Source organism: Nyctereutes procyonoides, unplaced genomic scaffold (assembly GCF_905146905.1).
Source record: "Nyctereutes procyonoides isolate TBG_1078 unplaced genomic scaffold, NYPRO_anot_genome, whole genome shotgun sequence".
Taxonomy (NCBI): domain Eukaryota; kingdom Metazoa; phylum Chordata; class Mammalia; order Carnivora; family Canidae; genus Nyctereutes; species Nyctereutes procyonoides.
In genome coordinates this window covers 40,546,842-40,820,825 of record NW_026575131.1, presented here as the reverse complement: position 1 = coordinate 40,820,825, position 273,984 = coordinate 40,546,842, and the positions used below count along the sequence as shown (strand labels likewise).

Sequence of the window (273,984 nt, the reverse complement as noted above, 5' to 3'; positions counted from 1 at the left end):
GTCGGCCTCATAGGAGAAGGGTGTGGGGTTCAGCATTGCGAAGTCAAAGACCAGATTGTCAAGGATAAATTCCACCTGGACCCAGGGGTCCTCAGGCAGGCCTGGGAGGGCAGGCGTGTGGCACGTGATGAGCTGAGAGGAATTCACGTGGCACGGCTCCTCAAACTGGGGCAGAGGGAGGAAAAATGGGGGAGGATCAGTTGAGAGCCATGCAGGAAGGAGGTCACGCAAAGACTGAAGGATAGCCTCTTTAGTACCCGCCAACCATGGTTGTGCACAGGGTGGCATGTGGGGTGATGTGGGAGATGGCCAGCCCAGTGCACATGGGGGATGCCCACGGATATCCTACGTGATGACCGCCACAGGAACCACTGGGGGAGCATGCTGTTTCCGGAATCACACGGCGCCTCCGCCCAAGCCCCTGGTAAGGCTGCAGGGTTCTTGGGGCCACAGTCACTCGGATTCTTGGTGTCTGGACCACATCCAAATTCTGGCCATGGACCCATACCTTACGTCCTCCACTGCAACACAGACCATGACCCATGGGTGGCTAGGAGAACCAGGCTAGCCCAGCCCCAAGCCACATGCCCCCCACTCCCAGTACCATAGGAGTCAAGCCTCCATAGAAAGCTCCGCAACCTCCCCACATCCTAGAGCTGCAGCCCCAGTACATGCCATGCAGCCATGCCCTTGGCCCAGTACCTGAGGAAGCTCTTGGCAGGGCCAGCAGAGGTGACATTGGGGTTTGACGTGTACTCGAATTGGCTATACAGAAGCCTCCGCTCAGTGGCCCCAAACCACACGGCCACAGGGAGTGTGGCAGGTACAGGGTATGGGCTGGTCTCACACCGCAGCTGCTCAGCCTGCTGCTCCAGGAGCCTAGGGCAGAGAGGGACGAATGAAAGGCAGGGCCAGGAAGGAGACACAGAAGATTCTGGGCCACAGGACTCATTCAGACCTCAGCTTACTTCCCTCAGCTGATTGAAAGCTCCACAGGTGAGCTTGGAGGCCACATTCCCATGACAGCCCCAGCTTAGAAAGGGTCTGGCCTCTTTCTGACAGAGTAGACCTGGCCCTCTCCCCTCTCTGTTCTCCCCAGCATCCCACCCCTCTGTCTTCTTCCTAGAGCACATGGATTTTGGCAGAATGAGGAAGCAGCCCTCACAGGTGACAAGGCTGATCTCCAACGACTACTCTGATGTCCTCTAGCTGCCCAGTCAGGAGCTTGGAGCCGTGCAGGGTAAGGTGGGTGCCCCCGGCTCTGGGGCCCCGGGTCGGGAAGATGGAATGCACCTTCGGGTCCTGTGGGAAGTGGAACAGGGAGAGACAGCCAAACATGAAGCCACCAACAGAGAGGCAGGAGTAGCCTGGGGCAGACAAGAAGGCCTTAGAGTAGGAAAGCCCAGGAAGGCAAAACTAGATGCACTGAGGAAAGCCACTTCACCTGGTAGGCAAAATCGTGCTCTGAGACACCGCGTCCTCTTCCTGGCACCTCCACCGTCACTGCCCCAGCCACCTCCCCATCACTGGCCTCAGTGATACACACGAAGCTGTGGACACAGGGCAGGCTGGGGTGCCAGGCTACACCAAGGGCCCCTCAAACTGACCGGCTGCTCCCTCCCTGCCCCACTAAATCACGTGTTCTTCTCACTCCCAAGGTTGACAGAGACCTTCTTGCGCTGGAGGGAATTCTTTATGGCACACCAGAGGGCTTTGGCATCTGAGAATTTACATTCATAGTTTCTACCATCCAAGTCCAACCCTAAAGTCCTCTAACAAAGAGGACTTTACCTCTCCGCGTGGCACAAATTTACAAGGAGCCCTGCAAGGCAGGCTGTGGGGATGAGGTGCTCAGCTAATGAATGGCCTAACTGGCTGCCATCGCCACATGCACCACACCATTTGCAAAGGGGTGGAAACTTGATTTCCTCAGGGAAAAAAAAAATCCCTGGAAGCCTCTAGTCAGGTCTGGGGGTAGATGGAAAGGGAAAGTGAGCAATCTAAGAAAATGCTGGTTCTCAGCCAGAAAACAAAAGCTTGGGGCAAATTAATTTCCCCAATGTGAACCTGGCAGTGGCTCGATTCTGTGACATTGTCACACTCACTGCCAACACTTCAGAAAACAGAACAAGTGATATGTAAAGTACCTATGAGAGACTTTAGCAAGAGAATATTTTAATCTCTTTATAAATCACTTTTCAAGTTACTTTAGTCTCATGGTTCTACAATCATTAACAATCTAGACAATCACCTAAAGGTCTTGGCCATGACTCAGTGAGGGGGAAACCACATGCTCTAACAAAATCTGGTTTAAAATACAGATTATGAGGGGGTGCCTGGGTGGCTCAGTCATATTACAGTGTCCAACTCTTGATCTCAGCTCAGGTCATGATTATGAGATCAAGCTCTGTGTCACTGAGCATGGAGCCTGCTTAAGATTCTCTCTCCCTCTCCCTCCCCCCGCCCCTCCTCATCACCACCCTCACCACAGCCACTCTCGCACATGTGTATGCTTGCTCACACTCTCTCTCTCAAGATAAATAAATTAAATCTTTAAAAAAAATGTAATACAAATTACCAAAATAAATAAATTAATTAAATAAGACATAGATTATGGGGCCCCAGCACAGGCCTGCTGAGAATCCAGATCTCTGAGGTGGGTTCCAAGGACCCATTCCTTTGGTGGCTTTGGAAAGGCTCTCCAGGTAACTCTGATATTCAGTCAGGTTTGGGATTTGCTGATTGTGGATATTTCCTTGGGAATATCCTGTGTGGGCACCTCTGGGACCCTGTAGCTGCCAGCCAGGCTACCATGACCAGAACCTCTATCAGCTATAGGCCCTGGGAAGGCAGCCAGGATCCCAGGGACTAGACAGAGGAGTCACACTCAGCACGCGGGCCACAAATCCCTCCTCCTAAAGAGCCCTCCTGAGGCAATGTTTGGAGAAGAAAGGGCAGCAGGTGGAAGGTCAGCCTCTGAGCACAGCTATCTGGGGTCTGAGAACCTTGCTACCACAATTACATCCACAGTCACTCAGAGAGCCAGGTGAGAACACCTGGACAGGGCCACCTGTTGGCTCTAGGCAGTGACTGGGCCTGGGTCCAGCAATGTTCCCCAGCAGTCCACACTAGGAACACGCATATCTGTGCACAAAGCAGAGGTGAGTGCTCTGGGGCTTCAAATGGCAACCCTAGCTCTGAGGCATTGTGACCAGAAAAAAGGAAAGGGGGAGAAGGAAGGACAGATGAGTAGGGAGTGGGTGGACAGGTGTGAGTGGGAAAGCCAATCGGGGAGCCTACAAGGTGTGCTGAATTCCTACTGGTTCAGCCAACTCACCTACTAGAGATCTCGTATTCCTGAGCATCCACAGCACATGGCACTCCGGCCACCCTGACCGTGTCCTGTACATCCTGCACATGCTGGCCCAGGTTGGAGCCCCTGATGGTGACACGAGTGCCTCCGTCCACAGGCCCAGTCAGCGGCTCTACCTGTTCCAAGAGGTGGACTGCTCACCTCCACCCACCAGTCAACCTTTGGCAGCCTGAAAAGGCAGTTCCAGTCTCCCCCCTTGGGGCCCCTGGACTCACAGTACCCCCGCCCTCCTTCTAAAGGCAGCGGTGAGGAAGGGACACACCAGTGTTTCAACACACCGAGTGGATGAGGGGTGCAGGGCACTGAGTGGCCACAGCTTCAGTCTCGCCACAAGCCTCCTGGGCCATGCAACGTGGATGCTCTCCCTTGCACCACACACAGCCATATTGGGGCATGGCAGTTTGGCAGCGGCTGCAGTCCCCATGTCCCACAGAGCAGTCATACAGTACCACTGGGGGTAGCAGAGACAAAAGTGAGAGGCAGGCGTGGAGGAGCCCCAGGGCCCCAGAGGCCCCAACTAGCTCACCATGCAGCCCATCAGCACTGTCCACACGCAGACGGCCAGCCCGACGCAGAAACAGCCCCACACGGAGCTCTGGCTGCAGAGCCTCATAGCTGAGCTGGAGAAATGGGAGTGAGGTCAGAGCCTGGGGCTGGGGGAGGCATCAGGCCTGGGGAGGGGGTGGTCAGAAAAAGGGACCAAAATGACTAGTTGCGGGAACACAAGGTCAAAGTTGAGGTGCAGGGACCTCAGGCACATAGGGTCAAAGGTCAGAGCTGGTTACCCAGACTCCCTCAAGGTCACAGGGTTACAGCTGGGCTAGGATGAGTGTGGTGAGCCAGCTGAGGTTGGGAGCCAGCCTGTGGCCAGCACACTGTTGCCCACCCAGGTATTTGTGATCCATACCTGGTGCTGCTGGCATGTAACATGGCACTGGGTATCAGGAGGTGGCTCACACTCCACCCGGGCCTCAACTACCACTTCGCGGCCCTCCAGCTCCATCACACACTCATTGTCTCCTGGGCTGTCCTGGGGGCAGAGAACACAGCTGGTAGGGCAGGCAGCAGTAGGAGCTGGGCCCAGTGAGCCCCGTAGGGCCCCTAATAGAGCCCCTGGGTTGGGATTGAGACTCGGGGCCAAGCCCTCTTCCTGCTCTCCAGGGATTGTGTGGAGCTGGTCAACAGCCAAGGAGGCTGCAAGTACACTAGCAACCCAATGCACCCACCTGGAAGAGGTGCAGGTTTCTGCCCAGCAGCCGGACTTCTCGTTCCACATGGACAGGTATCAACGTGGAGCCCTGAACACTATCTACACAAGGGCAGGAGCTGGCCCCCTGGTTCACCTCCTCCTGCAGACACCAAGAGCAAGGCAGTCTATGGAGCCCACCCTGTCAACTCACCCATTCCCCATGCAGAACCTGGGGCCCAGGCCAGCATGGAGCTGTGGAACCCACCCTGCCCCTTGAACCCTCCAGATGCAGAATTGCAGGTAAAGGGCCGAGTCTGCCCTGCGTCCCCTCCCCTGAGGCCTCCTTCCTGGGCTGGGCCTCACCAGCTCCCAGAGCCCGGGGGTGTCGTATTGGTAGTCGAGGCTGGACAGGAGGATGAGGGGGGCAGGAGGGCCCTCGTGCTCAGCCGAGTCTCCATCACCTGAGAGGAGGGTGGAAGTGGAGAAGGCGGGTGTGTCACCCCCTGTCCACTCGTCCGCCTCAGGCAGCTCGCCGCCTTCTCTCATGAGCCAGTCCAGAGCGGGCTTCACGGAGCCAGCGGCCCCTGGGAAAGTAGTGGCGGGAGCAGTGCCGGGGGGCTGGTCCAGGAGTGCCGCAGAGGGGTCGGCCTCGGGGCCGGGGTCTGCAGGGGCAGGGGGCAGTGCTGCTGCATCTGAGGGCGATGGGTGGGAGGCTGAGAGGTCTTCGGGTGTGGCCATGGGTCCGGAGTCAGTGGGGGCAGGGACAGCGGTTCCAGGTCTGTTGGGGGGGCCGGGAGGGGGAGGTTCCTCATGGAGAGGTGACTCTGTGGAGGCTGAGGCAGGTACGGGACCAGGACCTGTCCCTGGCCCCCAGGGGCTGAGCAGGGAAGGCCCGTCCCCAGGTGGGACATCCAAGGCTGTGGCTGTGGAGGGGGCCCCAGGTTCCATGGGAAGGGTGTCAGGAGCAGGGGTGACCGGGGCCTGGGGGTTTTGGGATGGGAAGGGGGTGGGTACATCTCTTGCCGGAGGGGCTGGGGAGAGAAGCAGGCTCTGAAGGGGGAGGCAGAGAAAGACAGGAGGGGCCACTCAGCAGGCAGGCGCGGGAGCAGGTGGCAGGCAGGCAAAGGGTGTGTTAAGAGGAAAGGAGACCAAGGGAAAGAGAAACAAAAACAGCCCGTTAATTCTCCAAAGGAGAGAGGGGAGGGCAGGCTCCAGGGGCATCTGTGCTGAGGTGGGGCATGAGGCCCAGACCTCCCCTGCCGCTCAGCCACAAACGTCTCTCCTCAAATTCCAGTGAGTCCGCCACACAGAGCAGCCCGCGGGTGGGTAGGTGCACAGACCCTGGGCCATCAGAGAAACCCACACAACCCTGTGGGGCCCAGCTAGAGGTCCTGCTCACCTGCTGGCTAACAATCATGGGTCCGGCGTCACATGAGGCCTTGTGCGTGCACAGCTGCTGCCAGACACACCAGTTACACCCCCAGAGGCTGCTCACACAGGCCTGGCACCTGCACAGAGCACAGCCATGGGGCAGGGGTCACCACAGGGGAGTCCAGGTGCTGGGGGTTGGGGAGGAACTCACTGTGCAGACGGGTGGAGCTCAGTGACTGCTCCACAGTCGTAGAGAGAGAGCGAAGCTTTGGCAATCACCACAGCACCGAACTTAAGCTCCACGCTCACGGACACGTGGTCTGCAAAGCGGGAGAGAGGGCCCCGGAGTGGGGTTAGCACCATCAGCAGGGAGGAGAGCCCAGGGTCTGGGGAAGTCCACAGGGCACAAAATGGATACTTTAGGGACTTGGGGACTAGCCAGGAGACTCAGAGAAAGGTGCTACTTTAGGGCTCCCGGCCCAGATTCACACCTCACTCCAAATGTACTCCTTGGGGCAAGATGCGAGGGTGGGGCTCCCAGGCCCCAGGAGCTGGCCCCTTCTCTCACCCACCGGCTCCTCTTGGCAGTGCTGGGGCCTCACTGGGGTCTGGGGAAGGACACATCACACCAGAACTGGTCAGCAGGGCAGAACTCTGGTGATCCCCAAATTGGCAGGAATAGGACTCCCCTGGCCACAGGGGTGGCAGGTCAGGCACCGACAGGAAAACCTGCCAAGAAAGGCCACAACAGGCTGTTGGAGCGGACCAGGGCTTGTTTCTGGGGTGTCCAATGTAAGCAGGCTCAAGGGCAGGCAGCCCCCAAGGGCTGGGGGTCCTGAGCCTTCACAATTGCCTTTTAGCCTGGGTTAGAAACAGAAAGCAAGGTCCAAACGGGAAGTGACTCATATAAGGCCATGTGGTATCTAGAGCCACTGACACTAAAATTCAAAGTCTTGACCCATCACCAGAGCCCTCCCTGTGAGGAATGCGCCTGCTCTGTTCATTCACCTCCTTCCGCTCCTCTCGGCTGATGTTGGCAGGACTTATAACTGCCACTCGCAGACAACGCAGCTCAGGCTGGAAACTCCACAGCCACCGCTCTGGGCCCTGTCCTCGTGAGCACTCGGAACGGCGACTACACCTGCATGAGAATGATGGGGATCCACCTTCATGGGGGAGGGCACCTCCAATACTGGGGACCTCAGCAGGATCCTCAGACAGGCCGTGACACTAGGCTACATCTGCCCTGGCAGGCCTCTGATGTCCAGGATGCAGGAAGGAGAGTAGGGCATCCAAGGCTCAGGGGTTGTAAGTCAAGGGTCAAGGACCAGGAATACTGGACAGGGCAGTTATGCAGGTGCAGTGCTAGGGCAGGAGGCTGGGGTTGGGGGATAGATCGGGGTCAGGAATCAGTAGAGCACTGACCTGCCGAGAAGCACACACCACCCACAGTATGGGTCCTTGTGAGCAAGACAAGATGCACAGTCCAGGAGCTGAGCACAGGAGGCCACAGGAACCTTGAGAAGCTATGACAGCAATCCAAACACCAGTGACTCATGGGTCCCTGGCCCAGCCCACGGCCCTTCCCAGCAGCCAGGTCCCAGCTCTCGCCTGGTACTCACTGTGCTCTGAGTCATGACATACAGGTGCTCAAAGGACCCATCAAAGGTAAGGTCTCTGCTCACAGCAGACCCCTGCTGGATGTTCTGTGTGGAGTATGGGTGGCCATCACTTCCCGGGCCCAAGTAGACCTGAGATCAGAGACCACAAGTTCTGGTACCCAAGTCCATGGCCATAGACCCAAGACCCTCTCCTCTCCCCACGACTGAAGCAATTTACAAGCAGAACTTTCTCCTAGGCAGTACAGGTCACGCCACCCAACCCATGGGGAGGGGATGGGGAAGTCATAGATAAAAACCACCCAGCCCTGGAAAGAGAAGCATAAGTCTCTCCTAGTCTTGGGGCCAGGGGTGTGTCACAGATCCTTCATCCCAGCCTTAGGGGTCAGAGGCAAGTTCAGCCCAGGCTGGTCACCAGCAATTTATCGTGGGACAGAGCCCAGTACTTCCTGTGGACTCACCCTGTGCAGTTGCCCTTGACTGTCACCCAGGAAAGCAATGGTGTGTCCATCCTCCACAGTGACTGCCACAGCTGTTAGCTGGACCCTTGGCCACTCCAGAATGGGTGTGGCTTCTAGAGGGAAACGGCTGGCCATGGGGCTGGGCGTGTGATCTGAGCCACAGGGATAAGCATCCAGGGTATCCTACAGGCAACAAGACTAATAAGGCCCTCCCTGGATATCACAATCCCCTGGCCCAGCCAGCTTTCCCTAAATGATTCTATTTCCTCTGCTGGGCCTCCAGGACAGCCTTATTCCCTTACCCTTCTCTTCGGGAGACCATAGACTGCCCCATCCCCACCCAGTCTCTTTGCCAGCCCTCCCTGACATCGCCCACAGCTGCATCCTTAGCGTGGCCTCAGCTGCCTTGGACAGGCTCCAGCAGCTCCTTACCCTGTTCCTGATCCCCACCCATCTGGAGTTCCACCTTCTCCCAACCCCAGCTTATGCACTCAGTCTTCCCCTTGTCCACCAGCTTGCGTCTTCATGTCCAGGTCTGCTCCCCTAGGCCCCTATTACCTTTCCCTCACTCAGTCCCCCTGGGTGGGGCTTCTTCCCTGTGTTATCCATCTAGAAGCTAGAGCCAAACAAGTCTCAACCTCACCAGGCTCTTGCTCAAAAACCTGAAAGAGGGCCTAACTCCCTACATTCTAGGTCCCTGCCCTATACCCTAGGACCCCAAACACCCTCAGTCTACCCACACAAACACCACCTCTACAGAGCCCAGTCCAAGCCCAGCTATGAATGGCTCTCCAAACCCTGAGCGCCACAATTTCAGAAAGGTATCTCTCCATCACCCAGGCATAATGGAAGTACATTCCCTCCGTTGACCTGATCAGCCCCCACACCACCACTAGTTTCCCTTCAGAGTCCTCGGGCAGCTGCTTGGCTGTGAATGCCAGACAGGAATCAGCTGGGACTCACCACTGGCAGCTGTGCACAGTCAGAGTTGACATCATATTCAATGTAGGCCACCTCGATGCCATCCTCAGCACGGCCCTCCCTAGTGTAGCAGGCATCTCGCGTGCGGTTAGCAAGGCGATCCACCTCGTCCAGAGGGAAGGCACAGAGGGCAGAGGCTCCAGATGCTCCGGCAGCTGCCAACGGAGGCCGGCCCACAGTGGGGGGAGCGGCTGAGGAGAAGGCTGCAAAGAGCACCTCGCCCTGGGCCACCTCCTGGGATGTGGCCACAGCCGCAGCCTGAAGCAGCCCATAGCGGCCACCCTGGCAGGCCAGAGGCAACTCCACATAGGAGTAGTAGTGCTGGTCCTGGAGGCACACTCGGGACACGTAGGCACGAAATGCTCTAGACTGAGCCTGCAGGTCTCGCCTCAGGAACAGGAAGTAGGCACTGGCCCCACGTGCAAAGGCGCTCACGAAGTGGTGGCTATACTCAGAGAGGCGGCCCACAGCCAACTTGGCCGTCTCCTCATAGGAGAAGGCAATTTGGGGGTCCAGCGGCCACAAGGTCCGGGTTGTGATGGGAGGGATGCCACCCCCCACACCCCTGCTGGTATAGCCTCGCCCCACGAAGAGGAGGGGCTCCCCAGCCAAGCCCTGGGCCACCAGTCCCACTGTGCTGACCGCAGGATCATTGGCAGCCACATATTGGGTGTCCCCAGGGCGCTCGGGCCGCAGCAATAGCTGTTCAAGCTGCCCTAGGCGCCGCAGCTCGCAGACCCCCTGGTGCACACTCCCGCACACCACCAGGGCCCCTGGGCTCACCAGGAGCAGCTGGTTTAGGTTGTTGGTAGCCTGGGCCTGGGGGCACTCATCTGGCATCACAGGTGGCAGGCAGTCCCTGCTATCTAGCACAGGGCCCGTGGACACGGTAGCCTCCAGCTGCAGCCCAGGGCTCAGCTGGAACAGGAAGTTGGTGGCTCCTAGGTAGAGAGTGCCTGAGGTGGGATCCCGTGTCAAATGCTGCAGATGCGTGCCATTGGGAGTAAAAACAGCCAGTGGAGGGGGCTGGAGGGTGAGAACCCACCCAGCCCAGAACACCTGGAGAAGAGCTGGGCCGAGGGCAGGCATGGTCACCTGGCAAGGAGAGAGATGGAGTGCTGAAGGGCCACTGTTGGGATCACATCACCAAGATGATTCTCCTAACCCCAGGGAGTGAGCAGAGGAGGCCCAGGCTTAGATGGCACTGTGGTCCAGGATGACCCCAGGACCACATACTAGCAAGGGGTCAGATCTTTTCCTGGTAACTTCAACACTGTTCGTTTTCTGCAAGCACTATGGTCTCAGGAGACCTCCATCCCATCCCACCACCCCTTTGCCCTGCACTGGCCTGTGTCACCACAGGGTCCGAGGGTAAGGGGCCAGGGGGGCAGAGATGTGGGAAACAACCCAACCCCAGGGGACTGGGGCCTGGAATAGGCAAGAGAGCAAGTGAGGGGAAGGAGAGGCCCAGAGCCCTGAGAGGCTCAGAGCCCTGAGAGGACCCCTCTGAAAAGGCCAGTAATCCAGAAGGAAACCACAGAACCAATGACAAGATGAGGGAGGTTGAGGCTGCCAGGGCTGGGGCCTGAGAAACTGGACCCCACCTTGGAGAGCCCTAAGAAGAAGGAGTCACACTTCTCCCAAGTGCCTAGGTGTGAGGTCAGGCTCACCTGGCAGGGCCGACTGGATCAGGAGATAACAGCATGACCTGTGTGGGAGTCACCTAGCCAGGGAAATAGCAGAACATGAAGCTGGGGGCTGGGCTGCAGGGATGTGGGAGCCCAGGCTCCCCTTCCCGCTGCCCAGCCTGCCAGTGGAACTGGGCCCAGCCTGGCCCTCAGCCACCAAACACATTCCACAGGGGACGCCTCCTCAGAGCCCACACAGGGAGGAGGAGGGCAGCGGAACCAGGCACCCTCAGGGCCTGGGAAAGGGCAGCTAGGAAGGAGCCCCACAGCTGGCAGAGCCCAGCCCCACCCCACCCCAGTATGGCCCTGTCCCTCTGCAGCCCCTTCTCCCTTCCTGGAACTCTTTCTCACCCTCTGCCCAAACTCCATCAGGGCACCCAGGTACACACCCACCACACAGGCCAGGGACCGTCCTAGCCCAAACTGACACTGGCACATAGGGAAACACAAGCTTGCATACACAAAGAAACATACATGCCACTGGCCCTGCATGCACACGCCCACACACAAGCACACAGGCACTTGCACACATGCAGATACATGCAGATGCAACACGTCCACATAGCACAGACACACAGAGAAACACAGGCCATATACCACACACACTTAGACACCTGCACAAAGACACAACCTCCTTACACAAACACACACATTGCACAAACAGGCATTCCACACAAGCAGATGTCACACCCACCCACATTCAGACACCCACACACACAGATTCATGCGCACTTCCCTGGTTCGAGCCCTAAGGCCTACAGGGCCTTGGAAGCCAGCACATCTCTTGCTATTTCTTCTCCTGCAGGTCAGAGCAGAGCCAGGGCCCAGGGTTGGAGGGACGCTTGTCCCAGAAGTCACCATGTCCAGCTGTGCTGCCCACCCCCGGGGTCTCCTCAGACCCTGGGTCCCTGCTCTCCTCACAGATCCCTCCTTGTAATCCTTGTAAGCCCCTGCTAAGGCCTGCTGGGAGCTGAAAACCATCGCAACACTATCTTCCCCAGCCCCGGGTGGTCCCCAGTCAGGAACACTAGGTTGATGAAATGCTGCTCCCAGGCCGGGAAATAACTTCTACTCGGCCTCTGCCCAGCCCACGTTGCCCAGCCCCTCCCGCCCCCAGCTGCCAGTCTGCAAGAGGGAGAGCTTCCCTCAGCCCAGGGTCGGCTCCTCCCAGCCAAGACTCCGCCAAGGTACTGCTGAGACTGTCCCGCAATGAGAAGGCTGGGCGTAAGTCTCAGAGAAGGGTCCAGCAGCCTGGTGGGAACAGGGGAGCAGTGGCCACAGCCCAGCTGGGCACTGCTCCCAAAATAGCTTGGGGGTTTCCATTTTTAGTGTGTGGAGAACAGGGCAGCTCTATGGGAGCAGGAACAAGGCCGCCTCTGTTTGCTACCCGAGGGGGTGGGGGAAAGGGGATAGTAGGGAGAGTCGTGAACCCAGGACTATGGCAAGGCCAGGGTTCCAGAAGCCCCCCACCTTGTTTCCAAGGGATGGGGGGAAAGTTTCTTACTCTGGGAATACAGAGTCTGCCTGAGAATGGGAGAGGCTTTCTCCTGCACTCAGCTACTGCTCACTCCCTCTGGCCACCTCCTGCTCAGGGATGTGCTAGGGGCAGAGTGTCCATGGTTAGACCAAGAGTCACTCCTTTATTCACTTAAAAACATTTGCTCAGAGCCTACTGCGTGCCAAGGTTTTCCAGCCCTCAAGGGGCAGCAACCAAGACACTCCCCAAATGTAAAATCACAACTGGGTCAAGTGGCCCACAGGAGGATGGAAAGGATCAGAAGAGCTCCTGGCCAGCCACAAAAGAAGCTGGAGGCTGAGCCACTCTGGGAAAAGTGACAGGCTTCTTCAGTCACCGAGGCAGGACTCTTCCCCATTAACCGCAGGTGGAGAAAGAAGAAAGGCCCAGCAGTGACGTCTCCTCCCTACTGGGCATTCGAATTAACAGGCCAGAGCAGCCCCCAGTCCCTCCAGGCTGCCCCTCCTACCTCACAGGATCTTCAAGCAGAATCAGAGTATATCTCTCCCCAGTCTTTGGGGTGGCCCCAGGCCTGAAGAATAAAGGTCAAACCCCTCTAGTCCACGCCCTCTTCCATCCAATCCATGCCAGGGCTCCCCCACACATGCTGTTAGCTCCTGCTGGTCTGAACTGTGAGCTGTTTCACACTCCTCCCTGCTTGGAATGCCCACTCCCTCTCTAGCTGGTTAACTCTGACTCTGAACCATCATATCCCAGGAGAGCCTTCCCTGTCCCTCCCAGGATCCCTATGGTGAATGGAATGGACATGCCCAGCTACCACCCTGGTGTGGACAGAAGCTCTGCCTCAGGCTGAGCCTTACAGATCCAGTTTGTAGAATGGGAGGCAGGAGGGCTCCAACCATTAAATATGAAACAGTGTGTGCCACCAACCAAGGTCACTTTTCTCTCTGTCCCACCTTCCCCATTCTACACTTGAAAGCTCCTTGCCGGCAAGAAAAGTGGCTTTCGATTCAGAGGCCCCAGCAACTAAGACAGGTATTAGCACAAAGCAGGTGCTCCTTACTTGTGGAGAGATCCCCCATTTCACAGCCAAAGAAATTTGGCCAGGAGGGGAGATACAGGGCTCACGTCCCTCTCTGGGACACTTGGCCTCTCAAAGGGACAAGGTGTGAGGCCCACTTTTATTAATAACCAGGCCAGAGCAGACTGAAAAGGCTGGTTGGAGCCAAGCCTCGTGTCCTCAACTTGCAGGATCACAGGATCTCAGGCCTCATCCAAACTCACAGGCGAAGCCTAACTCTGCATGTACTCGGGCCGTAGGCCTGCCTTGAGGTCTCTTCTGGGCCCATCTTTCTCTGAACCTCTCAGCAAATGCCACAGCTGCCCAACGTCTATCTGCAAAGAGAAGGCACCTCCAGGGTCTTCCTGGGGCTGTCCTCACCAACCAAAGAGGCTAACAAGCTCTGCCCTTCCACATCTGGAGGAGGGATACCCAGCCTTCATCTACCAAGTCACAGGGATCAGTAGGAAACTGGCCTTTCCTTCCCCTTCTCCTGCGTGGCTCCCAGGGTCCACTCAGGAGACGAGATTCATGGACAGTGCTGTAGTGCATTGTGTGCCCAGGCGGGGTGGAGGGGTCCACCATTTCTGCAATACCCTGGAGGGCTCAGGAGCGCTCATCAATCACCCAACGACTGGGTCGTGCAGGGAGGTGGGGGGGTCCCCCTCTGCAGATGCCCAACAACAAGGTTCACAGTCCGCCTTTGTCGGTGGCACCGAACGCAGCCTGGAAAGGGAAGCCTCGACCTCCCCCATCGGCTCTTCGCTCTTCGTCCCTCCTCCCTGGGCCGCAGGGCAAGGACCCCACCAGTGGTCCTGGAGGGCGGGGACGGGGCCGGCCGGTCCCGGCTGAGGCGGCGGCGAGGAGGGGGCGCGGAGGAGCAGCTCCACCTCCTCTGTCTCCCAATCGCATTACAGGCGGAGCCGCCAGAGTTTCCCTCAGTGTGGAGAAGCGTGGTCCCAACTCTCCGGACCGAGGCTGCCCCCCTCGCACGCGGGCCGCCCCTGCCCGACGGCTCCAGGACCCACGCTGCGCACCTCCCGCGCCCCGGGGCGGCCCGCCCCCGCCCCCGCCCCGGCCCCGGCCCCCGCCCCGGCCCCGGCCCCGCACTCACCACCCGGCCGGGCCCCGCGGGAGGAGCGCGCCGAGGCGGGCGCCGGCCGCTGCGGGCTCGGGATCTGCGCGCGGCGGTCTCGCTGCCCCCCGCCCCCCCGAGGTGGCTCCGGCGGCGCTGCAGCTGTTACCCGGAGACCGAGGGGCGGAAAAGCGCGCCCGCTGCCCGCCCCTCCCGCCGCGGCGCTGCCACCACCGGGAACAAAGGAGACAAAGCCGCGTCGGCCGGGCCGGGCTTCGCTCCTTCCCCCCGCGCCCGCCGGGCCGCCCTCCCCCCGCCCGCCGCCGAGGCCAGGCCGGAAGCAGCCGCGAGAGCCGGGCGCGCGGCCTCGAGCCGCCCGGGACCCCGCATTCCAGCCCTGCGGGCTCCGCACTCGCCGAGGGCGGGGGACTCGACCCTTCCCTGTGGGGGCGCAGGCGGCACGGCGGCGGTAGCCACGGCAACGCGGGTCGCGGCCAGGGGAGCCGGGGGCGAGAGGCGCGGCCCGGAGCGCGGGCGGCCCCGCCCCCCCCCGCCGGGCCTCACCTGCGCGCCGCGCAGGAACCGGAATCGGGAGCCCTCCGGGGCGGGGCGGGGCGGGGCGGGGGGCGCGCTCCGCACCCACAGGTGTGCTGGTGCCGCGCCTGGCCTCTCCTGGCCTCTCCCTGCGCCCCTTGGCACCCCCGCTCCGCAGCGCCCCGAGCTCCCTCCTTCCCTTCTTGGGGTCGTCCTTCTCCAACTTTCTTTACCTGAACTTCCGGGCGCCTGGTTTCTTCCCACTGCCCCGGCCCCCGGACTCCCTGACAGCCACCCCCTCCTTCCGCCCCAATCTCTAGCAGTGCGAGAGGAGCACAGGCTCTGGGGTTGGGGCTGGGTTTGTGCCACCACTAAGCCAAGTAACCTGACCCCCACCCCCACCCCCACCCCCACACACACGCCTGTTTGCTCACTGGCAAGTGGAGGTGATACCACACCTAGCCGGCTGTTAAAGGAGGGCTCACGGGCTGGGAAGTGCACAAGCAAGGGCACATTTCCTTCTTTTCCTCCCAGGCCTGTACCTGGACCCACCCTAAGCCGGGAAGCCTTGGGCAAGTCTGGACTCCCTCACTGGCAAATACCTGGGCTTTCCTAGGGAGGAACTGCTGAGCAGAGGCCCAGTTGTGCCCTCTGCCGGGCCCTTTGCACACACCCTGGCCTGCTCACTGCAAACTCAGGAGCCAGCACCTGGCCCATCCATTACGACTATTGCAGGATTTGGCTCAAGACCATTGGGATAGCCTCCTGGGAAGCAAAATTTGCCCCACACAAATCACCCTGGAAGCCCCCAGAGGCTCCACAGGCTAGGGAGAGCCTCAACCAGAAGGTTCAGGTCACCAACACTGGCTACTGTCCAAAGAGCCAACACCACAGGCACTCTTTTGCCACCTGTCATCCTCCCTCCCCATCAAGCATCTGCCTTGGCTCTCATTTACCCAACTCTGCCTTCCAATTTCTCTCTCACCAGCTTCTCAGATCACTCCCTTTCCTTCAACCCCCTTTCTATTACCTGGGTTGGCATGGCCCTGCCTCCCCAGTTCCCCTATTCCAGGTTTCCGGCATTAGAGAAACCAGGCCCTCCACCTCATTTTCTAACCTATGCTCCACCACTCCCCCACACCCACCACCCACCTCAGCCCAGTTGGCTCTCTTGCTTTCACAGCCTGTGGGGGGCCTCTCCCACATGTCTGGAATCCTCCCCTCCTCAAACTCATTCACTCAAGTGCACACTCTTTAGGACCTACCTCATCCCAGAGGGACACAGGACTTCCAAACCCCACAGTACCCCTCATCTGTACACAGATGTGGCACCTCATACCCCATCAGGAGGGTGAACATCCCACACCATCCTGAGGAACCATTACACAAAGAAACAAGGTCAAAAATAGTGACCAATGACCAAAGGACCAAGCACTCAGATCACAGAACCCATGGGACCACTTGGACTGTGAACACAGCCCAAGCCTGATAACAGGCTCCAAGGAGAGAGGCATCTCATGGGAAACCCTACTGGCTCCACAGGCCCCTGCTGAGAGTGGGTTCTACACAGGCCCAGGCAAACAAATCCCAGCCCACAGAAGCCCCTCCCCACAGATCCTACATACCTCCACATGCTCTCAAAGGAGTGGCTTTTCCAGACCCGCAGAGAGTAGAGTGCTCCTGGCTGTTCCTGTTTACTCAAGGACATACCAGGCCACTCATGGCCATTTACTCAGGAGGTCAAAGGTTGCTGTTCTCTGAAAAGGGAAATCCCTTTCCAGGCAGTCCACCCCAGGATGATCCCCCACTGCACCTCTCACCTCTGGGAGGCCCCTCCCCATCACTGCCATTTACTTTACACTGTTGATGGGATGAGCTTTGCCCCTGCCTGTACAGACTGTCCTTAGTCTATGTATGGAAGGACACCTAACTCTAGGGGCATACTAAGGCTGCCCAAAGCTCTCTGCACAGGGACCCAGACTAGCTACCAACTCTGTAATTACATCACCAGCAAGATTTATCAACCATTCCCCTAATCCTTCTTCCCTGCTCTCTTCTGATCATCCCTCCAGTGTTAGAACCAGAAGGTTCTCCCCACCCTGGCAGAGAAAGTAATCCAGAAACAAGGCAGTCACTATGGTCAGTAGTGTGCAGGCTAGGTTCCACTCACTGGAACTCCCTGGCTATCTGACACAAGACGGAGAGTCAGGCAAGCAAAGGCCAGGCCAGGCAATCCAAACAAAAACCCAGGCCTCAAGGGGAAGTACATCCAACATGGTCCTGAACTGAGGACAAGACCAAGAGGAGTGAGAAACTAAAGGGGGTGATAATAACCATAATTCTAGGTCCAACCCACAAGTTCCAAATCTCAGTCTTCAACAAGAAAAACTGATGTAAATTACTTTAAATAACACAAAACCAAAGATATTTTAATTGGACATCAGCACAAAGTTTTGATAATTAATGTAAATGAGTATTTTCTAAAAAGCAAAGTATGCCTACCAGTGAGCCACACAGACGGTGCTCAGCCTCAGGTTGGGTGCACCCCAAAGGCTCACTTCATTGTTGAGATCCTCTAACTAAATCCATATCCACACCTATACCCTCAGACCCTTTGGAGGAGGGTCAGGGGCTAATTTGCCCTGAACAGCATGTAGAGTATAGGTAGTGCAGCCACAAATGTCATAGAGGTGACCAGCGTGCTGTAGATGGTGTTCCTGTTGACCTGGGCTTCTAGCCTCTGCTCCATGTCCGACAGTGCCAGGATCATGCTCCCCTGCTCCAGCAAGGAGTCAGGCAGAGCCCCATTTGCTTGCTCCACCAGGCCTGGATGTGCTGCAGCCTTTGCAAGCTGAACCACCTCGGCCGTTTGGCTGAAAGTCTTTTCCAAGCCATCAAGCCGCTCTCGTAAACCCTCTAGACAGGAATGGACCTGCCTGGAATGGCTGAGCTGCTCCTTCAAAGCAGCTGAAAGGACATCAGTGTCTCTGTTTCGGGTGGGAGAAGTACCTGCCTGGGCTCCAGAGCTCTGCCTGGGCCCAGCTTGTACCAGGCCCCTTAGGTCCCCCATGAGGTCGTGGAGGTCCCTCTGCTGGAGGGAGTAGGAGGATGCCTGTTCTCGGATGGCCTCCTGGAGGCTCGCAGGACCCTTCTGTGCCTCTAAAAGCAATGCCTTCAGCTCCTGCAGCCGGACACGGTTCACGTAGGTGGAGCCAGCCACACCAATCAGGGCCCCCAGGACTGACCCAATGAGGGACCAGTTCTTGGTCCTCTCAGCTCGAGTGCGCTCCTTCTCATGACTTTCTCGCACAGCTGCAGAGAAGAGGGAGAACTTCTCTCGCTCAGAGTCTTCAGCACGCTGATAGGTTGCCCGAAGCCTCTTCTCCTCCTGCAAAGGCAAAGCTGCATTACACAGCAGCATTACACAGATGTCCCTGGGGCTCAGGCTCCTCACACCTGGCAAAGCCTACGTGCTCCATTAACCCGCTGAATGAATGAAGGCAGAGTATGCCCAGTCAGGACAGGGAGCAAAGGAATTGGGGTGGTCAAGATTAGCTGTACTACCTTCTACGCAAGCATTTCTGGGTCTGCTCAGACATGCACTAATGACTACAGAATGAAGGGAAGTATCTGGCCCTCTCTGGGCCAGTACCCTCTCCATGGTGCTCCTTCCTCAGCAATCTGGGACTCAGATCATACTGCCCTGGACTGCTGACCTCCATACAACAGGAGGAAGTGGGTGGATAGGCTCTGGAAGCCTGGGGCCCAGTGTACCTTCTGGTTTACCTCCTCACCAGATCTCTGACCACCGGTCAGTGATGGTTCCCAACTTGCCTCTCCCTGACCAGGTGGGCTAAGGTCCCTGTCCAGTGAGAAAGGGCTGTCTCATGAGGTGCCTACCTGCAGCATTCGGTGCTCCAGCGTAGCCAGTTCTAGGTATTGGTTATCCTCTCTGGAGATGCGGTCCAAGCGGTCCCTCACCTCCTTCAGCTTGGCCTGGTGAACTTCCAAGTCCTCTCGAGCCTCTCGGACAAGCCCTCGAGCCACCATAAACACTTTCTCTGCCTACAGAGAGAACAATGGAGGCAGTCTGCCTTTCCCTTCAAAGCCCACACAGGTTCAGCTCCATTCCCAATGAGGCTGTGGCTAAGGTGAGTGCAGTGTCAGTGCAAAGAGTGGAAAAAGATTCCCTCAGACACAAAATCCTGGCTCACCCAGCAATCCTCAAAGTGCAGCCCCAGGCCACACCCATCAGAACCATCAGATTTATCCATTCAGGTAGAAATAATTTGCCCCTGAGAAACTGGGAAATACCTAATGCTATATACAAAACCCAGCCAATTCTAGTCTGATACAAACGACAAAGAGGACAAAGGTTCCTAAGCTGTTTCACATTACCTTAGCTACATCTCAAAACAACGCCTCCAGAGGCATTGCTATGGCCTCCATTTTACAGACCCAGAAAGGGCAGCTCAGCCAAGATCACCACCTCCAAGGGGAGAGATGGCACTGTGTCTCAAAATCCCCCTCTGAACCCCAGGTTCTTGCCACCTCACCAGCCTGGTCTGCGCTAGGCAGGAGTAGGAAAAGAGATGACAGACTGCATTGCCATTGCCACCAAAGGCTTCACAGCCACGGGCAGCTCTTTCTACCGCACCTATGATGCTGTCCTAGCCCTGTGCCTCTACCTTCACAGGGGCTATTTTAATTATACTCGGGGCTTTGAGGACACTCTAAGACTCTCACCAACCCCAAAGGATCAATGTAGGAAGTGTTCACTGGCCTAACACAATGGACTGCTCAGTACACAGAAACCTGTTCTCAGGTAGGTGGGCACAGTTACACAGAGATCTTCACCCCAGTACTACCAAATCCAGACTATCATGTGAGAAATGAGTCAGATCCCTCTGCTAATAGTATTTGTTCAAGAAAAGGCAAATCTGGGCATGGCTTCCCAGCATCATGTGGCTACTGAATATTTGGCAGGAGCATCCAGGCCACATTTTCCAACTCAGAAGGCAGGGCCAACCACCCCGACTTCCCTCCTCACCTCAGTCACGTTTCCCTGGGCCTCTCGAACCTCCTTGAGTCCAACAAACTCTTCATATCTGTCCCACCAAGTTGTGGCTGTGGAGGATGCTCGCTGCCGAATGTTGTGCCCCAGGGCTCTTCCCAGAGCTGTGAGGCGATGATACAGCCCCAGGGCCACCTCCTGAGGTCTTTTCTCTCTGGGCTGGCTAGGGCCTGGGCTGCAGAGAGTCCTGGTCATAAAGAGGTCCCTTCCAAGGAGGCCCCTCCGCACCAACACGTGGGGCACACCCATGATGTGCTGCATGGTAAACGCGGTGCTGTGCCCTGTCATCAGGAGACCTGTTGGGGTGGGGGTGGGGGGAATGCCAGACAAATCAGCGCAGAGCTGAGAAAAGCTGGGCATAAGTCAGGTTTTAAGGTCTAGGGACAGTTCTGAACTAATTCCCATGAAGAAGTCCAGACTGAGCGCTACTCTGCTATGCCTGGAGACTGTAGCCGCTGTAGTCAGACTTCCCCTGGATGCCCCCAGACAGCTCAGGGAAGAACATATTTAGGGGACCATGCCTTGGGTGCCTGGGTGGCTCAGTGGTTGAGCATCTGCCTTTGGCTCAGGGCGTGATCCTGGGGTCCTGGGACTGACTCCACATCAGGATCCAAGCAGGGAGTCTACTTCTCCCTCTGCCTATGTCTCTGTCTCTCTGTGTCTCTCATGAATAAATAAAATCTTTTAAAAAAAAAAAGAAAGAAAGAAAAACCATGCCTTCCACCTCCCTCCACAATGCCACCAGACCCTCCCATTCCACCCACCCTTCCCATGTCCCCCAGGTCTCTTGGGACTTGGATGAGAATCCTGGTACCAGGTTTTCTAATAACATCAAAGAAAATTCTCAAACTTGAGTTGTGCCCATGCTGACAAAGCCCCACAAAGATTCATAAAAACTCCTGGGGAAATCAGGAGTGGAACCGAGGCAATCTTGGGGAAAGATTTCTGTGAGAGCCTATCAGAACCAACTGCCTGGACTCTGAGGGCTGCTGCAGCACTGAGGAAGCAGTTATACGTATATTTAAGGCCAAAGGTCGTTTATGTCCCAAGGCAGAAAATTCCCTCCTCAGCTGTCCTCTGAGAAGACAATCCCAGGAGAAAAAGGAAACAAAAAGTCCGGATCTCTTTACAGAGGACGGCTTTTCTTAGATTCACACGAGTACCTCTCCTCTGCGCTGAGCCTAGACTGTCCAGGCTCCTAGTCCCATCTCGAGATCTTCTGACCTTCCATAAGCTTCCAACCACCGCCCCCGTCGGCAACCCCCAGCCTCTCCACCCTTAGTCATGCTCTACAGGCTAGGTTTCTTTAATCTTTCCCTTTTCATCCTTGTTTTGATGCTTGGGCCACAACACCACCCACTTCTTGTTACCTAAACAGCACAAGGAGACTCCTATTACCCAGTCAGACCTTGCCTGAGCCCAAGATCAGCAGGGACTCTGAGGACCCCAAGATAGGGCCAGTGACCCATGCTCCCAGCAAACCTGGGCCAGCACTCCCTCCTCTGGCCAACCCCCTATACTCCCCCACATACACACAAGCCCTCAAGTACTGACTCTGGCTGTCAGAGTGACACCTGGTGGCCAAATAACCAGGCCAGAGAGAAAAGCAGAGGGAGCTGGGGACAGAAAGCCTGACTGGAGGAGTTCTGGTGATGAAGAAAGGGGCTTCTGGATGTAATAGAGCCAATCTCAGAGCATCCCCACCTCCTCCCCCTTGTGCTGTGCTTGGAGAAGCTCAGACCCTCTAGGAAACAAAGTTGGTTGGGCAGGGACCTGCCTCCTGCCCAAAATGGGTCCGAGCTGAGAGCCACAGAGGGGAACATTTCTATAGCACTGGTTCCAAGCTGGTGCCACACCTGAACTCCAGGGCCCCATTCATAAGCCCAAGAAGGCATACAATATCTGTAACCCAGGGATCAAGCTAGCCTCCCAGGTCTCAATGTCAGCACCCATCGCACTGAACTGTGACCTCACAACAATCCTACAGGTGTACACTGCATCAAAGCAAAGCACACAGATTTGCAGCCCAGCCAACCACAGCCCTCTCCTTTTCAGAAACACTCACCAGAAAAGTGTCTGCCTTGGCTGTCATTACTTTCTCAGCCCTCATTCTATCTTGATCCCACTCCACCACAAGGTTGCTCTCCTGGAGGCCCCGCAAAACTTCCACCTTGCTAGATCCAGCAGATGCTTCTCAGATTTCTTCTCCAAATCTCTGCAGCTTTCACCACCCTTTTCTTTGAAGTCACTTTCCCATCTTGGCTTCCTCCCACCTTCTCAGCCTCCTTCTCCAGCTCCTCCTCTATTAGCCAACCACTCTTGGAAGCCAGGAAGGTCACCCATCCCTGGCAGCGACAACAACATCCTACCCAGTCCTTGCTTCCTCCCTGCCATTCGGAGCCATTCTTCACAACCCGAGGCTCTATCAACTCATCATTTTGAATTCCTTGGTTCAGAACCCTCGACAGCTCCCATCTCGCTGCCACAAACACCAGCCCTGCCAGTGGCCAACAAGGCCGGGTCCCCTGGACCGTCATCCCTTTCCTCTTCTCTGCTCCTATCCTCCACTATAGGCACCCAAACATGTGAAGCCAACCCTGCTACTTCCTCCACCTGGACCGCTCTTCCTCTGCAGCTCCAGTCAGCTCATCCTGACAGAATTCTACGTCTTAGCTCGGTCTTGGCTCATGGCAAGGCCTTTCTTGACCATCCCTTCCTGGGCCATCTGCTTTATTTTTCTCCATCAGGCATATATTTGCCTTCTTTACATTGCCGGACCCTTCACCAGAACACAAGCTTAGTGACAACAGAGACTTTGCTGTGTGAAGAAATGACTCAGGTTGTTTCTCTATTCCAGTTCCTCCTCTCAACCACCCAGCTCCCACTCAGCCTGACTCTCAGCCCCTCATCACTCAAACATCTCACAAGCCGTTGGTCAGCACAGGGCAAGTGTTCCTGGCAGAGGGGGCAAAGTAGAGATGCACTTGGGGTCATCCAAAACCTGAAAGGCAGCGAGTGCAGCTATAAAACAGCAGAAGGAAGGAGAGAGGACAGAAGAGAGGTGGAAGAGGTAAACAGAGACCATATTAAGAGGGTCTTGAGGGCCACATTCAGAACCCTGCCTCTCCAGGTCCATTCTCTCATTCTATCCTGATGATCATCGCCTATCAACTTCCCATCCATGAACCTCCATCACTTGTACCTCTTCCTCACTCATAGCTTGCTTCATTTTTCCCTAAGAAAACATTTAAAAATTGGAAGACAACTTCTATAAACTCCTATCATACCTTCTTACCTGCCAGTATCTGTCCAATTTCCACATTCTCTCTTGTTCTTCAGAATGAAGAATTCATGCTCTAGGAAGCCCAAGCTGTGCCCCGGGTCCCTTTGCTCTCCCCACCTGACACTGCTCACTAATTGATCAAACATCCCTCCAGCAACATCCCCACTTCTCTGCCCCTCTGTACAGCCAAACTCTTTGACAGATTGTCTGCACTCGCGGTCTCCAGTTCCTCTTCTCTCATTCTCTCTTGAACCCTCTCTGATCTGGCCCTCACAACCACAATGCCATCGGAAATGCTCTTGTCCAGGTCACTTCCACATTGCTAAATCCAGTTCTCAGTCCTCCCCTTACTTGCCCTATCAGTAGCCTATGCCTTGTGCTACCTCCTTCAAACGCCTTCTACACTTGGCTTCCAGTCCCCATTCATCTCCTGAACCTCTCTCCACATAGAGGGCTGCAGGGCAAGGTCCTTAGACTTCTTTCTTATTCAGCTCCATGGCTTTAAAAGATATCTACAGAAATGTTATAAAATTAATCATACTGATAGTTGAACAACACTGGAAATATACTAAAAACACTGAGTTGTACACATTACATAAGTGAATTGTATGGTATGTAAATTGTTATCTCAATAAAACTATTACTTTTTTTAAAGATTTTATTTATTTATTCATGACACACACACACACACACACACACACACACACACAGAAGCAGAGACACAGGCAGAGGGAAAAGCAGGCTCCATGCAGGGAGCCCGATGTGGGACTCGATCCTGGGACTCCAGGATCACGCTCTGGGCCGTAGGCAAACGCTCAACCGCTGAGTCACCCAGGTGTCCCAGAACCATTACTTTAAAAAACAATCAACTACACTCTGATTTTTCTAGCCCAGCCCTCTCCCATAGATTCCAGATTCATTTACCCAACTGCTCAATCCACATATCTGGTTAGAAGACTAATGGGGATCTTAACCTCACTCCCCCACTTGCCTTTTCCATCTTGGTTGATGGAAACTTCAAGTCCAAATCAGACCAAAACCCTCAAATTATCCCTGACTCCTCGATTTCTCTTCCATCTCATATCCAATTCATCACCAAATGCTACTTCCTTTCTAAAACTAAAATCCCTCCTTCTCTTACCCCTGCCACTGCTACCACCTGGTCCCAATGACTAATATCTATTACCGTAAGAGCCTTCTGACCAGGTCTCCATGCTTTTACTCTAACCATTACAGCTATGGTCAACAAAGCAGCCAGTGGTCCTTTCAAAACACAGGCCTGGGATCCCTGGGTGGCTCAGCGGTTTAGCGCTTGCCTTCCGTGCTCAGGGCGTGGTCCTGGAGTCCCGGGATCGAGTCCTGCCTCGGACTTCCTGCGTGGAGCCTGCTTCTCTCTCTCTGTGTCTCTCTTGAATAAATAAATAAAATCTTAAAAAACAAAAAACAAGCCAAACCATGTCTCTCTCTGCTCAAACTTGCAATGATTCCTCATTTCTCACAATGTAAAAAGCCAAATTTTTTTCCATGGTCTACAGGGCATCCTTGTCCTGGCTCTCATTCTTTTCTCACCTCATCTTCCACTAGCATACCCTTCTCACTCTGCTCCAATCATATGGACCTTCCTCCCAACCCAGTTTTGTTGACATGCAAATGATTCATATCACTGTGTAAGTATAAGATACACAACATGATGATTTGATACACTTGATATATATATACATGTATATGTTGCTAAACATTTACCACAATAAAGCTAGCTAACTCATCGTTCAGGTAATTACCATGCATGGACTTTCTTGATGTTGGAACACACTAGGCTATCCCCACAGCCGGACCTTCGCACCAGCTACTGGCTATTTGCATTGCTTCTTTCCTTATCTTTTCCAGGTCCTGCTCAAGTGTCATTGTCATGCATTCCCATCCCAGTCACTTTGCTTTCTTTTTCTCCATGCACGTATCCCATGACCTGCGATGTGTATTTCACTTATGTACTTTGCTTATGGGGTATCTCACCCACTAGAATGTCAGCTCTGCCTGCGCAGGCATTGTTTTGTTCACGGCCGCCTCAGTGCCTGTAATACTCTGTATATAGTATATACTCAACAAGAATGGATTAAATGAATAAACAGAATTTTGCAAAAAGTCACAGCCCGGCTTTATAAAATCCAAATTCCTTCCAGTGGCCTCCGCAACTTTAGGACCAGGTGATCTAGCCCTGGTCCATATTTCTGTCACCTCCTTCACATCTTCCCTTGACCCATGCGCGCTTTCCTGGGTTCCAGGAACGCGTAGAACTTCAAGGCCTCTGCACAAGCGCCCTTCTCTCTACCTTCAGTGCTTTCCCCATGCACGGTCCCAGGCATAGCGCCTTCCGGTTAAGCACCGCTCCTGGCTTCCGGACGCTCCCCAGGCAAGCCGACCCTCCCCTCGTACCTGGCGCCCCAGCGCAGAAGCCGCAACCCAAACCGAGCGCCCGCCACTCAGTAGATCTCTGACCCCTTAACGCCCGCCCCCAGAGCTGCTTCCGGCAGCGCGAGCGCAACTTCCTGACTAGCAGCCAATCAGAGGCCCCGCGTGGAGGTATAGGCGCAGGGGGTGGGAAGGAGAGCTCCGCTTCCGGTGGCAGGGTCTGGGGAAGGGGCCGCAGGCGCCATGTCCGGCCGCGAAGGTGAGTGTTTGTGGTTGATGGGGCTGAGGGACAGGACCCCGCGGGGACTGAACTGAGCATGCTTGTGTCGTCCACAGGTGGCAAGAAGAAGCCCCTGAAGCAGCCCAAGAAACAGGCCAAGGAGATGGACGAGGTGAGGGCGAGCGCGGAGGCGTGGGCGGGTGCGGAGGGACTGGGAAATCTGCCTGGAGTGAACCCCGTCTGCCTCTCCCTAGGAAGATAAGGCATTCAAGCAGAAACAGAAGGAGGAGCAGAAGAAACTCGAGGAGCTAAAAGCGAAGGCCGCGGGGAAGGGACCTCTGGGTAAGTGAGGGCCAAGTAGAGCGCTCAAGCCGGGCAAGCGTTCTGAGCATCAATCTGGTCCTGGGTGAGGTCCGGGTCCTCGCGTCCGCTACGGCTGACTGCCCCCCCTCGCCAGGCTTGGATTCGCCCCAGCGGGAAGGGGCGGCAGCCAAAGCAACTCGGAAATGAAGTCTCTTTCGTCCCGGGCACCCTTCTTTAGGGAAGCGGCAGAAATGGGAAACACCGAAATTCCTATATTTTATGCACAAATTCGTAGAGTTGAGTTTTCCAAATATAGTCCACTATTTCTTGCTCCAAGTTCGTATTTCAAAGCTGCTTTTTTGCTCATAACATTTCTTTACTTAACCACTCGTATTGCTAACTCCAGTAAACTAGTTTGCATCTGTCTTCACTTCTGGGTGCGCCTAGACTAAAAGATAAAGTCCAGTCTTCTTAATGTGCTATTGCGATATATACTGTTTTTATCTAATCCACCATTCTGCCTCTTTTCTTTATGTAGGTAGAGTTGGTTGCATACCAAAAGATTTCTCAAGCCCAACAGCCCGAATACTTTTCTGTGCTTCTTAAATGCTATTTACATTTATCAAACTAATGAACAATTTCTTCTAGTTATTTGTGCCCACCCTGTGGGATCACTGTGAGCCACACTGGGGCTGGTAGAGGCTGGGATGGTGGGAGGGTCATCCAGGGCTTCCCAAGACTTTATCTCACTGGATTTGATTTGATTCACAGTCCTGAGAGTCTAGTTATTCAGATTCCCTTTTGGATCGTAAGGTATTTTGTACCTTCCTTTAACCTGTGATTGTGTATAGGGACAAGGTCAATCTTTAGGGAAATCCTGTATTACTTGTTTTTCATTGAAGGTTTCATTAAAATTTTTTTTCATTTATATTCAATTAATTTACATATATTAGTTTCAGAAGTAGAGATCAGTGATTCATCAGTCTTAATATAACACCTAGTGCTCGTTATATCAAGTGCCCTCCTTAATGTCCATCACCCAGTTACGCCATCTCCTCACACTCCTCCCCTCCAGCAACCCTGTTTGTTTCCTATGATTAAGAGTCTCTTATGGTTTGTCCCCCTCTCTGATTTCATCTTGTTTTGTTTTTACCTCTCTTCCCTTCTGATCCTGTTTTATTAAATCCCACATATGAATAAAATCATATGGTAATTGTCTTTCTCTGATGGACTTATTTCACTTAGCATAATATTCTCTAGTTCCATCCATGTTATTGCAAATGGCAAGATTTCATTTTTGATGGCGGAGTAGTACTCCATTGTATATATACTACAGGTCTCATTTTTTAAAGGTTTATTTTGTTAAGACATATAAGATCTTTATTACTGTGTTAGACATATTTAATTTTGTAACTATTTCTTAAGTTATCTACTATGTGCCACATATATGGTTAAATGTAAATTGAATAAAATAAAGATAATGAGTCCTTCACACCCCGGGATCATAATATTGTATGATGGTATGATGTGGCAGTTGAGAATGTGGTCTTGGATGTCAGACTACCCATGGTGGAATCTTGGCTTTGTCACAGACCAGTTTATAACTTTAAACAACACCTACCGCTAAGACTTCATTATCTGTAAAATGGGTTGATGAGAGGATGAGGATTAAATGAGCCTGTATATAAAATACTTAGCTGTAGATTTAGGCCAGTGCACAGCCAGTATTCATGCTCATGCCTCATCTTCATCCAAATACTACCCAGAATGGACTGTTGGTAAAGCTCTGTGCATGTTTGTATAAAAAGAAATGTCAAGCACAAGAACTGACTATATGCGTATCAGGCCCCTGGCACTCCTACCATAAGGAGTATATTTTTCCTTAGCTGAGACGCTTTTTTCCTTTTGCAGCCACAGGTGGAATTAAGAAATCTGGCAAAAAGTAAGCTGTTCCTTGTGCCTGAGGCAGTGATGATCCTTAATTCCATTCCTGTTTAAACATCTGGATTCCCTATCATAGCATCTGTTGCCACCTATAGCTGGGATGAAGTGTTGTCTTAGATCCTGTTGTACATTAAGAATAAGCTTTTGTAAAAAAATAAAATAAAAGAATCAATCATACAGTGGCTCATATTCTCTTTATTTCTTGTCTTTCAGTCATTTCTACCTTAGTTACGAGGTCAGAGTAAACCTAGCCCAGAATCTTGCCAACATGTGCTCTTCAGTCTTTGTTCTGTACTGAACTGTCACCTGGAATTAAACAAATTCATTGTATACCTGATGGAATATATTACATGAGGTTAATGAAAGAGTCTGTACATTGGGGGTTAAAAGGTCTCTATTAAGATCTCCACATTGCCATTTGTTGGAAATGGAATTGTTCATTTTTCATTCCAGAAATCCATTAAGTGCATGCTGCATGTGTACCAAAAAGCAATTCCTATTAAGGAATTTGTTACGGGAGAGGAGCAACATTAATACATCCTATATGCATTATAAAGGGAATTAAAAAACTGAGGAAAGGAGAGGGATTCCTGAAAGTTTCTAAGAACCAAGCTTACTCTGAACCCCCCCCCCCCCCCAGGTCTGCATTTACTCTAGGGCTTCAAAAAGGCCCTTGCTAGGTTCCCATGTCTTCTATCACATTCAACCCATCAGCAAAATTCAGTCTGGCATCTGGATACTTCCTCCAATATCATTCCCATCCCCCATCCTGACCTAAAATCCCTCACCTGGATTATTGCATCACATCCACATTTATCTTCCTGCCCCCTACCCTTGCTCTGTAAGGTATAACCTTCACTCAGGATGTGGTGTTCTTGCTAAACCATGAAGTTATACTTTGTCTCTATTTAGCTCAGAATTCTTCAGTGGCTTCCTAGGGCAAAAACTAGAGTCCCCACAATGACCAGTCAGGCCCTAAGGAATTTGGATGCCACTCCCTGCTGATAGTCCGGATTCATCCCCTGATCATCTTGAGCCATAATGGTCTACATTCCAAGCAAGCTGTTTTTACCATCTCTTCCATCTGCCTGTCATTCTTCTGTGTACTGGAGATTACCTCCTTTCCCTTAGAGAATTCAAACATTACAGTAGTGAGCTCTTCCCTTACCACTGTATATAAAGTTGTAGCCCCAGTTGTCTGTTACCCTTTTTTATTTCTCTCTCTCTCTCTCTCTCTATATATATATATATATATATATGATATTATTTATTCATGAGAGGCAGAGGGAGAAGCAGGCTCCATGCAGGGAGCCCGACGTGGGAGTTGATTCCGGGTCTCCAGGATCAGGCCCTGGGCTGAAGGCGGCGCTAAACCACTGAGCCACCCGGGCTGTCCATACAATCCTATTTCTTTACAAGGCCAGAGACCTGCAGCAATTAAGACTTAAGCACCCAACATTTGGACAGCTGAGGAGACCTATTAGTGTCTCAAAAACTAAACTCAGGTATTCAAGGCCTTCTGGACCCTGACAACCATCTCCCTTTCATTTACTGTTTCCACAGACATTCATAGGACACTTACATGCTAAGTGTGGCACTGAGTGTGCAAGGATAGAGTCTTACCTCTGTGACTCTCTAACACCCAGTTCTGCTCATTTGCCCCACACACCACTGCTGCCCAATAAAATCCTGTCAGGTGCCCAAGTCCTGCTCCTCTTTGAAGCCTTACCTCCTCTCTGCCACAGGTTAACTCCTCCATGTCCGTGTTGTGTTCTTATCTGACTAGTCTTGTATGCCAGTCTCCGTGCTAGCTCGATTAACTCCCACTCAACCTGGAGGACAGGCCAAGCGGCACTTTCAAGGAGCCTTTCTTGACTTCCTGAGCTTCGTTCATTCATGACCCGCGCTTGGGACGAGACCACTCAGGCGCTCTCAGGGAAATGAATGAATGTCAACAGCATGAGCAGTGAGTTCCCACCCTCTCCAACACAGGCGCGCCCTTCTCAGGATCACCCCTTCTCCTGAGACCTTTCCTCTCCAGACCGATCTCAAATGCACACATTCGAAACGTCTACTGTTCTCAAAGATCCCTCCTCACAAAAGCTGTTTTCATACTCTTGGCCCAACCCCACTCTCTCAGACTCCTCCTCAAGAGAACCTCTGGACATGTGAGAGGGGAGTCCGGCGGGAGGAAATCTTCCAAGTCGCAGAGACCAAACCCCTGAATGCAGCCTGTGTCGATTCACGGGTGTACATGTGAATGAATGTCAGGGCCGACTCCCGCGCGTCTGCGGCGAGCGTCGCAGAGCCACCCGCGCTGTAAGGCCGGTAAGCCTCGGCGCCCCCTCACCCTGGTAACGCAGATCGCGTAGCAGCCATCCCGCGGGAGACCCACGCAAACGCAGCCGCGGGTACCTGAGCGCCCGGCAAAGCTGGACGAGGGGGCGGGGCGGGGCGGAGCAGGGCGACGCGTTCGGAGTAGGTCATTCTCCCGCGCCCGCCGGCTGGCAGCCGATTGGCCCGTGGGCTCGGAGGCGTGGCCCTAGCGGCTGAGGGGAGCGGCGGCGCGCGGGCGGTTGGTCTCGCGATCCGGCCTCGCGGCGACCAGGCCTTGCTTGGTGCCTTCGGAGACTGACCGGCGGAGGCATGGCCGGAACCCCCGCGGCGGGCAGCAGGAGGCGGAGCGGGCTCCCGGCGCCCACCTCTGGCCCTCCCCCCAGCACCGGGCACCCTCCGAGCAAGCGAGCCCGGGCCTTCCCCGCGGCCGCCGTCCCAGACCCCGAAGACCCGTTCGGCGCGCACGGGGATTTCACCGCCGACGACCTGGAGGAACTCGACACCCTCGCGTCGCAGGCCCTGAGCCAGTGCCAGGCCGGGGCTCGGGACACGTCCAGTGAGTGCGCCTCGGGGCCTTTCCCCGGAGGGTGGTGCAGACCTCGCCAGACCTCCCTGAAGGCTGGGACTTCGGAACCCCACAGAGACCGCTACCCCGGTGTCTTGCACCCACCCTTCCGTGCTTAAAATATATAAGAACGGCTTCGTTTAAGCAGCAGTTGTGCCCAAAAAGGTCTTTTGAGTTGGGGGAGAAATGTATCAAGAATGTCAAACAGCCAATTTGAAATACGGAAAACTAGGTTAAGTTTACTGTAGTTTATGAAGTTTGGGCCACAAAGTTCTTGGTTCTAAGCAGAGATCCTTGGAACACGACCACCACCCACCTGCACATGGGGTCCCACCCATTCTTGTGACAGATTTGGGAGGCTTTGCCCCCCCTCCCCCGCCCCCTTGGGCCGCAAGAACGGAAGAGGGGCTTGGCTAAGGCAAGAGATGAGAGATTTATTCCTTTATACAACCAGTAAGTTGAACTAAGTGCCCAAAACTTTAGGAACTGCAGCATACTTAGCAATTAACCAAAAACAAAAAACCTCCTTCCTTCAGGATCTTAGATTCTAGCTGGAGAATGTGTGAAGTATTGTGGGGCTCACAGGAGAAACATTTTGAGGGCGCCCCGCATTTCTACTTGGATATTTCACAGGCATATTAAATCCTAAACATTTATCTCCTGGAAGCCCAGTCATTCTCCAGCATTGTGTGTGGTGCCTGGCAAAGCAGATATTCCAAAAATGTTCATCAATGACTGACTATTGTGTACAGCAGTGACTAGTGCCCCTGTCTATCAGGTGGCACAAGGCAACAGTTCCCTTTCCTCGACCATACATCTGATTCCTTTTCAGATCCTGTAACTTTACCTTCTTAGTCCATCTTTGGAATCCATCCTCTTTGATTCCTCTCTATCTTCCTGATCTATGTTACAATCATTCCTTCCTTCTGTACAATGATCTGCTAAATGGTCTTCCCGTTTCCAGTCTCAATTCCCTACAGGTCAGACTTTATACCACAGCCAGAGTGATCTGTTCAGAACTCCAATCTGGCTGTGTCTCACACAGATACAAGTGAACATCCCTACTGAAAGCGCTGTAATGATTTCCCACTGCCTTTAGTATAAAGATCAAAGTCCTGTGGGTGGCTCATCAGGCTCTAAATCTTGATTTCTGCTCGGGTCATAACCTCAGGGTTGGGAGATTGAGCCCCATGTTGGGCTCCGTACTCAGTATGGAGTCTGCTTGTCTCTCTCCCTCTGCTCTTCTCCCTACTTGTGCTCTCTCTCTCTAAATGAATAAATAAATAAAATCTTTTTTTGAAAAAGATTGATCCCATGACCGTGAGATCATGAACTGAGCTGAAACCAAGAGTCAGATGCTCAACCAACTGTGCCACACAGACACCCTTAAATTTACTACTTTTAAAATCTGTTGTACCTGTAGTTATTTCCTCCTTTTATTTATTTATTTGTTTATTTATTTATTTTTAAGATTTTATTTATTCATGAGAGACACAGAGAGAGAGGCAGAGACATAGGCAGAGGGAGGAGCAGGCTCCTCATAGGGAGCCTGATACTAGATTCGATCCCAGGATCCTGGGGTCACGACCTGAGCCAAAGGCAAACACTCAACCACTGAGCCATCCAGGCGCCCCTAAATAAATAAAATCTTAAAAAAAAAAAAAAAAAGTCCTTAAAATGGCCTGCAAAGCTGGTATGACCTGGTCCTTTCCCACTCTCTGGTTTTGAGCCACAGTGACCTTCATTTCTTGAATTCTCCCTGCTTTCTTACAATACATAAATTGTACATTGCTGTTTCTTGAATACTGAGTTATTCTTCCCATCCATTCCCCCATCCCCACTCATTTGCTTAATTCCTGCTTATTCTTCAGCTCAGTCATCACTTCTTTGGGAAGCCTTCCAATCATTCCAGTTGGATCAAATCCCCCTATGATAGGTTCTTCGGTATTTGTTGTCTTGTCCAGGTTTTATCACAGTTGTAATTTTACATTTGTGTGAATTTTTTTTTTAATGTCCTGTAAGCTCTATGAGTATGAGGACTAGATCCATTATGCTCCCCACTGTAGCTTTAGAGACTAGATTATGGCAGGTGCTCAGTAGGTGTAGGTGTTGGTTTAGATCTAGGTGCTCAGTAAATATTGTTGAATAATACATCTCCAACTTCTGACCAGTGAAGTCCCCAAAACACCTTTTTAGCCTATAGGTGAGACTCTTAAAATTGGGAGATGAGGAGTGGGGGGGTGGCAGAGTCTGTTATTTCTTAAAGATCATTTATGAATTTGAATCATGGTCTTATGTTGGAAAATACCTATATTGCTTACTAGATCTTTTTCTAATTTGCTTTCAAGAGTGATTCTTTTCAGCACTGACTGACTAAAGTGGAAAAATGTTGGATCCTGAAAAGTATATGCAAACTGTTTTTTACAGATGTTCATAAGGTCCCCAGATTAGATGGGATGTCAAAAACTCCTGCTGGGAAAAACAGAGAACTTGTTCCAGTTAAAGATAATTTTGAATTAGAGGTACTTCAGACACAATACAAAGAACTTAAAGAAAAGGTAAGTGACTTGTGGTTCTTAGAGCTAACTTCTTCACTTATGCATGTGTTATAAAGCATTGTACAGGGGGCACCTGGGTGGCTTTGTCAGTTGAGCACCTGCCTTCTGCTTGGGTCATGATCCCTGGGATTGAGCCTTATATCGGGCTCTTTGCTCACCGGGGGGTCTGCTTCTCCCTCTCCCTCTGTGCTTGTCCTCTTGCTCGCTCACTCTCAAATAAATAAACATTTTTTAAAAATAAACATTTTTTAGAAAGCATTATACAATAAGATATATGAAAGTTTTAAGGGGCAGCCCCGGTGGCTCAGCGGTTTAGTGGTGCCTTTGGCCTGGCGTGTGATCCTGGAGACTCGGGATCGAGTCCCACATCGGGTTCCCTGCATGGAGCCTGCTTCTCCCTCTGCCTGTGTCTCTGCCTCTCTCTCTCTCTCTCTCTCTTTCTCTCTCTCTCTGTCATGAATAAATAAATAAAATCTTTAAAAAAAAAAGTTTTAAAACAAGAGTAGAGTTCAGATTCATCCCACAAAATGGAGGAAGGCTGAGGAAAGCAAGCCAGAAAATTTAGACTGAAATCAAATCCTGAGATTCCTAACAACTAGTCAAGAAAGGAAACACTGTATACCAGGTCCAAAAAGAGATACGGGGGGAATCCATGGGTGGCTCAGCAGTTTGGCTCCTGCCTTCAGCCCAGGGCGTGATCCTGGAGTCCGGGATTGAGTCCCGCGTCAGGCTCCCTGCATGGAGCCTGCTTCTCCCTCTCCCTCTGCCTCTCTCTCTCTCTCTCTCTCTGTCTGTCTCTCATGAATAAATAAATAAAATCTTTAAAAAAAGAGCGAGAGAGAGAGAGAGAGAGATAAACTCTCTGTCATAGCACCGAGACAAATTTATAGCATATATCTCATATAGGGAACACAACATCATAATGCTTGCTGTTTTCCTTAGCAGTTTTACCAAAAGGCAGACATCCTTTATTTTATTTTTTTAAGATTTTATTTATTTATTCATGAGAGACACACAGAGAGAGAGAGGCAGAGACACGGGCAGAGGGAGACGCAGGCTCCATGCAGGGAGCCCGATATGAGACTCGATCCCGGGTCTCCAGGATCACGCCATGGGCCGAAGGCGGTGCTAAACCATTGAGCCACCGGGCTGCCCAGCAGACATCCTTTAAATGACTTTCTGTAGATCCTTAGGAAAACCAGGAATATAGTGTGAAATTCTGGATCTGTGAAGTGTGTGATTCAGATTGTTTAATACCTATTAGAACCTACAAAATGTGTATATGTGGATGACAGTGTGTCCTTAAGCTATCTTGCTGAATGTCCATTGTTCCATGAATGGGCCTAGTAGACCATGGTGACATCTAGTAGGTATGGATATATTTGAGGACTCATTGGTCTGTAGAACATGGTTTACATGTGCTCTCTCCATTTCCCCCGCTATATGTTGAAACAAGCACATATATAACTTTCCCTTGCAAGCTTTTCACAAGACTGATTTGGGATTTACAGATGAAGGCAATGGAAGAAGAAGTCCTCATTAAAAATGGAGAAATAAAAATATTGCGTGACTCACTGCATCAGACAGAATCCATCTTAGAGGAACAGAGAAGATCACATTTCCTTCTCGAACAAGAGAAAACTCAAGCACTTGGTGACAAGGAAAAAGAATTTTCCAAAAAGGTGACCCAGAGCTTTTTTTTTTTTTTTTTTTTCTTGTTCTGGACACAAGCTTTACCTGCTTACTGAGTTCTTTTAGAGGCGTTGACCAAAGTGTCTATAAATCTTCCAGGAAGATTTCAACAGTTATTTGTCTTAAATATTTTCTGCTATCAGTTAATTGCATATACTTTTCTTCTAGGCTCTACATGTGGATTGGAAAAGGAATTAGATGAAACTGCTTTGCTGTGGCAGAAATGATAGTTGGTCTTGGCAGAAATAAATCAATAGCTTAGACTTTCCAGAAATAGGATTAAGTAAGATCTTTCTGGCAGATTAGAAACTCAATTGACATAGCTAAGGCCAAAAGGAAATGTATTGACTTCCATAACTAAGTCTGGGTTAAAAAACAGGTGTGCTGAGGCTTTGAATAACTCAAGCCTTGCCAGAACTCATCTTTACTGTCTCTTATACTCTAGGCAGGCTCTATCCTTATGGTAAAAGATATGTTCTCTAGCAGCTCTTGGATTCATAAATCATAGCTCTAGAGCGGACTGAATATTTGGCTTCCGTCATCTCAAATCTCTAATTGGTCTGACCTGAGTCAGGTGCCTGTCCCTGACCCAGTCACTGCCACCACAAAGATGATAGCTCCCATTTAAATCCCACAGAGGTATGGAAATGATTATTTCTCAGGGGTTTGGGGGTGGGGGGGAGGTCCATACATACCACCACTTTCCTTCAGGACTTTCCAAGGCTTTAATTTCAAGGATATGGGTCTTATTCTGCATTCATTCAGCAAATTAGCAAACTTTAAAGCAGCACTAACCTAATGCCCAGCTCTAACAGTAGTAGTTGTCTCTCCACATACATGATGGAAGACCAAGGGAGTTGTAATCAGACAAACCAGAGTTTGAATCCAGGCTTTATCACATATGAGTAGAGATCTCAGGGGAATGACTTAAGCTCTATGACTCATTTTCATGATCTGTTCCAGGAAATAACCAGAAGGGTCGCAATAAGGCTTAAAAGCCCTGCACTTGCTGTGACTGGTGCTGTGACTGGTACCGTGCTTGGCACGGAGTATACCCAGAGAGTAACATTACTTACTCTTGGTAGTAGGCCAGAGCAGGTCTCCGCATGCTGTGTGGGCTTATGGTAAAATTCCCAAATACTCTGCCCATACCTGGAATTGTGTACCATTACATTCATCAAAAGGTTGACATGTCACTGTGAGATAAGGCATCTTGCCAAGCTCCAGGCTAGGCAGTTCACATTCATCCTTCCTCTTTAACCCCCTCAACCATGAAGACACGTATTTGTGTTACAGATAAGCTAAAGTTTAGAGAGGCTAAGTAGATGGTATTTGAATCCTCACAAACTACCTCACAATAGTTCGGGTCAAAATATCTTTTTATTTTTTTTTTTAAGATTTTATTTATTTATTCATGAGAGAGAGAGAGAGGCAGAGACACAGGAAGAGGGAGAAGCAGGCTCCATGCAGGGAGCCCGACGTGGGACTCGATCCTCGGTCTCCAGGTCACACCCTGGGCCAAAGGCGGTGCCAAACCACTGAGCCACCGGGGCTGCCCTCAACATATTTTTTTAGAATACCATGCTGACTTTCAGGAAGAAAGCTAAAACTTGGTAGAAAGGACATTTGTGTCACAGCAGACTTTCATACTTATTTCTCATTATTTTTTTTTCCTTAATGAGCTTGAAATTTTGAAGCCCAGAGATATTTTCACATGTTTGATGGGGCTGCCACAAGTATGTTACTTTTGCCTTCCAGCTCCAATCATTGCAGTCTGAACTTCAATTTAAAGATGCAGAGATGAATGAATTAAGGACAAAGCTTCAGACCAGCGAACGAGCAAATAAACTGGCTGCTCCCTCCATTCCCCATGCCAGGTAATGATGGTGCTAGAGGGAGAGTTGTTTTGCATGGTTTAGTAGAAAATATGAATAACAAGGTCAGGCTAGTCTTGAATGAAGGCCATTTAAACTTTGTCATTTGGACATAGACCCTCTTTCCTGAAGGCCTCGAAGGTGGTTTAGATGAGGCATGAATGGTCTAGTGCATTACAGCATAAAGACCTCACACTCTAGAATGGCTTCCTCTCTGTAGGACTTTTTACTCAGGACTAAAAAAGGCTGGAAAGATGCTCTCTGAACTTTTGGGGTGGCCCAGTCTTCATTTTTATGTTATTTGTTTCAGATAACTGATTTTACCCCACGTGTAAGCATATTTCAGTGCCAGCTACCTGGCACATTTTTTTCTCATTTGCTGCCCTGGGGGACCTTAGTCCAACAGCCCCCGCCTTTGCTGCAGATGTGATCAGCTTCTTAATGGTCTTGTCCTGCCCACTGCCTGCCAGAGAAGTCTGGCATGCTGTTGATCCCAGCCTTGAAATTTGAACAATATGAATCGGTATCTTTTTCTGGTATTGAACATTCTGCTTCCTTTGCTCATAATGGGAAGGTATAAAATTGAACTCTTCTTGCCTTGCCTAGTTCAGGTAAGACAGGAGAGTGGAGGAGATCCATCCTCACCTCCTCACACATCTCGGACAGAAGGGTCTTGGCATTGTCTGATGCGCTCAGAGTGTTAAAGCTGCTTCTCTAACACAAAGACACTGGCACTGAGTACCTGGCTCAATTTTCAAGTTGTAGGACCCAACATGCCTTTTCACAGACCCTCTTTCTACTGAAAATCTTTTAATTCAGCCGCTGGGGACTATTAAATAGAGGTTGTTGTACATTAAAAACATATTTTGGTGGAATTGGAAATAGTAATGGAATTATGGCCAATGTTGTTGGGTGATTAGAAGAATAAAGGCATCAAAGAGTTTTTCAACAATTTGGATCAAAATGCCTTGAATTTTGCACTGCTATCCTGACAAAGAATGACAAATATATAATAGATAAAACCTTTGGTCAAAGCATCTAGACATGAAAAGTTTAACACTTAAACAAATTAGAAGTTTTATAACCAGGTATTTTAAGTGCTTTTTAGCAGAATCATTACTTTGGTTTCATAGTTAACTTTTTCCAGTCCTAGGAAAAGCCCTTCTGTGGCTATAAAGCCAGAAGCTTCTTCTCCACAATTTGGAAAACCATCTTTCCCTACAAAGGAATCTTTTAGTGCTAACATGTCCCTTCCCCACCCCTTCCAGACAGAGCCAGGATACAAGCCCCTCGTGGGCAGAGAGGGTAAGTCAGTCTGTCTCTTGTCTATTGCCGTGTAACCAATTATTCAAACCTGTGGCTTAAAACAATAATGAGTATTTCTCCTGGTTCTGTGGGACAACAATTCTGAGAGAGCACAGTGGGGATGGTTTGTCTCTATGGGGACTGGAATCACTGAAGGGTTGTCTGGGGCTGGAGAATCTGTTTCACAGTAGCTTACTCACATGACTGGCAATGCAGTTCTTCTCCACATGTGGGCCTCTCCACAGAGCTACGTGGGTGACCTCATAGCTGGTGGACGACTTCCTCTAGCGGTAACAAACCAGAGAGAGCTGGTGGAAGCTAGCCCTTTTATGGCCTAGCCTTAGAAATCTTGTATCATCACTTCTGCCACAGTCTGTTCCTTAGAAGCCATGTTTAAGGGGAAGGCAACTAGGCTGCACCTTCTGAAGAGAAGTGTGTCTAGAATTTCCAGGTATAATTTAAAACCTCCCCAGTCGACAACCATTGACATACAAGGAACACAGCTAGTATACAGGAACTTGTGTTCCTTTCAGCCGTGAGTTTGTGCCACTGAGTCCAGACTGAGGGTGTGCTACTGCTTTATAGAGAGGGACACAATCTAGATTGGTAGATTTTCACTGTGAGAATGTGCTGTGTCAGTTTATCTTACAATTCAGATATATTGCCTCTCTCCTACCACCATCAACTCTTTCAAGTATTGGCCATCACGCCACCTCTGAGAACCTCAACCATTCACATTTTTGGCATCTGGCAAATACGGGAACAGTATAGGATAATTGTTAGGACCAGGCAATGCTGAAATCCCAATCACACTACTTACTGGCTTGTGTGATGTGGGTAAGCAAGTCCTTTAACCCCTGTGCCTCTGTTTTCCTAGATATAAAATAGTGCTAATGATAACACTTGCTCTTAGGGTTGCTTTGAGGAACAAATAAGCTAACATGGGTAAAGCTCTTAGAACAGAGTCTATCTGGCACAGAATAAGCACCATAAGTATTAGTGATTAGTGCTTTTATGTTATATTGCCTCATTTTTTTTTAAGATTTTATTTATTCATGAGAGACAGAGAGAGTTAGAGAGAGAGGCAGAGATACAGTCAGAGGGAGAAGCAGGCTGCATGCAGGAAGCCCGATGTGGGACTTGATCCGGGACTCCAGGATCAAGCCCTGAGCTGAAGGCAGATGCTTTACCGCTGAGCCACCCAGGCATCCCATATTGCTTCATTTTAAAGTGGGGCAAACAACTTCTCTTTCCTTCCCCTTCCCCTTCTCTTCCCCCTTCCCCTTCCCTTCCTTTGTATGAGTTCCTGTTTTGCATGAGGAAGGCAAAAATATGAGGATTCTTGAGTTGCTCTGGTTTGTTTGTTTTTTTAAAGATTTTATTTATTTATTCATGAGGGGCAGAGAGAGAGAGAGGCAAGGACATAGGCAGAGGGATAACCAGGCTCCAGGCAGAGAGCCCGATGTGAGACTCAATCCCAGGTCTTCAGGACCACACCCTGGGCTGAAGGTGGTGCTAAACCACTGAGCCATCTGGGCTGCCCATGGCTCTTGTTTGAAACTCAGTATGGGGTGCCTGGCTGGCCTAGTCCATAGAGCCTGCGACTCTTGATCTCAGCGTCGTGAGTTCGAGTCCCATGTTGATGGTAGAGTTTATTTAAAAAAGTAAATTAAAAACTTGTTACATTCAAGAGTTTCTGATGTGCCTGTGCTTTTGTGCTCAAGTTTTGATTCATGTTTTATCTAGTTGTAGAGAATAAGAGCCACAGTACGGGAGGTGACCCCATAAAGCAAGAAGAATCCCAGAAAAGTTTAATTGACAGCTGGATGCAGAGATCAAACACTCAAGGTACCAGAACCCCTGCTCCTTGTGCAGGAGGCTGGCACAGCTCCGGTAGTCCTCTGCAGAGCTACAATAGAAATGCCTCTGAAAACCAGCACCCCAGGCAGTCCTTCAGAGGGTCCAGGGGAATAGTGGTCTGTGACTTAAGCAGAAGACTGTAAAATAGAAGGGGCCAAAGCAGGTATGTCCCAGAGCCCTCAGCACCCACAGGGAGCTTAAGGGTAGCTTAGATGACAGTTAGCATCCAAGAAACCCTCACTTTTCCCTCAAGCCTTAGAAAAGGCCTCCCTTGTTAGAACCTTCTAGAATCACCTTGTCTTCTACAGGTTCCATTCTCATAAACCTTCTCCTGAAGCAGCCTTTGATCCCAGGGTCATCTTTAGGTCTATGCCACCTCCTGAGCAGTTGTTCTGAGGCTCCTACTGGCACCCTGCTACAGCCACTGGGGTTTGGCAGGTAAGCCTCAGACTCCTAAAAAGCTCACTTAGGAAGAAGTTCCCAGGAAGCAAGTCCCTTTCTGGTCTGGGCCAGCCTGGGAGGTCTGTGTGCTTGGGGGGAAACTAGAGAATTTGGCAGGCAGGTTGTTTGGGGCCCTTGACCTTGTCTCCATCTCATACTTATGTGTTTTCTTTTGTATTTGCTGCTAGTACCTTGACTGGGATTTCAAGCCTGAGAACCACAGGTTCTCGCGATGGGTCATTTCCCCTCTTGGCCCTGAAAGAAGCACAGAACCTGGCACTCACTGGATTGAATCTGATTGCCAGGGATGAAAGCTCGTGTGATGGACACCCAGCAGAGGGAGGCAGAAGGGCCTTCCCACTCTGCCAGCTTCCTGGAGCTGTGCATCTCCTCCCCCTGGTACAGTTCTTTATCGGCTTACACTGCCAGGCTCTGCAAGATTTGGCAGCAGCCAAGAGAAATGGAGCACCTGGGGACTCACCGACACATTCCTCCTGCGTGAGCTCTGGGGGAGAGGCCAGCCTCGAGGACTCACCTTGCAACATGGAAGGCTTCTCTGTGGCTTCACTCAGTGTTCTTCAGCACCTGGTGTGCCACAGCGGAGCAGTTGTCCACCTATTACTGTCAGATGCAGGGGTGGATTCTGCTGCTAGGGAAGGAAACCAGAGCCAGGTTCACAGACAAGATCATGAGGATGTGTCCTCAGCCTCAAGGGGGTTTGCCAGTGACCAAGGCCAGCATCCACTACTGAAGATGCTTCTTCACCTGTTGACTTTCTCTTCTTCAGCAACAGGTCACCTTCAAGCCAGTGTCCTGAGCCAATGTCTTAAGATTTTGGTGAAATTAGCTGAAAACGCTTCCTTTGATTTCCTGCCCAGGTATAACACAGCTTGGGAGTCATGATTCTTCGTGTGTCTTACCTGACCTCTTGAGGTCTGTCCTGTGGCCATTATACTTTGCCCACATCTTGACTTATCTATACTGCTCAGTGCTAAACCTTGGTTTTACACTCTAAGACTTCGTTCAGGGAGTTCTGGAGTGATGGAGTGGGGACAGGTGTTAGGAGAACCAAGGAAGTGATTTATTTGGCTTAATTCTGCCTCTGTACAGCAAGTAGGCAAAAGACATGTGATGAAAGAAGGGTTTTAGCCACTATGGAAACATGTCCTGTCTGCAGGACAAAGGCTGAACCAAGAGTCCTGAACCTGAGCCATGAAGACTGTGTATCACACCACATTTAAGTTTGGTGAAGTTCCCCAAGGAAGCAGAGGGTGTGGGGTAGGTCTGCAGCCCATAAGCTGACTTTGTTGGGAATCTGCCCATCATCATTGTGCCCTACTCTGACATGAGCCATAGGTTACCTGCTCCTCTTCAGGTTTGTTAGAAGTGGTTGTATAGTGAACCTCGCTTGTGAACACTATTGTCATAAATTCCTAACTTGGGATTCCAGAGCCTTAAGACTGGGAGGAACTGTAAACACCATCTAGCCCATCCCCTCATTCAGTAATCCTGTCTCCCTGTCAGCATGCCACCAAGAGGCCAGTTCCTATTTGGAATCTCTACTGGCTGCACTTAAGGTTTTAGTCTCTGAGCTTAGCACACTTGTTGCCTAAAAACACTTCTGGATCCTGGTTTCCATTTGAGGATATTCTAGTTGGTCCAGTCCATCCTAAAGGTAGTCCTCAGAGCTGAACACAGTACCTTAGTGTAGTGTAGGCAGCTCCATAGGTTCAGAACCATCACCTATGTTTCTGGCACAGACCTAGCTCATAGTGGCTGGTTGCTTGTTTCATTGGTGTTGAATGAATCCCAAGAACCACTTTTTACCACTCCTCTTAGTAGATATACCGTCATTCCATTCCTGTTGAGCTTGTTCATGAGGACATGGAAAAACAGCTATTTAGTGGATGCTTACTAGGCCAGACAGAGACTTTCTGTTCACTAGCTCATGTGACAGCCTCCAAGCCCTGCATCCTCACACCTAGCATGGAGCCTGGCTCACTATAAGCACTCAGTATTTGTTATATGAATATGAATAGAGAGCATGCTGGGTGAGTTTCAAGCCAGGCTCCTTGACTTGCCCCTATCATTGTCTGACACCACCTCCCACTTGGTGCTTCTCTTCAGAATCCCTACATCCTTGCAGGCTGAACCCCACTACCACACAGCTTCCTGTTCACCTTGGAATGAAAGCTAAGGACATGTGCCACCAAGGCTCCAAAGCAATGTGCAGTGAGACACAAGTAGCCAGGCAGACTGTAGTCTCATAAAGGGCACCTCTGCCCACCCAGGCTTGAGGACAAATTATCCCCTTAGACCCATGTTTTCATACCACATCTGGTGTAGACATAGGTCCAGGGTCATCCCTAGGTACTAGGATGGCAGTGGCTTTTGAGCAGAGAGGTCTTATCCCCAGCTTCAGACAGAACAGTAGGACTACATTGTGTGTTTGGGGGTTCTGGAAAAAAAATTTTAAAGAAGGTTCTGATGCTATCAAAAAATAATTTGGAAACCACTCTGTCATACATAAAGATGGATTTTTCTTGCAGATAGTTTCAGGGACTTTACACGTGGACTAGAGACCACTTCTAACTTCATGGTGAAATTGAGTAACCACCAGGTTAAACCCCAGTGTCCCACAAAGTTCACACTTCCTGCAACTGAAATCATGCAGCTTATCCACTGTATGGGATTTGCTCTACAATGATTTCACTCCAAATAGTAAGAAGTTGTTTCATAATGGCATACTGAGGAATATTCTCAACCCTCGATGGTGTGTACTGAGGTACTGCAGATGCTTGCAGGGAGACATGTAGAATTGCCCCTCTCCCCACCCATGGGGTTGTGTAGGTTAAGCAAATAGCAGTAGTTGTCTTGGGACTTAGTTCCTTTGTTTTCTGTGCCTGTGAAACCTGGGGGAGACTGTGCCCAGAACTCCTCACCCATGCACTCTCCAAGTAGGTACCTGCTCATACTTGGTGACAGAGGAACTGATGTTTTCGAAAATGCTCTGCTCAGCAAGTGGTCTCATAAGATCCCACCCTAGCCAAGTCTGCATTTGTCACTTCTGGAGCCTGACCAGTCCTCAGATAGTGGGATCATAACATTCTCTCACACCCAAGTTAAGATCTGCCTCCCTAGGGATCCCTGGGTGGCGCAGCGGTTTGGCGCCTGCCTTTGGCCCAGGGCGCGATCCTGGAGACCCGGGATCGAATCCCATGTCGGGCTCCCGGTGCATGGAGCCTGCTTCTCCCTCTGCCTGTGTCTCTGTCTCTGTCTCTCTCTCTCTCTCTGTGACTATCATAGATAAATAAATAAAAAATTAAAAAAAAAGATTTAAAAAAAAAAAAAAAAAAAGATCTGCCTCCCTGTTTGGGAGCAGAGGTGGAAAGCACCCACAAGCAATATGGAAGCAAGGCACCCCAGGTCCAGGGAGGCATCCCCTGTTTACAGGTGGCACTGTGCCTGGTAAGGGCCTGTCCTAAACCACAGCAATACTGCAGTGGAGGCCAGTACCCACTCATTCACAGGAAGCAGATGTACTAGCAAGTAGGTGGTAGTGGTCGGCCAGCATTTGAACCCAGGTCTGAACCACAGCTCCTTGTACTACCTGCTCAAAACTTCCTGTTGCCTCCAGTGAAAAGTGGGTGAGTTGTGGGATTGGATTATCAGTGTCCTGTCCCTATGGGCCCCTGTGCTATAGGTTCCAGTGTGTGTTCCGGGTGCTGCCACAGTGCCTCAGCCCCAAGAGCCCCCTGCCCAGTGTGCTGCTGACTGTTGAGCTCCTCTCCCTCCTGGTGGACCATGAGAAGCTGGCCCCTCAACTCTGCTCCCACTCAGGTAAAGCAGGGCAGGGGTGGGCGGCTGGGCTGCTCCTGCAGGTTGGAAGCAAGGGTGGTGGCAGGGGCAGGTCAGAGGCCTCTTCAGGGCTTCTGTAGTTTGTGCCCTGGGCTCCGGGTAAGAAGGGAGACCCTGAGTGAGAGGTGGGGCATCCTTTTCAGAAGGCTGTCTCCTCCTGCTGCTGTACATGTACATCACATCAAGGCCTGACAAAGTGGCCTCCGAGACACAGTGGCTTCAACTAGAACAAGAGGTAAATTCCTGAGCCCCCTCTGCGAACTGCTTACCATCCCACTCCACCTAAGGGCCACTGTTCCTACTCCTGGGGAGATCGGGGCTTAATTCATTTTGGTAACAAAGCAAACTCAGTTTGAGGGCTCCACAGAAGGGCACAGAAGCCATAAAGGTGGACCCAAGAATGTCCTGAAATTTGGCAGATTTGACTGATAATGGGTCCTACCCTGGCTTTGGGGCCCAGAGGCAGGTGGGTCACTGGCGAGACACATGTATTAGCCTATAGTCTAGCCTGGGAAGGCCCCACAACACCATTTCTTGGATCCTGCTGTACAGACAGGCAGTTGCTAAGGCAACTGGAGCACTTGTAGGAGAAGCCTTAGAAAGCCCTCACTGTGATCAGGGTCTCATTCTGCCACAGATGGAACAGTCTGTTCTTGTTCTAGGCCGTGTGGCTCCTGGCTAAGCTTGGCGTGCAGAGCCCCTCCTCCCCAGTCACTGGCTCTAACTGCCAGTGCAACGTGGAGGTGAGTGCCCCAGAGGCCAACAGCGTGGCAGCTCTGTTGGGGGGTGAGATGACCCTATGCAAGGACCCTCTGCTCCTTCTAACCCTCTGCCATCATTCAGTCAGAACCCTCCTCACCTGGAGTGGCCAGGAAGGGTGCTGTCCAGCTGAGCAGGTTGTGAAGGTGCAGGAGCCCTGAGACGCGGCCTCGGCCTTCACTCTTCCATAGGTGGTCAGAGCACTCACGGTGATGCTGCACAGACAGTGGCTGACAGTGCGGAGGGCAGGGGGGTCCCCAAGGACAGACTGCCAGAGGCGGACAGTGCGGTGTCTGCGGGACACAGTGTTGCTGCTGCACGGCCTGTCCCAGAAGGACAAGCTCTTCACTGTGCACTGCGTGGAGGTCCTGCATCAGTATGACCAGGTGATGCCAGGGGTCAGCATGCTGATTCGAGGGCTCCCTGATGTGGCCGACTGTGAAGGTGAGCCGGCAGGAGGAACTCCCACCCCCTGCCCAACCCACATGCGAGGTTTCTCTGAAGTTCATGGACAGGTCAGACTTCTTGGCCGTAAGTCAGCAGTCTTCCCTCCAAGCAGCCTTTGCTGGCACGGGGGTCATATTGGCCTTACTGCCCAGACTCCTCTCTGAGCATATCAGGCTGCCTTTTGCTTGTATCTGTTGAGTTGGCCTGGCAGAGCCACGGTTTTTCCAGAAACATCCCTGTCTGAATTGCCTTTTTATCACTCTGCTTGCAGTAGCTGAGGGATCAAGGCCTGGGCATGGAAGGGACTGGTTAGTTCCCTTGGGTGTGGGGGAGGAGTGGTCGGTGGGTCTTCCCCCCCACCTGTGCCCAAACCTCCAGGCCTTCACCATAAACCCCTCTTCTCTTTGCTCAGAGGCAGCCCTGGATGACCTCTGTGCTGCTGAAACCGATACCGATGACCCCGAGATGGACTGTAGCTGAGGCCAGTGAGCATTGAGCCACATGGTGGCACCAGAACCACTACTTCCCTCACCACATCAACTGATTAAAAACAGTGAAGGGCTGTTTGAGAACACACTAGCCTTGTGATGTTTCCTGAGTCTGATCTGTGGCGGCTGAGTGGGAGGGATGGAGCAGGAGCCAGACCCAGGGAAGGCTGGGATCCTTCTTCCTGTCCCTGGCTGGAATTGAGACCCTGTCCCCATGGTAATGAATCTGCCCAGAGTTAGGAACCCTGCCCTGCCTGTGGAATTATCATGAGTCATAGCTTTGGGGCTGAGGCCATGGGAAGAAACCATTGTGTGACGAGGGAGGAGGGAGGAGGCAGCCATCAGCCCGGGCCTACACCAGGGAGACCTGAGCAAGTGGGGCCAAGGGGTGGGTGCAAGGTGCCCACAGCAGGGGTGCCTGGCAGGCTAGGGTCCTGGTGCTAGCCTTCCCCAAGGGCTGGGCACCATTGCCCTTATCCTGCCAGCTGCCTCCCATGGTATGAGGGCTCTGATGCATTGTGCTAGCCAGCGGGGCCCACAGCCCCACAGTGGTAGGTCTGAGGCCTTTGCAGAGTCACGAGGAGGTAATGCTGGGGAGGGACAGACCTGGCCTGCTGACAGCAGGGCGGGCCTCACTAAGGACAGCCTATAGGCGGCTCACACTCTGTTTCACTTCCCGCCACTGCTGCCAGCAAGAACCAGCCAGACTGCACCCTGAATCACTGCTGCCTGACTACTACTTGGTAAGTGAGGACCCCCCATGGGGATGGGGCAGGGTGGGAAGGCCCCACCCCCCACCCAGGCCCAGACTAGGTGGGTGCTAGGCTAGGAGCCAAGCCTCCCCCAGATAGCTGAGTATGCTCCCCCCTAAGGAAGCCACTCCACCCTCTCTGGCTTCCTGCCTTGTAACTGGGTCCTGGAGCTCACCCACAGTGCCTGCATTTGCAGAGAAAGCCAGAGATGTGCTCCTTCTGGCCCTGCCCCACCCCCCACCCGCTTTAGCTCTTTCCACTGGAGCACTCATACATCCACTTCCCACCCCATGCTCCTCCCTAGGCTCAGCGGCAGGCACCGACCATGGGCTCGCAGGCACCAGCCCAGGGTCCCGTGCAGACCCTCATCTTCTTGGACCTGGAGGCCACTGGCCTGCCTTCCTCTCAGCCCAAGGTCACGGAGCTGTGCTTGCTGGCTGTACACAGATGTGCCCTGGAGAGCTCCCCCACCCCTCAGGGGCAACGTCCCACAGTGCCCCCACCACCCCGGGTGGTAGACAAGCTCTCTCTGTGCGTGGCTCCAGGGAAGGCCTGCAGCCCAGAAGCCAGTAAGATCACAGGCCTGAGCACAGCTGTACTGGCAGCACATGGGCGTCAACGCTTCGATGTCGACCTGGCCAACCTGCTCCAAGCCTTCCTACGGCGCCAGCCACAGCCCTGGTGCCTTGTGGCACACAACGGTGACCGATATGACTTCCCCTTGCTCCAGGCAGAGCTGGCTGTCCTAGGCCTTGCCAGCATTCTGGATGGTGCCTTCTGTGTGGATAGCATTGCTGCCTTGAAGGCCCTGGAGCAAGCTGCCAGCCCCTCGGAGCATGGCCCAAGGAAGAGCTACAGCCTTGGTAGCATCTACACACGCTTGTATGGGCAGGCCCCACCAGACTCCCACATAGCCGAGGGTGACGTCCTAGCCCTGCTCAGCATCTGTCAGTGGAGGCCACAGGCCCTGCTACAGTGGGTTGATGCTAATGCCAGGCCTTTCAGCACTGTCAAGCCCATGTATGGGGTCACAGCCTCTGCTGGAACCAACCCAACACCATCTGCCACCACAGCCACTATACCCCTGGCTAGAGCCAGGGACACTAGTCCTAACATTGGCAGGGGCAGGAAGCCCAAGACCCTTCCTCCCCTCGAGGGCCCTGAAGCCTCACCCAGGGAGGGATTGCTGGCCCCACTGGGCCTGCTGGCCTTCCTCACCTTGGCAATAGCCACACTGTATGGGCTCTCCCTGGCCACACCTGGGCAATAGTTCAAGAAGGAAAGTCTAACTAATAAAGACCCCCTACACACACACACAGCATTGAGTGGCCACTCACCTCTACCCTCCTTAGCAGCCTTGGAGCCTTCTGCACCTCTGCCCACACTCAGTGGCCTGGGGAGGGGGCCATAGAGAATGGCAGTCTTTGTCCTTCACCCTCCCCAGCAGGATGGTCAGATGTCTGAGCCCAGGAAAGATGGGAAAACATGGAAATCCAAGAGTCGGATGAGGATGATACCTGGCCTAATTAATGCCCAGTCTCAGAAGCCAAGGCTCTGAAGAAAGGAGGCAGTGGCCCCAAATGTTTGCATTTATTATAAACAAAGGTGCAGACCCTAGACTCTCAGAAACACGTCAACAGGTACAAAGCTAAGACAGAGCTGGTGAGATATTAACAGAGGGACAGGGAACACCGAGGTACTCATGCCTGGGCCAGAGCAGCCACCTAGGGCCCCTTTCACCTTTGGTCCAGACAGCCCCTTGGCCCAGCTTGTCCTGGGGTACAGGACAGGACTCTGGGCTGGGGTACAGGAGCTGGCTATTCTGTGAAGCTGGTGTCAGGAGAAGCAGGGACTATCAGAGGTCAGACAGTCCCTCTCCACTGTGGGCCAATTTCCCTCCAGGACCCAGGGGTTTCAGCTTCACAAAAACTATCACATACATTTTGAGCAGGAAAACAGGCAAAATGGTCGGCTAGAAGGAAAACAAAAACACTGCAAGGAGGACACCTGAGTATGCAAGTGGACCGAGGCTACCCCGCAGACCGTGATGCAGGTCACGGCAGCCAGAACTGTGGGTGACCGTGGCCCTCCAGGTGGTGCCAGGAACAGTGCAGGCAGCGTTTGGGTGAGTTGGTTTCAGGAGGCTGCCTGCCCTCTGCTGGGCATGGCACAGGCTCTGGGGGCTATGGGATGTCGCCGAAAAGATTAAAACCCAACCTAGCCATGTCCCCAAGCCTCACCCCCATGCCATGATGGCTCTGGTTCTTTGAAGAGTACCCCACCCTGGGGACAGGCCATGGCCTTGAGCAGTGGCTAGCCTCCACGAAAACTGGAACACGTGTGCGTGTTGCCCACAAAAGGCCATACTACCCTAGCATAAGGAGCCCCACCTGCTTGACCTCCCTGGGGTGATATGAAAAAGAACTCCCACCCCAGTTTTTAAGTTTTGAGATTTCAAACGAGCACAATTTCAAGTGAGGAAGAGAACAAAGTAGGGTCCCAGCAACTCCAGCAAGGATGTCTCCCAACCATGCTGGCATAAGAAGTCTCGTGTACAGACAGGACAAACACCAGGCACGGGGAGAAAAGACTGCACCCACATATACATACCCATTCTCTCTCTCTCACACACACACACACGCACACAATCAAGTGGCAGCCAGAGGCACAGAGACATGCTCAGGGGGCTGCCTTCGGGGGGTCCATGTAGGCCGGGTTGTAAGGAGGCTGGCTGGCAGGGTAGGGCATGGCGGCACCTCCTGAAAACAGAGAGGACACTGGTTATGGACATGGAGGGCTGCAATGTGAGGGGACAGTGGTAGTAGACCTGGGGGGTCAGGCAGGGTCAGAGTTGGCAGTGGTACTTACCGGCCAATGTTTCGTGGTAAGCCGGGGGGCCCATTGGCTGGGCAGGGTAGGGTGGTGGGTACTGTGTCGGGTAGGGTGCTGCCGGCATCCCTGGCTGCGGGGGCATGGGGTGGTAGCCCTGGTACGTCGGTCCAGGGTAGCCGGGTGGCACACTTGGAGGCTGAGGGTAAGGGGTGTGTACCACGGTGGTAGCCGTGGTGGTGGTTACCACCGCTGCAAAGAGAATCCCAGTCAAGACCGCCCCTCACTCCCACTCAGCCAAGCCAGGGTCCTGGTCGGCTCCCCTTGCACCTGGGGTCACAGTGGGGCAGGGAGGGGGTGGGCATACTTACGACGTGGTGGCCGGCGGCACATCTTGTAGAGACAGCAGCAGGAACACGTGAAGCAGATGATGAGGGTGACCACAGCAAGCACAAAGATGGTCAGGCCAATGGCTACAGTTGTCCCAAACCTGCCAAAGAGCCAGTCATGACCTCTCACTCCTGCCCAGGACGAACACCCCACCATTCGCAGGGGCACCCCTCCTGCCAAAGGAGAATCTGGGCAGCACAGAGCAACTTCAAGGCTGTGCAGCTTGGACCTCTTTCAGACTGTGTCCTCATCATATAATGGGGTTGTTCTATGAGCCTGGCTAAAGCACCTCAGCCAGGGCCTGCCCCTCTTATCCCCCCGGCTAGGAGCATGGCAGGGAGTTCTAGTGCCTCCCCACCAGACACACATCTTGTCCACTTCCACCCACTCAGCAGATGGTCCTCAGTCCCTAGGGGCAAGACAGACCAGCTCATGGCCTCTGGGAGCCCACAGTTCAGTGTACGAGACAGATGTTGAGGTAAAATGATGCTGGAAGCACAAGGGACAAAGGTGGGGAGAAACTGCAGGAGAGCAGAGGCCAGTGTGGCCAGAACAGTGGGGAGAGGCTCGCAGGGAACACAGCCTCAGCACTAGCCCCAGAGAGGGGCTGCTGACCCCTTGGCTCCCTGGCAGTGACCGTGAGCCTGCTGGGTGCCAAGCACTGTGCCAGGGGTTCACGTACATCCCTGGGCTCCCGCGCTCTGACTAGTATGGCCAGTGGGTCAACAAAGAGCTGTGGATGATACAAGGGTGCTGGAGCTGGTGCTCCTTCTGGAAGAGGTCTGCCCATCTGATGCCCGCCCTCAGCAAGGACCACAGCAGAGTGGAGGGGCTTGGAGAAAGAACAGACCCTTAGGACGCCTGGGTGGCTCAGTAGTTGAGTGTCTGCCTTTGACTCAGGTCGTGATCCTGGAGTCCCGGGATCAAGTCTCACATCGGGCTCCCTGCATGGAGCCTGCTTCTCCCTCTGCCTGTGTCTCTGCCAATCTCTCTGTCTCTCGTGAATAAATAAAATCTTGAGAGAGAGAGAGAGAGAGAGAGAGAGAGAACAGACCCTGGCCAGGAAGTTCACCAAAACTGACTTTCAAGGGCAGACAGAGTCCCTTGCTCTCCTCCTCTGTTACCAGAGACCCAGCTCTATTCTAAGAAAAGGCAGATGCTTGGTGACTGCACCTAGTACATTAAAACATGCAAGGAGGGGCACCTGGCTGGCTCAGTTGGTAGAACGCGCTTGATCTCTGGGTCGTGAGTTCAAGCTCCACCCACACTGGGCACGGAGCCTCCTTAAAAAAAATAAAATAAAATACATTAAAAGACAAAACGTGGACAGAGCTTGGTGAGCTATAGGGCGTGTGCCTCTCCTGAAGGCCCCGGAAGGGCTGTGGCCCCGTCCACCCTGGGTGCAGGGGCTTCCCCCACAGTCCAGGGGGCAGCACCACCTCCGCAGGGCCCCACACAGCCCAGGGAGGGGACTGGCTAAGAACAGACCTTTCACAGCAGGGACTCCAAAATACACAACCACATTCACAAAACAGAATGTGCGGCCCCTCACCTGGCCTTGACTCACAAGTTCCTCCTAAACCCTCTCCTGCCCCAAGGAATGGAGAGGAACATACACTCCCACGCATACCACACACAGTATGGCGCCCAAGCTCACCCCATGTTAGCCTCCGCCTTCACTCCCAGGGCTCCAGCACCCCTGGACTTCCCCTCTTTCCATCATGGGCCACTCAGTCTCAATCTCCTCCCCTTTCCAGGAAACAGAAAGCAAATCTTGGTCCTCCCCTAGCCCTGACGTCAGTGGGAGGAAGAGCAATACAGAGCCCTTAAAGACACAGCAGGCCCAGCTGCACCCAGGGCAGCCAGGAGCAGGGACTGAAGCCTGAGGTGGTCAGGCGGTCCTCCCAGAGCTGCATCCCCAGCCTCACCTGCCCTCACCTGGCCTCTCACCATGGCTGTCCACCCCCCTACCCGGACATTGCCCTGGCATCAGAGGTGCCCTGAGTGCACAAGCCACACTCTTGCTCAACCCACCAGCCCTGTTCCAGTTGTCTTCCTTGATGGGCAACTTCAGTGATCTAGGCCCACCAGCAGCCCCTGGGGCCCCCAGAATGATGAGTCCCCTCAGCCCCCCTCTCCTACCTGCACATGCTTCAAGCCACTAGCCTGCCTCACCAGGATGATGCAGATGTCTTCTCAAGTGCCCTTGGCCCACCTGCCAAGTCTGATCATGTCACCCCTGCTCAAAAGCCTACCATGGCTCCTGTAGCTCTTGGGATCATGCAGGAATTTGATTTATAATTTACTGGTTAAACTGTGTGTATCTGGGGCACCTGGCTGGCTCAGTCGGTAAAGCATGTGACTCTTGATCTAGGGGTTGTGAGTTCAAGTCCCACTGGGTGTAGAATTACTTGAAAATTAAAAAAAAAAAGTCTAGGGGATCCCTGGGTGGCGCAGCGGTTTGGCGCCTGCCTTTGGCCCAGGGCGCAATCCTGGAGACCCGGGATCGAATCCCACATCGGGCTCCTGGTGCATGGAGCCTGCTTCTCCCTCTGCCTGTGTCTCTGCCTCTCTCTCTCTCTGTGTGTGTGTGACTATCATAAATAAATAAAAATTTAAAAAAAAGTCTAAAATAAATAAACTGTGTGTATCTATGTATTATAGTTGACAATAAAAGACCAAAAAAAAAATCTAAGATATGCCTCACCAGATAGTAATACTTATAATAAGATTTTAATCTTGAGTTAATAAAGTCTAAATAAAATAAAACCTGTGTGATCTGGGGGCACCTGGGTGGCTTAGTGGTTGAGCACCTGCCTTTGGCTTAGGTCGTGATCCTGGGGTCCTGGAATCGAGTCCCACATCAGGCTCCCTTGCAGGCAGCCTGCTTCTCCCTCTGCCTATGACTCTGCCTCTCTCTGAGTCTTTCATGAATAAATAAATAAAATCTTTAAAAAAAAACAAAAAACAACTTGTGTGATCTGGAACTCCCACCTTACCTCATTCTCTGTGCTCTAGCCACATCACCTTCCTTTCAGCTTTTCAAAGCACCATGCTGTATCTGACCTCAGAGTCTTTGCATATGTAGCTCCTCCTGCCTGGTCTGCCCTTCTCTTCCTTTTACCCTCACCCTTCAGAACTCAGCTCAAAATATCACTTCCTTGGGGACATCTTCCCTCCATCCAGATAAGTTCGGGCTCCTTGATAAATGCTCTTACAGAATTAAATTCCTGTCTAGGGATCCCTGGGTGGCGCAGCAGTTTGGCGCCTGCCTTTGGCCCAGGGCGCGATCCTGGAGACCCGGGATCGAATCCCACGTCGGGCTCCCGGTGCATGGAGCCAGCTTCTCCCTCTGCCTGTGTCTCTGCCTATCTCTCTCTCTCTCTCTCTCTCTCTCTCTCTCTCTCTCTCTCTCTCTGTGACTATCATAAATAAATAAAAGTTTAAAAAAATTTCCTGTCTACCTCAGTTTATAAATGGACACTCTGTGTAAGCATTTGATTGACATGCACCTTGTCTCCAGTCTATCGATTCACAGAGGCACAGACGTACCTGCTTTGGGCCATCACTGTATCTTCAGCATCCAGCATACAGTAAGTGTTAAATAGGTATCTGATGAATGAAAAATTCACTCAAGACCCATGGGCAACACCTAGTGGGATAGCCAGGCATCGTCCTCTGAGGAAGGGTAATATTTGAGGGGTGGTTGCAGAGTGTGGCAGGGGCCTTTAGTGCCAATGGTCATAGTTCTAGTGGAACCATGCCCCTGAGAGGAGGGAATGGGGTTCTCAAGGTTGGATCAGAGTCCAAAGGCCAAGTTCAAAAATGCAGAATCAGCCCAGGCAGGGAGTTCTCAGGGCTGAACGGGTGGTCCCAGAAGGCTGAAGACTCCCAATGTTTGGGCCGGGGAAAGACCATCTGTGGAGCAGGGACAAGAGCAATTTCACTGTGATACTGGCAATACAGCGGACTGGCCATGATACAGCAGGTGTGAGAGCCACAGAAAGGATGCTTGCTGGGAGGGCCGGGACAGGTGCACCAGGGCCTCACCTCACCTAAGGGATCTGCATGCCTTTCCCTCCACACTGTCCTAGCAGTCAGGGTCAGCAACAACCAGCCTGGACCTGTGACCATGCATCCTACAAATCAGGTGCTTAAAAACATGCCAATCCTGCCCGACCATCCTGTGAATAGCAAGGAACTAGGAAAGGACAATGAAATGAGGATCCAAAAGAATCATGACAGGGGACTAAGGAAGCTCTAGGGAGCATACAAGCCAAGAATGGACACAGACACTGACTGCTCAACAGAGCAGGATGGGGCTCACCTGCCAAAGTTGAGGAGCAGGCAGCAGAAGACCTAGACCAACCCCAGGCCACATCATGGGGAGCACAGTGACCATGTCAAGGGAAGACACCACCCATCCAGGCTGTGACAAGCAGAGGTGGCCTCATCTGGGTCCCTGTACTCTGCCTTGATGCCTCATTCTTGGGGAACCCAAGGAGTCACTGACACAGGGAGACGTGAGGTTTTTTTCCCCCCACTGAAGCTTTCCTGAGCTCCCAGCCACGGGCTGGGGAGCAGGAGCTGGAAACCACCTAGAAGCCAACACTTCAGTGGATAAACAGTGCCCCTGGCCAAGGGGGCAGCACCCAGATGCCCACCAGAGGGCTTTCACAGAAGTGTCGTTAGGGACCCTGCCCTTCCACCTGCTTCCCATGCCCTAAACCTTCATAAGGCAGGTGCTGTGCAAGACACAGGGTCTCTGGTCGGAGAGCAGAGGAGAGGTGAGGCAGGGAGAGGGCAGGCCAGCTGGCAGCAGGCAGGGCAGGGGCACGAAGGGCAGAGCCAGAGGACAGGGAGCAGCCACGCCCGCCACGCCCAGGACACGCAGGGGCGGGGGCACGCAGCTGCCAACTCACACACCAGACCCAGGGCCCTGTGCAGGCCTCGGGGAGCGACAGGTGCTCCCAGGTTCACCCCAGTCACCTCTCTGCTGCCACCACTCCTCCCGTGTCCCTCGGGACCTCGCTCTGCAATGTCCCCTCCCTCCCCTTTCTCAGCTCAAGTCTCCACCAGCATCGAAGAAGCCCTTCTCCACCCTGACTTCTCCTCCTCCTGTCCTAGTCCTACCAGATCGCTCTCTGAAGCTGTCTACACTCGCTTCACCCTACACACTGCCTACTCACTCTTCAATCCGCTCCACTAAACGGCACCTCCTGCCAAGGGTGCCACAGCCTCTGTGCAGTAGCATCCACGTTTCTCAGCACCCCACAACCCAAGCATCCTCCCCTTTCTCCCCACGGCTCTGAACCCTCCCTCTGGCCACCTCCCCAGGCCATTCTCAAATGTTCCTAATGCTCAGGTTCAGTCCTCAACACACTCCTACCACCCACCCTGAGCCCTTCACCCTAACCAGCTCCTGGTCCCACATCCTCTCCAGGGCTGGACCTCTGGAAGGTCAACAGAGCAGAGACCACCCCCACCATCACCCCCACTCCCTAGTAGGCAACTGCTGAATTGTGTCCAGCCTCCCTCTGGCCTCCCAACACTTACTCCGCCCATACGAAGTGTGCATCATAACACCTCGTCATGGTGGCAACAAGACAGAGCAGGAACTTGGCCAAGGGAACTGAGGTTTGGGAGATTGGGTTGTTCCCTGGCCCTGACACAGCAACCATGACGCACAAGTCGTGACAGAGACTGGGCATATCAGTTGTCCCAGCATCTTTACCACACCATCACTACTCTATCACCAAGCACCTGCATCACCATCATGTCATCACCATCACCACTGTCACCCCATCACCATCACCCTCACCCTGCCACCATCACCACCTTCACTCATCACCATCACAACCATTGTCACATTACTGTCACTACTGTCACCCTGACATCACTGCCACCATCACCCATCACCATCACCATCACCACTGTCACCCCATGCCTGTCACCACTATTTCCCATCACTGTCACCAACACCCATCACTGTCACCACCATCACCCTGTCACCATCACCACTGCCACATCACTGTCATCATTGCCCTGTCACTATCAACACCATCACCCCCATCACTGTCACTCTCTCCCCATCAGTCAACTGTGCCCAATCCATATTGGGCACCTGTCTCACCTAGGTCAATATGGACCCTCTACCCTTTTTTTTTAAAGATTTTATTTATTCATAAGAGACAAAGAGAGATAGAGACACAGGCAGAGAGAGAAGCAGGCTCCCCACAAGGAGCCTGATTCGGAACTCGATTCCAGATCCCGGGATCACATGCTAAGCCAAAGGCAGAGGCTCAACTGCTAAGCCACTCAGGCATCCCTAGACCCTCTACCCTTGGCCTTTCAACTGTCAGCCACAGTCCCCCCCATCCCTAGCACAATGATGATGACTCAACTTTCCAATATAAGGATCAAGGGAGGGGGATTCCTGGGGTGGCTCAGGGGTTTAGCGCCTGCCTTTGGCCCAGGGCGTGATCCTGGAGTCCCGGGATTGAGTCCCGCGTCGGGCTCCCGGCATGGAGCCTGCTTCTCCCTCTGCCTGTGTCTCTGCCTCTCTCTCTCTCTCTCTCTATGTCTATCATGAATAAAAAATATATATATATAAAAGGATCAAGGAACCTGGTGATCAACTTCTCTACAGCCCTACTACAATGACTCTGTGGCCACCTGGTCCCCACAGCCCTCACTCTAGCCCACTGAGGCCCCTGTCACCTCGACCAGGAAGATGTACCCAGCCTGCAAGTTTTACTTACCCTGACATGGGATCACTGTCCAAGCTGGAATAGAACCTCAGCGCCGAGCCCAGCTGCTCCAGCGACTCCGTATCAATGGACACACTGAAAAGACGAAACCTCACGATTAATATACCCAAGCCCCACCTAGCACATCAGGAACAAACACTACCTTAGCACACACACAAAATGCACAAAAGCCAATCCTCTACAGGCCACAGAGTAGCCCTGATGGCCCCTGAGGAGGACTATCACACACACCAGGATCTCACACATTCCTCTCGAGTGTACACGGAACATTCTCTAGTACAGACTACATGTAAGGTCACAAAACAAGGTTCAACAGATTTGGAAAGACTGGTATCATACAAAGTTATCTTCTCCCACCACAATGCGATGAAGTTAGAAGTCAGAAAGGAAGACTACCATGTCACAAAGTTCAAAAAGAAATGCTAAACATAACTCACACCTTGAGAAACTAACATGGTACCAAAAAAGAAAAGCAGCAACAAAATTGTACATTAATAAGAAATTATAAAGCAAATTAAGAAATATGTAATACAGGGATCCCTGGGTGGCACAGCGGTTTGGCGCCTGCCTTTGGCCCAGGGCGGGATCCTGGAGACCCGGGATCGAATCCCACGTCGGGCTCCTGGTGCATGGAACCTGCTTCTCCCTCTGCCTGTGTCTCTGCCTCTCTCTCTCTCTCTCTCTCTCTCTGTGTGACTATCATAAATAAATAAAAATTTAAAAAAAAAAGAAAGAAATATGTAATACAGGGCAGCCCGGGTGGCTCAGCGGTTTAGCGCCACCTTCAGCCCAGGCCATGATCCTGGAGACCTGGGATCGAGTCCCACGTCGGGCTCCCTGCATGGAGCCTGTTTCTCCCTCTGCTTGTGTCTCTGCCTTTCTCTCTGTCTCTCTCTCTCATGAATAAATAAATAAAATCTTAAGAAGAAAAAAGCAGGGCAGCCCCGGTAGCGCAGCGGTTTAGCGCCGCCTGCGGCCTGGGGTGTGATCCTGGAGACCCAGGATTGAGTCCCACGTTGGGCTCCCTGCATGGAGCCTGCTTCTCCCTCTGTGTCTCTGCCTCTCTCTATCTCTCTCTTCCTGTGTCTCTATGAATAAACAAAATCTTAAAAAAAAAAAAAGAAAAGAAAAAAGCTCCTTTTTAAAAAAAAAAAAAGAAATATGTAATACAAAAAATACAGATTCAAAGGGGCACATGCACCCCAATGTTCATAGCAGTATTATCAACAATAGCCAAATTATGGAAAGAGTCCAAGTGCCCAAGTCCCACTCCCCCTGCTTGTGCTTGCTCTCTCTCTCAAATAAATAAATAAAATATTTAAGAAAAAAATACGGGCGCTTGGGTGGCTCAGTCAGGTAAGCATCTGACTTCAGTTTGGTCATGATCCCAGGGTCCTGGAATCGAGCCCAATATCAGACTTCCGGCTCTATGGGAAGTTTGTTTCTCTCTCTTCTTCTGCAGCTCCCCCTGCTTGTGCTTGTGCTCTCTCCCTCTCTGTTGCTGTCAAATAAATAAATAAATAAATCTTTAAAAGTAAAACAAAATAAAATCTTTTTTAAAAAAAGGATATGGGGGTGCCTGGGTGGCTCAGTTGGTTAAGAATCTGCCTTCTGTTCAGGTCATGATCAGGTCAGGATCAAGCCCCACATCAGGCTCCCTCTGTTTCTGCCTCTCCTCTCTCTCTCTCTCTCTCTCATGAATAAATAAATAAAATCTTAAAAAAAAAAGAATGATATTTGTGATTTGCAATGATATGGATAGAGCTAGAGTGTATTATGCTGGTTGAAATAAGTCAATCAGAGAAAGACAAATACCATATGATTTCACTCATGTGGAATTTAGGGGAAAAAAGAGAGAGAAGGAGGCACACCATAAGAGACTTAAAAAAAAAGATTTTATTTATTTATGAGATACAGAGAGAGAGAGAGAGAGAGAGAGAGAGAGGCAGAGACAGAGGCAGAGGGAGAAGCAGGCTCCATGCAGGAAGCCTGATGCAGGACTCAATCCCGGGACCCCAGGATTACGTCCTGAGCTGAAGGCAGATGCTCAACTGCTGAGCCAATCAGCCGTCCCTCATAAGAGGCTCTTAACTATAGGAAATAAACTGAGGGTTAATGGAGGGAGGTGGGCAGGGGATGGGCTAGTTGGGGAATGGTCATTAAAGAGGGCTGATGAGCACTGGGTGCTGTTTGTAAGTGATGGATCATTCAGTTCTACTCCTAAAACCAATATTAATTATACTGTATATTAACTAACTAGAATTTAAATTAATATTTGGAAGAAAATAATAAATAAAATTGTGCCAAGTGGGAAAAAAGAAATTAAGAAATAAATAAAACTGAAAATAAATAAATAAATAAATAAATAATAAATAAAACTGGATAAGAAAAATATGATAGGTTAAAATTCATGAAACATAGCTAACAGAGTTCTTAGAAGGAAATTTATTATCTTTTTTTTTTTTTTTAGATTTTTATTTATTTATTCATGAGAGACACAGAGAGAGAGAGGCAGAGACACAAGCAGAGGGAGAAGCAGGCTCCCTGTGAGGAGTGTGATGCAGGACTCTATCCAGGGATCACGCCCTGAGCCAAAGGCAGCCGGTCACCACTGAGCCACCCAGCTGCCCCTATTATCTTTCTTTTTTTTTTTTTTTTTTTTAAGATTGATTTACTTATTTCAGAGAGACCGAGATTCCAAGGTGGGAGGAGGGGCAAAGGGAAAGGGAGAGGGAAAGAATCTTTAGTAGGCTCTCCACCGAGCACAGAGCCTGACACCACGTTTGATCTCACAATCTGAGACCATTACCTGAACTGAAATCAAGAGTCAAACACGCAGGGCACCTGGGTGGCTCAGTCAGTTTAAGAATCTGCCTTCTGTTCAGGTCATGATCCCAGGGTCCTGGGATCAAGCCCTTCAAAAGACTCTCTTCTCATGTGAGCCTACCTCTGCCTCTCCCTAACTTCCCACCCCTGTTCATGTTTGCTGTCTCTCAAATACATAAAGAAAATCTTAAAAAAAAAAAAAAAGCCACTCAACCAAGTCACCCAGGTGCCCCCAAAATGTATTTATCTTTAAAAGTAAGATGTGGGGGCAGCCCTGGTGGCGCAGTGGTTTGGTGCCGCCTGCAGCCTGGGGTGTGATCCTGGAGACGTGTGGGATTGAGTCCCACATTGGGCTCCCTGCATGGAGCCTGCTTCTCCCTCTGCCTGTGTCTCTGCCTCTCTCTCTCTCTCTCTCTCTCTCTCTCTCATTAATAAATAAATAAAATCTTTAAAAAATAAAAATAAATAAAAATAAAAGTAAGATGTGGGATCCCTGGGTGGCTCAGCGGTTTAGCGCCTGCCTTTGGCCCAGGGCGCGATCCTGGAGACCCGGAATCGAGTCCCACGTCGGGCTCCTGGTATGGAACCTGCTTCTCCCTCCTCCTGTGTCTCTGCCTCTCACTCTCTATGTCTATAATAAATAAATACTAAATAAATCTTTAAAAAAAAAATAAAAAATAAAAATAAGATGTTAGGGACGCCTGGGTAGCTCAGTGGTTGAGCATCTATCTGCCTTAGACTCAGGTCGTGATCCCGGGGTCCTAGAATCAAGTCCTGAATCAGGCTCTGCACAGCGAGCCTGCTTCTCCCTCTGCCCCTCTCTCCCTCATGAATAAATAAAAATATTTTTTAAAAAATTTGAAAAGTAAGATCTTAAACTCAAGAAAGTGGGGGAAAAGTAATAGAGCAAAGCCGCTCATTAAGGAAGAGATTAATAAAGGGAAACACAAAAATAAAATAGAGCAACAGCCACAAAAAGTAATACAAAAGATTTAAAAACCCAAAGTTGATAGGCCTCTGGCAAGACTCATCAAAGAGAAAAGTCACACAAAGGGAAAAAAAAGATAATAAAAAGGGGGAGTGACGCCTGGGTGGCTCTGTGGTTTAGCGCAAGCCTTTAGCCCAGGGCCTGATCCGGGCATGGAGCCTGCTTCTCCCTCTGCCTGTGTCTCTCTGCCTCTCTCTCTCTCTGTCTCTCATGAATAAATAAATAAAATCTTAAAAATAAATAAATAAATAAATAAATAAATAAATAAATAAATAAATAAATAAATAAATAAAAGGGGGAAATAACTACAGGTACAACAGATTTTAAAAGCAGTAACTTGCGCAGCCCCGGTGGCGCAGCGGTTTAGCGCCGCCTGCAGCCCAGGGCGTGATCCTGGAGACCCTGGATCGAGTCCCACGTCGGGCTCTCTGCATGGAGCCTGCTTCTCCCTCTGCCTGTGTCTCTGCCTCTCATTCTCTCTCTGTGTCTCTCTGAATAAATAAATAAAATCTTAAAAAAAGAAAATGTAAATATTTAAAAAATAAAAAATAAAAGTAGTAACTTTAAGGGTGTCTGCGTGGCACAGTTGGTTGAGCATCCGACTCTTGGTTTCAGCTCAGTTCATGATCTCAGGGTCATGGGATCAAGCCCCATGTAGGCTCTGCACTTGCTGCAGTCTGCTTGAGACTCTCTCTCCCTTTCTTCTGCCCCTCCCCACTGCCTTCCCTCTCTCTCACTCTAAAATAGATAAATAAAGGATGCCTGGATGGTTCAGTCGGTTAAGCATCTGCCTTTCGCTCAGGTCATGATCTCAGCATCCTGGGATCGAGTCCCACATCAGGCTCCCTGCTCAGTGAGGTGCTTGCTTCTCCCTCTCTCTCTGCCACGGCTCCTGCTTGAGCTCTTTCTCTCTCTCTCTCAAATAAATAAAATATCTTAAAAATAAATAAATCTTCAAAAAATAAAAGTAATAACTTCATTGGCCAGTATCAAAAAGACAAAATATAACAAGTACTAGGGAAAATGTGGAGAAAGGGGAACAATCGTGCATGGTTAGTAGGAATGCAAACTGGTGCAGCCACTCTGAAAAACAGTATGGAGTTTCCCCAACAAGTTAAAAATAGGCCGGGCAGCCCCAGTGGCGCAGCGGTTTAGCGCCGCCTGCAGCCCGGGGTGTGATCCTGGAGACCCGGGATCGAGTCCCACATTGGGCTGCCTACATGGAGCCTGCTTTTCTCCCTCAGCCTGTCTCTGCCTCTCTCTCTCTGAATAAATAAATAAATCTTAAAAAAAAAAAAAAAAGTTAAAAATAGGCATAAACCGGGCAGCCCCGGTGGCCCAGCCGTTTAGCACCGCCTTCGCCTTCAACCCGTGTGTGATACAGGAGACCCGGGATCGAGTCCCATGTCAGGCTCCCTGCATGGAGCCTGCTTTTCTCCCTCTGCCTGTTATCTCTGTCTCTCTCTCTCTCTCTCTCTGTGAGTCTGTCATGAATAAATAAAATCTTTAAAAAATAATAATAATAAAATAGGCATAAACATATAATCCATAAATAAGCAATTCCACTTCTGGATATTTACCTGAAGAAAATGAAAACACCGGCAGCCTTGGTGGCTCAGCGGTTTAGTGCCCCCTTCTGCTCAAGTCGTGATCCTGGAGTCTCAGGATCGAGTCCTGCATCGGGCTCCCTGTGTGGATGGAGCCTGCTTCTCCCTCTGCCTGTGTCTCTGCCTCTCTCTCTCTGTCTCTCATGAATAAATAAATAAAATCTTAAAAAAAAAAAAAAAAAACTCTCACAAGGGAGTTACAATTTAAAAAAAAAAGAAAATGAAAGCACCAATTTGAAAAGATATGTGCACCCTTAGGTTCACTGCAGAATTATTTATAATAGGACATAGAAGCACTGCAACTGTTGATTGGTAGATTAGTGGATAATAAAGATGTGAGATACACAGACACACAGACATACACACATAAACACACACTGGATAGAGCAACATGGATAGAACTAGAGGGTATTATGTTAACCGAAATAAGACAGATAAAGGCAAATACCGTATGATTTCACTTATATGTGGAATCTAACAAACAGCAAAACAAAACAGAAAGAGACTCATAGATACAGGAAACAAACTGGTGATTATCAGAGGGAGGATAAGTTGGGGGGTGGGGTGGGTGAAGGGGGTTAAGAGGCACAAACTTCTAGTCATAAAATACACACGCCACAGGGATGTAATGTACAGCACAGGGAATATAGTCAATAATATTGTAGTAACTTTGTATGGTGACAAATGGTGACTATACTTATTCTGGGATCATTTTGTAATATAAAAATAGTGAATTACTATGATGTATATCTGAAACTAACAGAATCTTGTTTGTCAACTATACTTTGATTTAAAAAATAATAACTTTACTTATATTCTTTTTTTAAGTTTACTTATTTATTAGAGAGAGAGAGAGAACGAGACTGGGCATAGAGGGAGAGGGAGAAGCAGATTCCCTGCTGAGCAGTGAGCCCAATGCAATGTTTGTTCCCAGGACCCCAAAATCCTGACCTGAGCTAAAAGCAGACACCTAACCAACTGAGCCACCTAGGTACTCCCCTTATTTGGATTCTGATTTGAACAAACCACCCATGAAAAGGAACAAGTGGAGGCAATAAAGACAGACTGGCACTGAAAATTATTAATGATTTACTGTTCATTGTGCCAAATATGTTATTGAATTAGTGGTTATATTTCTTTACAAAGGACTCATTTGTACAGATGAAAACTAACATTTAAGAAGAAAATTTTTAAAAGATTTATTTTAGAGAGAGCAGGGGGAGGGGCAAAAGCAGAGAAAGAATCTCAGGCAGACTCCCCACTGAGCACACAGCCCAACTTGGGGCTTGATCCCAGAACCCTGAGATCATGACCTGAGCCAAAATCGAGTTGGATGCTCAACCCATTGAGCCACCCAGACACCCTGGGAGAAATTTTTATGATGTTTCAATTTTTATTTTGTTTTAAAATAATCTGAAAAAAAGTGAGGGGGGCATGTATAGAATAAGAGCATCAGGGCAGCCCGGGTGGCTCAGCGGTTTAGCACCACCTTCAGCCCAGGGCATGATCCTGGAGACCCAGGATCGAGTCCGACGTCAGGCTCCCTGTATGGAGCCTGCTTCTCCCTCTGCCTGTGTCTCTGCCTCTCTCTCTCTCTCTCTCTCTCTCTCTCGAATAAATAAAATCTTAAGAAAAAAAAAGCATCAGAGTTTTGGTAACTATGGAAGCAGGTGATGGATATATAGAGTTATTATATTATTCTCTCTGCTTTTATAATTTTGGAAAATTTCCAAAATTAAGTGTAAAACAAAATAAAATTAAAAAGCATTAGGAACACCTACATTCTATTTTTTTTAAAGGTTTTATTTATTTGTTCACGAGAGACAGAGAGAGAGAGAGAGAGAGGCAGAGACAGAAGCAGGCTCCTCGCAGGGAGCCTGACGTGGGACTCGATCCCAGTTCCTAGGATCACACCCTGAGCTAAAGGCAGCTGCTCAACCGCTGAGCCACCCAGGCATCCTGGAGCACCTATATTCTAAATTTGAAGGAAAAGTGAAGCTGAAGAAAAAAAATTTTTATTTATTTTTTTATTTTAATTTTTTTTTAAGATTTTATTTACTTATTCATGAGAGACACAGAGAGAGGCAGAGACATAGGCAGAGGGAGAAGCAAGCTCCATGCAGGGAGCTTGATGTTGGACTCAATCCTGGGACTCCAAGATCATGCTCTGGGCCAAAGGCAGGCACAAACTGCTGAGCCACCCAGGCACCCCCCAAAATTTTTTTTAATTAAAAAAAAAGTGAAGCTGAAGAGTTAATATTTTTTAAAAACCAGTGTACAGGGATCTCTGGGTGGCTCAGAGGTTTAGTGCCTGCCTTTGGCCCAGGGTGCGATCCTGGAGTTCTGGGATCAAGTCCCGTATCAGGTTCCCTGCATGGAGTCTGCTTCTCCCTCTGTCTGTGTCTCTGCCTCTCTCTCTCTCTCTCTCTCTCTCTCTCTCTCTCTCTCTCTCTCTGTCTATCATGGATAAATAAATAAAATCTTTTAAAAAAAAAAACAGTGTACAGGGGCTGGTCAGTTGGAAAAGCATGTGACTCTTGATCTCAGAGTCATGGGTTCGAACCCCACATTGGGTATAGAGATAAAACTTTTTTAAAAAATCAATGTGTGGGCTTCGGTGAGCAATAACAGAGCAAAAGATACCAAGCTGGTGTACTGGAGGCTGGAAATAAAGATCCATGGAAGTAAGCCTGGCACCTGAGGCTCTGTTCTCCTGGAAGCATTAGTCAACTTCAGAGGAGCAGCTGAAGGGCTGAGTAGGACTTCCAAAAGTCTCAGGTGATAGATATTAGAACCAGAGCCCACCAGGTGGGAAAGCCCTGATGATTCCCACTCACTTGGGATGAGACCTCAAAAGCTGCACCCCAAGAAGAAGGGAGGAAGGTGAGTATAGAGATCTCAGCTTCTAATCCTCTTAGTCTCTGCAGTTAGGCCAAGATGGTTTTAAGAGTGTCGTCCCAGGGTGCCTGGGTGGCTCAGTGGTTGAGCATCAGCCTTTGGCTCAGGTTGTAATCCTGGGGTCCTGGGATTGAGTCTTGCATCAGACTGCCCACATGGAGCCTGGATCTCCCTTTGCCTATGTCTCTGCCAATCTGTGTCTCTCATCAATAAATAAATAAAGAATCTCAAAAAAAAAGAAAAGAATGCTGTGTCCCTGACAAAAGCAATATAAATCCTCCCTGGAAGAAGTCCTAGACTCTAAATTTCTATAATCAATTCTGTAAATGTAGTATCAAGCACACCATCAAAAATTTTCAGAAACACTAGGACACTAGACAACATGAATACAAAACAGAGACAATTGACAACAGAAATACCCCCAGGGCTTCAAATATTGAAGCCACTGACATCAAATGCCACCACATACATACATAGTTCAAGGAGACAAAAGAAAAAATCAAGCAGTCCAGGAGAACATGAAATATAAAAGAAGACACAAAAATTCTAGAACTAAAAAACAATACTACAAATTCATAATTTATTAGTCACAGTTGAAGATAGAATTAATCAACTGGAGGATAGGTCTACATGTAGACTGAAGCTCAGAGACACAAAAAGATAGTAAATGTAAAGACAGAAGGTGGTGGGCAAAATATGAAATACAAGAGGTTTACAAGTGGTCTTACATATCTGTAGAGTCCTAAAAGGAAAAGAGTGAGAGAATGGAGCAGAAGCAATGTTTAAAGAGATAACGGCTGCCAGTTTTTCAAAACTGAAGAAAAACAGGCCAATAATTCAAGAAGTACTGAGAACCCCAAGCAGCACAAAGCCACAGTGAGGCACATCACAGTAAAACTGCTAAAAAACAAATACAAAGAAAAATCTTAAAGGTAGTCAGAGGCACACCTGGGAGCTCAGTCAGTTGAGTGTCTGACTCTTGGTTTCAACTCAGGTCATGATCTCAGGGTAGGTGAAATGGAGCCCTGCATCAGGCTCCCTGCTCAGGGGTAGTCTGCTTGAGATTCTCTCTTTCCCTCTGCCCATCATCTGGCACATGCATGCGCTCTCTCTTAAATAAATAGATAGATAGATAGATAGATAGATAGATAGATAGATAGATAGATAAATAAAATCTTTTTAAAAAATTAAAAGTTTATAAAAAGTAGTCAGAGATAACGTGTTGCTTGCAAAGGAGCAATGACTAAACTGTCATTTGGTTTCTCAATAAAAATGACATCAGAAGACAATGGAATGGAGCACCTGGCTGGCTCCTTCAGAAAAGCCTCTCAAGGTCATAGATTCAAGCCCCACATTGGGTATAGAGATTACTTAAAAAAAAAAAATTAAAAAGACAATGTAATAAAAGCCTTAAAGGCTAAAAGAAGTTAATAGCTGCCAACCTAGAGATCTATAACCAGGAAAAATATCCTTTAGGAAGGAAGGTGAAATAAAGACATTTTCAGAGAAACAAAAACAGAGAAAATTTGACACCAGCATACCTGCATGAGAGGTAGAAGGAACACGATCTCAGTTGAGGCTTAAAGATGCAGGAAGCAATAAGCAGCAGCAGAGAGGATAAATATATGGATAAATGCAAATAAACATTCGCTGTCAAAAACAAACAACTTACTATCTTTGAGGTTTACAATAGTATTACAAGAGATAAAGAGGCATATTATACATGATAAAATGAATAATTCACCAGAAAGTCAAACCAAAAAAAAAAAAAAAAGTCAAACCAATCCTAAGTATGTATGTACCTAATAACAAAACATCAGAATTCATGAAGCAAATATTGATAGAACTAAAAGAAGAATAAATATATCTGTGGTCTCTTAGTAATCGACAAAACAAGCAGACAAAACCAATAAGGACGGAAAGGATCCAAACACTATTATCAACCAACTTGACCTAACTGACACTTATAAAAGGACTACACCCAACAACTGCAGAATATACCATTTTTCAAGTTCATGTGAAACACTTACCAAGGTATGGTATATGCTGGGTCATAAAATGAATCTCAATAAATTTCAAAGGACTTAAATCTTAAAAGAAAACTTCACAATGAGATATTACTACACATTCACCAAAATTATTAAAATTCAAACCTAGGAAATAGAAATGATCTAAATCTTTTAAACAATGTTTTTTTTTAATTTTTATTTATTTATGATAGTCACAGAGAGAGAGAGAGGCAGAGACACAGGCAGAGGGAGAAGCAGGCTCCATGCACCGGAAGCCTGATGTGGGATTCGATCCCGGGTCTCCAGGATCGCGCCCTGGGCCAAAGGCAGGCGCCAAACCGCTGCGCCACCCAGGGATCCCGAAATGATCTAAATCTTGACTGAGGTATTATATGTGAGAAGTATACATTTAGGGGCAGCCCTGGTGGCGCAGCGGTTTAGCACCGCCTGCAGCCTGGGGTGTGATCCTGGAGACCCGGGATCAAGTCCCACGTCGGGCATCCTGTGTGGAGCCTGCTTCTCCCTCTGCCTGTGTCTCTGCCTCTCTCTCGCTCTCTCTGAATGAATAAATAAATAAATCTTTAAAAAAAAAAGAAGTATACATTTACTAAAACTCATCAAACTGAAACATTAAGACTTGTGCATTTTACTGTATGTAGTACCTCAATTTTTTTCTTTAATTTCTAAAAATATTTATTTATTTTATATTTATTTTATTTTATTTTATTTTATTTATTTATTTTTGAAAGAGAGCATGAGCAAGGGGGAAGGGCAGAAGGAGAGGAGAGAGAGAATCCCAGGCAGGCTCCATGCTCAGCTCAGTACAGAGCCAGATGCAGAGCCAGATGCAGGGCTCAACCTGAGCCAAAACCAAGATTTGGACACCCAACTGACTGAGCTACCCAGATGCCCCTATACCTCAATTTTTTTTAAATGGCTTATAACGCCAAGTTTTGAGAGGATGCACAACAAACTGGACTTCTCACACATGGCTGGTAAGAGTATAAATGGTACAACAGTGTTAGAAAACTATAAGTATCTGCCAAAGCTGAACACATGCACCCAATGACTCAGCAATTTTACTCCTAGATATTTACCCAAAAGAAATATGTGTTATTTAAAGTTTTATTTTTGGGATCCCTGGGTGGCGCAGTGGTTTGGTGCCTGCCTTTGGCCCAGGGCGCGATCCTGGAGACCCGGGATCGAATCCCACGTCGGGCTCCCGGTGCATGGAGCCTGCTTCTCCTTCTGCCTGTGTCTCTGCCTCTCTCTCTCTCTCTCTCTCTCTGTATGACTATCATAAATAAATAATAAAAAAAATTAAAAAAAAAATAAAGTTTTATTTTTTTAAGTAATCTCTATTCCCAGTGTGGGGCCTGAGATCAAGAGTTTCATGCTCTCTGACTGAGCCAGCCAGGAGTCCCAGAAATATGTTTCTTTTAAAAGATACCAAAGAGGGACATGTGGGTGGCTCAGTTAAATGCTCGACTCTTGATTTTGGCTCAGATCATGAGCTTGAGGTCATGAGATGAAGCCCCAAGTTGGGTTCCATACTCAACAGGGAGTCTGTTTGAGATTCTTTCTCTCCCTCTCTCTCTCTGCCCTTCCTCCCCTCATGCACACTCTCTTTCTCTCTCAAATAAATAAATAAATCTTTAAAATGCATCAAAGATTTGTAAAAAAGAGTTCTTAGTATTGCTGTCAGAATAGCAGAAACCTTCCTTAGTCTAATAAAAGGTGTCTCAAAAAAAAACTACAACAAATAATTATTTTTAATCATGAAATGATGAAAGCCTTCTCTCTGAGACAAGAATGCTACCTATTATCACTTTCGATCAACACTGTACTGGAGATCTTAGCCAGTGCAATAAAGCAAGAAAAAGTAATTAAAAGTATAAGAATAGGAATGGAATAAAACATTAATTACATATGATGTGACTTTGTAGAAAATTCTAAAGAAGTTTCAACTAAAATCACTCAAATTAATAAGTAAATTTAGTAAAGTCTCTGGATACAAGGTCAATTTATAAAAATGTATTACCTTTCTCAGTATCAATAAATAATGAGAATTTTAAACTATACTACTTACAGTACCATCAAAAAAGATTAATTACCTAGGGAAAAAAATACAGATGCAGAGAAACTATTTGACAAAATTCAAAATTCTTTTATGACTAAAAGTACAAGCAAACTAGAAATAGAAGGAAACTTCTTTAATCTGATAAATGGCACCAATAAAAAAGCTACAACTAGCATCATACCTAATACTGTATGTTTTATCTAAACAGGGAAATATGCTCTCACCACATACATTCAACATTGCAATGGAGGTCTTAGCCCATGCAATGAGGCAAGAAAGAGGAATAAAGGCATACAGAGTATGAAAGAAGTAAAGAGAAGAAGGGGAAAAAATGGAATAAAACCAAACTAAAACAATATGGTAAGTGAAAAAGAAAGAAATACAGAATAGGAGAGGACAATAAAAAGCACAAAAATAAGATGACAAATATAATTTCAGAACACCAATAATTACATTAAATGTAAATGAAATGTTCCTTTATTTAAAAAATTACTGGAATGGATTTTTGTTTTTTAAAGGACACCAAAAGGTTGGAAGTAAAAGGGTAGAATAGGATCCATCAGGAATCCTTAGGTAGGGATACCTGGGTGGCTCAGCTGTTGAGTGTCTGCCTTCTGGCTCTGGGCGTGATTCCAGGATCCGGTATTGAGTCCCACATTGGGCTCCCTGCATGGAGCCTGCTTCTCCCTCTGCCTATGTCTCTGCCTCTCTCTGTGTCTCTCATGAATAAATAAAGTCTTTAAAAAAACAAAACTTTAACTTAAAAAATCAGTCAATCAGGGATCTCTGGGTGGCTCAGCAGTTTAGCGCCTGCCTTCGGCCCAGGACACGATCCTGGAGTCCCGGGATCGAGTCCCGCGTCGGGCTCCCGGCATAGAGCCTGCTTCTCCCTCCTCCTGTGTCTCTGCCTCTCTCTCTCTCTCTCTCTCATGAATAAATAAGTAAATAAATAAATTTTTTTTAAAAAAATCAGCCAATCGGGGATTCCTGGGTAGCTCAGTGGTTTGGCGCCTGCCTTTGGCCCAGGGCGTGATCCTGGAGTCTCAGAAATCGAGTCCCACATCAGGCTCCCTGTATGGAGCCTGCTTCTCCCTCTGCCTGTGTCTCTGCCTCTCTCTCTCTCTCTCTCTCTGTGTGTGTGTGTGTCTCTCATGAATAAATAAATAGAATCTTTAAAAAAAAATCAGGCAATCAATCACACAAACAAAAGGACATACAGGCTGGTTGCTTATGGATTGAGAGGGAAATGGAAGGCTCAAGTGAGATTGAATATGTAAAATGGTATGAGCTGATCTTGCCCAGACCAGTGATGATCACCTGCCATGAGCTGAATAGTTGAACCACCTCAAGCCTCTCTATACCTATGACTAAACACAAAAGAAACACAGATTTGGCAAAGGGAGATCTTAATTCCAGCCCATGAAACGGTCTAAATACAGATGGAATGCAAATCCACTGGCCACAGGCACAGGACACAGGCAGTGTAATGTGCATTCCAGGGGCCCCAAGATGATACCTACATAAATCACATACAATCCCCTGCCAGGTACATGCATATACTACAGGGTACACTCACACCAAGGTGTGCACAGATACAGGTACATAGCCAGGCATGAGCCACAGCGCCAGCTGAGGCCACCACCCCTGAGAAACCTGCTCAGCCGAAGATTGAGTGTGCCAGGTGAGCTGCAGCCCTTGAGGGTTGGGGAGAGAGGGACAAGGGACTAACTGAGCAAGTTCTGGGGAATTCAGCCCAGAACAGGAGCTCCCCAACCTCACCCCCACCCCTGGTCCAGTGCTCTACCATCTTGAAGCAGCTCAGAGGCCAGAGGGGCAGGGCTATTTCTCCTTCATGCACACTTCTGCTGGGGGCAGACTCAGGTGCACCCACCTGGCTTCAGGCACACCACACCCTTCTTCATTCCATACAAATTTCTTCAGCTCATCAGAGCAGCAGTATTGGTAGTAACAGTTGCCACAGCAGAACTCAGGACAGGACTCAGGGAAGAGGTTGCGTTCATGGGAAGCCACACACACCTCACTGCGAGCTGGAGTAGACAAACACACTGGTCAATCTGTGGCCATGGGGCCAGGCCTCATGCCAGAGCTCAGCCACGTCCCGGTCAACAGCCCTGGCCCAGCACAGCCATCAGGTACAAGAGTCTGGGCTGTCTTTGAGTGACACTAGTCATTGGCCACTTCTGGCCACATCCCCCATCAGCCTTGCCCTCTCCCCCACCCCATAGCACAGGCACCTAACTGGGCTCCCTCTCTTCCCCACCAGCCACTTGCCTTCTGACAGAAACCTGACCTTTCTAAGTGGGAATCTGATCACTTCCTGCTCTTGGACCATCCCTGGTCTCCACTGTCTCATGCTCAAGTCCAGGGTCTAGATCACCAAGGGCTTTGATGGTCACCCCAACTTTCCAGCTCTGCCCACACTCAGGCCATATTTTTGCCTATTTTCCATTCCTTGTCTTCAACTCTACCTGTCGTTCAAGGCCTTCCTCCAGGCCCCTTCCTCCAGAAGCTGCCCAAGTCCAGCAGTCACAATGCTGAACTGGAACACCCCCAACCAGCTGCAGAGGCCCAGACACTGGGCCAATGAGTTCCCAATCCTTACTCTGTCTCCTCTCCACTCAGCCACAGCAGCCTCAGCCTCTGCTAGACAGGGGACTGCAGGGGCCTGGCTCTCGGGGCACAGATCACAGACCACACCCTCGGGGCAGGCTGTCTTCAGACCAACTCGCCACTGGCCATTGGTCACAGCCATACCCACCATATATGTGTCTGTGAAGCACTTCACCCTAGGCTGGGCCTATAGCAGATAACCCAGAAAATGTTTACACAATTGGTGGCCAGGGTTCTGGGACGGCAGCACCACCTCAACCCCAGAACCATCTCAAGGCTTTCAGCCAGAGCTGGGATCCAAGGACCTTTCCATAGGCTGGGATAAAGACAGAGCTTCAGGGCAGCCCCGGTGGCGCAGCGGTTTAGCGCCGCCTGCAGCCTGGGGTGTGATCTTGGAGACCCAGGATCGAGTCCCATATCGGGCTCCCTGCATAGAGCCTGCTTCTCCCTCTGCCTCTCTCTTCGCTCTCTCTGAATGAATAAATAAATAAATCTTTAAAAAAAAAAAAAAAGACAGAGCTTCAATATTCCAGGTCATGATGAAAGGACCTGGCTGACAAGTGTGGGAAATTACTGAGGACTTTGGAAGACCACGAGGCTTGCAAACTTCCGGGAAATGCTATAGCCATGTATCCTTAGGCTAGATTAGCAGAGATCTAGCGCCCACCAGCAGGATGGGGTGGTCCCAAATGGTACCTGGACAGACCCCAAATGGAACACCCATTTCAGCAAGGTCCAGATGACTGTGGTAGCCTGGGGACAGGTCTGATGATAAACCCTGAAGTATGGGTATGTCACCTGGAAACAGGGCACAGCACCTGGACTCTGGAGACCTGGACTGGCCAGGGCCCCAGGGCAGTGTGCAGTGTCTGGAGACCCAGCCTGGTCAGTATATCATGTACAGAGTGAGGCCCAAAGACAGAGGCACTGAGCGACCTCCTTGAGAAGAGATAACTATAACTGGGACGGGGGGGGGGGGGGGGGCAGGGCGGGGTGCTCTGTTCTTGACAGGTTCAGGCAGAGCCCTGCTCTGGGCAAAGCTGCAGGGCAGAGGACCTGGCTGCTACCAGGCTCACCCCAGCCAGCTGTGCATCTGACAATAGGTATGGCCCGCGTGGCCCATGCTACTGGGTAACTCAGGTGACCCACCTCCTTACAGCCTTATGGCCACAGCCCAGCCTCTAAGCTGGGGCTGCACACACACCCCAACACCGTTTGGGCCAAGAGCCCACGACACAAATGCTCTTCTGGGCCCCAGACACTCTGTATGATCTGTGCCAGATTTCACTGGACCAGGGACCAGGGCTCCATCTTCTCCTTTCCCATCCCAAGTTCCCAGATTCATCTCACCCCCCAGGAAATAAAGCCCTTCTACTCAAGGAAGCCACTCACCCCAGAGGGATCATCGCTTCCTCTGGCTGGGCAAGGGGCTGTTCCAATTCCTACCCCTAAAGGGCCCCCAGCCTGGCCTCCTTGTCTGTGAATCATCGGTCTACCATTAACACACACAGTAGTGTTTCCTCCAAGTCCTGAGGCCAGGCTCAGCGGTCTCCAGGAACCCAAGGGCCATGGAGCAGCGGGTGGGGTCTTCTAGCCAGTAAATAGAGCCTAAGGGAAGGCCTCTGATGGAGGGGCCAGGCTTCTCTCCTGCCACCACCCTAGGCTAAGGAGCCCCTGGCGACCCAATCCCTTGGAACATCTGGAAGAGCAGACCCCACCACTACTGCCACCATCGAGGGCAGGACGAGGGTGGCAACTTCCTAGGGTCTGAGCAGTATCAGTTCAGATACGAGCGGTGCTGTGGTCCAGGTCAGGTCAGGCCTGGGGGTTGGCTGACCGCCTGCGGGTTATTGGGGTGGGGGCCACTGCGGGGATGGTGCTGCCCGGGTTCACTCCAGAGACTGCACGGCGGTGGCTACCACCCTCCCCAACACACTGTCCCTTCCCTGGGACAAACTCCACCCCACCCCCAAGGGCTCACCACCTGGAGGCGGCGGGAGCAGCAGCAGCAGCAGCAGCAGGATCCGTGGCGCGGGCACCCGCGCGGCCATGGCGGGGCGGTGGACGGACCGAAGGACACACGGGCAGAGGCTGCAGGGGTTGAGGTGCGCGGCAGCCTCAGCGACCCGTGAGGCCGCAGCTTCCTCGCCCCGCCCCGGCGGCCTGTTCCGGGAACCCCGCCCGGAGGAGGGAGCGGAGGGAGAGCGAGGCCGGGGAGGGGGAGCCGACGCCCCTCCCAGCCTCGGCCGGGCCAGTCCGGGGGCCACACGGAAACCACAGCCCCAGCCGCCCCCAGGCGCTGCCTTCTGTGCGGGGGATACTTTCCGCCCCCGCCTACCCGCGCCCCAGGTCCGGCCGGCCCTTGGCCTGGAGGGGTGTCCGCGGGGGCGTGGGAATCCGCATCCTAACCCTTGGGAGGCGGGACACAGGCCCTCCCCGCGGCAGGCCGGCCGTCCTGGGCCCCGCGGATCCCCACTCCAGGAGCCAGGGACCAGGTGAGGTGGTGGGAACGGTGCCCAGAGCCCAGCCGGGCGCACAGTAGGCACTCAATAAAGGCCAGTCCCTTCGGCAAGCCTTGTCTGAAGGCCCTGAGGAAGCTCCACCACCTTGCCCACTGAGCTGACACCTCTCTCCTCGCAGGCATCCCACCCCCCAGTCCAGGCAGGCTCACCCTCCTTCTCAGGGCAAGCCTGATTCAGGTGGCCTGGTCTATGGCAACTGGCAGCTCCCAGCACACTAGGCCACCTCCTGGCTCAGGGGAGTATGGCTGGCCGCATTCCAGCCTGTTCCAGGACCATGTGCTCACACAAGACTCCTTGAGGTGGGACAATCAATGACTAATAGTGGCCCTGCCATTCACTGTGGGCAGAGGTCTGGGCAAAGTCTGGAAAATGGAGAAGGATGGGATGCCTGGGTGGCTCAGCGGTTGATCGTCTGCCTTCGCCCCAGGACGTGATGCTTGAGTTCCAGGATGGAGTCCTGCATCCGGCTGCTGCATGGAGCCTGCTTCTCCTCCCTTTGCCTGTGTCTTCTGCCTCTCTCTGTGTGTCGCTCATGAATAAATAAATAAAATCTTTTAAAAAAAAGAGAGAGAAAGAAAATGGAGAAGGAGCACTGTCTAGAGTCTGTTCCAGGGGCTATAGCAAAACATCATAGCCTCTGGGGGCTTATAAACAGCAGTTCTGCCAATTGGAAGTCCAGGACCAAGTTGCCAGCAGATTCTGTGTCTGATGAGAGTTTCCTGGTTCATAGACGATTGTCCTTTCCCTTTTTCACTTAGCAGAAGGACTGAGGGACCTCTGTGAAGCCTCTTCCATAAAGGCACTAACCCCCATTCACGAGGGCTCCACCCTCAAGATCTAATCACCTCCTAAAGGCCCCACCTCCAAATACCATCACCTTGGGGTTAGAATTTCAACATCTGAATTTTGGGAGGACACAGGTATTCAATCTGTGGCAAGCATTTTTTTACCCAGGGTTCCTGACCTGCCGCCCACACTGCACCTGGCACATCCAGAACGTTATACTCAAGACGGAAAATATGAAATGTCACACTGACTGGGCACATGAGCCAGTGCACACACCCTGTGTGCCACCACATGTTTCTCAGCTGAGGACAGGGGCGTCCTGTGACAGACCCCAGAGACAACCTGGGGTGTCCTCAGTGCAGTTCCCCAGGCTAGGGTATGAGAAGAGGCAGGAGAGGGCTTGGCCACCAGCTGGCCGGGAAAGACCCAGGACTCAGCACTGGAGGCAGAGGGATGGTTGTCCTGGGACAGAATGAGTAGCCCTCCCTGACCCAGCTCGACTTTGTCCTGCCCCACTGGCTCTGCCCCCTCAGCACTACAGTCTGAGGTTGGACACAGCCCAGGTCTCCCTGCCCCATGCACAATAGCCACCACATGCTCCCCTCACGTGCACCTGTCTAGCCAGCCTCTGACCCCTCGTTCCACACTCTGGGTGCCCTGCCCCCAACAGAGCTCCTAAGAGTTGTCCTTTCTTACCTCCTGTCATCTGTCTTTTGGACTCTCTACACTGACACCCCCAACCCATTTCTTCTAGGGGCCTCTTCCCTGGCCTCGTCCTTCCTGACCTTTTCAGGATTGGGGTCCCCATGCCCTCTCATTTTCCCACACCTCAGATGAACATGTGAAACCTTCATGGGGGAGTAGGATGGGGGCTCCATGACCCCTCAGAGCTCTGTATGGACAGGAGGGGCTGGAGGCCAGGAACAGGCAGTGACTGGGAAATCACAGCCATGCATCTGACAGACATGTGCCCATGGTAGTGAGCAAAGGACACCAAGTCTATGAGGCTGGGAAATGGTCACTTCACTTCCCACAAGCTGCCTGGGGAAATCAGCCCCTCCGGGGCAGAAACCAAACTCCCTGTGCCAAACATGGGGATCTTCACAAGATTGAGGGTCATCCAATCTGACTATTGATCTCAGGGTCCTGAGTTCAAGTCCCACATTGGGTGTAGAGGGTTTTTTGTTTGTTTCTGGCTTTTTTTTTTTTTTAAGATTTTATTTATCTATTTCTTCATGAGAGACACACAGAGAAAGAGAGAGGCAGAGACACAGGCAGAGGGAGAAGCAGGCTCCATGCAGGGAGCCCAATGTGGGACTCGATCCCGGGTCTCCAGGATCACACCCTGGGCTGAAGGTGGCACTAAACGGCTAAGCCACCCGCGCTGCCCTTTGTTTTTGTTTTTGTTTTTTTTTAATGTACTCAACAAGATTGAGGTTCCTACAGGCAGGACACATGATGTGAGAACCCAGTCCAGCTGGACTAGCTCAGCAAAAAAATACCAGGCCACATGTACGGGATGGAGAGGCCCGGCAGCTGGGACTGTTGCACTCAGACTCACCCCCCTGACAGCCTTCCTCCTCAGGCCTCCCCCATCTGCTCTCCATTCCAGCAGAAGTCCTTCCCTGCTTAGAGGCAACTCTACCTTAAATTCTGCCCCTTTCCCATCTGGTCTACCTGAAATGATTTCCCCTCCCAGCTCAGGACACCCCCTCCCTCCTGCTGTTCCCCTGTCTCAGGCCACTGGCACCACAGGGTCCTCCCCTGTGTCCTTACCCTCTCCCTCTGCATTTCTGCCTTGCACTGCCTGCTGGTGTCCCGGACCACCTGAATGTCACCTTTCTCACCTTCCACCCACAGCTCTACTCTTGCCTCCTCCCCACTGTTCTCACAGGGAATCCTGCCCTGACATCTCTCCCAGCCATCTTGGCCTCTGAGATTTCCTGTCCATCCACCACAGTCCAGGCCCTGAGGACTCCCACAACACCACCTCCGAAGAGTTCCTGGGGCTCCATGGACAAATCACACCTATATCCCCACTTCCACCTGGTCACCCAGGCTGTGGTTCAACTCCCCTCCCACTCTGCCCCTCTCACCTCCAGAACATTCTTTTACTTACTACTGACCCAACTCTGGTCTCACCACCTCTCTCCATGCTTTCAGTCCTGATCTTCCTAAAGAACAAATCAGTAGCTCCTCTGCCACTCTAAACCCTGCAAGGGCTCCCCATGGCTCCTAAAGTAAAGTTCTAATTTCAGTTCCGGCAATAAATGGGGCTCCTCATGCTTCTTGGCTCTGCAACCACCACACACATCCCCCTTACCCTCTCTGGCTCACCCCTTAGGTCCCATTTTAAATACCACCTCCTCCAGGAAGCCTCCCCAGATGTCAAATCTGAGTTAGGGCTCCTCTCTGTTTCCACAGCCCTTGTGACCCCCACAATCCAACACCAATTCCTGGGTGTCTTCTGCGACTCCGAGGGTTCAACGAGGCTGAGGTAGTGTCTGTATTCTGTATCCAGCACAAAGGCCATGCACATAGTAGGTGTCAGATCATTGAAAAAGGAAAGACAGGATCCCCTTCAGCCCACTAACCACATTCCCCTGAGTACCAGCCCTGCAATCACTCCCCTAGGGGATGGGCTGCCTCAGTGTCCCCAGTCCCCTGTGCTGTCCAGAGCAGCGGCCTGTGGCAGCAGGTTGCCTTCTACTTTCCCTTCTAGGTCCACGCTCCACCCTACCCTGTCCTGGGCCTCCCTCTTCCTGGGCTTCTGGTTGGGCTCGGCAGATATAAGGCAAAGGTGGGAGGTCCCCAAACTCCTGGCCTGCAGTCAACACAGCCCACCCCATGGCCATTCCTCTTTCCTAGGTTGCTTTCAGGGCCATATGCTAAGAAATTGAGATTTTACCTACCTAGAGGGCCACAGGAGTGAACGCCATCCCTCTGGTGGATGGATTACAGAAACTGAAACTGGAGCCCTGGGGGCCCATCGGCGCTAAGGGGTGGTCCCACACCAGCTTCGGATAACCCTTCTGTACCTTGTCCCTGCAGGCCTAGGGATGGAAAGGGCTTCTCCTGGTGTCAGCACCCAGTGCTCTCCAACCAAGGTGACTCCTTGAACCTATCAACAGTCCCATAAACAGCCCTTGTATTGAGTTCTTCTCAAATACCCAGCGTGTGGACAATGGGACCCTTACTTCTGGTGTGTGGCCAAGCTGTGATGGGAATTTCACACAGGCCAGCAGGCACCCCAAAGCAACACCCAGCAATGCCCAGAAAGCCCGGTGCTGACAGGGTGTGTGGGTGACAGGGTGTGGATGTGGCCCATCAGCCCAGGACTGAGCCTCCGGGCCAGGAGCACTGAGTGCTGTTAAAAAGGAAACCACTTGGTCCCTCAGACCAAGTTCCCCAGGCTTGATATCCAATCTAATTGCAGTTTCAACCTCCCCCAGAAATGTGGTCTCAACCGGTCAGTCAGGAATTTTAAATCAGCGCCACTGAGTCTGCCACTTGCTCCTCTCCTACCCCTCAAAGGAAGATGAGGTAATCTGCATGATAAGACACCTTGCTTTGCCCCCTAGAAAGGAGCCTGGACTGGAACAATCCTTTTCTTTTGCTAATAACTTTCTGGCCTATGCCCTCCTTTTTTTTTTTTTATTTTAATTTTTATTTTATTTATTTATTCATGAGAGATGTAGAGAGAGGCAAAGACACAGGCAGAGGGAGCAGCAGGCTCCCTGCAGGGAGCCCAATGCGGGACTAGATCCCAGGACCCCCACCCTCCTTCTATGAAAACCTTCCATATGGTCCCACTCCTCAGAGCTCCCCTCCACATGCAAGACGGAACGCTGCCCAATTCATGAGGTGTTCAGTAATGCCAATTAGATCTTTAACTTTTACTCATTGGAATTTTTGTTAATTAACCATTCAGGGGCGCCTGGGTGGCTCAGCGGTTGGGCGCCTGCCTTTGGCTCAGGTCGTGATCCCGGGGTCTGGGATTGAGTCCTGCACCGGGCCCCCAGCGGGGAGCCTGCTTCTCCCTCTGCCTATGTCTCTGCCTCTCTCAGTCTGTGTCTCTCATGAATAAGTAAATAAATCTTAAAAACAAAAAATAAAAATGCTGAAGTAGAGGTCCCTGCCTTTCCTTTTCACCCAGCACCTGGGCCGCTTTCTCCTACTTCAGAAGGCAGAAATGCCAGATATTCACTTGCTCTGTGTCCTTTGCGCTAGGCCAAGGGCCTATGTCCAGGCCCAACAAATCAAATCAACAAATCAAACTACCCTCCCTGGAGTTCACTCAGCGGGGGGTGGGGGGGTGTTTGGTGGCCAGCGGGAGGACAGCAGATAGTCTACTTCATGGGGGTCGTGGCAGCTGGGCAGCAGCCTGCAGCATCTGAGCCTATGGTGATGGAGGGGTGGTAGCAGGGGTGGCATGCTCAACAGGCCAGAGCAGAACTGTGATTTGGGTTGGAGACCATCTATGTGGCTCTGTGTCTTGTCCTTCAGCCCCTTCAGTGGTTCTGGGAGCTACACGAGTTCCTTTTCATAAATTCTGCTTTTTTTTAAAAAAAGATTCTATTTATTCATTTGAGAGAGAGAAACAGACACAGGAAGGAGAAGCAGGCTCCACGCAGGGAGCCTGATGTGGGACTCAATCCAAGGTCTCCAGGATCAGGCCCTGGACTAAAGGTGGCGCTAAACTGCTGAGCCACCTGGGCTGCCCTCTGCTTCTGATTAAATTGGGCAGAGTCTGTTTCCTACAAGTGATAGACAAGTTGTCACCAGGAATGGCAGGAAGTATCTAGGGAAACAGAGGTGTGTGCGGACTAGACATTCATCTGGTGGGAGCTAAAGGCAATGGAAATCCAGCTAGGATGAAGGGAAAGGGTTCCAGCAAACCTAGCAGACTGGAGCCACCACTGGTGATGTAGTTTAATACAAAATAGATGTTCTTTGTCCCTGCTTCCTGGCACCAGACCTTCTAAAACACTTGGAATTTACTGTCTTTTTAATGCTAATGAAAAGACTCCTGGCAGGGAAAGTCATACCCCCTGGATAGGTTCAGGATGGGGACAGGTCACCAGGAAGACCAAGCCTTGAATCCAGGGTAGAAACTTTCAGCCCAGACTAGGGAGGTGGGGGTGGCAATTTCACTTCTATCAACCAAAGGCCAGGGGCTCCCGGGTGGCTCAGTGGTCTAGCATCTGCCTTTGGCTAAATTCGTGATCCTGGGGTCCTGGGATGAGTCCCACGTTGGGCTCCCCACAGGAAGCCTGTGTCTCCCTCTTCCTGTGTCTTTGTCTCTCATGAATGAATAAGTAAAATCTTAAAACAAAAAACCCAAAGGCCAATGATTTTTTTTTAATTTTGATAATCAACACCAGGAATAGTAAATTTTCTTCACTTCAAAAATAAAGGGTTTTTTGTTTGTTTGTTTTAGGATTTTATTTATTTATTCATGAGAGACACAGAGAGAAAGATAGAGGCAGAGACATAGGCAGGGGGAGAAGCAGGCTCCATGCAGGGAGCCCGATGTGGGACTGGATCCTGGAACTCTGGGATCACACCCTGAGCCAAGGGCAGATGCTCAACCACTGAGCCACCCAGGTGTCCCTCAAGAAATAAAGTTTTAAAGTTAAAACATTACTTTTTTAAAAACTTCAATCCAATTGTGAATTTCAGTACCCCTACTCTCCTACACTTGTTCTTTAGTTTACAAAGGCCAATGATTTGATCAATGGTACTTCTGTAACAAAACCTCCATAAAACCCCCTGTATAGTGAGTTCAGGGAGTTTTGGGATCAGTGAAGGTACTAATGAGCTGGGAAGGCAGGAGCCCTGGGTATCCTGGAAGCTCCACACCACTCCTTCCCTTCCCCCAATGCCTCACCCTATGCATCTCTTCTGTTTGGTTGTTCTGAATTGTATCCTTTTTAATAAACTGGTAAATGTAAATAAAGGGTTTCCCTGAATACTGTGAGTCATTCCAGCAAATTACTGAATTTGAGGAGGGGGCTTATACCTGAGGTACAGCCAGCTGGTCAGAAGTCATGGGTGGCTCTTGGGGCTTGGGACTAGCACCTGAAGTAGAGTCAGTCTTATGGGACTGAGCCGTTAACCTGTAGGGTCTGTACTAATTCAGGAGTTAGTGTCCAAATCAAATTGAATTGTTGGACACCCTGTTGGTGTGGCAGGTTCAGAGAATTCGTTATTGGTGTGAAACCCCCCGCCATATTTAGTGTCTGAAGTGGTGTCAGAAAACAAGACACCACAGGGGACTCCTCAAGTGAGGAACCCATGCAAGACAGGGCTTTGAGAGGCCAAGGGCTTTACCTCACACCAGCATGAAGGGCCGGAGAAAGGCATAGTGACCAGTGTCAGGTGGTTGCTTCCAACAGCACCAAACAGTTTAAAGAAAGAGCATAGTAGGCTAAGATTCTTAGTTGCTTGGTCAAGGCTCAAACTGAAAACTTTCTCTGCTTTGCTAGGAGCCTCCTTTCTCCTGTAGCCATGGGGCTGAGGTAGCCCATCATCAACCCCACAGGCCAATGCCGTGGCTTCCAGATTAAATACTGATTGAATTCATAGCCTCCCTAAATCTTTTTTTTTTTAAGATTTATTTATTAATGAGAGACAAACACACACACACAGAGGCAGAGACACAGGCAGAGGGAGAAGCAGGCTCCATGCAGGGAGCCTGATGTGGGATTCAATCCCGGGCCTCCAGGATCACGCCCTGGGCCAAAGGCAGGTGCTAAACCACTGAGCCACCCAGGGATCCCCCCCCCTCCCAAAATCTTCTATGTGAACGCTAGGCACTGCTCAGGACAGAGCACACAGAAAGTGTGCATGGCGACACCAGGAAACACTCCGCAAGCCCGCATCCAGTAGCACTTCTCACCTTCCTCAACCCACTGGTGACCTCCGAAACAGCGGGCCACTCACTCTCCACCCATGCTCCTCGCACTGTTCCTTCTCACATTCCTCTTCTGGCTCTTCATGTCCAGCTTGTATCGCAGGGTCCCCAGGGCTCAGTCCTCAGATGCCATTTCTTCTCTACTTACATTCCCCTTGAGTGCTCGTCCACTGTCATAGCTCTAAGTACTGTCTACACACCAGGGGATACCATTTCTTATCTCTAGCCCAGGCCTCAATTTCAGATGCCAAGATGCAACTGTCCTATCAACATCTCCACTTGGATATCCCTGGCATCTAACCTGAATGCACCTTCAACTGAACTGTGGACCTCCAGCACCGTGCTGCCCCCATTGTGGACTCTCACATGTCCAGAGTGGTGACCCCACCCCTGGGCATCTTGTGTTTCTCATAAGGCCTTCATACAAACCAGCAGCCAACCTTGGCTCTACTTTCACAATTTAGGCAGAACATGATTACTTCTCAGTAGGCCCAACACCAGTGTCAAGGACTCTTGACCAGACTGTCATAGTGGCCTCTGGACAGGTCTCCAGGCCTCTATTCTGCCCCTCTTAAGTCTATTCTGGAGTCAGCAGCAACCGGAGGGACCCTTTAAAAATGTTTATCAGATCAAAACACTTGGCTCAAAGACCTGCAAGGGCCTCCCATTTCTAAGGCCCCATATCATCTGCACCCCATGATCTCTGACTTGGCTTTCCCCCTCCTCCTCACTCCTGCTTCTGCAGCCACCCCAGCCTCTCCTATGTTCTGGAACTTACCTGGTATAGCTTGCCCTCAGTATCTTGTGCTGGCTGTGGAATCTTCCATGGCTTCATCCAGGTCTCTAATCACCTTCCAGTGAGGCCTGCTTTCACATACCCCCAGACCCACAGCCTCCTGTCTGCTCCGGCACCCCGTGAGGGACTACATTTTTACTTATTTCTTTACTGTGTCTACCACCACTAGAATGTCAGCTCTGTGACAGCAAGGGTTTGTCTGTCAGGCTTACTGCTCTGTACACATTGTTTAGCCCAAAGTAGGCATTTCATGTGTTATATACACAGGATGAAGATACATGAAAGAGCTCAGAGGAATCCGATTACCACCAACACCAGCCCCTTTGCACCTCCCTGCCCACAGAAGCAACCTTGCGAGGGAATAAGTTTGCAAGGGGAAGCCTACCCTTCTCCTGCCCTCTTCCCAAACTCCTTAACATCCCCAGTGCCTTGAATTAAAGATGGATTCCAGCAGAGCGCCTGATGGGCTCAGTCAGTGGAGCATGTGACTCTTGATCTCAGGATTGTGGGTTCAAGTCTCATGTTGGATGTAGAAATTACTTAAAAATAAAATATTGGGGGGAAAAAGATGGATTCCAGCATGTCTGAAGATCTTTTTAAAAAGTCATATCCAAGGGCGCCTGGATAGCTCAGTTGATTAAGCGTCTACCTTGGGCTCAGGTCCTGGGATTGAGTCCTGCATTGGGCTCTCTGCTCTGCAGAGAGCTTGCTTCTCCCTCTTCCTCTGCCTGCTGCTCCCCTTGCTTGTTCTTTCTCTCTCAAATAAGTAAATAAAATCTTAACAAAAAACCAAGTCAGACTCAGAGAGGAAGGCTTATACATCAAAGGAATTATAAGACCTTACTTTACTTAGTCACAATATGGAGAATATGTGTAAGGGAAAATCAAGGTCCTGGACCAAGGAGATAAGAAACAAAGTTTAGATTGGGCTGAATTTATGAATACAGGTGCACTTGCCAGAAATTTTGGATTCAGTGTGCTGGCTTCAGCTACTTGAGGTCGTTCTGTACGTCTATTTGGTTGGCTGGAAGGAAAGTTGTCTCACCAAATGAAATCAAGATGCCAAAAGCTCTCTGGGAGAATGTAGAGGAAAGAATCCAAAGCCTCAGGAGGATTCGCTCATTCATTGAGAACAAATGCTGGACTGAGTTTATCAGACAACTCTATCCAGAGAGACTCCCTTCACCATCATTTAGAAGTTCATTGCTGAGGGGAATGTCTGAAAAGTTTGTCTGCTAGAGTTGCTGTAACAAAGTACCACACACTGAGTGGCTTAAACAACAGAAAACGTGTCACAATTCCTAGTATGACTTCAACTCATTGCATCTGCAAAGATGCTATTTTTTTTTAAGATCATTTATTTATTTATTCATGAAAGACACAGAGAGAGAGGCAGAGACATAGGCAGAGGGAGAAGCAGGGAGCCTGATATGGGACTGGATCCCAGGAGCCCAGGACCACGTCCTGAGCTGAAGGCAGATGCTCAACCACTGAGCCACGCAGGTGCTCCTTTTTTCTTTAAGATTTATTTTATTTGAGGGATTCCCTGGGTGGCGCAGCGGTTTAGCGCCTGCCTTTGGCCCAGGGCGCGATCCTGGAGACCCAGGATCAAATCCCACGTCAGGCTCCTGGTGCATGGAGCCTGCTTCTCCCTCTGCCTATGTCTCCGCCTCTCTCTCTCTATCATAAATAAATAAAATAAAAAAAATATTTATTTTATTTGAGAGAGAAAGAGCACAAGTGGAGAGGCAGAGGAAGAGTATCCCAAGCAGACTCTCTGCTGAGCACAGAGCCCGATGCAGGGCTTGATCTCAGGACCCCAGGATCATGACCTGAGCTGAAATCAAGAATCGGATGCTTACTCGAGTGTACCACCCAGGTGCCCCCATGGGTCAAGGATTTGACTAGAGACACTATAATTAAGATGACTCCTTGAATTCAACACAGATACGAGGGCCCTGGGTGTTAAGAGCCAAGTAGGAGCCTTGAGCTGCCGAGGAAAGGTACAAGAGACCATGACATGCAGTAGGACATGCTGGTAATCTGCATGGTCTGGCCTGGAAGGGTCTTTGCCAGGATCACCAGGCCCCTATGACCAAAAGGTAGGCGCTAAAGTCCTCCTTAATGTGTTTAGCAAGAGGACTGGCAGAGATTTGCCTGAAACAGAGGATTTTCCTCCAAGTTTCTAGATAAAATCAGCTCATAAACCCAGGGGCCCCTGAAGGAAGTGGAGTGGGTTACCCATTAAAGAAGGAGGCCCCTGTGAAAATGGCACAGGTTCATGGTGGCACTTTTTTCACTGTCCTTCCCAAAGGGCTTTGTGGCCATTAACTGAGGTGTGGCAGATACCAGTGCTAGTCTACCCCAAAGCCATTTTTCAATTTTTAAAACTTTATTCATGAGAGATACACACAGAGAGACAGAGACACAGGCAGAGGGAGAAGCAGGCTCCCTGCAGGGAGCCTGATGCAGGACTCTATCCCAGGACCTCGAGATAATGCCCTGAGCCGAAGGCAGATGCTCACCCACTGAGCCACCCAGGCATCCCTCACTTTTTTTTTTTTTAAGATTCTATTTATTTATTCATGAGAGACAGACAGAGAGAGAGAGAGAGAGGCAGAGACATAGGCAGAGAGAGAAGCAGGCTCCATGCAGGGAGCCCGAGGTGGGACTTGATCCCAGGACTCCAGGATCATGCCCTGGGTGTGAAGGCAGACGTTCAAACTCTGAGCCACCCAGGCATCCCACTTTTTTTTTTTTAAGTAATCTCTACTGGATGTGAGGCTCAAAATCACTACCCCGAGATCAAGAGTCACATGCTCCACCAACTAAGCTAGCCAGGTGCCCCATTTTTTCCTTTTAAAAAAATATTTGAAAAAAAATATTTGAGGGATCCCTGGGTGGCGCAGTGCTTTGGCACCTGCCTTTGGCCCAGGGCGCGATCCTGGAGACCCGGGATCGAATCCCACGTCGGGCTCCCGGTGCATGGAGCCTGCTTCTCCCTCTGCCTGTGTCTCTGCCTCTCTCTCTCTCTCTCTCTCTCTCTCTCTCTGTGACTATCATAAATAAATAAAAATAATAAAAAAATAATAATTTAAAAAAACATTTGAGAGAGTCTGCACATGAACAGGGAGAGGGGCAAAGGGAGAGGGAGAGAATCTCAAGTAGACTGCCCTCTGAGCACAGAGCCCAAAGTAGGGCTCTATCCCAAGACCCAGAGATCATGACCTGAGCTGAAACTAAGAGTCACACACCCAACTGACTGAGCCACCCAGGTGCCCCTGCATTTTTCTTTCTTTTTTTTTTTTTTTTTTGCATTTTTCATTTTTAATAAAATAGTTTTGTTCAAACAATGTAACAACATACCCAGGCCCACACATAATTGGTCTAAGCCAAACATATTAACACTCCCCTTTGCAGGTGATAATTATATTTTAATTTATTAATATATAATAAATATTATATTATAAACATAATTCAAATGTTGCTGAAATCTATGGATTTTTTTTAAAAGATTTTGTTTTTCAGTAATCACTACACCCCATGTGGGGCTTGAACTCACAACCTCGATATCAAGAGTTGCACACTCCACCAACTAAGTCAGCCAGGGGCCCTTGCTAAAGTCTAAGCCTTTGCAACAGCATTTCTTTCTATCCAAGTATCTTCTGACCCTAACATCCAATGATGGTCATTGTTTCCTAGAACCCAAAATGCTACACAATTTTTCAATATGATGATATATAATCCCTCTTTCTAGGTTGTAGTAGAAAAGGACCTGAAGAAAAATTCTCATAGTGTTAAATCTCATTCCTTCTGCTGTTGCTTTGCTACTAAAAATCTTTAATACCTCTTCTAAAAGCGTCGAGTCCTCTCAGGTCAGGTGTTCATCCAAGAACTCTGCCCAGAGACAGAGTGAGGACCATCAAGCTGTCCCCAAATCTCACCCACCAGGAAGACCATCACAGCTGAAATCCCTCGGGACACAGGGATGAAGCCCAGGGGTTTCTATCACCCATCATGACACAGGTGGGTAAGACAGAGCCATAGCCCTTGGCAACAATGAACCACCCAGAGGCAGCCCAGCCACGGCTACCTCTGCCCCGACACAGTGGGAGAGGTGCCGATGGGTCCCCAGCCATGTCCATCCACATGGGGTCTGCTGGTCTCCAATAGCCCAGCCCCAGGGCAGGAGGTATATAAAATCCAATGAAGTTTTGGGGCAAGGGCAAGGGCAAACCCTGCCCTTGGTCACCATCTTCCCCAATCCAGAGGTAGGTGACAAAGAAAACAGGACAGAACCAGCCAACATGCCCCCACTCACGACCTTGTGTAGCCTCTCTGTCCTCGACCCAGCCCCTGGCTCCCCTCCCCAAGGATGTCAACATTCAGGACCCATGATTTCCCTTTAATGGTGTTCCACCCCAGATGTCCCTTCACGCATCTGCTTCCTGCTCAGGGGTGAGGTCCCAGAAGATTGGCCCAGAGAAAACCTGGCCCTGGCCCTGCCCATGTCCAGGCCCAGAACTCACTCCAGGGTAAGACAGTTAGTTTCCTCTCCAGAGAGGGGTGTAGGCACGAAAGTGGGAGCTGGACCAAAGATCCTAACACAGACCAATGAAAGACCACAACATGGGAGTCTGCAGAACCAGATGGAAACACCTCACAAGTGGAGAAACAGCCACAAGATACAACCTTAGAGGGCAGCCCTGGTGGCTCAGTGGTTTAGCGCCACCTTCAGCCCAGGGTGTGATCCTGGAGACCAGGGATCAAGTCCCACATTAGGCTCCTGCATGGAGCCTGCTTCTCCCTCTGCCTGTGTCTCTGCCTCTCTCTCTGTGTGTCTCTCATGAATAAATAAATTTAAAAATCTTAAAAAATATATATATACAACCTTAGATTCTTATTTATTTATTTATTTTTTAAAGTAAGCTCTAGGCCCAATGTGGGGCTCAAACTCACAACCTTAAGAGTCACATGGTCTACTGACTGAGCCAGCCAGGCACCCCAATTTTTTAAAAAATATTTATTGCAAAGAATGCTGGACACAGTGTGATATGTGGCTGAGATCCACCAACACCCATTCCAGTGAAAATGGGAAAATGTCTTTGACACAAGCACGTTGACCATCATGGATAAAATCCGGCAGCCAACCAGGGGGTTGCTGCCCATGCAGAGATCACTCCAGGCAGAGGCGGAGAAGAGCTGCCCCAACCCAGGCCATACCCCTAGACTTCCCTCTGCCCTATCCCGGTCCTTGTAACACTGTGGGTCCAGCAGCTCCTGACTGCCCTCTGGGCACAGAGAAAAGGCCTCACTGGTCTTGCCTCAGTCAGCCTGAGGTCCTGGAGTGGGGGACATCCAGATGTACATGCCACCAACCAAAGAGGCCCACTATGGCCAACAAGTGAGTGTGTCCAAGTGACCAAGTCACCAAAACTCTGGGGGACACAGAAACAAAGGCTATGGTCCTCATGTCCCAAAGACAGTGGCATGGTCCTCTGGTCCTGAGGCCAGGGCTAGGGGCTCTGGCAGGAGGTAAGTCCAGAAGATTCTGCTCCAGCCCTCTACTGGGTCTGTCCACAGCCACTGCAGCACACAGGGCTGAGCCACCATCAGCTGGGGGCAGGGGCGCATGCTTCCCTCAGGGGCAGGCGGCAACTACAGGCTACGAAAGCCCCAGGAGGCCAGGAAAGGTGGGCTGTTCTGCCAGGGAAGGTTCCAGATACAAAGTGGGCTCAGGCTCCTGGACCAGGACCCACTTGGGGATGCAGGGCATCCAGCTGCAGACCCAGACCCCTCCTCACGCAGCCTCACAATTTGCTGGCCTGGCCTCCTGCCCAGCTACAAAATGGGAGCCAGAACCTACTGCCCAGCCTGCCTCTTTGGACCCAAAAGAACTCAGGGGCATGACAGGTGGCAGCGTCCCAAGGCAGTTTCCTGCCAGGACAGGCTCCCATACACAGGAATCCGAAGCTGCACTATGCTGGGAAAATCCTCCCCTGGACAGGGCGCCTCGGATTTCCTGCCTTTCCCCTGCTCGGTGTCACAGGCAGAGGTCAATGAACGTCAGGACAGGCTTTTTTCTATGAATCATTCACAGCAAATGCATTTGTCTGCCCCCCAGGGTGTGCTCCTGCATGGAAACAGGTGGCAGTGGGGGAGAGGTAGCCTAGAGAGCACAGCCAGGAGGGCGAGGCAGGTTGGCAGCCTCTCCCCCCGAGCACCTGGGATGTGCACTGGAACGGGGGTGCTTACACGACTGCCCTGTCTTTGAGTGCTTTCACTGCGATAGCAGTTGGGCAGGGGCCTTGGCCACCAGCTCCCCCAAATGTTCCAGTGTGTGCACAGTAGGGAAGGAGTGACCAGAGAGGCTGTGCTCCCCGTGGGTTTCTATGCATCACGGCATGAAGTGAGCACAGTGTTCTCACAAGCGGCTCCGACACAACGGCCTGGCTGGTGGAGGGGTCTGCCTCGGCGGCTCTCCAGCTCCTGTCAGGGCAGGATGGGAAGGGCATTCCCCCGGACCCAAGGAGCAGAGCTCAGGGCCCCACACGGAGAGGGAAGCAGAGTCCCTGCTGGAATCCTCAGGTCTACCTCAGACAGTTCGGCCATGGTGGGAGCATCACAGCATGCGCTCTCCGTTCACATGTTTAGGGTTTCATACTTCACAAAGCCAACTGACCAGTGAGAGGACACCTCAAAGCTGCAACAGAAGGACCAGGTTGCTAGGAAACCTCTCACCAGTCCAGGGCAGATGCAGTCTGACCAAATGATTTTTAGCAGCAGGTTGGGCACCTCATGGAATCCTGTCTCCATTAACAAGGAAGCAGGTGGGCTGGTGCAGGGGCTCTGGGTGCCACCAGCCAGGTGCAGCTTGAGGATGCTCCAGCATAGAAACTGTCACATGGACCAGGGGGCTTGGGATGACCTTGTCTGCCGGGATTAATACCTTCCTGGGGGTCACCATGGATGAGACATGGTCACTGGTGAGCGGGAACCGTGACCAGGGCTTCCTCCGGAGGCCTCGAGATGTCTACATTCTGCAAAACAAACAAAACACAGAACATTCACTCTGTGGTGAGAATAGGTAGACATCCACTGTCCTGCTGTCTCCTTTCCCCATCACCATAGCCCTCTGGGTTCACATACTCACCCCCTAGGAGCCAAATTTCCCTAAGAGCCAGGGCCCAAGAGCCTCTCAACACATGGTGGGTGGACAAACATGAGGATTCAAAGGCAGGGGTGCACGGTGCCCTGGGTCCTGCTGGCTCCTAGCACACATGACAGGCAGCACCCAGAATGAGGCCATCCCACGTCCTACCTCAGGCCTGAGTCAAGTGGGAGGGAAGAGCTGGCTATGGGCCTGCCTCCTCACCAGTGGGAGCAAGGAAGGAGGCCCTTCCTTGGGGGCGCCTTCCTCTGGGTCTGAGCATCAGTGGACAGGTGTCAGATGAGGTCCCAGCAGCCTTCAGACCTCTCCTAGTCTGCGGCCTGCTCTGTACTCTGAGCTGGGGCACAGGGTACCCTGGACAGCCCTCAGCCACAGATAGCCCTTGCCAGACCACAAAGCCCAGCTCTTTCCACAGCCTGCTGAGCTCAGGCCTAAGGAATGGAAGGCCTGACGCTTTCCTCAGCTCCACAAGCTGGGAACTCCTTTCCCCCGGCACAGACCTCTATGGTAGGGCTGCTGGGAAGCCATCACACCCAGGGACCTCCCCACTGCCAGGGCGGCATCCTTGGGAAGGCCTCGCCCAGAGTCATAATCTTGTCCTGGTGATAAAAGAGCAGGTTTGGCAGAGTACTCAGGCTCATTCTGGCAGGCACCCCAACCGGACCTGGGTTTGGAAGATACCGTATCTTATGCCCCCAGGAATATGCTTGCCACCCCGCAATAACCCTGTTGTTACCTGAGGCCTGTCCCGGTGCGTGTTCACAGCCATCACATTCAGGAATATAGACTCCACTTTACAACCTGCCAAAGGAAAGATGTAAATCCATTTCCCCTCCTGGAGGGCAGCTAGACCCATAAAGGGTAGAAGCTTCTCTCGGGTAGAGGCCTGGAGTATTATAGAACAGAGCAGCCATTCTCAGCTTCATCCTGGTCCTCCCACCTTAGGCACCTTTGAGGAGCACATGAGGAAGGACGAGGCACCCCATTAGGCCTGTGCTTATCATGTGTCACAGCACAGCCTTGGTGAGAAGCCCAGACACCCAGGAGGGCTATGCTGAGGACACAAGCTATCCACTGCCGGGGTGGAGGGCATTCTAAGGAGCAGTGGGCCTGAGCTCAGCATGGAATCGTTACATGAGCCTTCAGGGGACCCCCAAACCACTCACCCCAAGTGTGCCACAAACACAGAGCCAAATCTATGCTACACCAGGTGCTCAGTGCAATAGGGACAAGGGGATGAATGGCATGACACCTGCTGCCACTGGGCTTTACAGTGATTCTCCCAAGGACATGGCTACCTGAGGGGTGCCTCATAGTCTATGTTGAACTTGAGGAGCTGAGACCCAGGAGTTTAGGAGGTGGCCTGAGGTCTCTGTGGGCACAGTGAAAGGCAGAGGTGGGACTCAAACGATTCTGCACTCAAAATACCCCGAATATTTTAAGGCCCAGGTCGTAGGAGCCATGGGGCTTTGTGGGGGTTTCAGAAAAAACAGTAGAAAAGCCCTTCATGCAGGTGGGTGATGGTAAAGGATCACTGGAAAGGCACATGTGGCCACAGAAATTAAAACCAAAAAAAAAGGTAAAAAGTAAATTGGGAGGGGCTCCCGGCAGGCTCAGTCAGGGGAGCATGTGACTCTTGATCTTGGCATCACGAGTTCCAGCCCCACGTTGAGTGTAGAGCTTACTTTAAAAAAAAGTAAACTGGGAAAGGCAGTGGAGTGGGCAGAAGAGGAATGAGCCCCTAATGGAATTTTCAGGGATCTGCAGAAAATTCACAGAGCCCCATGGAAAGCCAGAACCTGGCAACCAGATGAGTGTGCAGGAAGCTTCCTTACCGTAAGCCACAGGGGTTAGCTTCAGGACGGTGTGCAGTGGACACTTGAGGTAGGGCAGCTGTTCTGTGGACACAGATAGGAAGGGCTGGCACACCAGGGATGCCCACATAACAGTCCCTCTGTTTCACATATACACATCCCACCTCCCAGGGGACCAGCCCGCACCTGCTGCCTTATCAAGGAAGTAGGCCAGGAGGCAGCGCATCACGGCCTGGTGGCAGATGACCAGCACATTCTCCTGCCTCTCCAGCTCCATGATGACAGGCTCGAGTCGCTGGACCAGGTCCTCGTAGGACTGCAAGGGAAGTGGGAAGGGTCCCTCAGGCCCTGCTCCAGGGGTAGTGATGGAGACATTCTGGGTAGCAGGCTACCTCCTCATGCCCGGGACCCTCACCATTCTGGGAGGTTGTGGCTAGGGATACTCCAGCCTGACCCCTGGGGACCTGGGGGTGGACAGCTCCAGGCTAAGGCCTGCCCCTATAGGACAGTGAGATATCCAGCTTGAGAGGGAAGCTGGGAGGGGAGACTTAGCAGCCTGGGAAAGATCGCATCCTCCACCCTAGGGCCACGGCCTGGGAGGACTAGAGGGCAGGGCTGGGCCTCGGGCTACCATCTTAAGGGGCCATCTCGTACACCCACCTATAGGGCCCTTGGCTGAGCCCTCTCCTGCTGGAATTCACACACTGGCAGCTGAGGACTGGTGGGAGAGACACCACACCCCTCTAGCCCACAGCAGGTGGAACACACAGAAGGAACCGTGGGGGTAGGAGGAGCAAAGACCCTCCAAAACTTCCCGGAGCACAACCTGTCGGCATTCCTCAGGGCCTAGGAACAACAATCCTCACCGTCTGCCTGTCCTGTGCCTCCCCTGGGTGCCTTGAGGTAGCTGTTGAGGGAGCCCTTGGACCTACACTTGTGCCCTGAGGGTTAGAGACTTATCCACCTAGAGACCAAGCCCTCTTTGCATACAGCAAGTGGTTCTTCAAAACACACACCTCAAGCTGCAGCTGAAAGTACGCTGACTGGAGCAATGCCCTGTAGTTCTAGGGGAATTCTAGATCAGTTCTTTTGGTAACTGTAATTTCCCTACCAATTCTCCCTTTGTATTCTCAAGTCTGAACAGGCCACTGCTTTGCTTCTTTTTACTGTGATGGGTTAGTTTTAAATCTGAGCTCTGTCTCCCAGTCCACAAGGGGAATAATTAAAGCTCCCCAGAGCTGTACTTTTCCTGAAGATAGTATAGCAGAGGGGCTGGGAGTCTGGCATCTGGGGTGGGGGTATGGGGATCTTCTGCGTGTGTCCATGGATGTGCATACACACTTGTGTGTCTGCAGGGGTATCTTGGTTTGGCCACTGGCCCAGGCCACTTCCTAGAAATGGAAGATACCCAAGTCAACGGTGACCTATTTCTGAGCTGGAGCTTGGGCTGAGACAGAAGCCAGCCTGAGGGAAGGTGTCAGAGCACATGGCTTGCTGTGCCACGACTCAATTGGGAAAAGTCTCTCTAGGTCTGTATTCAGGGCCCTGAATCTGGAGCCACAGGGAGGACATGATCCCTGTGATACCACGGGGAAGGGGAAAAGCAAAGATGAGCAATACTGGGGAGCAGGGATCCAACGAGTCTCAGAGTTGGGAGTCCAGTGCACCTGCCCAAGGTGGGTGAGGACTGCAGCCTGGGCACCATGGCTGGGAAGTGGTAGAGATGACACACACACACAGCCTGGCCAAGCTCTAGGGTCAGGCCCCACTTGCTGTCCATGCAGCCTCCACAGAGTGCTCCAGGGGTTCTGAGGCACGGCAGGTGGCGGCTGGGACTAAGGCCCCAAATCCCACCTACCTCCCCCTTGGGGTACCGGTACCGGTACTTGTCCTGGTCCCGCAGGGCAAACTCCAGTGGATAATGATCCTGAATTTCCTCATAGGTCATCTCCTCGCAGACACCCTAGGGAGACACAGTGGTCATCACATCTCCCATGCAAGGCCCGGGATCAACCCTGTGTCAAGGGGGAGGGCAGGCAGAGGGGACCAGGTTTACAGGGCATTTCCTAGGCCATGGGGCCCCTCCTAGCCTGGACTTAGAACCTATCTGGGAGGAGCAGGCCCATAAAAGAGGAGTCTGCATCTCATTTGTAAAGAGCTACCAGAACAGTCTTTTCCATCCATCCATCATCCATCCATCCAGTTTATGCCATAAAAATAAACACAGAAATGTTAACTATTGTGTCTTCTGTTTTCTGTGCTATAGAAATACTTACTCTGAATATGGACTGTTGTACAAGCTATAAAGCAAGATTTCACTTGTGTCCTTCAATATACACACTCACTCACATGTAGCATAGATTACCTTATACAAATGCTATTTTCAAAGAAATCCAGCAGAGAACACTGGTTGAGAACACTTAAGTATGGTTCAAGGGCCTTGAGAGGAGAAGAAGCCATAAAATGTCCTAATAAAAAGCTGCTGTTCTCTGCCTTTGTTCTAAGTTGTTTCCTAGACAAAGCCTTGGGGCAAAGTTGTCTATTAAGAAAGAAAAACCGGGAGGAAAACTTATAGCTGTAAATGTCTATATATATAAAAAAAAAAGAAGAAGAAGAAAGATCGCAAATCATCCCACCTAAAGTTACTGGAAAAAGAAGAGCAAGCTAAACACAAAGCAGGCAGAAGGAAGGAAGTAAAAAAGATACAAGCAGAAACAAATTTAATAGAAAAGAGAAAAAAGCAATGAAAGCAGAAATTGGTTCTTTGATAAGATTAACGGAATTCACAAATCCTTTGCCAAACTGACAAGAGAAAAAGCTCAAATCACTACAATCAGGCACAAAAGAGGAATATTACTACCAAGCTTACAGAAAGAGAAGAGACTCTAAGGGACTATTGTGAACAACTCTGTGCCAACAAATGAGGTAACTTACATTAAGTCAGAGAATTCCTAGAGAGACAAACCATCTTTGTTGAGTGGGGTGTTCAAGTCCTAACACCTGGTATTTGTGAGCATGATTTTATTTAGAAATAGGGTTTTGGGGATCCCTGGGTGGTGCAGCGGTTTAGAGCCTGCCTTTGGCCCAGGGCGCGATCCTGGAGACCCGGGATCGAATCCCACGTCGGGCTCCCGGTGCATGGAGCCTGCTTCTCCCTCTGCCTGTGTCTCTGTCTCTCTCTCTCTCTTTGTGACTATCATAAATAAATAAAAATTAAAAAAAAAAAGAAATAGGGTTTTGGGGGCACCTGGGTGGCTCAGTTGGTTGAGCATCTGACTCTTGGTTCTGGTTCAGGTCATGATCTCAGGGTTGTGAGATTGAGCCCTGAGTCCAGCTCTGCACACAGTGTGGAGTCTGCTTGGGAGTCTCTGTCTCCCTCTCCCTCTGTCCCTCCTTCAACTTGTGTGTATGTGCTGTTTCTTAAATAAATAAAATCTTAAAAAAAAAAAAGATTTTATTTATTTATTCATGAGAGACACACCGAGAGAGGCAGAGATATAGGCAAAGGGAGAAGCAGGCTCCCCATGGAGAGCCCGATGCAAGACTCGATACCAGACCCGGGATCACACTCTGAGCCAAAAGCAGACGCTCAATCGCTGAGCCACCCAGGTGTCCCTAAAATAAATAAAGCCTTAAAAAGAAAAAAAAAAAGAGAGTTTTTTAATATGTAACCAAGTAGATGAGGTCACCAAGGGGGGGCCCTCATCCACTAACTGAAGTCCTTTCAAGAAGACCAGGTGAAGACACAGAAAGTCACACAGGGATGAAGGCCATGTGAGGACAGAGACTGAGGTGATGCAGCTATCTGTAAGTTAAGGGATGCCAAGGATTGTTGGCAAAGACCAGATACTTGTTAAAAATATGGGCATTGACAGTGATTCTGCTGAAGGCTCAGAAAGAAGTGAAGCACAGCAGAGAAAGCTTCTATCATCTTTTTTAAAAGATTTTATTTATCTATTCATGACAGACACAGGAAGAGGCAGAGACATAAGCAGAGGGAGAAGCAGGCCCCATGTAGGGAGCCCGATATGGGACTTGATCCCAGGATTCCAGGATCACGCCCTGGGCCGAAGGCAGGTGCTTAACCGCTGAGCCACCCAGGTGTCCCAAGCTTCTATTATCTTAAAAATACATATATCCTCATGAGCATAACGCTGTTAGAAATATGGATGTTGAGGTGCCTAGGTGGTTCAATTGATTAAGCAGCCAACTTTCTTTTTTAACAGATTGGTTTAGGGACACCTTAAACAACTGAGCCAGTCAGGCACCCCTAAGCAGCCAACTCTTAATTTCAGCTTAGGTCATGATCTCAGGGTCCTGGGATTGAGCCCTGTGTTGGGCTCCACACTTAGCAGAGAATCTGCTTGAGATTCTCTCTCTCCCTCTCCCCTCTGCACACCCCTGCCCCACTCATGCTCTTTCTCTCTCTCTCAAATAAATAAATAAATAAATAAATAAATAAATATTTTTAAAAAATACGAATGTTAAAAGTGCTTCTAGTGAGGCATCAGTAGGGAATGGAGGTGGGGGATCCCTGCGTGGCTCAGTGGTTTAGTGCCAGCCTTAGGCCCAGGGTGATCCTGGAGTCCTGGGATTGAGTCCCACATCAGGTTCCCTGCATGGAGTCTGCTTCTTCCTCTTCCGGTGTCTCTGCCTCTCTCTCTCTCTCTCTGTGTGTCTCTCATGAATAAATAAAATCATAAAAAAAATAAAAAGAAAAAAAATAAAAAAGAGGTGGTATTTACTGGACACTAAAGAAAAAAGAAAAAGTGATTTTTGTAATAAAATGGCAGAGAACTTGCTGAATTATGTTCTACTGCTGGTTGGCTACTAATAAAAAAATAATAACAAGAGTTGGTAAGGAGGGGAAGAAACCAGAACCCTCACGCACTGCTGGTGGGAATGTACAATGGTGCAATCTGGCAGTCTTTCACAAGGTTAAACACAGAGTTTACAATATGACCCAGCAATTTTACTCCTACATATACACCCAAGAGGAATGACACATCCATACAGAAACCTGCACGTAAGTGTTCACAGCAACATTATTCCTAATAGCCCCAAATGCAACCCCCCCAAAAAGCTCAACCACTGATAACTAAATATGTCATGTGGTATATCCATATGACAGGATATGGGGCAATATAAAGGAATGAAGCTCTGACCCACGCTACCACATGAATGGACTCTAAAAATACGGGCAGCCCCGGTGGCTCAGCGGTTTAGCACAGTCTTCAGCCCAGGGCATGATCCTGAAGACCCACGTCGAGTCCCACGTCGGGCTCCCTGCATGGAACCTGCTTCTCCCTCTGCCTGTGCCTCTGCGTCTCTCTCTCTCTCTCTTTCATGATTAAATAAAATCTTTAAAAAATAAATGCTAAGTGAAAGAAGCCAGTCACAAAAGACCCCATAGTGTATGATTCCATTTATATGAAATATCCTCACTAGGCCAGTCCATGGAGTGGTAGATTAGTGGTAGCCTAGGGCTGGGGGAAGGGGTTGCAGGAAACAGAGGGATAGCTATGGTCAGGGTTTCATTGGAGTAATGAAATGTTCTGAAATTGATTGCGGTGGTGGTTGCACAACTGTGTGAATATACTAAAAACCAGTGAATTGTATGCATTAGGTATATGAACCATATGGTATGTGAATTATTTCTCAATAAAGCTGGTATTTTTTTAAAAAGAACAAATAAGGCTGTGAATTGTGGATTGAACAAAGAACAACAAAAAAATCCCAATGTTGAAATAAAAGGCTAGCCCAAGGCTGTTTACCAGAACCCAGGAAAAGAACAAAGATAAAGAAAGATGATGAATAGATCACAGATATTAGAATAGCTTCCAAACTCAAAAGATAAAGAAGAGAATCCACCAGCATCTAGGAAAATAATCAGATCAACTATAAAGGAAAAAAAACTGGGGTGGCCTAAGGCCTCTGTGCAAAACCCAATGCTAGAGCCGTATCCGAGTCCCTGCAGGGCAGACAGTGGCATCCACGCAGGCTCAGGAAAACCAAGGAAGCATGGCTGCAGGTCTCCCACAACTCCCAGGAGCCACCACTGATGGGAGCCTACAAAATGGTCAAAGGGGCTATGAGATGAGTCACTGAAAGTGTTTGCCTTCTTCATTTTTTTTTTTAAGATTTTATTTATTTATTCATGAGAGACATACACACACAGAGGCAGAGACACAGGCAGAGGGAGAAGCAGGCTCCATGCAGGGAGCCTGACGTGGGGCTTGATCCCGGGGCTCCAGAATCATACCCGGGGCTGAAGGTGGCGCTAAACCGCTGGGCCACTGGAGCTCCCCCATGCTTACTCTCTTAAAGAGCTCACCAATTCTCCCCCAAACTTCCTTCTTCCGCTCAGTACATATTTCTTGAGCACCTACCATGTGGGATACAAGGTAGATACAGTTCTTGCCCTCACGTGACCCAGAACCTTTCCCGGGGGCTGGAAAGCTGGAATCGTCCTGGATGCTTATCTTCTTCTCACCCCAACCCTCAGTTATCACTTCTATCACCTCACCATGTCGGTCCTCAGCACCTGGCCCAGTTCCTACCACGGGGCAGGTTCACTTAAATACTTGAATAAATGAATAAACAGCCTGCAAATCTATCCACTTCTCCCTCTTGCACTGCTGCCAGCCAAGTTCCAGATGTCATCACCTTACCAGGCCACTGCAAACGTCCCTCACTGGTCTCCCTTCTCCAGCCTGTCCCCCTATCTCACCCAACAAAACCATTCTCTACGCCAGCTGGGGTGACCTCTCTACACTTCAAATCTGATCTTATTACCAGCTTAAACTTCAGGCAATGGTGGCCTAGCTGGCTTCAGAACCACCCTCCAGAGAGAGCAACTAGAAAAGCCAGACTGAAAAAAAATTTAAATCTGTTTGATAGTATCATAGAGCTACAAGGTAGAGAGGCCAAAAGGGGCCAAGGTCTTGGAGAAAAGGAAACCCAAAGAGGTGAACCTGATACATGGCATCATTTCTTCCTTCGGGGTTTTGTTGCTTTGAAAGTGGCAGTTAAAAGGATGAGATATAAATTTTTAAAAAACCTTTAAAAAGGGGGGTGGGGATCCCTGGGTGGCTCAGCGGTTTGGCGCCTGCCTTTGGCCCAGGGCGCAATCATGGAGTCCCGGGATCGAGTCCTGTGTCAGGCTCCTGGCATGGAGCCTGCTTCTCCCTCTGCCTGTGTCTCTGTCTCTGTCTCTCTCTCTCTATGTCTATCATGAATAAATAAGTTAAAAAAAATCTTTAAAAGGATGAGATGGGGGATGGGGTGGGGAAGATGAGTGACGGTGGTTAAAAGGTACAAAATTCCAGTGATAAAATAAGTAAGTCTTGGGAATATAACATACATCATGGTGACTACAGTTAATAATACTTTGTCATATATTTGAAAGTTGCTGAGATTAGATTTTCAAAGTTCTCACAAGAAAAAAAAAGTGTAACTATGGGAGGTGACATACGTTAACTAAGCTTGTTTTAGTAATCATTTCATAATATATATGTATACCAAGTCATCATGTTGCACCCCTAAAACTAACACAATGTTACCCATCTATCATATCTGAATAAAACTGGGGCTGGGGCATGGAGGAGGAAAAGCCAAGCAGGAAGTCAGGACTGAGTGGACAGAAGCCTGGACAAGCTGGCAGCAATCTTGGGCTGAGGGGACAAAAGAAGAAGCGTGCACTCACAAGTTTTTCCATCAGAACTTTCAAGGCTACATTCTCGGAGATGGAAGACTTGAAAATAAAAAAAAAATAAAAAAAAAAAAGGAAGACTTGAAAATCTAGTGGCCTCTATGAAGGTCAAAATGCAGCTCTGCAATTGCTCTATCCCTAAGTAGACTAAGGTAACCTACCACAACTGGCTGCCCAAAGTAAAAGTTTCTCTCTCTGGAGAGAGAAAACATTAACCCAAGCCAAAATTATCTCCAACACTGTTCATCCAAAACGTCTGGCTCCCCATCAGAAATTGGCAGTGTATCCAGGACGCCTGGATGGCTCAGTGGTTGAGCGTTTGCCTTTGGCTCAGGGCACGATCCTGGATCATGTCCCACATCGGGCTTTCTGCATGGAGCCTGCTTCTTCCTCTGCCTGTGTCTCTGCCTCTCTCTCTCTCTCTCTCTCTTTGTCTCTCATGAATAAATAAATAAAATCTTAAAAAAAAAAAAAAGAAAAAGGTAGGCCATCCAACAGGGGAAGAAAAAGAACACAAGACCTCATAAAAGATATCTAAATGGCCAAGAAACAGAGTGAAAAATGGCCACAATTAAAACACTGTGATACCCTAAGTGGTACTTAACATAAAAGTAGGTGAAATAAGCCAACAGGGAAAAGATAAATGGGTGGTTATAGGTAAGTGAGATCAGATTTAAGGCTTATGTTAGAATGCCAAAAGAAATTCCAGTTGACTGGGGTGCCTGGGGGGCTCAGTCAGTTGAGCATCTGCCTTCCACTCAGGTCATGATCTCAGGGTCCTGGGATGGAGCCCTACATCGGGCTGGGCTCCCTGTTCCGCAGGGAGTCTGCTTTTGCCTCTTCCTCTGCCCTCCTCTCTCTTCCCCACCATGTGCTCTCTGTCTCTCAAATAAAATCTTTAAAAATTTTTTTAAAGAAAAAAAATAAATTCTGGTTGGTTGAGATAGTTAAATTCAAAAGAAGGGAAAGGGGGCATCTGGGTGGCTCAGTGGTTGAGCGTCTGCCTTCGCTCAGATCCTGATCCTGGGGTCCTGGGATTGAGTCCCGCATAGGGAGGGGAAGGAGGAGGGGAAGGAAGGAGAGGAGGAGGAAGAGAGGAAGGAAAGAAGACAGGAGGGAGGAATCCAATTCCTAAAACCTGAAGGAAATTGGAAGAGTGAGCTCTCCCAAGCCTCAGCACAGGTGCCCTGGCTGAGCGCAGCCATGCCCAGGAACACAGGGCTGTGGAGGACAGCAGAGGGCACAGATGGTAAGCAAGCAGAGCCAGTGAGCGCCCAGGAGGGCGGGAGCCAGGACGGTGAGCACCTGAATTCCAGGCAGCAGTGGGCAGCAGAGGGCAAGGGCAGGGACAGTGAGCAGACAGGAATTGTGAGCCCCAGGCAGTGGAGGTTTGGGATTGGAGGTGAAGGGCAGTGGAGGGCAGGAGCAGTGATTACCGCATCGATCTCGTTGAGGACCTTCCACTGCTCATAAGGCACACCCAGGGCCTCAGCTGTCTGGATGGTCCTCTTCATCTGGCTCGTCCAGACCTTCAGGTCCTTGATGTTCTGATCACGGATGAACTGGGCCAGACTCTTAGCAAACTGAAATGTATCAGAAGCAAATTCAGACACACAGATCCAAGGTTGTCTTCAAGGGACCCTGAAGCCACAGGGCCCAATGGATGGTGTCATGCCCATCTAGCCTCTGAGAGCACAGAGAACAGACCTCATGAGAACCTCATGAGAACAGACCTCAAGTGCTGTTCTTATACATTCTCTCCAGACCCTCTGTGTAATTCCAGTTGTCGTTCCAGTTCCATCATTATGTCTCCTGCCATTGCCCACCATGTGTCCTGGACCCTATGACCTCCCTACAGAGGCTTCAATATCTCCCCTGGACTGTGGTGTGGCTATCAGCTACACTGCAGACACTTGGGTCACTCCTATAATGGCAGGCCTCTTCAGGGAAAGGGGCCCAGCTGGTGACAGCTCATATGAAAGCCAGAGAGCCTAGCTTGGTGCTTGGTGACTTTCCAAGTTCCTTTACATGACAGGAACATTCCAGACTGAATGAAGGTCATCCATCTTGATTACAGAGTAGCTACAAGAGCTAGAGCCCAGGCCCATTGGACACACACATACATGCACCCAGCTGCCCAGGAGTACCAATGCGCAGCTCCCCCTACAACCCTGGATGCTAGTGCAGCGCGTGTGCGCGCGCGTGCACACACACACACACACACACACACACTGACCTCCCTGCCCCGGGGGGACAGTCCCGGGTCCCCGCCAATCCGGCCCTTGAGGTTGAGCTCACTCTCCCCATGCCGGCAGAGGTAGATGGAGCGGGGGGTCACATGGATATTCATGAGGTAATATACGATACGGCTCTGGATGTGATCAGCCACACGGTTTACCACATAGCTCTGCCCCACGTCCATGATCTTGATGTAGGACAGATCCCTTTGCAGAGAGAAGGTAGAGAAAGACCTATGAGTGTGACTTGGCCCTCGAGGGCTTATCCTGCCAGCCATAGGAACTAGCTGCAGAGCTGTGCATTTCTGACCACCAGAGTTGAGATCACAACACACAGGACCAGCAGCTGGTATGCAAGTGACAGGGGTGAGGAGGCAGTAACACATGTGACATCCAGACAAACCCCATGAGAGGTGCTCAACACTTGTCATGTTTCCAAAAGGTGACATCCAAAGCACAGGGTCAGTAATACACATTGTGACTTTCACTGCTGCTGTGTCCCCCGGACCCCGCTTACCTACCTCCGAGCTTTCAACGCACAGTCTGTAAGGTAAATAAGAGATAGTTTTTTTCCAGGATTGACCTGGGGGTAGCTGGCAAACGCTCTTCCCCTCTGCTTCCCTGGCCAGCCACCCCTGCCCCTGCCTTTCCTTGCTTCCCCCTGTAACCCAGCTCAGCCGCTTCCCTTGGTTGCTTATTTGCTCGGGCTGGGCAGCATGGTGGTTGGGAGGACACGCTCGCCTCGCTCATCTGCTTATGTTTACTGGGTGTTGGGGAGGCAGCAGGAGGAAAGGCGGAGTTTCTCAGGCAAGTGTTCTGGGCTGGCCCAGGATGGCCCTTCTGTATGTTCTCATCTGAGTTCTCACTGTCTGGCCCCAGGGCATGGGTTTAGTTTAGGGTTGTTACATCAATACCAATAAAAACAGCAGCCCCATTCACTAAGTGAGGAATCCAACAGAAGCTGCCCCAGTAAGCCTCTCTCGTGCAATCACATAACAGAACCATGAGGAAAACCACTGTCCTGGGGTGACTGGAGAAACATAAAATACCACAGTGGCCCAGGCAGTGGGTGGCAGCTGGCTTGAGCTGGCCACAGAGCCTGGCCAAGGAGACTCAGCCAGTGTAGGAATTACTCTGCAAAGACCCAGAGAAATCATTCCTCTTCCAGGCACTTGTTCTCCTGGGCTCGTAGGCAGTAGATGTTCTCATGTTGATTATACAGGACCCTCACCCAAGTTTATATTCCAGCCTTTCATTTAACACTATGTAACTTACACTGTCCCACGTGTCTTCGCTCTGAGTTGTGACTATGCAATACTTTACCAAGGGGCCACAGTATTACTTACTTAACCACTGTCCCCACTTACGCTGTTATACAGAAGCTGGCGAACTATGGCCAACAAGTCAAATTCAGTCAGCATCCTGTTTTTGTAAATAAACTTTTATTGGGACTTGCTCATTTGTTGACATATTGTCTATGTTTCCTTTGCACTACAATGGTGGAGTTAAATAGCTCAACACAAACTGTATGTTCCTGAAGCCTAAAATATTTGCTACCTGACCCTTTACAGGTAAAGTTTGCTACTCTAAGAGCCTCAGCTGAATACCCCTTGTGGGCCTAAAGACCCCTCCCCACCCAACACTTCCTCCTGCTGGGTCTGCCATTCTGGAATGGGCCACATGGGCCACTGCCAGCTATGCATAGACAGGATCTGGGCACTCCTTCCCCCTCACCCCCACCCTGGCTCAAAACACAGACTACAAATTTAAAGAACATGTAATGCTTGCAAATGCCTTGCAGGAAGACCTTCTACATAGAAATTAGGCTTGATTTTATAAGGCAATAGCAGAAAATTCTTTCTTTCTTTCCTTCTTTCTTTCTTTCTTTCCTTCTTTCCTTCTTTCTTTCTTTCTTTCTTTCTTTCTTTCTTTCTCTCTCTCTCTCTCTCTCTCTCTCTCTCTCTCTCTCTCTCTCTCTCTCTCGTAAACTCTACACCCAATGCAGGGGGCTTGAACTTATGACCTTGAGATCAAGAGTTGCATGGAAAAACAGAAAATTCTGGCTTGCGGAGTTCCACATAAGGTAATAGGGGTTCTCCAAGTCACCTCTGGCCCACGATTTCTGCCCGAAGGAAAGAAACAGGGTCAGACCATCTCTGCCAGTTGGGATGGCCCCTAAGCCACCACCACGGCAAGTCACAAGGAAGCAGCCAAGAGGGGACCCTCACCACCCACCATCATAGTTGCAGGACATGGTGCTCTCCTCACTCACCTGTCAAGGTCCTCATCCAGTGACTCATACGAATTCTCATAGCACTCAATGCGCCGCATGAAATCTTCCGTGGCCTCATCACTATCATGGTTCACATAGTCAGGGCTGCCCAGTTTCACTTGCTGCCGAACCAGGCACAGAGCAAGGACACATCAAGGTTGGCAGCCAGGCCGGGCCAGAGACCAAGGAGACTGCTGGGCGCGGGACGGGGGAAGGCTAGGCCAGAGGCCAGGACAAGACTGGGGGTGTGAGGCTGGAGGCCAGTCCCAGGAGACTGGAGGCCAATCCCAGGAGACTGGTTCCACTAGGAAGAGTCCAGCAGTTCCCTGATTTTAGTTCCCACGCTAGTGTGCCAACAGAATATTACTGGGGAGCCTAAGATTGGCGTCCTTATCTTTGTGGCACAGGGGGAGGTGAGGCCAGAGGGGCAAGGGGCTTAGAAGCCTCTTCCCACCTGAACCATCTCCCCAAACCCAGATGTTCATTCCTTGGATAAACAGGGGGTAGGGGAGAGAAGTTGAATCTCTTTCTCTTTCAAAATATGAACATCACTTCCTACCCCCCATCTCCAGAGGCTGAAGCTGCATTCTCACTGTGCAGGGAATTATGAGGGGGAAGAGAGGGGAAGGTAAGACGAGGGAATATGAATGAATGCCACCTGGTGACACAGCCTTCTACCCAAGTGGTCCTTGGGAGTCTCTGATCACCTGACTCCTGTGTTGTACTGCCTCCCCTCTCCTGCCCCCAAAGTTCAAGAAGACCAAATCAGGGCCAGCCTAGGCACCAGCCCAAACCTGGAGAAGGACCTCGCTGTCATATGCTCCCTCAGCTATGTTACTGCCCCCACAAGGTCAGGTATACCACTCACCACGATGTTAGCAGCTATGACCTCAGGATCCACACAGATGGACTCCACAAAAAAAGTCTGTGGCAAGGACAAGGCAGGCAGGACAGAAGGAATCACAGATACGTTCAGGGCACTGGGCCTGGGTCCACGGAGTTTCCCCCTCACGTAGGGCCAGGGTGACCCCAAGAGGGTGAGGGCAGGATAGAGAAGCCCCGACCCAAACCAGGTGCCACCCCATCTAGGATTCTCCCACAATGCACACCTTCCCAGAAAGAAAACCCCAGATGGAGAGGAAATAGCAACCCCTAGATCCCACATCCATTCTGGAGCCCCCTGGCCTGATGCCCACGCACATCAGGAGGCTGTAAGAGGGTTGGTCCCCAGAGGGTCTGAACATGCCACAGCCCAACCAAGGAGGTGAGCCAAAGACACCTCACCTTGTAGCCATTCTGTTCTCCAAAATTAAAGATGGTTGCTCTCCGTTCTCGGGTGGTATTTGTTGCATCGAAAACCTAGGACCAAACTGGGTTAACTGGGACTCTGGCCCTGGAGCAGGGGGGAGACCAGCCAACAGTGGCTGCACAGGGACCAGATTTCTCACAGGGACCAGCTGGTGCCCAGGCCACCCACCCGGCTGGTCTCCTTTAGACCTGCAAGGGCTGAGCTAGGCCTCCCCTTCCTTGAGGAACACGCCTCAAGGAAGCTGGAAGGGGAGGGGCCTGTGCTCCCAGCATGGCGGCAAACCCTTGGCACATGGGACGGCAAACCCTTGGCACATGGGGCACACTAAGCACTGCCCCACGTGTGGCGGGCACGCGCTTCATGCTTGACCACCATGACTTCCTGTAAAACCAGTTAAACATGGAGAGCGGAACCACGGTTTATTTCCACTCCATCCTGAGACTCCACTAAAATGGGAAAAGAAAAATAAAGAGAATGGGAGAGGAGATATCAATAAAATTCTGGTGACTGACTCAGAGAAATAGAGAAAACTAAACACAAGCCCTCACCCACCAGAGCACACCCACCTGTGCAGAAGCAGGAGAGTCAGGAATGGGTGTCAGGTGTCTCTGAGAAAAGGGACAAGTGCGCAGAGGAAAAAGGAAGACTGCCTGGTGGTACAACAAAGAGCAGATAGAGCCCCCACGCCCTCTCCCTGCCTTACGAGGCCAGGGGCCCACCTGGGGCTCCCCAGGAAATGCCCACAGCCTGTCCATGTGCTCTCAGGGGTAACCCACTCGCCTGCATGTCTAGAAGCAGCTTCCAGAGCTGCTTTTAAGCAGCTTCCAGAGCTTTTTAAAAGGGCCTTCAACCAGGGCTCACTGGATGCTTCAGCAAAACTTCTAACATGAAAAACAGAGACTAAAAAAAATAAAAGGAACTTTGAGAAAATGAAGACAGAGCATAGAACAGAAAGTAGTGTCAAAAAATAAACAAACCTTACAACTGTTATCTAAAGGGAGATACAAAATACTGTAAGTAACCATGAAACAAAAAGAGTTCTGAAAAATTGGAACACTCCGAGAATAAGAAATTTAGAATTTAGAAATTAAAATGTGATCACAGAAACTGTTTGAAAATGCAACCAAATGCTTGTAAGATAATATTGAAAAAGTCTCCCTGAAAGTTGAACAAAAATGGGATGCCTGGGTGGCTCAGCGGTTAAAGCGTCTGCCTTTGGCTCAGGGTGTGATCCCCAAATCCCGGGATCATGTCCCACATGGGGCTCTCTGCAGGAGCCTGCTTCTCCCTCTGCCTGTGTCTCTGCCTCTCTCTCTCTCTCTCTCTCTGTGACTATCATAAATAAATTAAAAAAAAAGTAGAACAAAAATGATAGAGATAGGAAATAAGGAAAGAAAAAGATAAAGATTAGGGCTCAAGCCCAGCATGAAGCCACCAGAAGTTCTAGAAAAAAAAAAGAAAAAAAAAAAAGCTCAGAAAATGGGAGTGGAGCAGAGAATCAATTGTCAGAAACTGGTAGGGGTGGTTTATCAAAGTAATAATACATGAGAATCTTCCTGACCTGTTAGAAAAGAGGTTCCCACTGGAAAGGGCCACCTTGGGACCCACCATGGTGAAGATGAGCCACCACAATGCCCTAAATTTCTTTCCCAGAGAAAAGGGCAAGAGCAGCCCCAGTTCCCTCTAAGAGATGAAACTTTTAGGAAGATCAGCAAATCAGAATGCCATCAGATTTTGTCACAGCTACTCTGGAAGCCATAATACAACAGAGAGATGCTGTAGAAATTCTAAAGGAAAAATACTTCCCACCTATACCCAACCATCAACTATGAGGATACAGAAGGACATTTCCAGACATGCAAAGTCTCATGCAAGAACTTCCCAAGTACCTTCCTCAGGAAGCCACTGGAGGATGCACTCCAGTAAAACAAGTCAGTAAACCAAGTAAAAAGAAGACATGGGGTCCGAGAGCAGGGCTTCAACCCAAGAGCTGGGAGAAGGGAATTCCCAGGGTTCCACACACCGAGAAGTTGATCGATCCAGACAGAGCTGGGAGAGTAAGGGCTCCTGGAGGCATGCCTCCACAAGGAAAAGCAAATGAAAAAGCGGCTCCTGTGTTTGACTGCATAGGGTTAGGGTAGGGGCCTTTCCCAGAGGCACCCGTGCTCAGCTTTGTCCCACTCATCCATCTGACAGGAGGGGCCAACACACAGCTGGAATTCCATTGCCCAGGATTCAGCTGGTTCCCAGAACAGTCACTAAATGTGGGGCAGGATTCTCTCCACCCCAGGAGAAATCACATTGGCTAAAGACTTAGGTAACATGATAGCACATGTGATGACCAACAATGTGAGTATTTGGAAGGAAGTCCTACAGGGTCAAATGCAACCACAAGCCCAGAAGGAAATTCCCAGCACACATCCAGCCTCCTCCTATGTAGTAGTGGCTGCAGACTTCCTCCCAGGGCCCGGCAGTCAGGGCCACACACCCTGCCTTCCCTTCCAGGTTCCCGATGAGCAAAGGGCTAGCGATATATAGGCTATCACATGTCACTACCAGAAGTCACCATGATGTTACACTCACCGCCACATGTCCCCCCTCCTCACTAAGGAACCGCCGGACATCACAGAGGGCTGCCAGGGCACACTGCCTTCAGAAGAGAAAACACAAACACACACACAAAAAAAAAAAAAAAAAAAAAAAAAAGAAGAAGAAGAAGAGAAAACACAGGGTCAGCCCAGCACCCAAACCCAGCTGCAGGAGGGCAGTAGATCAGAGATACATCCTACCCCAGATAGGAGAGGGCCCAGTCCCTGGAGCCCCTTCTCTTTTCAAGGTTTCTCTTTCCTTGAGGTCATTTTCAGTGCTTTTTGCCAATTCTGATCCTCTAAGTGAAAGGCTATATGCTTCTGGTCCCTGGGAATATTTTTTTAAAATACCACTTTTCTGGGACGCCTGGGTGGCTCAGTGGTTAAAGCGTCTGCCTTCAGCTCAGGGTGTGGTCCTGGAGTCCGGGGATGGAGTCCCTGGCATCGGGCTCCCTGCATGGAGCCTGCTTCTCCCTCTGCCTATGCCTCTGCCTCTCTCTCTCTCTGTCTCTCATGAATAAATAAAATCTTAAAAAAAAAAAAAAGTAAAATTAGATCTCCTTCCATTTGTTTGGTCTTCAGATTTTGTACATAAACCCCCAGTGCATCCAAGGACTGTGCTATCGGGGCTTTCACTGGGCCAGACCAGGCCACCGTGCCCAAGCATGGAGGCACAGGCCAGGCAGAGCAAGGGGCAGCCTGCTGGGGTCATGGGGAAATTGGTGGCAGAGCTGAGTCCAGGTCCCTGGAAGAAGCTCTGCTCCTAAGCCTCCTTGTGACCTATCTGTGCCCCACAGAAGACCCCACCCAGTGGGTCTTTCAGTTAAAACTTTATTTTTTTTTTATTTTTTTTTTATTTTTTATTTATTTATGATAGTTACAGAGAGAGAGAGGCAGAGACACACACAGGCAGAGGGAGAAGCAGGCTCCATGCACCGGGAGCCCGATGTGGGATTCGATCCCAGGTCTCCAGGATCATGCCCTGGGCCAAAGGCAGGCGCCAAACCGCTGCGCCACCCAGGGATCCCTCAGTTAAAACTTTAAAGAGCTTTCTTCTTCCCCCAAAAAACCTGAATTCTGAGACTCCAGGAAACTGGCATTGCTGGAGCCATTTCTAGCCACCCACATCAAGGACCATGTTTTGGGCTAAGATCTGTGGGTTGCTCTGGCTGAGGAAGCACCATGTAAGAGGGGGATCAGGGTTCTAATGGAGATGTGGAAGGTATAGCCTGGGACCCTGAGTGTACGGGCGTATGAGCATGGGGCAATCTTGTGGAACTGAGCCCTTAACCTGGGCAGACTGATGCTAACTCCAGGTGGACAGTGTCAGAACTGAACTGTTAGCGACACATGCATGCACCCATGGGTGTGCATGTGCCTGCCCACAGGTGTGCATAGGTGCTCATGTGTGGTAGGAGACTGAGAGCATGAGTATGTGCCTTATGGTGTGTGTGTATACGTGACCAGCACGTGCACATGTGACTGCGCACACCCTTTCCTGGATCTTCCCAGTGTCAGGGACAGACATCAACATCGTGTAGCTCCAGGAACCTCAACAATGTATGATCACCTAGGTCTCTGGGGAATCTAGCCTTTTCTTTTACCAACTATCTGCAAGACATTTGGGGCTGGTCATTGGGAAATGGTCCTGAAGCCCTGGGGCCAGACCCAGACTTTAGATCCAGGAGGGAAGGTTTCTAGGAATAGCCAGAGGGTGTGCCTACAGAGAGGCACATGTGAACCTGCCCCTAGCTTCTCCTGCTGGGGCCTCTGTTCCAGCTGGGTGACCCTGATCTAGCCCCCCAACTTCCCCAAGTCTGGGTTTCCCCATCTGAATTAATCCCAATACTCCTACCTTCGATAGGAGCCTAAGCAGAATTACTAGTGAGCCCCAGGGGTGCCAGCTTCCTTATTCTTCCCATAAACACTTTGGATTCAAACAGACCTGGCTTCAAATTCAAACTCAGTGTGATCCTACACAGGCCCATCACTTTCAGACCTCACCTCCGAATACGGGGGAGTGAGGTGACACAACGCCTGCCCCACTGCAGGGAAGAGCCAGTAAGCTAGCCAGTGCCCATAGCATGAGGTAGTTGTAGAATTTGCATTTGATACAGCCTCTGATCTACTAATTGCATAACGCTAGAAAGATGAACACAACAGTTTTTAGTGGTATGGGCTTAGATTCAAGTCTGGGCTCTGTGAAATAACTTGTTATCTTGTGTGAGACTCCTGAGCCTCAGCTTCCTCATCTGTAAAATGGGAAGAGGAGTGACAATCGGGCATCATGCACAGCAGGAATTCAAATATCAGTCCCCTCCCTTTGTCTGGGTCACTGGATTGCCCAGCCTCAAGTTTCACACACAATTCGGCCACAGGCCTGAACATCAGACTCCCCTTCCCTTTTGGGTGCAGCCACTTGGCCCAGCCCCACTGACCCAAGAGTCAACACTGGGGAAAGACCACGCCCCACACTGGGGAGCTCTTGCCCCCTGGTGGCCAGAGACAGAGCAGGCTGCCTAGGACCCAGGCCTGGGCAACAATCTGGCAGCTTCTGGCCTGGAGCTCTTCTTGATTAGGGGAGCTCACTAGAGCTGGGCCAACCTCTGCTAAATGCCCTCCCACCATGGCTGAACCCAGAGCAAGCACAAGGAAGCTTCTTGATCCCTCAGCTGACACCTGCCAAAAAGACCACAGCAGAGATCCTCAGACAGCCAGCGGGTGCTCCTGGTTCAAGTCTGAATAGGGCGGGGAGGGAAGGAGGTAGGGTGTCATATGCAAATTCCCATCTCACAAATGTGAGCAGGAGGGTGAAGTCTGAGCCACAGGAAAGCGAAGCCAAGGCCTGTCCTACACGTGCCAAAAATATGCCAAGCACATGCCAAACATGCTCCAAATATACAGTTTATCCTGGGGCAAGGGAAGGAAGGCTGCAGCTCTGGGCTCCATCCTCTTAGCTTTGGAAGAAGGTGCCAGGAGGTAGGCCCACTCTCACTCTGCCTCATCTCTGAGGACTGTGTCCCTGCACCCACTCACCCCCCCTCCCTGCCACAGTCCATCCCCATGGAGCACCTGGGGTAAGCAAGTGAGAGGTCTCTGTGCAGCCAGCCCCTGCCCCGCCCTGGCTAGGTCTCCTCTATCTCTCTGAAGCCCTGTCTTCCCCTTCCATAGGACGTCCTTACTAAGGGTTCATGAGTCCTAAGGCACAGCCAGCCACCAAGAGGCCATATGCCCTCCCCACTGTCCCCTAATCCAACACATCCCCAATACCACCATATCTTGAGAGGTCAAGAGACCAGCCCTGTCACAGTCCAGTGGGGCAGAGTAAGGCCAGGGCTCAGGAGCAGCTGGGTGCCCAGGCTCCAGGGCCTTCTCTGTAAACACACATAATCACACACATATACTCACTTCCTGATTTTCAGGCCCTCTTCGTTGTCTGGAAGGAAAAACTCAAATGACTTGTATGTCTTGACCATTTCCCGGCGATACTGGCCAACGTTGAATTCTGGGGGAAAGAAAGGCTCAGCTTTCACACAGCAGCAGCCCTCCCCAGGTTCTTGACCTTGACTCACCCCAGGCTAGCCTTCTCTCTTTCCCCCTCTCCCCACAAAGCCCCAAGGCCCCTTTGGAAGCCGACGCCAAGTCTCACCTCGAGTAGGCACGCCAATCCAGTTCAGGTAGCGAGTCAGCTTCTTAGAGATGTATGTCTTGCCCCTGGCGGGCAGGCCTACCATGACAATGAGCGTTGGGCAATTGGTCATGCAAACTGAAAGACAAGGAGCTGGTGTCAGATAAGGGCTGGGATGCCTCCGAGGGTGCCCCTCCCTCTGCTCCTGTCACAGGATATCAGACACACCTTCCAGGCCTCCTGGCCTCAGACCCTGGTCTCAAGCCACCACTGGCATGTCCCTGCTGCCCAGGCCTGTCTGGGCTCCAGTAGATGTAGCAGAATCTCACCAGCCCCTTATCCTGGTGTGCACGGCAGATATAAAGCTGGACCTGCCACACCCCTGAATGAACATGCAGGACAAGAGCCAAAGCCCAGGGGATATTCGACACCCACCTATTATCGGGGAATCCACACCCCACCCGTGCAGCCATTCAGCATTCCTGATAGCACAGTACCACTCCTTACCCTCCCAGTTGGGAATTTCGCCTCACTGTGTACAAAGCCCAGCTCATAAGCTGCTTCTTCAGTGAACCCTTCCTCCCAGCCACCTCTGCGCTGCCCTGGTGCACTCTCTCTCTCAATCCCGGTCATCTCGCCCATGAGTTGGTCCCCTGCACCTGACCACGTGGAGCATAGGCAGCCCCGCAGGATCTGAGCTGTTTGGGAACATGAGGTCTGGCACAGAGATGGTGCTCAAAAATTATGGGGAAGGGAGTGGCATCTCGAAATCCCCCAGGGTGAGTGCCACCAGGGGCTGAGGCCAGAGACCCAGAGCAATGTCCACAAGGACTGTCCCTCTGACAGCCCACCCTCCTCCATCCCATGGGCCACCAGCCAGAGAAGCTGCCAAGGTCGGAGGCAGGGACATGTCTGGACAGCACATCCCCAAACCCTGGCCTACCAGGACAGACACCAAGGCAGCCGAACTACCAGCCTCACGTGACTCAGCTCTGCTTTCAGTCAGCCTCACCTCAGAAACCTTAGGAAGCTTTCCTTTCCTCGTCCCCAGCACCTGGGCCACAGACAGACGGCCGATGTGGGGAACCCCAGGGCTCTCTACAAGGGCCTTCTCCTGGTAGTCCTTCCTGGACAGACTGCTGGGTCCCAACCCTCAGGTTGTCTCCCTCACCGGAGCTAGAGCATAGAGGTCACAGGGGCAGCCCTTTCTGTGGGGTCAGGAGTCAGGTCTAGGTTCCTATCCTGATCCTGACAGCTCCTGGCAACTCTGAGCCTTGGTGTCCTCACCCGTAAAATGGGATGATGATCAACCCCCAGTGAGGCCTTGCACTACCTCCATGTAAAAGCCAAAGCATGTCTGGGAAGCCATGCCTCTGCCCAGCCCTGGCAGGATACCTGCTAAGGACGCAGGTGCACCTTAGCACCAACTGCCCTTGGCATGTAGGGTGCAGAAGCACCCATCTGTCTCCAGCTGGGCCCTGCAGAGAGGTAAGGGGACCCACTTGCCAGTGTGGGCTCCGTTGCTCCTGTACATGACCTTTGGGCAAAGGTGACCCAAACTATGAGCCTCGGGGGAGGGAAGGAGAGGATCCCACGGAACACAGGCTGACAGTGAACAAGAGAGAACTTGCAGAAAAACCTCAGCATTGGCTAAGGTGAGAGAAAAGCAAGTTAGGCAAGGCCCTGCGTCCTGAGGGCCAGTGACACTGGGGCCTGTACCGTTTGCACAATTGCTGGCTGGGGCTCTCAAGCAACCAAAGGGCAGTGAATCAGCTACTAAGCATGGGGGAAACCTGCACACTCAGCCTGCTCACTCCTCCCCACAGCCCCCTGAAGGGCTCTCCCATGACCTCAGGAGTAGGGTTCTACACCTTCTCTTCACATCTTCTATCTTCCCAGAGACACCCCAGCCTCCTCTCCCACTGTTTGGTGACAGGATCCCCTGGCCCCATGCACAGCCACTGTGGGCAGGCAGGGCAGTAAACCAGGGCTGGGTGCAAAACAGCAGCAATAAATTACCTATCATCTCTGTTCCTCAAGATAAGCTCCCAAGGAAATGACCCAAAGAAAGGTCAAAGTACAAGAAGTGTATTTGCAATAGCTCTGCTTACAACAGCAAAACATAAGCAAGCTAGCAATAGAGGAATTACAAACTGAGGCCCACAGAGGGAATGTGCTACGGCACCTGAACAGAGCATTTGCACCAGGTGAGCTGGGTGTGTGGCCAGAACTGCAGCTCTGGGCACTCGAGAGCCTCGGCAACGAGCAACCAGGTGGCAGGACGCACCATTTAAAACAAGAGAGATTTGCCCACATGTCCATTCAACTTATCTCACTGGTTCCTCTTCCTATGAATGTGCTTATGGCCACAAGAACCCTAGGAATTAAGAGGCCAGAGACAAGCCTGGTGCTACCTCATTACCACTTTCTGGTGGGTCACCCCAGGGGCAGCCACAAGCCCTGGAGTTGGGTCCAGAACTGGTTTCCAAATTGCACCTGCTCCCACACCCTTGGGCCAGGCTGGTGAAGGGAGAACTCTTCAAAAGAAAGCAACCTGGAGGCACCTGGTTGAGCACCTGCCTTCAGTTCAGGTCGTGATCCCAGGGGCCTGGGATCGAGTCCCACGTCGGGCTCCCTGCATGGAGCCTGCTTCTCCCTCTATCCTATGTCTCTGCCTCTCTCTGTGTGTCTCTCATGAATAAATAAATAAATAAAATCTTTCATTTTTTTAAAGTACTATTTTCTTTTTTTTTTTTTTTTAAGATTGTATTTATTTATTCATGAGAGAGATATATAGAGAGAGGCAGACACACAAGCAGAGCGAGAAGCAGGCTCCATGCAGGAAGCATGATGTGGGACTCGATCCCAAGTCTCCAGGATCAGGCCCTGGGCCGAAGGCGGCGCCAAACCGCAGAGCCACCCGGGCTGCCCAAATAAAATCTTTTAAAAAAAGAAAGCAACCTGGCATCACCGTCCTGTTCAGATGGGACAGGAAAGTCATCTCTCCTACCATCCTATGCACATTCCAGTCATGTCCTTAGCCAAGTCTGGCTACCTTTTTGCTAATACAAGCTATCACAAGCACTGTCCTTCTGGCATGCTTCACGTTCTGTCTGCCCTCCAGGGCTGGTTCCTCCAGGGCTGAGCTGAGGGGTCAATGATGAAGAAGGTAACAGCTTCCAGGCCCTCATACGTAGTTCTGAACTCATGGATTGTAGGAGTGAAGAAGGCACACAGAGCCAAGCAGCCTCTGGCTCCCTCAGGAGCCAGGCACGAGATACCAAAGACAACTCACTACACAGCACAGACCAGCCATGAGCTCCACGTCCCCTTCTCTACAAAGCCCTGTGGTCAACTTCCACCCACCCCCCACCCTCAGGTCCTCACCTGTCCTTGTGGTCTTCCACCAAATTATAAATCACGCGGAACACCTGGGTGGCTCAGTAGTTGAGCATCTGCCTTTGGTTCAGGTTGTGATCCCAACATCCTGGGATCAAGTTCTGCATCGGGCTCCCTATAGGGAGCCTGCTTCTCCCTTTGCCTATGTCTCTGCCTCTCTCTGTGTGTCTCCCATGAATGAATAAATAAATATTTTTTTAATTAAAAAATCTACATGCAGAGGATAAAACGCTACATGAATACAGGCTTTGGGGACTGGAGGTGCTGCCCAGACAGGTTCGATGTTCATTCACAGCTTACTCCCTGCTATGAACTCGGGGACCCTCACTTGGGGCCCAAACCTCTATACAATCTGCAGGTCTTATCTCTGGCTTCTTGGGTACCTCCTCCTCCAAGAAACCCTCCCTATGCTGGCCCAGTCCAGAGTCTCACCCACTGCAATATGAGACAGTACTATGGCACAAGCCCCTCACAGCCATATTTTCACTGCATCCTTGGAGCTTGAAGAAACAGTCTCCTCCCCATTGGGCCTCAGCATCTTTGCCATCTGGAATGGGGGTTGGTTCAGAGCTGATGCTTCAATTCCCAACTCTGAGGTACTGAGAAGCAAAGAAGGCTAGTGACGAAATGATAGCACCACCTGCCACCACTTATCAAGCATCTCCTGTGAAGAGGCTCACAGCGGCTTCTAGGAGCAGGGATGATGACCGTCTCCATCCCACAGATGAGGAACCTGTGCCGTGGCCTAGAGGGTCAGGTACTTGTCCGAGGTCACACAGCTGGGCCACAATGCGGCTTGAGTGTTCCTGCCTTCAAAGCCGAGGCTCTGACTCCTTCCCTTCCCCTTTATGTATTAACAACAGCCATCCCCAGTTAGGACAACACAGACTGGCTAGAAACACAAGAGCAAGGGGCCTTGATCTTGGTCGCTCCAGAAAGTCTGGAAGGAGGGCTGGCTAGGATGTAGCCATTGCCTCTCAGGACTGAGTATTGACTGGAAAGCCATGGCCCAGCGCAAAGAGCCTGATCACCATCTCCACATCCTACCAGGACCTAAATTATGGTCACAGCCATGACCCACCAGAATGCCCTGCCAAAACCATGGCCAGCCCCTACCAGGACCCAGTGTAGTAAGAGATACACACAGTCTACCCACAGGACTTACATCTTGCTCAAAGCCAGGGCTCCCAGGCTGGCCTCAAAACAAAACAAGCAAGGAGCGTTCTCCCCTCCCTTATTATGCCCAAGCAGAGGTCAAGGAGTACAGGGAGATCTTAGTACATCACACAATCTCCTGATCACAGTTCTATATCTGTATCAGAAGTTGAACGAGATGTTCTCTGAGGTCTTTGCCAACTTGCAAATTCATTATAACGTTTCAGTTACTCAAAAGAAAAAAAACAACAACTTTGTTTTTCTTGGCAATAAGAGGTTGCAGACTCATTTAAGGACAAGCAGAGGGGTGCCTGTGTGGCTCAGTGAAGCATCTGCCTTGGGTTCAGGTCATGATCCCAGGGTCCTGGGATTGAGCCCTGCGTCAGGCTCCCTGTTCAGTGGGGAATCTGCTTCTCCTCCCTCTACCTCTGCCCCTGCTCGTGGTCTATCTCTCTCAAAAGGATAAATAAAATCTTAAAAAAAAAAAAAAAAAAAAAGACAAGCAGAAAGTCAAGTAAAGTGGATTAAACACCAGGATCTCAGGAAAGCCAAGTCCCTTAACAATTCCTTAACAATGCCAAGAATTTCAGTATGTCTCCTAGGTGTTTCTGTCTCCAACTTCACCATTTACCCACGACCGCACCTGGATGCATATACCCCCATGGACCCAAAGATAGGTCCATAAGGGCAGTGTTCACCCACCCTGAACACAACTGCACTTCCCTGAAATTCCTCCCAAAACTGGCCCCAGAGGTGGGTTGTCAAGGCCAAGGGGTTCCCTCTGGACCTCTGAAAGTTCTGGACTCAGAGAGGTCAAGCGATTTCCATAAAGCCAACACAGCTCAGACCTGGTCCATGCACTCTGGCCTGAAGTGAATGGCAAGAGGAGGCTCTGAATCCTCCCCCTGGCCTGACCTGGTGGGTAGAGACTCGGGTGAGAAGGGGCCGGCGCCCTCCCGGGAGGTGATGGTAACCAGACTGCGCCCCTAGCGAGAGGAGACAGGGCCACATACCTGTCTCCGCACCACCCTCCACCCCCCGCTCCGCCACACCTGTGCCCGGCCCACGACCTGTGCCTGCTCCCCTAGCAGCAGTCACGGCAGCCTCACCTGTCCCGGGTTCCCCACCTGTTCCTGGCCCCCCTTCCACGCGAGACCACTGCCCAGGCCGCCCTATCCACCCATTCCCGTGCACCACCCCCCGGTTCTCCACAGACCCCGCCTCACCACCGCGCTGGCAGGCGTGCAGAGCGGGCCGCCCATTGCTGTACGGCATCCAGATCTTCTTCAAGGGGTTCTGGGTCAATTCCCGTGGGGACGCCATACCCGGGACGCGATGAGACGGACTGCGCTGCTTCCGACCCAGCAGCCAGGCCACCTCGGGCCACTCGAGGCTCCGCCCCGGCCCCGCCCTGGCCCCGCCCCGGCCCCGGCCCCGCCCCGCCCCGAGCCGGGCAGGCGTCCGTCCGACTCCCCGCAGGCCCCGCCCCAGGACGAGTAGGCCCTACCCCCAGCGGGGAGGGCCCGGCCTCCGATCGCGCATGCCCAACTCGCCTGCCAGCCGGTTTGGGCCCGAGCAGGCCCGCCCCTGGCGCCGGCATCGAGCACGCGCATGCCCACCTCCCCACAGGTTCAAGGCCTGCATCGTGCCGACCCCGCCGGCGATGAGCGAGCCCAGCACGCCCGACTCGACCGCGCAGATTTGATCCACCTGGTCCGGGGCCTCGCTTTGCACAGCCTTGCCTCCAGGGCACTCGGGTTCCGCTCGCTGCTACGGTTGACGTCAGGGCCCCCAGGAGGGAGGGATTTGCATGCTAAGGGGCTGCGCCAGCTTGGCTCGCAGGTCTCACTTGGTCTGGATCAGCCTGGCAGCTCCTGCGTTTTGCCGCTTGTCAACTGCTGCGCCCCGCCGGCTGTGCGTCCCTGAGTCCTAGGACTCCTTCTCGCCCACCGAACCCACTGGCCCAAGCACACCGGAAAAGCTTCTTTCACCTCACGGACAGGGACATCTCAAAATTGTTTCCTCTCTTTACCTTGGCTGCTGGGGAGGCTCAGGCTAAACTCCAGCCCACCTGGAGCACGTGAGCAGGATCTTTTAACCAAGCTCCCTGGGGACTCACTGAGTCTCTTCTTCCAGGATTTCATTTTTACCAATTAAATTGTAAATTTGCATATTTTCAACATGATCCTTCCTCTCATCATCAGGAAAACAACGCGGGCATCATCAACCTCACAAGATTCTGGTATAGATTAAATGTGACAGTGTCTGAGAAATCATTCTAAAGCACATTAGCGCTATCATTTGTATTATTTATCTCCCTTCTGTCTCTAAGAATGCAGTGGAAGCAAAGGGCAAGGGAGAAAGCCAGAAGTTTAGGAACCCTGGGTCATTCTCTGTCTCCTCAGCCCAGCTTCTCCCAAATTCTATACACTTAATACCCTGGGGACCCCTTACCACTGCTCCAACCTGAGTCACACTGCCCCCTAGCGATGTCCTCCACAAACCCCCAGACAGGATCTTGGCATCCTCAGGTCCTCTCTGCCCAGTGTGCCCAGCCAGGAGCCAGGGCTAGGGACATGGAGAACAAGGCTTTGCCCAGTGCACCTCTGACCTCCATTCCACATACTTGTCTCCACCTAGCACTTCAGAGCCTGGCAAGGACTCTTAAGACAACTCTAATACAGATGTCTCGCCCACTTCACAGGAGATGAAGGTTCAGGAGGTAGAAGCTCACCTAAGTCCTCCCTGAAACTAGCTCTGGCTGCCTCCCCTGGGAGGAACGCCCTGCCCCAGAGTTGAGCACTTCCTCTTTCATCCTCTGTCTGCAGTGTCCACCCCCCACCTCATGCAGAGGCAGCTCTGAGCACACCCGTGGGCAGCTTCTGATGAGCACAATGCCCCTTACGACAACTTGCCTGCTTCCTACTTCTCCAAAGCCTGTCATACTGTTCCTGACACAGCCTTCCTGTCTGTCTCCTAGCCATTGCCAAGGCCATCCTGGGGCCACCTTGACTTCAGAGACCTTGTCACCACCCGCCCACACCCTGTCCAACCCCCCCCGCACTTGTTGCAAAGGCTACATGCTCTAGCATCCACAGACACCCAGCACTTCCTCTGGCCTGCCCATTCTCCTTCTCAGCCCTCCTGGGATGTTAGTCAAAGGCTGGGGTAAGGAGGTAGTCAGAGCAGGGCAGAATGCCAGGACCATTTCGAGGAAGCTGTCCCCACACCCAGACAGTCTGAGCCTAGCTTCCTAGGAAAAGCCGTGGCTCTGTACCTTCCACTCTTCCCCAAACAGTCTGACCCTGGGCTGACCCACGCATACCTTCCCAAGGCCCAATATCCAGTGGGAGGCCACAGGTTAACAGCAGGAGGAGTCTGGGGCTCCTCCCCAAGGCCAGAGTCTACCTCTACTCTAAGAATATTCTTCATCTCCCTGCCCATTTGTTGAATAGGAAACTGAAAGAGGGGAGCAGGGCCCAGGGTCACAGAGCCAGCCCACAGTGCAGAGTGGACTCAGATGAACCCCCAGCCTTTCAAAAACTCCCCTCCCACTTCTTCTAGATAATCATATTTCCCTCCCATACACGTGGGCTCTGGTTTGTTCCCTCCAATGCTCTCTTAGTTTTCTGCTCCCCCAGCATCAGTAGATGCCCAATAGAACAGCCAGCCTTCATGACTTTTCCTTCCTTGGGGCCATCCCAAAGTGATGGGGTGAAAAGTGTACTGGGTTGTCAGCATGCATTGGTGTGTGAATATGTCCTGCTCAGCCTCTCTGCTCCTCTATGAAACTGCCTGGCCTGGCCCTGGTTGGCTCCAGTGGTGCCCTCTGCACTGACCACCGGACCTCTCTCCCGTGTCCCTGGCTATAAAATATAGGGTGCTGAAGTCCTAGATCCTCAGTTCTCACTGCTCAAACTCTTCCCAACCTCTATGTCTGCTGGTCAGTCCTGGCCAGACTTTGCAGCATAAAGGCCCAGGGCCCTCAGCGAATGCCACACAGACCTACATGCCAGTGCATGGAAGCATGCACACAGAGCCACATGTGCACAAATACTAGCAACCCAGGCCCGCAAGGAGGAGCAGGCTGCAGCAGCCTGCTGCTCTCTACTGCCCCCCTTCCCCTTTATTTCCCTTCTTCTCTCCCCTCTGCTGCCAATGGGAGGTTCAGGGAGATCCCAGGAGTTCCAGCTTCCTCTGGCCAGTTCAAGCCAAGGATCATCCCCAGTATCTCCATGGGCCCAGAGCTCACAGAGGGTGTGAGGTTCCAGCTTAGGGATATGGAGCCATGTAACTGAGTAGCTTGTGAACTGTGGTCTCCATTTGCTGATTCCAGCTTGTTACAGGGCACACAGTAGGTGCTCAAAGTGACTCAGGGCCACCCAAAGCACACAGTAAGGGCTCAGAGAGGCTCATGACCAGGACAGAGCACACAGTAGGTGCTTAGAGCAGCTCAGGACTCACATAAGGCACACAGTAGGTGCCCTAGAAATGCTGTTTAAAGGCTAAAGCCACTTCATATGAAAAATTTCCCAAATGAGCCTCTGGGCCTCCCCAAAATGATGTGTGACCCCTGAGGGGATACCTGGACAAACACAACCCCTTGGAGGCCAGCAAAGGGCAGAGCAAGAGGGCCTCTGGCAGCTCCAGCTGGCTGTCCCTCTCTCTGGGCTGGAGGAAGAAGCTATTTATAGTTCCCCCTTGGCCCAGCCCTCCCACTCCCCTGCAAGGCGACAGTGTTCCCCCTCCTCCTTGCCACTGACAGGCTATGCCCCCTCTGAGCACCCCTACACCTAGAGAGACCCCCAACGCCCTTGCACCTCTTCCAGCACCAACCGTCTTTCCCCAATCCCCCCCACTCTCTCCCCGCCGCCCGTGCCTACCCCGCCTGCTGCTCCCTGACCCGGGGTCCGTCAGGGCGCTGCCTCCCTCCGCGCCTGTGTCCATCCTGCAAGCGATCTGGCCCCGGGGCCGCCGCCCCCTGCAGCCTGGGGCCGGGCAGCCCCGCCCTCCGGACTCGGGAGGGAGCTGCGGTGTGCCCCGTGTGGCCCCGCCCTCCCAGCCCCGCCCTGGGCCCGCCCCCCAGGGCTGCTCACAACTTGAGCGATCAACAGTGCCCCCACCCCAGACAGCCGCACTCCTGCCAGTGTGGCCTCCCTCTGCGGTCAGAGCAGTCCATAATGCCCAGGGTCTGCCCTTGTCTCCAACCGGAGCTGTCTACACTACCTAGAGTTTCTGTCCCATCTGCAGGCAAGCCTGTCCACACCATTCAGAAGGTCACTTCCCTCTCCAGCCCAGCCATGGAGCTGGGGGTGTGAAATTAGGGAAAACCCACTCTCTCTACACCAAGGGACCAGGTCGGTGAAATGCGGCAGTGGTTGGGGGCCAGGGGGTGGGGAGTAGGCAAAGGGGCTGTGTAGCCAGACTGTCACTCTCTGGGTGCATAGTACTGTGATTCTCGTTCATCCCATTCTCCAGTCACTGCATTTATTGAGCTCTTTCCTACATGCCAGAACCTTCATGTACACGTCACTTGGTGCTCACAAGAAGCCTGGTGGCATGGCTCTGCCCTACCAAGGAGAAAGCCGAGGCTTGGAAAGGTGAACACATTTGCTGCAGACAATTTGATGAAGGATGAGCAGAGCTGGGTTGGAGCCCCAGCAGCTGGAGCCACATGTATCCAAGGGCCACAGCTGGGTGTGCAGGCGTGTGGACAGTGCCTGGCTGTGTAGGACAGTGCCTGGCTGTGCATTGGGCATGCTTCATGCTGGTCTGGGGATAAGCATCTGTTCCTCACAGCCCCCTCACATGCCCTCACCTTGCCCACAGACTCACAACTATCAGATACACAGAGACACAGCCACTCCTGCATGCATACACCTACCACAAGGCTGCCACAGCTACAGATTTCTCACCTACGGCTCTCCACACCTAGAGATGCCCCTGGTGACCCCATTCATCTGAGGCAGGTGCTGCCTTGTGGAGCACAAAACATGCATATGACCCTCAGCCTGCACTTCCTATGTGGTGACCTGTGTGGGGCAGGGCAGACCCACGGGCCTGGTCTTAGGTGGACTAGCCTCAGATGCAATGTTGAGCTCCTGTGTTGATGAGATTCCCAAAAGTGGCACAAGAATAACCACACTGGCAGTGTCCGGACGCTCTTCAACTGTGGGGCACCCAGACATGGCAAGACTCCACACAGTACTGACATTCCACGGTAGTGTCCAAACTGTTCAGACATATTGTAAGTCTATGGGGCTCCAGGCATGGCAAGACTCCACTTGGCAGCCACCCAATATGGCAATGTCCAGGCTGTCTAGATACAATGGGGCTCTGTGAGGCACTCAGCTGTGATATGACACCAGCTGGCAGTGACCCCATAGGGAGGTAGCCAGGCGCACCATGCCCAGATGTAATGCTGTCCTGCTCTACTGCAGGCTTCCAGGTCTCCTGATCCAGGATGGCCCCGTTATTGTGACTCCTGCCCCCAGGCTCAGCGGCGGCCAACCTGGGCCAGGATGCGAGCGTTGGTGGCGGCCTGCTCCCTCGAAGCTCTGGCCCGGGCCTGCTCCAATAAGATCTGCAGGAGGCCAATGGGGACATCCAGCGAGAGGATGATGCGGGGGCCCGAGCGAGGGCCAGGGCTGGGGTGGCCCCAAGCAGTGGAGGGGCCTGTGGTGGTGGCTGTAGTGCTCTCTGAGGTCACAGGACAGGGAGCAGCCTGGGGAGGGTTCTGAGGGAGGAGCTGGAAGGCTGGGCTAGGGGTCCCAGTGACCAGCAGGGCTCTGCCCGATATCAGGACCATCAGCACCAGCAAAGCCCACCTGGTCATCACGTGGTTAGGCTGCAAGGAGAAAAGAGGCTCAGGGCGGGGGTTCTGAGCAGCCACAGCAGCAGACAGAGACAGATGGGGAAACCAGACAGACAGAATGGGAGACAGAGGGAAAAACAGAGAGCGAGATTAGAGAGGCCAGGCAAGGGTTGGAGAGAGATAGAAGAGACAGAGATGAAGGGACAAGACTTAGCCAGAGTGAGATTGAGAAAATCAAGACAGCACTAGACACAGCAGCGGCCAGGAGACAAAGAGTGAGAAAGAGAATGAGAGACAGAGAGCCCGGCAAGATCTAGATCTAGATGCAGAGACAGAGATACACTTAGGGAGGAGATGGAGAAGAAGAGAAAGGAGAGGGAAGACATGGAGGCAAAGCAAAACAAAGGGGCCTGGAAGAAAAAGAGGCTGGAACCACCCCAGACGCAGACACATGATAAAAGCAGGGATGTAGAGAGGCGCCTGGGTGGCTCAGCGGGTTAAGCGTCTGCCTTCAGCTCAGGTCATGATCCCAGGGTTCTGGGATGAACCCCACCCCCTCAATCAGGCTCCTTGCTCAGCAGGGAGCCTGTTCTCCCTCCCCCTCTGCCCCTTCTCCCTCTTCCCTCTGCTTGGACTCTCTCAAATAAATAAATAAAATCTTAAAAACAAAACAGGAATGCAGAGACAGAGTGAACACAGAGGGACAAAAGAGGAACCCAAGGTCCAAGGGAGCCTGATCACAGACAAAGAAGCCTGATCACAGACAAAGAAGCCTGATCACGGACAAAGAAATGGGGTCCTTAAGGTGGAGAAGCAGCCAGAGAATCCAATGCCCCCTGAGGTCCAGAGACCTCCATCAACCCAAATGCCAGATCCACTCAGCCCTCAAGGCCCTGCCCATGCCACCCAGAGCCAGCCCAGTCCTACCAGCAGCAACCTCCTCTGCGGCAAGGTGGGGCACCAGAGCAGCCCGCGGCCGGGGCCAGGCAGTGCTGTGCTGTGGGCCGGCCCTCTGCCCCCTTCGGGGCCCATTTATCTCTCTACCCCCTGTGGTAGGAGCTGGGGCATGGCTCCTGGCATGAAGCATCCCCCCACCTCTGACTCATCCCTTCCTGGGGGGAAGTGAGGACATGTCCTCAGCCCCCACTCAGTCTGCTCCTCTTTGGGGACAAGTTGGGCACTGAGGGTCACAAGACAATAACCAGGGCTGGACAGAGGGACTCTGCACCCATGCGGGACGATACTGACCTCCCAGGGGAAACCTGACCCATCTGCCACCCCCATCTCCCCAAACAGTCACAACAGGGGCCTTTTAAAACAGCAGCTTTAATGCCCCCCAGAATCAGCACCATGTCATCACAGGCTTGGGTCAAGGGGCGGGTCAGATGCAGTCACATCTGCTCACTGCCCACAGCCACCCCCACACTGAGTCATCTGCTGGGGAGGCAGGAGCCACAATGGGGGTTTGTCCACAGGGGGGAAGGCCAGACCCATGGGACCAAGTCACTGAAATAACGGACATGCTCATGCACGCTCACATGCACACAGGCCTCTAGCACCAAGGGGAGGGACAGCAGAACTCCTCCAGGAGACACTGAACTTCAGCCAATCATCTGGGCCTCAGCTCCGGGCAGCACCTAGGGGGGTGCGGCAGGTGGGAAGCTATCTTCAGATCAGTGGGGCAGCTGGGGGCAGGACAGGAGTGGGGCTCTGACTGTAGAGAGGGGATCCTCAGGTCCTTGGAGGAGGGAACATGGAGGGGACCCCACAGCTAGGGTTCTCTGCTCAGCTCCTTGATCTGGTGGGTCTGTCCCTAGCCCCTAGTCTGCGAGAGCTCCTGATCCGGGATCCCGACCAGGACCTGATCTGGGTAGGATCAGCGTCCAGACTCTTATCAGGGTGGAGGGGTAGACTCATACCTGTTCCCTGGTTCTGGACCATGTGGGGTCGGCACCGGCGCTCACAGGCCTCCCGGGTCCCAAAACGATTGGCATTCCCTCCACAGCCACCATAGACAAAGGGATGACAGTCCTCTGTGCCACCTGCCACAGCCCGATGGTACCAGCGCAGAGTGTAGGCAGTACAGGAGCCCTCGTCCAGTGGAAGCAAGCAGGGGTCTAGGGCCAGTAGGGGTCAGGAGGTCAGCAGGGGTGGTAGTAGTCAGAGAGGGACCAGGGGTCTGCCGCCGCTCCCTGAATCCCTCTGGGCCAGTGCCAGCTCTGACCATTGCCATCCTGAGGAGCTTCAGGGTCCTGGTATTCCTCCACGGAGTACTCAGAGTATTCATACTCATCATCCTCAGGGGGTACCTGCCCTGCACACAGGGTGGGGTGTCGTGAGCAAGGCCACCCTGGGGGCGGGGCAGGCAGCACTCGTGTTCATGTGGTGCCGCCGTGTTGTCCCTATGCACACGGCATGTGCCCTGCATGTGTGAGCAGTGCTGCATGTGTCTGTACCCCACCACGCATGCCCCAGGGGTCCAGCCATCCTCACCTTCCTCCTCTGCATGAGAAACCCGGAGCACAGGCACAGGGGGGAGCTGGGGGCCAGCAGTGTCTGCAGCATAGCTAGGGAGGGGTCCTGGAGTAAAGGGCAGAGGTGCAAGGCCTTGGGGTCATAGTGGTGGCTACCCCAGCCAAGCCCCTGCTGAGTGGACCGAGGTGACGGACACAGTAGGGCCTGGGATGAGGAAGGTTCCGGGAGAAAATCCCAGAAAATTACTCACGTGATCCAGAGGCAATAAACTGGCCCTGGCAGGCTGGAGAGGGCAGAGAAGGAAGGGCAGAGAAAAAGACAGAGGGACACACACAGAGAAGGGCAGAGGAGGCCAGAGGAGGACAGCAGGAGAGAATAGCAGAGAGATCAACAAAGAAAAGAAAGTATGGGTAGGAAGCAGAGAGACAAGAGACAGAGCATCACTCTCTGATACCCACCGGACTGCTCCCACCTCCACCCCCTACACATGGCCACACTGGGCTTCTAGGAACACTACTGTCCATCCACATTTGCTGTGTGTCACCATATGGGGAAAGTCTCATCAGCATGTCTGTCCTGAAGCACATATGTCCTGCATACCCACTCATCTCCTTGATTGCTTGTCCCTTGTAAATTCTGGGGACCCTGCTTGCCCCTGTCTAGGGGTGCTGGGGCATAGTGGGAATGGGACCCTAGAGGCTCTGAGCTGGGCCCCACTCACCGCAATGTTGACTCATCTCCTGGCGCACAAACCCTCGAATGTCATCCTCCTGGGACACAAGACCATAAGGATCATGAAGATCCCGTGGATCACGGGAGAGACAAAAGGCATATGATGCAGGGATCATGGAGGGACAGCACTGAGTCAGGGGCCCAGGCCCAGGGGGTCAGGATACTGGGTGCGGGAGGTGGAGTCTGGCCCACCCAGGCCCACACTTACTGTTAACGCAGCTTCTCCCTTCTCTCCACGGGGGCCAGCGGGCCCTGGCCGCCCCTATGCACAAGGGATGGGACCAGGCTGTGACCTCTGATCTTGGGAACACCAGAAGTCACCCCAATTTCTGACCCTAAGCCCATGGATGCCCACTCACCTGCTCTCCTCTCTCTCCAGGGGTCCCAGGGGCTCCAGGGGCACCCACCATTCTCTCTCCAGGGGGACCTCGCTCACCCTGTCAGGCACAAGGACCGAGTGAACAGTCAGAGAAGCAGGGAAAGTTGGAGATCATAGGTTCAGAGATTGGGGCAGGGGTATTGGGGATGGGTGGTAGGTCAGAAGTCGGTGAGGTTGGAAGGGTCAGGGGGTAGGGGGCAGAGTTACAGCATTTTACCTTCTGGCCCTGAAGTCCTTCTGGGCCTTTGGGACCGACACTGCCAGGTGGCCCAGGAGGACCACTAGGGCCATCATTGCCCCTAGGACCTGGGAAGCCCCCAATTCCTGGGGGCCCCTGTGGAGAGACAGGTCAGGGTCACAGCCCCAAAAGCTGGATGCATTTCCAGAAAGTACAATTTCCTTAGCTTACCATGACCTTGGTCTCAACTTACCCGCTCCCCTTTCTCTCCCTGGTCACCCTTGGATCCTGGCTGCCCATCAAAGCCTCGATCACCCTGGGAATGGAAAGAAGCATGAGAAACCATCTCCCTCAGCCTCCTCAGATAAATTGTCAAGAGCCCCTTGGCCCAATGGCCACAATCTTCCATGACCCAAGCACCTGTGACCCTACCATTTCAGGACCCTCCATCTGCCATGCTCCCCATGAGCCTGACCTTCCTGCAATCTCCCTTGTTCTGATTCCACCTATGTCCTTTTTTTTTTAAGATTTTATTTATTTATTCATGAGAGACACAGACTGAGAGAGAGAGGCAGAGACATAGGCAGAGGGAGAAGCAGGCTCCCCACAGGGAGCCCGAGGTGGGACCCAACCTTGCCTCCTGAGATCAAACCTGAACCGAAGGCAGACCCCCAATCGCTGAGCCACCCAGGCATCCCCACCTATGTCCTTTATACTGACACTCCAACCTCCCCCACTGACATCTTAGCCTTGATGCCCATCTCCCCACTTCTCCACCTCTCATCCCTTAATCCTACCAAAATCCCCACTGTGACCCCAAGCCACCCTGAAACCTCAAGACCAACCTCACTCTACTCCCCCAATGTCCCAACCTTCCACAACCCTTTTGACATGAAACCCTCATGATCCTACTGTGATCATCCCTGCCCCATTCTGACCCCCTTCTGTCTACTGTCGAGAGACCCCATACCTTGGGACCAATCAGGCCCTCCTTCCCAGGGGCCCCCGACTGGCCCGGCACACCTGGCTCCCCCTGGAGAAGAAAAAACATAAGCTGGGCCCTGGCCTACTCATCCCCTCCCCATCCTGGGTGCCCGACACTCACCATATCTCCCTTGCGTCCTGCCAGCCCAGGGCGGCCTGGGGGACCACCTTCTCCCTGTAGGCATCAGGTGGAGGTGTCAGACGTAAGCTCTGGGCCCCACAGCTGCTGACATCCCCTATCACCTCCTTACCTTATCTCCCTTCTCTCCATCGAGGCCACAGGCCCCCTTTACCCCTCGTTCACCCTGCGGGGGAAAAGCAGATGGAAGAGGGACTTCCCAACACCTCACCCCATGACCCCTTGATCACATAACCACTTCCCAAACTGGCCTCAGACACTCTAACCTCTGACCTTCCAACCCCTAACCTAATAACCTACATTTAACCCCAGATACCCAACATTTGACCCAAGATACCTGACCTTCAACCCCAGGTACCGTGACCACCAACATCAGGCTCCCCTGACCAGGGAAAAAAAGACCCAGCCCCTTCCCACCTTGAGGCCCCTGGGGCCCATGAAGCCAGGATCTCCTTTGTCTCCTCGGACACCAGGGGTTCCATCCTTTCCTGGGGATCCCTGGTGGGGAAAGAGGTCAATATAAAGTCAAGAAGGTCAGGAGGGATCCAGGGAAAGGAACAGGGGATATCACAGGGTGAGTCACAAATGGAGGCCAGAGCCACTGGAAGGGCAGGGCTTTCCAGGGGTTGGGGTCGCCGAAGGGGTGGAACCATCACAGCCATTACTGTGGAGGTGGAGGCCCTGGGCATCAGGAGGCCACCATGAGAGCCTTGGGTCACTATAAGGTCAAAGACCACCACGTGAGGACAGGGGCCTCATGGGGCAGGGCATCTCTGTGGGAGCAGGTGATGTGATCTTACCGGGTCTCCTGGGATCCCTGTGGCACCAGGCTCACCCTGTGGGAAGCACAGATGGGAGAGGGCAGTCCTTCAGTGTGACTGTCCCTCATGCTACTCACTGACTCCCAGGCCTCACACAAATGCTGTGTGAACACATACATGGCCAACAGCAAGGGAGGCTGGAAGCCCTCCAGCGTTCAGAGGGCACCCATGAGACAGACATGTGTGGCCGGTAGTGCTGGGTCTGTGCCTGGGGTGGGGCTGACCTTGGGTCCAGTGAGTCCACGAGCTCCCAGCAACCCGGCTGAACCCTTGTCGCCAGGCTCTCCTTTGGTGCCCTGTGGGTATGACCAGGAGAGGGACACATGCTGGAGGCTTGGAGTATGACTGGAACCCATGGGGGGCAGGGGGCAGAGCTGCTCCCACCCACCACCCTCAGTATGGCTCATTTCTCACCCCAGGCCCTCAGATCCCTGCCTTTCCCTCCTACCACGGGGCCCCTAAACCTACCTGGAATATCCCTGTCACCTAAGAAGCCCCTTGTCTGTTCCCAGAGGGCCTCTCCTCGAACTACATTCCACAGAGTATGTAGTGACCTCCCATGGAGGTCTTCGAGCCCTCCAGAGAGCCCCCATCCTCTCAGCCATCCCACAGAGTCACTACAGCCTACTGAACTCCCTCCCCTCTGCCCTCCACAAAGCCCCCACCCTCTCTTCCTGTCCTCACAGACCCTCAGTAGAGCCCCCACAGCCCACAGAAACCCTCCCCGACTCCATACAGAGCACTCCACCCTCTTCCCTGTACCTTCTCTCCAGGGTTCCCAGTGTCTCCGCGAGGTCCTTTGTCACCATCTATGCCTGGAAGCCCTCGTTCACCCTGGGTCAGGGGTCAGAAGCCAGGGTCAGGGGCTGGAGGGTCCTCACCATCTGAGAGTTTGAGCTCTCAGATCCACTGGCCCAACCCCCATTGGAGCCCCCCATACACACACACAAGAGAGAGATCCAGGCTATACACGGGCCAGACCTACTCACCATGTCCCCCTTGGCACCCCGTGGCCCTGGAGGCCCCATGGCTAAGGCTGCGTCACCCTGCATGGATAGGGGGCAGTCAGAGGAGTCAGGAGCACCCTTAGTCCCTGCCCGCCCCCCCCCCAGGCCAACACTCACCTTGTCACCCTTTAGCCCTGAGGTCCCAGCATCACCCTAGTAGGTAGAAGAGTGTGAGTCTCTCCAAATTGGAGGAGTTCCAAGTCCTGAACTACAGGATCTAGCCCCATCCCCGCTCCCCCCAGCTGCCTTCCCCCTTGTACTTACCTTCTCCCCACGTTCCCCCCGGCTTCCTGGGGGCCCCTGTGTGAGAAGAAGACAACAGTGAGCTAAAGGAATTTGGGGGCATTCGTTGGGAGACCATTCGGGAGGCAGGAGGACCAAGGGGTCCCAGGGAAAGAGGAGAGATGAAGTACATGAGAGACCCAAGGGGCTATGGAGAGTGTCCCAAGGGCACAGAGGACACAGGCAGGGGACTGAAGTCACACTGCTGGTGCTTTCCCCAAGGGGACCCACCGTGAGTCCTCGGGGTCCCTCCTGGCCGGGACGGCCATCTTCACCCTGGACGGGGACATTAAGTTCATTGAGTCAGAAGTTGGAAATCAGAGGTTAGGGCTGTGATACAGGGAGCTGTGACTGCAGAGCAGGACATACATACCCGGACACCTGGCTCCCCACGCTCACCCCGGGCCCCCGGCAGCCCCACTCCAGAGTCTCCCTGGAGAGCAATAGGATACCGGGCATATGTGAGGGTCATCAGTGAGGATGGGATGGGGGTGTGTGTACCAGATGGGGATAGACAGGGTGATGGGGGTCAGCCGAGGTGGGAGGGGGTGATGGGGTCAGTGGAGGTGGGAGGAGTGATAGGGGTCGCTGGAGGTGGGAGGGATGACAGATACAGGAGAGCCAGCAACCTTGTCCCATCTACCTTGTCTCCTTTGGGTCCAGAGGCCCCAGGCACTCCCTGTGGGCAGAGTAAGGTGAGGGTCCTGTGCCCCTCAAAGGCACACACACATACCCAGCCACACAGTGTGTCCCAGTTCCCACATGGACAGACTCCAACACACAGCTGGGACATTGGGGCACTTCTACTCACCGTTGACCCTGGTGGTCCAGGTGGTCCCAAGGGACCCGGGGCTCCCTCTCTCCCTGGGAGACCGGCCAGACCCTACCAGAACAATGAAGCAAAAGAGGAAGAGGGTGACTTGGGGACCTTCCTGCCCCCTTGGCCACTCCAAGACTGGGAGCGCCCGAGGCAGGGCCTAGGCCCCCTCCTCATCCTCATCCGCTCATCCACTACCAGATTCAAAGGTCCTGAAGTCACCAAGTCCTGCACATGTTGTTCCCATCACACTTACCCGCTCTCCACTGGGGCCTGGCTGACCCATCTCTCCTCGAGGGCCTGTCTGACCAGGGAATCCAACAACACCAGGAGCCCCGGGGGATCCAGGGGGGCCCACATCTCCCTGGAACATATAGCAAAGGGAGGAATGGTCCCAACAGGACTCCGTCCCAGAACTAGCCCCAGAATGCCTTCTTCTGCACAGTTCCAGGGACCTCCCTGCCCACTGCCCACCTCTGGTGATGGGGCATCGACTCACCTTCACACCTGGAAGACCAGCTGGCCCGGGGGGTCCCTCAACCCCGACTCCCGGGTCCCCCTTCAAGGGAAAAAGGGTTCTGATCAGGCTCAGGGAGTCTCAGGAACATGACCCCAGCAGGGACACTTCAGAGTACACATACCTTATTACCCTTGAGTCCAGGAGCCCCCTTCTGACCCTAAAAAAGTAATGTAAATAGTACTTGAGGGGAGGAATGTGAACCTTAGACACAGCCCAAGAATATTCCCAGGATAGCTCAGATGTGTTCCTAGAGACACAAAACTCAGCCAATTTACAAGGGTTGATTCACGGGAGTTCAGAGGTGACCATGGACTCATGAGGGCACAGACAGAGGGACACTCAGAGGGGACCACAGATATGTGGGAGTTGAGGTGTGACGACAGACACATAGAGCTCCCCACGAGCAGAGGCATAGGGATCTCAGATGTGAGCACAGGTGATCCCAGGAGCATGCAAGTGGAGGAACTCGGAGCCATCCCAGCTCAAGGAGCTAAGACGGGGCCCACAAACACACAGTCAGATACGGGGAACTCAGACGGGGCGGGGAAAGGGAAAGGAGAGCCCACAGGAACTGTGATGTGTCCTGAGAGCTGGGGCAGCAGACACAAACCACATACGTGTGTGCTCAGACACAGTGAGGAGCAGAAGACCTAGGACAGACACAAGGGAGAAAGGATGCCCCCTCCCAACCCGGGAGTGTGGGAGCCAAGATGCCTGATCTCCAGGTGCTCCCAGGAGCAGGATCCTGAATATACTGGAAGGTGCACATGCCCGGGATTGGTCCCTCATGTCCACAACTGCACTCCTCCCCCCAAGCTCAGACTCGCCCAGACCCCAGACTCACATCCTCCCCAGGGTCTCCAGGTTCCCCTGCACGGCCAGCTTCACCCTGCACAGAGAGGACGGTGAGTGGCTCTAGCCACCCCACTTAGCCCTCCTCTACCCAGGGACCCAGTGCTTACACCCTTAGGCAGGGCCCACCTCACCTTCTCACCCCGAGGCCCTGGCAGTCCTCGGTCACCTTTGGCTCCCTGTAGAGAGAGGGGACAGGAAGAAACATGGGCATTAGGGTCATAGAAAGATGACCACTCAAGGGAAGAAGCATGAGGCCTGAGGTCAAACGTGACACTGAGGGACATGAGGATCGGTGAGCTGTGCTGACAGAGGCTCTACACTCACCGGCTCTCCCACCAGGTCTCCAGCAAGGCCTCCAGGGGCTCCCTGACAAGGAAGAAGGGTCAGGGGGCTGCCTTGGCTTCCAGCACTTGGCCCTTCCCCCCAGGCCATCCACACACTCACCTTCTCTCCCTTTGCTCCAGGGGGCCCGACCACAGCCTGTGGGGAATGCCCAGTGAGCTACCTACCCTCAGGCCTTGCCCCCAGCCCCGCCCAACCATCCCGGGTGGGAGACCGGAAGTAGGCACAGGGAGGTGGAGGTACACATTGGGGTCAGATCACCTGTCCGGGAGTCCCTGTTTGTCCAGGCTCTCCTTTAGGTCCAACAGGGCCAGGCAGGCCAGGTGACCCCTGCGACAGAGCAGTGTGAAGAACTCAGTGTCACCCCACCACCGTGCTCTCCTCATCCTCCAGCCACAGGACTGGACCCCATCACAGGCCTGAAGCAAGCTCCCTCGGAACATACCGGCACACCAGGAGCTCCTCTGTCTCCATCTTTTCCACCAGCACCATCACGACCTGGGGCTCCTGGCTTTCCTGTCTCCCCCTGAGAAGGAGGAGCTCTGTCAGGGGCCTGCCATGGACTCCTGGCCCCTGGGGCCCAGCCTTGACCCTCCAGGACTCACCACTTGTCCAGGCAAACCTGGCGCCCCCTGAGGACCCTGAGGGAGACAAATCAAATGTGAGGGGGACATGGGAGAATGTGGGACCCAGAGGGCAGAACATGGTGTCCCTGCAGGAACCTCACTCACCACCAGGCCTGAAGGGCCAGGAGGACCGGGAAGTCCCACAGCTCCAGTGGGTCCAGGCAGGCCCTGGGAGAAGAAACAATTCAGGGCAGTCCCAACCTCACACAGGGCAGTTCCCTGTGACTCTCACCCACGAGCTGAGTCACTCACCCGTCCTGGTGGTCCTGTCTCTCCAGGCTCCCCCTGCCAAAAACCCAGAGACCGCATGACCTCACAGAAGGACAAGAGGCTCCTCAGCCTCTCACCATAAGCAAAGCCCACAGGGATGAGACACCTTGACACTCAGCCCCATTGCAGGGTGACAACATCTCAGGGGGGTGGCAGATGCTATCCTGGGGTGGACATGGCTCAGATGAGCCTCCTCTTCCTTTTAGGCACACACTCACACACACCTATACTCACCTTCAGGCCAGAAGGACCCTGGGGTCCTGCGGGGCCAGCAAGACCCTAGAAAAAAGTATCAAGAGGAGACAGGAGTCAGAGTTATCTGCTTGGGCTCAGGGATTAATACAAATCAGGCCTGGCTCATCAGTGGGGCCCAGTGCCCATCCCACCCCAACCAGGCAGTACTCTCCCGTGACTCACCGGGGCACCGGGGGGTCCAGGGTCTCCATGGCCACCCTGTTGGAGAGAGAAAGAGTTTGATGAGGGTAAGCCAGTCCTACCCCATCAAAGAAACTAAGACAGTATCCTTTTGGGATGGAGTAGGATGAGGGCAGGAGGGTGTGAGGATTCTAGGATACTCACCACTGGGCCAGGGGTCCCCCTCGGACCTTGCAAACCCTGGACAGAGAAGGGGACTGCTGAGCTTCAAGCTGGGCCTCACTTGGATCTGTTCCCACCCTCTGGAGGCCTTTGTCCAGGGGGCCCACTTGCAGGCCACCATCCCTCCTAGGCAGAGATCACCCCTCACCCAGCGGCTGCCCCTCAGGGATAACACATACTGGCCTACATGCGCAGGCACACATGCACGGAAGTCACGCATCTGCTCTCACACCCATGCTTGCAGGCACAAAACCCTTGTTACTAGTGACATGTGCACAGAGGGGCCAGCGCACAGCAGAGAGCAGCTGTTCCCAGGAGCCTGGTCCAGGCCATTCCTGCCACCACTTACTGGCTTCCCTTCAGGTCCAGCCACACCACGCTCTCCTGGTAGACCCTGGAGAGAATAGATTTAAGGCCACACTGTTCCTTTTTGTTCCCTCACCCCAGCCTCCCCCAGACATCCGAGGTAGTACGGACCCCAGTCCAGACAACATGATAAGAGCCCCAGGCTGGCATGTGGCCTAGGGCACAGACTCACCGGGCTGCCATCGAGCCCCTTCTGTCCAGGCTCTCCCCGGTCTCCCTTGATGCCTGGCATACCCTGCAAGCAGAATGGCATGTCCTGAGCACCCAGTCGCTACTGTGTGCCCACATACACACCACCCTTTGTGCGCTCCCATTAAGGACAGGGAAGCATGATGGGGTGGGAGGCCTCACCCTGTCTCCCTTGGGGCCTTGGTCGCCGTCACTGCCTGGCTCCCCCTATAGGGATGACATGTCAAGCCAGGCCCTGGTGCCATGGCAGGGGGTGGCCCTCCAACTGATGGTGCATACTGACCTTTGCGCCCTTGAATCCAGGAGGTCCTTGAACTCCAGAGAGTCCAGGACCTGGCTCATCCACAGCCACCTACACACACAAGGTCACAGGGGAGAAAGGTATCTGTCACAAAGGCATGGAAGGGTCATCCAGATCACAAGATCTCACAGGATTATGGGTCAGAGACACCACATGGAGTTTCTGGGGCCTGAGTCAACGGTGGCCTCCTGGTAACAACAGTCATAGGCACTGGGCAGGGCTCAGCTGATCACCTTGGGGCCAGGGGGGCCAGGAGGTCCAGGGAGGCCAGGAGGGCCATCTCTGCCCTGTGGAAAAGAAGGAAATGGCAGGGCTGCCCCAATGCGGTGCCCAGGCAGGCCCACCCCTGCAGCCCTCCCAGCTCACCTGTTCCCCGCGTTCTCCTTTCTCTCCCCGTTCTCCCTGAGGTACAAATAGGAGGAAGGGGGCCATGTCCATGAGGAGTCCAGTCCTGGGCCCGTATCCCCAGCCCCCTTGGCTAGGCCAGCTCACCCTCTCTCCTGGTCTTCCTGCCTCCCCCGTGCCCCCAGCCCGGCCTGGGAGCCCAGGAATGCCAGGCTTTCCAGGCTCCCCTGCAAGGCCAGGAGGTCCAGGGGGGCCCCTTTCTCCAAGGGCCAGGCCTGGTGGCCCCTGTGGGCCTGGATCTCCACGCTCTCCCTTCAGCCCACGTTCTCCAGAAAAGCCAATGGGGCCCTGGAGGAGCAGAAGAGTGAATGTTGTTAGCTGTGCCATGATGCTGTCCCCAGGACACCCCCACTGAGGCACAGACACACACCTCCTTGCCTGGGGGGCCCCGCTCGCCTGGGTCCCCCTTAGGGCCACGGCGTCGTTCTGGCACGGGCAGGAAGCTGCCAGAGCTCTCATCCCAGGTCTCCACAATCTCCCGCAGGGCAGACGTCTGAGTGATAGCAAGGAGTTTGGAGAAATGGGACCTGTTCCTGCAGCCACCCAGGCCCCTGCTCGGCCATGTGGGCACTACTTGCCCTGTGGGGCTCCCCTCTACCCCCATTCCCAGGCCCCAAACAACTTACCTTGATGCCAATAGTTTCCAGCAACCGCTCCACATTCTGGGGACACAAGCTAGGTGAGGGGCAGCCTCAGGAAGCTCTACACTGCTCCCAGAAACAGCCCCCATACCCTCTTACCCAGGCCTCTGGCCACAGGACCCTCTAGCACTGGTTTAGGCGGCCCAAGGCCCTGGAAGCCCCTCCCTGGCATGTCTCCATTGCCTAGTTCCCTGAATGTAGGCTACAGAAATCCCAATAGGACAGGGGACTGAGCACACAGGACAGACCCCGTGGGGCCTCATAGAAAAGGGAAGGGGAGAGACGTGGTTCCTTCACACATGCAGGTAAGAGTCAAGGACGAGGTCCTAAGCTTCACTCACCCCCACACTTCCAGGATCTCCTCTCAGGCCACGCTCTCCAGGGAGGCCCTGGAGACACCAATAGACAAGCTGCTGGACCCAGTTTCTGGGGGAGTGTGTGTGCATAGGTAAGAGCTATATGGCTACCTGAGCACATGAAAAAGGTGGGGACCTCACCTGTTCCCCTTTGGGTCCGGTGTCCCCACGGTCACCCTGAGAACAAAGAATGATCAGGTGAGAGAAATGCCCCAGCCCTGCTCAGCCCTTACCACACCCTCTATTGACCACACACATGCTCACCTTAGGGCCTGTGTTTCCCGGAACCCCAGGAAAACCCTGAGATAGGACAGAACACAAAGTGGTCACACAGGATCACGGCATCCCAGGAGGATATCTGGTGGAAACATAAAGGCCCCTGCTATTCCCAAGTCCTAGAACTACCCTCCTGGAGACTCACCTGGCCAGAAGGGCCCATCTGCCCTGGGAGGCCTGGGGGGCCCTGGAGTCCAGGGCTACCAGGAGCTCCACGTTCACCCTTGGAACCATCATGACCCTGTGGGGGATGCAGCCAAGATCAGGACTCTGAGATCCCAGAAAAAAGTGGAGCCATATACCGCAGAGTTGGGGGTCAGGGGCCAGATTGCAGAAGACTCCAGCACTCACTTCTCTCCCAGGGGTGCCTGAATCTCCCTTCTCTCCCTAAGGAAGACAAGGGTACTTTAGACAGGGCCCTAATCTGAAGCCATAGCAGACTTCGAGTGAGGGGCCTTACCTTCCTTCCATCTTCTCCAGGGTCCCCAGGTTCTCCCTGTGGGCAGAAGATTAACATCAGCCCAAAAACTCACTGGGTCTGGCTGTAAGACACTGGCTTGGCTGGTCTCAGATGACTATATGTCTGTGTCTGTAGTTCCAGGCCCCTGTGTGTCGCAGAGGAGGGCCTGTGACCACCTAAGTGAGCTGTGTCACATCTGAGGGCATGCCTACGTGGCTCTGCTAACCTCCACATGTAACTGCACATGGCCTCTCTCTGGCTTTCTAGATGTAACTCCACATCTATGCATCTCTAGATGTAGGTGTGTGTGTGTGTTATCATGTGTATCCATGCAAAGGTCTGTGTCCTGGCAGGTAACACTCAGTAGGCATCTCAGTCTGCACATTTTACCCACATCTAGATGTGGGCACATACACGTATACACAGGATGGACATGGATCTACATGTCCCTGGTGCCTTGAGAATGGTCTGTATGTCTCAGACACCTGCCTGCAAGTGTATCTCAGTATGTGGAGCCATATGTATGAGTGATTGTGGATATAAATGCGTGTGTCACATGTCAGAGCCTTGGATGTGTGTCTCCCCATGTTTCAACACAAGTCCACGTGTGGCCCTAATTCCACATATGTCTTAGCACATCTCTAGTCTGGGTGGAGGTGTCTGTGTGTCTACATGTCTCCAAGCATCCCTGAATGTGGCTTCATACCAGTACGTCTGCACCTCTCCATCTGTGTCTGTGGCTCTTCGCCTATGCCTGTGGCTATATGTTATCTTAGCAGGTGTCAGACCATCTGGGCACAACTCAGCATAGCCACATGGCTCACTCTCCGTGAGGCTACTTGCATCTGCACATGGACGTGTGTTTCTGGAAGTATCTGTAGGTCTAGGCTAGGTACATGGGTGTTGACACATCTCAGTAGGTGTCTGCATGTGTGTCCCATGTGTATCTGCACATCTGGGCTGGGTACATGTACTGACATTTATCAGCAGGTGTCACTGTGTTTGCTCTGGACACTTACATTTTTCCCATTCAGGCCAGGCTTGCCGTCTTCTCCTGGCTTTCCCTGTAGAACAGATCATTGATCAGAAGTCAGGGTTTGGGTAAGGGTAGTAAAGGGTACCATGAGGGGGCGCTTGGCTGGTTCAGTTGTTAGAGTATGTGACTCTTGAACTCAGGATCATGAGTTGGAGCCCCACGTTGAGTGTAGAGATTACTTAGATTACTTAAATAACAAAGCAAGTAAATAAATACATAAACTTTTTTTAATTTATTTGTTATATTTTTAAAGATTTTTATCTATTCATTCATGAAAGACACAGAGAGACAGAGAGAGGCAGAGACACAGGCAGAGGGAGAAGCAGGCTCCATGCAGGGAGCCCAACGTGGGACTCAATCCCGGGCCCCCTAGATCACGCCCTGGCTGAATATGGCGCTAAACCGCTGAGCCACCCGGGATGCCCAATACATAAACTTAAAAAAAAAAAAAGGAGGGTACCATGAAAGCTCAGTCTCACCTGGATTCCAGGGGGGCCAGGGGGGCCAGGGGGGCCATGTTCTCCTCGGAGGCCCGGAAGCCCCTGGAAAAAGTCTTTGCTAGGATGGAGAGACCCCCTGAGAGAGCTCCTGGAGCATACCCATGGACTTGGGGGTATCTCCACTAAGATCCTCCTTGGGAGTACAGAGACCCCCCAAAATTTGGAGGTTTCACTGAGATCCCCTGAGGCAGAGACCCCACTCATTAGGGGTTCCTACTAAAACTCCCAAGGGAAGAACTCCCAGGACGTGGCAGAGAAGGTCCAAAACTGGACCTTGCGAAAATCTGCCTGCCAGGGACAAAGACCCTCCCAAGCACTGGGCTGTACCCACTCCCCCAACTCCCACTGATACTGTGGTGCTATGACTTGGCTGTGTTTATGCTGGACCCCTGAGCCACCCTCCACCCTAACATCTCCCTTCACTTACATCTCTCCCTGGGTCTCCAGCTTTGCCTGTAGCACCCTGAAGAGAGACTCAAAATCAGGGAGTCTGCAGTGATCACGGGGTCAGGAGCACCACCCACTGACACAGCCACAGGTTCCTATGAATTCAGGGCCTACAAGGCACAAACTCTCCCCCCAACCTCCCACCCCCACCCCAGCAGATTCTAGGAGGAGACACAAACATCCCATCTGGCTCCAGAGCTCATCAAGACCAAGAAGACCAAGGTGAGGCTGGGGTCATGTGAGGACGGAAGGGAAGGGTGTGCCCAGGCAGTGGTCATCACAACTCACATGCGGTCCAGGGGGGCCAGGGGCTCCTGGTTTCCCATCTAGCCCACTACGGCCATCCAGGCCAGGTGGACCTCGGTCACCCTGAGGAAAACAGAGAGGTAAGAGGCCTCAGAGGATAAGGTAGGCCTAAAAGCCTGGCTCATGGCTAGAAAACCTCCCTGCTCTCTCACCTTCTCTCCTGTTGGGCCTCGGACACCTGGGTCCCCCTGGAGGGAACAAGGTCAGATGAGAGGTGAGGGTATGAGGGGCTCTGAGGCTGCTGGGCCAAAGAGCATCACTCACCTGAGGCCCTGGGGGCCCCCGAAGTCCACCGACACCCTGAGAACAGGGGAAGGAAGAAATCAGACCAGGCCTCCTCAGACCCACACCTCCTTGGGGGGCCAACCACACTCACCCTCTCCCCAGAAGCTCCAGGGGGGCCTGGGTCACCCTTGGGTCCTCGAGGACCCTCCTGTCCACGGTCCCCAGGCTCTCCCTGTGACAGAGACAAGCTTGTTGAAGGAACAGCCCCAGGGCCACAGGCATGCCTGTCATGGAGGCACTGGGATGCCGCTTGTGCTCAGAGCCCCACTCCACCCACAGACCCTCATACCTTCTCTCCAGCTCCAAGTCCTGAGTCCACCTATGGGGGGAATGGCCAGTGAATGGCTCAACATGGAGAAGTGGGGCCAGTGAGAGGCTATGGGATCAGGGAAGCTCCCCCCAGGAAGCCATGGGGGAAATAGGAGCCAGTGGTAGGGATGAAGGGATGCCATGTTGCACCAACAGAGGCCAACAAGGGAGATGACACAGGACTAGATCAGCTCAACCCTTACCAGCCGTCCAGGGAGTCCAGGGGGACCCTAGGAAAGGAAATGATCATGGTCAACAGGAGCCCTGAGGTCCCAGGGCATGCTTTAGGTTTTCCCCAGGCTCAACTCTGCTCCCAGACTCCCTGAAGCACTCCCATGCCAATGCCCAGAAGGCCTAAAGGTGGCCTTCGGTGCTCCCCACCTTGACCTCCAGGCCCCGTATGCAGACACTGACCAGACCAAACACGGGAAATCTCCATCCCTCCAGAGCCCAGAACACTGTCACAACTCACTGGCTCCCCACGGTCACCCTTGGGTCCAGATGGTCCAGGGCTGCCCTGCAGAAAGTCAGGGGGTCAGGGTCACTCAAGATAGGCAGCCATTTCCAGGAGTTTGGGAAGCAAACTAAGGACTTGTGGGGATCCTGGTGGCCTTTGGGGGTTGTGATAAGGGATCACAGGGGATTGTGAGGATTTAGCACTGCAGGGTTGTGGTGACAGGAGCAGGGACTGGGAACTGGATGGCTGGAGTTGGGGGCAGAGGTCAGGGGTCAGGACTCACGTTTCGTCCATCCTCTCCAGGATCTCCTTGGTCTCCCTTCTCACCCACTGGGCCCCGAGCTCCAGGCGCACCCTGGGAAGAGCAGCTAGCTTGAGACAGACCCTCCTCGCATTTTGCAGTTTCTCAGGACCCCCCCATACTTCCACAGGTTCCTCATCGCCCTAAATATCATGCCAGAGTTGCCCTTCACACCATGCCTCCCTCCAGACTCTCCAGCATCCCCTACTTTGCCCTGCCAGCCTCACCCGAAGGCCACGCTCGCCAGCTTTTCCAGGCAAACCTGGGTCACCCTGGAGATGGAGAGAAAGTCACACTGAGCAGCTGAATTGGACTCAAACTGACTCTGGGAGTAGGGCAGAGAAGGGCCTGGGCGCCAGCAGGACAGCAGGCAGGGGAATGGACTGGATGACCTGGTGAAGCCCACAGCCCAACGGGATCACAGTTTGAGGGAAGAAGGTCAGAAACCACAGTGGGAAAGAGTCTCACCGGGGGGCCCTCGTCACCTTTCTCTCCAACTTCACCCTGTGAGACAGGAGAGTCAGCCCTAGTCCCCAGATCCCCCATGAGGCTGACAACACCCCAGTCCCCTCCCCCCCAGGACCCTAAAATCCAGCCTTCTTACGTCTCGTCCTCGGGGTCCGATAGGTCCTGGGGAGCCAGGCCGCCCAGGGTCTCCCTTCTCTCCAGGAGGCCCTGAGTCACCCTGTGGGGGAGACAGAAATGAGGTGACAAAGGACACAGGTAGCAGCCAACCCTTGAGGGCTGGTAACCCCAGAAACCTGGAGGTTACCTGAGGTCACAGGTACTTACTGGGGGTCCTGCTCTACCGGAGAGGCCAATGGGACCCTGCAAGGCATGGAAGGGGGTACAGGACTTAGTTGGGGCTCCCAGGTACCACCACATCTCCTTCTTTCACCCTACCCAACCCCATATTTATTCACCCGGTCTCCAGGGTCTCCCTTGGGGCCAGGGTCTCCAGGAAGAACCAAGCCAGGTGGACCCTGTGGTGGAAGGATCAGAAGTCAGGGAACGCAACTCTCACCTGCCCTACCCCTCTAGAGGCTCTTTACTCACCCTCTCCCCTTTGACTCCCACAGCTCCTCTGGGCCCAGTGGGCCCCACATCTCCCTGGAGGTGACAAAGACCATTGGCCGTCAGCCCTGGGTTCCATGACCAGCCCCCACCACTTCCCCGACTAGCAATCATGCCACGACCCTCCTGCCCCTCAGAGGCCTCCAGGCAGGCCCTATGACCTTGACCTCAACCTTGTGTCAGCCTCCTTTCATTCTTGCCAGAATTACCTTCTCTCCTTTTGCCCCGGCCCCATCAGGTCCCTGGAAACAAACAGGACAGACACACTTGGCCCCACCTGGGGACCACAGTACTATGGGACTGGTTGGGGATAGGGTAATATAGAACTGGAAGTCACAGAGCTCAGTCTCCCTCCAGAGGTCACAGAGTTGCCTCTGGGAGCCAGGCAGGGGTTACACAGAGCTTATGACCTGTGCGATGGTCATGGGGTCACAGGTGACAGCCAGGAGTCAGGAGATGTGTTGTAGCATAAGGAGAGTCACAGAGATCTTAGTCTGTCCAGGGCCCCCAGGTCACAGGGTCCCAGCCTGGAACACTGGGCTAGGGGCAGGCCAGTGTGCAAGGAGCTGCGCTGTGTTCAGAGCCCCATCCTCCCTCTGCTTACCACTGCAGGGTCCCCGGGCCGACCAGGTTCCCCCTGTGGAAAAAGGACAGAGGCAGGGATGGGTCAGAGACCCACCTAGGAACCCAAGGTCCTGGTGTCCCTCCTGCCCCAATCCCTAGTACAGGGGAGGCGGCAGGCCCCCAGGCAATGGCCCACCTTCTCTCCTCGGCGGCCAACAGGTCCCGGTGGCCCCTGCATGTGGAAAAAGTGTGAAGCCAGAGTGGAGAAACACATAAAATCCCCTCTCCAGATCCTATCACAGTCACAGACTCACTTCGGGCCCCTCGGCTCCAGGACGTCCAGCCACTCCAGGCAGCCCCTGGGGAAGAAGAGCAGAGATGCTGGTCCAGGGATGGAGGCATGGAGGCAAGGGAGATCATGGCAAACAGGGGCTCAAGGTGGTGAGGGTGCTGAAGAGAGGGCACAGGAGGTCAGGATTCAGGTAGCAGGGGTTGAACCCAGCGGGATGACAGAGACCAGGTCAGAGGAAGTCAAGGTCAGTTCAGCAAGGTCAGGAAGTTTCAAGGGGGTTCCAGGGAGTGAGGGTTAGAGCCTGTGTCAGCAGGAGTTACATGAAGAGAGGTGGAGGGGCAGGAGGAGTCAAGGCCGAGAAGTCAGAACCAGATAGGGGCACTAGCATTGGGGTCACGGGGCTCACCTGGGGTCCCACTGGGCCAGGGGATCCACGTTCACCCTGATGGAACAGGATGGGTCAGAGAGGAGTCTGGGTCCAGGCCCTCTGGGGCCCTGAGAGACCCCTAGGCTGTACTTACCTTCTCTCCAGTCTCACCCACAGCCCCTTTGGGTCCTCTATCACCCTAAGGGGAAACAGACAGGAGAGGTACCTTGACTGTCAGGCCCCGGAAAAGGTGTCTCAACCTCTGGCCATCCTGCCCCTGAAACCACAACTTCTGACTTGGTGAGCCCTCATCTCCTGATCTTCCCACCTTCCCCAACCCTATAGTGGTCCAGTTGTATCACACTCCACTCCTGACTCCCCCAAATGGCACTTACTTTGGGGCCAATGTCTCCAGAAAGTCCTCGTAGGCCCTAGAAGGGGTTCAGAGATTTGGGTTTGGGCATAAGGACAGTGTAGAGGGTGGGAGGCTGAGAGAGCTAGGGCCACCCCTCAGAACCCTTGCCCCTACACTCACCCGCTCACCCGGGCTACCAGGTTGTCCTGGGAGGCCTGGGGCTCCATCCTCACAGTCACCCTGAAGGAGAAACAGATGAGTCGGAGACCTGGTCCCCACCTACCCCACCCCTGCCCCAGACCTGGGACACAAAGGGGTCAGGCTTCCTACCTTTTCTCCTTTCTCTCCCGAGGGGCCAACTGGGCCTTGGGGTCCAGGGCTTCCAGGAAGACCCTAGGGAAAAGTGGGTAAAAACGTGAGCCCCAAACTGTGAGGCCCAGCACCCACCCACTGCCCCAGCAGAGCCCTGGCCCCAGCATCCACAACCCTGAGCACGGCTCCCAAGTTCCCCGGCAAAGTTTCAAGCCTCCCTCACCGGCAGCCCAGGCTCCCCTGGAGCAGTGCTGCCATCACCTGGTCCTGGGGGGCCCTGAGAGAGAACAGCAGGTCAGGAGAGATGGCCAAGGGGAATCAGACTCCAAGCCACCCCTAGAAAGCCTTGCCCCTCACTTACCCGCTCCCCAGGATCACCTTTATCACCCTGAAAGACAGATCATGACTCCATGACCCTGGGCTACACCTCCACTCCCCAACATATGGGGAAAAAATGAAGATCATGGGGACCAACTAGATTACAAAGGATATGGAGGAACTGAGGAGTCATGGGCGGAGGGGGTTAAGGGTTCACATGGGGTCAGAGTGACCAGTAGGAGTTGTGTGGGTTCAGATGGGGTCACCAGGTCACTGGATCACATGGAGGTCATGAGACCATATAGGGGTCATGTTGTCACCTTCACAGCTGTTCCAGGGAGTCCTGGGGGACCACGGGGTCCTGGGTCCCCCAATGGGCCACGGGATCCAGGGAGGCCCTGATGGAAGAGACAGACTATAAAGTACAACCCCACAGACTCCCTACTCCTACCCTGCCTCCTGCTAGGTCCCCCACCACACATTACTTGTCCCCACATGTCCTGGAACTTACTGGAAGTCCAGGGTCCCCTTTCTGCCCAGGAAGCCCTGGGCCACCGCCTCCAATGACTCGTCCAGGCTCTCCCTGTGGGACAGGAAGCAGTGGGCAGGATTCAGGGTATGGGAGCCTTGAGGTGAGAGAGGCCCTGAAACGTGCCCCCAATATTCCTTATCATGCCCTCCACAGTGTCCAGCCTGCTTCTCCCAGGACATCCAGGCTGCCTCCCTTTCCCCTTCACCTACCGGCTCCCCCTTCGGGCCTCGAGGTCCTCGTTCTCCCTGAGGACAAAATAGAACAAAGGGTGATGCTTGGGCTCAAGTATACCAACACTGGCCCCACCACCACAGATCCCCAGCCTGCAGAAAGAACTCTGGGGAGACACTAGATGGGCAAAGAAGGGAAAGCAGCTTACTGTTTCTCCACGAGGACCAGGCCACCCTGGGGAGCCCTGTAAATGGAAGCAGTCAGAACAGTCAGACCACCCACCTGCCTACTCTAGCCAAGAGCCCTACCATGTGACCTGCAAGGGCAAGACTTGCTTACCTTGGAGCCAGGGGTTCCAGGAGTCCCAGGGCGGCCAGGGCTGCCTGGAGGCCCATCTGCCCCAGGGAAGCCCTAAGGAAGCAAAGAGGTCAGGGCAGGGAAGGGACCTCCCTCCAATGCCCCTGGTTTGCTGGAGGAGCCCAGACTGTTCTTTACCTGAACTCCCACCCTACAGACCCTGAGTATTGCTGGGGCAGAGCAGTGGGGCAGAGAAACAGCCTCTCCGAGCTAAACAGGGCCTCATCCCAGGCACAAGGGCAGCAATGAGGCGGAGGGCCTTCCCTGCCTCTGGGATTTAGAACTTACACCCAGGTTCTCTAGGGGAATCTCAAAACTCCCCAGGCTGCTCTACTTTAGGCCCTTCCCCCAAAGTCTCTGGTGTGGTTATAATGTCCACTTAGGCTTCTAGGAATACCCCATGGTTCTACACCTGTTCTTTCCTTCTGTCTTTTAAAAATCCTAAGGACACTTGGAGGAGTGTCTTAGGGGAACTTTAGTGGTTTCTACTCACCCTCTCACCCTTTGCAACGGTACCACCAGGGGGCCCCTGGGGGCCAGGAACACCAATTCTGCCCTGAGAGGAGAGAGCAGGTAAGGAGGCAGTACGCCAGTCAGGGATCAGAGGACAGGCATGGGGAGGCACTCACCGGGAGGCCGGGGGGGCCAGGAGGCCCTGCTTGTCCTTTCAGGCCCTAGGAAGGGTGATCAGTGAGCCCTGTGCCATCAACCTCCCCCGACCCCACTGACCTCCAACCATTCTCTGCCTCCAGCTAGGGCCACTCACCGTCTCTCCAGGTTCCCCTTTCTGGCCCTGGGGAAAGATAGGTCAAACGAGGATCTGAGTGGCTAGCCCCAGGTGTGGCCCTCACCCACCCTCTCCACCCTGAACATTTACCTTTGGACAATGCACTGTGCATGGCTCTGGCTGTGGCTGTGAACATAAGGTCTCCTTGAGGCCAGGCTCTTCTAGCAAGAGTCCCCAGACCCCCTCTCCCCTGCCAGTTACCCCTCCCCACAGAGGTAACTTGCAAACCTGAATGGCGGAGCCTATCTGACACAGGGATGTTGCCAAGCCACTGACTGCCCGGTCCAAGCTAGAACCATCATCCACAGCAAAGAAAGTCTGGACAGGATCCATGCCTGGCACCAAGCGACGCAACTGTTCTGGGTCAGCTCCGGCCTGGCCCAATATCATCACTTTGAGCCCTAAGGAGGGATCCAGCAGCCTGCGTGACAACCCTGCTGGGGCCAGCCCGATTCCCAGGCCCCATTTCTACTCCTCACCAGCAGCCTGGGCCTCACGGATAGGGTTGAAGATGTCACCTCTCAAGGGCTCATCTACTAGCAAAACCATTATCCCTGGTATGTGCTGGCGGCGCCCAGGAGCATCCGGTGCTAATAGGTGTCTGTGAGCAGTAACCACTGCAGTGCCTGGGAGAAAGAACATGTCAGAACCCAGGGGAACCAGCTCCCCACAAGGAAGCCCTAAGAGTCCATATCCAGTGCAGTTCCTTACCCAGGTTGTTCCCACTTGGGTCCACATAGGGGATGCTGTGGATCTTCTGCAGGATGATGTCAGGATTGTAGGAGCTATTCAGCGGGAACAGTGGGGAGGGCCGATGACTGTAGGATAGGAGGCCAACCTGGGGTGGGGAGGATGGCAAAGCAAGGATGACAGAGCCTGTAGGAGACTAAACCCAGTATGGGACTAAACCTGAACACTAGGGAGTCAGCAGTGATGGTAGGATAGGAAGCCAACCAGCAGATGAGGAGATCTGGAGCCTGGAGAGGGCTGGGAGACAGCCTGGACCAATGGTAGAGTAGGAACATGGTAGCTGCTGTGAAGCCTGGGATGGTGAAGGGCTGGGATAGGAAGGGGTCTGACTGCCTCTGGAACCAAACCTGGACTGCCTGTGGCCCAAGAGGCCCAAGTGCAGACACCAGACGCTCCAGGGCTCGCTTTACAGCCTCTGCACGATGAGCATTGTCCTGAGTGGTGTGCAGCAGGAACACCACATCCATCAGGCCACGGGGACACACTGCAGGAAGGGGGCTGAGTTACTGAAGCAGCTGGACCATCTAGCTACCCTCTCCCACTGTGCCCATCATACCTGGTTTCTGTGTGACAGAGGCCTCAGGACCCCGTACACCCTCCCGGATGGGTGTCAGAGAGAAGGTATAAGAGATGCCAGGCTCTAGCCCTGTCACCTGCTGGGAGCTCGAGATCCCTGGAAGTGTCTGTGAGGCCCCAGGGATGTCTGCAGAGGATAAAACCTGGTTAAACAGGAGGCGTTCCATTGGAACCCCAATTGCCAGCTCACCCCAATCCTGGCCTCCCCTTCACCTTGGCCAGGGCGTCCAAGTGGCCGCCAGGACAGGATGTAGCTGGATACTCCAGACACTGGGGTCCAAGCCAGAGTCACTGAGTCAATTGAAGTGTCCACCACACGCAGTTCAGTACTTGGGACACGGGGTGACTCTGAAGAAGGAATCAAAGACCAGAGGTCAGAGTCTACGAGCAGAGAACCCAGGGGGGAGAGACCATTTGAGGAGGTTCTGGGGCAGATTCATCTTAGTGAAAGAAGTGTCATGGGAGATCGTGCTGGGGTCACCCCAGGAGCAAGAGTGGTAGGAGGGCTACAGGAGGAGTCACTAAGGGTCATGGGGTGCAGGAAACCAGGGTGGGTCATCAGTGGGGGAAAGAATGGACTGTCTAGGCTCACCGGTGTATGCAGTCACTTCCATGGGGGGCCCTTCTCCAGCTGGCCCCAAAACGCTCAGCCACATGCGGTATAGGGTTGCTGGTTCTAGCCCATCCAGTTCATAGCTGCTGAGATCAGGCCCCAGGACCCGGGACTGCTCCTGGCCACCTGGGGCAGGTGTGAGAGTGGGGACCCAGGGAACGTGGAAAGATGCTCCAGACCAGCATTAACCAACGCGCCCACCTCACTGACTGACCCTGCTGACCAGATCCACCCTCCTAATTGATTGTCCTCATTCTCGCTGACCCTGCACGACTGACCCTTATCGATCCCACCCATCTGGTTGACGGATCCCGCAGACTGTCGCGGGTCCGGCTGACACCCCCTTCCACTGACAGACCCTGCCCACTCACTGACCTCGCCCACCTCGTCCGCCCCCCGCCCCCGGTCCCTGACCCCGCCCCCCGCCGGAGGCCACCTCTCACCCTCGGGTCGCCACCGCAGACGGAAGCCCCGCGCCCCTGGCACCGGCCGCCAGCGCAGCCTCAGCGAGTGCTCCCCTCGCTGCACTACGCGAAGAGTCTCCAGGGCTGGCGGAGCCTCAGGCGCTACAGAGGAAGCGCGGGACTCAGGGAGGCTCCGGCGCCCGGCTCCTGAGCCAATCCCAGACCAACGCGCACCGCCCCTGGCCCCTCTGCCGATCCCAGGCTCCATCCTTCCTTCCCCCTCGTACCCCGCCGAGCACGAACCCCGCCCCCAAACCGTCCAGGACGCCAATCCAAGGCTCGCCCCCGCCCGAGCTCCGCCTACGCGTGGTGACGACGATGGAGACCGGGGCGCCCTCACGGTCCCCGACAAGTGCAGTCACTCGCACAGAGTAGCTGACTCCTCCTTCCAGGCCCCGTATTTCTGCGGAGTCTGTGTTTCCCGGGAGCATCTGCTGTCTCGTGGGGCCACCTGGGCAGGCAAACATGGGGCAACGGTCGGGGTGGGGGCGGCTTACCAGTCAGGGTGAGAGGTCAATCCCAGCCAGGAGGGACCAGGGCCGTGTCAGGAAACCATACCCTCGCTGCGGCCCCAGGCCAGTCTGTAGGCTGTGGCTCCAGGGACCCCCACCCAGGTGACCCGCAGAACGTCACTGGAAGCATTGAGGATCTGCAGCTTCGACACACTGCCCACGGGCGCAGGGTCTGGGGGCAGAGGCAGGGTGAGGGGTCAGGGGCCACTGGATGGCTGGCAGAGAACAGGGTGGCAGAACAAACATGGTCAACGCAGGGAGGCCTGAAGGTCAGTGTGAGGTTGGTATGCACATGTCAGTCAACCTCTGAGAGGGAGGAGGTCAGTACCCCAGAGTGGACAGTGTGGAGCAGCCAGGAGGTTGCTGAGGGGAGACACTTAGTCAAGGGGGAGAAGTCACTGAGCAGTGATGGAGCAGGCAACTGAAGCAGCCAGGAATACACAGTGGGGTGGGGGTAGCCAATGAGATGTGGTTGCCAGCTGGCCAGGGTCCACTCACCTGTCCTCACAACCACAGAGGCGGGGGTCCCATCCACACCAGCTACATGGGCCCGCACATGCACCCTGTACTCAGTATCTGGCTCTAGCCCATCCAGCTCAGCCACTGTGGCCTCTCCAGAAACCAACTGGGATTTCTCTGGGCCTGGCAATGGGAATGGAGGCAGCTTCAGGGCTAGGCAGACTCTGCCCCCCCAAAGCCCCACCTGGACCCCTAATAAGCCCCTAGTTTGCATTCTACCCAGACCTGCCCCCCATGGCCTTCTAGTCTCCTCCAAAACCCCTGGTCCCCACCATGTCCTGAATGCCAGGAAACCCTGTATCCTGTGGCACCAGGAACCCTGTTCCAGGCGATGGTGACAGATGAGCTGCTGGTCTGCGTCACATGGACAGTCCTCACTGGGCCCAGTGGGTCTGCAGGGAGAGGCAATGGAGAGTCTAATGGAGGAGGCAGTAGAGGGTCTGATGGGGAAGGATTGGAGGACCATCTAATAGAAGACTATAGAAGTCTAAAAGGAGACAGGGATCTGATGGGGAGGGTAGTGAAAGGGTCAGATGGGGGAAGAAGGGGTGTTCTGACAGAGGAGATAGTGGGAATCTGAGTGAGGCAGGTGACAGGAATCTGAGAGAAAAGAGGGTCTGATAGAGAAGATAATAGGGTTCTGATGGAGGTATGAGGAGGCAGTAAGGGAGTCTGACAGAGAAAAGTGTAAGCATAAGTCTAAGAGGAGAGTCAGGTGGAGCAGAAAAGGCAGTTGGAACCTGAGAGATGAGGTGGTGGAAATCTGAGGGCAAAGAGAGGAAAGTGGGATCTTTGAGGAGAGGCAGAGGAATCTGAAGAAGGTAGGGGCTTAAGAGGAGGCAAAGGAGGCCAAAGGAGAAAGCAGGACTCTGAGGGAGAAGGCGTGGGAATCTGAAGAGGGAGACTGTTGTGGGGCAAAGTGAGAGTCTGAGAGGGAAGGCATAGGGGTCTAAAGGGCCACTGGAGAAAGCCAGCCAAGGAGCTGGGTCAGACCCTGACCGGTTTGAGCCACGATGACCACAGGGGGACTCTCCTCTCTCCCTCGCAGTGCTGACACAGCCACCTGGTAGGAGGTTCCAGGCCTTAGCCCCAGGATATCTGTGGCTGTGGATTCTGGGGGCAATGTCTGGCTGGACTCCGGACCTAGTGTCAGAGAGAAGTGTTGACATGGCTCTTGCCTGCCCCCTCAATGCCCCATATCCTAATTGTTCCTCCCTAGAGCCCTCCCACACACAGCCCACACTGACCACCGTCTGTCCTCCAGCTAATCCGAAATCCACTGGCTCCAGGAACAGGTCCCCAGGCCACCCTCACCCGTGTTGCATCTGAGGCCACCACTCGTAGCCCTGGGATGGCAAGTGGGACTTCCAGTTCTAAGGGTTAAAGATAGACGTCAGGGGTCAAGACCAGGACTGGAGTGAGACAGTCAGCTCTCCCCCCACCCACAGCCCTCCTGCAGTGCTCACCCCGGCGGACAGTGAGGATGCTAGCGCCACCCTCGCGGGTACCCGCTCGAGCAGACACCCGCACAGTGTAGCTTAGTCCGGCCCGGACATCATCCAAGTCAAAGGCTGTCTGACTTCCAGGAAGCACCAGGGTCCTTTCAACCCCTAAGAAGAAAGGCAGGGTAGGTTGGCAGTGAGACATAGGGATATGGGATAACAGCGGTCAGTGATGGACAATGACACAGGATAATGGACCAGGGATGAATGGAGACACAGGAGGACAGGGGTCAGTGGACAGGGACATGGAATGTAGGATGAGAGAAGTCAGTGGACCATAATGTGAATTGACAGGTCATTGATAGACAGTGATGTGGGTGACAGGGGCAAGTCCCAGGTGGGGACAGGGGGTGAGAGATGAGCGTGGGCAGTGGTTCCAGATAGGGTAACCAAAGGGCAGGGACTGAGCTTGCCTTGTGCAGACAGGGATGGGGGGGGGGCAGTGAGTGCAGACAGACCCAGGTGAGAAGATGGGCTGAGGCAGGGCCAGAAGTAAGCAGGCAGCCTCTGTGGCAGACCTGGGCTCATTGCCTCCCTGGGGGATAGATGGACAAGGAGACAGAAGGGGGCTGTAGAAACCCAGGAATGGAAAGAGATGGGGTGAAGGTGTGGTCAAACCCCAAGAGCTGGATCTTTAATGTGTGTATGGGTGTGGCTGTGTCTATCTCACCCTGGGTGCTGCGCACAGTGATGCGGTACTCAGTGGCCCCGGGAACTGGGCTCCAGGACACTCGCACTCGCTGCCCAGGCAGCTCGGTTGCCTGCAGGTCTGTCACAGGGCCCACGGGCAGCTCTGGCCCTGTGGGGGAGCACAGCATGAAAGGCTGTCCCAGGGCCCCCGTCCCTTCCCCTGTCACTTGGCCAGGCCCACAGAGCCCTCACCAGTGGGGACCACAGTTGCAGGTGTGGCCACCTCGCGGCCCTCCAGCAGGGTGTAGAGCGTGAGGCGGTACTCAGTGCCCGGTTGCAGCCCATCCAGCTGGTAGCGGGTCACGTCAGAGGGCAGCACCACCTTCTGTGGCACCCCCAAGCCTGCAAGATGGCAGGGTCAGGCCAGCTGAAGCCAAGTCCAATCCTGCCTGCCCACCTCTCTCCCCTGCACTGACCACTCTCACGCCGCCATTCCAGCCGGTAGCCACGGGCCTCAGGCACCAAGTTCCAGGAAACGAGAATGGATGTGGGGCCCAGGATGACCGGGCGCAGGGTCTGTTCAACAGAAGCGTCTGCCCAGGGCACACGGGACGTCAGTAGCCACTGTACACTGCCTGCCTGCCCACCCAGCCTGAAGAAAGCACCCAGCCTTCTCACCAGTGCGGGCAGTCAGGGAGGAAGCAGACCCGATGCTCCGGCCAAGCAGGCTGCTCACAGTCACCTCGTAGTCTGTGCCAGGCTCCAGGTCACGTAGCAACACTGACCCCTGCCCAGGGCCCAGCTCCTGCTGCTGTGTGACACCGCCTGCACGGGGGTGCGGAAGGGGGGTGGTTGGTGTGTCTTGCAGACTCAGAACCCTACAATCGTGTCTGAGGTACAGGGAAGGCCCTCAGTCTACACTCCTCACTCACCACTGAGGACCCGCCATGTCACACGGTAGCCAGTGGCACCTGGTACACTCCGCCAAGCCACCAGGAGGCTGTGGGTTGTGGTATTCTGGATGGTCAGTTCCGGCTCCTCCAGGGCAGCTGGGAGAAGGTGCAGCAGGGGTTAGCACAGTCAGGAGTGGGGAGGGGTTAGGGGATGGTTAGGTGATGGGGTGAGAGGTTAGCAGAATCACTCACTGGTCCGAGCTGTCCCGCTCACAGCCTCCCCGATGCTATTGGCGTAGAGGGCTACTACAGTCACTTGGTACTCAGTCAGTGGCCGGAGACCCTGCAGCTGTGTGCTGGTCTCACCTGCTGGGACGCTCACCTGCCCAGGGTCAGAGGTCACTTTACCTTGCCCAGCTAAATCCCAAGCCCTCCACACACCACCCCTGACATCCTTACCTCCTGCCGCTCGCTTGGCAGTGGCTGTCCCAGCCCTGTCAGAGGATTGTACTGGACCTTGTAGCCGGTCACTGGGCCACTGGCCGCTGTCCACTGTACTCTCAAGGACTGACTGCCTGCTTCAGACAGCACCAGGTCTCGTGGACCAGAGGTCAAGTCATCAGCTGGGAAAGGGGGGGAGTCAGGCAATCAGGCAAGAGGATCAGGGGTCAGAAGTAAAGTAGAACTGGGGTCTAGGGTCAGGAACACATGGGATAGGGTCAGCACTGCCAGGGCAGGACCAGAGGGTGGTACCCCCGCCCGGTGTCAGGAGCGCCTGGGATTGATGTCAGCACTGCCAGGTTGAGGTGGGGTCAGAGGTCCAGGTCAGGGCACAGGTGTGGGCAGGAGCTCACCAGGCAGGGTCACAGGCACGCCACCAGCTGTGGTACACACTCTCCGGGAAACAAGGGGCAGCAGTGTCCTCAGGATACTGAAGTCGTTGACGAAGAAGAAGAAATCACTGGTGGGCTGTGAGGCGACTCGCTTCAGCTCCTCGGGGTCGGCATTCTTGATTCCTGAGGTCAGGCCCAGTCAGAGCTTGGCAGCTCACATGCCCTCCGACAGGCCCTTCCGCAGCCCACTTGTCACCTCAGCAGGGTACTCACCCACAGCAAACAGCTTGACGCCCTGCCCCTTGAGCCGCTGGGCAGCTGTGTCCACCAGGTCCTGGGACTTCCCATCTGTGATGAGGATGCAGACCTGGGGCAGGGGCAGGGCAGGGCAATACATCAGTGTGCCTCAGATGGCTAATGTAGGGGGCGTGGTAGAGTGAGAGATCACCTTGGGGACCCCTGGGCGGGCCAGCTGAGGCAGGAAGACATGGTCGGCCACATGCAGAATTGCAGCCCCTGTGCGCGTATTGCCACCCTTGTAGCTGAGCTCACGAATGGCTCGGATCACATCACCCCCTGAGCCAAGTGCATCGAAGCCAAACTCTGTCCTGCACAGGGGAGGGAAGGTGGCAACAGGCTAGGGGCCAGGACCTTTTCTGGCCCTGGCCTCACCCTGGGGTGAGGTCTGTGAATATCATGTCCCTTTGAGGGTCCTCTTGCTGCTGTGACTCCTGTTCTCCACCTCTGAAGCCGTTAACAAACTCCTCGGGTACCCTCTGTGTCCGGCTTGTGGCTGGAGCCCTTGGGGCTCCCTGTGTTGGGGAGCAGGATGTTTGCTTAATTAGGGAATTGTGGGAGGAAGGGTCCAGTTGTAGGGAGGTGGATCTTGGCCAGACAGGGAGGCCCTGTGGGAGAGGAGAGGCCGAAGGCATCGGGAGGCTGCAACATGGAGAGTCCAAGAGGCAGGGGCATCTGAGGCCCCTGGGTTCCCCATCTCTAGATCAGAAAACTCAGCCCTGTTGTTGGCAGGACACTAGCCTGAGAGTGTCTCAGGTGTGAGTACTCTACCTCAGAGATCCCTGCCTCTGTCTCCAGAGGAGGTCCTGGCTGAGGGGAGAGGGGTCTTGGGGTTCTCCAAAGCCTGGCCTAGGGGTTCTGAGCTCTCTGCTCCTGTGGGGGAAGAATCCTGGTGAGATCTCCGAGTCCCCACCTCCAGGGGCCCCCACTCACCGTGGATCATCACTGTACTGCACAGCAGCGAAGCGCACACCCTGTGCACTGGCCGCCCCAGAGAAGGGCCACACCAATCCCTCCAGGAAACCTCGCACTTCACGGAAGTTGCCACGGCCAATGGATGAAGAGCCGTCAAGTAGGAACACGATGTCAGCAGCATAAAGGCGTGTGCAGGTCACTAGGGCAGGGAGGAGCCATCACACTCTCTTCTTGGAGCCCACCCACCCTTCCTCGTGCTGTGGTCCCCTGACACTAGGGGCTGGGGAGGATGCAGTAGGCCTCATCGGGAAGCAAACCGGCCCAGGCTGGCTGGGGCCTGGGAACCTGGGAAGGGAGGGACAGAGGGGCCCAGAGCAGAGTCTCCAGGAGGATTGGTGTGTGCAGAGAAGGAAGCGCACGGATGTGGATCTGGGACTGAGGTTGGCCTCAGGGGGCCAAGTGGAGTGACAAAGAGTAGGTGACCCAGCCGCATTTGGGGAGCAGAGTTTGAGACCCAGTAGGATAGGATGCAGTCTGGGAGACCCAGCAGGGGTGGCTCAGGGTTTGGGGAGTCTGAGGAGGGATGCGGGCAGGGTCGTGGAGGTGGGTAGGGGGGCCAGATGAAGGCCACAGGTGACAGGGCGCAGCGCCCGGGATGGAGTCCTTCTCGGCAGTGCCCACCTCTCTCCCTCTGCTGGGCCCGCACTCGGAGCGCCCCTGCCAGGATCCCGGCGCAGAGCGCGGCCACCAGGAGCGGCAGCCTCATCCTGGGTGGGGGAGACAGTCAGCCAGGCCCCCGCAGCTGTGGCGGGTCCGAGCCCAGCCCACCCCGACCCCCAGTCCCGGTCTTGCCTGCCCGTCCACCGGCTCCCGCCGCCAGCCGTTGCCGCCGTCCCGCCGCCACAGCGGAGAAAAGTCCCTGATCCGGGGGGCGGAGCTGCGGGCGGGGTCCCGGGCGGCCCGCCCCCCACCCCGCGTCCCAAAGGCCACCGCCCCCACCACCCCAGCCCGGGGAAGATGATTTGACTCCATTTGAGGGTAAAGCCCCCCACCTCCTGTGGCTTCCAGGACGCCCCCCAGAAGGTTCTTGTCGGGAAGACCACTCCAACCTTCTCCGGGGTCAGAAGTTTTGTGTGCTTTAAGGTCAAAGGGACTAGTGACGTGACAGCTGGAGGTTGGAATTCAGATAGGTTCCTGGGGATGGAGGAGACAGCGGGATGCTGGTGGGGGGAGGCTGCAGCTGGAGATGACTCACCCCCCACCCTATGGGGGTGCCCAGACAAGCCTTCAGGCCATGAGTCCCGCCGGCCACTCCTGTGATTCAGCCATGCCTGTCTGTTGGATCTCCTGTGCCCCACCCCAATCCCCTTGACAGCTGGAGCACCCCCCAGCAAATGATGGGCTCTGGGCTCTTCCCTGGGAAACCAAGGCACCACTGGAAAATACCCACCCCACCCCACCCCACCTTGGGAAGGAGAAGCCAGGAGAGAATCTGTGTCATGCATATGCATACGTGTCTATCCCAGTACTCTGTACCCCCTACCATGCCCTGAACCAGTCCCAGGCAGATGCCATCCAGCTGTGCCTGCAGGGAAGGGGGGGTTGTCCATATGTGCAGGGTGGGACCACCCACAGTGACAGCTCATCTCTCAGGAATCCACTCTTTCCTGCCTACATCCTCATTGGTGGCCCTGTCCTGCTCCAAGTCCCCCTATTTGTCCTCATTCTGGTGTGGCAGTCTCCTCCTTCACCCTATTGTTCTTGAAGACCCCCTTCTTCCCATCATCCCCACCAGACCCAGAGGTCACCACCAGCCTCCCTCCTTCCCTCACTGCTCTTAGGGTCCACCTGTGGCTGCCACCTTCATAACTACCCTTGCCCCACTGCTCTCCCCTTAACCAGCTTGACTCCCCTCCCATTTCCCTCAACTGGCTTTTGTGACTGTAGACAGTTGCCTTTAATACATCTCCAGGTCACAGAGTGCTGTACTGAGGAAGTGAGTCTTTGTGTGTGCATCATAGAGAGTGACATCAAGGCAGAGATGTTCCCAGGAACAGCAGGCCCTGGTTTTTGTTTATTTGTTTTCCTGCTAGTCCTAGATAATCCTGAGAAGCCCAGAAAGTATGTCTACACTCACCACTGCCACCAAGTCCTTTCCAACATGCCTGGCCCCAGGCCACTCCTGGGGATCAGCAGGCTGAGTGGGGAGAGATGGGGACAGCACTTCTTCATCTTCCCTGGGCCTTCCAGGCTGGGGGTCTCCAGTATGGCCAGGGCTGGAGGCAATGAAGACCATCCGTGTTCCGTTTTACTATTGCCCAGATGGCTGGAGCTACAGAATGATCTTTTATCAGTGATCCTTCTCTCTATCGTAGGATACAGTGCTGTGACGCATGGGGCCCAGAACTTTTTCCAAGGTCATGGTCCTCTTAGCCGCATCCCAAGACCCCCACCCCTTAAAGCTGATAGGTGAGAACAGCAGACACAATCTCCCTAGAGGCAGTCCCTGCCCACAAGACCCTCACCTCTTCTTGTACAGTAGAGGTTAGAGCTGCCACATATAGAATGGTCCTATGCACATGTGGCAGTCCAGCCTTTAGGGGTGACTGGACATCCTGCTAAGAGGGTATCAGAACCATGATGTGCCCCTAAGAGAAAAGGCTGTCTGCGGTGTGGGGGTCACTCAAAGGGTGCTGGGAGAGGCTATTGGGCAGGTTCAAACAGATGGGGAGGAGTAGGAGACTGGAGCCCCCATTAGGCTATGAGCAGGTGTGTGACCCTCTGAGGCCTCTCGCAGCACACTGGGCCTGGAGAATACCAAATCTTGACCTTAAATTTGAGTTCCTGGAAGATGGGATTGATTTCTAAGCCCAGGCAATCTCTCACCAAAAGTATGGCCAAAGCTAGGAAGGTCATCTTCTTCTAAACTACCCCTCTTTGGGGTACCCCAGCTCTGCTGGGGCTGTTATCGGCTTGTATCCTCTGCAGCTCGCTCCAGCTCTGCCTACAGCTGTGATCTCTGCTCTGCTATAGCACAGCTTACTGGGGTGCCACAGAAATCCAGCCTGAGAGTCCCCATGCTAAATCTCAGGCTGACCAAGTCACTTCTCTTCCCAGTAACTCCCAAGATACCTCCCTGAAAATGTCTCCAGAGCAAAGATCAAAATCCCTGGCTTGGTTACACAAGGTCTATTGGGACCAGATCACTTCCAGAGCTTGGGTTCTCTCGTGTGCCCAGGACACCCAGAGCCAAATTCTGGTATTCTCCGGGCCCAGTGTGCTGCACCTATAAATACCCGGAATGAGCCTGTCAGGGTTCCGCATGGTGCAGCAGTTTCTCTCAAACTGATCACAAAGTAGAATGACCTGGGTCATCCAGCTCTGGGTTCTAGAAGGCACTTGATCATTATTTCTTGACTGACAACTGGTGTCAATGAAGAGGTGAGGGAAAGACACTGGGGCAGGGCAGGAGTGATTCAAGGGTTGTTTGGGCCACTGTAAGGCTGGGGTGCTGGGTGATTTTGAAGAGCCTGCTTCTCAATGACCTTTGTCCCAGGACTCTGGTCCCGACTGCCAGCGGCACTTCTGCTAAGAAAATCCGGCCCCTCACTTCCACTTCCTTCCTGGGCTCCCAGGGAATCTGACTGCAGAAGGGCTGGAAACAAGAAGGGTCTACCTGCTGACCTGCCTTGTGGGCCCAGGGCCTGAAGGGGGACTATGCAGCAGAGAGCTCCACCAGGTCCTGGCTGCCTCAGGTAGATGGGAAGGGGATCATCAGGCCAGCAGCTCAGGACTTGCCTGGGACAGATCTAGTCAAGGGAGGGGGCTCAGGCCCCACTGAGCTCAGGGCTATTCTCGGAGCCTGAGTCAGCAGCAAATCGAGGCAAAGGATTCTTGCCCTGCCTGTCCAGGCAATAGTTAGAAATCAGATGGGAACACTATGCCCCAGGCTATCCTCCTCCCAGGATCCAGAGTAAACATATGAAGGAGGCTTCCTCAGGGACACTCCTTGGCCCTCCTGGCCTGTCCAGGGGACCAGGAACTGCCAGAAGGCAATTGCACAGGGCCCACACCAAGGGCTTCCTTCCTGGCTTCCGAGTTCCCAGGCTGGAACCTCTACCAGGGCAAAAACATGGGTTCCCACACCCTACTCTTGGGACAGACTAGCGAGGAGCATCCCCCACATGGCTAAATGGAAACATCTGGCTTCAGCTCCCTGCAGGCATCAAAGGCTTCCGGCCTCCATACTGCGGCCCCCACGCTTGCTCCTGGCTGGGGATACAACAGCCTGTGGGAAGGCAGAAGGATCGGGGGCATATAGAACCTAAGAGAAGTCCTTGTTCCCCCATCCACTGCCCAGTGGACTCCATGGTAATGCCGAGAGGACAACACAGTTCTCAACACAGGACTTTATTGGAGGTAAGGTAATCTGCACACAGGTCTGAAGAGCCAAGGTGGCATGTTTGTGGTAGGGAGGAGGGACCATGAACCTTGGCCCAGCCCTCTTGCCCGTACAGCCTTCTTGCCTAGAAACGCAGCCAGAACATGCCGCTACGGATCCGGTTGTAGTCTGGGAGCTGCTCAATGGGGCCTGTGGGGATAGGGTGGGGCGTCAGGGTGGGGTACCTGGCCTGTACAGGGACACCTGGCCCTGCGCCGCACCCGATTCAGAGCTGCCCAGAGCAGCACAAGACAGGCTTTCAGTGGAAAAAGGGAAGAGAACATTCCCCCAGGGGTGCTGAGCCTGTCACTTCATGCTCTTGGAGCCCCACCCCCCACACAGAGGTGTCCGTTACCTGGCGGGTGTGGGGTATTGATAGAGGTACCTTGGCAGGGAGTCAGGGAGCTGCTGGGACAGGTTTTCTGAGCAAGAACTCCCTGGCAGCCAGGCTAGTGGGCAGAGCCTCTCAGGGGCCTCAGTTTGCTGCTGCCAGCATAGGCTAGGGGGTGGGGGAACAGAGGCAGAAGGGGAGGCCAAGAGGAGGCCTGAGGAGGAGGACTAAGAACAGGCCCTCTAGGCTACTCACCCAATCCAGCCACTGCCGGACACTGGTCATAGAAGTACTTGGAGCAGACCTCACGCACCACACTGGCATCCACTTCCTGCAGGGTGAAGTAGAGAGCACACTGACAGGCAGACTCCTGGGACCACTTCAGCAGGCCAACATCACCCAGCCAGCCCTGATCTTCTATATGAACCAAGGAGCTGCCCTTCACCCAAAGGGAAAAGGCAGCAGGCCCCGCCCATCCCCTCAGCCATCGGTGCTTCTGCCCTGCCCTCCAGTAATGCCACCCGTGGGTGATGCTGCCTAAGACACCGGAGATGCCTACGGGAGCAGTTTGCACAGTGCGCTGTCAGGCCTGAACTCCCCGCCCTTTAGAAGTCTGCCAGGTCAAGACTCCAGAACCTCCCCCAGGGGCCCACATTACCGCAATCCGGCTTTCCCACTCAGCCAGGGGGATGCGCCGGCCATAAGTCAGGAGACTGCGTCCAATGTCCTCACACACAGGAGTGGTGCCTGCAAGGGTCAGGGGAGGGTTACCGGTCCACCCAGTCCAGTCCTGGACCACCGGTACTCACTGAGCCTCCATCTCTAAGCTGACACCTGGACCATGGTTTGACCCCAGATCTCATCCCCCCACTTCTACTATCACTTGCCACTGTAACAATGGATTGTTGCTGACCTGGCCCACTGGCACTCGTACTGGACACACCACACCCCTGGAAGTGGGAGTGGGGATATGGCATGGCCTTCAGAGTTTTCCTTTCCCAATTTGGTTGGGAACGTGGCTATATTGGGGCTGTCCCTGCCAGGATGCGCTCCACACTCTCCTTGTGAGGAGGGCTGCACAACTCACCATCCAGATGAGACACCAGTGCATTTCTGAGGATGTTTTTGCCCCGGAGCACCTCACTTTCTGTGGCACTGGTGCACAGGCGCATCCTGAAATGGGCAGGGGACAGGGTGGTCATCCCGAGGGATGATGCGGTCTCCTACCTCACCCCTGCTTAAAGGCCCTTCCTGCACCCCATAGTACTGGGCTGCCACTCACCACTGGCCTTGCAGGAAGAACATCATGTCATCAATGTTCATGCGATCGCAGACAAAGTGTGCGCCCAGCAACCCAGTCTCTGCGTAGCAGATGTTGAAGGTCTGGAAACTCTGGCACAGCTTCTTGGCCACAGAGACAGCAGCCAGTGGGCTGGACAGGTGCTGCCAGGGGCAAGGATTGTCAGCATTCACCCTCCTGTCAATGGTTCACACCCTGAACCCCAAGGTACAGGAGCCCACAGCCCTGGTACCCTTTGTACCTTGAAGGCAAGGTCCCATGCTCGCCCCGGTGCTTACCGTGCTGCCACCATAAGTACAGTCATAGTGGCCAATGATGGCATTGGCCACTTGGAGGGCCACGTTGTCCGGGTTGGCCCAGCCAGGCCCTTCTACTGCAATAGCTACATGGGCCAAGGGCAGAGCGTCATCGCGGTGGCGGATCTGAAAAAGGACACGGCATGACTGAGAGAGGCAGAACATCCAGAGACCAGAAAAGGTACCAGCTCTGGGTGAAGCATGCACATGTGTGTGTGAACACCTGTGCTTGTGACACAACAGCCACAAGACCCGCTTCCAACTCCCGAGGCTCCTCTGGAGTCATGAAGACAACCAGGTACCTGAGGGCCCATCTAGAGGCTTGGGCTAACTAAGAACACTGCCCCAGCCCACAAGGCAGCCCACCTCGCTGCCCGTGAAGCGGCACGGAGCCAGAGTGGGCACAGTGTCCTCTGTGTATGTCTCAGAAACGCTGCTGAAGTGCTTCTGGGCGAGGTCCAGCAGCTGCTGGTGCTCCACCCCTGCCAAAATAGACAGCACTGTTACTGGCCAGGTAGGGTCCAAGGCACAGGGTCAGGGGACCCCACATCCTATCTCAGTGGGAGACAGAAGGAGAACATGACATCGGGACAGGGTGAGGGAAGAGTGCCCTGTAGGCAGACTCTGCCTCAAGAGGTAGGGCAGGCACCTGACGGTCAAAGAGTGCCTATGACCTCATCCCCAGGGAAGCAGTAGCATGCTGGGCTTGCAGATGGGTCTCTATGTGATCCATTCACCCCCACATTAAGGACAAGACTGGGGTACCCCAGGCACAAGGCCTGCTGCCCTGCTTCATCACTCTGACCCTTCAAGAGGATCCTGGCTGCTACCCTGTAGAGGTGGCAAATGAGAGGGCACAGAGGTGCTACCATAGGGCTGTGACTCACTCTGAGGACATTCACAAATAACGTTGTGACCTCAGCCCCTCAGGACACTGCAGGACCTCCCACCCTCACCCTTACAAGAGGAGGTCTCTGCCACTCTAGCATCTTGATCGGTCTGCATGTGCTCCGGCCCCCACACAACAGCCAAGCATCAGGCCATGACACTGCCCTGCCCCACCACCCAGGGTCCTAGCTCCTACCTGATTCCCCCCATCCTTTAGACTTTGGTTCCCACAGCATATACTTCAAAAGCACCCCTGAACCTCCAACTCTGCAATTCCTGGTTTGTCATCATATATGCACTGTCACACCCCAGTGCCTGGCTGCCCACTAGCAAGGCTGCAAGGAACACCCTGAGGGCCTATATCCCCCATCAGCCTGCTAACTAGGTCTTTTAGGGAACAGGTGGGGCTGAGAAAGGCCTGTATTAATGAGAGGGAGCAGCATCCTTATGTGGCGGGTGCCAAAGATGGGTGGCAGTCACTCCCCTAAAGGACAGAATAGGAACAGGGTCCCCAGGAATGGAAGATTCCCTATGGTCAGAAGCAGGAGACCTGGGCCCTAGTAACCAAGGCTGGTTCCCACCCACCCATCACCACAGGGCTTCAGTGAGCCCAGTACTCACCTCCAGCTGCTGCTAGCACCATGCGAGGGGCCTTGTAATGCCTGCTGAGGTACTCGGTCAGGTCTGCACGAGATAGTTTCCTGAAAGACATACAGCCAATGGCTCAACGCCTCTCCCAAATCACAGTGATCTGGGTCTCACAACACAGAGCTGAGGAGACAGGACTTCTCCAGGGAGCAAGCCCTAGCAGACCCCTTGATCCCATTTCCCATCTCTGCCACCCAGCCTGCCAGGGTCCCCACCACATGTCTGCCCTCATGACAGTGCTTTCTCTCCAAGGGAGGTGTCAGGATCCCCACCAGAGGACAAGACCCCCAATGCTCTCTCCCTCAGGTGGTCAGGACACATAAAACCCTACAAGGAAGCCCACAATCTGAGTAAAGACCACACAGGTCTTCAAAAAGAACCCCAGGGACCATGTGGCAACAGAGATGTTTCCAATTGTGCAAATTAATATAATAGCACAGACCAACTAAAACAAACTCATGTGGATGGGGCTTGAGCATGTTCTGGCAGAGGTCCAGCCAACCCTCACCTGACATTCCCACTGGGCCCCTCCACAGCCTGGGCTAGAGGTGTGCCCTGGAATGCTGTGGCATGCAGGTAGTCAAAGACCACATCCCGCATGCATGCATCGTTCTCCTGCAGCTCCTGTAGAATCACATCACGCTCCTTCTCGATCTGGGAGTCTTCTAGGCTGCAGTTCTGCACAATGTCAGCCAGGAGCTCCACAGCTAGATCCAAGAAGGGCAGGTTTAGGCACCAGGTGGCTACTGCAGGCCAGTAACAGCACACACACACACACCCCGCCCCCCAAGCCTGGCATGCCTGCTTGCCCTGCTACAAGAGTATACTGTCAGGGTAACCCCATTCTTCAGCCAGGCCAAGCTCCTGGGGGCCTGTCCTCTGTACCCCTAAGTCCTATCATCCTGTCCCTGCCTCCTCCTCCAGGCTTTACCTTTTGGTAGATCCTTAGAGAGCGCCTTGATATAGTAAGCAGTGTGCTCCCGGGTGCTATAGGCATTGAGATGGGCCCCCATGCTCTCCACCTCCTTCTCCAAGGCATTGCCAGGTCGATTCTTTGTTCCCTTGAGCCAGACAGCAAAAGGACCAATCAGGAGCCACATGGGAACTCAGGACCCCTATATTCAAAGGCTAAAGTCTCAGCAGGATCACTAGTCCACAGGCACATCCTTTAGCAAAGATGATGGGAATACAGGGCCTACAATCCATACTCACCAAGCACCAAGCAGGGCCACACAGTATCATAGGCTAACAAAATGGAGACAGCCAGGGACCAAGAAAGGCAAAGCCAGTGCAAATATTGCCTGAAATCCAGAGCCCCATAGCAGCCTGACCTTCCCAGCATTCTCTGTCACCTTGCTGACAGTCATGGTCAGGTTAGTACACATCAATGTTCAGCTGATGCTGCCATTACCCACTCTAACCCCAAGCCACTCATATTATTGTGTGTGTACTAGTGCAACCTCTGTGGGACTCAACCCCAGCCCTGTACGTGTATGTGTGTGTGTGTCCACTGGCACACACATCCATTTTGAGATCTGCACACACATCTGTGATGTTGCTGCTGGCTAGGCTATCTACATGGTCCTGCTCCACGCCTCCACCCATCTATATCTCCTCCTCCATTTTTTTCATTCTTTTAAAAAAACAGACTTCATGACAACATGGGCTGGCTGAGGGGCTAAGGATGAAGACTATCTCCAACCTCAGGAAAGCTCAGTATTTACTTCTAGAAACAAAAGATGCCCAGATATTCGGCCAGAGAGCATTTCACGAGAACGCTTGACAGCCCAAGTCTACAAGTTTGTTCAAATACATATCTTAACATCTATCTACGTGTTCCACACTTCCGCACCAATGCATGCGTATGACGCACGCCCAGCCTCTCTGGTGAGGAGTGGGGTCCTGCGTCTCCCTGGGTTTCTTTTAGGCGCTGGGGGCCTTGTGCAGGGGCTGACCAGATATATATTCACTCAGGAGAGGCTAAGCCCACGTGATTCCTTCCAGAAAGGCCAGCCAGAGATCGCCCCCCAGCTGAAGCCCAAAACTGAGGAAGCTGACTTTGTGCCACTGGCTTCATCTCAGCTACATCCTCCTCAGGAGGAACACCAGGCAGCCCCAACCCCAGGGGAGATGCAGGACTTCAAGAGCCTCACCTTGAAAGCCAGATGCTCCAGAAAGTAACCTGCCCCATTGTTCTTCTCAGTCTCGTAACGGCTGCCAACATCAATCCACACCCCGACCTGGACAAGAAGCCATCAACAAAGGTAACACACAAACCACCCCAGCCCCCACTTACGCCTTACCCTGGAAGACTCAGCAGAAGCCCCAGGTCGGGGCTCACGGTCCCAAGGTTGGGGGAAAGCTGTCTCAGTAGGACCCCATGTGCTTGGAGATACAGCTGTGCCCTGGGCACAGGCAGGGGCTCAAAGACATACCATGTCCCCTCTCCTTCCCACTCTATTTGTAGGCTGGTTCTCAAGGAAGCTCCTAACTGTGCACACTCACCTAACCCCATTACCAATATGAAATTCTTATATTGTCTTGCTTTTCAGTTGACTCTTTTTTTTCCTAGGCAATTGACACATTGTTTGCAAACAACAACTTATTTTCTGCTTTCTAAAAATTATACCCTGCCTTTGTTCTGGTAATTTTGTCTTTCACCATTAAGGAAGACTATTGGTTTATTTATTTATTTTAATTTTTATTTATTTATTCATGAGAGACACAGAGAGGGAGAGGCAGAGACACAGGCAGAGGGAGAAGCAGGCTCCATGTAGGGAGCCCAACGTGGGACTCGATCCCAGGCCTCCAGGAATCAGGCCCTGGGCCGAAGGCGGCGCTAAACCGCTGGACCACGGGAGCTGCCCAGGCTATTGGTTTAGACACTGAACATTTTATCTTATTAAGCAAGGAGCCTTCATTCACAATTTTTTTTTTTTTAAGTTTTTAACCAGACTTGGATACTTAACACTGCCAAATGTCTCCTTGGCACCCAATGAGAGAATCTCATCATTACTTCAAGAGCCTCCTGGTGTGCTATGAAACACACCACATCACTCATCACACACAAGTCACATAGATCTAGTCTTTTAATATTTGCTCACAGCTGATTTAAAATTTTCACATCTACTTTCCTAAGAGATGTTGCTAGGCATACAATATAACATAAATTCTTACGCTAATATCTATTTCACAACTAACATCTCAGAAGGAAAACTTAAATCTTACAACCCACAGTAGTCTTTGATTATCATAGGCAGCATTCTTTATATGCCACTGGAACACAGTGGGTGCCCCTTACAATTAGAGCTTCTCAGAGTCCGTGAAATACAGCATTCTCTCACCAACTTTCTAAACAGGTTTTGGGTCAGTTTATATAAGAGCCACGTAATACAAAAGTTGCCCATGATTTTTTGCTGCGTTCAGTAACAACTTAAAGCACATTATTTGTTCCTGGAAAACTAAAAGAATTTACTAATAAGACCACTTATTGGTCTTATTGCACCCTGGCGTTTAGAGTGCAGAGAAGAGGATTACATCTTCAGAATCTTCTCATCTATTCATATACCTAACCAAGATTTCTTTTAAGTCAATTTGGGGGATTTGTATTTTTTTGGAAAATCAACCGTTTCTTCGGAATTTTCTTTTTTTTTTTTTTAATTAATTTATTTATGATAGTGACACACAGAGAGAGAGGCAGAGATATAGGCAGAAGGAGAAGCAGGCTCCATGCACCCGGAGCTGACGTGGGATTCGATCCCGGGTCTCCAGGATAGCGCCCTGGGCCAAAGGCAGGCGCCAAACCGCTGCGCCACCCAGGGATCCCTTCTTCGGAATTTTCAAATGCATTCCTTATGCAAGCCCGTAAGTAGTCTAGCCAGGAGATTATGACTTTGGGCTGTGACTCTAGCAGTTACCTTATGTCTCTGAAACCCATTTTCCTCATCGTAAAATGAAAACAGGATCACTTCTCTCCTTTGAGGTGCTTAAGAATACGCTGGAAAAAAAAACCTGGCCTCTGGCTTGGCAGGCATCATATACTAAATGTGTGCTAGTTATAGTGAGGAATGCCTCCAAGAAGTCAGGCCTAGCTGGGGTCGGGATTAAGGCAGCAGAGTCAATTCAGTGGTGAATAAGGAGTCTGACCCAAACCACAGAGGACTTGAGCCCAAGGTCACACCCTGACCTAGGAAAAGACGCCAGGCGCAGTAGGGAGGCGGCCTCCCGAGGGGAGCCCCGGCTCACCGTGCAGGTAGGCTGGGAGGACTGCTCGGAGGCCACTCGCAGCCCGTTGTCCAGCAGGCTGACCTGCGTCTCTGGCACGCTCTGGAGAGCTTGGGCGAAGGTGGCGGTGCTCCGCAAGGCAGGCGACCTCAGCAGGGACGACTGCTAAAAAAGGACGACCGAGATTGAGGCCTGGGTTGCGGGATCTGACCGCGGCTCCCTGGCCAGCAGTGGGATCCCGGTCGCAGCCCTCCCACCCCCGCCCCGGCCCGCCGCCAATCCCCGCTCAGCGCCGTGACCTTCGCACGGCCGTGACCCCGGAATCTCCCCAATGGTGACCCTGCGCCGCTAAACAGTCCGCTCCCGTCCGCGTGCCGAAGCCCCGCGCTCCGCGGCCTTGTGCTCCCGCTGTCGCCTCACCGAGCGGCGGGTGCGCAGCAGCACCCTCGTCCCGGCGCCCGCCGCCCGGCAAACCGCGGAAGCCGCCATCTTCCAGCTCCAGTCGACGCTAGGTCGCGTCACGCAAGCGTAAAAGGGGACGCGACGGCGTCCGAGGCGCAGGCGCACTGCCGCAGCCGTGGCGCTCGGCCGCCTCCTGGCGGAGAGCAGCTTCTTCACGCGCCGTTGGTCTGTGGTTGTGCCCGCAGGTCGGCGGGTGCCCGCGTGCCTCAGCCCACCTGGCTGTGCGTGGCCAGTGCCGGTGCGTCCGCGGTACAGTCCAGCTTCCCCCTTCACTCGTGAGAGTCAAAGTGCCGATGTTCCTCACGCCTCGCGGGCGCCCCGAATCCACTGCGAGCTCGGAGCTGCCGCGCGGGCCGGGGGCGCAGCGGCCGCGTGTCCGGGGATGGGAGCCGCAGGGCCCTAGCTGCGGCGCGGATTGCTGGCGCTGTGAGGTAGCTGCTGATCACGGTTTTCTCTCTAAAAGGACGAAGTAGATTCAGACGGTTGACGTCGAGGGAATTGGAGAAAAAGGAACAGTTTAGAGACTACTTACTTGGGTGGAGAGAACATGGATTCCGTTCGTTCGCGGTTGATGCTGGCACTGTGCATGTGCACCCAGACGCCCCGTGAAAGTAACGTCGAATTCGGAGTCGTCGACCTTGAGCCACAATTCCGAGAGGAACGTGAGAGAGAAGCTGCTGCTCCCCGTTCCCGGCGACGTGCCCACTGCGCACTGTAGAACGGGAAAACTCCTCGTCTCGGATTTGTGACTTTGCAACTCCTTTTTGAGAAAACAAAACGCACACCCACAAACAGAACAAAACAATACGGCTTTTCTAATAGACCACATAGAAAAGAAAAAAATCCGGAGGAACTCAATTGAAACTTTCAGCCGAGGGACTTCTGGAAAAACGGATTGAAGGGAAGAAAAGGATGCTCACCATAGATAGATTTCTGTGTTAATAGAAAGTTTCTAATTTTTGCAAAACACATGTTACTTTTGAAAGAGCATACCTCTGAACTCTGCTTTTACGTAATTTATGTGTGATTTATTCTACTTCTGTCTTTGCGATCTTTAAAAAAAAGTCATACTTAAAATATAACTTTTATAAAAAGCAGACAAAAGGCGCTTAAGTGTGTGTTTATTAATATTTTGTGGTCTAAAATTATGTTATGGGGATCCCTGGGTGGCGCGGCGGTTTGGCGCCCGCCTTTGACCCAGGCCGTGATCCTGGAGACCAGGGATCGAGTCCCACATCGGGCTCCCTGCATGGAGCCTGCTTCTCCCTCTGCCTGTGCCTCTGCCTCTCTCTCTCCTCTCTGTGTATTTTATTTTATTTATTTATTTATTTATTTATTTATTTATTTATTATTTTTAGAACTCCTTTTTTTTTAAGATTTTTAAAATTTATTTATTCATGAAAGACACACACACAGAGAGAGAGGGAGAGGCAGAGACATAAGCAGGCTCCATGCAGGGAACCCAACGTGGGACTCGATCCTGGGTCTCCAGTATCAGGCCCTGGGCTGAAGGCGGCGCTAAACCCCTGAGCCACTCGGGCTGCCCTCCTCTCTGTGTATTCTCATGAATAAATAAATAAAATCTTTTTAAAAAATAAAAAATGAAATTATGTTATGATTTAGACATGAAAAATTAAAAATAGAATCATCTAGTCCATCTTTCCACTTTTTTAAAACTTCCGTTTCAAGAAGTTTTATATTTATAAAGAAGTTGAGCAGATAGTAGAGTTCCCATATATATCTCTCTTATACACACATGCACAGTTTCCCCTATTATTAACATCTGACATTAAGGTACGGTGGTTGCAATATTGGTATGCTATTAACTAAAGTCTATAGTTTATTCAGATTACCTTACTTTCTACCTATGTTTTTTTCTCTTCTAGGATTCTATTCAGGACACCACATGTTTAGTTGTTACATCTTCTTAGGCTTCTCTTGTCTACGACACAACCTCCTCCAGTGACACCCACATTCTGTACCCTTCTAGCAGAGCTCCCCTGAAGAGTTCGCTGCATGCAATTCCTGTCCTCCCATTCTCTCCCAAATCCACTCCAGTCCAATCACTACATCACTCCTCCAAATCCACACCTGTCATGGTAACCAGTGAGCTCCATGTTGCTAAAGCCAATGGCTTCTTTACTTTCAGGTTCCCACACTACTATTCTTGTCCCACCTCCTGAACACTCTTTCTTAGCTCCTCAGCTGGTTCTTCTTCACCTCCCAATCTTAATAGAGAGCCCAGGGCTCAGTCCTGGCTACTTCTTCCTTTCCTGATAAAATCTACTCTTTGGTCAAATCACCCAGCCTCAGGGCTTCAGTCCTGTCTGTACAGACAGTGGCTTCTCTATTCCCGTCATTTTCTCACTATCTCCTCCGGAGGGCCAACATTTCAATTAAACCTGGCTAACACTGAACTCTTCCTTCCAAACCTCCCATAATTGCCTTCATCAGTAAATGACACCTCCATTAACCTAGTTGTTCAGACTAAAAAATCTAGGAGACAACCTTGACTCTTTCAAGATTCACACCCAGAGGGACGCCTGGGTGGCTCAGCGGTTGAGCGCCTGCCTTTGGCTCAAGGTATGATCCTGGATTCCCAGGTTCAAGTTCACATCAGGCTCCTTGCATGCGGCCTGCTTCTCCCTCTGCCTGTGTCTCTGCCTGTCTCTCTCTCATGAATAAATAAATCTTAAAAAAAAAAAAATGATGCCTGGGTGGCTCAGTGGTTGAGCGCCTGCCTTTGGCTCAGGGCATGATCCTGGAGTCCCAGGATTGAGTCCCACATCAGGCTCCCTGCATGGAGCCTGCTTCTCCCTCTGCCTGTGTCTCTGCCTCTCTCTGTGTCTCTCATGAGTAAATAAATAAAATCTTTATTTTTTTTTTTTTTTGTATTTTTTTTTTTTTTTAGTTTTTTTTTTTTTTTTTTTTTTAATTTATTTATGATAGTCACAGAGAGAGAGAGAGAGAGAGAGAGGCAGAGACACAGGCAGAGGGAGAAGCAGGCTCCATGCACCGGGAGCCCGACGTGGGATTCGATCCCGGATCTCCAGGATCGCGCCCTGGGCCAAAGGCAGGCGCCAAACCGCTGCGCCACCCAGGGATCCCAAATCTTTATTTTTTAAAAATTTTTATTTATTTATGATAGTCACACAGAGAGAGAGAGAGAGAGAGAGGCAGAGACACAGGCAGAGGGAGAAGCAGGCTCCATGCACCGGGAGCCCCGATGTGGGACTCGATCCCGGGTCTCCAGGACCGCGCCCTGGGCCAAAGGCAGGCGCCGAACCGCTGCGCCACCCAGGGATCCCTAAATAAAATCTTTAAAAAAAAATAATTTCTATATCCAGTCTTCCTCATACCCATCCCCCATTCCCACTACTACCTTGGGATGAGAAGGGAAGGACAATGATACAACCAGGAAGTGCGTGATGTTGCAGAAGCCTGGGGAAGTATGTGTTTCGAGAGGTTGGTCAAAAAAGGAAATGTTTATTAAAAGCAGCAGCCATCGCAATGACTTGGCAAGAGTCTTTGATGATTCACTGATCATTGGAATTTACTTGGTATATGGAATGAGGTGAAGTCAAAATATCCCTTTCCCCCCTAAATTGGAAACTGCATTTTCTAACAGCATTTCTTTATTTATTATTAAGTAATCTCCATGTCCAACGTGAGGCTTGAATTCATGACCCCAAGATCAAAAGTTACATACTCTACCAACTGAGCCAGCCAGGTGCCCCATCTCTATCCATATCCCCTTTATTACCCACCCCAGGGATTCTCAAACCTGTAACCAGATCCCTGTGCTGCCTGAGAAGGCTCTGAGACTCACCTTACTCTTCTCACTCAATATTTATTTGATATACTCACCAGTTTATTCTAGGCTTTTTTTCCATGTGTTTTCAAAATTTTATTAATTTTTTGAAAGATTTATTTATCTGAGAGCATGCATGTGCAAGAGTGTGAGCAGGGGAAGGGGCAGAGGGAGAAAGAATCCTGAAGCAGATTCTTCGCTGAGTGTGGAGCTTGATGCGGGGCTCAATCCCAGGATCCTGAGATTAGGACCTGAGCCAAAATCAAGAGTCAGCCGTTTAACTGACTGAGCCACCAAGCACCCCTGTTTTTTTTTAATTTTAGTTTTATTTATTTTAAAGATTTTATTTATTCATTCATGAGAGTCACATAGAGAGAGGCAGAGACACAGGCAGAGAGAGAAGCAGGCTCCATGCAGGGAGCCCAACATGGGACTCAATCCCGGGTCTCCAGGATCATGCCCTAGGCCAAAGGCAGGCGCTAAACTGCTGAGCACCCAGGGATCCCCAAATTTTAGATTTAAGTCGTGCTAACATATACATAAAATTTAGTACCTTAACTATTATTAAGTGTACAACTCAGTTACATTAATTACATTAAAAATACTGTGCCACCATTACCACTATTTCTAGAACTTCTAGAACTCATCATTCTAAATGGAAACTGTACCCATTAAGCAATAACTCACTATTTCCTCCTTCTTCCAACCCTGGATAATCTCAATTCTACTTTCTGTTTAAATGAATTTGGCTATTTTAAATATCCCACTCATAAAAATGGGATTCATACAATATTTACTGTCAAAAGCAAGATGCCCAAAATGGAGTCATTTATGCTAAGCCCCAAGCCACCAAACCAAACTTCTTGGATGTGTGTGCTCATGTTTTTCATCAGATTTGGGGGGAGGAGGTGACCGTTATTTATTCAAAAACTTTTTTTCTGCCCCTTTCTCGCTTTCTTTTCTATTTGGAACTTCCACAATGCATATATTGCTGTGCATGATGGTGTTCTACAGGATCTGCACATTTTTTTCTTTCTGATTCTCAGACTGGATATCTCGTCTTACTTTCAAGTCCACTGATCTTTTCTTCTGCCTGCTCCAGTGTATTGTTGAACACTTCTAGTTTTCCACTGCAGTTATCTTATAGTTTTTGGCTCCAGCATTCTTAGATCCATTAAAATTTTCTTTTTATTGATATTCTAATTTTATGCAGACACTGTTTTTCTGATTTTTTTTAAGTTTTTATTTATTTATTCACAGGAGACACACACAGAGAGAGGCAGAGACACGGGCAGAGTGAGAAGCAGGCTCTATGCAGGGAGCCCGATGCGAGTCCTGACCCCGGGTCTCCAGGATCAGGCCCTGCACTGAAGGCAGCACTAAACCGCTGAGCCAAAAATAAAAATAAAAATAAAAAAATAAAATAAACCGCTGAGCCACCCGGGCTGCCCTGTCTTTCTGATTTCTTTTAGCTCTTTGTCCAGTTTCCTTTCACTGATAATATCACTGCCTGGGGGATACCTCGGTGGCTCAGTGTTTGAGCATCTGCCTTTGGCTCAGGGCCTGATCCCCATAGGTCCCTATTGAGTCCCACATCGGGCTCCCTGCAGGGAGACTGCTCCTCCCTCCGCCTATGTCTCTGCTTCTCTCTGTGTGTCTCTCATGAATAAAATAAACAATCTTAAAAAAAAATTCCACTGCCTGGGCTTACTCAGGGGCGTTTCCTGTCAAGTTTCTTTTTTTTTTCCTCTGTGAATGGGCCACACTTTTCCATTTCTTAACATGTTTCATAATATTTTGTTAAGAACTAGACATTCTGGGGATCCCTGGGTGGCGCAGCGGTTTGGCGCCTGCCTTTGGCCCAGGGCGTGATCCTGGAGACCCCGGATCGAATCCCACGTCGGGCTCCCGGTGCATGGAGCCTGCTTCTCCCTCTGCCTGTGTCACTGCCTCTCTCTCTCTCTCTCTCTCTCTGTGACTATCATAAATAAATTTAAAAAAAAATTAAAAAAAAAACTAGACATTCTGAATATGAAATGTGGTAATTCTGGAGAGTGAGAACTCTTCAGTAATTTCTTTTTTTTTTCTTCAGTAATTTCTGATTTCAGCTTGTGGAGGGGTGAAGCCATCTGTTTATGACCTCTCCATACTATTTTTACAAAGTGTATTTTCCTTGTTGTGTATAGAAACTGAAGTTTCTATTCTATTATCACTTGGTCAGCCAGTCATCTGACAAAGGTTTCCTTAAGTGTCCTGCTCCCAGAAGGAAGGTGGAAATGGGGGTGGTGAAGTGAGGTCTACTTAAATCCCCTGCAGCTGGGAAGCTGCCTCAGCCTGTGGGGTTTGAAACAGGGAAATTCATTGAATTGAATTTCTCCATCAAGCTCTCCCTTGGATGCTGCAAGTGTTCAACCTAGACTTTAGAATTCCAAAAAAGCTGCTACACAATTTTTGCTAGGTCAATAGTTATTTTAATAGAAGGAAGGATTCCTGAGGAGTGCTACTCTATCATCTCTTGTGATGTCACATTGTGTTCTAAATTATTTATCAAGACAGTACTCTGTCAATCTAAAAGAAAAGCCTGGTTTGATTAGAATTGTATTAAGGCCAATAATTTTGGGGAAAGTCTTTTTTTTTGGACAGTTGGCCAAGAATTTCTAGCATCAAGTCTTGGATCTGTTTTAATACTTTTTCTCTCAATCTTCCTCCCTCCTCTTGGATTTTACCATAAATAGCAAGAAGAGCTAAGGCTGTATTTTCAACATTTTGCTTGGAAGTCTCTTCTACCTAATGTTCAAGTTCATCATTTGCAAGTTCTGCTTTCCACCCAACTGCTGGACACAATTCCACTAAGCTTTCTGCAGCTACTTAGCATTCTGCTTCCTCCTGGTCCCCAGTAACATGTCACTTGTTTCCTTCTGAGCCCTCACTGGCAGCATTTTTAAGGTCAAGATTTCTGCTAATAGTTGAAGGATGTTCTGGCTTTTTCCATTATGCTCCTTACATTCTTCCAGCTTTTGCTCACTGCTCAATTCCGAAGCTGTTCCCACATTTTTAGAATTTGTTACGGTAGTACCTTGCTCGTGATACCAACATCTGTATTAATTTTCTATTGCTGTCACAACAAATTACCCAATGACTCAGAACACAAATGTATTATCTCACAGTTCTGTAGGTTCAAAGTCCAACATGGATCTCATTAAGCTAAAATTAAGGCATCAGCAGAACTGTGTTTCTTTCTGGAGGTTCTAGGAGAGAATTTGTGTCCCTGATCATTAGGGTTGTTGGCAGAATTTATTTTTTTTAATTTTTATTTATTTATGATAGTCACAGAGAGAGAGAGAGAGAGAGAGAGAGAGAGAGAGGCAGAGACATAGGCAGAGGGAGAAGCAGGCTCCATGCACCGGGAGCCCGACATGGGACTCGATCCTGGGTCTCCAAAGGCAGGAGCCAAACCGCTGCGCCACCCAGGGGTCCCCTGTTGGCAGAATTTAGATCCTAGTGGTTGTAGGGTCTGAGGTTCCTGTTTTTCTTCTTTTTTTTTAATAAAGATTTTATTTATTTATTTGACAGAGAGAGTGAGCAAACAAGCAGGGGAAGAGGTAGGCAGAGAGAGAGAGAGAAAAGCGGGCTCCCTAAGGAGCAGGGAGCCCGATGTGGAGCCCGATCTAGGACCCTAGGATCATGACTTGAGCAGAAGGCAGATGCTCAAGCAACTGAGCCATCTAGGCACCCCAGGTTCCTGTTTTTCTTACTATCTCCAAGGGGTCGTCCCAGCTTCCAGAGGTCATCTGAATTCCTTGGATTTTTGGATGGTGGAAGATCCCTTCCCCCATCTTCAAAACAAGAAACAGAGGATCAAGTACCTTTCATAATTTAAATCTGACCAACTCATTTGCCCTCTTCATCACTTTTAAGGACTCATGTGATTACATTGGGCCTAGCAAAATAATCCAGAATAATCTACCTTAAGGTCTTTAACCTTAATTACATCTGCCAAGTTCTTTTTGCCATGTTCTGTAACCACAGATTCCATGGCCATCTTGAGGGGCCATTATTCTGCCCACCAAACCCTCACCAGGAGGTATCACCCCTCCGCCTCCCTAGCCTGCTCCTTAGTCTCCAGAGCTTCTTCGTCCCCTGAAATTCTGACCATCGCCTAGTTCATGGACAAGGCCAAGTTCTGCCCCCACCCCCTCTACTAGGCTTGTCATTCTGACTGGAACACTCTCTCCTACTCTAGTCACCTCACTTTTCTTCAGGTGCCAGCAGTCAGCCCACCTCTGCTCCACCCTGACTAGGCCAGCACAACTCTCTGTAGAGTGATTGCTTTTTTTGAATTGGTTTCACCGTCACCGCCATTACTACCACCTTCCCATTTGTGAGTGGGTAAGGGAGGAGCCCCTTCTGTTCTGTATATCAGTGGATCCAGTATCCACAATAGAACTAGCAAACGGTGCTTCTGAACCTTCAGAATGTAGAAGTGGGTCTAGCAAGAAGCTGATGAATCCTAAGTTTCAATGGCCTTCTCTTCCGGGCCTTGGGAAGACCCCCAGTAGTGTGTCCATAAGGGCAAGACTTTCTTTTTTTTAAGGATTTATTTATTTATTTATTTATTTATTTGAGACAGAGAGCACAGCAGGGAGGAGGGTCAGAGTCAGAGGGAGAAGCAGACCTCCTACTGAGCACAGAGCCTGATGCAGGGCTCGATCCCAGGACCTGGAGATTATGACCTGTGCTGAAAGCAGATGCTTAACTGACTGAGCCACCCAGGCCCCCCCCCCCCCCCCGAATCATTCTATCCATGGGTATTTCCTTTGGAACTGCTGGTACACCTTGTAGAACTTTCTGACCTTCTGTTTCCGGTGGGTTTTTTTTTTTCTTTTTTTTAGCTCACAAAATGAAGATATTCTAACAGCATTCAGTTAGAACCTCTTTCCTTTTCCAGTCAATCCCTTTATCCTACCCCTCCTCTTTTAGGGAGCATTAAAGGGGTTATAACAGTTTGGATGGTTAGCCAAGAGGAAGGTGGGTTGGAGGTTGTCCCAGGTTGAGTTCTCTGAGACACCAACTCAAAGAGGGAGATTAGGATGTTTACCAAGGAGTCAAGATCGGTATCTGAGGGAGGGAGAGAAAGGGTTAGGCCAAGGGCAAAAACTAGCTATGATGAGGCCTTTCTGCAGCTAAGGCAGACCCATCTGCCGACAGCAGCAGGCTTTCCCGCTGAGGGACCTGGGTGGCACAGCGCTAAGCCTACCTCAGGGACACACTTGGTTTGGGTTCAGAGGGACCCAACGTGGTTCACCCCACTCCTGTGTGCGGTTACTTTATTGTTCCTTCCCTGGTACAGGAGGCCTCCAGGAACCTCCTGCCAGGTTAGAGCTCCTGGTCAGAATAGATATACAGGATCCCACTGCATTTAGAACCTGCCCCCACAATGCCCCGTGCTAGAAAATTGTGGGCCATACAAAGAAAACAAGTTTTGAAAGGTCTGTGGAGCCAGAAGTCCATCTTTAGCAAATTCTTCCAAGTTACACAGCTTCTATACGAAGGTAAGTTGATGACAGTTTTCAATATTCGAAAACCATCTAGACCATTGATGGGACATTATCAAAAACAGGTTAGGAGAGGAATTCTCTAAACTACCAAAACAGATTTTTTAAAGATTTTATTTATTCATGAGAGACACAGAGAGATGGAGGCAGGCAGAGGGAGAAGCAGGCTCCATGCAGGGAGCCCAATGTGGGACTCAGTCCCAGGACCGCAGGATCACACCCTGAGCCAAAGGCAGACACTCAACCACTAAGCCACCCAGGTGTCCCTAAACTACCAAAAATTAAAATACAAGTTTCAATCAACCACGTTAGAAGGAAGACTGAATTATTTTTCTCTTTTCTGTATAGAGAATACATCCCCATATGACAAACTCCTCATCCTATATAGAGGTTGTCAGAATCAGCAGCCAGGGAGTACAGGAGGACTTGCATTACAGAAATGGGTCAGGATGTCACCATAAGCACATTACTGGTCTGGATTTTGCATTGTAGGGTCAACTCTTTGACATTTGTAATCTCTTGTTTCTTTCCTCATGTGAATGCATGTTTCTATTTTTTAATTCGTAATTTTATATTCTTTTTCTAAAACAGACTTTAAATACATATGGGCCTCAGTACCTACTCATCTTGGGTTTTCTGCAGCAGAAGAAAGGGAAGAAGGGAGTGAAGTTCAGCCCTCCCTCCACTTCCAAGGGCCTTAGGGCAAGGGCCACTCAGATGCCAGAGCATGTTTGAGGCTGCCACAAAGATAAAATCGGCCAGGGTTCAGCCTCCACCCCACCTTCCCAACCCCGACCCCTGCATCACCTACACGGAGCCCTCAGTGACTCAGCTAGGTTGTCCCCTCCTCTGGGCAGTGCTCCATGGACTACCCCATTCTGCCCTGATGGTCAAGTCTTGTTCCACCACACTGGGGCCCGTGAGGAGCTCCAGAGAGACAGTTGCATTTGTGAGGGAAGAGGGGTCTATTTCTTGGTGGGGGCAACGGAGCAGTGTGAGCCAGTACCACCTATCTACCCACCCATCCTGGGCACAGAGACCTCAGGTCCGCTGGCTGCAGTAGAAAGGGGACACAGGGTCTAGGAAGGCCTGGAGAAGACGCACACACACACGGGCCTGAGCTTGGTCCAGAGCCTCAGGCTATCCCAACCCCAACTGGCCACCAGGCAAAGAGAGGCATACGTTGGGTCACCCAGTCTGGGTGGGACACTCCTTTATTTGGGTCTTCTGTTGGTTGGATATACGCTGCAGGTGGCCCTCAATATGGAGCAGGAGGGCATCTAACATGTGCAGGACCCCACGGAGCAGGGCACGGTCTGAGATTGGGGCCCGCCGCTTCCAGGGTCCAGAGGGGTTAGTAGTCACCTGAGGATGCTGAGGATAGGACCAAGAGGCAGGAGTGAGAGCAGAGGGACAGGATGGGGGGGTATAGTAAGGAGCAGCCATGGGACCAGGGAGAAGGGCATAGGAAGGGAGTTGGTGAGGAAGGGTGATCAGGGGTCTGCTGGAGGCTAGGGTGGTCATGGGGGCCAAGGGGGCTGGACGAGGAACAGGGACATTAAAGGGGTAGATAGATAGGAGCAAAGTACTGGCCATAGGGAATGATCAGGGGTTGATGAGTGTGGACAGAGATAGGGACCACAGGGTGTGAGTGGTGGGGAGGAGACAGATGGAGGCACGGGGGGTAGGAGGTAGAGAGGGGAGGAGGGGTGGAAGACATGAGCTCACTGAGTCTAAGTGGAGGTAGGAGGCTGTGGAGGACAGAGCAGTCCTCTGCTCACCTCGAGCTTAGCAGCCTGGGAGCGCCGCCGCTGCAGCACGGCCCGGCTGATCATCAGCATCATGGTAGTGGTGATTGTGACCCCGGCCACAGGGTAGATGCGGTTCATCCCCATGCCCATCCAGTGGCCAGGACAGCCCAGGCTGCTCCCACAACCATCCAGGGTGTTTGGCTGGCACCCCCAAGGGTGCAGGTCCAGCCCCACCTGGTACCAGAGGGGCCGTGTCCAGGTGAGGGAGGGGGCTGGCATGGCCAGCAAGGGCAGCAGTAGCAGGAAGGATGGTGCGAGCAGCATGGCTGTGCCAAGTGCCTGGGTAGAACCCGGGCGCCTGGCAACGGGCAAACACCCCTCCCCCAGCAGCAGGCGGCAAGTTCCAGCTGGGCCCACGGCCTCTCAGGAGGGGCAGCCTGGCCAGAAAGCACAGCAGGAGGGAAGGGGAGCTTCCAGGGCTGGGGGGCAGGTGCACTGGGCAGGCTTGAGTCCTGGGTGCCAATCTCTGAGCCAGCCCGGGTCTGAAGGGATACCTTCTTCCCCCTACCTCCTCCTCCTCATCTAGCCTTCGATCCCTAAAATCCTAACACTTCACAGTTCCTAAGGCTGCTGTCCAGCACAAAGCTGGCCCCCAAAGCCCAGCCTACCCTACAGTACAAATTCCAGCAGGATGAGCCCTCAGAAGTATGGGGCCCCCACACACTCTGAGTAAAGCCTGCAGGCTCACCCTGGCCTGGGAGGTCCTGTGTCCTGTGTCCTCCCTCCATCTGGCCTCACACAGGCCCCAGTGGCCTCCCTGGTGTTCCTGAACACATTTGCAGTTCATTTTGGCAGGACATGGTCCTCCACTCCTCCACTCCCCACGGCTGGTGTTTCAGTTGTGTGACCTACTCCCTCAGCTTCCCTCCCATGACCATGATGGGCAATAGAGTCCTTCCTTTCTCTCTCTCTCTCTCTCTCTCTCTCTCTTTCATGACCCAGTTTTTTCTTCAAAGCAGTTCTGTCCGCAATTTCTTAGTTGAGGTCTGCCCTCCAGTCTAGCACATGAGCTTTACTCACCCAATATTTGCTAAGCACACCACACACCACCGTTGCTGGTGCTGGGCCATGGCGTGTCAGAGTAGATAAAAAGCCCTGATTTCCTGAGCTGTGGTTCTGGGGGGTGGGGCAGATGATTCATGAACACAGAGCAGGCTGTCGCCACTGCAGAATACGATAAACACTGAGCTGGACAAGGGGCACCTGGGTGACTTGAAGGACAGAGCAGCCTCTGTCCACTAGCCCAGCACACAGCTGAGCACCTGGTCAGTACCTGGGGGACAGCAGAGCTTGCACATCCCGAGCGGGTGATGTGAGCAAAGTCTTGCCACAAGCGTTCCATGGCACTGACTCATTTCATACTCACTGAGCACCCACAAAGTGGGTACAGTCACCATTCGCGCTGTACTGCCGAGGAGACACTGAGGCCCAGGAAGATTCTAGTCTCCTGCTCCCAATCACTCAGAGCATCAGCTGGCCCATAGGAAGGCCCACTGCTGCCCACTGGGCGACATGCCCAGATGCTGGCCTTTTGTGGTAGAAAGCAGCACATGCTTCTTGGCTGACAGTGACCTGCAGAGCCCAAGTGGTCTAAGGATGTGAACAGGCCTTTTACCAAGTATATCAATCCTGTGTGTTCTTACTTCTCAACACAGACCAGCAGCACCTGTGAACATTATGCTTTCCCAGCTGGTTGCTCAGGTGTTCACTCCACATCCTCCGATGGCTACACTCACCAGGACCATTCCTAAGAAGCAGCTCTGATTCCATGGTGTTCCAACTGAAGAAACAGGCCCCAAGGGTTGTGCATAGCTGGAGAGCTTGAACCTGGGGTGCCCCCAACCCTTGGCCTGGGCTCCATAACTCTCCCTTGGGCTCTATTCTCTTACCTGACTCTGCCCTCCCCAAAACTTCCCCCCAACTTCTGACTTCAGCCTCCACTTTGGGGCATAAGAAGGGTCAGGAGCCAGGGCTGTTGATCACTGCCCACTCCACCAAGGCATAGCAGAGCCCAGTGGTAGGCAAACAGGTCTTTATTTCTGGGGCTAAAAACATGCATCTTCCCCCCACCCAGCCAGTGCTGGTCTGACTCCAGTGCCCAACCCCAGGCCCAAGCCTATAGCACTGAACTTGGGAGTCCCAAAACCTCCATCCCTGAGTTGTATGTGTGTGTATATACGGAGAGGACTCCTGGGTGACATCTGGAGGCAGCCCAAGGGTAGGGACATTCTCACAAGTGCCTGGTCACAACCTCCAGAGGTAAGTAGTCTCAGCCTGGGCAGCAGCGTGGTCAGAGTTTGGTCATCTGAGTAGGCAAGGATGGGAGGCTCCAGTCAGTTTCCAAAAACACATACCTGCCCCTTCCCCCAGGACAGCAACTCCTGCTCCCAGGAGCAGCTTTAGCTGCATGTGGGAAGGGAAGGCGGTGGGTCCACTGGGGGCAGAGCCATTCAGGAAGGGCGGACTTCCCAGAAGTGGGGGTCAGGGTAGGGATAAGCATAGGCAAACAAAAAGAGCTCTGTGAGCCAGAGGCCAGCTCACCAAAACAGGGTTGGCAGGGCTGGACTTCGGGTGTTGGAGAGCAAAGAGGACAGCATCATGGACAGAGGCAAAGAGATGCTGCTTAGTGATCGATGCATCGAAGAAGTGCCCGGCTTCAAGCTGAGTGACCACAGGAGCTGCAGGCAGGAAGGAGGTCTCCCCTGACTCACAGAATCACCAGGAACACCAACCCCAATCACCAGAATACCCTGACCCATTTCACCTATGACCTCTACTCCTGGGGTTGCAACTAAACCTCTAGTCCCTCTTGATCCTTGACCCCCTGCCTCCCAAGACACCTCTGAGCTCTAGTTTCAGAGAAAGACTTTTCCTTGTGCTGCATGGCAGGCTCCTTGGCTGGAAGAGCCCCATTCCCCTCCCAGACCACTCGTGCTGTCCCCAAGCACGCACTGTGGCAGGCAGCCAGGTACACCTCCACCTCGATCTCTCGGAAGTCGCGGAAAATCTGCAGCAGGAAAGGGGGCCAGATTCAGAGAGAGGCTCCAGGGCTCTGAGGAAGGACTCAGGCAGGTTGTGGGAGAGGGAGTTTTGAGGGGGAGTTCAGACGGCTCTTGGGTCCAGTTACAGGGTCAAGAGGACTGGGGGGACTGGTCCCCTCCCAGGGCTCTGCTGAAGGGTGCTCCTAGCCCCTTACATTCTTCAGGCTCTTGATGCACACAGTGTCCACAAAGGAGAGGGCACTCAGGTCCAGGACGAGGCTGTGGAAGTGCGGCTGAGGCAGGCCCAGGGCCTTCAGTGTGGACCCATTTGAGGCCTTAGTATCTTCTTGACCACCAGCTGCTATATCCTCTACCTCATTCCCTGTGCTCGCCTGCTGGGAAACCAGACACACTGCAAAGGCTGCACATGAAGGAGCGATGGCAAGGAACATACACGGACATGCAAGGGACACATGGGGTCAGTTGTGGGAGCATGCATGTAAATACCCACATATATGGGACATGCACGGACACATGGAAACCTGGACATGGTGGAGCCTCTTTTACACAAAGACTGGAGGGACACATGGGAATGCACAGGAGAGGAAGCTCAGACTCAGGGAGCATGCACAGACGTGCATATACTGCTCTGTTACCTCCCAGGTCCAGGCCTAGGGACCTAGGGAGGGAGGTGGGCAAATGCGCCCCAACCTTAGCCAGCCAATGTGGAGTGAATAGGGGGCTCAGGGACACACATGCACACACAGACACCTTGGCACCCAGCCTGGGTCCCTAATTGGGCTTGGCACACCCTCTGATCCCATATTTTTCCCCATACCCCCAATCCCTTCCCTCTACCCATGAACACAGACTGTGAGGTCTCATGGACTCTACAAATTCAAGGTCTTTGGATGGCAGATCAGAGAACCACAAGCAGAATCTATGGCAGATCACCAGGCTTCTCCCCATGGGGAATCAGTTCCATCACCCCCACTCCTACCATTGGTACAACCACCTTGAAGCCCCAGCGGGTAAGTCCATGGCTTTCCTCTCAGGACATGCATGATACACCCACATTTCTGCAGCTCCTGGCTGGCCCCTCTCCCACCTCCAGCCTCACCTGGGCCTTAGAGTCCTCCACATTGTTGCTTTCCATGTCTCTGACGCTGGTGTTAACATGGATGGAAACAGAAGTCCCCTCAGAGGCTGCAGTCTAGGCCAGGGAGAAGGGAGACAGCAAAGAGCTGTCTCAGCTGTCATATGGCAGCCAGGCCAGGCAAGTCTGGTGTCACCCCCAGGCTTTGGGCAGGTAGGCAGGCCAGGAACTAAACCTTGGAACCCAAGGCCACCAGGCTGAAGACAGTAGGGTTTGACTGGCTCCTGGAGCAGCCAAAAATGGAAAAGGACTGTGGTGGTCCATGCTATCACTGGCTGGCAGTGTGTGTGTGTGTGTGTGTGTGTGTGTGTGTGAAACCAAACTTTGCCCAAAACACTAACCTGCCTGGGGAGCAAAGCAGGGGCCCTGGGGGCATCAGGGGAAAAGGAAGGGTGAGTGAGGCTAAGAACTCAGGAGCCCAGGAGCCCACGGGCCCAGGAGAAAGGCCATGTGGGTTCAGCAGCAGGACGGGGGCAGGAGTCCCCAGCTCAAAGGGGCCCCTGCCTGTTTCTGGAGAGTCTTCTGCAGTCGCTTCAGCTTTTGCTCCTTCTTCCTGAGCCGCTTCTTCTTCTGGGACATGAGGTGATCAACGTCTATACCACACTAGAAGCAAATGCAAGGGAAGGGGATGTGGACACTTTGGGGACACAAGGGACCTTCTGATGCTCACCCTGGGGACCCCAGGACTCACCCTCTGCTTCAGCGCATCACTGTAGAGCTCAGCATTAGCAAAATACATGGTGGCTGACGAGCGGAAGACCTTCACACCTGGGACCTCCCTGGCCTGGGGATGGGCAAGTGTTGGGGTGCCTGAGCCCCTACTTTCCCAGTTGTATCTTATTCTCCTGTTTTCCTCCCTTGTGCAGCCTGAGCCCCCCATCACCAGGGCTCTGCTCACCAGCCAGCATGGGCCCAGCCTGCGACCCCTGCCCTCCCGAGATCATGAGCCAGAAAGAAGTTTGGCCATGTCACCCTAACTCCTCATCCTGCTCCCCACTCCCCACCCTTGGCTACCCAGGCCTCAGCCAGGCCTGTCAAAACTTCCTCCAGGGCATCTTGCATCTTCCCTTCCCATATCCCTTCCCTTCTGCCAATACCCAGGCCAGGCTCTCAGGCCTCCTCTTGGGTCTCCACCCCCCACCCTGTGGTCTGTTTGCTACATTACGCACAGAGGAATGCTCCCCAGCTCCCACTCCATCCAGGGCATAGCCCAGATCTCTGCTCAGCACTTGGGCCTGCACAAAGCAGCTCCCATCTCCCTTTTTTTTTTTTTAGATTTTTATTTATTTATTCATGAGACATAGACACACACACACACACAGAGAGAGAGAGAGAGAGAGAGGCAGAGGCACACACAGAGGGAGAAGCAAGCTCCACGCAGGGAGCCTGATGTGGGACTCAATCCTGGGACCCCAGGATCACGCCCTGAGCTGAAGGCAGACGCTCAACAATTAAGCCACCCAGGCATCCCCCATCTCCCTTTCTGTCCAGCTGAGCTGCTCCCCCTCTTGTCCTCTCCTTGTTCTGATTATACTGTACTCAGGCTCCAAGGTTCCATGTCAGCAGAAATAGGCTTGTTCTATTCCAGAACCCCACTATTAGCCCTGAACCTTCTCAGGAGGTAAACGAATGTTAGAGATGTAGGAACTCCATTGATCAGATCAGGCAACAGCCTCCCCGACATCCTGGTGTCCCGGGCTCTTGCCCCCCAGCATTCCTGCCCCAAGGCTGCTCTGCAAGAGAAGCCTTGGACTGCTAGCTTCAAGTCAGATTCCTCTCCATGCTCCCCAGCACCTCTATCCACTCCTCCTCTGTCCCTTTATAGCTCTGAGGAGGGTCACAGCCCCAAATTCTTCCCTTGAAGTTCCCAGGACCAAAGCACACTCAGCCCCCAGGGTCTTTGCAAAGTGCAGAAAGGACCAACAGAGGGCCCATTGTGCCTCCATCCCACCCCGCCAGGCCTTTCTCTTGCTTAGCCTCTGCCACCCACCTCTGAGTACTCGGCCACATCTTGGTAAATATCCGTGTCTGTCACTTGCCCCAAGACAGAGTAGTGGGGCCTGTGAAGGAGAGTGTGTGAGAAGGGGGCATTGAGGGAGCCAAGCGTTACCACCAAGATGCAGGAAAGCTGGAGGGAGCCAGTGTGGCCCTCACCCTCTCACCGAATGGGATGAGGGGACCAGAAGGGGAGACTCACAGCTGTGTGCGGACCACCACAAGCAGGAGAGAGAAGACCACTGCAACTGCCAGGCCAATGTCCAAGTTCAGCAGGATGGTGGCCACGAAGGTCACCAGCCAGATGAGCTAAAAGTAGGACAATGGTCAACAGGCTCTAGAGGGGGCCTTGGGGCTGCAGGCCCCTAACCCCACCCCTGGGCTCCCAGACCTCTCACCAGATCCATCCGATTCGACTTCCAGAGGGAAGGTATGTCGGTGAACTGCATCAACATGCCCTTCAAGTTCACGATAATGGCGGCTGCCAGGACTGCCTACGTGAGAGGAGAGTGTCACCATGGGCTGCTGAGAGATGCCCAGATGCTAACAAGCCTGACCACCTGGGCAGGAGCCAGACTGATGCTGGCATAACCCCACCTGATGCTAACCGCCACCCCTGGACAAAACAACTCGGATCTGAAGCTGAAGGGTTCTAATCCCTGACCCCAAATCTCACCCTAAAGAGCTCAGCCTTGAAAAATAGGTCATGACCTTGTATCCCTGCCCCTCACCTAGGTCCTAATTGACCTGAGCCCCTGGTCTGGCCAAGTCCCTCAAGCCTGGCTGGGTGGGTGTGGCAGCTCACCTTGGGCAGGTCTCTGAAGAGTTCCCCAAGTTTGACGATGATAATGAGGATGAAGAGAGAGGAGACGGCTCCAGCCACCTTTGGGGGGGAGGAGGCGGAGTAACCAGGAGGGTGGGATGGAGGGTAGGAGAGTAGAAGTGGAGGGAGCAATGGGGTGGGATCGCCCAGCCAGTGTGTGTGTGCGCATGCGCACGGATGCACACCCGTGCCCGAAGCCCACCTGTGTGTTGCCCCCGGCGCCCTCCTGTACCAGGCTGCGGGACATGGAACAGCTCACGGGGAAGCATTGGAAGATGCCCCCAATGAGATTACTGAGGCCGAGAGCCACCAGCTCCTGGTGGAGAAAAATGCAGGTGTCTAGTGCCTGGCCTCTGCCCTCCCAAGTGCCTCCCCTAGGCCACTATGCCTAGGCCTAGGTGTCCCCAACTTCCATCCTCACTCAACAGTCTCCTGATCTGGCTGCTGCTGCCCCGAATGCCCTGAACTCCTACCCTCAGTGCCCCACATGGCCCCAGCACATCTGTTTGCTGCCTCCCCACGTCCCACCTGATACTCCATACACCCCTGCTCCCAGCCCCTGGGGTCGCTGTACACTCAGCTACCCCTGTACCCCACCGCCAGACCTGGTTGCTGTCCACCCGGTAGCCGTGCCTCAGAGCGAAGATCTTCCCCAGAGAGATGGCAATGGCAAAACCAACCACAGCGATGGTGAAGGCATATCCCACCAGGCTGGCGAAGAGCTGGGGACTGGGGGCTGCTGGGGGCACCAGCCTGTGAGGGGCATCTGTGAGGCCAAAGGAGGGTGTTTGCCTTGGCCACCCAATCCTCCCTGACTGGACAGGGGCCAGAGCTCACCCTGCAGGGATGTTGCCCACGATATCCACCCCAAATCTGTGCTTCAGGCCCACGCCGTAGGAGATGGCTGTGGCCCCAATGAGCTAGGGAGAGAGGACAGAGTCAGGGGAGGGGTTTGGCATTGTCAAGGGGGTAGATGGATGCCGGAAGCAGAGCCTTCAGGGGGTGGGTGGTGTAGCAGAGGACAGGGGTAATACACACAACTGTTTGGGGAAAGTAGAGATGCTATCAAGGTCCGGAAGGTGCCAGCATGAGATCTTCCTGCTGTGGTCAACCCCAGGAACTCTCCCTGGTGCCCGCCCATTCCAGCTGGTCATGAAGTCTGGGGGGCATCTGCCAGCAAGCACCTCCCCCACCTTCCCTGACCCTCTTGCCCCGAAGAATCCAAACCGTCAGCAGTTCCCCGGGGATCGGCAGGGGTAGACGTCGGTGCAATTTGTCATTCAGGAGTTTCACCAGCACAAGCACCACACCGGCCACCAACGCGGTGACCACCGTGCCCACCACACTCTGGGGCAGTTTTGAGCAGACCTCCAGCACTGTCTGGGGGGGGGTCAGGGTCACGGGTGGCACTGGAGGTTGTGGGGCACGCCCCGCCGGCTCCTCCTCCCACCTTCACTCACATAGATGAGGGACAGTGGCCCAGAGCGGCTGCTCAGTTGGAGGCCAAACACATACTTGAGCTGGGAGACGAAGACCTGCACAGACGCGGCTGTGGTATAGCCTCGGACCAGGGGCTCTGACAGGTAGGTGACCACAAAGCCGAAGCGGACCAGGCCCAGCCCTACCTGTGGGGTGACCAGGGGAAGTCAGGGGAGAGACAAGGGTTGTCAGGGTGGCTACAGCAGAGCCCAGGGCGGGTGGGAGCAGCCAGAGTGATGAGGAAGGGTGGTGACGGGCAGACACTCTGGGGAACTGGGAGAGGAGGGTGGGGATGGGTTTGGCAGTGGTGGGGTCAGGGTGGGGGCACAGGCTCCTGCCTGTTCCGCACCTGGAAGAGGCCGACCAGGACACTGAGCGTGGAGGCCAGCTCCACCCGGGTAGCATCTCTGGCCGCCTCATCGATTGTGGAGTTCACAGCCTGCAGGAAGTTCTCATCTGGGGCCAGGGATTCTGTCACACTGCCCACCATCACAGACATGACAGCAAAGGTGCCTGCAGGGGTGGGTCAGGGTGGGTCTGAGGGCAGAGGATGCTGCCCTTCCCTGGAGCTCTGCCCTTAAGGGGAGAGGTCAGGAGATAGCCCGTTCCAGAGGAGTATCTTCAGACTCCACTAGGCATTAGAGTCCATGCTCGTGGTCAAGGATGAACCCTGAACTCAAGGCATCTTAGGGTGGCTAGAAATGTTGGCCCTGCCCCACCTGTGTCCATCGGCTCAGAATCACTCTCCTCGTAGAAGGTGAGATGGGGAAAAGGGCTCGGCCAGCCTCAGGCTGGTTAGGCCTCTGCCAAGTTCTGGACCCCTCAAGTCATCTCACCCACATCCTCCTGGAGCCTGGGCCCTGAGTTATTCTGAATCTGCGGCCCCACAGTCAGAGGCCTAGTCCTGCCTGGGAATGACCTCGGGCCAGCCTCCCACTGGTCCAGCACCGATGCTGTCCCCCTCTCCAAGTTCCCTCTCCCCACTTAGCCCTCCCTCATCCCGTCCTCCACAGGGAAAGGTGGACAGCCTCCTGCAAGGCCAAGCCTGGTTCCACTTACCCACAGAGATATGCCGGGAAGTGCCAAACAGGAAGTAGACAAAGACAGGATAAAAAGAGCTGTAGAGGCCGAACACGGGGGGCAGTCCAGCCAGGAGGGCATAGGCTAGGCCTGGAGGTAGAATGGTAGCAATGGAGGCTTGCAGGCCAGGGCCTTGAGAAGGATGAGGGATTCCCAACCCTAGGTCATGGTCCATAGTTCCAGGGGCAGGGCTTATAGCTTCAGATTACAGAGGGGCATGAGACCATAGGGCTTCCATGACAGGGCCTTGATGGATTGCAAATCACTCTTCACCTCTGGAAGAGGCTGAGGGTACAGCCTCTGGGTCAGGTGTGGCTCACCTTGTGGTAGCTGCATAATGGCCACACTCAGGCCAGCCAACAAGTCGCCCAGGAGCCAGTCTCGCAAGGGATACCGAGGTAGCCAGGCCAAAACTGGAAGGTGTTGGAACAGAAGGGCTCGGGCCCGAGCACGGGAGCACCTGGGGACACAATGGTGGATTGGGGACAGGGTCTACGTAAGTCCTGCCAGTGCCCCCCAGACCCCCATCCTCAGCCTTACTGAAACCAGGTTCGCCACTGGCGGGTCCCAGTTGCTGAGGTCCAACACCCCAGCTCCTCCAGCTGTTCCTGGTTAAGCAGTGGCCGCTCCACATGGTAGTCTCGCTTCCTTAGCTCCATGGCTTGTGGCACAGGCAACAGTGCCTGTGTGTCCCTCTGCCTAGGATGGTGAGAGCACATCCACAGTGAGTGTACCCCTGGCCCAACCTCCCTCACACTTCCACCTGGGATCAGAGTCACCCACTTGACTTTTCTAGGCCTTAAGATCTAGGTAGGTCCAGCTTTCAACTGGACCCACGCCCAGCCAGTGGCAATTCTTGAACTTTGGCTGGGAAAAGTCTCTTGCTGGGCCAAAGTTCCCTATGAAAAGATAGCAAGATGAGTACAATCCATACCTCCAACCCAGGTATAGCTGCCCACCTGTCAGTGTTCTATGAGGCCTGGTCCCCGGCTGCCTGTCCCCCCTCCCAGGACAATCCCTGTCCAGTCTCTGAGTCTTTATCCAGCTGCCCCATGAGCTCAGTGCTGGCTGAGAGCACACACAAGGAAGGGACAGGGGTTCAGTTCTTCAGGCACGCTCCTCTTTAGAGCGGCTCCCATCTAAGGGAAGGAAAATATTGGGACTAAGGTTGCCCCTGGGCCTCCAGCCTGGGAGTCCAGGTTGTGAACAAACTCAGGCTTAATCTGGGAAAGCCAGGGGATGGCTCTCACGTGGAGAAAGGGGTCTCACTTCGCAAGCTCCTACTACTACCAGGTGCTCTTTCTAACATAGAGAAAGCTCTCACCTGATGGGAAAGTTTGCACCAGTCAGGTATGTGCTGTATTCAGAGAATCTCTTATCCACCCAGGGGCTCCCACCTGAAGGGGAGAGGGGAGGGGAAGAGGGGACCTCCCTTGGTAATAGGAGATCTGTGGGGAGGGAGTTCTTATTCGAGGAAGCCCATACTGGGAGGAAAACGTTCTTAGTGGGGAAACTTTTCACCTGCCAGGAAAGCTAGGAAAGTTCTCATCTGGAGGGTACTCTCACCTAAGGGAAGCTCTTACCTGGCGGAGGCTCCCACCCGGAATGGTTGAAAGCTATCACCTGGGAATAGACCTCAGGGCAGACGGCTTCCCTGCGGGGGAACTCCCCCGCTGGGAAATTTTTCTGGAAAGCTCTGACCTAGGGGTAAGATCCCACCCGAGGGGTAGGAACTCCCCTGGGAAGAACCTCTAACCTGGATGTCCTGGTTGGAGCGGGGAGCGGAGTAGGTGCAAAAGGCAAATCCTCAAAGACTCTAGGCACTGCCGTCTCGCAGAGATCTTTGAGCCCCCTTGCCCCTCCTCCGTGAGTCACTCAGGTGTTCTTAAAGGGCTCCCCCACTCCCCAGGACGCGTGTTTGGGGGGCGGGGCCTAGATCCTTGGCCCCTCCCCCTGGGAGGGCACCTCGGCCCTTCCAGCCCGACCCCTCATTCCCGGACCGGAGGTACCGCCGGATGGGCTCAGGCCAGCACTACGGAGTCGGTGTGGCGACCTCCCGGCCCCAACGCGCCCAGCGGCTCACCTCCTGGGCCGGGGCTCCTCCACACTCAGCCGCCTCCCGCGGCCCGAGGCCAGCCCGCGGGCGGCGCTCGAGTGGCTCCCCACACAGCCCTCGGGGGCGGGGGGCGCGCCGGCTCCCGCCCCCATCCCTCGCTTCCGGGGGCAGCCGCCTGCAGAAAATCGGCAAAGCAGCAAACCGAGGCGTCGCAGGGGGAAGACGCCTGCTGCGGACTTGGCGGCACCCCCTCCACGCTAACCCAAGCCGGCACCTACACCGGGGCCACGCGGCAGCTCGAGGACCCGGACGCGGGGAACCCGGGCTGCGCCCTGCACTCACCCCGAAGCTTCAGACGGCCCCATGGCCAGCGGGCCGCCTGCCAGGTGGCAGCTGCTCCCTAAGCGCTCGGGCGGGAGGCCGCTCGGGCTCCGGATGGGTGTCGAGGCCCTACGGTGCGCTCCAAGGGGCCAATCCCCGCACAGGCCAGAGCAGGCCTGGGCCAATCAGCGAGCTCGGGCGGGGCCTAAGGGTCGTTCTCTGGGCGGGGCGAGCCCCGAGGCGGAAGATTTAACCCCTTCCTCCCCTGCGGCCTGGTTCGTGCTGCCTCCCTGAGCCGGATGGAACTTCGGAACTGGGACCAAGGATCCGCGCTAGACTGGCCGTAGCCGCGGCCCCGGGTACCTGGGTACGACGGGGCGGATACCAGGTTCTGGCTGACTGCGGAAAGTGCCCGCGGGAGGGGGAGGGAACCCCCCAATGGGCTGCCTGGGGGTGCTTCTGGGAACCAGGACCTTAGCCCTCCTGGGGGTATCCGGTCCTTGGGGCTTCTTTTGCCTCCAACCGAGGGCGCCACCTTCAAGCTTTCCCCTGAAGACCAGGCAATGTCTGACGCTGAAGGTGCCCAAAGCCTCCCTTCAACCCTGGACATCAAGGCGTGAAATGAGGCTGCGAGGTTTCCCTCCCGTACAGAGCACAGCCTGGCATCTGGCCCGGAAGGTTTCTGCCTGAGTGGGGAAGGAACACGATGTGCTGGCCAGTTGCAAGCCTGAGAGGCTAGTGGGGGTCAGTGCTGTTCATGGGCTGAGGGGTTAGCAAGGGCAGTTCCTGGGATGGGTTGGAGCCCTGGCCAGGGCAAATGCCAGCTTAGAGTCGCAGGCCCTGAAGACCAAGTCATTGTACTGACACCTTGAAGAGAGAGGGGGGTTCCCTGGCACCTTACTCCCAACACCTGTGCTCATACTTCTAGCCCCTGATCACAAGGCAGTAGGCCAGAAGTCAGGGTGAAAGAGATGGAAACCTGGTCCAAATGTCAGATGAAATAGGCTAAAAATAGCTGAATATTGGGGGGGGGGAGTGCTCAGATTTCTTTCAAAGGTCAGCTGGGCCTGAATCCTTCATAGCTACCCTCTTACCCTACCCTGCCCCCCCCACTCCCACCCCCAAACAGAAAGAAGCAATAATCATTTTCTATAGAAGTTTATTCCCAAAACAGAGCGCGGCTTCACGGAACAATTTACACAGACAGGGAAAGGGACCACTGGGCTGGAGCAGGGGACCCCCAGAGAGGGACATAGCAAGGACAACCCCCTCTCCCTACAGTGGGCCCCTCCCCCTTCAAGGGCTGGGGTCATTCTGGGTAAGGAGAGCTGGAGTCCTGGCTGGCAGGATTTGGCACCAGTCAACAAAGTAGAACTTTTAATCTCCTTGGAAACTGCCTCCCAAGAGTATGTGTAGGGCAGGAGGGTATCTGCATAGATCCCCTACAACCCTGCACAACCCATTGTTCCTAGCCGTAAGAGGATGCCTACTCTGGAGGCCTCTGGGTCTGCTGTTCAACAGAGGGCTCAGGGCTGACCTTTGGCCCGGGAGAGCTAGGAGCTAGAAACCCCTCAAGATGGCCAGGTCCAGGGTCCTTAAGCCCCTCTCCCACCTTCCCATCTTTCACTTGTAAACAAAGGGGGAGGAGAACCCACATTTTCAACTGTAAACAAAGTGTAAAAAGTTCAAAGTTGTAAGTTGTAAACAAAGTTTTAAAATGTTTTAAATCTTGACCTGTAAACAAAGTAACAAAATCTAAAAGTCCCCAGTTCTAGACATCAGACAAAGCAATAAAAGAAGAGTTTTGTGAACAGGGTCCTAACAGTCATTTTTCCCTTTAGAAGGGGATAAAGTAGGGTGGAACGTGGAATGAATTACTGCAGCCCAGGCGCCCAGGGCCAGGAGGGTCCTGTAAACATGGGAGGCAGTGGCACCTACATTCTGTGTCTTCAATTCTCTTCTTTCTGTTCCCCTTGCTCCCCCTCCTACCCCTATCCTTAGGAAGAAATTCTAGCAAAGGGCAGTGTGAGGGAATCAAATGGCACCACAGACAACTTCTGCTCACACCAGAGGCAGGGGCTGGCGAATGACCCCCCAGTCTACCCTCTGCAGGAATGTCTGAATAGAGGCCTGAGCTCCTCCGCATGGGAGAAAAGAAAGCCTTGCTCTGTAAACATGACATCTGCTGCTCCACCAGCGCCCCACAGCATCAGTCCTAGGTCATAAGGCAGTAAGTGGCAGGGACTCCACATAAGAAACACACACATCCACGGGGAGGGGCAGCATGAGCAAGCCCCATGAGGAGGTCAGAGGACCCCTGTTTCCAAGACCAACCCCCAGTCCCTGAAGTTTGGCCCTCGGAGCATCCGAGAAAAAGCAAAGATCAATTCTGTACTTTAGGCCCTCATGATATTCAGATCAAAGGATGGGGGCTATTTGCCCCTCCTGTCTGAATCCACCCCAGTCAGATGAGAGGAAAGAGCATATGGTTTGCCAGGGACCCAAATGGGGCCAAACACTGCACCTCTTACCCTCTGTCCCCTTCCCCTCCCAGCCCAGCCTCAGAACCCCGGGAGACAAAAAAGCGGAAAAATAACATAAGCATATCTCTCTGGTTACAAAGGTACAAAACGTATAAAAGTCCTCCTTTCAGTTCTCTCACCCTGCACCTGTTACACACCTGCTCACATGCTCACAAATGGAGCATGGAGCCTCGGCATGGCAGCCACAGGCAGAGCTGGGGGTGGGGTAGGTAGAGACTGCCTTAGGATCAGCCCCTCACTCCTGGAGTCTCTTCTGGTAGCTCAAATCCTCCATCGCCCTCAGCCGTTCCTAGTCCATGAGTCTGGCCCTCAGGAGTGGCCCTCGCTTCTGGGAACTCTGCAGAATTGAATGCAGTGGTCAGAGGTGGTGGCTGACAATGAGTCAGGGGGCTCTGGGATCCCCCACAGCCTGGGTCCCCACCATCTCAGCACCCCCAACCCCATCACCTTCTCCTCTCAGTCCCCAGCCCCCTTCCACCCCTTCCAGGGTTCTCAGACCCCTTCTGCATCCTGAGACTCATCAGCAAGGCCCCTTGGTCACCTGTTTTCTCTCTAGGCACTCAGCGAGCACCTGCCATGCACAGATACTAGGTTAGCACTTGACAGGTTCTGTCTCAAAAAATCACCACATCTCAAAGAGTTTGTTACTACAGACACATTTTACAAATATGGAAACAGAGACTCAGAGAGGTCAAGTGTGACTTCAGAGCCTGAACCCCTGTGTAGTCAGTCCCCTAGGACACCTTCCCTACCACCCACCAGCCAGACCTCAAGGCCAGAGCAATACTCAAAGCTCAGAGCTCTCCCTCAGCCCTACCTCAGGCATCTTTCCAGAATCCCTGGCACCAGGCCCTAAATCCCCAGCTCCTCCTCCCTTTCTCCTCCTCTGACTCTGCTTGGGTTCTATGAGTCTCCTGCACCACTCTTGGCATCCCTTCCCCTCAAAGCCTCCTTTCACCTTGCAGACCTCCACAGAGCCTGACCTAGCTGTTTCTCCTTCCTGGAATTCAACTCTTCTCTTGGCTTCCGTGGCTGGCAAGCCCTGGTTCCTCCCTACTTCCTCTCTGACTCCTGTGTACCCAGCTGCTCCCCACCCTACAGATGTCCCACAGGCACCTGAGATGCAACAGGCCCCGAGTCAGCTCCTCTGTGTTCCATCTCACATTGCCCATAGGTACAAGGAAACTCACATTGATTAAATAAAGAAGTGGGTAAATTATTTACTTTTAAAATTAGCTCTTTATCCTGGCATATGAGATGCCCATATCCTGACACTACTTCTGGCCCCTCCTTAACCCTTACCACTCCTAAGCAAAGCATCCCCAGTAATGATTCCTCCTCTCCCCCTTGCCTCTTGTATGTACCATGTTATCTCCTACTTCTAGACCTTGGCTCCTGCTCTTGCCCCCTCCACTAGTCCAAACCCTTTGGAAGGCACTTATCTCTCTTCCCTAGCCCGGGAGGTGCAAGGGGAGGGTGGCTGGCACCAATCCTACACCGGCAGGTCACTGCTAATCACACTGCTAATCACACCGCTGTTCCCTGCCTGTGGCGCCTGGCTGTGCTGAGCCTGGGGTAGCCCACACCGTCCACCAACCCACACCTACGTTCTGTGGCAAAACACAGGGCAGGGTACACAGGAGGTTGCCTTAAGCTAACGAGGGTGTAGGCAGGTGGCCACACTCTGCTTACTCTGAGTCTGGAGACAGCTCGGAGATGCTATGAGATGTAGCAGACCGTGGTGTGGAGGGCCCAAGTGCAGAGGCAGTAGCAGAAGGCGTGGCAGTGGTGTGAGGGCCCGAGGGCGTGCTTGAGGACTGCACAGAGGAGGAGAGAGCTGAGGAGTTGAAGGAGGCCAGGATAGAAGAAAGAATGTCCAGCTGCTCTGTGGAGGGGCCATGGCTAGGGCCACTGGCTGGGTCCTCCCTAACTCTGAGCAGCTGTGGGGGTGGCCCAAGGCCTTCTCGTGAGGGGTGCCGGCTAGGCACACGGTCCAGCTGCTCCCCTGAGTTCGATCTCCTGGACAGAGAATCCAGGGGCCGGGATGGCAAGAGGGGGTCCCTTGAGAGTTGCCGCTGGGGAGAGAGGGGCAGAGGCGGGGGCTGTGGGTCAAGGTCCCGGGCACTGTGGGGCAGGGGCAGTGTGCTCAACCACTCGCAGGGTGCCCCTAGGTCCAGAGCATCGCGTGACCCGAAGCGGCCAGCCCTGGCACCAGGGTAGTCCCTGGGTGGCTGTCTCCGTGGTAGGGTACTGCCCCGATCTCTGGGCTCCAGGCGGCCTGGCGCAGCATCCAGGCATTCCTGGGAGCCTGGCCGACTCAGGGGACGGAGAATAGGGGCAGGGGCCTCCTCCAGTCGCTCACGGCTCAGTTGCCGCCGGAGGAGCAGGTCCAGCTGTTCTCGAGAGGAGTAGCGGCTGGCTGGCTGTGAAAGGCTGCCTGTGGCCCCACCAGCATAGATGCGACCATAGGAGGCAGCTGGCACAGCACGGTGGCCCAAGGTGGCTGCACGGCACCAGGACAACTCTGGGGCACCTCGGGTCTGTGGCACCAGTGGGTACTGCAATCGGTTCTTCAGGATGCCTACGTGAGGAACAAATGGGAGATAGGGTCTGTATGGGGGTGGGGGGAGCAGACATTCCCTGGGTCTTGGGATGCAGCTGCCCCTGGGATCCCTCTGACATAGGGCTGGGGGCAGAAATCCCTTGGGGAGTGGCAGCAGCAGCCTCTAGGGATTCCACAGTGGCAGCAGGACAGGACTCAGAGTGGGGAGACAGTAATCCTCGATCAGGACAGGGTCTGTCCCCATAGTGCAGGAGTAAGGGCAACAACCCCCTACTCTCGAGATCAGAGGAGGGACAGTCCCCAGGTCCTGGCAATGCAGGTCTGGGTCAAAGTGGCAGGAATCCCTTGGATGGGGGTAGAAGCAGTTCCTGGGGTCCCTGAAAGTATAGGCCAAGGTCAGGGATCATACCTTTCCTCTGGCGCTGGGCCTGGCCCAGGGAGGTTTCATCCCCACTGGTCAGAGCCAGGTCTGGCTGGTTGTTGTTGGCTGCATCCTTGCTGGTGTCCAGTCCCAGGCGCCTCTCAGAGCCCCAGGTCTGCAGAGCACAGGGAGTGGCCTCGCATTCCCCCAGGGCCGGCCAGTAGGATAGAAGGTCATTGCCATCCACATCTGTAGAGCCAGAGCAGGTTACAGGAGCCTCTGAATTGACTCCATTGTCTTATGAATCCTGTGTTCCAGACTCAGTGACTGCCCCCACTCCCCCAACCCTAACAACTCCTGAAACCCTGGCTGCTCTGAGGGAGGTAGGAACAAGAGGGCATCTCTCAGAAATCAGTGGAACCATGGAGAGGACTAATGATGAGCCTGCCACTCTGGAGGTGGGAAGATACTAGGGGTGGGGGAACTTGATGGCTGAGGGGTTGGAAAGAACCAAGAACCTGGAAGAACCAAGTGGGCTGACCCCTAACTCTCAGGGAAGAAAAGGGGCTGGAGGGATGATATGTCACCCTGTAACATCCCTGACTTTGACCCAAATGGAATAGAGGGTGTCTCTGGGTCACTCATGGGGTCAGAGTATGCCCTCACCTTTGGGGTGAGTGAGGAGCCTCTCACTCTGGGCAGCCCGGCGGAGCGGACGCTGGAAACGCCCCCGTGTCCGGCCATTGTCCTCACTTTCTGAGGATGGGATGGACAGACTTCGTTCCTCCTCCAAAGACAGGTCACTGTCGGAGTCAGAGTCCGCGGCTGGAGGTGGGAAAGTCAGAAGAGGGAAGGCATGTCAGTGGCTCCAAGGGACAAGGAAAAGAGTGTGGAGCTGTGTCTTGGGGTAGCTACAATGGGAAACTGGGGCTGGAGACCTAGGCAGAGTCTGGAACAGGTATTGGTGCAGAATGGCTGGGACTTGGCAGGAGAACCAGGTGTCTCCTGGGGCAGTGACCTGGGGGGAACTTGCCCACCACACTCAGCCGCTGCTCTTAAGAAAGCCCAGGCCCACCCCCAGCCTAGGCCCCTACCTCCACCAGCATCTCGATGGAACATGGCCACATCCAGGTCAGTGGGGCCAGCATGGGCCTGGAGGCTGTGGTCAGTGTGGTCAGCAGCGGAGCCATGTCGAACCAGGACATTGTCCCTGGAAATGCAGGAGTGCCCCGGCCACCCATCAAAGAGGGATGTGATAGGGTACTCTGGGGACTGGGGTGTCTGTGAGCACATAAGGCCAACTGCTGTGGGATGGCTCTGAAGGCACCCCTGGGTGTGCAGCAAGAGGCATCTGGAGGAGAAATAGTAGCAGAGTCCCAAGTGCCAAGACAGGTGAAGCCACCGTTCTGGGACCGGTAATGCCAACCTCTGGTCAAGGGGGACAGGTCTGAGCAGTACAGCCCCCTCCCATGAAGACCTCTCTGCTCACCTGAGGTAGCCACGGCCCCGCTGGCTGTCTTGGTCCTGGGTCCGGCCGGAGCGGGCACTGCTCACTGAGGAGACAGTGGAGGCTCCCAGAGTGATGCGGATGAGGCCACTCTCTTCAAAGAGGGCTGTGTTGTTGTAAGCCCCGTGCCCCTGCAGGAGGTGGGTACAGACAGGAGTGTGAGCCACCTCTGGAGAGGCTCCCAACCCTGGCCTCCCAGGGCCCTTGCCCAGGTTCCCCAGACCTGAGAGCCCCTCACCGTGCCCGGGGCCGGCCTTGCTTCCTCGGGTGCTGCCTTTCTGCCCAGACAGGCTGGTGTCCAGGCAGCACGAGCATCTGCATTCAGGATACAGAAGAGCAGCAGCACTGCCAGGCCCTGTGGCAGCAAGGGTCAGTATGGAGTCAAAGAAGGTTAGTGAAAATCAGTGAGAGATTAGAACTGAGTCACAGGTCACAGGAGGAGTACCAGGGGGTCCGTCAGGGCTGGGAGAAGTCACTGTGGCTCAGCAAGGGGGATTAGTCATCACAAGTTAGTGTGAGGGAGTGAGGAGCCAGGGGCGACCCAGTAAAGGAGTCAGGCAGTGACGGGTCAGAGGGGCACAAGTGACTAAGCTGTGGAGGTCAGTGCCGATCAGGAGGCACGGTGCTGGAGGAGGTCAACCTGGGATGAGCAGCCTGCCCATCAGAAGTCTACCGGGAGAAGTGAGCCCTAGATCAGGTGTCAAGGGCCCACCAGGGTTGGAGCCACCCCGCTGAAGCCCCACCTGGCCCAGGGTGGGAAGGTGTGCTGGGTACCTGGAGGCCAGAGAGCGCAGCGTGGAGGTAGTGGAAGGCCAAGACGCTGTGGTTGACTGCCAGGAGGCCGAAGAGCCAGGAGGCACTGACAAGGAGAAGCAGCAGAAAGCAGCTACGAAGGCTCCTGCTGTGGGATATGGGAGGACACAGGGGACACACAAGCGTCATGCAGGGCTCGTGTGCGGAGCACACAGGGGACATGGAAGGACAGGAAATCACACAGGAACACAGCAGTCTCAGGAGGACACTATGGGAGACTACGGGAGGTCACTGAAAGAATCAGGAGGATACTCGGGGAGCCACGAGAGAACATGGGGAAAACATGTGGGAGGTGGGGGCGCTGTGAGAGGAATGTGGGAGACAGCTGGGACACAGGGAGTAGGGGGCAAAGTGAACCACCCAGGCCACAGGAGACTCTGGGGACAGCAGGGCAGCAGCACATGCGGGGGCGCCAGAGAGGGACCACAGGCCAGGGCAGGTAGGACTTGATCCCCATACCCAGCATCTGGAGCCCAGCCTGCCCAGGAGAGGACTGCCATTCTAAGAACCTCCCCGCTTTCCCCAGCCAGCCAACTCACAGCATGGAGGTCTTCTTGGCCTCCCTCTGCCCAGTGGCGCAGGATGTGCGGGCAGCGAGGAGAAGCATGGTCCCATTCATCTGGACCCGCGGCCAGACATGTGGAGCAGGGGTGGGGCAGAGAGAGACAGAGACAGTGAGAGAGAGAAGGAGAGAGAGACAGGGACAGAGAGAGACCAGGCTGCACAGAGAGAGGCCGAACCAGGGAGAGACACGCAAGTGCATGGGTGCACATGCACACAACAGGGAGAACAGAAACAGAGAGGACCTTAGAGGAAGTCCAAGAGAGGGAACTAGAGTGGGACTGAACAACAGAGACAGGGATTGGCAGACAGAGAGAGGCAGCCATCTTTCTGACCCAACACCTCCCATCTCTATGCCGGTGGAATAGAGAACAGGAATTGAGGTCACGCCCCGGAAAGCCGTGGACCGCCTCCGCCTGGTACCCTGGCACTGACACCACCGCACCTGCTGCAGGGCCACTCCCCAACACCTGCTGTGGAGCACACAGGTGCCCTGTGTGAACACACTCACCACAATGACAAGGATGACAGGACCTGCGAAGCTCCAGATAAGGGGTTCATGGATGGAGATCCAGCAGAAGTCAGGGTTCCCGTAGCCCTCGGGATCCAGGCCAACAGCAAGGCCTGTAGGGGAGGAGAGGAATGATCAAAGGGGTATGTTCTAAAGCAGCTGACCCTCTCATACATGGGGCACATGTGTGTGGGGCACAGGCAGAGCAAGCTCCTCCGTGCATGCAGCAGGTGAGGATTAAGGTCAAAGTAATGATTATGATTAGGGGCAGAGGCAAGGGTCAGGCCATGTGACAGAAGTCAGGGATCACAGGCCTAGATAGGTTAGGGAGCAGAGCCCTTACCCAGCAGCACGGCAGGGACACCCCAACCCAGGGCGTGGTAGAAGCGCATGGCGCCACGGTCCACATTGCGTGGTTCAACCTGCATGCGATAGAGGTGGAGCCCCTGCACGAGGAGCCACGCGAAGGTGCTGAGGAAGAAGTAGTGCAGGAGGATGGCGACCGCGGTGCACACCAGCTGAAGGCAGGGTTGGGGGGCGTCAGCACTGCTCCCGCCTCCCCCCACCTCTGACCCCTAAACCACAGCACCTTATCCCAGGATCCTGCCCCAAACCCAGGCCCCAACCTGAGCATCCCTGGCCCTTAATCCTGAACTTTGGCTCCAGGACTTCCTGGGCCAGGTTGAGGTCATCAAGACACAGGTCCCCTGGCCCTGACCCTGCACCTGGTTGTGGGTCCTGTGGATTCCCAGCAGGAAGAGAAGCTCTGCCACGCCCAGGGCAGCCGCCACATTGGCATGGATTCCACGCATGTTGGACTTGAGGCTGCGCAGGCTCAGTAGGACAGCTGCGGTCAGAAGCAGTGCAGCCACAGACACAGCCATGACCACATGTGTGAACACAGCCAGCAGCTCCAGGTCACCTTCCAGCCGCTGTGGGGATAGGGATGGTGGATGGGATGTTCGGCACCCCTACCCTTTGGCCTGCCCCCCTCCTCAGGACTCTGAACATAGTCCCACCTCACGGGGGGATGCATCCATAAGGACCCCAAAGGTGCCTGTCCGGCTGCAGCGACACCGAGCATGAGACCCATTCCTGTGCACCAGCTCACAGTCCCGTGCTGTCCACATGCCGTGCTGGTCCGCCCTGCAGCCAGAGGCGGGTTAGATCTACCATCCCCTCAGGGCAGTACCCCACAGACAGGTGGGAGGTTTGTGACACGTAGTGTGGGGGGAGGGTGTTGGGGGTGTGTGAAGGTGGGGAGCAGCAGTCCTAATGGGCCTGGGTGCACAGGGACATTGGTGAGGGCCCCAAGGACAGGCTGGGCACTCCAGGGGCCAACAGGGGACCAAGGGTTTCCGGAGTAGAGGTCCTCACGGGCCAGGTGGGTCCCACTGCACGCAGATCGCCTTGCTCCGATTCGCTGTCTGCAGCAGGCGGAACTCCAGGCTGATGGGGGACTCCAGAACACCCCTTAGGAAGTTGCGTCGGTGGAATACAGCCACGCTGACCACCGGGGAGTTCATTACAGGGTTCTGAGGGAGCCTGAGGAGACACCCAACCTGGGCTCAGACACCGCTGACCTCCCCAAGCTCTGACTACCTACCTCACGATCTTCATGCCATTGGCATGGCTGACCGAGAGTCCGGGATGCCCCAGAGTGGAAACAATTTCTGGGCTGCTTCAAGACCCTGAGTTCAATGGCCTAGCTGGGCTGTCACAGTTCTGCAGGAAAAGCAGGTTCTCTGCAGCTGAGAGATTGCAGACCCACTGCCCACACTGGGGTGTGTGGCCCGAGCAGCCGCAGACTGCCTCAAACTGTCTTCCCTGCCACCCCCATCTGACCTCCATCGGTCAGTCTGTCTTTGCCTGTCTCTGTTAGCCAGTTTGCCTGTCTGTACCTGGCTCCTGTGCCTCTCCTTTATGCGCCAGCCCCCACCTGTGGCTCTGTGTCTGTCTGCAACCCTGCACAACCCCACAGAATGTGATTCACATGAAAGCCAGCGTGGACAAGGCTCCCTGGAACTGTGTACAGGAGGTATCTCAGGATGACAGGGAACCTGTTCATTTGCCCACCAAAAAGGGGGTGCTGGGCTGGGTAGAAGCTTGCAGGAAGCTCAGGGGAGGGGCCTGGAAGTAACTCCTCCCTCCCCCACCAAGGTACCTGGCACCTCTGCGCTCAGCCTGGAACTGGGCAGGAAGCAGCCCCCCCAAGGTGCGGTAAACAAGGAGGATGACAATGGAGATCCCAGGCTCAGGCTCGGGCTCCAGGGGCGCTGGAGGAGGAGCCACACTTGAGGTGGTGATGTTTTCCATGTTGCCGCTGCCTGTGGGCAGAACTGCCAGGAGAGGGAGAGGAACCACCATCAGCGATCCCCAAGCTCCCACAAACCCAGCCCTGAACAAACCCAATGCAGCATCAAGCATGGGAATCTCTTCCCTGAAGATCCAGAACTGGGAGACAGGAGAGCAGAAGCCCATGTCCCCTTCGTCCCCAGGGCTGGATCCTCAACATCAAAGCCCAGGAGAGATCATCTTGGGAGAGGGAGAGAATGTGGTGAGGTGAGAGCAGTGCGGAGGGCTGGCACGGCAGGGTCTCACACAGGGGTCTGACATGGAGCAGGTCTGGCAAGGGGAGAACTGGCAGGAGGGCAACATACTATGTAGCAAAATAGGTAGGGGAAGATATAGGACCTGGGTCGGGGGTTAGCCAAGGGCTTTCACCTGCAGGTGGAGATGGCCGCGGGGACTGGGAAGGCAGCAGCACATGTGTGTGAGGGTCCCAGGCGTCCTGGCCCCGGAAAAGGTTGCTATGGTAACGAGGGTAACGACGGGTCCCCCGGGTGGGACTGGGGTGCTCCATGCGGTCAATGCTGAGCACTGCCCAGGAGGAAGGCGGGTGAGACCCAACAAGGATCTCCTCCCCATGCTGAAGGCCCCATACCCTCCTAGCCTTATCCTGTCCCCACGTCCTGTCCCCACGTCCCACAACCCATCAGTTCATTGCTGCCAGCACAGAGCCTGTCCCTTCAAAGCTCTGAGGGAGATGGCACAGCCTCCTGCCACTATTGCTGACAGCAATATCCCCGGCCCCTCAGACCCCCAGGTCCTTGCCCCTTCACAGCCCCCTGCCCACCCCACCCCCCACAGGCCACCCGCTACATACTGATGTTAGGCGTCACCAGCCCCACGGGATTCAGGTATGTGAGCTCCATATTTCTCGCAAGTGTGGCGGCATACTCCTCCAGATGCTGCACCAGCCCTGCGCTACCTGGGGAGCCCCCAGGGGCCCGCTGCCCCAGTGCTGCCCAAAGGTCTCCAGTCTCCGGAGCAAGCAGTGCAGAGCCAGCCCACAGCAGGTTCTGGAAGGAGGGAGATGAAAGTGGGCTCAGCCAGGTGAGGATATGTGGGGGACAGGGCAGGTTCAAGGGATCTGGCTGAGCACTCAGACTGGTCCCGGCAGGCAACGGGGTGGGTTTGGAGAGGACAAGGGAAGAGGGAGAGCCCAGGACCTTCAATGCCCCAGGGTCAGGAGGGGCCTGAGCGGGGGTCCCAGGGATGTGGGCACAGGGCGCAGCCTCACCTCATTAAAGTGGGCATCCTGTGTGGCTGTCAGCCCAAAGCCCTGCTGGTGGCTCTCAAAGGCCAGCAGGTGGGCCAGTAGTCGGGCAGTGACTCGGACATCTTGGCTAAAGTAGTGCTCAGTGTGGCCAGTCACCTCCCGCAGCCTCTGAGCCAGCTTCTTGGCCTCCACAGTATCCAGTGCTGTCTTATTGAGCTCCAGGCCATCCAGCTGCCAGGATAAAGATGGGGATGTTGCTCTCTGGTCCCTTAGGCCTTTCTCAAAAGCTTCACAGGAAGAAGGGTTTGGCCAGATTAAAGGGCAACCAGGAGAAGCCCAGGAGGTCAAAGGCTGGGGCGGGATGTCTAGAGCCCAGCACAGGCCTGGGGAGGCCAAGGTCTTGAGTGCAGGGCCAGGTCTGGGCAGTCTCACCAGCAGGTTGAGTTCTCGAAAGGCAGGGGAGGTACAGTTGAAGAGGTCAGGCTCTAGCCAACCCCGGTCCTCATCACACAGCCGCACAGCAGCACCTGAGGGCAGATGACCCTCTGGGTCAGGCCTGGGGCCTGGCCACCTTCACTGAGGAGGTGAACACAGCACCCTCTCCCACCCTGGGGGAGCTCTAAGACAGAGGTCAGAGTAGCAGGCATCTGTGGCTGGACCTAGGCACAGAGCAGCCCCAGCCCCCAGCCCTAAGCCCAGCCCAGGCAGGTCCCAGCTGCCTATCAGTTAATACTTGAGGGTGTGGGCCATTTTGAACCACTAATTAAATAAAGCAGAGCACAAGGGCGCCCTCTCTCTCTCTCTCTCTCCCTCTCCCTCTCCCATTCTCTCTTGCGCGCACACACACACACACACACACACACACACAGGCCAGCACAGGTTTACAGACATGTGACCCAGGGCAAGCACACACACACCAGCACTCACATTGGCACATACATAGACATGTGATCAGAATAGACACACACACTCTTTCGTGGACACACACACAGACATGCTGACACAGAACAGGTTTTTCAGTCATTGTGTGACTAAAGTGAGGGTGGGGGTCAAACTCCCCAGTGGTGGACTCTGCTGCGATCTCTCCCTTGTCTGTGGGACTGGAATGGGGGTTGCATCAGAATTGACCTGGGCCTTAAGACAGCTTATAGCCACCAGCAAGAGGGGACCCTCACTTGAACACAGAACCTCCATCCCTGAAAGACAGACTCACAGACACGTGCATAGGCACAGAAAGACACACACATGAGCATGCATACACAGATGATCTCTGTCCAGCCACCGCGGGGACCTCAGGCAGCAGGGAGGGGCCCTCAGGCAGCGGGGAGGAGTCTATAGGGTCCTCAATCAGAGGGGAGGGATCTTTCATGACCTTAGACAGTAGGAAAAGGCCTGAAGACCTTGAGAAGTGAGGAGGGGTCTGCAAGGATCTCAGGAAGTGGGGAGGGGTCTGCAGGGTCCTCAGGCATCAGAAAAGGGACCCCAGCATCCTCAGAGAAAGGGAAAGGGCCTCCAGGGACTTCAAGCAGCTGAGAGTAGCTTTTAGAGACCTCAGGTAGCAGGGATGGGTTTACAGGGATTTCAGGCAGCAAGAGGGGTCTGCATAAAGCTCTGGCAGTGGGGGGGTGGGGGGCAGCACACTTGAGCAAACACGTTCCCCTTACCTGCACCCCGCAATCCTGCCCAGAAGCCAAGAGAAACAGATGGAGGCTCAATGAGGGGGTGAGGAGGGACCCAGAGTCCCTAGGAGGTGGACCCCCTACCCCACTCCCACTTCTTTGCAGGAGTAGAGCCGCCCAACTCAGGAAAAGAAGTATCTCCAGTCAGATGACAGGCCTCCTCCCCTCCTCAGTGTTGCTCCCGCTCCCCACCCAGGTACTCACCCAGAGCCCCCCGAGGACAGGGCACTGAGGCCAACATGCCAAACTTGGTCTGGGGCCACCACACACCAGATCTCAGGGACTTGGGACACGCATCATAGAGCACTGGAGAGAGAAGAGGCACTGAACAGATGGCCGGGGGGAAATGACAGCCACACCCACTGCCCCTCTGCCACCCACATCAGACCCACCACCCACCACTCCCCTGCTGACCTTATAGGAGCTGGCTTATCAGATTCTGTGACAAGTCATCAAAGTACGTGGGGCAAATGTGGGAGCCCTAGGGGGTCAGTAGTCTCCTTCAGGAAAAACCTCCCAGAGCCCCTATCAAAGGAGCCAAGCCCACCAGGAGACTCGGCAGCAGTGTGCCAGAGCCAGCCCTTTATATGTGGAAGTGCAAGGAGCCTGCTCACCTCTGCAACCACTGGCTGTCACCTCTGCAAAAGGACTGTCACAGCTGTTGCACTGGCGGCCAAGGGCTCCTGGGCGACAGGGGCACTGCCCACTGTGGGGTGCACATGAACGCGAGGTAGAGCCCACAGGGTAGCAGTCACACGGGAGGCATGAGTCGCTGCCCTGTGGTCGGTAGTGGAACTCCTATTTGAGAATGGATCAGGGACCTGAGGTCAGAGACTAGGGCTTAAGGTAGGGGTCTCAAGTCAGGGCTTGGGGAATGAGTGGAATCAAGGGCAAAGGGTCAAGAAAGCAGTACTCACAGGCCAGAAGGAAGGCTGGACTTCAAATGAAACGTAAGGGAGGGATCAGATGTCAAGAACAAGAGGTGGCAGTTAGGTGACAGGACAGGGTAAGAGGTTAGGGCCTGAGTCAGGTGGCAGAGATCAGCAAGCTGGATAAGAATCACAAATCATGGCTAGAGAAAAGTTAAAAGGTCAGGGGTCAGGGGCCAGGCATACCTTGCAGTGACACTGCCCGTTTGTCTTATTACAGTTGGGGTCAAAGCCCTTGTGAACATCACAGTTGCAGGGGCCACAGGTCGGGCTTCCCCACCAGCCCCGTGGACACTGCTGGTCCATCCTGGAGGGAGACAGCCAGGTGAGATGCCTCCATGTCCCAGTGACCCTCCCCACCACCACCAGGTCTTTCCATCATCTCAGTCTCCAGCCCCTCACCTGTGCTCACAGTGGTGCCCAAAATAGCCACCCACACAATCGCAGGTATAGCCATGGGGGGCTCCTGGAAGGTGGCGGCAAGACCCCTGGTTCTGACAGGGATTCAAGAGGCAGGCGTCCACACACCCTGGGCCATAGTAACCTGCAGGTTGGGTCGGCAAGCTCAGGACACCAGCCACGGAGCACGGGAGGAAGCAGGCACCCCGCTCTTCCAGTGCCTGTCTCCTCCAGGCTCTCCAGATCCCTTAGTCTTCACCATGAGCCCCTGGTCCCTATCCAGATCACTCTGCCCTATCCCCAAGTCACACCTGGCCAGCAGGTGCAAGAAAAGGTCTGCCAGAGGTCTCGGCAGTCAGCGTGGGGTGGACAGGGTCCAGATGCACAGGCATTGGGCACAACACAGCCAGGTTCCACGTTCACTCGGTAGCTGGGTGGAAGCAGGGTTGGAGATCCCGAAGGCGTGGAGCCGAGCCATACCCCCTGTGGACACAGCCAGCAAGGTGTAAGACCCATATCAAAGCACCTCGGACCCTACAGAGCCAGGCACCTGATCTGATGATCTCTCACATGCAGTCTCCCTCAGACCCCCTAAAAACCCAGACTGACCCCAATATCCCCAATTCAGCTCCCCATGGGACCCCTAATCATGCTGTCCCTGACACAGATCTCTAGGGCTCCTTGATAATCTAAGCTAGACCCTCAGCTCCAAGGGCATGGAAAGGCTTGACCTGTCTCTGATGGTTCTGGGTCACATCCCCTCCCCATGCCAACCCCTACGTGAATGCAGCATTCAGGTCCCAAGGCGCTCCTAACCTCTGACCACTCACCCTAATAGCCCATATCACGTTCCCATGCTGACCCCCACCTGGATACAGCCAACCAGACCCTGAGGAACCTCCTCTTCACTGCTGGGGGGCAGGCCTCCCACATGGAGTCGCTTTACCTTCAGGCCCTGCAGTTCACTCCCCACTGCCATGGTGTCCTGGGGGAGGGGGACAGTCAGAACTGGGGGTGTGGGGGTGCCTGGTGGACCCTTGTCCTACCCCAGAGTCAGTCTTGACCTTGTCCTAGCCCTGCCCGACAATCCTCTAGCCCTCTGGATCAGGAGAACAGTCTGGGAATGAGCTGCCCCCAAGTATGGAGGACCTGCTAGAGCATGGCGGGTGGGTAATAGCAAGATTTCGGCCAAGAACTGGGTCCAGACAGGCCTCTCTCTCCTGCACCCAGAAGAGATCCTGAGATTTCATGGCTTTGAGCTAGGGAAGTCAGGGCAGGGATCAGAAGGGATTTCCTTTTTTTTTTTTTTTTTCAGAAGGGATTTCCAAGAGTTAGGGAATATACGGCTGCAGAGGTATCCCAAGACCAGGCCAGGAATCTGGATAACCTCTCTGACATGAGCAGGCCTGGCAGCAGAGCAGCCTGGCTGGCATGGTGGGCTCAGAGCAAGGGTACGAGGAGGGGACTGCAAGGAGAGTGGTGTGCATTGGAGGGAATTGAGAGGAAGTGGACTGGTGGTGGGGGGGGGGGTCAAGTGAGGTGGGTCTGGTTGGAAGACTAAGAATGGACTACCACAGAGTCAGAGATCAGACCTGAAAGAGGCTAAAGTCCAACGAGACCATGAGGACATGGTGGCCCCGCCGGCCACCTGGCTCCTCCTGCAATTCCAGCCGCAGATCGTGCCACCGGCCATCGCTGACAGTCACCTGGTCCAGGAGGAGGTGGGCAGCACGGCCCGAGCCCCTGGTCACCATCACGGACAGCAACCCCCGATCCAGCTGCAGACAGAGAAGAATAGCCCTGGAGTCAGGGCCTCAAGTTGGACTGGGGCTGGGAGTGTTAAGAGGGGAGGTCAGGGGGTTCAGACATCAGAATTACAGGGCCAAGGTATATTGGGCACACAGGGACTTGTGCCCTGAGATGTCATGTTGCTGAGACTGAAGTTAGGGGGCAGAGGTCAGGATCAGGGACTGTGGATCGGTGCAGCTAGCACAAAACAGATATGCTGGGGCTCTGCACTTGCAGAGGATATGATGGTAGGAAAGAAGGCGAAGGGACAGGATCCAAAGCAGGGTCAAGTATGGTCAGGACACCTGGTAGAAGTACGCTGTATGACAGGCTCAAACCCAAAGGAGTGTTGCTGGTGGCATCTTAAGTTGAGAGTTGAGGGTCGAGGGAGGGGCCAGGAGGACAGACACACCTGACAGAGGAGCGTGCTGTGTGGCCCAGCCTGCACTTGCATCAGGACCCCCTGCGTCGCCCGTGTCCGAAATGCCAGCCCCAGGTACCACGGCACAGACACAGCCATGTCATTTCCAAAGTCCCAGGTCAGTGTGCCATTGCCACGGAAATGATGGGGATGGGCCATGGCTGAGGGGACAAAAGGAGCAGGATCAGAGGCCCCACCTCAGCAACAGACCTTACCCTGCAGGCCCCTCTTGCCCCGTGCTGCCCACTCACTGAGCCTACAGTCTTTGCCACCGAAGCCCACAGGGCAGTCGCAGCTGAAGCCGCCCCAGCGTTCTGAGCAGAAGCCGCTGTTCTTACAGGGGCCCGAGTCACAAAAGTGCAGCTTGGCCTGGCAGCCTGGGAGAGGAAGGCACACGGAGGATATGAGAACATGAGGGGCAGGGGGCATGAGGGCTAGACAGGACACGGGCCCAAGGGGGCCACAAGTGGCCACAATTTTGGCCCCCTGTTCCCTCAGGGTGGAGCTGGAAGGAGGCAGGCCCTAAAGGCTAGGCTATGGCACAAATGCTTGCCCACAAAGGAAATGAGGATGAGGTCAGATGTGCAATCGCTCCATGTAGCCCTCCACCCCCCTCTCTAATATAAGGATGTGGCCTACCTGCCATGGTGCCGTTGTTTGCGACAAAGGCTGCCATGTCCACTCGGCGGCCATCAATGTACAGGTCCCGCATGCAGCCAATGAACTCCTTGTGTGACACGGGGAAGTTCTCGGGGAGATTGGGGACACCCCCCAGGAGCAGAGGGCCCGTCAGGTCCAGGGACCTGGGGATCAGGGGTCCGCATCATTGTTGGGACGGGGGCCAGGGTAGGGTTGCTCCTGAGAGTCACAGGAAGTATGTGTGTGCAAGGGTAGGACTTAGAGTGTAAAGGTGATTTAGTGGGGAGGGTAAGGCCAGGCTAGGGAAGAAGCCGGGGCCTAACTTCAGTTGTAGGGTGCAAAGCAGGGCTCACGATGGACAGATGGTCTGGGGAAAGATGGAGAGGTTGAGGACTAGGATGAAAGAGTGAGGCACGTGGGTGGTCGGTGAAGAGTCTGGGGGACCAAGTGGGGATGTCGGGCATTAAGAAGTAGCATGGAGAGTGGAGACTGGGGACTGGGTGCCTGAGGATCATGTGTGGGAGTACGGAGTCTGGAGTAGAGTACAGGGATGAAGTTAGAGTGAGGTGAGGTTTCAGCGTCCTAATGGGGAGAGGGAAATTGTGATCTGGGGAAGGATGGGGAGTTTGGCAGGCTGGAGTGGGAAGTGGGATATGTGAAGGGTTAGGGTGGGCTTTGGCAAGCATAGGCCATGGGGATCAGGGGCTGGGGTCTCACTTCTTGGAGCTTGTTTGCATGCCAGCAGCTGCACATGAGTAGTTGCCGATCTCAGCACCAAACTGCAGAGCCACAGCCACATCACAGTCATCCACGCTCAGCACAGCCACTTTGTCCTTGGAGGGGCCCTGAGCACTCCCCAGGGCATCTGTCCGGGGCTAGAGACCCAGGCACACCACTCAACAGGACCCCCAGGGTGACCCCTGAGGGGCAGAACCTGGCAGCCCAGCTCCCCTCAAACTCCCATGCCAAGAGTGGTGCCCACCTTGTTGTAGTATCTCAGATGCACTGTATGCCACTGTCCGTCACTCAGGCCCCCTGGAACTGTAGGGCTGACCACTGTGTTGGACTCACCTGTGGGGAGGACACATGTGGAAGGTTGTCTGGAGCTGCCTACTTGCCTCTCCCTCCCCACCCCCAGTCATATAAATACAGCTATTCCCAAGATGTAGAATATGCTCCCGGATACATCAGATCAGTCCCATCTACTGGTTACCACACTGGCTGGACCACAGTGCCTTTGGACAGATAGGAGAAGCGCACACTTCTTGGAGAGCCATTCTGACCCAGGGAATGGCTAGGAGGGTCAGACCCTCACTGATGTCTGTTTGGCATGGAGGTAAGTGTTTAGGGGGGTGCAGTGAGGCAAACCTGAGGGGACTTGAGGCTTCTACCCCCCAGCCATCTCACCCACACACGTACATCGGCCCCCACGCACATCCACAGGAGCACCCACCCGTGGAATATGTAAGCCGCACTTGCCCGGCCACGAGCTCCAGGGCCAGGAAGTCGTGCTTCTCGTTCAGCCGCCCGTTGTAAAAGAGTAGCCCACTTGGCTGCACTGTTGCGAACCTGAATGGGATGGACAGGGAGTGTCATGAGCCGGACACCTCACATTCACCATCCCGGAGACAAAAAGTTTCGCGGGGAGCCCGCCCAGGCTAGGATGGGGCAGGCAGTGACGAGAAAGGGTGCGGTGACGTCAGGGACAGCGCAGTGACGTCAGGGGCGGGGCATCCAGGGAGCGGCGGTGTCCTATGGGACGTCAGGGTGGGGCAGCTGGGAATCTGAGTCAGGGTCTGCAGGGAGTAGGGACGGCGTGGAGGCGCGCAGGGATACGGGGCGGGCACCTACGAGAGGGACAGCGTGAGGTGGAAGCGCTGCCGCAGGCCACGGAACATGACGAACGAACTGGGAGGGAAGGAGCGCGCCGCCACCTCGCAGCGCGGGCCCTCGAAGGCGCCGCCCGCCGGGCACTGGCAGCGGAAGCCGCCGTCAGGCCCGTCGGCACAGGTGCCCCCGTTGCGGCAGATGCCCGGGACGCAGCGTCCGGCTTCCGTGTCCAGCTCGCAGTCTTCTCCTGCGGGCCAAACCCGGGTCCGAGGTCACCGCCCCGCCCGCCGGGTCTCCAGAGGGCCCCGCGCCTCCGAGGGCTCCCAGGCCTCTGAAAGGGCGAGCTCCCCGTGGGCACCCCTCGCGTCAGCCTGGCCCCCCCTCGCGCTCCCAGCAGCTCCGACCACGCCCCCGGGCCACGCCCCCTCCGCGGCCACGCCCCCTCCGCCGCCTCCGTCCCGCCTAGACCTCGGCTTTCTTCAGGGCCTCCCGCGCCCCCGGCGGGGCTCTACCCCTTCCCGCCTAGCCGCGGGTGGGCTCGACCCGGGTGGGCTCCAGGCTGACGCCGCCCCCTCACTCGCCGCCCCCACGCTCCGCCCACCTGTGAAGCGTGGGCGGCACACGCAGGTGTAGCCACCCTCGCGCCGCGCGCAGGCGCCGCCATTCCGGCAGGGGTTGGAGTAGCAGAGGTCCAGCTCGGTCTCGCAGAAGTCTCCGGTGAAGCCAGGAGGGCAGCGGCAGCGCAGGCCTGCGATGGGCTGGATGGGTCGGAAGAGTGTGGAGGCCGAGGCCAGGAAGGGCGCGGACGAGTCGAAGCGCAGCACGGACACGCACTTCATGTAGTTCTCACAGGGCTCGCGCAGGCACACGTTGTCGTCGAAGGGCAGCACGTCCAGGAGCGAGCGGGCGGCGAGGGCCGCGCGGCGCACGTATAATTGCTCTTGCAGCTCCTCGGAGCTGAACCAGGGACCCGCAGCGCCCGCCCCGGCCCCACGCGGCGCCAGCGCCGAGAAGCTCACGTTGAGCACGGTGCCCCCCACGTCCGTGTCGTTCTGGATATTGAAGATGAAGACGTCCTCGGCGGGTGTGGCCAGCACCGCCGCCACGCCTTCCAGAAAGTGGCCCAGCAGCGGTGACAGGAAGCGCTCCTGCCACATGTTTTCGAGGCGCACCGTCAGGCTGTTGGCCAGCAGCTCCTCCGTGATGATGACCACACGCAGGACACACTGCGCAGTCACGCTGTGCAGCCCATCTGTGGGTGAGGGTAGGGGCAGAGGTCAGTCTGGGGTCAGCAGCTGCCCGTCCCCAGGACTCAGAGGGCTGGGGTTCAATGAATGCTCAGACTCCCAGTACCTCCCAGTACCTCTGAGTCAACAGGCTGCCAGGACATAGGAGGTCTGGGGCTTGTGACCACCAGCTCCCCGAGCGTCAAAGTAAAAAGTTGCTGCTTCCTTTCCCCTCCCTCCAACACCAGCAGAGATCTGAGCCAGCTCATGGGTCCCTAAGTGGGCAGCAACCCACCTTCCCCCAGATTATCATGGTCAGCAGGACACCCTCACTCAGAACTTAGGAAGGAGCCAGGGTCACTGACCACCCACCCTTCCCCCCAGCATTGCATAACCAGCAAAACATCCCCTCGCGTTCTAGATCAAGGATCACCCATCCCCTATCTCTGGTCAGCAAACTGCTTTCCCATGGCACTAAAAGGGCTGGCCCTGTGACCACTCAACCTCATCCCACAGAACCCTGGCTCAGCATGCTCCCTCTCTCCAGAAAGGTCTTGGACCCTGGCCACCCACCCCCTCCTCAGCATTCTTGGGTCAGAAAGCAGCCCATCACCCCAGACCTGTGTCCATGATCTCAGTGGCCACATCTCAAAATGAGGATGAAATGCTTATATACCTTGTCCCCAGACCCTGGTACACATTGAATGTCAATACGGATTGGTTGTTGAGTGAACTGAGGAATAAATGAAGGTTGTGCCTTCTTTGGCAGTGCCAGGAGTCCATGCTCCAGAACTCTGGAATGAAAACCAGATGAAGCCTATCTCCCAAACTCTGGAGAAGTAGGCAGGATTGCAAGAGCCTCTCCCACCTGCACCCTCCTATGAGGGAATGTTTGTGAAAGTCTGGGGCTGTAGAGGCAGGAAGGCCTCTGGACATTTCTTGGAAGGGCAGGCCTCAATCAGCCCCTTATATAGTAGCCAGGCAAATGTGAGCCCACTCTTTGTCTGAAGCTGCCAGAGTAAGCTGCTGTTCTTAACCGCTAAACTATTGACCAACCTCCCCTGTACAGATGGAGTGAAGGTCAGACTGGAACCAAAGTAACGCTTCATCTGAACAGGGGTGTGGTGTGGACTGAATGGTCCATGCTGGCTTTTCCTGTGACCTCCAGAGCATTAACCCAGGACCTGCAGCCTTTTGTGGGTAGGGGCACTATCTCTAGTGTAATAGACAGTTCATACCATCTTTATGGGGTCTGATAGATATCCTAGAATCTTTGGGGTTCTGTGGAGTCTACCCAAGACCCTAAGCAGAGACTATGTAAACCTACTAACCTGTGAAGTCTACGGTGGATCCTGTGGGGTGCAGGAACCCAGCACTTAAAGGATTCTTGGGAGGCTTGGAAATCCTTCTTTGGTTTGAGGTACCCTGTGGAGCCCCTGAGGCCCTGACAGGTTGAGGTTACTGGGTCACTTGCCTGCCCCCTCTCCACTGCCCTTACCTGTGACAGTCACCAACATGGAAGCCACCAGTGGACGGTTGTTATCTAGCTTGCGGCTCAGTCGAAGCTCCCCACTGGTCTGGTTGACCACCAGCAGCTGCAGTTCATTTCCCCGTTCAAAAGAGTAGAAAAGGTGGTCAGAGACATCAGGGTCGTAAGCTGGGATGCGTCCAATAACGCCCGAGGGAAAGGTGTCTGAACGGTTGGATACATAGTTGTTGAAGAGGATCTGGAAGTTGTTGAGCACAGGGCTGTTGTCATTCTGGTCAACCAGGCGGACATGCACAGTGGCCCGACTGACCAGAGGCGCCGACGTGGCCTGCACTACAATCACATATTCCTGACGAGCCTCATAGTCCAGGTCAATGAGTGCAGTCAACTCTCCAGAGAAGATGTCCATTTGGAACAGCTCAGGGATGTTCCCCTCCACAATCTGGTACATTATATGGGCATTGGGGCCTTCATCAGGGTCTACTGCAGTAATCTGAGCCACCACTGAGCCCACAATGCTGTTCTCCTTCACTCGCACCTCAAACTCCTCAGCTGGGAAGACAGGTGCATTGTCATTTACATCCTGCACTGTCACCTGGATGCTGACTGGAGTCCGCAGTGGGGGCACACCTCGGTCCACTGCGTAGGCAGTAAGTTCATATACTGGTACTGCCTCCCGATCCAGCCGCCTCACTGTGCGAACGATACCAGAGGTGGGCTCAATGGTAAAATCTCCATCGCCATCTTCCCCATTCTGGAAAGTGTACTGGACCCGGCCATTGGCATGAGCATCCCGGTCAGTGGCTGAGATCTGTAGAACACTGGTGAAAGGTGGGGCATCCTCAGATACCAATCCCGTGTAGTGGGAAGCCACAAACTGTGGAGCATTATCATTCACATCATTGACCATCACCTCCACATAAGTAGTGTCTGCCTTCTGTGGGATGCCATTGTCCCGAGCAGTAATAGCCAGTGTGTAGGTCACTTGGTCCTCATAGTCCAGTGGAGCCTGTAGTGTAATTGCCCCCGAGTCTGCATCAATTCGGAACTGGGGCAGGTTGTCCTCTAGGAGATAGGTGATACGAGCGTTCTCACCCACATCATCATCAGAGGCACTGATGACCACCACAGTGCTACCCACCGGTCGATCTTCATTCACACTCACCGAGTAGTGGGCACTTTGAAAGACAGGCCGGTGAGTGTTGGCATCTGTGATGTTGATGTGCACATAGCAATGATCATGAAGGGCACGGTCAGAAGCAGTTAGCACCAGCTTGAAGTAACGTTCCTGCTTGTAGTCCAGTGGCAGAGCCAATGTCACCAGACCTACGCCTCCCTGGGTGCTGATAGCAAAGCGATTCCGAGTGTTGCCACCTGTGATCTGGTAGCTGATGGCACTGTTGGCATCACGATCTACAGCGGTCACACTGACCACAGTGGTGCCCACAGCGGCATCCTCATTCAGCCGCAGGTGGTACTCCTTCATCGTAAACTCAGGCCGATTGTCATTAACATCTAGCACAGTCACTGTGACACTGGCTGAGGCTGAAAGTGGGGGTGTGCCGTGGTCTCGGGCCTCCACACCAAAGAAATAATGCTCCACAGACTCACGGTCCAGGGGACCACTCACAGAGACCCAGCCAGTGGCACTGTTTATCACGAAGGGCATATCGGGTGCCATGCCAGTTAGGGAGTACTCCAATCTGGCATTCTCCCCATGGTCTGCGTCCACTGCCTGAATGTGGATGACTGAATGGCCCAGGGGTGCGTTTTCCAGTACAGAGACTTGGAAGGGTGTGCTGACAAAGATAGGAGTATGGTCATTGATGTCCACAACCTGGATGCTGGCTAGGCCTGTGTTGTTGGACAGTGGTGGCCGGCCTGCATCCTGTGCCCGGATGCGCAAGGCATACTCTCGCTCTGCCTCAAAGTCCAGAGGTGCCACCACCTGAATCTCGCCCGTGAGGCTGTCAATTGCAAAATGGCCACGACTGTTACCGCTGATTATGTTGTAGTGCACCAGTCCGTTGGCATCCTTGTCCCGGTCTGTGGCTGTGACGCGTAGTACCACCGTATGGGGGCGCACATCCTCGCGCACCTGCGCCACATAGCGCTTCTCGCTGAATTGGGGCGCGTTGTCGTTCTCATCCAGCACGGTTATGTGCACACGCACTGTTGCAGAGCGCGGCCCGGGCTCTTGGCCCTGGTCGCTGGCCTCCACCACCAGCTCGTAGCTTTCCATGTGTTCGCGGTCCACACGACCGCTGGTACTTATGAGGCCAGACCGGGGATCAATCTCGAAGGCGGCAGAGGCAGCGGCGCGCGCAGCTGGCGGCCCCACGAAGCGGTAACGCAGATTGGCATTGGGGGGCGCGTCGCCGTCTGTGGCACGCAATTGAAGAATGGGGTAGCCCTCCTCCACGTTCTCGCGAAGCGTCTCCCGGTATTGCGCCTGCTCAAACACCGGCGCGTGGTCGTTGCGGTCAGTCACTGTAACGGCCACCATAGTGGTGGCCGAGAGGCGCGGCGAGCCGTGGTCCTGCGCCGTCACGCGCAGGTAGTGCCGCTCCATGCTCTCGCGGTCCAGAGCAGCCTCTGTGCGGATGAGGCCGCTCAGTGGGTCAATGCTGAACAGTTCCAGCGAACGGCTGTTCATGAGAGCAGCCAGCGAGTAAACTAGGCGCCCGGCCTCTCCTGCGTCCGGGTCCTGCGCCACTACGCGGAGTACCGTGGTGCCCGCTGCCTCGTTCTCAGGCACTAGCGCCTGATAGTTGTACTGCGGAAACTGCGGGTGGCGATTCGCGGCGCGACGGGGGCGGACTCTGTTGGCTGTGGGTATTCTCCAGACTCTTGGATGAGCCAGGACCCCCGGGGGCCGCGGCCCAGGGCTCTGCGGGAGGAAGCGGCGGCGGAAGAGAGCACGCGAGCGCATGCGCTCGGGCGTCGGCTCGGGAGCTGTCCGAGACCCGCGAGGTGCTGAACCAGGCGCGGGAGCTGTCCTCTCTGTGAGCGGTGCTGAATCCAGCCCAGGGCCAGATCCCGCAGCTCTGGGGGAACACTCCGGCTGGGGGGCTGTCCTCTCTGCTCTAGGTGTCGCAGTTCTCTCACCCTGACCCCTGCGCCTTGGAGCCCACAATTCCCCGCAGCAGCGCATGGTTCCCACTTTTTTGGGGGTGCCTCTCCCAGCATTCCTCTGGGAGGACACCGGCTTGTAACCACGAGGCCAAACCAGAAGGTCCGAAGGGAAGGGCGGGCTGTTCTCCAGGCTCGGGACCTCTGGGGACAGAGCCTCTGGAGACAGACTGTCTCTTCGCAAGGGTCCTGCCTGCTCGCAAGAGGAGACCTCTGTGCGCCAACATAACAGAGACCCTGTGCCCTGTCCTGTTTCTCGCCCGCGGCTGTCTAATGCCTGGACCCCATATTTCACCCCCAGCCCCGCATCCGGCTGCTTAGGGGGCCCTCGACCACTCTGGGCGCTTTTCCTTCCCCCTCGGAGCCCCACGAAGACAGGCTCCCTCATTCCGAGGCCAGGCTCTCCATCCTCCTGGACCCCGGGCGTCTCGGGACAAAGAGCTAAGGTTCCACCACCGATCCGCGCCCCTGGCCCCGTAGCGGCAGCTACCCCTGGGTCCCAGCCTTGGCCCCCGTCGACCCCCAGCTCCTCCCGGCTGAGAGGGAACAAAGAGACGAGGAGAAGGAGCAGGAGTAGTGGGGTCGTCGGCCCCCTGAGACTCCACCACAGCGGCCGCCTCGCCATCACCCCCCGCCTCCCCATACGGCCTCCACCACCCCTCGCCCCGGTCCGGGCCTTGGGCCCGCCCCGCCACTCGGGCCCCCTCCCGGGCCCCTGCCGCCGCCCCGGCCCCCCGCCTCTCGGCCTGTCGCTCCGCGCCGCCTCCGCCCTCTGGGCACCATCTACTCCGCGGCCAGAACCCCTTTGGCGTGCGGCCCCGGCTTTTGCCGCCCCCACCACAGCATCCCCGACGCTGCTGCCGCCTCCCGTCGCTCCAACATGGCTCCCGGACTCAGTGATGGTTCGTTCCACCTCCGCCCCGAAGCCCCAAATCCGGTGGTACAGCCCGTCGCGCATGCTAACTCCGACTAATGAGGCTGTTATCGCCATCTTTGTTGAGGGCAAAGCATAACTGCTGCCCACGGTGCTGAACAGGGCTAGGAGGTTCGCCGCCCCTGGATCCACCCTCCTTGCTTTGAGCCACCGCCCTCATCTGCCTTCCTCCTTCTAGGCGCGGTCCCAGCTGCATCTCCCATCCTTTCTTCCGCTACTAAGTCTCTTGTCCCCATTTCTGAACCCTATCCCGGATTTTGATCTGAAAATTTGGTGTCCATGATGTGCAGAGAGCGTTCTCCTGACCATGTGGAATCCTGGGGGTGGAAGGGACGTTGACTGGATGGGGACCTGGGACGCCGGACTCAAAGTTAATAGCTTGAACTGTTCAGTGAGTTTTAATTCATGAAACATGAGTTTGCTGCGTCTCTGCAGAGCAGGGACTGGAGGTGACCCACCCAAGGCGTGAGTAAAGACCAAACTCTTCCCTTGCTGGATCCCAGCAGGCTCCCGCCCTGGGGACCCCTTCACTGGACGCTACACCTTCCTCCAGGCCGCGGGCCTCTAGCGCTCTGGGATACCACGTGACCCCGACGTTGCCACAGGGGTGCAGCTACCGCCTCCTCGGATCCCGCCCCTCGCCCGCCACGACCGCGTCCCTTAACCCCTTGAAGGGACTAACGGAAGCTCAACCCTTCTCCCACGATTCAATACAGTTCTCCCAGCGCTGAGCAATTCTGGGCGTAAATTGGTCCCAGCTGACCAATGAACAGTCCCGGCGGAACAAACGTCACAGAAGACGACACGGGGTTGGGGGAGAACTATTGGCACAATAGGAGGCTCCGCCCCCGACGGCGGACTCATTGTCTGAGGGGAGGGTTATGTGGCTTCCAGGATGGCGGGGAGAGAGAGACTCCCGCAGGCTCTGTGGTCCCGCCTGCAAAGGCAGCAGCGGCAACGACCAGCAGCGTCATGTGTAAAGGGCGCGGGCGTCTCAGGACCGAGGAGGGGTTGAGGGCTGGATCCCAGAACTCTCCAAGGGGCGCGGCTCCTGCTAGGAACTAACGGAAAACTCCCGGCTAAGGCCTCCGGTCCACGCCGACCGTACCTATGACATCATCATCAACCAATCAGACGGCACAGTCTTTGGCCCCCTTGACTTCTTTGCTTCCGGGAGGTGGGATTCCCGTGGGCTCCACCTCCCGAACGCCCTACCTACCTACCGAGAGCTGGCAGGTGGGCTCCAGAATCTGAGGACCCCGTAAGGTTGGAGCTTCGCGCCAGGTGTGTAGCCTGGGTTCCACTGGGCGTTGAGGGGGGAGCATCTGCTGCGCCGCTGAAGGCGGAGCTCGGTTGGATGGGGGCCCAGTCGTTGTAGGCGATTGAGGAGCGAGGCCGGGGACGAGATTTTGGCTGCTCGTTCGCCCTCCGGATCCACAATCTAGCGAGTGCAGGGCACAAAACTCTACACCAACAAAGGAGGGAGGCAGGCAGGCGGAACGCTAGCGGGAAGAGTGCTAGGGTCCCGGAGGAGGTGAATCAGCCAACTTAGCGATCTGGGACAGCTTCGCTTGAGAAAATGCCTGGGCAGAACCGAGAGGAAGTCTGCAGCTGCGAGGGAAGGAGGAGCCATCCTAGGTCTTGGAGGCTAAGTGAGCCAATGTGCAGAGGCATAAAGGAACCATGGCCGAGGGGAGTCAACCTCTGCTGTCTTCACTAGAGCTAGCAGTGGCTTCAGCGGATGCTCCGGCGGAGAGCCAGACCTAGGCTTCTTAACACCGCTGACTCGCCGTGTGACTGCGGCGCCCGTACGTGTCGCTCCCTGCTGTTCCTGCCTCACTGCTGTCCTCCCTGGCTGCTGTGCGGTGGAGGCCGCCGGCTCCCCGCCTCTCTGCCCCACCCCCAGTGGCAGCTTCTAATAAGCCCTGGAAAGACAGAAACCAAGTACTGGTGATAGTTTCTCTCTTCAGCTCCAGGCTGGCCACTACCTTCTAGGAACATAAGCAAGATCCCTACGGTTCATCTTCTGTCTTTTCTTTTGAGCTCTAAGCTAGGTTCTACCCAGGGCTCAGAAACCTGGGTTTGAGGCTTCTGTGGGGTAAATGGAGAGCAGTCCAGGAGACCAGAGGGCAAAGGCTTGGCAGAAACTGCTCTCTAGGGGCACCTGACCTGGGTGGCTCAGTTGTTGAGGGTATGCCTTTGGCTCAAGTTGTGAAGCTGGGGTCTTGGTATGGAGTCATGCATCAGGCTTCCTACAGGGAGCCTGCTTCTCCCTCTGCCTATGTCTCTGCCTCTTTGTGTTTTTCATGAATAAATAAAATTAAAAAAAGAAAGAAAGAAAAAAAGAAACTGCTCTCTAGGACATCTTGGTCTCTCACTTCCTACCTATTCTGTCTATACTGTGTTTTGCTCCTTCTTCCTGCTTGTCAGGTACTTTGCTGGAAGAGCAAGCCAGAAGACCTGGCCATCCCATCCAGCTGATTATCCAACAGTTCTTCGATCTCATTGAGATTTCCAATCCATCATTCCTCACCTCTTCATTCCTTGTTTACCATTAGCCTTATAGAATCCAGTGTTATAACAAACAACTCATCTGCCCTGCTTTTCTTAGATAAACATGGGCTAAAATCTAACCCCACTTAAAATAGATTATTTGTGTGTTCCTCACCTCTTGGAGCAGCAGAACATTGCTAGAGAAAAACATTTACGTTCATAACCACAAGTCTCAATATTCTATCAGAGGGCATAGCCAGTACCATTAAGGCAGGAAAAATAATGAAAAAGTATGAGGATTGGAAAGGGAAAAATAAAATTTATGCACAGGCAATAGGATTTTGTGTATGTAAAAAATTTAAAAGAAACTAGATATTAGAGTAAGTTTAGCAAACTCCTTGAACATAAGGTCAATATGTAAAAATCAGTTGTGGGGTACCTAGATGGCTCAGTTGGTGGAGTGTGCAACTCTTGGCCTTGGGGTTGTAAGTTTGAGTCCCATGTTGGATGTAGAGATTACTTAAAAATAAAATCTTTAAAATAAATAAAAATAAATATCAGTTGTAATTTCTATATATCGGCAACAGAAAATAAACATTTTAAAAATATGCCACCTACAAGAATGTCAAGTAACAAAATGCCAGAAATAAAGGTAGTGAAAGATGTGCAATAACTCTGACACACAAACATTACTGAAAGCAATAAAGACAGAAATGGAGTGAAAAGCTATGTTCAAAGATTGGAAGATTTAGTATTGTAAAGATGCCATTTCTTCTAAAATTGACATTGACATATGGAGTTAATGTCACTCCAATAATATCCCAGTAAGTTGTGTGTGTGTGTGTAAACTGATAAGCTAGGTTCTAAAATGAGGGCCAGGTTATACCCAAGATAGTCTTGAAAACCAAAGTAGGAGGACAACTTTCTATACTGGGTATAACCAAGCTATAGAAACCAAGGCTATGGTGCCAGAGCAGGAATAGATGGCTGAAAAACATAATCCAGAGATGGGCCTCAAGATGTGTGGAGACTTGAATTTTGACGAGGGTGGCTCTTAAGGTCAACATCAGGAAAAGATGGGCTTTTCAAAACACGGTGAGGGCTCAGTTGGATACCCATATAGAAGTTATTTTTTTTCTTTAAAGATTTTATTTATTTATTCATGAGACATGCAGAGAGAGAGAGGCAGAGACACAGGCAGAGGGAGAAGCAGGCTCCATGCAGGGAGCCCGATGTGGGACTCGATTCCAGAACCCCGGGATCACGCCCTGAGCCAAAGACAGATGCTCAACTGTTGAGTCACCCAGGCATCCCCATATGGGGAGGGGGCGCCTGGGTGGCTCAGCAGTTGAGCATCTGCCTTTGGCCCAGGGCGTGATCCCGGGGTTCCGGGATCGAGTCCCGCATCGGGCTTCTTGTGAGGAGCCTGCTTCTCCCTCTCCCTATGTCTCTGCCTCTCTGTCTCTCATGAATGAATAAATAAAATCTTTTTTAAAAAGTTAAATGAGGGCAGCCCCGGTGGCGCAGCGATTTAGCGCCGCCTGCAGCCCAGGGTGTGATCCTGGAGACGCAGGATAGAGTCCCACATCTGGGTCCTTGCATGGAGCCTGCTTCTCCCTCTGCCTGTGTCTCTGCCTCTCTCTCTCTCTCTCTCTCTGTGTCTCTCATGAATAAATAAATATTAAAAAAAAGTTAAATGAGAACCCTACTTCATACTAGCCACATAATCTATTCCATATAGATTTGATGTCTGAATAATGAAAGGAAAGAGAACACAGCTTTTAGAAGACAACATCGAAGATTTTCATACTTTAAGCAAAGATTTATTAACAGGATACAAAATGCACCAACCACAAAAAATCCTGAAAAAAAAAAAAAGGATTACATTACCAGTAAGAATGTCTTTTCATCAAAAGACAACATTAAGGGGCAGCCTGGGTGGCTTAGCAGTTTAGCGCTGCCTTTGGCCTAAGGTATGATCCTGGAGACCCCGGATCGAGTTCCATGTTAGGTTCCCTGCATAGAGCCTGCTTCTCCCTCTGCCTGTGTCTGTGCCCCTCTCTGTGTGTGTGTCTCTAAATAAATACAATCTTAAAAAAAAAGAGACAAAATTAAGAAAGGAAGAAGATACTGCAAGACAGACAACCCAAGGACTCACATGCCACATACATACCACAAGTCAACAAATGATAGACAACCCAGATGAATAGGCAAGAGATTTGACAGGTGCTTCACAAACAACCCAAATAGCCAATAAACTAGTGAAAAGGTATTCAACCTCTTTAGCCATCAGAGAAATGCAAATTAAAAAATAAATACTGGGATCCCTGGGTGGCGCAGCAGTTTAGCGCCTGCCTTTGGCCCAGGGCACGATCCTGGAGACCTGGGATCGAATCCCACGTCGGGCTCCCGGTGCATGGAGCCTGCTTCTCTCTCTGCCTATGTGTCTGCCTCTCTCTCTCTCTGTATGTGACTATCATAAATAAGTAAAATCTTTAAAAATAAATAAATAGATAGATAAATAAATAAATAAATGCATACATACATACATACTATGGCGAAACAGAATGACTAAAAACAAACCAACCAGTCTGACAATACCAAGTTTTGGGAGAGGAGCTGGGACTCACATGACTGGAGGAGTGTACACTGGTACAGCTACTTAGCAAAACTATATGGAGCACTGGCTTGCGACCCTGCAGTTCCACTCATGAGAATACCCCCCACCCCCATAATGCACATGTGCAACAAGAAGACCTGAGTAACAATGTCCCTGATGGCACTAATCTTAACAGACAAGAACTGGAAATTGAGAGGTCATCAGTACTGAATAAATGAGAGTATATCCCATACAAATTTGGGGGTGAACAAACTGCAACTACATACTAGGACATAGAAACTTAATGGCAAATGAAGCAGCCAAACACAAGAGTTTGAACCGTATGGTTCCATTTATCCCAAGTTCAAGAACAGGCAAAACTTATCTGAAATTTCCTCTAGGGAGGATGAATGTGTCAGTGATGAATTGGGGACACACACAAGTGGGCTTTGGGGACTGGTACTATTCTATTTCTTGACTTCGGTAGTGGTTATGTCAGCATTCTGATTCATAAGTCATTCTGCTGTGCTCTCTGTATACTGTACATTTCATGGTTATGTTATTCTTCCATAAAAACAAGAGAGAAAATATTGTTTTCATCTACTTTTGGGAGTCTGTATCAGGCATGTGATCTTCACTCAAGGCCTTACCCTGGAGTTGCCTGATGCATGGGTAGCCTGTGATCCGTTGTGCATGTCCCACAAGCAAGGTGCCAGCACCTTTATATACCTCCTTCTACCCCAGAGGTCAGTCTAAACCCCCATCCCTCATTGCCCCTCAAAATCTTTGAGTTTTTTTCCTTGGCCCCACCCACCCAAAACACTCCCATGGGTGGCTTAGGTGTCTCTCTCTGTCCTCCTGCCTCACCATATCCCACATTTACCCTCCTCCAAGCAGGCAAATGGGTGTTCTTGCAAAGACGGTTCCCTCACTGAGGAATTCTGTGGCTAATCATTTCCTCTTATGGTTCTAATTTTGTGTTCTGAGAGCACCATCAAGGTGTTTGCTGAGGGGGTTGTAGAGTTCTGGATCCTAAAAAGCATGTTTGCTGCCAGAGGCCAGTTCTTAACTGTCACCTGGAGCTCTTGCATGCCTTACAAACACATGCCAGGGCTCCTTGGCCAATTGCACAGAAACTGGCCAGGGCTTCTGATACCTCCTGCCATGGGCTTACACTTTGCTCATCATAGGTGCTGGTGCTGGGACAGATGGCACAGCACAGCCCTGCCCTCCCAAGGTTGGTGTGGGCATCACAACAGGGAACAGAGCAAGGCAAGGAGGCTGTCAAATATTCCTGCCTCAGCTTCTCAAGAAACCTGTGCTTGTCACTGGATCACACTATCTCGAGAGGAGAACCATGGTTCTCTGCTTTCAGCACTCCAGTGAGGAAGGAGTTGTGACTGGAAGTCCATGTCATTGACTCTGGATGTGAAAAGAAAGAACGCCTCCGGGGTGAAGGGGAGTGACCAGGGTGTGTCACACAGTTCTACTGGGGAGCATTCTTTCAGCCCCTAGTCAGGTCCAGCAGGTGACCCTGGGTGCTTAACCTGAGAATCAAGAGTTAAGGATGTTCCCCATCAGCCTCCTGTGCTTTGCTTCCATGAGTTCCCTGGCAGATGTTCCTGCCTCAGCTTCCTGAGGACCTGTGTCCAGGGGACCCTACCCCTAGCCCTGGCCTCTTTCGTGCTTCTCGCTGCATTACAGTCTTGTAGGGAAAGTAATGGAACAGCCCTCTGCCTTCAGCATCCCGATAAGAAAGGAAAAGTCATGACTGGAAGTCACTGTATCAGTAATTCTGGATGTGTGGAAGTGTCTGATGAGGATCGTCCTGGGTGAGAAAAAGGGAACTGATGAAAACCACTTCTGATGGTGTCTGCCTGTGGGTTCCTGCCCCTCCCCCATTTATGGCGAGAGCCTTTGTTAACATGGGAGCCCACATGGAAAATGAAGTTTTTGCCAAATGGTCCCTATCTGCAAATAGTAGTGTAAATTGAACCACATGCTCGTTGAGATACTCTCTTTGGCCTACTCTAACGACCAAATCTCTGAGGCTGAAAAATAAAGGGGATCTTGTTGGACCCACTGACGAATGAGGAAGGGAATAGAGCTGAGCAGGGCCTGGACATGCAGGGAGTCTGGGGCTGCAGTGGTGCCTGCTTAATTTGAAGTCAGCTACGGAGGACAGGGTTTCAAACAGGGTCGAAGTGAGGTCTGGAAGGGCAGTCACCTGCAAACGCTGGCTTAGCTGTGGCCCAGAAGAACTAGAAATGGGAACTCAGGGAGAGACTGGAACAGAGCTCAAGGGACCCCGACAGGCCTCTTAGGGAGCATCCCCTCCTTATAGTGGAGAGGTCAAGGCAAGCAAGTGGCAAGGTCCTGAAGCCCCAGTGCCCCTTCCCGTCCTCTCCCATCACAACCCAGGATCATACAGGGCTGCTGATCACACAGCCTGTTTCCAGATGCCTGTGATTTATTTCCAAAGGTGAGCTGCAGCACACAGGAAAATACACATGGCTTTTCAGTCTGTCTTTACAAAGAAAATAGATTCCGTCATTGGCGTTCTGAGTGCCATCACCGTATCCTATGAAGCTCCAGAATTAGATGGCCTGTTTCTAAGATTCTTTCAGAGCAGCAGCTTGGCCAAGACCTCTGGGGGAAGGAGCAAGGGAAAGCGACCCCCAAGGGGAGGGGGGAAGCACATGAGCAGCACTCACTGCAAAGCTAAGGCAAAGAACAGAGCTGGCGGAAGGTGCCTGCCCTTACCCCAAGGACACGGCTTGCTGAGGCCCAGGACCCAGACTAGGCAGGACAGGGATGGGGGCTCTGGCCCAGCCTGGAGCAGCAGCAGGACTCTGAGTGTGCATTAGTGTTGAGGGGAGGGGGCATGCTGAAGAGGCAACCTACCGGGAGATGGGGGGGGAGCCCTTCGGCTCACACAGGCCCTCTGCCCCAGCACAGCTCCCAGAGCGTGGTCCCCAATCTTGCACTTGGCCCCTTGTATTGGCTGTACTTCAGGTGGGGGGCCCTGCTTGGGTCCCTTTTCACCACGACCTCCCCCCGCACTATCTGTGCAAAACATTCTAAGGGCCAAGCTTCCTTACCCCCTGCACCGTGACCAGGGCTGCAGGGGAGGGAGGAAAGGCGCTAGCTGGGGTCTTCACCCAGCATGGGGAATTCCTTGCACATCTCTCGGACAATCATGCGGTCCATCTGGCCCTGAGGTGAGGCTTCCTCTTCGGTCAGGATGCGCCTCAGCGTGGCCTGCAGATCGGGGAGCCGATGGCGGTGCTGCAGGTAGGGCGTGGAACGGATCACAGCATGCATCAGGGAGAGGTACTCCACGCGCAGCTGTGGGAAGAGTGGGCAAGCTCAGAGACCCTGGGGAGGCACTGCCACCACCACCAGACAGCAACAGGCTGCCCCGTGGGCCAAGGGGCCCCTAGCACTGGAGATCAGGGTTGCACACCTGGCACCCACAATATGCCTGGAACAGAATTGGCCTTCGAGAGCCACTGAGTGAGTGAGGGAATGGATCATCCCAGACACAGGCGGTCCCAGAACGCGGCCAGCCCTTCGGAGCTCTGGCTCAGAGAGGTGGCAAGAGGAAATGGCCAGCTCCTGCCCATCTTCAATGCTGGGCCCTCATGGGGCACTGTCTGGTCAGGGGACCCCTGCTTCTCACTCCCTCCTCTTACCCTGGAAGATCTCACTCACACCCACAGCTTCAAATGATGATCCACACTTATACCTCTGGCCCTCTCTAGTGAGCTCAGATGAGAATATCAACTGCTCACTTTTCACCTCCCACACACCTCAAAGAGAGCTTGTCCCATATATTTACCATCAAACTCATGACCTTCCCTATCTTCCCCAAACTGAAAGCTTTCTCGTGTTTTGTTTTTTTTCTTACTAAAGGGCAGGGTCAAAACACAGGTGTCCTAATGCACCCTTCATATCCAACACCCTCTAGGACCTGGCTGCCGCCCTCCCTTCCGCATATGTGGCAGCCAGCTCCAGCATCTACCTCCCCAACCCGGCACCTTTGGCTGAAAATGCTTCAGTAGCCTCTCCAGTTGGATACTCCAGCTGCTCCTTTGCCTCGCTGAGACACCCAACCCATTAATCTGACCCCAGTGCTTCCCATTTGTCTGTCCCCTTTACTGACCCCTGTCACCATCCCTCACTTCTCTCTGTACCTGTGGTTAGAGGAGTCAATACCTTCTTTGGGCAGCATGGTCCTGTAATCCCCAACCCTGGTCAGACAACCCTGCAGTCCAACCCTGCAGCACCTGCAAATCACCTCCCAGCGTCTAAGCAGTAGTCAGCCACAAGGCTGTGTGCAGGCCTGAACTTCCTTCCCTATCACATATGTCACACGGACACGCACTGTCCTGGACTCCCTCACTTCAGGGTGTGTGAGCTACTTGCCCACTTTCTCCTGGTTTCCAGATCTAAAGTGCCTGGACAGCTGGCCTTGTGCTTCATGGGGAAAACAAGCGACCTTTCTGAACGCTCCTGTCTTGCCCTCCCAACTTCCACATCTCACCTGTCCCCACCAGGATGAGCCACCCTGGCCTCCGCTGTGGGGGTGTGGGGGGTATCCATCCACAGGCCCAGGCTCTCCCCCCGCACCTGATCTCCTCGCCAGAGCAGAGGCCCCTCTCCTGAACACGTCAGCCATTTCTTGATGTTTACTGGATCATTCTCTCTGGCCCAGAGATCTTCCTACCTTTAAAATATTTCCTGACACCCACATCTCCCTCCAGTGGGTGCCCCCCACCCTCACTTTTCTGCTCCCTTTATAGGAAGACTCACAGGAGTTGTCTCTGTTTATGTCTTCCAACGTCCCCCTTCACTCCCCTCCAACTTCAAATTCTCTCTTAAATGTTCCATTCGGACCCTTCACCCTCCACTGCATGGATATAGCTTGTCAGTCACCTTAGCCTCTGTGGGGCAATCCCAACAGTCAATTCGTAGCCGCCGTCTTACTCAGGCTCCTAACTGTGGAGATAGCTCGTCTCCCACTTCCTCTGAGCCCTGCTTTGGGCTCTTGGCCTCTGGGTTTTCTCCTGGGTTCCTCCCTACTTGTCCTCGCTGTGCTCACACCTGCGGTGGTGGCCCTGATACAGGCTGCCCATCACATCTGTGCAAAGGCAATTGCACAGTTGTGTCCCTTCCATCCCAACTCTCCATCGCTCCCTGACATGCTCTGGACCTGGCTGTCTAGTGGATATCTTCTCGATCTCAATACATCAAAACACAACTCTATCTCCCCCCCTCAGAGAGTGCCTCCCCACCTCTGCGATCACACTTCATCTGTCTGGTTGTTCAACAGAAGTCCAGGGGAAGCCCAGGGACTCACCTCTGATGCACGCAAACCTGACCTCTTCCCCCGTGGCCATGGCCTCTCACTGCCCACCCGGGCCCCCTCGACAGCTGCGGCTGCTTCCTTGAGGCTCTCCTGCCTGACCACCTGGTTTCCTCTACCCCAGCTCTGTGTAGGCAGCCTGGCCCAGATCAGCTCACCAGGGCTCCTCTGGGTCTGGGCACAACTGCCATGGATTCTGAGTGGCCCCCACATTGACCTGGCTTCAGCTGCAACTCTGTCCCCAGTCTCGGCTCAGTGTCCTGTTTCCCCTTCATTTTGTTTCAGTTTCTACACAGCTCCCAGCCCTGCCGCAGCCACATCCAGGCACCTTGTCTCCAGGTGACAGGTCCGCGATGTGGCGCACAGTGATGTCAATGAGCGCCATCATGTCTGTGTGGTAGAAGATGGCAGCTGTGGCGGGGCTGGCGAATACATCCTGCAGGAACTTGAGGATGGAATGTGGCGGCTGCGGCTCATGTTTGAAGATGCGCACGGGGTCGTCTAGGAGGCAGGGGGAAGAGGGCTCAGGGTGGTCATCGTGCGGGGCCCATAGCCACCACAAGGGGTCATGGGGTCACGGAGCCAAAGGACAGTAAAGTGGCACCGCACAGATTCCTGGGCCCTCACCTCCTCTGTTCAGGAGCAACAGCAGCTTCTCAGAGAAAATCTTGACGTTGGAGTGTTTGCTAAGAGCGGTCATGATGACGTTCTGGTCAGGTGCTGAGGAAGGACATGGGTGTAGACACAGTGCACGGGCACCAAGCGAGGAGCCCCTAGTCGGTCAGCCACCTCCCGCCGGGCCCTGCCCCCACCTGGCAGGTGCAAGTTGAGAGCCAGAAGCAGGTTCATGCAGAGATCCGGCAGCTGCTCTGTGGTGTCCAGGGGCAGCCCGTCCTCAACGATGCTCAGCAGGAACTGGGCGAAAGGAGTGCCCAGGTGCTCTGGGCAGGGGCACACAGGATCTGAGCCCTCCCGGCCTCTGCACCCCACCCAGCCCCCTGGGTTTCTGTCAGCCCCAGGATGCCCTATCCCTGTCAGCCCCAGGCAAGCGGGTCCCCAGCCCCACAGGCTCCCAGCCCGCTTACCATAGTGTGCGTAGGGCACTGCCTCTCCCATGGAGAAGACCATGGCCAGGATGAGGGCAGAGTAACAGAGTTTCTGGTGATCTGGAGGGCAAGGCAGGTGGTGAGAGCCCCCCCAGACAGTGGGAACCCCCCATGTGGCAGGAAGCTCCCCCAAGCCTCACCCTGTGTGTCTGTCTGCATGTCTCGTGCCAGCTCCACAGGCAGCACAGATGACACGAGTGTGGAGATGATGGCTGCATCCAGGCTGCACATGGCACCAAAGCACTTGAGGAGCAGCAGCCGCAGTGACACCCGGTGCTCCTGGCAGGAGACCCTGTGTACTCAGTGCCCAGAACCTGCCCCTCTACCTGGGTGTCCCCATGCCCCCCTGCCCCTCTGCTTCACACACACCATTTGGTAGTAGGCCACCAAAGCCAGGACAGACTCGAACTCATTTCTCTTGCACATTTTCTTGCAAACTTCAGGGTCTGCGTCAGTCTGCAGGGAGGAGGAAGTGTGACAGACTCAGTGGGAGCCACATGGCCACACGCACGGGTGAGCTGAGTACATGCCAGGGACGCTCCTAAGCACTAGAGGGGGATGGTGTGGGGGGAGGGGGGAGACACCCATGGGCCGCCACCCCGCACCAGAATGTGCAGCAGCTCCTCCAGGTAGCAGCGGATGACACCCTCGTCCTCATACAGGGCCCAGCTGCGCTGCTGGGCATCATCCTTCCGCCGAGCCAGGTCTGCAAAGATCACCTCCAGCCGCTGCTGGTCATGGCAGACCTGCCCAGAGGGCAGGGCGGTGCTCAGGTCCTGGAGGGAGAGGGTGAGGCACAACTCAGCACACTCCTTGCCCATCACCATCTTCAGGAAGCCCCTGAGGCTTGGAAGTCAACCCAGACCCTGAGGATGTCAGGGGCATGAGCTCCAAGCCAACGTCAGGCAAGGGTACCCAGCCTCGCCTCTCAGAGCTGCCCCTAGTTTGTGTCCTCCCAGAACCTGTGAGGGGACCAGCCCCTGGTTCTCTTTCTTCCTCCCCTCTGCCCCGCCTTGGGCTCCTACTAAAGACCTGCTCCCATGGCCCACCTCAACACCAAAGCTCCCAAGGGCACTAGCCCAGGTCTACACTGCCTCTGTGAGTGACTCCTCTGCCCTAGGCCTGATAACCTGCTGAGACTAGATCCTGCATCTGTGGGTGCCTTCCAAGTACCTGCCTCTCATCCCAGACCTGTATAAACATCTTCCATGTGGAAGGCTACCGACCGTCACTGGCTGAATGTGACTAAGATGCTACCCTCTCAATCCACCACACCACATGGCATTGGGCCTTGTCATCTTGCCACCTCCTGTCTCCCGAGTGCTCCCAGGCTGACAGCACCTGTCCTGCCCAGCACAGACAAGCCTGGGGACTTGCTGCACCCACCCCCACACCCCCACTGCAGCTGCTGGGTCCTAGGGCCCTAAGGAAGGACCTTGGGCCCATCTGGTCCCCATCTGGAGATGGTTCACTGCCCTCCAATCCTGCTTCCTGACCAGCGCCTCAGCCCTGGCAAAGGATCCCACCCATCTGTGATGCCCACGCACCTGACTCACACCTGAGTCAGCACTGAGGTCTCTGCCACAGCTCTTGAAGCACCCACTCCTCTCCACTGTCAAGGCCAGCACGGCACTGTGCTCTCTCACACCCTGTGTCCACTCCTCCCCTACAGTCAGAGGACTCCCGGCTACTCACATCTGGTCTCATCTGTCACAAGCCCCGAGCCTCACCTCCTCCCACCCCACCTGTTCCCTCACTCCCGGCCCTACTGCCATGCTGGCCTTGAACCACTTCTCCTGCGAGCTACGCTTGGTCCTGCCTTCCGGCCCCTGTCTAGCTAAGCGTCTGCCCAGATGCTCTTCCACCCTTTCTCCTTCAGGGATAAGCTCAAAGGTCCCTAGGCACCCAGCACAATGAAGGCCAAGTGAGAGCTCAACAGGCACCTGTCAAGTTAAGGCTGAACACAAGTGTGAGGGTGGGAACGGGGCAGGGAAGGCAGGGTGGCCCCAGGAGGGGGAGGCCTCTGGCCCTGCCGCCCACCCTCACCTTGCCCTCTACCAGCGAGAGGAGGACCTGCTCCATGACAGGCGAGCTGGCCGGCACAGAGGCCTGGATGTGACCCACCACGACGCCAATGGCCACACGGCATAGCTCGTGGCTCAGGCCGGTGTTTCTCCGCACAAGCTCCATCAGCTCTGCCCCGATGGTCCTGGGCACGGCAGGCTCAGCCACCACCTTCTCGTCTGTGGTCCCCAGGCTCAGAGCACCCAGAGCCTCCAGCTCATCAGGGGCTGAGGTGGTATCGACTGCTACCTCCTCTGCAGGGGGCTCAGGGGCCGGCACCTTGGAGGGAGGGGGCTGAGCATGGGACACAGTGGTATGGGTGCCTCGGCGGGGCACGGGTGGGGGCGTGGGTGAGCAGCTGGGGCCCAGCTCAGACGAGCTAGAGCCGGTACAGAGCGTGTCAAGGGAGGTGCTGCTGACTGAGGAGCCGCTGGACACAGAACTGCCCCCGGAGGGTGTGGTGTTGCGGCCGCCTGTGGGCAGAGAGTGGATGCTGTGCTGGGGCAGCCCCCTAGGCCCTTACCCCTCCAGGCCCTGAGCCCCACCCCCCCAGCCCAGAGCCCCCAACTTCCTGACACAAGCAGGGCAACCATTCCAAGCACAGGGTGTCCCACTAACTGCCCCAACCCTGCCTTCTCACCACTTCCCAGGGCCATCAGGGCCTCTCGGTCTCGGCGCTTCACGGGCGGGGGCGGCGTGGCGGGAGCTGCTCGGCGAGGCTGTGGCGGGATCTGGGAGGACAGAAGTGGGATCTGGGAGGACGGGCTGCCACACCTGGGGAACCGAACCGGCCAGGGCCCTGGGCTCTTGGCATGGGCGGGGCCATGGCTCTGTCTGCATCACTGACCCAAGTGACTTCTGGCACCTCTGGACCAAGCCTAAAGCTCCACTCACCTCCCTTCCCTGGGATATCCTCACCACATACCTGGTAGAGGCCTCCATCGGCCCCAAGATACTCCGAACTGGGCAGGCTGTGCTGCCGCTCAAACCCAGCTCGACACATCCCATTGGGTTGTCTGGCGGCAGCAGCGTCCAAATGGTGATCACTGGTGGACGGGGTCATAGCTGCAGGACTGGAGGCTGAGGGGCCTCTGCGAGACAGGGTCTCTTTCCGGTGGTGGATCAGCTTCCTGATGGAGGGACGGGGAGATTACTGGGTGAGTTACCTTAAAACTCCTGAAGTCGGGATCCCTGGGTGGCGCAGCGGTTTAGCGCCTGCCTCTGGCCCAGGGCACGATCCTGAAGACCTGGGATCGAATCCCACGTCAGGTTCCCGGGGCATGGAGCCTGCTTCTCCCTCTGCCTGTGTCTCTGCCTTTCTCTCTCTCTCTCTCTCTCTGTGTGTGACTATCATAAATAAATAAAAAAAAAATAAAAAAAAAATAAAAAACTCCTGAAGTCTTTACATGCTGCCTGCTTGCAGGATGCCCCTCACAGCCCAGGCTCCTCCTCCCTCCCTCCCGCTCCACCCCACTCTGCACTACCCTCTGACTCTATGCTCCAGACATCCCCAGTACTCACTGAAGGACCCCCACCCGACTATGCACACAGGGATGAGGAGGGGGAGGGCGCCCTCCCCCTCCCCCACTTACTGGAGGACTCCACGCTGCTCCAGGCTGTACTTGCCACCATCCCGCATGGCTGCATTGTGCACAGCCTCAATGGCTCGGTCAATGGCTTGGAGGACATCCTGCTCCAGGCCCTGGGCAGGGGCAAGGATGGGCGGTTAGATCTGGGGGCCTAGTGAGGGTGAACCGACATCTAGCCCAGGATGGAACCCAGGGCAGACCAAGTAACATTACAGCTAAGGCCTGGAATGCGAGACATGAGCACAAAAAGCTGAACTAGAATACGAAGGTTCTCAAATTGTGTCACTCAGGGAGCTGGGGCGCGGGGTGGCCCCATGCTGCTGCTTTACATATTGGGGCCCCAGTCAGGCCCCACAGTGAGGCTCTCTGAGAATCAGGGATCTAGAGCAAAAACAAGCCCAGGGACCCTTAGCTTGAGACCAGGAGTACATACCTAGTCTATTCCCAGGCTTGGCTCAGGGCCCAGGCTGAATGCCAAGCAGGGAGCCTCTAGTGTCTGGAACCCTTAACAAATCACTCTGGATCTTGCGTATCCTTCTCAAAACCAAGGTCACACTCCAGAATAGCCCTGTCCTCGTAGAGCCTTCTGCAGATCCTGGGGGCCTGACGGACCAGCTGAGGATGGGCCAAAGGGATCCCCTCTTTCCACCCCTGCTTCTAGCTCTCATAACCCCCAGCTGTTCCAGAATTGCCCTGGGAAGCAGCAGTTCTGTGTTTGTGGTAATGGATGGAAATAAAAGAGGGGCCTGGCCCCTGCCCCAGATTCTGTACTGCCAGACCCAGCAACTCAGGAGTCTAATCCCCTCAGCCAGTCTGGCACAGTGTGCAGAGCAGAGGGTGGCAGCTGGGCGACCATCCACCTCCACCCCTCCCCTGTCCACGATGGGCCATAGGGGTACATGGTAGTCTCAGAACTGAGGTGACGTCACTTCAAGCGGGGTCTAAGAGGCTTTCTGATGGGGCCAGACAGATGGATACAGAGGTCAGCAAAGCCCTCCAGGTAGCATGGGGTATGCCGGGATACAGGCAGACAGCAAGCAGAAAGGGGGACAGAAAAAGAAACACCTATCCATAGAAAACAGGAAAGGGGGGGGAGAGGGAGGGAGGGATAGAGGGAAGGAGGGAAAGGAAGAGACAGGCAGAGGGAGACAACGCAGAAAGAAATTGAGAGCTGGAGACAGAGAAAGGCAGAGAGTTGGAATGGCAGACAGAGACAGAGTTAGGGAGACAAAGACAGGGAGATATGCAGAAAGAGACTAGGAGGGGGACGGCAGCCTCTTGGCCCTCACTGAACACCAAGTCCCAGGGGACCCTGGAGAGGAGCCTCATGGCCCCTTGAAGAAGAGTGTTCCAATAGGCCCCCAACTCCAGGGAGGCTGGGTCTGACACGCTCACTCCAGAGCCAGCAGCCCTGTGTCCAGGGCCCCAGTCACACACCCCAGGCACTCCTAGACGGGAGCAAGCTGAGGGTCCTGGCCCTAGGGCGCATCCTCTCTGGTAAGACCAGATGACATCTCCAAATTTATCCTGTTATTTCTGTCCTGAACTGGGCTGGGACAGGATGTTTCTTAAGGACTAGGGACTAGGATGGGGTGGGGGTTTCTGGCACAGGGCAGGCCTGGAGGCTCCAGGCCCTCCTTTCCCCTGAGGTCAGAATAGACACCGGCTGGAGACACTGCACCCCAGCCCCCACAGCAGGACTATTCTTGGGGAAACAGGAACTGGAGATGCAGCCTCCACTGGAAGGAAACAGGGCGACAGCCCAGGGGAAGCCATGAAGAGGCCTCACTTCCTCACAACAGGAGTGCCCCCCACCCCAGGCTGGGGACAAGGAGGGATGGAACTTTTCACTTTTAGAGAGAATTAGTCTGGAAAGTTAGGGCCGGAGGCTTGTGATGGGGAGTTTGGGGAGAGTAGTGACAGGCAGTGTCAACAGGGGCTGAGATCTTTGGTTCCAAGAGGGTGGCGGGGTGGCAGTCTAAAGATGAGCTTAGGGGGTGGCTGAGTACAGGAGAGTCAAAGACACTGAGGTCTGGAGGTTCAGTGGATTATCAATGACTCTAGGGTCTCAGTGGAGGAGTAGAGACAGAGAGGATGGTCGGGGAAACAGGTGGTCTCAGTGGTGGAGGCAGTGGCTCCAGCTGGGGGTCTGAAGGTGGGAGGCAAGAGTGTGGGATCCTGGGGATCCAGGAAAAGGGCCAATTATGGGCCTAGGGTCTCAGGGCTCTGGGAAACTGATCAGAATTCGGTGGTGCTCTAATCTCAGAACCGAGTCTTCAGATGAGGATTCAGATATTGGGTCTCAATGGGTCTGGGATCCCAAGGAGTCTCAGTCCCAGAGTTAGGCTTACAGGTCTGGAGTCCGCAGAGTTGGCTGTCAAGGGCCTGGCCTTTCGTGGGGGTGCGGGCTCTTGGGGTTCCAGTCCTCATGAGTCTGGGGTCTCAGGGTCAGGTGCTCAAACTCCCTGTCTGCGGGAGGTCCCGGCGGGCTTGGGGCTCTCCGGGGTCGGTACCGAGAGCCTACAAAGGGGCCCAGTCTAGGGACCGCGGAGGCCCGGCCGAGGAGGGGCACACTCACCTGCAGGCGGCGCAGGTAGGCGGGAGGCACGTAGCCCGTCTCGCCACTGCGCGCCCGCGCCGCCAGCCACCAGTGCGCGCTGCTGCGCTCCAGCACCAGGAAGGTCTCGCCCGCCGCGAACGCCAGCGCGTTGGGCTCCGCCGAGCGGAACGCGTAGAGCGCACGATACATGGGGCCGGGCCGGGCCGGGCCGCGCCGGGGCAGTGGAGGCGGCGGGGGCTGCGGATCCAGGACGCCAGGCCCGGCGCACCGAGATCGCCCCGCCCCGCCCCGCCCCGTGACACATGACGCGTGCGCGCACCCGCCCTCCCGCCGCAGCCCCGCCTCGGGAGAGGGGCGGCCCCCGCGCGGATCGCGGCGCCCCCTGGCGGCCCCGAGCGGGGCGGTGCGGCCCGGAGCGGCTCCAGTCTGCGGTGAGTCCGGTCCGGCCCCCCAGACTCCGAGCCTCGCAGCCTCTCTCGCCCGCCCCAGCTCCTCCCGCCTGGCGCTCCACCCAAGCCCAGGTGCTGCGGCCCGTCCTACCTCCCGAAGGAGCGCTCCGCCCGCAGCCCAAAGGCAGCGCCTGTGTCCTGCGCTCTAGTCCCCAGCGTGCCGGGCGCGCTGGGGGAGTGGATCCTGACCTACTAAGCAGCGGCGTAGTCCCATTGTTGCATCTCGCTGATCCAACACTGGGAGGCGCCCGCGGGGGCCGGTCTCGGTGTCTGCAGGCTTCAGGACCCCTCTCCACCGAGTCCCTACTCCAGCCACAGGCACCAGGTCGGCCGTTCCCATCCGCCAGTCCTTGCTGCTCACTCACCTACTCTCTCCGCTAGCTTCTCTACTCCTCTATTGTGGGTCTTCCATAGGGTTTCCTCTGCCAGGGACTCATTTCCCTCCCTCACAACCTAAGGTTATCACACAATTTCAGTCGCTGTCACATTGCCCTTGTTGTCTTTATAGGATTTACAACTTCAAATTATCGGACTTCTGATGCTCCCTTCTGAGCATACAAGAGAGCTGCTGAGGGTGGGGAGGGGTGTGCTCTGTGGCCTCAAGAACTTATTTACCCCTGCACCCCTTTCCAGTCAGCCCTGACCTGTCCTTGATGTCTTGAGAGGGAGGGACCCAGGGGAGAGGCCCTAAGGGTCCTGGGGGCCTCCTATTCCTGTCCAGGGACTGGTCCTGCCACATTCACCATTGGAAGCCTGGGCCCAGGGTGCAGGGACTGTGGGCACAAACAGTTGGCATTTGTGGACATAGTGCACATAGGCATAGTGGGCCTTGGAGGAGGTGCTGGGAGTTTTGGGGAGGTGTGGGGCTGTTAGAACTGGACATCAGGACCCTACCTTGGCTTCTCCCAGGTGTCTGGTTCTGCAGTTCAAGACCTCCTGCCACACCTCCCAGGGCCCTCCTAGCAAAGAAGTAGCTCTTAGGGTCTGTGTGGATGAGACTGGCATAGCTGTGGGTTAGCAGCGGTGACATGTGTTATGGCTAAGAGGACCTCACTGCCCGGAACACTTTCTCACTGGGACTCCCCACCTCCTAGGACCTTTTGCCATGGAGCCCATAGTTGCCAACAGACCAGAGCCTGACAGCTACTTGAGGCCCCAGTTTGGCTCTAGGACGTCTGACATCACAGTGACCAACCAATTAGCTGCTGCCAGTGGTGCAGGAGCTGGATTCAAGGTCTGACACACATGCTGCCCAACTTCATCTTAGGCTGCATGGAGGGCCGGGAAAGACATGTATCAAGAGTCAAGTAGTTCTTTGCTTAGGGAGTGCTGGACACTAAGCCGATACTAACCCCAAAGAGACCCAAGGACCGAGCCAAGAAGCTGTGGTGACTTTAGGGTCTATGAGGTGGGGGCAGGGGCAAGGCGAATATTCCAGGACTCGGGTGGAGGAGACAGCATGTGTGAAACTTCTGAGGGTTGGGAAAGGGGCTGGCTGACTGCCCCTAGTAAGAACAACAGCAGCACTGTGTACAATTAACAAAAAGATTTGTATTAGAACATTTACACTCAGGGAAGAAAGAGGTATCTGCATCATCAAATGTGGAATGTTGAAGAAATAGTTAAAATAAATAAAAGACTCCAAACGCGGTTGGGGCTGGCTCAGGCTGGGACTCACAGAGGCCTCTGCACATCAGCTCCAGGCTGCAGGGGCCAACGGCCTGGCCATACTGGCCTCCTCCCCGACGCAGCACAGCTGTGCCTGGGACACAGAGAGTCTCTCAGGTGCTGGTGCAGCCAGCAAGCTCACTCCCCACTTTCCTCACTGATCTCTGTGACAATGTCTATCAGGCTCTGGAGCCCAAAGATATAGCCAGCATCCTGGCCCTCGTGTACCACGCTGTCCTCGCCATACAGCCTGCAGGTGGTATGTGCAAAGTCGATCATGCGCACGTCCACTGAGCTGGTGCCGATGGGCTTGTAGGCATAGGCACCAGCAGATTCGTCAGCTGACTCCTCTGACAGGTCCTCCAAGTCCTCAGCATCTGAGTCCAGGGCCACCTCAGGCCATTCCTTGCCATCATAGATGACCAGTAGGGAGCTTGAGTAGAAGCGGTAGGACTCCTGTCGCTCCAAAACGGCTTTGAGCTCAGCCAGCTTCTTCAGCACAGGGCCTAGGAGCTCACGTCGCAGGTACCGACCATTGTGGAAAAACTGGAAAAGTGCCTCCTTGAAGCCCTGCACAGATAGCTTCCGTCCATGGTACTTGTTCATGAACATTAGCTGCCCGCTGCCTGCTTGGTACACCTGTGGGAAGGAGACCAGCAGGTTAGGTACCGACAGCTATCTCAAAGCCTGAACCCTGGCCAACAGCAATACAACAGCCCTGGATCAGACACCTGTCACACAAGACGCAATCCTCTGATCAAAACACATTCAAGGAGCTCCCTGGATGGCTCAGCAGTTCGGTGCTTGCCTTCGGCCCAGGGCGTGGTCCTGGAGTCCCAGGATCGAGTCCCACATCAGGCTCCCTGCAGGGGGCCTGCTTCTCTCTCTGCCTTTGTCTCTATCATGAATAAATAAAATCTTAAAAAAAAAAAAAAAACCCACACCCATTCAGGATGCAGCCCTCTGATCTAGTTCTGTCCCCAGGCCCTTGCTTAGTGTATGGATTAGTGGAGAGAGCCTAACCTTCTTGCCTTTATTCCTGCTCCTGTACAGAGGCTCTGCACTCAAACAGGACAGCCCCAGAGGGTTCATCCAGGCATGCATTCTTTTTATCAGAAAGCGACAGACTTGCTCAGCCACGCTGGAATCTTGAGAAAACAGGACTATATGCCAGGGTTCAGGAGTGGCAGCTACCGAATACCCTAACCCACCCACGCTATGCACCAGCATTCCATTCCCCTCACCTGCATGCCACACACACGGACACCAATGACTGCAGATGTGCTCTGCTGGCACTTGCGGATCTGGTTGGCTGCCTTCTCCTCTGAAGCATCATCACCATGCTGGCGGGTACCCATCTTGAGGTCCAGGACACAAGGCACCTCATAGCGGGAAGTCAGGTTTTCCAGTAAGATGAATTCTCAGTGGTTAAGGACAATCCTCGCTCTAAAAAGAAAGTGCTGCTACATGGGGCCTTGGCACTCCCAGGGCACAATGCCTGCACACAGTACCTCAAAGAAGCCTGAGTCCACAGAGGGCCCCCTCAGTCCTGCTATCCCCCCACATAGGGAGCCCAAGGCTAAAAGGCACATTTAATTCTTGTCCAGGAACTGGCTGGTTCTAGATTTGACACAGGCCTGGGTTCCCCCAGCCTGGAAGATACACACACACACACTTCCTGAACTTAGCAAGACGTGGGAAGAGGGTTCCACACCAGATTGTCCTAAGTTATAAACAGACACCAAATAAGTAAATCCTGTAGCCTTATATGTGAACTGGAAATATCTGTACGAACTCATGAAAAATTTTCTCATTAAAATAAATGTGGGGATCCCTGGGTGGCGCAGCGGTTTGGTGCCTGCCTTTGGCCCAGGGCGCGATCCTGGAGGCCCGGGATCGAATCCCACGTCGGGCTCCCGGTGCATGGAGCCTGCTTCTCCTTCTGCCTGTGTCTCTGCCTCTCTCTCTCTGACTATCATAAAAAAAAAAAAAAAAAAAAAAAAGTGTATTTCCCTGTTGTGTGGCACCAAAAACGGCTAGAAACAATGACAAGATAGATTTATAAGCACCCCTAGCACCCAGACCAGTTTTCCTGGGGCAGGGATTGGTGAGCATGCCCCTCCCTGGCCCGGCCTCCGCGGTCCCTAGACTGGGCCCCATTATAGGCTCTCGGTACCAACCCCAGAGAGCCCCAGGCCTGCTGGGACCTCCAGCAGATAGGTAGTTTGAGCATCTGACCCTGAGACCCCAGACTCATGAGGACTGGAACCCCAAGAGCCCGCACCCCCAAGAAAGGGTAGGCCCTTGAGAGCCAACTCTGCGGACTCCAGACCTGTAAGCCTAACTCTGGGACTGAGACTCCCTGGGATTCCAGACCCATTGAGACTCAGTATCTGAAGCCTCATCTGAGTGGAATTCAAGACTCGGTTCTAAGATTCCAGCACCACCAAATTCTGATCAGTTTCCCAGAGCCCTGAGACCCCCAGACCCATAAATGGCCCTTTCCCTGGATCCCTACTTGTTGTATGACCTGTAAACTAGAAATCATTCTTAAATTTTTAGATCAAAAAACATAGAATACGGGATCCCTGGGTGGCGCAGCGGTTTAGCGCCTGCCTTTGGCCCAGGGCGCGATCCTGGAGACCCGGGATCGAATCCCACATCAGGCTCCCGGTGCATGGGGCCTGCTTCTCCCTCTGCCTATGTCTCTGCCTCTCTCTCTCTCTGTGACTATCATAAATAAATAAAAAACTAAAAAAAAAAAAAAAAAAAATCTTTAAAAAAAAATAAAAAAATAAAAAAAAGTCTCTCATAGTTTATATAAAAGTGCATCTGAGCCAGGAGTTTAAAAAAAAAAAGAAAAAAAAAAAAAACATAGAATACTTCATGACATACGAAAATTACAGGATATGCAAATCTTGGTGATACAGTCATGCTCATTCATAAATGTAATTATCTATAGCTACTTTCATGCCACAATGGCAGAGCTATGACAGACTGACTGTACAGCCTGCAAAGCCTCATGTTTAGGTTACTATTTGGCCCCCTACTGAAAATGTTTTAACTCCTACCTTAGAGGAATGAGGAACTCACATCTGGAGCAGAAAACATACATGACCCTGGGACCATCTTTTCATACCAGAAAGTAAGGCAGCCATCACAGACTACCGTGATTGTGTCAGAAGGGCTCAATAGCCTATTTTAAAAGACCAAACATGGGAGAATTTGCACATCAGTAAAGATAAAAACTACAAATGGAATAAATCATATCAAGTATGTTTAAATTCACAGATTTATAGTGATGTTGAAAAACTCACTGGTCATCTTTGGAGGATGGTGAAAAACCCACCCATTATTCCAAATATTTAGTAAATAAAGGAAAAGAAACATTTAATTTGCCTTTCCTATAACAACCATACCTCAGCAAAAGCATACAGTTGATGAGGAAAAGTTTATAGATTCCAGCTAAGAAGGAATGACAAAACTAGAAAATCACCTAGTGGGAAAAGGGATCTAAGACGATAGCAATACAGGAGGAAAAAGACAAAATAGTGTACTTGCTAACAGCCAATACTATCTCAGAGGGATTCTTACCCCCACCCCAAAAGTGAACCTGCATCTGATCAAGCCTGGAGATCAAATTAGCAACTTAATGGAAAACAGAGGAAAAAGAGTAACACCACAAGAATGTAATCAGTAAAATCCAGATGGTGTGAAACTTTAGAAGACCTAGTTTCTTTCTTTTTTTAAAGACTTATTTATTTGAGGGAGGAGGGGCAGAGGGAGAGTCTTAAGCAGGCTGTCCGCTGAGCATAGAGGCCAATTTGGGGCTCAATCTCACAACCCTGAGATCAGGACCTAAGCTGAAATCGAGTGTCAGCCACTTAACTGACTATACCACCCAGGCACCCCAAGACCTAGTTTCTTTGACAAGAAATTTCCAAGAAGAAAAAAGGAAAGGGTATTTTAAAAGCTTTAAAACACAGGATGCCTGGGTAACTTAGTGGCTGAGTATCTGCCTTAGGCTCAGGGTGTGATCCTGAGGTCCCGGGATTGAGTCCCGCATCAGGCTCCGCACAGGGAGCCTGCTTCTCCCTCTGCTTATGTCTCTGCCTCAATAAAATCTTAAAAAAAGAGAGATTTAAACATTTTGACCAAATGCAAACATTTGACCAATTCAAACCTCACTTGGACAATCCATCAGTATAAATATATTTATGAGACAATTAGGGAAATGGGGACACAAACTAGATACTTGATAATGAGGAATTACTGTCTACTTTTGAGGAGCAATAATGGTAATAACACCTTAAAATACCCTTCTCCTAGAAATGCATGCTGAGGTGCAGGTGAGACACTTCAGAAAGAGCTCGGCTGGGAGTGCTGGGTTTAAGAAGACTGTCATGGCATGAGATGGACATAAGTGGATTAACTGCTAAACCTGGGTCACTGGTACTTATAAGTTCAAAGTATTATACTATGTCTAACATGTTTAAGATTAAAAAAATAATCAGTGAAACATAGCTTAATGGGTTAGAAGGGGGAGAAAAAGAGGGCAGCCCCGGTGGCTCAGCCGTTTAGCGCCACCTTTAGCCCAGGGCACGATCCTGGAGACCTGGGATCGAGCCCCATGTCGGGCTCCCTGCATGGAGCCTGTTTCTCCCTCTGCCTGTGTCTCTGCCTCTCTCTCTCTGTGTCTCTCATGAATAAATAAATAAAATGAAAAAAGAAAAGAAAAGCCCCTGTGCCATTCTTCACATACCAGTCTGGTGAACCAGGATTGAAAGATCAGCACCCACCAGCCACCCCACCCATGGCAAGTAAGCAGTCTGGGGATTTCAGAAAACACAGACCAGCCCCTTGTACTCTAGGCTAAAGCCTCCCTGATGCAGGTTGGTTCCTCCAAGAGGTGCCCCTCACTTGCTTCCCTACCACCTGTATTCCCAGACCAGCCCCTGTTCCTGCGGGAACGGAGCTCTGCTTGCGGTTACTATACAGGGTATCCTGACACAACCTGCTTGCGGTTACTATACAAGGTATCCTGACACAACCATGACTAGAAAACAAACCCAGCTTCTTTGAGATCTTAGGGTCTCACCTGCCCTCTCCCTCTCCCCAAAGCAGAGACACTTTGTGAACAAAGGATACTGTACTGGTTCCGATGCTTTGCATTCTCCTTCATTCTCTGTAACTGCTGCTGGTGACATTTCATGCTCCATGGGTTAGAGTGTTTAAGCTGGGAACTGATATTCCCCTTTTTCTCTACACTGTAGTACAAGACTTCAGATTTTTTTAACCACTCGAACTCCTCTTCTAATTTGTGGCTGTAAGGAGACAAGAAGCCAATAAATCACAACGTCTTTTTTTTTTAAATTTTTATTTATTTATGATAGTCCCACAGAGAGAGAGAGAGAGAGGCAGAGACATAGGCAGAGGGAGAAGCAGGCTCCATGCACCGGGAGCCCGATGTGGGATTCGATCCCGGGTCTCCAGGATTGTGCCCTGGGCCAAAGGCAGGCGCCAAACCGCTGCGCCACCCAGGGATCCCAAATCACAACGTCTTAATCAAAATTCAGGGCAAAAGAGGCACAAAAGATCTTTTGGAGTGATGGATAGTTTAAGGTCTTGATGTGGTGAGGGTTTCAGTGTATACATTAAACACTTCAAATGGATACATTTTATATAAGTGTATTATACCTCAAGAAAGCTGATTTTTAAAAAATTGAGGGGCCAGCTCACTTTTTTCTACCGTTAGGAAAGCCTCAGATGCGAGAACACCCTGTCTTCCCTTGCACCTCCAATCCACCACCCCCATCTTTTCCCCACCCCCTGCCCCAAGCCGCAGCCTTTACTGCCCTCTTCTGGGTGGTACCACTCCCTGGCTTCTAATACCTCCAGGTTCCCGGATTCCAAATGCTGGAAACTAGGAAAAGCTGAATTGAAATCCCGTGGGAATAAGCCAACCTGCTTAGCTGCATTATTATACTTCAATTTATATATTTACAAGCTCTGACAAAGAACGGCACTTGGAAGGCTCTGTATAGCTGGATCCCACATTTCAGGGATGCCCAACTGATCATTTTGTCTTCCACCACCAGTGAGGAACCTGAGGTGATGGGATGGCTCCTCGCTGAGCTTGGCACAGGGCAGCTGCAGCAGCAGTGAGTGACTACAACTCTGCTTATCCACAGTGGCATAATTTAACCCAGAGTCTTTTTTTTTTTTTTAAATTCCTTGTATGTTTAGACTTTATTTCAAAATAGGGATCCCTGGGTGGCGCAGCGGTTTAGCGCCTGCCTTTGGCCCAGGGCGCGATCCTGGAGACCCGGGATCGAATCCCACGTCGGGCTCCTGGTGCATGGAGCCTGCTTCTCCCTCTGCCTATGTCTCTGCCTCTCTCTCTCTCTGTGTGACTATCATAAATAAATAAAAAATAAAAAGAAAGACTTTATTTCAAAATAAATTAACTAGCAGGTTATATATCCTAACAAAAGGCTAATAACAGGGGCAGCTCCGGTGGCGCGGCGGTTTAGCGCTGCCTGCAGCCCAGGGCGTGATCCTGGAGACCCTGGATCAAGTCCCACGTCAGGCTCTCTGCATGGAGCCTGCTTCTCCCTCTGCCTGTGTCTCTGCCTCTGTCTCTCTCTCTCTCTCTCTGAATCTCTACGAATAAATAAAATCTTAAAAAAAAAAAAGGCTAATAACATTTATAAGGCAGAATAAACAACAAATCAGATGACTTCATTATGTCTTTTTTTAAAAAAAGATTTATTTGAGAGAGAGAGTGAATGAGAAGAGAGCAAGAGAGCGAGATGAGGGGCAGAGGGAGAAGCAGACTCCCCACTGAGCAGGAAGCCTGATGCAGGGGTAGATCCTGGGACTCTGGGACCACAATCCAAGCCAAAGGCAGACACCCAGCCAACTAAGCCATCCAGGAGTCCCTGGTTTGTTTTTGTTTCTGACACAGAGAAGGGGAAGAAGGAGAGAGAGAGAGAGAGAATCCTAAGCAGACTCCATGCATAGTGTGAAGATCCACGTAGGGCTCTAACACATGATCCTGAGGATCACGACCTGAGCCAAAATCAAGAGTTGGACACTTAACCAACTGAGCCACCTAGGCATTCCATGTCTGCATTTATATAGTGGATTTGGGTAATATGGTGTAAATCTGATTCATTTTAAGTCTGTACTTTCCTTTGTTTATAACTTCCCTTTAAAAATCAATTCCTAGGGGCACCAGGATAGCTCAGTCAGTTAAGCATCTGACTCTCCATCTTAGTTCAGGTCTTGACCTCAGGGTCATGAATTAAAGCCCTACATTGGGCTCCATGCTGGGTATGGAGCATACTTAAAGAATAAAAAATCAAATCCTAGATTTAGGATATATTTTCAAAGGCCAAAGTGGTAAAATTCCACTTCAAAAAAAATTTTTATTTTTATTTACTTATTTTTTTAAAGATTTTATTTATTCATGAGAGACAGAGAGAGAGAGAGAGAGAGAGAGAGAGAGAGAGAGAGGCAGAGACACAGGCAGAGGGAGAAGCAGGCTCCATGCAGGGAGCCCGATGTGGGACTCAATCCCGGGGCTCCAGGATCACACCTGGGCCGAAGGCAGGTGCCAAACCGCTGAGCCACCCAGGGATCCCCCCCACAAAATTTTTAAAGGTACATTTTTAAAGGGGGACCTGGGTGGTTCAGTTGGTACTTTCCGCTCAGGTCATGACCCTGGGGTCCTGGGATCAAGCCCCATGTCATCAGGCTCCTTGCCCCTTGGGCAGTCTACTTCTCCCTCTCCCTCTGTCCATCCCCCAAACTTGTGCTTTCTCTCAGATAAATAAATAAAATCTTTTAAAGGGCAGCTCAGGTGGCTCAGCAGTTTAGTGCCACCTTCAGCCCAGGGCATGATCCTGGGCATGATCCTGGAGACCGGGGATCGAGTTCCACGTCAGGCTCTCTGCATGGAGCCTGCTTCTCCCTCTGCCTGTGTCTCTGCCTCTCTCTGTGTCTCTCATGAATAAATAAATAAAAATCTTAAAAAAAAAAAAAAAGTACATTTTTATGTAGCTTTCTCTAAATTTGGTAAAAGTCACTTTTGTTTTAGAAAGTACACAAAACTCTTTTCATATATGCCCAAACTATAATTTAAAAATCATGTGATTATCTTAATTGTAAAATAAAAAAGAAATGCAACTATAAAATACAAAAGAAACGTGACATGTATTTCTGAGATGCCTGGCTGGCTGAGTCGGTTAAGTGTCCAACTCTTGGTTTTGACTCAAGTCATGATCTTAGGGTCATGAGCTGGGAGCCCCACATAGGGCTCTATGCTCCACAGGGAGTCTGAGTATCTTCTCACTCTCTCTCCCTCTGCCCCTCCCTGCTGCATGCTCATGTGCATGCTTATGCTCTAAAAGTAAATAAATCTTTTTAAAAAATAAAAACGAAGTGTGATATTTCTATAATCTAAAGATGACCTCAGTGCTGAAGAGAGAATTGGCATTGCCTTTTAGCTTCACCTATGATCCACATTTTAAAAGTCTACTATATCTTCTCCATTTTCTATTTCAAAAATACTGATCTTAAAATGCTAATATTTAACACAAATTTCAGAAGTATAACCCACAGTCATTAAAGAAAAGTTGTGGGAACTGGACACTGAGTGACAAGGCACCTACTAAGTCTATCATTTGAGTCCTAGCTCTAGGGGGCTGGGTTGTAAATAAGATCACACCTCTCCTTCCTGCTGAGTTCATACATACCTCTTCATCTTTTCCTCTTTCCGGTGCTGCCTCACCCAGTCCTTGGGGCTCTTTTCCGTTTCTAGGACATGATGTTTTTTGTTTGTCCACCTCAGGAGCTTACTTTTTGGTTCACAGTCTGAATTGTCTACACTATCCACAGTTCCATGGTCCCCTTTTAATGGATATGCTATTAAACATAAGTTCCTGTCTTCATCTTCTTCAAAGCGTACAGACACCACACCTGGAAGGGGAGGCGAGGAGCAGAGAGAACTTTTAATTCCATAGAAGATGTGTTATAAATAACATGATTGTAACATTTGTTTTTTTCTTACCCTGTTCCTTAGTCTCTATGTTGCCAGAGGCCCCAAACTCATCTGCAAACCTAACAAATATCAAAACAGCTAGAAAAGATGACACCATACAAGACAAGCGATTAGGGAGTAAACATGGCCGAGAGTCATCCTCTCTGATGCACTCAAAAAGGCAAGAGCCAAAGAATTACAAGACACATTTTTCCATTATTGAAAATGTTTATTAAGTTTTATGTAATTCTTCTAATCCTAAGAGAGAAGAAAAAACATTTGCTCTTTTTATCTTGTGGGAATTTTTGATGCCCTAAACAGAAACTCCGACGGCCTGAGGCTTGCTTTAAAGCAGAGCCTGAACGCAGGGGGAACAAAGGTTTGTCCTGAGGGGTAAGAAGCATCCAAGGGTAAGGGAAGACTGGGCAAGCAAAACAAAATAAAGGAGCAAACAAAACAAACCACACAGCACAACAGACACCCTAGCAAAGGCTTCTTGCAGCACCCCCACACGGGTGGGCACCCCAAGCCTTTTATCCTCAAACATGTTACTTTATTGGTCTTTGCAGTCACAAAAGAACAAAATGAACACAAGGCAAATAGGGTTGGGCCGGGAGCACAGACGCGTGGTGGCCTTGAAAGCAGCTCTCCCCCTTGAGTCTCTAGAACCTGCCATGTGTAATTAGACAGTCTTTGAGGAGGGGGCTGTCAGGTGGGAGCGTTTCAGCAGGTGCCGACGAGCGCCTTACAACCGACTGGCTGAACACCTTTCCTCCCAGGCCTCTCTGGCCTGGGATCACTCAATTTGCTCAGTCCTTGCTGCCCGCCCGCTTGCTCGCTCGCTTGCTCGCTGCAGGGGAATGCGTGCTCAGAGAGATGACACTTCTGAGGTGGTCCCTGGCCCTGGGCGCAGAGGAGCAGAGGACCCCGGGTGAGGAATTCAGGGGACCACACATTCCTGTGGCCACAGGGAAAGAACCAGGGGGAAAAGGGGGCAGGGGCAGCCAGCTAACAAGGGGCCTTTGGCTTTGTCCTGGAAAAAACAACAGAGAAGGACCAAGTGAGGGCCCTCAACTCCCCAACCCCCCACCACAACACACATGCATATTCAGAGTACAGAGAGAGGCGCCCAGTACATTCTGTCTTCAAAGAGCATGTTTCAACAGTCCCAGAAGAACCTAGGTTGTTCAAGAGTCTTTTGTATAATCAAGCAATGTAAATTTAATTTCCTTAATGGATTCTTTGATTTATAAAATATCCCCCTTCCCCAGGAAAGACCACATACGCTGGTGGCTGCTGATGTCACCCCAAAAATGCAGTATAAAAAGAAAGAGTCACCACATGTGAATCAAAGGGTTGCCATAACATCGCAATTTCGGGGACATTCCGTAATAGCAAAGGGCTTCAGCTAATCAGCACAGGCCTCCCACTCCTGCATTCCATCTGACTCAACCCTGCTCCCAGCCTACCTAATCACCAGGGCTTCTGGTTTCCTGGAGGACAAAAAGCAGGCCGCAAGGATTCTGGGTAAAATCCGCCCAAAGTCTTCCCCCGCTGTTCCCCCAGGGGGGGCTATGGGTTACTGTGATCAAGAGACACCTGAACATAAAACACAACTATACTTCCACCAAAAATACACTCAAAACAAATTCACAAAACAAAACAATTGAGCAATCTTACCAGGCCTTGCAAACTGAGGGTGTGAGGTGCTGGGCTGAGGGCCAAGAGGAGGAGGGAAAACACAGAGTGTGGGGAGGGGTGAGGGCTCCCGGGATGGCTGCCCGGGCCTTCCACGGCTGCGCCGCCTCTCATCTCTCCTGGCCCAGGCGCTGGCGACCCCTATGGTAGCGGGGGCTCACCTTTGTACTGGGGAGTGAATTTGCGCATCTCGGCTGGGAGAGTCTCGTAGAACTGGTGCTCTCTCGGAACCAGGGGCTTGCATAGAGTCGTCTCGTTGAAGCGGAGCACGCATGAGTGCCCCCCAACCTGATGGACAAAGGGCTCCAGCAGGACGCCCTTAGTGCGGGGCTCCACGTCCATGGCCCTGAAGGCTGGGCTCATCCTCCAGGCGCAGGCGGCAGGGAGAAAGGGGAGGCGGCGGGGTCCAGCGGCCAGCGCGTCCTCCGTCTGTCGTCCGTCTGGCCTCAGGTCCTCGGTTGCGCGGGCTAGGACGCTCTGCTGGAAGCAAAGAGACACTGGCATTGGAAGCGGCCTGGGAGCCGTCTTAAAGCCGCGAGCATTTCTCCAGCAGAGACAAACAGCCAGATCTTAGGCGGGGCTCCGCCCACGCCGCCCACTCCGGCTCCGCCTCCTCCCGCAGAAACAAACAGCCGGAGCTACTGCGGGGCGGGGCCAGATTCCGACAAGCAGGGACTGGCCTCAGGTGTTCCGAAAACAGCCAGTGCCCTCCACTAGGCGGGAAAAATGCAAAGCAACGATAAGGTAAAGTTCCATTTCAAACCTAATAATTCAGATTAAATCTTGCCATTTTCTAGTAAGATTGTTGACTTCATACATTTTTAAAAATATTTTGAGCGAGAGCGAGCGCACGAGGTAGGGCTAGGGGTAGGGGAGAAGCAGGCTCCCTTCCCTCCCCGCTGAGCAGGAAGCCAAATGGCGAGCTGGATCCCAGGACCCAGGGATCACGACCCAAGCAGAAGGCAGACGCTTAAGCGACTGAGCTACCTAGGAGCCCCCATACATACATATTTTTAATACTTCATGTTTTAGAGTAGTTTAAGGTTCACTAAAATTAGACGGAGATAATTGCTCACATAACCATCTACCCCCACACATGCATTGCCTTCTCCGTTATCAATATCCCTCATCAGAGTGGTAGGTTTCTTACAAACTGTGATGAACCTACATTGATTCATCATCATAGTTTACATTAGGGCTAATTCTTAATCATTAATTATGTTTTTATAAAATGCAGTTAAAGGGAAAACCTGCTTACTCACCATCTGGTAAGATTTACTCCCCCAGAGTGCCCCCCCAACCCTAAGGCCAAAGACAAGCCCCATTAAACCTTATTAGCAGCAGAGCTTGGGCCTAGCTTTAATGATTAACGTCTGTATCTAAAAACAACTGATCAAGGCTGGCTAACTCCATTTTAAAAGATACATGGTGTTCTAGGTCAGTGACTATTTTTATCAGTTCTATCCTGATCTCCAAAAGCTGGGGCACACCTTTAAACCAAAGCTGCACTCCTGGGGTAATCAGGGCCTGAGGTTTAGGGCCTTAGACCTGACTTCGCATCTCTAAGCACCCCAGATCTCAGCAAAGCAACCTCAATGCAACTGTTAACCATTTCAAAGCATGTCAAGCTAGTTCTCTGTTTTCTGTCTATAATTTACAAACTACACAGGGGCTACTAGCACTACTGACAGGGTGTTGGACATTTCATTATCTGTACAGGGTTCTTAATGGGAACTGGAAGAGTCCCCCATGTGCCCCAATTGACATGCTGGTGGTGAGAACAGGTCTGCTGAAGATGTGCCCACGTCCTCTAAGGTAAGTAAAGCACCTATTACATGCTAGGTTCATTACAGAAACTTACCTCATTTGGTCCTTGGGATATTTTCTGGGAAGAAGACACTATCCTCTCTGTTGCAAACAATGAAGCTGATTTGGGGAGGTGAGGAAACTCTTCCAGGGCCAGGGACAATAAGCCACAGCTCTCAAATGAACCTCAATCTGTTGGATGCCCTCCTAGGGACACCTCTAGGTCTCAGGGTCTTTGGCACTAATTCCTTGATACAGCGCTCTTCCTATGAACAAGGGACATTTAGCCTATTGTGAAAGTGCCTTCACCATGTATATTTTCTGTTTATAATACAGCCTCCCTTAAAGAGTTTAAATTAGTTGTTAATCTCTTTTTAGAGAGATCCAACTGTAGGCCAACAGGACTTGAGGATTAGGAATCCATAAGCTTTCCTATATGCAAAGAGACGAAAACCAAAGGTCCTGGCACCACCTTCTCATCAGAGAAGCCCTCAGGAGGGAATGTGCTGAGCAGGGTTGTAAGCTCCAAGGAGTACAGTCCAGTCATTCCAGACTCTCTCCAGAAGGTGGAGCTCTGAGATTCTTGGCCACTTGAGCCCTTTCTTAGGGTCTACAGACCAGTTCATACTAATGCACTAAAGAAACCTCTGGAGTAAAAGCAATACCAAAAGAAAGCTACTGTACTGACTTAGACGGTCTGCCAGTACCCAAGCACCAACCAGGTACCATAATTATTAAATTGTCAATGCACAAACACAAAACACTTCCCATGGTCCAGGCTTTAGAATCACAATCCAAACCTTTCATTAAAGTATAAACTGCTTTTGTTACCAGAGTAATGCTAACACCAAAGTGAATCCAAATCCAACTCTGTTCAAGATTCCTTAAATGTACTCAATTAAGTAGAAAAATAAAAATCTCTTTCTCCAGGCATCTCTTACCCATCTAGGGATGGTAAATCTACAACAAAAATTGGTCCCTCATGGCAACTCTAGTGTATGGTGCATGGGTGTGGCTGGAGGCCAAAAGGCCAGGTGAGTGTCTCTATCTCCTCTTCCCAGGTCCTCAGTGTATTCATTAGCTGCTGGGTATGATGTGGCACCTTGCCACCCTGCCCCCCAGCACTCAACTCTGGCAATCCACAGAACATTGCTCCCTAGAGAATAATCATCATCTTGGGTAGAGAGCAAGAAAAATAAGGCTAATCCTCGCCTGACCCAAGCTGATGACAGAGGAAACTGCCAAAAATGAAGCGAAGTTAGGGAGACAACTGATTACCCAGTAGTGAGGTGAAGCCAGATTCTAGTCCCAGTTCAGCCACTTGATTGTTTGGAGAAAGTCTCCAAGTCCCTGGCTCCCTCTGGGTTCCAGCTTTCTGGTTTGTAAAACAGAGAACACAGACCTGGAGTAGCCCTTGTGTGGGTGGTATAATGCAATTAGTGAGTGGTAACCAGTAGTTTGTTTTAACCAAAAAGGAAAAAACAGTAAATATCATTGCATTGCAAATAATAAGTCCTGTTTTGTGATTCTTTTATTTCAATGATTTTTTAAAAGATTTTATTTATTTATTCATGAGAGGCACAGAGAGAAAGAGAGGCAGAGACACAGGCAGAGAAGCAGGCCCCACGCAGGGAGTCCGATGTGGGACTCCATCCCAGAACTCCAGGATCATGCCATGCCCTAGGCTGAACGCAGGCACTCAACCACTGAGCCACCCAGGCATCCTTTTTATTTCAATTATGTTTAGTCTCTCAACATGAGCATAAGTATATGGCTTCACTATACCACATATTTATAATATTTGGGGTTGTGGATGAAGAAGTGGAGCTTGCCCCATCTCTGTGGAAAAATGAAGGATCAAACTTCCCAAAGATTACACAGATCACATCGGCTCCCACTCTAGTGGCCTCAACCTGGCCATAAGAAAGAAAAGTGCCCAAAACACCTGCTCTTTTTCACCTGCTACTTTCTGTTCCACATATGGTTTTAGCAGAGGGATTTTTAAATGTCTCAGTTAGTCTAAGGCCCAGTTTCCCAGGAGTCCTAAGGAGAGTTTTAGTGGTTACTGAGAAGTCCATGCAAAATGTGTGGACCCTGTGACTAGGGAGGGAATAACCATAAAATACTGCCCTCATATTTAGCATCTAAATTTAGTTTTCCACACTGCCTCATATTGGTCCATGAAACGATAAACAAGTAAGGAAAGCAGAACATAATACATCCTAGGACAGGACATAGATTTCCTTTGCAGCCCATCCCCTTAAATCTATTAATCTGGTTTAAGGATCTGCTGGAAACAATGCCTTAATTTCTTAGCTTCTAAAATATTGTAAATAAGGATGCCTGGGTGGCTCAGTTGGTTAAGCATCTGCCTCTGGCCCACTCATGATCCCCAGGGTCCTGGAATGGAGCCCTATGTCTGGTGCTCTGCTGTGCGCTCCCCCTTCATGTTCTCTCTTAACTCTAATAATACAATCTTTTTTAAAAATTTAAAAATAAAATATTGCAAATAAAACAACTATGACTCATGAAAACCCCTGAGCCCTTAGCTCACACGCCTAGAATTTAGCTAATGAGGTTACAAATGGAGTCTGCTGGGGCCACTTAACTTTGCCTCAAGAAAAACCCCAGGGTTGGATAGTCACAGGGGGTGGTGTGAGGCACACCAGCCTGATGGTGGAAAAACAACACTCATCATTCACACCTCCTCTCCATGAGCCCCAGAGCCACCACCATAAGGTATCTGCACACAACCCATGACTACATCACCAGGGTCAGTCACTGGAACTCTTAAATACTGTTGTAGGAATGCAAAAAGTGGTATAGCCACTTTGGAAAACAGTTTGGCAGTTTCTTAGAAAGTTATACATATACTTATTATATGACCCAATAATCCTATTCATATGTATTTGCCTAAAACAAATGAAAACATCTACACAGATCTGTACATCATAGAGATACTATTACAATAGCCAAAAGGTGGAAACCCAAACATCCATCAAATGGGTGAATGAAAAAAGAAAAGAAAAAAAAGAAAAAAAAAAGGTGAATTAATAAACGAACTATGATATATCCATATAATGGAATATTATTCAGCAATAAAAAGGGATATATTGATACATACAACAAAGATTCATAATAAAAGCATTATAAATGAAAAAAGCCAATCACAAAAGATTATATGCTATATGATTCCATTTATATGAAATTATATAAAAAGCAGAACTCTAGAAAGTACACAAATAGCTGCAGAGGTAGGGGAATAGAATTGACTGCAAAGAAGACTAAGAACTTTTAGGAGTAATGAAAATGTTCTACACTGTGACTAGGATGGTAATTATAGGACTACATAAATTTGTCAAAATTCATCAAATTAGACTTAAAATTGAGGAGTCTTATTGTATATAACTTATACTTCATTTGAGGAATTAAATTTTTCTTATACTTTTTAATTTACCAAATTTTCATAAGTACATATTATTTTAATAATCAGGAAAAAATTATACTTAAAAAGATCATATTAGGTGTCAAATAGCTTCTATATGTAAACGCTTTGGTTGAGATTTACTTTACCAGCCATTCTAACTGGGCTCACTTGCCACACACTGAGCACCTTGAGTCACTCCTGCCAAGATGCCCGGGTCACCATCTTGGTCAAAGTAAGGACTCTCCCATCCTTTTGTGCAGGCATTCCCAGATGGTACAGACTTTCAGGGACGGCCACGTTTTCCCTCATAAATCCATGACACCCACTGCTAAACCTAAAACCATTTGCTCACTTTGAAAGCCCAATTTTATCAAGGTCTTAATACTAGCAGACTTCTACCAGTTGCATGGTTATCTTTTTCAATTCTTGTAAAGTCAAAACAAAAGCATCCTTTATACACAAACAAGCAGAACAGAAGCATAAACCCAAAAAACCTTTCTGTAAAACATTCATCAATAGCATCAAATCTGTTATTATACTAGCTTCCTTGTTATTTTTTAAACATACCTGGAATACAACTACCTCAGGGCCTTTGCACTGCCATCTTCTCTGCTTGGTATACCTCTTCCCCCAGGTATTCCCTCCGCTCACAAGCTTACCTCTTTCAGCTCTTTATGCAAATGTCCCTTCTTTAATAAGGTCTTCCTTAGCTACCCCATCTGAAAGTGCCAAATCTTCCTGTCTACACTCCTTTATACAACCTGCTTTATTTCTCTTTAGTACTTATCACCACCATCTAATATACTATGCTTTTTTACTATGTTTTCTTATTTGTCTTATTTTTTGTATCCCCCATCTTGACTCCACCAGAAAACAAAGTCCATAAAGTCAGAGATTTCTGACTGTTCTGTTTACTACTGAGTCTCCAGAGTCCAGAAGAACACTAGCACAGAGTAGGCGCTTCACAGGATGTGCCTCAAATCACTACTATGTCATGAACACTTTCTGCACACAGATCAAAGAACTCAAAAGGCACCCACCGCAATTATCCAAACCCTCACCAATCATAGTGAGTACGATTATTAAAATGAGGTATGAAAAAATAAATTTTTAAAAATGAGGTATGCAACACACTTTACAAAATGTATTTTGCATTTAGAATTCCCCATCTATCAAGTCTGCATTACCTGTGGAGTATAAATGAAGGACCCTGTACCTGAACACTCATCTGGGACCGGGTGGTGTGGAAACATTTCATGTAAACAAAGCTTAAGCTCTTAATGTAATGACAATCAATCTCTTGGAAAATTCTCTCTTATGGAAAATCAGGCAAGAAAAGAATGGTCATGGGCAGCCCCAGTGGCCCAGCGGTTTAGTGCCGCCTTCGGCCCAGGGCGTGATCCTGGAGACCTGGGATCAAGTCCCATGTTGGGCTCCCTGCATGGAGCCTGCATCTCCCTTTGCCTGTGTCTCTGCCTCTCTGTGTGTGTGTCTCTCATGAATAAATAAATAAAATCTTTTAAAAAAAAAGAATGGTCATTCAAGAATAAACTTTAAAAGTGTGGCCTCAGGGCACCTGGCTGGCTCAGTTGGTGGAGCTTGGGACTCTTGATCTCAGGGTTGTAAATTCGCACCCCACATTAGGTGTAGAGATTACTTAAAAAAGGAAAATGGGGATCCCTGGGTGGCTCAGGGGTTCAGCGCCTGCCTTTGGCCCAGGGCGTGATCCTAGGGTCCTGGGATCAGGTCCCACGTTGGGCTCCCAGCATGGAGCCTGCTTCTCCCTCAGCCTGTGTCTCTGCCTCTCTCTCTCTGTGTGTCTCTCATGAATAAATAAAAAAAATCTTTAAAAAAATAAATGCAGCCTCAAGAAGATTAAAATTCTATCATAGTTTAACACAAACATACTAGGGACGCCTGGCTCAGTGGTTGAGTGTCTGCCTTTGGCTCAGGACATCATCCCAGGGTCCTGGGATCAAGTCCCACATCAAAAGCCTGCTTCTTCCTCTGCCTGTCTCTGCTTCTGTGTGTCTCTCATGAATAAATAAATGAAAATCTTTAAAAAATCAAAAACAAAACAAAAATCAAATATAACTAGCATTCAGAAATTCTGTTTTGGTATTGAGTTCTCATCCCAAAGACCCAAGGTTTTCAAGTTGCAAAGTTATCATTAAAAGATAATTATCCGCATCTTTTGCAGGCAAAACAAAGAAAAGCCACGTATTGGTTCTAAGTCTCTGCTGAAGGCCTTCTTCAGCAATGCTAGTGGGTCTGCCATCCAGCCTTATTTTTTTTTTAAGATTTTATTTATTTATTCATAAGAGACACACAGAGAGAGAGGGAGAGAAGCAGAGACACAGGCAGAGGGAGAAGCAGGCTCCATGCAGGGAGCCTGACGTGGGACTCGATCCTGGGTCTCCAGGATCACACCCTGGGCTGAAGGCGCAAACCACCGGGACTGCCCTACCCTCCAGCTTTAAATGAGTTCTTAGCAAGACAATGCAGAAGGAAAAGCATTCCCAGCATGACTTGAACTTACCTGGAAGCTCGTAACAGATGAGGCACAATTTATGGGAACAAAATGAATATATAAAAAGTAGTTTTAGCAAAATAAAGCCAGGAAGGAAGAGGAAAGCTATCAATGTTTGCCTTGTGGGATGTACCAAGGAAAAGGGCTGACCAGACTGACCCATCTGGGTACAGGGCATCAAACTACCACCAACTTCAGGAAAACTCCCACACCGTGCTACAAGATTAAGCCCGATCAGGACATCTCCCTTTTTTTTTTTTTTAAAGATTTTATTTTTAAGTACTCTATACACCTGATGTGGGGCTCAAACTCACAACCCTGAGATCAAGAGTCACATACTCCACGGACTAAGCCAGCCAGGCACTTCCCCACTGAATCAAGACATCTCTTATACTCCATTATGAATGCACTTACTTTCATGTCTAGCAATAGAAGAGTGCATGATGGGCTATCAGGATATTATGAAAAGTTTGCTTATCAATTTTATGATTTTAAAACATTTTTTTAAATTTTTATTTATTTATGATAGAGAGAGGCAGAGACACAGGCAGAGGGAGAAGCAGGCTCCATGCACCAGGAGCCCGACATGGGATTCGATCCCGGGTCTCCAGGATCGCGCCCTGGGCCAAAGGCAGGCGCCAAACCGCTGCACCACCCAGGGATCCCCTGATTTTAAAACATTTGAGAAAATGCTTAGGATATCCTCTTTTAGGTGAAAAAAGCAGATATAAAATTGTATAATGTATAATGTCTGACCTAGGCCCAAAGAATTACAGAAGAAAAGACTAGCAAAAAGTACCAGCTATGCCACTGAATCATACACTTAAAAATGGTTAAATGGTAAACTTCATGTTATGTATATTTTACCACACAAAAAAAATAAAAAAAGTACCAGCTACTCATTGTTCGCCCCCTTCCAAAGCCCTGTAGTCATTACATTAAAAATAGTGAATGCCGCCACCTCTGCCGGAGGCCGCAGCGGGACCTGCACCGGAACCATGTTTCGCAACCAGTATGACAATGACGTCACTGTTTGGAGCCCTCAGGGCAGGATTCATCAAATTGAATATGCAATGGAAGCTGTCAAACAAGGTTCAGCCACAGTTGGTCTGAAATAAAAAACCCATGCAGTGTTGGTTGCATTGAAGAGAGCACAGTCAGAGCTTGCAGCTCATCAGAAGAAAATTCTTCATGTTGATAACCATATTGGTATCTCAATTGCGGGACTTACTGCTGATGCTAGACTGTTATGTAATTTTATGCGCCAGGAGTGTTTGGATTCCAGATTTGTATTTGACAGACCTCTTCCTGTGTCTCGTCTTGTATCTCTAATTGGAAGCAAGACCCAGATACCAACACAACGGTATGGCCGGAGACCATACGGTGTTGGACTGCTCATTGCTGGTTATGATGATATGGGCCCTCACATTTTCCAAACCTGTCCATCTGCCAACTATTTTGACTGTAGAGCCATGTCCATTGGAGCCCGTTCTCAATCAGCTCGTACTTACTTGGAGAGACATATGTCTGGTTTTATGGAATGCAATTTGAATGAACTGGTTAAACATGGTCTGCGTGCCTTACGAGAGACACTTCCTGCAGAACAGGACCTAACTACAAAGAATGTTTCCATTGGAATTGTTGGTAAAGACTTGGAGTTTACGATTTATGATGATGATGATGTATCTCCGTTCCTGGAAGGTCTTGAAGAAAGACCACAGAGAAAGGCACAGCCTGCTCAACCTGCTGATGAACCTGCAGAAAAGGCTGATGAACCAATGGAGCATTAAGTCACAAACCAGTCTATATGTGTATTATCAAATATGTAAGAATGCAGGAGCCCTTACTGATGACAGTAATCTATACTTTGAACCAAAAGATGCGGCGTGGTCTTCTGGTATGTTTTAGGAATCGGTCCAGATGTGTTTTTCCCAAGTAACTTGTCTGAACCATATAATGGTGTGCATTTTTCTTTGAGAGGGTCTATATAATCATTTTCTAGAAAGTATAGTTATCTGTACTAATGTTTTTATATGAAGAACATAGTGTCTTTGTGGTTTTAAAGACAACTGTGAAATAAAATTGTTTCACCTGCCTGTGTAAAAAAAAAAAAAATAGTGAATGCCTTGAAGTCTCCCAGCTCACATATGAGAAAGAAATTTGATACAGGTTTCCCAAATTTGACAACAATCCTAAAAATTGACACGGAATATGATGAATTGTGAACTAAAATAAAGTGTTATAAGTAGTCAGTAATTGGAAGCAGATGGGCATCAACCTAGGGGAGCAACTGTGTGTCCTTTCTATAGAAACATAGAATATGGGAATCCCTGGGTGGCTCGGCGGTTGAGCGCCTGCCTTCAGCCCAGTGCGTGATCCTGGAGACCTGGGATCGAGTCCCATGTCGGGCTCCCTGCATGGAGCCTGCTTCTCCCTCTGCCTGTGTCTCTGCCTCTGTGTGTCTCTCATGAATAAATAAATAAAATCTTAAAAAAAAAAAAAAAGAAACACTGAATATTGTTGTCACAGAAGAGGAAGTCAAAATGCTGCCCCAAAACGTAGGGGAAAAAGTACTGCAGGCTGTAGTATTTGTCTGCTTTTTGAAATGTGAACTTCTGATTTCTTTTTTCATTCTAAATAGTCACTTTCTCATCTACTTGTTTTCATCATTGTAAACTCTTCTGTTTAAAGATGGCAGTTGTAATTATATATTTATATAAATAGAGCATATATGGCCTGATCACCGCCATCATGTGTCACATGCAAGCTCCCGGGAAGGGAGTCCCAGTCGGCTCTGCCCTACCACCACAGCGTCCCCACCTGGCTGAAGCTGACAGCACAAGTACGTTCTGTGACAGGCAATAAAATCTTGAGAATTCTTAAGTCCAGGGACTTGCACCTGATCTCCCTGAGGATCTGTACCATTTGATTAGCTGTTGCTGTTCGAAAGCATCTTGAGAGGAACAGAAAGGATAAGGATGCCAAATTCCGATTGATTCTGATTGAGAGCCGATTTCACCAATTGGCTCGATATTCTAAGACCAAACGAGTCCTCCCCCCTCAACTGGAAATATGAGTCATCCACAGCCTCTACCCTGGTCGCATAAATTTGGCTATGTACTCAAGCAATAAAATCATTGTCCACTAGGGGATCCCTGGGTGGCACAGAGGTTTGGCGCCTGCCTTTGGCCCAGGGCGCGATCCTGGAGACCCGGGATCGAATCCCACATCGGGCTCCCGGTGCATGGAGCCTGCTTCTCCATCTGCCTATGTCTCTGCCTCTCTCTCTTTCTCTCTCTGTGACTATCATAAATAAATAAAAATTAAAAAAAATTTAAAAAAAATCATTGTCCACTAGAAGCAAAAAATAAAATAAATAAATTTATATATATATATGTTATATAAACTTGAGACAGCACAAAACCTGCATCTGCCCTATGCCAAGTGGTAAGATCATTATTCCCTTCTCTTCAAATTGTCTATATATCCCAAACTTCTTGAAATATTCTCAAACTCAGAGCATATGTTACCTTTATAATAGGGACGGAAAATATTAGAGGGAAAAATAAAAGAATTCACGGAGACTAAAACAGGAAAACACATTCAGTTGTTCAGCTCTTGAAAGTTTTAAGCTCATCCACAAAAACAAAAACATTGCCCTAGCCCACACCATGCTCAAAGCTCTAATCCATGATGGAGACCCTGGAAGATGGACCACATGTAAACAAGTAAGGAGAACAACCCAAACACATCCTGCCCCTAAGGTATGTCTAAGGCACTGGAAGACCGGATGAGGAACTGACCAACTCCTCAAGCTTCAACGACAATGGGATACAACCATGCCAGAGACCAGAACCACTGCCTATGGAGTACTTAGTCTATTCTGTGACACCTATGCTCTTACAACACCCCTCGATTTACCTTCCTAATGGATGGAAGTACTGAGGCCCCAGGAGGGCACCATAACAGGTAGACTTCAACACAGAAAACAAGTGATGGAAGAGTTACTGCTGAGAATGGCTGGAATCATAGTCCTAACTTCAAAGGAGCTGCAGCCTGGCTGGCTGGCAGGGTGTCCGTCCACCCCCCCACACACAGCCCCCTACCCCCATACCAAAGCAGCAGAGCCAGAGAGATAAGACACAGAAGCTCTGCACTGACTTGAGACAGATGACTGAGATCCAACACTAGGTATTTGTTTTCTCCCTCATTAACATTTTATTCTAGTTTTAATAAAGGAAAAGCTTTAAGTTGTACGTGGAATTATTTCACTAAAGCCACAATACGGCAGATTCCCCTAATGCTGAGGGACAAATAAAGTGACAGATTCTGTTAAAAAAAATCCAGATATGGACAGCCCCGGTGGCCCAGTGATTTAGCGCTGCCTTCAGCCCCCAGTGTGATCCTCCATCCCGGGATGGAGTCCCGTGTCAGGCTCCCTGCATGGAGCCTGCTTCTCTCTCTGCCTCTGCCTCTGCCTCTCTCTCTCTCTCTGTCATGAAAAAATAAATAAAAATCTTTTAAAAAGTTAAAAAAAATCTTTTAAAAAGTTAAATAAAAATCAATCAATCAATCAATCCAAATAAGCAGGACACCTGGGTGGCTCAGCGGTTTAGGGCCTGCCTTCAGCCCAGGGCGTGATCCTGGAGTCCCAGGATTGAGTTCTACATCGGGCTCCCTGCATGGAGCCTGCTTTTCCCGCTGCCTAGGTCTCTGTGCCTCTCATGAATAAATAAATAAAATATTTTTTAAAAATCCAGATAAGAGGGATCCCTGGGTGGCGCAGCGGTTTGGCGCCTGCCTTTGGCCCAGGGTGCGATCCTGGAGACCCGGGATCGAATCCCACGTCGGGCTCCCGGTGCATGGAGCCTGCTTCTCCCTCTGCCTGTGTCTGCCTCTCTCTCTCTCTCTCTGTGTGTGACTATCATAAATAAATAAAAATTTTAAAAAAAAAATCCAGATAAGCTTTTCTGTAAGGGAAATAGCCTCTCAGATGCTTCATCTCTCTAGAACCACCAGCACAACCACGCTGCCCTATCTCTCTGCCTCAGATCAGATTTCTGGAATGAAAGACTAGCATGTCCCAAGATGGAAGGAGATGAGGAGGAGCTTTAAGCCTACCTAGAAGTATGTTCATCAGAGTTACACTGCTAGAATTACAAAGTTTTAGCAACTTAAAAAGCTTTTTCTAGTAAAACCATAGCACTGCTGCTTCAGGGAAATTAAAATTAATTCTAAAGTGTCACATGTTCTCTTTCTCAGAATATCACATTTCTTATAAAGAATTAAATGCATTTCATACACACACCAAGAATTTTCAGTCCTCCTTAAAAAGACCATTACTCCTCTTTCAAGAGTTATTCTCCATCTCCAGTCTTCTCCTTGGTGCAGTCTATGACTCCTCACACCACCTTGTAGGAAACAGACACAACAGAAACACACCGAAGTGACTGCTTCAGACTACAACTGAAATTGCTGTGAGGTCTAAATCTGTGAGGGATTTTCCTACCTTGAGTCATAGTTCTCTCCTCTCTTGTGCCGACAAGTAATGGTCCATTCACTGGCTTTAGGCAAGATTACTTGCTTTCTGCATGTGGTCAATGTTTACCCCTACTCATCGCTCAGTTGGCTCCCAAACCAGATGACACATGAACTCATTCTCTGAAACACAGGGAGCCAAAAATGATTCAGTCCTTATGGACAGCCACAAAACCCAGGCAACCCTGACCTGCCCAGGACAGCACTCCAAGTGTTGTACCTGCTGATGGAGGGACCAAGGTGTGTCCTGCACTGCACCGGGTACTGTGTTCCAGGGAGTGCAATTTCTTCCAAGTCCTTGCAAAACCTCACTCAGGTAAATACTCTCTCCTCAAGGGTCTGCAAAGTGGCCCAGGCTCACAGCATCAATCTGGAAGTTTTTGTTTTGTTTTGTTTTTTTAACATTTATTTTGAGAGAGAAAAAGAGTGCAAGGAGAACAGGGAGAGAAAGTCTTAAGCAGACTTTCTGCTGAGTGTGTAGCCCAACATGGGGCTTGATCCTATGACCCAGAGATCATGATCTGAGCTGAAACCAAGAGTAGAGTGCTCAAACGACTGAGCCACTCAGGTGTCCCCCAATCTGGCAGCTTTTATCACAAACTACTCAGAGGTGTTCCTCTGTGACAAACCAGAAAAGAATGATATGTGTGTGAGAAAATTCTTTATGCTGGCACAGGTCACAGCTCTATGCCATTTGCCAGTCATCCTCCAGAAGTCCTGAGATTTCTTTCCAAAATAAAGCATAACAAAAAATTTACAAATTTCAAAGATATCAAATTCAACCACAGCCAGTTATGAAGCAAATCATAATACACTGACTCCTTCGGAATCACCCAGCTTTTAAGAAGGGCAGTGACTTCAGTCACTCCAGAGCACATTTGAGGACTGGGAGGGAAGGCAGATGGGACACTTTTGACATCTTACCTCTTTGTTCCGTTTTTGGCACTATACAAAGAGCCTCCAGTATTTTTTTAAAAAAAAAACACTGTTTTGAGAGTAAGATTAATCATTCCTGGAAGAGGAGAGGCCTGTCCCCTCTTTTTCCAGTCGTCACCTGCCCTAAACCTCTTGGCCACATCCATCAGTTTTTCAGAGTCCAGAGACTTTCAGCTGCCACTTGGTACCTCTGCATCTGAGGCTTACAGTCCTACCCTGGCCTCCAAGGAGGTGCAGCATCCTAATCAACCTAATCAACCCATAAGGCCCTCAACCCCAGGAAGGTGTTGCTGTATCTGTCCCATGAGGCCCAGCATAAATACTACAAAGGGCAGGGGCAGCTCAAGGGAGCTGGGGAAAAGACACTTGGGTTCCCATACTCTCTGATAAGGACAGAGCAATAAAACCCAAACCCTCAGCAAGGAGTTGGCAATCAACTCCACTATCTCTCCTCGAGGCACTCACCTCAGAGAACAGACACTGTTCATGGAAGGACACTTTTCACTGCCTTACATGAGTAGAGCATAAAGGCAGAAAACTTGAAAATGTTCATTAAGAACTGACTCATTTAGGAAGACCATCATCTCGGCAATATTCAATTAAATAGTTTAAGAGTGGTGTATGTTTTTCCTGTCATGTTCAAGTTCATAAAAACATACATTCTGGGACGGCTGGGTGGCTCAGTGGTTGAGTGTCCGCCTTTGGCTTGGGGCGTGATCCTAGAGTCCCGAGACCGAGTCCCACATTGGGCTTCCTGCATGGAGCCTGCTTCTCCCTCTGCCTAGATCTCTGCCTCTCTGTCTTTCATAAATAAATAAATCTTAAAAAAAAAATACATTCTGTGGTCAAATACACTATCTAGCCTTCTTCTTTGCTGGAGATAGCTCTCGGCAATCTCCCAAGGAAAGGATCTGATTCTGTTTAGCATGAGAACCAACACATGTTTAGCATGTGGAGGTGTGTGCTGGTCCACACACCTCCACAGAGCACCTTGTAAAAGAAGCTAAAGTGAGACCCCTACAGAGATTTAGCATCACTTCTTGCTCATGAGAGGGGAAGAATGAGCTAAAGGCGCAATCCACAGACACCAAGTTTCAAGCACATTAAACAAATGGGCATCAGAGTGAAAAATGGCAGGCTTGGAGCTATGTTAATCCCAAGACAAATGTTCCTGCAGCCTTAGCAATGACATCTCAATCCCAGATAAAAAGTCCTATCTAGAGTTAGTTTCTTGAAGGTGATGCAAGATTTTTACATTCCCCAAGGCAGTAAGATGGAACTCACATAGCCCATGGGGCCTCTCATTTCTGAAGTATGCACCTGGGGACAGAAAAGCCTGGAGCAGAAACAGCAGCACTAGCCAAGTGTTCTGTCTTCTCGATTTCTAACACATCTTATTAAAAGAAAAAAAATTAATCTTCTTTAGGCTTGGGAATAGACACTCAATTTCTAAATCATGTATGAGTGTCTCAAATAAGATAAATGGATGGAAACATAGAACAAGTAATACTAAATGATCTCCCATTTTGATCATGACTTTCAGTTAAATACATTCGCAAGAGTGAAGACAAGCAAACAGACCCAGCATTGCAAAGAAAGTTTTGTGAATTCTCTACAACAGAAACCAAACAGAAGAGGCCCAAGAGGCCCAGACTGACCCCAACTGCCCTGAGAGTTTATGACAGCAGGTACTGGAACTCCATCTCCAAATCACAAGGGTTTCAGAAACAACCCAAAGTCTGAAACTCTTCAGTCCAGAATGGGATGAGATCATCCCAGGAACAAAAAGGACACAGATGAAAGACTTAGTATAGTGAGGGTCCCAGGAGAAGGTGCTGGAGCTATTATTTCAATTTTCCATGGACAGGGTGCTGTAGGTACTGACAAAATAAGCAACAGCTACATTTCACTAACATTTAAAATCAAATCAAGGGGGCAGCCCCTGTGGCTTAGTGGTTTAGCACTGCCTTCAGCCCAGGGCCTGATCCTGGAGACACGGGATCAAGTCCCACATCTGGCATCCTACATGGAGCCTGTTTCTCCCTCTGCCTGTCTCTCTCTCATGAATAAATAAATAAAATCTCAAAAAAAAAAAAAAAAAGAAACCTATCAGATTTCTTTAAAAAAAATTAATAATCAAATCAAATCAAATCAAGGGACGCTGGGATGGTTCAATGATTGAGCGGTCTGCCTTTGGCTCAGGGCATGATCCCAGGGTCCAGTGATAAGAGTCCCGCATCCAGCTCCCCACAGAGAGCCTGCCTTCTCCCTCTGCCTATGTCTCTGCTTCTCTCTCTGTGTCTCTCATGAATAAATAAATAAATACAACTTTTAAAAATAAATTAATTAAAATAAAATAAAGGCACAATTTTTCTGTTTAACCAATTGGTTTTGCTATTCCGACCTGGAGACCATACTCTCAACCATTTCAGTCTTAATTAAATGGCATCTTGGGCAGCCCAGGTGGCTCAGCGGTTTAGTACCACCTTTAGCCCAGGGCCTGATTGGGTGACCCAGGATCGAGTCCCATTTCCGGTTCCCTGCATGGAGCCAGCTTCTCCCTCTGCCTGTGTCTCTGCCTCTCTCTCTCTCTCTCTCTCTGTGTCTCCCATGAATAAATAAATAAAATCTTTAAAAAAAAAAACTGGCATCTCAGCAGTTTTAAGCACAAAAACGCTTCCAATCTTCCATGTAAAATAGTGTGCTACATCCTCCCTGGTCCCAAGGCAACTCACTGTGGGGCATACTACCACAACCAACAGCAGGAAGAGCTTGCTTCCTCCCTTCATCCCCAGGGCTTAACCACGTGCAGTGGTGGCCTTTAACACAGGTCAAGGGGAAAAGACTTTCAGGAAGACAAAAGGGCCAGTGGAGGGGGGGCTATAATGGAAATGAGAGATACAGGAGTCCTTTGGAATGCATTATATATTATGTGAACAATACTCCATAAAGCTGTTATATAGAAAAAAAAATCAATACAGTAACAGGGTCACACTGAAGAGATTACAACCAGCTTGGGGTAGAGGTTCCAGTGACAATGTCACATCTCTACCACTAAGAGGTGAAGGTAGAGTGCTCAGGAGGAGAGCACCTCCAAATGTGGCTATGAGAATAGCAAAGAAGAATGCAGACAAATTGGAATAGGACTAATTCACAAAATATGTGGGTAAAAAGCATAGCTTCTAAAGGAATACATTGTTTTAGATAATAGTTGTGTACATGCAATTAAAAATAATAAGTATTATAGGAAAGTCAACTTCCAAGTACATCTCTTTAAGTTTATGTAATACACTTTTGAGTTGTATAAAAAAATTCGTTTAAATCTCCCTGGCAGGGATCCCTGGGTGGCGCAGTGGTTTGGCACCTGCCTTTGGCCCAGGGCGCGATCCTGGAGACCCGGGATCAAATCCCACATCGGGCTCCCAGTGCATGGAGCCTGCTTCTCCCTCTGCCTGTGTCTCTGCCTCTCTCTCTCTCTCTCTCTCTCTCTCTCTATCATAAATAAATTAATTAATTAAAAATAAATAAATAAATAAATAAATAAATAAATAAATAAATCTATCTCCCTGGCAAATTGGGGCCTACCTTATCTTGGGGTATACCTGGTGCTTAGCCTTCTCTTCATGCCTGTCTTCATCTGTAAACCAGGCACAGTACAGTTTACAAAGGTGCTCTGAGGGGATCGTGTCCCACGTTGGGCTCCCTGCAGGGAGCCTGCTTCTCCCTCTGCCTGTGTCTCTGCCTCTCTGTGTCTCTCATTAATAAATAAATAAAATCTTAAAAAAAAAAAAAAAAAAAAACAAAACAAAGGTGCTCTGAGGTGGGAAAGAGTAAAACATCTAGCCTCTGCTTGGCTTGCATGCAATGCACTCTTCAAAAACAGGCTGTCCTCCGCCCCCTACTGCCCTGCAGTTCTTCCAAAGAGTCTACTGGGAGACAGAGGCCACAGGAGGGACCAGACAGTATGGCCTCTGGAAGGAGAGTGAAGAAAGGAGGCTTTAACACCAGGCAGAGGAATGGAGTGCCACGGGACATCCTGCCTAGCCTTTAAAGAAACAGGTTTTTAAACTGGTTACAAGTGTGATAAAATGACCACCATTATTAGTTTGGGAGCCTCTTCAGTTTGCAGATTTTCTCCCATATGCTTTTTTTTTTTTCCCCATATGCTTTTCTATTTACATAAACAGGATCAGGCTGTTTTGCTTTTCTCCCCCCAATAAAACCAGCTTTATTTTTCTCATCTTTTTAAAAAATTGTGATGAAATATACACAACATAAAAGTTACCTTTTTAAACTATTCTGGGGTGTACAGTTCAGTGGCACTAAGTACATTCACAATACTGTGCAACAATTGGGACACCTGGGTGGCTCAGTGTTTTAGCACCTGCCTTCGGCCCAGGGCGTGATCCTGGAGTCATGGGATCGAGTCCTACATTGGGCTCCCTGCATGGAGCCTGCTTCTCTCTCTGTGTCTCTCAGAATAAATAAATAAAATCTTAAAAAAAAAAATACTGTGCAACAATTACCACCACCCATCTCCACCACTTTTTCATCCTCCCAAACTCAAATTCTGCACCCATTAAACAATAACTACCCAGTCTCCCAACCCCCAAGCCCCTGGCAACCACCATTCAACTTTCTACCTCTATGAATCATACTACCCTGGTTTTTCATACAAGTAGGGTCATTCAATATTTGTGTTTTGCCACTTTCCCCCACTAAACTATATGCCTTAGCCATACCTCTGTACAGATTTCAAGGGCAGCATGTTATTCACATAATCCTAATGTATTATTCTTTTAAAAGATTTTATTTATTTATTCATGAGAGACCCCGGGGGGGGCGCACAGAGACACAGGCAGAGGGAGAAGCAGGCTCCATGCAGGGAACCCAACGTGGGACTTGATCCCAGGTCTCTAGGATCATGCCCTGGGCCGAAGGCGGCGCTAAACCGTTGAGCCACCTGGGCTGCCCGTTTCCTAATGTTATTTTTTAACTTCACTATTGACGCTATTTTTTTACAATAATAATGCAATGAGTGTCTTTGTAGTGGTCTTTGTACTCTTGCGGAAGAATTTCTGTAGGAAAATTCCTAGAAGTAGAATTGCTGGGACAGAGCATAGAGGTTGCACCCACTATTTCACTCTTCCCTGTAATGTCTGTGAGCCACCAAGGATTGTGGGGCAGGGTGGTGACATTTTCCCTAGGGAAAATTAACCAGGCAGCCTGGGTGGCTCAGCGGCTTAGCACCACCTTCAGCCCAGAGCATGATCCTGGAGACCCGGGATCGAGTCCCACGTCAGGCTCCCTGCTTGGAGCCTGCTTCTCCCTCTTCTGCCTCTCTCTCCTCTCTGTATATTCTCATGAATAAATAAATAAAATCTTAAAAAAAAAAAAAAAGAAAAGAAAAAGAAAGAATAGAAAAAGAAAAAAAGAAGAAAATTAACCAGGCAGAGAAAAGGGAAAACCTGGTTTCACAGACACCCAGCATGTCACTACTGCAATGGCATGGGAAGAAGGATAGTGTCAGCAAGAACCAGCATTTATTGAGGTCTTCTGTCCACATTCTTACTTAAGGAGCAAACAAAAAGATTCGATTCTTTTTTTTTTTTTTAAAGATTTTATTTATTTATTCATGAGAATGCACAGAGAGGAGAGAGAGAGAGAGGCAATGCAGGCAGAGGGAGAAGCAGGCTCCATGCACCGGGAACCGACGTGGGATTTGATCCCGGGTCTCCAGGATCGCGCCCTGGGCCAAAGGCAGGCGCCAAACCGCTGCGCCACCCAGGGATCCCCAAAAAGATTCGATTCTTATACACATTAGAAGCACATGTGAAGGGGATGCCTGGGTGGCTCCATGGTTTGGTGCCTGCCTTTGGCCTGGGGCGAGATCCTGGAATCCCGGGATGGAGTACCACATCAGGCTCCTAGCATGGAGCCTGCTTCTCCTTCCTCCTGTGTCTCTGCCTCTCTCTCTCTCTCTCTGTCATAAATAAATAAATAAACAAATAAATAAACAAATCTTTTTTAAAAAAAGAAGCACATGTGAAAAGGGAGGTTTGAGAGAAGAAAAAATTTTAAACTTAAGAAAAACTGCTAGTGCTTAGAAAGCTCTCAAGCTACTCCATTACATTCTATACCATAAAAATGTTTTGTTCCAGGTAACTGTGGGCTCATGAATTTAGTTATCTGGTTATTTGAAGATTTTAAAACCAAAGGTGAAAGAGGCGGCAGTAATACTGCCTTCACAGTCCTGAGTTTGCAGAAGGAAGGAGATGATAGCAGGAGTACCCCTAACAGCTGCAACCTCTAGGAGACCATCAGGATCAAGACCAAGCTGATCTCTCCAGCCTCTTCCAGAATGAGCTTCCTTCTCTCATGGGTCTCTCCTACTTCATCCCTGGGGTGGGAAGTGGGAAAGAGTCCCAACAGCTTTTAGGCTGAGACCCCCTTCTCCAGACACCTGTCCCACCTAGAATGACCTCTCCACATTCAGTGGCACACTCAGGAGGGCACAAATTCTCCTCCCTTCTCCAATGTACCCAGAGAGCCTGGTGCCCAACTTCCACAGGGGAATTAAGGGAGGAAGGGGGGGGAAGAGTAGAGAAACGGGATTTAGTAGATGGCCAGGTGTACCACACTGTTCTTAATCCTTCTGGGGGTTACTGACCCCCTGGAGAATCTGAGACATCTGTGGGCCTCTATCCTAAAAAATGTACAACTCTCACTGCACTCTACATACAGACTGGAGTGTGCATACCCATGGACCCTATCTTCAGAACCCAATACGGGGAATCAAATTAGAGGGATGAGTCAGATATTGAGCATTCCCACGTCATAACAAAATGTTTGGTTCATGAAGTCAGAAACCACTCAGAAGACACTGAGTTGAGCTGCAGACTCTTAACATATAAGGGGATGGTCAAGCACTCAAGAAATATTCAGCAGACTGGGATCCCTGGGTGGTGCAGCGGTTTAGCGCCCGCCTTTGGCCCAGGGCGCGACCCTGGAGACCCGGGATCGAATCCCACGTCAGGCTCCCGGTGCATGGAGCCTGCTTCTCCCTCTGCCTATGTCTCTGCCTCTCTCTCTCTCTCTCTCTCTCTCTCTCTCTCTCTGTGTGTGTGTGTGTGTGACTATCATAAATAAATAAAAAAATTAAAAAAAAAAAAGAAATATTCAGCAGATAGTTGGGAGCAATGGAATTGAAGCTTGAGTGAACTTACCTGAAAACAAGAGTTGGAGATTACCTACAAAAGGAAGACAGAAGGCACTCTAAGAGTAATGTGCAAAGAACACTGAGTCAGGGCCCCCAGAGGTGTGAACTGCCTGTGAGGAGAGGGTGCAAGGTCAGCACAAGAGAGGGAGGTCTATAAAAAGACAAAGAGGTAGAACATCTACATCCTCCTAGAAGTCATGGGTAAGAATCTCCTCCTAGTTTCACATTGAAAATCTAGGGTTCATACCCTTTGGACTACATGACACAGAGGGAGGAGAATCTTGCACTGTGTGGCACTTCATGTCCCTGACAGCCTTCAGAGTCATGATTTGGGGCTCAGTTTTGAGTGAGCGTTTTTTTTTTTTTTAAGATTTTATTTATTTATTCATGAGAGACACAAAGAGAGAGGCAGAGACAGAGACATAGGCAGAGGAGAAGCAGCCTCCATGCAAGGACCCTGATGTGAGACTCGATCCCAGGACTCCGGGACAATGCCCTGGGCCAAAAGCACACACTCAACTGCTGAGCCACCTAGGCATCCCTTGAGTGAGCCTTGGCAAAGCTTTCACAACTTCTTCACTGAAAAGATATACAGGAGCAACCCCCTTCAATCCAGTCATCATAGTCAAAAGGTCTCAAGTAAAGGAAATGATCAGCAAAAGCCAGCATATAGGATCCTAAAGATAAATGACAGTTGCTGCAACAAAACTACAAGAAAAATAGAATGAGCATATATAAATTTAAGAAAAAAAGATACCTCAATCAAATGCAATGTGCAGACTACTTATTTGGATTCTGATATGAACCAATCAACTGTAAAAATATTATTGGAGAGACGCCTGGGTGGCTCAGCAGGTGAGCGCCTGCCTTGGGACCAGGGTGTGATCCTGAAGTCCGGGGACTGAGTCCCACATCGGGCTCCCTACATGGAGCCTACTTCTCTGTCAGCCCCCCCCCAACCCCCCGTGTCTCTCATGAATAAATAAAATCTTAAAAAAAAATTATTTGAAAATCAGAGCCATTTGACCATAACCAAATGTTTAGGTGGGGAAAAAGATATTATCAATGTTTGGGTTTTTTTAAAATATATTTTTTTTAATTTTTATTTATTTATGATAGGCACACAGTGAGAGAGAGAGAGAGAGGCAGAGACACAGGCAGAGGGAGAAGCAGGCTCCAAGCACCGGGAGCCCGACGTGGGATTTGATCCCGGGTCTCCAGGATCGCGCCCTGGGCCAAAGGCAGGCGCCAAACCACTGCGCCACCCAGGGATCCCGTTTGGTTTTTTTTTTTAAGATTTTATTTATTTATTCATGAGAGACACAAAGAGGAGGTAGAGACGCGCAGAGGAAGAAGCAGGCTTCCCGAGGGAAGCCGGATGTGGGACTCGATTCTGGGACCCCAGCATCATGCCCTGAGCCACAGGCAGATGTTCAACTGCTGAGCCACCCAGGCGTCCCTCATCATTGGTTTTTAGGCAGAATAATGGTATTGTAGATACCCTGGGCAGCTTCTTATCTCTTAGAGATACTCAATGAAATACTGATGGAAAAACTACATCCTGGGACTATGCCACCTAAAAAGATTCAGGTTTTGTTTTTAAGATGGAGGAGACAGGCAGTGAGATGAAACAAGATCAACTAAGAGTTTGTAACTCCAACTGGTGATGGATGACAGACCTAAACCAACTGTGCACCAGTTTAAGAGGCTGTCTTTTCCTTCAAACTCTGAGGTGGATTGCAAATCCAATTTTAGGGAGGGAAAAGGACTTTTTATTTTGTTACCAGAATATATTGCAAAACATAATACTACTTGTTACTTTTATTACTCAGTATTCACACAGGCAAAAATATAATTATTTAAAAAACAAAAACACGCTTTAAAATGTAATCACACAAGAGAAATCATCTGCTTACCTTCCACTGCACAAAAACATGTTCAATTTGTTAGGGCGATTACTCACTAGGTAAAATAACTTCACTTAAAGGGAAAATTCTTCCCCAGAGCATCCTCTTTATGAACTAAACAATGGAAAATTTTCACCTCAGCAAGCTGGCCTTGGAGGCTCAGGCTCAACCCTGTTGCCTAGATACCAGTGACATCTCCAGTGCTTACAGAAGGCTCTGGCACCTCTCTGCAAGGGAGCCTGGCTAAGGTTCATCAGTCAGCAGTTGCTCCTTCCTTCCACATTCCACTACTATGACAGACACAGGGATGGTATATGGTGTACTGGTCTGCCATTTGCGAAGCCCCAAAGCACAAAAGAACTCTATTCCATCTGCAAGTGGTTTTTACAATTTTATCAACTCTGGTGCTGGTTCTTATGTACTTGATTTCTAACAATTCCTGTGAATTCTAGTCTAAAGTCACAAAGCAAATAAATCAGTTGGAATAAGAGTGAACAGTTCAACTGACTTTTTCTCCAAAGAAAAAGTTACTAAGATCAACTGGTTTTTTATGTCAAATATGATAAAGTATTCATTTCACCAGCTTCTAATTATGATAGTGGCTTAAGTTAAAAGAATAACACCACCCCCCTGAAACTTCTTTTTAAAAACTTAACACCAGGCTACAGGATGCAATTATACAAACCTCACAGCAGCAACACAAGTAAATAAGCACCTGAGTTTGCTTAAAATGTAACCCTGCTTAAAAAGCAAATACTGCAAACATTTTAAATACTAGAATTCATCAAAATTACTGTAATCATGGTGCTTTATTAAAAAAAAAAATCACAAAACTGGTGAACTGCAACATTTTCGTTACCGCTTTTCAAAAGTTTCGACAACTATTCTTTCCAAAGACTTTATTCTTATGTACCTTTAACTACCAAAATGTTTCATTCCAAGCAGTAACTAGTTCTATTTCCATGGGATTTAAGAGCACTAGGCTTGACTGTTTTCTACATTCTGTTTTCACAACACTTGAGGGCTCTTTTTTTCTGCAAGTGCAGCTTTCTGGACGTAGGAAACCGAAGGATACAAATCATTAGGATAGGAGGCAAAAACAGTCTTGAAGCAAAAGAGAAAGAAATGAAAGCTCCACCCACGGTGAAGCTTACCACTATTAGAGAAGACATCCTGTGATCCATTTTAGGACTTTTGGAGAAGATGATGTGCAGATTTCCTCACCAGCGACCCGCTGACAGGCCCAACTGGCATTCAACGCTCAAAATGGCTGCACATCTGCCAGCCCCAGGTAGGCAGCACCTGAGGCGGTGGGCTGGCTCCTCCACTCAAAGACTCGAGGAGAACCCCTCGCAGTAACCCGGGGGCCCATGGGAAGCAATGACCCAGGAGATCTTTCCCCACGAAGACCTGGAGGAAACCTTCCCAGAGAGATCCTGCACCGCCAAAACAACCGGGAGACCCCCTCGATGACCAGAGAAGATTCTGCCCCTCAAAATCCGGGACGATATTCTCCACCCACCCCATCCCCGCCCCCAGTAACCTGAGGAAATAATGCCTTTCTCAAATGACCGGGGGATATCCGGCCCCACGAAGACCCAGGGACATCTCCCCGCCCCCAGGACCGCGAGAGAGCCCCACCCCAAATAACACGGGGACACCCCTCATGACCAGAGACCGCGCCTGCGAACGGCCCGGAGACCCCCTCTCCCAAATCTACCTGGGCGGCAGAGCCACAGGCTGCTCAAGGCGGGGATTACCTGCGGCCTCAGCCCGTCCCGCGGCGCTTCCGTCCTATTGTTTCTCTCCCATCAAGATGGCGGCGGCCGCGTCGAGCCCCGCCCCCCGCGCCTCGCTCCCGGAGCCCCCTCGCTATTGGCTCGCCCCGGGAGCCCGGCTCGCGGACTGGGCAGCGCGAAAAGCGCTGTTGCTAGGGCGCCGGGATCCAGGCAGCGGCTTCCGGGAGGGGCGGGGCACCGGGCGGGGCCAGAGATGCTGCGGGCCTCGCTTGCCTTCCAAGGGGCAGGATGGCCAGGCAGGTTAGGTGGGTGGTTGGGTGGACAGATGGGCTTTGGGTTTGTGGGTGCAATGAGGGATCCCTGGGTGAACGCATGGCTCAACCACTAGTCCCATTTTTCCAGAGTCCGGGGTGGGGTTCCCGGAGTGTGGACTTTTCAAGGTTAACATTGAGACAGTCTGCAGCAAACTGGGAATTTCGTCCCCCTAGCAGATGGATGGACAGAGGACTAGATGTGGATGGAAGGAAAGATGGACAAAAGAGGGACTGTAGACGGTGAGTAAAGGAATGGTTATATGCACAGATGGATAGATGACTAGATAGAGAGGGGTGGACGCAGGAATGGCTGTAGAGTCCTCTGGGGACTGGTGGATGACCCCGTGCCCACCCTAGGTCATACCAACCTCCACACTGCAGGGCTTGTGTGAAGCGCATTTGCCTTGGGTCCTATGGGTTGGCCAGAAGGGCTCCCACCTGAGTGGATGTCAGTGTGGCTGGGAAACTCGAGGGAGGAGGAAGGTGGTACTGAAGTGGTCAGAGCCTCCTGCCTGATCTCTGTTCTCTCTGTAAGGGAGGCCCACGTTGCTGCATGAGCACTGGGGGTGGCAGAGGTGTGGACACATGCATATGCTTATTCACTCAACAGGTATTTGAGACCCACTTTCTGTGCTGGAAATATAGCAGTGAACAAAAACAGTTAAAAATATATATATATGGGGTCTGCTTTTACAGGAATGGGCAGGAAAGACTTCCTGTGACCAGCTGGCCTCTCCTCTCCTGTGTGTTTCAGGGCTCCTCATGCTTACTTCTCACCTCACTGGTTCCTCCTCTTTGCTTCCTCTCTCTATCTATATTATTTCTCTCATAACTTATCCAGGTTCGTGGCTTCAAATTCCACCTACACATCCATCACTCCCAAAGGTGTATGTCCAGTCCAGATCCTACCTGAGTGCCAGACTCAATGCCCAGCTGTAAACTAGGCATCTG

At 52.4% G+C, this 273,984-nt stretch overlaps 14 protein-coding genes, 1 long non-coding RNA gene and 2 pseudogenes across 42 annotated transcripts in view; 5 read left to right on the top strand and 12 right to left on the bottom strand.

The window, feature by feature from the left end:
• PLXNB1 (plexin B1) overlaps window positions 1–15,079 on the bottom strand; it is a 25,429-nt gene extending 10,350 nt beyond the window's left edge. Inside the window, exons 1-21 of one of the 3 annotated variants that reach the window (XM_055343298.1) lie at window positions 15,062–15,079; window positions 10,665–10,717; window positions 8,977–10,089; window positions 8,014–8,196; window positions 7,556–7,684; window positions 7,359–7,459; window positions 6,942–7,074; window positions 6,506–6,662; window positions 6,145–6,253; window positions 5,962–6,070; window positions 4,926–5,612; window positions 4,600–4,722; window positions 4,281–4,403; window positions 3,900–3,993; window positions 3,652–3,824; window positions 3,338–3,489; window positions 1,445–1,550; window positions 1,166–1,302; window positions 703–879; window positions 350–521; window positions 1–165 (exon numbers count right to left, since the gene is read on the bottom strand). The exon at window positions 1–165 is cut by the window's left edge and continues 78 nt beyond it. In XM_055343298.1, the coding sequence (XP_055199273.1) occupies window positions 1–165; window positions 350–521; window positions 703–879; window positions 1,166–1,302; window positions 1,445–1,550; window positions 3,338–3,489; window positions 3,652–3,824; window positions 3,900–3,993; window positions 4,281–4,403; window positions 4,600–4,722; window positions 4,926–5,612; window positions 5,962–6,070; window positions 6,145–6,253; window positions 6,506–6,662; window positions 6,942–7,074; window positions 7,359–7,459; window positions 7,556–7,684; window positions 8,014–8,196; window positions 8,977–10,083 (4,137 nt within the window). In that variant the 5' untranslated portion in view covers window positions 10,084–10,089; window positions 10,665–10,717; window positions 15,062–15,079. Of the gene's footprint in view, window positions 166–349; window positions 522–702; window positions 880–1,165; window positions 1,303–1,444; window positions 1,551–3,337; window positions 3,490–3,651; window positions 3,825–3,899; window positions 3,994–4,280; window positions 4,404–4,599; window positions 4,723–4,925; window positions 5,613–5,961; window positions 6,071–6,144; window positions 6,254–6,505; window positions 6,663–6,941; window positions 7,075–7,358; window positions 7,460–7,555; window positions 7,685–8,013; window positions 8,197–8,976; window positions 10,090–10,664; window positions 10,718–14,333; window positions 14,824–15,061 lie in introns of those variants that run through there. The other 2 variants (XM_055343297.1, XM_055343299.1) reach the window with 2 other exon arrangements.
• Window positions 15,080–17,230: 2,151 nt separating this feature from the next.
• On the bottom strand, window positions 17,231–25,657 carry CCDC51 (coiled-coil domain containing 51). Of its 4 annotated transcripts, none has more exons than XM_055344876.1 (5): window positions 25,619–25,654; window positions 24,502–24,593; window positions 19,879–20,198; window positions 18,729–18,893; window positions 17,231–18,216 (listed from the first exon to the last, which is right to left on the bottom strand). In XM_055344876.1, the coding sequence occupies exons 3-5, from the start codon at window positions 20,188–20,190 to the stop codon at window positions 17,461–17,463; spliced, it is 1,233 nt and encodes a 410-aa protein (XP_055200851.1). In that variant the 5' UTR covers window positions 20,191–20,198; window positions 24,502–24,593; window positions 25,619–25,654; the 3' UTR covers window positions 17,231–17,460. The 4 variants fall into 4 exon arrangements, with proteins under 4 accessions (XP_055200851.1, XP_055200852.1, XP_055200850.1 ...); XM_055344877.1 differs by lacking the exon at window positions 24,502–24,593 and adding an exon at window positions 21,968–23,697 and having other exon boundaries at window positions 25,619–25,637; XM_055344875.1 differs by lacking the exon at window positions 24,502–24,593 and having other exon boundaries at window positions 25,619–25,657.
• A 103-nt stretch (window positions 25,658–25,760) lies between these two features.
• On the top strand, window positions 25,761–28,238 carry LOC129521871 (uncharacterized). Its single transcript, XR_008666866.1, has 4 exons — window positions 25,761–25,853; window positions 25,931–25,986; window positions 26,069–26,156; window positions 28,029–28,238. It is a non-coding gene; the product is annotated as an uncharacterized LOC129521871 (long non-coding RNA).
• Window positions 28,239–30,625: 2,387 nt separating this feature from the next.
• Window positions 30,626–46,285, top strand: ATRIP (ATR interacting protein). Of its 4 annotated transcripts, XM_055343446.1 has the most exons (13): window positions 30,626–30,954; window positions 33,391–33,521; window positions 35,033–35,203; window positions 36,972–37,090; window positions 38,235–38,392; window positions 40,139–40,240; window positions 40,561–40,690; window positions 40,882–41,571; window positions 44,397–44,533; window positions 44,695–44,786; window positions 45,214–45,294; window positions 45,502–45,754; window positions 46,170–46,285. In XM_055343446.1, the coding sequence occupies exons 1-13, from the start codon at window positions 30,708–30,710 to the stop codon at window positions 46,235–46,237; spliced, it is 2,379 nt and encodes a 792-aa protein (XP_055199421.1). In that variant the 5' UTR covers window positions 30,626–30,707; the 3' UTR covers window positions 46,238–46,285. The 4 variants fall into 4 exon arrangements, with proteins under 4 accessions (XP_055199421.1, XP_055199419.1, XP_055199420.1 ...); XM_055343444.1 differs by lacking the exon at window positions 46,170–46,285 and having other exon boundaries at window positions 45,502–45,957; XM_055343445.1 differs by lacking the exon at window positions 46,170–46,285 and having other exon boundaries at window positions 44,698–44,786; window positions 45,502–45,943.
• A 106-nt stretch (window positions 46,286–46,391) lies between these two features.
• TREX1 (three prime repair exonuclease 1) lies at window positions 46,392–48,455 on the top strand. Of its 2 annotated transcripts, XM_055343449.1 has the most exons (3): window positions 46,392–46,462; window positions 46,938–46,988; window positions 47,302–48,455. In XM_055343449.1, the coding sequence occupies exons 1-3, from the start codon at window positions 46,460–46,462 to the stop codon at window positions 48,265–48,267; spliced, it is 1,020 nt and encodes a 339-aa protein (XP_055199424.1). In that variant the 5' UTR covers window positions 46,392–46,459; the 3' UTR covers window positions 48,268–48,455. The 2 variants fall into 2 exon arrangements, with proteins under 2 accessions (XP_055199424.1, XP_055199423.1); XM_055343448.1 differs by lacking the exon at window positions 46,392–46,462 and having other exon boundaries at window positions 46,818–46,988.
• Window positions 48,456–48,572: 117 nt separating this feature from the next.
• SHISA5 (shisa family member 5) lies at window positions 48,573–74,256 on the bottom strand. Of its 2 annotated transcripts, XM_055343450.1 has the most exons (6): window positions 74,010–74,256; window positions 71,286–71,442; window positions 56,978–57,061; window positions 50,198–50,316; window positions 49,866–50,078; window positions 48,573–49,756 (listed from the first exon to the last, which is right to left on the bottom strand). In XM_055343450.1, the coding sequence occupies exons 1-6, from the start codon at window positions 74,074–74,076 to the stop codon at window positions 49,677–49,679; spliced, it is 720 nt and encodes a 239-aa protein (XP_055199425.1). In that variant the 5' UTR covers window positions 74,077–74,256; the 3' UTR covers window positions 48,573–49,676. The 2 variants fall into 2 exon arrangements, with proteins under 2 accessions (XP_055199425.1, XP_055199426.1); XM_055343451.1 differs by lacking the exons at window positions 56,978–57,061; window positions 71,286–71,442; window positions 74,010–74,256 and adding an exon at window positions 51,874–52,608.
• A 14,849-nt stretch (window positions 74,257–89,105) lies between these two features.
• PFKFB4 (6-phosphofructo-2-kinase/fructose-2,6-biphosphatase 4) lies at window positions 89,106–121,302 on the bottom strand. Of its 4 annotated transcripts, none has more exons than XM_055343600.1 (14): window positions 121,213–121,302; window positions 111,797–111,913; window positions 111,556–111,652; window positions 108,143–108,209; window positions 105,535–105,609; window positions 105,119–105,175; window positions 104,251–104,372; window positions 101,978–102,185; window positions 101,178–101,324; window positions 93,889–93,993; window positions 92,217–92,346; window positions 92,052–92,114; window positions 90,953–91,017; window positions 89,106–90,085 (listed from the first exon to the last, which is right to left on the bottom strand). In XM_055343600.1, the coding sequence occupies exons 1-14, from the start codon at window positions 121,274–121,276 to the stop codon at window positions 90,026–90,028; spliced, it is 1,377 nt and encodes a 458-aa protein (XP_055199575.1). In that variant the 5' UTR covers window positions 121,277–121,302; the 3' UTR covers window positions 89,106–90,025. The 4 variants fall into 4 exon arrangements, 3 of the variants coding, with proteins under 3 accessions (XP_055199575.1, XP_055199576.1, XP_055199574.1); XM_055343601.1 differs by lacking the exon at window positions 121,213–121,302 and adding an exon at window positions 118,040–118,115; XM_055343599.1 differs by lacking the exon at window positions 121,213–121,302 and adding an exon at window positions 117,556–117,722.
• A 1,523-nt stretch (window positions 121,303–122,825) lies between these two features.
• UCN2 (urocortin 2) lies at window positions 122,826–123,543 on the bottom strand. Its single transcript, XM_055342655.1, has one exon. It carries the CDS (start codon window positions 123,162–123,164, stop codon window positions 122,826–122,828), a length of 339 nt encoding a protein of 112 aa, XP_055198630.1. The 5' UTR covers window positions 123,165–123,543.
• A 907-nt stretch (window positions 123,544–124,450) lies between these two features.
• COL7A1 (collagen type VII alpha 1 chain) lies at window positions 124,451–155,344 on the bottom strand. Its single transcript, XM_055343602.1, has 119 exons — window positions 155,288–155,344; window positions 155,117–155,202; window positions 154,454–154,634; window positions 153,672–153,831; window positions 153,497–153,590; window positions 153,245–153,406; window positions 152,850–153,013; window positions 152,643–152,772; window positions 152,430–152,546; window positions 152,176–152,322; window positions 151,974–152,090; window positions 151,750–151,899; window positions 151,538–151,666; window positions 150,832–150,975; window positions 150,613–150,738; window positions 150,365–150,508; window positions 149,638–149,757; window positions 149,345–149,488; window positions 148,893–149,018; window positions 148,639–148,785; window positions 148,314–148,436; window positions 147,850–147,996; window positions 147,471–147,605; window positions 147,238–147,384; window positions 147,029–147,165; window positions 146,643–146,769; window positions 146,411–146,557; window positions 146,160–146,332; window positions 146,022–146,057; window positions 145,911–145,937; window positions 145,774–145,818; window positions 145,638–145,700; window positions 145,127–145,198; window positions 144,996–145,031; window positions 144,826–144,861; window positions 144,596–144,667; window positions 144,405–144,482; window positions 144,128–144,154; window positions 143,990–144,043; window positions 143,785–143,847; window positions 143,635–143,694; window positions 143,495–143,530; window positions 143,254–143,298; window positions 143,139–143,174; window positions 142,755–142,799; window positions 142,637–142,672; window positions 142,481–142,513; window positions 142,086–142,118; window positions 141,859–141,912; window positions 141,726–141,785; window positions 141,595–141,630; window positions 141,407–141,487; window positions 141,271–141,306; window positions 141,030–141,074; window positions 140,785–140,856; window positions 140,517–140,561; window positions 140,248–140,274; window positions 140,025–140,054; window positions 139,827–139,907; window positions 139,715–139,750; window positions 139,603–139,638; window positions 139,433–139,513; window positions 139,125–139,160; window positions 138,677–138,739; window positions 138,181–138,225; window positions 137,162–137,197; window positions 137,053–137,088; window positions 136,847–136,942; window positions 136,690–136,725; window positions 136,567–136,602; window positions 136,411–136,458; window positions 136,055–136,090; window positions 135,799–135,921; window positions 135,516–135,716; window positions 135,390–135,425; window positions 135,257–135,310; window positions 135,006–135,074; window positions 134,885–134,929; window positions 134,706–134,768; window positions 134,517–134,561; window positions 134,150–134,185; window positions 133,988–134,023; window positions 133,805–133,849; window positions 133,553–133,585; window positions 133,406–133,468; window positions 133,280–133,315; window positions 133,120–133,200; window positions 132,936–133,004; window positions 132,777–132,812; window positions 132,657–132,698; window positions 132,464–132,508; window positions 132,322–132,366; window positions 131,599–131,634; window positions 131,457–131,516; window positions 131,214–131,321; window positions 130,952–131,023; window positions 130,784–130,819; window positions 130,514–130,573; window positions 130,372–130,416; window positions 130,123–130,158; window positions 129,976–130,011; window positions 129,841–129,897; window positions 129,614–129,685; window positions 129,076–129,147; window positions 128,831–128,866; window positions 128,448–128,528; window positions 128,143–128,196; window positions 128,013–128,066; window positions 127,878–127,940; window positions 127,161–127,223; window positions 126,947–127,063; window positions 126,710–126,787; window positions 126,559–126,612; window positions 126,340–126,388; window positions 125,869–125,901; window positions 125,637–125,723; window positions 125,368–125,457; window positions 125,063–125,260; window positions 124,451–124,780 (listed from the first exon to the last, which is right to left on the bottom strand). The coding sequence occupies exons 2-119, from the start codon at window positions 155,199–155,201 to the stop codon at window positions 124,764–124,766; spliced, it is 8,811 nt and encodes a 2,936-aa protein (XP_055199577.1). The 5' UTR covers window position 155,202; window positions 155,288–155,344; the 3' UTR covers window positions 124,451–124,763.
• A 3,485-nt stretch (window positions 155,345–158,829) lies between these two features.
• On the bottom strand, window positions 158,830–167,138 carry LOC129522437 (cytochrome b-c1 complex subunit 1, mitochondrial). 2 transcript variants are annotated; one of them, XM_055344710.1, is made up of 13 exons: window positions 166,984–167,138; window positions 166,585–166,728; window positions 164,493–164,579; window positions 163,271–163,400; window positions 162,848–163,046; window positions 162,313–162,392; window positions 161,170–161,285; window positions 160,786–160,929; window positions 160,490–160,650; window positions 160,295–160,380; window positions 159,866–159,954; window positions 159,463–159,538; window positions 158,830–159,026 (listed from the first exon to the last, which is right to left on the bottom strand). In XM_055344710.1, the coding sequence occupies exons 1-13, from the start codon at window positions 167,050–167,052 to the stop codon at window positions 158,962–158,964; spliced, it is 1,446 nt and encodes a 481-aa protein (XP_055200685.1). In that variant the 5' UTR covers window positions 167,053–167,138; the 3' UTR covers window positions 158,830–158,961. The 2 variants fall into 2 exon arrangements, with proteins under 2 accessions (XP_055200685.1, XP_055200684.1); XM_055344709.1 differs by having other exon boundaries at window positions 166,585–166,725; window positions 166,984–167,094.
• Window positions 167,139–177,579: 10,441 nt separating this feature from the next.
• On the bottom strand, window positions 177,580–178,466 carry TMEM89 (transmembrane protein 89). Its single transcript, XM_055342917.1, has 2 exons — window positions 178,173–178,466; window positions 177,580–177,765 (listed from the first exon to the last, which is right to left on the bottom strand). Exons 1-2 carry the CDS (start codon window positions 178,464–178,466, stop codon window positions 177,580–177,582), a joined length of 480 nt encoding a protein of 159 aa, XP_055198892.1.
• Window positions 178,467–180,182: 1,716 nt separating this feature from the next.
• Window positions 180,183–190,203, bottom strand: SLC26A6 (solute carrier family 26 member 6). 5 transcript variants are annotated; one of them, XM_055344399.1, is made up of 22 exons: window positions 190,115–190,189; window positions 189,800–189,947; window positions 188,257–188,415; window positions 188,037–188,176; window positions 187,696–187,806; window positions 186,986–187,149; window positions 186,618–186,782; window positions 186,385–186,537; window positions 185,995–186,077; window positions 185,763–185,910; window positions 185,360–185,473; window positions 185,140–185,217; window positions 184,733–184,828; window positions 184,537–184,643; window positions 184,330–184,399; window positions 183,031–183,123; window positions 182,844–182,942; window positions 182,304–182,396; window positions 181,399–181,575; window positions 181,155–181,209; window positions 180,744–180,880; window positions 180,183–180,507 (listed from the first exon to the last, which is right to left on the bottom strand). In XM_055344399.1, the coding sequence occupies exons 2-22, from the start codon at window positions 189,922–189,924 to the stop codon at window positions 180,493–180,495; spliced, it is 2,382 nt and encodes a 793-aa protein (XP_055200374.1). In that variant the 5' UTR covers window positions 189,925–189,947; window positions 190,115–190,189; the 3' UTR covers window positions 180,183–180,492. The 5 variants fall into 5 exon arrangements, with proteins under 5 accessions (XP_055200374.1, XP_055200375.1, XP_055200376.1 ...); XM_055344400.1 differs by lacking the exon at window positions 189,800–189,947 and having other exon boundaries at window positions 181,399–181,578; window positions 190,115–190,203; XM_055344401.1 differs by lacking the exon at window positions 189,800–189,947 and having other exon boundaries at window positions 190,115–190,203.
• A 768-nt stretch (window positions 190,204–190,971) lies between these two features.
• Window positions 190,972–216,671, bottom strand: CELSR3 (cadherin EGF LAG seven-pass G-type receptor 3). Its single transcript, XM_055344398.1, has 35 exons — window positions 212,924–216,671; window positions 210,801–211,451; window positions 210,221–210,446; window positions 209,823–209,938; window positions 209,352–209,440; window positions 209,087–209,244; window positions 208,370–208,533; window positions 207,982–208,107; window positions 207,722–207,891; window positions 207,114–207,299; window positions 206,390–206,506; window positions 205,833–206,004; window positions 205,525–205,666; window positions 205,309–205,429; window positions 204,808–204,991; window positions 204,398–204,499; window positions 202,947–203,041; window positions 202,536–202,745; window positions 202,119–202,314; window positions 201,677–201,832; window positions 201,117–201,291; window positions 200,330–200,497; window positions 199,972–200,098; window positions 199,678–199,884; window positions 199,296–199,470; window positions 198,953–199,065; window positions 198,420–198,499; window positions 197,842–197,965; window positions 197,306–197,422; window positions 197,050–197,198; window positions 196,661–196,770; window positions 196,227–196,385; window positions 195,609–195,809; window positions 194,329–195,217; window positions 190,972–192,973 (listed from the first exon to the last, which is right to left on the bottom strand). The coding sequence occupies exons 1-35, from the start codon at window positions 216,669–216,671 to the stop codon at window positions 192,946–192,948; spliced, it is 9,951 nt and encodes a 3,316-aa protein (XP_055200373.1). The 3' UTR covers window positions 190,972–192,945.
• Window positions 216,672–224,521: 7,850 nt separating this feature from the next.
• On the bottom strand, window positions 224,522–235,032 carry NCKIPSD (NCK interacting protein with SH3 domain). The gene is made up of 13 exons (XM_055344899.1): window positions 234,778–235,032; window positions 232,203–232,312; window positions 231,536–231,740; window positions 231,251–231,341; window positions 230,593–231,083; window positions 229,152–229,322; window positions 228,916–229,002; window positions 228,687–228,825; window positions 228,526–228,606; window positions 228,253–228,381; window positions 228,068–228,160; window positions 227,769–227,941; window positions 224,522–225,420 (listed from the first exon to the last, which is right to left on the bottom strand). The coding sequence occupies exons 1-13, from the start codon at window positions 234,946–234,948 to the stop codon at window positions 225,217–225,219; spliced, it is 2,145 nt and encodes a 714-aa protein (XP_055200874.1). The 5' UTR covers window positions 234,949–235,032; the 3' UTR covers window positions 224,522–225,216.
• Window positions 235,033–236,739: 1,707 nt separating this feature from the next.
• Window positions 236,740–272,853, bottom strand: IP6K2 (inositol hexakisphosphate kinase 2). Of its 10 annotated transcripts, none has more exons than XM_055343417.1 (8): window positions 272,741–272,809; window positions 260,890–261,041; window positions 260,689–260,791; window positions 247,779–248,097; window positions 245,636–245,858; window positions 242,025–242,200; window positions 238,121–238,296; window positions 236,740–237,515 (listed from the first exon to the last, which is right to left on the bottom strand). In XM_055343417.1, exons 4-8 carry the CDS (start codon window positions 247,978–247,980, stop codon window positions 237,015–237,017), a joined length of 1,278 nt encoding a protein of 425 aa, XP_055199392.1. In that variant the 5' UTR covers window positions 247,981–248,097; window positions 260,689–260,791; window positions 260,890–261,041; window positions 272,741–272,809; the 3' UTR covers window positions 236,740–237,014. The 10 variants fall into 10 exon arrangements, with proteins under 10 accessions (XP_055199392.1, XP_055199396.1, XP_055199390.1 ...); XM_055343421.1 differs by having other exon boundaries at window positions 247,779–248,094; XM_055343415.1 differs by lacking the exon at window positions 260,689–260,791.
• LOC129521696 (proteasome subunit alpha type-1-like) lies at window positions 248,271–257,638 on the top strand (annotated as a pseudogene).
• Window positions 258,132–258,528, top strand: LOC129521697 (40S ribosomal protein S13-like; annotated as a pseudogene).
• Window positions 272,854–273,984: the final 1,131 nt, after the last annotated feature.

What these genes read in the sequence shown, in the direction of transcription:
- TMEM89 (XM_055342917.1), bottom strand. Translation starts at nt 178,466, where the DNA reads ATGCTGCTCGCACCATCCTTCCTGCTACTGCTGCCCTTGCTGGCCATG. An exon ending in CCCAGGCTGCTAAGCTCGAG is followed by an intron (nt 177,766 to 178,172) that starts GTGAGCAGAGGA and finishes TCCTATCCTCAG; the next exon opens with CATCCTCAGGTGACTACTAA.
- COL7A1 (XM_055343602.1), bottom strand. Translation starts at nt 155,201, where the DNA reads ATGAGGCTGCCGCTCCTGGTGGCCGCGCTCTGCGCCGGGATCCTGGCA. An exon ending in CTGGAGAGGATGGACGAAAC is followed by an intron (nt 140,562 to 140,784) that starts GTGAGTCCTGAC and finishes GACTTTCTGCAG; the next exon opens with GGCAGCCCTGGACCATCTGG. An exon ending in TGGAAACTATTGGCATCAAG is followed by an intron (nt 135,922 to 136,054) that starts GTAAGTTGTTTG and finishes GCTATCACTCAG; the next exon opens with ACGTCTGCCCTGCGGGAGAT.
- PFKFB4 (XM_055343599.1), bottom strand. Translation starts at nt 117,652, where the DNA reads ATGGCGTCCCCACGGGAATTGACCCAGAACCCCTTGAAGAAGATCTGG. An exon ending in GAGGGCCTGAAAATCAGGAA is followed by an intron (nt 108,210 to 111,555) that starts GTGAGTATATGT and finishes TCTCTTCTGAAG; the next exon opens with GCAGTGTGCCCTGGCAGCCC. An exon ending in ACCGGTACCCCAAGGGGGAG is followed by an intron (nt 92,347 to 93,888) that starts GTAGGTGGGATT and finishes CTTCCCTTGCAG; the next exon opens with TCCTACGAGGACCTGGTCCA.
- NCKIPSD (XM_055344899.1), bottom strand. Translation starts at nt 234,948, where the DNA reads ATGTATCGTGCGCTCTACGCGTTCCGCTCGGCGGAGCCCAACGCGCTG. An exon ending in CCTGATGGCCCTGGGAAGTG is followed by an intron (nt 231,084 to 231,250) that starts GTGAGAAGGCAG and finishes CTCTGCCCACAG; the next exon opens with GCGGCCGCAACACCACACCC. An exon ending in AGTGCCCTACGCACACTATG is followed by an intron (nt 228,382 to 228,525) that starts GTAAGCGGGCTG and finishes GCCCCTGCCCAG; the next exon opens with AGCACCTGGGCACTCCTTTC.
- TREX1 (XM_055343448.1), top strand. Translation starts at nt 46,833, where the DNA reads ATGCTGGGGAGGGACAGACCTGGCCTGCTGACAGCAGGGCGGGCCTCA. An exon ending in TGCTGCCTGACTACTACTTG is followed by an intron (nt 46,989 to 47,301) that starts GTAAGTGAGGAC and finishes GCTCCTCCCTAG; the next exon opens with GCTCAGCGGCAGGCACCGAC.
- SLC26A6 (XM_055344399.1), bottom strand. Translation starts at nt 189,924, where the DNA reads ATGGGGGCGGGAGCCGGCGCGCCCCCCGCCCCCGAGGGCTGTGTGGGG. An exon ending in GGCCACTGTCCCTCATCTAT is followed by an intron (nt 186,538 to 186,617) that starts GTGAGTGAAGGT and finishes ACCCCCCCCCAG; the next exon opens with ACAGTGCTGGAGGTCTGCTC. An exon ending in ATGTGGCCGAGTACTCAGAG is followed by an intron (nt 183,124 to 184,329) that starts GTGGGTGGCAGA and finishes GCCCATCCCCAG; the next exon opens with GCCAGGGAGGTCCCAGGTGT.
- UCN2 (XM_055342655.1), bottom strand. Translation starts at nt 123,164, where the DNA reads ATGACCAGGTGGGCTTTGCTGGTGCTGATGGTCCTGATATCGGGCAGA.
- LOC129522437 (XM_055344710.1), bottom strand. Translation starts at nt 167,052, where the DNA reads ATGGCGGCTTCCGCGGTTTGCCGGGCGGCGGGCGCCGGGACGAGGGTG. An exon ending in TGCTGCGCACCCGCCGCTCG is followed by an intron (nt 166,729 to 166,983) that starts GTGAGGCGACAG and finishes GTCCTTTTTTAG; the next exon opens with CAGTCGTCCCTGCTGAGGTC. An exon ending in CCTCCCAGCCTACCTGCACG is followed by an intron (nt 164,580 to 166,584) that starts GTGAGCCGGGGC and finishes CTTCTTGTCCAG; the next exon opens with GTCGGGGTGTGGATTGATGT.
- SHISA5 (XM_055343450.1), bottom strand. Translation starts at nt 74,076, where the DNA reads ATGGCCGCGCGGGTGCCCGCGCCACGGATCCTGCTGCTGCTGCTGCTG. An exon ending in GTGCCGCCGGCCACCACGTC is followed by an intron (nt 50,079 to 50,197) that starts GTAAGTATGCCC and finishes TTCTCTTTGCAG; the next exon opens with CGGTGGTAACCACCACCACG. An exon ending in TTACCACGAAACATTGGCCG is followed by an intron (nt 49,757 to 49,865) that starts GTAAGTACCACT and finishes CTCTGTTTTCAG; the next exon opens with GAGGTGCCGCCATGCCCTAC.
- ATRIP (XM_055343444.1), top strand. Translation starts at nt 30,708, where the DNA reads ATGGCCGGAACCCCCGCGGCGGGCAGCAGGAGGCGGAGCGGGCTCCCG. An exon ending in GCAGAGATCAAACACTCAAG is followed by an intron (nt 40,241 to 40,560) that starts GTACCAGAACCC and finishes TGTCTTCTACAG; the next exon opens with GTTCCATTCTCATAAACCTT. An exon ending in TCCTTTGATTTCCTGCCCAG is followed by an intron (nt 41,572 to 44,396) that starts GTATAACACAGC and finishes CCTGTGCTATAG; the next exon opens with GTTCCAGTGTGTGTTCCGGG.
- IP6K2 (XM_055343414.1), bottom strand. Translation starts at nt 247,980, where the DNA reads ATGAGCCCAGCCTTCAGGGCCATGGACGTGGAGCCCCGCACTAAGGGC. An exon ending in AAAGCATCGGAACCAGTACA is followed by an intron (nt 238,297 to 242,024) that starts GTATCCTTTGTT and finishes TTAACCACTGAG; the next exon opens with AATTCATCTTACTGGAAAAC. An exon ending in TCCGTGTGTGTGGCATGCAG is followed by an intron (nt 237,516 to 238,120) that starts GTGAGGGGAATG and finishes TCCTTCCCACAG; the next exon opens with GTGTACCAAGCAGGCAGCGG.
- CELSR3 (XM_055344398.1), bottom strand. Translation starts at nt 216,671, where the DNA reads ATGGCGAGGCGGCCGCTGTGGTGGAGTCTCAGGGGGCCGACGACCCCA. An exon ending in CACCTCACGCTGTCCCTCTC is followed by an intron (nt 209,939 to 210,220) that starts GTAGGTGCCCGC and finishes CATCCCATTCAG; the next exon opens with GTTCGCAACAGTGCAGCCAA. An exon ending in TTCGAGAACTCAACCTGCTG is followed by an intron (nt 202,746 to 202,946) that starts GTGAGACTGCCC and finishes TTATCCTGGCAG; the next exon opens with CTGGATGGCCTGGAGCTCAA.
- CCDC51 (XM_055344874.1), bottom strand. Translation starts at nt 25,548, where the DNA reads ATGCCTGGGACCGTGCATGGGGAAAGCACTGAAG. An exon ending in GCATGGGGAAAGCACTGAAG is followed by an intron (nt 20,199 to 25,514) that starts GTAGAGAGAAGG and finishes CCACCCCAACAG; the next exon opens with GTCTCCTGATGACAGGGCAC. An exon ending in TGGAGCACCGAATGCTGCAG is followed by an intron (nt 18,217 to 18,728) that starts GTAGGCACCTCA and finishes TTGCCTTTGCAG; the next exon opens with GAGGAGAAGAGGCTTCGGGC.